We start from the raw sequence: 288,358 nt of genomic DNA, 5'->3' as shown, positions 1-288,358 counted from the left end.
AGGGCTTTAAAACTCTTTCTTCTTTGTTTTCCTGAAACAATTACACAATGTTATTGCAGCCAACAAGGCTGCCAAATGGCTAACCACAGTCCGAGTCAAACAAGTGCATATTTGTCAGGACACCCGGGGATATTTCCAGACATTTATGTGGTATCAAAAGCGGGTGTTTTTTCAAGGAGATCAGCAGACATTTCCAGCCATTTCTCTCGCGACCAAAACTGGCTATTTTTTCATGGAAAGTCGGACCATCTCCATCCATGATCTTGGCAACCAAAACAGGTATTTTCAGCCAAACCATGATGTTTTCCTAACCCTTACAAAGTCATTTTTTTTCCTTTGGAGAGAAAGTTATAGTAAAGGATGTTTAGTAAATTTTTATGATCTAGTTTGTTCTCTTTCAAAGAGGATGTAATGACACGGTTCAGTTATATTTACGTAATGAAGATTTCTTTGTTTCTCTGGCACTGACAAAACACATCAGTACTGGCATCGACTTTCAGCCATATCGTCATTTTTAAAAGCATTTCAGAATCAGTGTCTTAAAAGGACAGATTTTGACTTCGGTTTGATGAAGTTTCAAAGATTAAGTGACATATGTACAGCACAATATCTGCCACAGCATCACATGATTTAGTCACCGAAACCATTTTACCATCTCAAAGGCATTGTATTTACAATAAACAGGCTTCTTCTGTGTGCATCTGTGATCTTTTGACTGCGGTATCCATTCAGCTCTCTTTCTGCCACCTGCATCCCCACCGTGCCGCTCTGATGTGGTTTTCACAAATACCTGCACAAAGTCCTCTCATTGCAGACTCAGACAGGCCTTGCATTGGTAGGTGTGCATGAAATAAAAGCCCTCTCTGAAACATGAAATCTCTCATGATTTGGGGACAATGTGAATATTTCAGTCTCACCACAATTCAGAGCACAGATGGCCGCGGCTAAATGTGGCTGAGGAACACAGCAACATACAAAACTGCGGTCTTGAGAGATCATTCCACAGAGGCTTGTGTCAGTGATATTCTCAGCACCGAGGATCTTTCAAAGAAATAATCAACGCCAATTCTTGATCGTGAAGACACACATTCTATGATGATTTTTACTTGCTGCAGTTTAACACAAGTCACTGAAAGACATGGGTGTTAGCCACGCGCATTAAGGTATGTGTGTCAACAGTGGTGGCCTGGAGGTGAACCCTTAGATACACCTCGTATGGAGGGAGAAGAAAAGGGAAAGGCAGTGAGGGAAAGAGATGGAGAACAGCGGGTGTGGCCTGCTAAGTGACTCAGCCAGAGCCCGAGTCTGCTGAGTGACAAATCAAATGCCAATTGACAGAGCGCACTCTGGCTCCGAATTCACTGGCTCCCTCCACTGCACAGGTGGTCTTTGTCTCACACATGCATGCACACACACGCAACACAACAACACAACCAGCCACCCGTGCACACACACATCGACAGCCGACGGCACGGCGCAACCTCAATGGGTGATTGCTCTCTGCATTAAACAGGTTAATCTCTGCAGGAAAAACAACACTATTTGAGTTTGACAAACATTCCTGATCACACATCGTGAATCAATATTCAACAGGAAAAACAGCAACACAAATCACACTTTCTTTTTTGGTCTTTCTCTTTTTTTGTGCATCATTAAGATATTGTGGATCTAATCCAGTGCCCTGTACGTGACCCAGCAGTTGCAACACAACATGCCAGAATCTGACCTCATCTACACACACACCACGACACTTGATTAATGGGCTCTGAGGTGAACCCTGCATGTCTGTCCCAGGTCAGTCTTTTTGTGCTGATCCTCGAAGGGAGTGGTGAGGTTGTCCCTGGTAAATTGATGGTGCCTGCAGGAAGGAGGGAGGTAAAACAAGTGCCACATAGAGAGACGACGTGCCGAGTCTCTTTATGTATGGCCTTTCTCTCTCTCTCTCTCTCTCACACACACACACACACACACACACACACACACACACAAACACACACACTCACACACTGGAACAAAGAGAAACCACTTTCAGTTGTCAGTCACACTTCGAGTTTACCTTGATAACTTTGGCATACTGTCAAACTTTAATCCATAATGGGCGTGTTTGCAAAGCAAAGAATCCCTAAGAATGATCTATTTGCTCATTTCTTAGGTCTTGTTTAAATAAATGCATTACATAAACTCTTTCTGTATTTGTTTGTAAACATCAGGAGATGACGTGCTGAGCAAATTTACTCTCATGTGTGGTCACGGGGTGCAGAAGGAGCTCCAATTCATACTGCCACTTTACAGCTAGGGACTTTCATGGACATTACCATTTGTAGACTTTAAATGAGTTTTATAAAAATTGAGAAAAATCTTTTTTTTTCTGAAATGCTAATTAAAAATGGATATGTAAAAAATAAATTGAATTATTTTCCATCATTAAGCATAAACAAATGAAAGAAAATTTGGGTCATGCCACAGTCCTAACCTTACACCAGCTCTGCAACATCTGCAAGGTCAAATGTGAAATCCAGTAATTGTCCCTCTCTGCATCTTTTAACTCATGCATTTGCACATTATTATATGAATCAGGATTTCCGTAACCCACAGTTTCACAGCCTCATAGCTGAAATTTTGTAAATGTGAAATGCTCTGTCATGCTCAGCGTGTTAAACATCTTATGAACAGACTCGCAAGCCACCCTCCTGTCTGCTTCCCTGTCTGTACTCCACCTCGGGAGACGGGGATTAGAGGCCTTGGAGGACTGACTGTATGGATGGTGTATGAATAACTTGAGAGAGGTGACAGACGGGACAGATCGCGTCTCATCACCAGTAAAGCCTTGGGGCTCCCATAGGGGACCAGTGCATCACACAGAGAGCTACATAAAGGGCCGCCGCAGACGAAGGCCTGGTCAAGGCCTAAGCTATAGAAGCCCTGACATCTGGCTTTCTTCTATGCTTCACCGCCAACCTGCTACCCCAGTCTGGCAGCTATATGCACTTCATTATTGCGCCTTAATGCGCTCTTGAATCACAGTCAAAATTTAGTCCTGATATGTGTTTTTATTGCCAATATGAATTTAACCGATATGAAGTATCTGCCATAAGATATACAGTAAGTTATACCAGCATACAGTATATGGCGCTCGCAGCATCATTATATTGCCTATTTAAGTACAAAATGTGCAATGTGTGTTGCGTTTTGGCCAACAAACTGTAAAGATAAAATTATGATGAAACAATAAAGGCAGGCTCAATCATTTTGAGGGGAAGATACACAGCAGGTGGTACGAAAAGCTCTGACAGAACCCCTGATTTGTGCAGAATTGTGTTGCTTAAAGGATATGGCCACCAGATGCCCATTTGGATGAAAATCTAGGTTTCAGTCTAATCTGTCAATTTTGGAAGCCAAAAACGTGTCAGCTTCGTGAGCAATGCAAGAAACTTTGGTGCGAAAACACTGTTCCAAAGCACTTTTTTACTTTTACTAGATGGAGAATAGTCATGTGTTTGCAATTTTGTGATTACAATTATATTTTATTAATCTTATTTACAAATATAAAGCCATACAATTCTTTTGCTGGGAATAGTTGATTGCCTTTGTGCTGGGTGCACAGGACCTCAGCAGTCCTAGGAACATAGCCATAGATGGCAGTGTTTTGCCTTATTTTTAACAGCCCAGTCAGCTCTGACGCTGAGCAGAAATTAAAAACTGGATGTGTTGAGAATGTTGTCTGCTTGGAGGGTATATTTTATTTTTCTATTTGACACTTCCGTCTGCTCTCCTTGATGATTTAAGGTAAATTTCCTGAATTGAGCAAACCCTTAATAAAAAATAAATAATAAAATAGTGATTTCCACATGTTACACTGATAGGAATGCCTCATATACTGTGTGTGTCTTCTTACAGCTTTAAATTCTACATCCTACATCACGTCAGACATTTTACCTCCAATATTTTCCCACTTTTTACACATTTTTTTCATTTCTTCTATTATTTTGATTCCCATTTGGGGGCGGGGAAATAAATATAAATAAACAATGTGTCAAATGTCTTTTTTGAGGATTTTATATTCTTATTTTATAATTTTGCTATTTATGTGATTCATTGAAACTGTTTCCTTAAGGACTTAATTTTATTCACAGGTTTTATATTAAAGTATTACTTTACAATAATCATATTTGCATTATTTTTTGCAGGATATTATCATATAAAGAAACAATTAGGATAGATGCATTTGTGGTAAAAACATTGTTTATTTGCCAACTTATAGAAGATTTGTTGACAAGTTCTACTTGAATAAACTGTTTAAACAACAGTAAATTTCCTTGGTCTTTTGCTCCGACTGGGCCAAGGTCGGTTTTATATTCGACTGAAATCATAAAATGACACTTGAGATAAACAGAATGTTTACCCTCCCCGTGTGAGCTGAGGCTGATATGTAAATGCAGCCTTATTCTTTCATCAAATTTGCATTTACCCTCTTAACCAAACACTACAGGGCTCCAATTCAAACAGCGCTAATGATGGCTGGCCCTTTATGACCGATTGCCGTATCGGCGAAAAAGGGGAAGAGCAATTTAGCCTGGAATGAAAGGAGTAAAGCATAGTAGCTATCTGTGAGTGGCTGACAATAATTGGATCAACTTTGCAGAGAAATGGATGTGTTTTGATGCTCTAGTGGCTGACTGGCAATCGGCTGGCTTTTCGCCCTATTTATCATTCCCCTTTTATCTGCTGCTGCCAGACCTTTCCACAGCCTCCATTCCAGGGCCGGCTAATCAAACAACTTTTTAATAAGACTAAACGGCATCTCCACAGCCAGAGAACAGAGCAGGGCTTCACGGCACAGCGAGGAGAATCTCAGGATGAATATCAATTAACACTCTGACATGCTGTTTTTCTGCGATGAGAAGTTTGACACAGTATCAAGAAGATTCAGCTGACTTTTGTTTGCTGCTTTCAGATCTGTCAGGCAAGCTGTGATTCTCAAGGCCGTCGTCAGCAAGAAAAAGACTCAACTTAGCCGGACTTGACTTTTCAGCTGGACGTCTTCCAGAGCTGCTTTGTTTGCTCCAGCTGAATTCACACCTTCACTGGAACGACATCTTTTAAATACATTTGCCTTTCTTTTGCATTTTCCAGACATAACTCACACACGCAAGAACTTTCAATGAACCCATATAGGCATTGTTGCTAAACTAGTTTTTATAATTAAATTCATATCCTTGAAATGTTTTGTGCAAATTAATTCAAAAACATTTTGATTCCTTAAGTACCTTTACACACTGGTCTACTCTGGTCACTAGCCTTTACTGGACTCATGTAGTCTCATGGCTGCTTGGCAACATGGACAGACAGCATTACAGTGAGAAGGTTCAAGGTGCTGTCAAAAGCAAGCCTGCCATGTTTTCCCTCCTTGTCGCAGGATAAAATTGATGCCTCGCAGCCCACCGCAAGCTCACCAGCTGCTGCTTGTCCATGCAGCTATAGAGAAGTTAACAAGCTCTAAACAAAACAAGTGACAAAATGCAACAAAGGGCAGCAGTGAGTGAACAGGGCCTTACGGGGCTGTCTTTAAGGAGGATCTCACTGTTGGTCCCCTACCACCAAAGGAGGGCAAGGCAGAAAAGGGGGACCTTGATTTGAGTCCTTGCTAGGTAACTGAGGGTCTTATGTTTGGAATGCGTCTCCCTACGCCTGTGATATCCCACCCTGCGAGTCCTCTGGCCATAGGTCACACAATTTGTCTTTGTTCACAACGCCTCAATTATGTATTTCCTTTTTGATGAAAAAAAAGAGATGTGGTGCCCTTGGAAGAGAACAACAAACTCCCATTTTGAGTGTGCCTGTCAAATTGCTATCTAATTGTTGCAGGGCTGCAGGGGGAGCTGATATCTGCTTTTCTCTCACCGCCGGCTGCCGGCCCTGCCGTTCACAAAGCCCGGGGATGCCACACACATTCTGTTTGTTCTACATGAGCAAACAGATTGTAAACTGGCTGATAATTTTTGTACTGACAATGTCATTTACGGCTGTCAGCCTTTTGTCTGCTCTGTTTGCTTTATTCAAATATGAACCGAGTGGACCTCCCCTCCACCGCTCACTTCTGCATTAAAATCACATCAATTCACTTCCATTTTGTCTTATCTGAAATTCATTGGAGGCAATCACTTGGTTGAATGCTCTGCCGTTGCCATGGAGACCAAAGGTCCCGTGTGGACTTCAGAAGGATTAGGAACTTGTAAGATTTAAGTCTTGAAGTACACAGTTGCTTTGTTGCGTCTCCCTTTGATTTGATGGGGAGGAATTTGCCTTTTCTAACTTTGGCCTGAGGTGAAATAAATCTGTATATATATTAGCATCCTCTGGCAGGATTGATAAATATTCATCTAGTCCCCCTTGCACTGATTTATCTCTACATTTACCAATCTCTTTAAAAGACACTCCTATAGTTATTTGCCTGACCCTGATCTGCATTCATATGGCATGGTGAGCCCAACAATGCATCACTCTGAAAATGACATTTTATTCCTGCAGCGCTCTGCTTCATTTGTCAAGCGGCCATCTTTGTGCTGAAACTATGACAGTCCAAGTGGCATGCAGTGCTGGGTGCCCTGGTGGCACCTCGTCGCCCTGCTGGGGGACAATAACTCCAACTCAGCGAAACGAGCAGGGGTGCACTCTGGGCGCTCGCCTCCCGGGGCGTCCCACGCCACTCCTGAGGCATCTCCCCCCCCCCCTTTGTTCGCCAAGGTCAGGGCACAAAGTGCTGAGTTATTCACATCAAACTGTCTGGCTGGAAGCGGCTGCAGATGTTACTGTTTTTGTGTTTGGTTTTGTCTCCTCACTCCGTCTTTTCTCTCGCCCCTGCATCTTGTCAGCGCTGGCTGCCAGGGCGCTTGGCGTGTGAGTTTTTAAAAAGCTGAAAAAACGTGGCCTGTGAAAGAGGAGTTGAGGCCTTGGCTCCTGCACCTCGTGAATTGGGTTTTTTTATTTTCTTTGCCTTTACAGCCAAAAGTACAAAGTAAACAGTCTGAAGTAAATGGATTCATTTTTAGTTGCGCCAGGCAGTTTGTGCACAACAGAGAGCCGCTTCTTTTTGTCCTCTTTACCATCGAGGCTAACATCTATTTGGCTACCCTTTATTGTCGGCCATGACAGGCGGTTTTCAGAACTTAATGCATTCCAAATATTTTCTCCACTTTCTTACAAAGGTTAAGAACAAAAGAAATCTTTTGAATAGTTTGTACATTTTATCTTACAAAAGAATAGTCCACATCAAAACACTGAATAACGTTCCTAAAATATGCTGCAGACGTATGGTCTAATTTGCATCTCATTTCCTTATTGAATTGCACCGTACACACTGGCTATTTTGGTTGATGGAGAGACTGCCAAAAGAAAAGCGAGGATGCCTGACACTATGTACTTCTTTATATATACATTTAAATGCAGTTGTTTCTTACTAATTATGTCAACATTACTAACAATATGTTTGGAAAAGTGATTTTTTTTTTTTTTTTTTTTTAGCCAGCGTGTGCATGTTTATTTGCTGTATTTTTTCACACAAAAAACAACTATTATAGATGTCTCTTAGAGTCTTTAAACAGGAAAATTTAACTTGACATATAATCTTTATTCTTTATAAGCTCAGGCACTTTTGCAATAAGTCAATAAGTTTTTAGTGCCACTTCAACATTCTGTGAAATTTGAGAGGTAAACAAAAGTTCTCTCTGCTGGCGTGGTGTCACCTGGAGCATCTAAACAATCAATGCACATTTGCAACTTGGTATTTACCTGGTGTTGACATCAATGGCAGCCCTTTAAATTAAGGTCATTTTGTCAGATATTGCATGACATTACACATGGCATTTTGGAAGGATAACTAGGTGCTGAATATAAAGTGAAGGGATCTATTTCTCTTTCACTTTGGGTCAACTCAAACGTTTCTAAATTAAAGAAAATTTGAAAAACATTTAAAATGTTCATGATCATTACTCGTAATAAAATATAGATAAAATATATTTCCACAATAACTGCTTACCTGGGCTTTAATTGTACATTTCCTGTATTCAAAGCCATGTGGCAAGTTTACATCACTTGTTTTATCATTAACAAGACATTTTCTTTTTTCCAGCCCTGAACATTGCAGATCACACAAAGATTCGCCTCTGGAAAAGGTTTTGACAGAGTCTTGCCGCTGCCTGTCGAGACACTATTTCATCTATGGAAGGAGGATTATTCTCAAATACCAGCCCCTGTTTGAACAAAAGAAGCTGATGATGGCAAATTAGGCTCTGGCTTTTTCTGTTGGGAAAAAGAAGAAAAACCTCTAAAGTCTAACTTGGTGGTCTCCGTTTATTCATAATGATATATTCACCTACAGTTTACATGATTACACATCAAAGTCACAGGAATGGACAGTTAAATCTGCATTTTATTCAATGGATCACTGCACTTTGAGCAAGCCTTTTACTCTGTTAAAAGCTTTGAAGCAGACATGCTAAAACAGCATGGGTTACACTTTGGTCAAGGACACATCTCAGTGGTTCGTTGACAGTCTTTATTGTGCCAAGAGGGAATGGGAAATCAATGGAACTGACCTGTCCAATCCAGTGTACCTATAGGCTGACTGAGGTCACTGTCAGGAAAGATCTGGCTCAGCAGAGTACACAGAAAACTTTGAAAGGTCCTCAGGGACATTTTCAACTCAATGGAGATATGGCACATCAATATTTCACCTCAGCTGCATTGCTCCATTTCCTGCTCAGGGAGAGAAACTAGCTTGAAAACTTCTATATAAAAGCAAAGTGCACACAAGTAGATCAAAGATACAGATCTGACAATGTGTCCAGTCTGATCAGCTTTATCTTCTCTGTCTCTGCTGCTGCCACTAGCTGCTGCACAGTTGGCCACGCCATTGATCTCACTGTGGCTAAAGACACTTCATGTACCCTGAAAGACTGCTACACAAAGCAGTGACATTGATAGGGCCACACTGAGGTGGGTCTTTTTGTTCCTGCCTGTGTGTGGGAGTTGGACTAAGGATGGGGGTGGGGGCATGCCGTGCTTTGAGCTGACCCACACAGGACAACACATAAACTTCAAGAAGCTGCTCAGGGGTTAAACTGAAACGTTGGGCTGTCTGTTAATCTCTCTGACACTTTTTCTTTTTGACTCATTTGAAGTCATCACATTTGTACGATGACTAATCCAGTTAAGCTACTTTGTTGTCTAGACTTGCCATCGTCAAAACACCAAACCTCAAAATTTATCTTAAAAAAAAAAATATTATCGCACAACATCTAAATGAAGTTCTGCCAAGTTCAGCTGTCACAGTGTCAGCGATGTTTGTACATTTTGTTCGGACTAAAGGGTTAAACCTTTCTTTGTACACTGTCTGAAAGGGAAAGTCAGTTTGCAAAGCAATGGCTGTCGACAGGACTGCCTTTTCGTCGTCACACACAAGTAGCCTACATGTAGCCACATGAGACTCATGCCTGCACATCTGGCCTTTATTTTCGTAGCTAAGGAGTATCTAAACAGTACTGAATCCAAAAACGACTTTGTTGTTTTAGGCCCAGGTGGAAGGGATGTCGCTCACCGCACGAGGAATTTTCATCGCACGCTGATTTCTGCCTTCCCTGCATTCCATGCGTAACATATCGCTGTCTTTTAGCGTGCGCTTGCTTTTATTGTTTTTCTAAAAGGAGTCCATTTTGATAGGATTAGCCGTAGACTTAGTTTATCCAAATGTAGGAGCTGTGTTGTACTGTTTTGAAAGAGCCGTGGCCACCCAGATTCTGTGGAGTTGCAAGGGATGAGTGTGCAGGCAGGGCGTGACTGATGCGCCTCCCAGAGGAGAACAACAACTTCCGAAAGGCAAGTGGGTAATTGATTCGGTGCTTTGTTAATAGCTCGTGGCTAATTGGGCATACCGTGAGTGGCAAAATCAACAACAAGTACAGAATGGGCATGTCAAAACTATCAACCGGCCTCAAAGAATTTCCCCTTGCTAACTGATGAAGAAAGCACTGTTCTTTTTCTTACTGTGGCAGCCGGAGGTGGAGCACATGCCATGTTGTGAGACAGTGCGCTACCATGAGTGACCTCCAACCTTTTCTTCCCCTTCCATGTCAGGACTGACCTCTTGCTGCCATGGAGCTGAAGGAGAAAAACAAAACCTATACAAACTCAGGTCATTTTTAGAGACATCAGTGTAAAGGAACATTCCGTAAAGTCTTCTCCCGATCCTGAAATCAATTCAACTCTGTCTCATTTAACTCTCTGCCAGTACAGCTTTGAGTTGGGATTATACCAAAGCATTACATTCAGCCTTTTGTTCTTCCCCAGCATTTCAATGCCATCCTCCGCTGTTTACAGTGCTCTGGCATTTCACTCCAGTGGCACATAGGGTGTCCCTAATTAGATCATAATGCTGATCTGTTGTCCTGATTAGCATTGAATAGACTTTGATCAGCGTGTATTATCAGATTACTGTGATAGCCCACCTTTGGATTAAGACAAGGTCCACGCTCATTGTGTTCCCTCGCTGGGAAGAAAGAAGGGGGTGTGAGCTGGCTGAGGATTAAGTCTGATGCCGCCTTTGTATGCGGGAAATACCACTTTATCAGGGAGGGCTGTGTCGAGCCGCGGGGTCCGACAGTTAGACGGGGGGAGCGGGCTGCTCTTTCAGGGGAAGCGGTCTTCTGTACCCAGGCCCCAGCCTCCCTTTGTGGTGGCCCAGTGACCAGCAAGGCGCACAAGGGATGACACACCCCAATCTGGCCTGTTTACCCAGGGAAATAATCACTAATTTTGGAATAATCATGCCTCCCGCTGACCAAGACTAATTGAATGGTGGCATGCCATGAAGGCTCTGGAGAAGCTTTGCAATGCCTCCGCCTTGTCAATGGTGTTTGGCCAGGCAGCTCAGAGTGATTGATCCCCAGGGCCAGGACACACCATGGAGATGTGAACACAGGAAGGCGGAGCAGGAAGATATAGAAACATAATTAGTCATGAATATGCCTCCATACCCCTGCTGTGATGATCCTGAGATTTTAGGATTGAGGAATGTTGGAGAACCCATCAGTGCTATTTGGACAGAGGGATAGTCCAAGGAAAAATGTGACCCAGCCTAACCCTCTCTTGAAATCCAAATTTCATATGTAGAGATCACCTATTCATAACCATGAGAGCACTTGCATTTCTTCATTATAATGTGCTGCTTCAATGTTATCGCCAGCTTTAGGAAAGAAAGAACCATCCCTCGTCAATAAATGGGTCATTCCTGTTGACATTTCTCTCAGCATGATCACCCAAATTATCAGTTCAGACTCCGAGAAAAGAGGATTTAGGAACTCCATTCCTTCATTCCGCTGCTAGATGAGGTATCGTGTCAGCTCCCCTCAGTTATTTCACTGTCGAGCTCATTCACTGAAACTGAAAGGGAAAAGCTTTGAATGAAGTAATGGAAAATTTCAATCCATCTTTTCTCACTGACAACCCTTCCCTCTTTTAGACGCAGCTTAATGCAACAAAAGAAGCTGATGCGTGTTTCATGCTTTGTTTGGTATTTTTGAGAGAGAAAAAAAATCCTTCCACGTATGAGGGAGAGAGAAAAAAATTCAATTTGGAACAAAGTCAAAGAACGTCATGTAAAATGTAAATCTCAGAACTAGATGTGTGAACCGCTGCTGCCGACTCGCATCCAGCTCATGTGTAATAGCTTTTATCTATTATCTTGTAAATTAGAGCGCACAAAGGGCCCATTGCGCCATCGGTTGTGCAACTTTTGTGAACTAATTTTAGGTTTGGGGCTGGGAAAATACTGAAGCCTGTGGAGTTGCAGCCAGTAATTTGGTAGTAATGAGCAAAACAGGTGAAAATATGAATTGTCATCCCATATGTAAAGGGGCGCTATGTAGTTTTGGAGAGGAAATTCAAACTCTGAATTTCAATATTTACAATATTAATAAGGTAATGATACAAACTCAGAAATATTTATTTTTAAATAACTGAATAAACAAGCTGTTCAGTACTGAACACTGTTTTAATCTCGAAAGGTGGTAGGGTCCGCCAAATATACAGGAATTGTTTTGTCCTTTAAGGTCAGTTTGTTTATTCAGTTTATTCAGTCATGAAAATGAAGAAAGTTTGTTTATTTAGTTTGTTTGACATCAAAAATCAGTCAATTAAAAATTCTTCCCCAAAACTAAATATTGCACCTTAAACGTGAAATGTACAAAATGTTCTTTCTTTGTAAATTTATAAATGATTATAATTCTAAATGAAACACATAAACAGTCAGCCCACATGCATTCATCTATATTACTAAAAGAAGAACAGACACGTGCTAAAACTTAAAATCAGGAGTGAAATATTCTGGATTACAGTCACGGCAAAACAAACACGCAAAATGTGCTTTTAAATATTTTCACATTTGCCACAAATGTCCCAACATATGCACACACATAAGAATATACAGACACACTGAAAACTGAATGGCTGATATCAAGGTTCCCATCTGCTGTCAGATCAATATTTTGTGCAAGCCTTGTAGGCCTGTCTGTTTACCCTAGGCATCTGTGCCGAGCATACCAACCCAGCACAATGTTTGAGCATGTGACTGTGTAATAATGGCAGATAGGGGAACTAATAGCCGCCGCAATATCTGTAGCTTGACCCAGTGTGCCTCTCCCTAATTGATCTATAGATTAACATCAGACACATCAGTCAGGGGTTAACCTTTTCTGTTAGCTGCACTGTCTTTGCTGTGGATTATCAAGCAATTGGAAGGCTGACAGCGACAAGAAGGCAAGATGGAGGCTATCCGCAATCTTTATTTTAATGTATTTCAAAGGAGAGGTGAAAGAAAAAGAGAGCATTCTAACCGCATTAAATAATATATTAAAAACACACATTTTTATTTTTTATATATGAATGACATTCACTAATAACGTTGTGCATTTTTTTCTGTTATTACATGGAATGTTTATACATCAAATATTCTCTATTCCTCCTCTGCGGCTCTCTCTCAAAGTGTCTCTTTCAGTGGCGCAGACTCACCGAGGTCAGGCCAGACCAGCCTTGCTCAGCCCCACAGTTCCCTTGCCCTATATGTACACTTGCTCCGGCTATGTAAACTTTGACATGTGGGTGTCAATCTCTCCCATATTTACCATGGGCTTTATCAGACCATGATTAGTTTTCCGAGCAAATTTGGAGGTAAAAAGAAAAACACCACTAGCAGTTTGTAAGCCAACAGTGCGTGTGCCACTGTTGGGCACTGCATATTTACAAGGGTCCTGCTTGTTTTGTTAAGGCTTTCTCTGTAGGTACATGTCAACTGAGGGCTTTTAGAAGGAAGCAGGGGTTTATCAACAAGCAAGAAAGGGTGCGTTCACGCATGCTGCGTCCACCCCGGCAGGTTCATGTTTGTTAGCTGTGCCGTTCCTCTACTTGTACTGTAAATACTTGATGCGTGGCGGATGTCAACAATGGGATTTCAGAGAAACCATCACAGAATCATCAACGAGTTTGTCCACTTGAACAAATAATGGATGGAAGTTCATAATGCGCTCCAAAAAAACAAAGCGTCTCAGTATTAAAACAACACAGATGTGATTATTTTCATTTATTGCATTAGGAAAACAAAGGCGTCGGTCATCCTAAGATTGAACTTGATAGGATTATATTTGTGGACACTGGTCAATGACATATGAGGGCCCTAAGTGTTTGCCTCAAACAAATGGTCCCCACTAAACGTGTACTCAAGCCAGAGTAAATTTGATTGTGTTGAATGGAGAGAGGAGGGGTGGCTTGGCCATTCCTGTAAACACTGGAGAAAGAGAAACATTTGCTATGACACGGATAAAGCAAAGATGATAATAGCATGCAAATGTTGGCAGATGCAACAAGGCAGTTTGCTTTTACGGACCTTGAAGAGTCCTCGTAGAATAATGACACTGACCTTAGTTTTTACACTCTGGTTGTGTTGCTGTCGGTCAGGAAATTAACACTTCTTTGAATATATATATATTACCAGCATCAAAACCTTTTGAATGCACAATATTGTGAGTCACACTGACTTCAAAATGACCTCTGATTATATTCTCAGTGTGAACCAAACTATGACTGAACCTAATCCACAGTCAACTCTCCTTATCCGTGTTCAATCTCATAACCATCGAACACAGATCTCATCAAAAGTTATTAATGTTGAAGTTCGACTTTCTCACTCCCATGTTACCATCCACCTCGAACTGGACCAATCCCATTCCACTCTGCGTGGCGTCATGGCAACCGAGGGAACGCTTGGTCTCTGTTTAATAAACGTGGACGGACCGGAGCGAGGGTCCCGTATTGACCACTCAGGAAGAGATTAAACGCTGGTGACATTTCCGAGGTGGAATTTGCAATTTCCACAAATATGAGGGCGTCCTCGAGCCCGGCATGACAGCACATAAAATCAATACAAATAACCTGAATCCCTAATACCTTGATCCCTGTTAGTGGAGGGATGCATTACAACTAAGACACTGGGAAGTGGGAGACACAGCCCTCCATAACCCCCCCTAGCAGCACCGCCGGGCTCACTGCTGATTCCTATCGACTGTCTCCAGGCCAAACACAGACGCAATAACAATTAGGTGGGACACTGGCCCAATTCTCTCCCTCTCACACAAACACACACATATGTCAGGAAACACACACGCTCATACAACACCACCTACATCTAAAGAACGGCATGAATATGAGTTATGACTTATAGGTTTTTCTGATTTTGTTGTTTTTCTACGGTTAAAATATATAAATGTAAACACAATATGAAGAAGAAACTATTAAATGCCACACAACATGATTCACAAAGCCACCATAAACATTCCTATTGATATTCAGACTGTGGAGAAGATATCTTTGGGAACACATTGGCCACACCCGTTGTGAGTCATCACACCGAGCGGGATTAGCAGGCTTACCCCAGACTTAGCCGAGGGGAGACACTGAAAAGAAAACAGCTCTCCTTCTTTATATCCTCTTTTCTGTCTGTTGCAAGAGCCAAAATTGGAGGGGGGATTTTAAAGGTGTGCTGTACTGTACTGTAGCTACTGGGCAGGGTCGAGCTGACACTGGAACTTGGGGAGTTTTTTTATTCACTAAGCCTTCACAGAAGGGCAGGTGAGGCGAGGCAGGTGGCTCTTTTACTGCTTGGAGAGCAGTTGGCTGCTCTTCAAAGCAGGCGCCTGTAAATGTCACACCACTTTGAGTCTACTTGGAGCGCTCATAAACAAAAGGGATACAACTGCGAGGCATAGAGGTTGGGAAATTTTCTCTTATCAAGAGCATTGAGGTCCTCAGTGATTCCTTCAAAGAGTTAGAAAGCTAGATGCAGTCAGATACACTCGCATACAGATGTTTAAAATGTTGTTGGATGTTGTCGAGTAGGCTATCAGGCTCAGCTGTGCCGCTTCATTTCCTGCTGATTGTGATGTGGCTTCATTACCTTTCTATGGAGGTGATAACAGTGCACCTGCTGTCTTCGCTTCCTGTGTCTGACCACAGCAAGTCAAGCTCCTCCCAGTCAGCACTGTTGTCTGCCTACAGGTGGTGGTGGTGGTGGTGGAGCTAGCGACCCTGTGGCTGTACCAAATGCCCACATGCAGATAGTTCCTAAAATTAATGTGTTTTATTTAGGATTAGCTGTTTATAGCCTTAAAGGGGCACTCCATAAAACTGTACATATTGAATTCAGTTTACTGTCATGATGAGTATTACTTAGCCTGTTAAAACAGTTTAATAATGTCTCTACAAAGTGTGAAAAAAATATCTTGATGTCACATTAAAGACCCAGTTTATTTGCATTATGGGAAATGTAGAATCCAGTGTTTTCGGAGCTCGACCTTCAAAAAATCTCTAACTATCCTGTTCTGATTTTGACCATTCTTGAAATTTTAAATGAGATATACATATTTGAACAAGGTATGGTGAAATTACCTCCAACAAGTAGGTTATGTCTTCACCCGCATCCATTTGTTTGTTGGTTGGTTGGTTTGTCGGTGGGATTGCACAAAAACTACTGAACAGATTTCTACAGAACTTGGTTGGAGGATGGGTCTCTGCCCAGAATAGACCCCATTAATTTCTGGTACAGATCTGGATAATGGAACGGATCCAGGAATTTTTCTAACTTTCTTTAACATTTAGAGATAGGGCCTTTCTTTTGTCAGTTCTTTTGTTTTTCATTAATTTAAGGACATAATGCATGGATCTTGATTGTGAGGCATAGATGAACAGTGGGATGCCAAACAGGCCTATGCATGTTTGTCAATGTATGCTTGTGCAATATATCATTACACAACAGCCTGTTGTGCATGTCAAAAACCAGACAGGTGAATTATTTTTTGTTTTTGTTTTTTTTGTTTGTTTTTTTGATATTGCCATTAATTCTTCTTTCATATTATGAGTGGCACAGATGACATTAAAAGTGTTGGTTTACGTTCAAAATTCTGCAAGGTATTTAATACCAGATACCGTGCTTAATTCGGCATGAACTGAACTGAAGAACTGAATGTGAAAATCAGCTTTGCAAGATGCAAATATGTAGAACATTTAAGTGAAACTAAAATCACAGCAAAAAACTAATTACATTGTAAAATGTAATAATATATGACTAAGTGCTGTTTTAGGCATACATTATAAAAAGTGTAAATATGGAAAATCACAGTATTAAAATAAATGCTTACATTGTTACAAAAGTAAACAGAGCAAAACAAGAGGGCTTTTATATGCTTTTATTGTTCACTGAAATATATCTCATCAGCTACACACACACTTGCTTTTAAAATTAATTACAAACACACGGACACATTTCAGGAAAGTGGCCCTTAGTCCTTCCTTTGCACTTCTTCCTCATGTGTGCACTGAGCTCCACATATTTATGTGAGTTGTTTCTCTTTCCGACTCCTTGAGACGAGGGCTCGCTGACGGATGTGAGAATCTGAGGCCTGGCTCTAAAGCTCGCCTGTCAGGAAGCATTACTGCTCCGTGCTGTGCAGGTGGAGGACAGTTGGAATCCTTCAGCACTGATATCTTAATCTGCATCTTTCAGGAGTGCGACTCCCCAATGAAGTGGTCACCGGAAAATTAAGGAAGGGAGGGAAGAGGTTGTAGGGAATCCAGGTGATCAGTGACATTCAGGTAAATCTTGAGAAAAAAAGACATGCCTGGACATGGTGACTCCTCCTCTTTTTTGTAGCTTTTTACCCCCTATTGGAGGAGAGTGTTTGCAGGAGAGGGGTTTTAAAAGCTGTGCCCCAGTTAAAGCCGCCATCATCATTACGCTAAGGGGTTGAACTGTGGCGGCGTAATGTGTGTACCGAGTTACTCTGTCTGTTTGAAGGGCCCTCAGCAGAAGTGTGTCTGCTGTTGACACTCCCCATTTAATATTGTTTGAATTTTTCATCAAGATCCCAAGCCCTGTTACAAGAGTCCTTTGTTTTCCGACTTGTTTGTACATTCTTTGTGTGTGTGTACGGGCGTGTATGTGTGTGTTTGCAGAGACATTATAGACATTTATTTAGTTTGAAATGTAGCAAACTTGGTTTGGCTTTAGATGTCTCTGCACAAATTCTTATGTCAATTATTCCAGTTGTTTCACTCTGCTTTATTCTTTTCTAGATATGGGTCATCCTGGAGGTCTGTGGCATCCAGCTGCAGACAACGCTGTACCCCTCTCCTCCAGCATCTTTTGTGCAGGGGACCCTGACGCAGTCTTGAATGCAGGTCACCGCAGGTTACTGACAAAGCTCGGTGAAAGGGGGGTTTTGTGTGTGCGCCTGAAAGAAGTGCACGCGATTAAAAATAGCCTGCCCTCCTGTCAATGCATCGCCATTAAAAACAGCTGGGCCGGGCTCCTGTCTGCATTCAGCCACGTACAAGTTGATTCTCTCTTTGTGCCGCTATCTTGTCACAACTCCCCCTTTACGGCCACCCTTTGTTGGCTGCTTTGTGCGAGCGCCATCATGGAGGCAAAGTCAGCCTCATAAAAAGAGTTCATTTTGGATTCACTGGCCTCCGATGAACACTGGGAACTTTCTTTTTTGTGCCTTCATCCATAAATCGGTGCTCACTCACTGGGCCCTGTCAGTCTGTCTCAAAAGATTCTTTATAGAGCATTTCCTACTTCTTCCCTCAGACACGTTTTGTCAATTCACCCATGTAGGTAATCAGCCTAATCGCACTCGGCTGATTTTCAAGGCTGCCAGGATACCAAAAACTCAGCCACCATGCAGCATGGATGCTCCTATAATTTAATTTATGGGAATGATGAGAGGGATGAAATTCAATCATTGTATTTTTATTTGTGCTGACAGCAACAGATTTAGATTAATCAACCTCAATCTCACCAGGTTGTCAGATGATCCGTGACAGTGTTTTCATTTTGCTGTCAGCTATGACACATTAGAGCTTTCATTGGCTTTAGGATGAGTCCTCTCAGTCTACAGGTAAAAGTAAACACACAGGATCCCACCCATGGAGCAGCTGTCAGTGCCTACAATGAGTTAACTCTACCTGGGCAACCAGGCACTCCAGGGGTTAATGGAAGAGAAGGAGGAAGGTCTCGTCCGTACGGCACAGCCTCTTCTGATAGATGTGGAGCTCTCAGGAAGCCCTTCTTCACCAAGCTTGTCATTTTCCACCACCCCGTATTGTTCCACCCTCTTTCTCTCTCCTTTTCCTTCTCCCCTGGGCCCTCTCTTCACTCCGTCCAAGGTCTTTTCTGGTGCCAAGAGAACACACACACAAGCAAGCAGCAACATGCACCCTCACACCGACACACGCTCATAAAGACAGACACAGAAACAGACCAAGACGCAAAAAGAGACACAGAACACACACACAATCAGTCTCTAAAGGGCTTTCTTATCTTATCAGCATTGTCATCGCTCTGTCATCTAGAGCCAATCCTCTTGTCTGATTACACAGTGGCTCCCAAAAAAGGTAGAATTTATACTTATGGGGACATTTGGAATAAGTCAAATTAAAGATTATTGCACAGAATCATGTATAAAATGTAATTTACAGAGAGGGCAGATCTGAGAACTAGTAATTAGGACCTGGTGTTTGTGATCTTGATTTTGCTGAAGATGTGACCTGAAGTATCCTGATTTGTTTTTGTTGTCTGAAGGTAAAGTTAAATTGTCTAAGCCTAAAGTCTTTATGCCAGAGCAAATTAAATAAACAAACTCTCTTCGTTTTCATGACTGAATAAACTGAATAAACAAACTGACCTTAAACGACAACACAGTTTCATACTGTTTTATTCTGTTTATATTTGGCAGACCCTGCCACCTTTCCCTAGACTGGGGACCTTATTTTCCTCTGAGATCAGCTTGTTTATTAAGTTATGTCTGAGTTTGTATAATTTCTTTTCCAAAACTACTTTAATGAGGAGATTTTTGGTCTATGAATCTTTTGAAATGTTCTCTTTTTGAATTTGGGGAACTTTATTTAACTTTATCTTAAATCTTTATAATCATCGTTATCTTGGTTGCTAAACTGACACAAAATAGTCCACAGACTCCCATTTGAAAAGACTGTGTCTTAGGATCCCACATCATCTGATAAGAATTTTACTTTATTACAGAGAATGTATAAAACCCATCACCAGTGTAGTCATACATACTGTATGAAAATACATTTTCCCATTTTTGCTGGGGACCCCCTGGAACCCTCATCATTTTTATTATATTTTAATATGAAAAACAAACACTTTCTGTGAGGCCAATTTGTGTAGTAAGTGTATTATATTAATCTATCTAATTTGCTACAGCAAATGCAAATGCAAATGCAAATGCATTGTATGGGTTGGGTTCATCATTCATGAATATAATATTGTTATATTCCCTCCAGACTTAATGCAATGATACATTAAGTCATAACAGGCCTACTTCATAAATAGAAATAAATGAATATCACACATTACTCAGAAACATTTTGCAATTGTTGTAAGTGTCTGTAATTTAAGGGTTTATTAATGTCTTGAAAACACACTTCAGGGATTAGACAAAACAAGATATAACTATCAAACTGTGGTGGTGCTGATACCAGAGCCCATTTTTAAAAAAAAAAAAAAAGTAAAAGATCAACCTCATATTTAGATGTGTATAGTGCATTTTATGATGGTTTACAGCAGGTCATCTAAAACTAGTATTTATAACCTAATGAGGATATGGGCTTCATAGAAAGTGTTACCAACTCCTCGCTCCTTTTCTCCCTCACGTCTCTCCACCTCTCAACTCTTTTGTTCCAGCTCTGTCTGCCTCTGCTGCTGCTGCTGCTGCTGCTGTGGTACTGCTGATGGAAGGGATTGTCTGGTTTTATTAATATGACAGGTGAGCCTGCCCAGCTGCTACCTGAGTGCGTCTGTGTGTGTAGCATGTGTGTGTGTGCGTTTGTCTGTGTGTGTGTGTGTGTGTGTGTGTGTGTGTGTGTGTGTGTGTGTGTGTGTGTGTGTGTGTGTGTGTGTTCGTGCGTGTGTGCCAAGCAGCCAAGCAGCAGCTGTCTCATACACGCAATGCACACATGGTCTCATATGAACCCATTCACACAGGCATTATTGTGGCATATATGGACTTTTATTTTATCGCATAATTTAAAGAGTCTGTTTACAGGATGCTCTCATCTGAAGTATCTTCTTGTTTAACTGGTGAAAAGCTAAATCACTGCCCAGATGCTCTCCGCACTGGAGCTATATTTGTGTGTTATTACCCTCATATATTACCACTTTGTTTACTTCCTGGGCTGCAAATCACCAGTGTAATTTTCACTGCCCCTCCGTGGTGGCCATAACATCCCTGTTCTTGTATATACACTTTATGATTTGACTCATATGTTGGGGTTCAATACATCCATATTGACTCAGGTAATTGAACACGAGGGACACAGGCTGTATTCATAAAAGAGGCAGGCAGACAATTCAGTGAATAGAGGGTTATTAGAACGGCAGCGAGAAGCTTCTGGCAGGTTGGCCGACATGGGTTTGTGCTTTGAGAGAGGCGTCAGGCTGTATGTCTGTCATTGACTGCAGTTCAGGCGTGAAGATGGCAGCACAGAGGTCTTCCAGCTGAGCAGATTGTGCTCCGAGCCGCTCCATTACCTGAGTGGACCACCTTTGTCTTATAGCTCCATGTGGAAAATGAATACACGCTATAGCAGGCCAGGCTACAGGGAGTGTGTGTTTGTGTGTGTGGTTTTAGGGAGTGAAGGTCGAGAACGTTATTCAAGGTTTGTGAGTATATACATTGTTTATGTAGGGGCAAGCAACACCTGCTCTTTGGTTTCTTTCATCTGATCATATCAGACTTTAGTTTAGCTTAAAATCACCACAAGCCAGCTAAAGATCTTTTAAAACTCCTTTGGTGTATTCAATCAGTGTACGGAAGTTAAAAGATGCCCGCTCTCTACAATAAGTCAGGCTCTCAAAATAGCAGATAGGTGTATTTTATTAGCTTTCTGTGGGGAGTCGACAGACTGGCTGGATGATGGGTAGAGATAGCGCCGGCCCACTTAGTTAACAGAGTCTGGGGACAGAGTCGTCGCTGCGCTGACCCGTGACCGACATAACTGGCTGCTGGGTAATCTATCAGCTCCAGCAAACTGCCTTTAAGTTTTTATCACTCTTCATAAAACAAAGAGGACGACATTGAAGTACCGTTCTCTTGAATCATTTGATTTTTAAGACTTGACCCATTGCGATGCCACTTTGTAGAACATGAAATTAATTATAGGCAACAGACAACTTCCCCCCCCCCCCCCCCCCCTCGTGTTTCCAAGTAGTGTTTTTGCTGGTGCCACTGTTGCAAAGACAACTGGATCATTTCCGTTCAATCTTCTAGTCTATGATAAGAATTGATTTGAATTGCCAGGTAACCTTCCTTTTCCCCTGGAGACCATGTGCCAGTTGGCAGACAAAATTGTATAGTGATGCCAAGTTTCATAGGGAACCAATGTAAACGCTGATGGTCATTATTCTACTGTATATTCATTACATTGTGCAATCAACATTTACTTCTTAATCATTCGTTGAAGCAGAAAACTTGTCTATTGCCTGTTTAAATCTAATAGGGTCTACAAATGATCACAACACAGTATCACAGCAGTCTTTGATATTGTCATTAAGTTTATTTTATAGGATTCATGTACATGGACACAAATTTTCAGTTTCCATGACACTCACGCAACTATCTTTTGTGCCTGCAGAACATTTCCTTAAGTGTCACAGAAATATCTGAAAATTCGTGAAACAAACTCGATAAATTACATTTTGAGAGTATTTCATGAACTGCCGTGGTACTGGGTTGTATATCCTTGTAAGAATACCTTGATATGTTAAAGCAGCTACCTTTTTAAAATTTTTGTTGATTCTGGCGACCCCTGTGGACAGAAACAGTATTGTTTCCACTGCCTTGAGTCTAAAGATCTTGATCAGCGTATGTGTGTAGGCAATATATTTTGAAGGAGACATACTATGCTCATTTTCAGTTTCAAAATTGTATTTTGTGTTTCTACTAGAATAGGTTTACATGCTTTAATGCTCAAAAAACATTGAGTACGTTTTCCCAGTCTCCTCTGTTGGTCAGCTCACCTGAGCCAGCACCTCTCACTGTGTCTCCAGTCAGCTCTGTCGTGTTTTCAACTTCACTTCAGCTTCATTTCTGCTGTGAATATAGGCATAAATTATGACATGGTGACGTAGTGTGATGTCAGAAAGTGGCGGGACTACTGACGAGGTGTTTCAGGCACTTCAGGAGCAGTGTTTTATGTGGGAGAGAGGTGCTTCCATTGGCACAGACTTTGGGCTTTCTAACTTTCAAGACCTTTAAAATGCACAAGAATCTATAAAACACACTGAGGGAAAGGGGGGTAAAAAGCGTAGTAGGTCTTCTTTAATATTTTGTACTGTAGGATGCAAATGTGGAAGGCATTAAGGATAACTATACAAAAACAGCCAACATTCTTTTTCATATAGGTCATAATGAGACATCAGTATCAGTATCAGTATAAATCAGTATTAAATTGTCACTGATTCATAATCTGTTCAAAACTTGTTGTGGTACGTTTGAGAAATGAGTGAAAAATGTAAGGCAATACTTGAAAGAACACACCAAGCTAAAGCTTTGAATACAAGCCAACTCTATGTGTTTCTCAATCAGCAAATTTCCAAAGGAAGCAGGTAGAATTAGCACAAAGGTCGCCTCCCATTACTCATGAACTACGTATTCCATCCAGCAGAATATTACTTCTTTCTAGGTGTGGGCCTGTCAAAAGACAAGGTTAATGCAGTGCATTGCTGCTTAGAGCACACTTTGCTCTTTTCAAATTTTACCATTGTGCCTGGCGAGATCAAAAGGGCCCTTTCAACATGTCGCTGTGTTCAATAAGCTTTCATGTCTTACCTCATTACTGGAAAACTTTTCTTTGATTGAGCCGAGGTCTGAGCGGAGTTTGGTCAGACAATGGGGCTGGACGACTTTCACCAGAACACAATGAGGAGGCAACAAAGATGTTGTCTCAAATCCCTCTCGAGATGTTGGGCCCCCACGCTTTACTGCGGCCAACAGGCCTGTGAATTACAGTAAGACCCCTAAAAGTGAGGATTTGTAACTCCTCTGATCAGACTCAGCTCACGACCAGCCGAGGCTAAATCCCTGCAGAGAAGCTGCAGCAGAACAGGGGATGAGATGAGCTTCTCCGAATACATCTTAACCCTGTCTCATAGTCTCTGAAAGAATGGTTTAAGGGGGTTAAATTCCACTTTAGAATATGCCCATTTTTGACAAAATTGAGGACTGTACATTCAAAAGACTGTCAAAATCACATTCTCATTGGGACTCAAATAAGACAGGACACCTTCTCTATAAAAGAAATATTTTATTCATGCAATTTCCACACAGTTGCAATGGTTTTTTAGTTTTAAGAAAGTCCTAACAATTTCCCGCCAGGGCGCCAATATTTTTTCCAATCATTTTTTGGCAATAGAGCAAACAAACCCTTGAGTGAATCCCTGAGTATACACACCCCTCTCTGACTCAGAGAATTGGGCTGCAAAAAGTCAGAAAACCCAGACAGAAGTGATGTTTTACTGATCAGGAGCGGGTCTCTAAAGAAACAACTTTTGACCTTTTTCCATCTTTCAATTTCTCTCTAAATATGTCGACAGTATATATTTTTACTCACTTCCTTCTGTTTCTGTCCGTCTCACTTTTACAACTTCATTTCCTGTCCTGCTGATTTAAACTGTTTGCTTTGAAACCTTTTTTTATCATCTTTCCAGTAATAATAACTGCTTTATAGGCGCAAGTAATTGCTGACTGTGAAACCGAAATGCGAACAAGACACAATATAAATATTTGAGTGATTAGAAAGAAGCTGCTCCTGTGACCTGGGCTGAGAAGAAAATTGAAAAATAAAAACTGCGTCTATTGTGAATTTTCCATACTGATATTTTTTCCTTTCTTTGGGTTGGCTGGCGAATAAGAGCCAAGCTTTTGTTCCTGTTATCACACACTGTTCATTTGTCCCCCAGCCGGAAAGCCGTGTTAAGATAACACCATCCTATCATCTGATTGTCTTATCAAAGTTAAGCTACACAGCAGCCACAGTCACTCTGAATTATCAGTCAGCCTGGATGAAAAGGTTAAGTGCTCCATACAGCTCTTGGTAAAGTTTGTGGTCACATACAGTAAAAAAAAAAAAAAACCATGAGTGTTTATTACACACTCAATTTATACAAGATTTATTTGTCACATGACTCGTTTCACGATGTAAGCCGATACTCAAGCCCTGTTTAATTTCTTACGGCCTCCTCTCAGCATTTTAAGTGCAAGAGTGTGCAACCCTTATACAGCGTTTGACACCAGGGTCAGTGGAATTGCCCCACTTGAACTAAAAGACATTTAGTTTGGTTTGGAAAGTGAAAACTGGAACACCATTAATTTGTTTGCTCTCCCACTAGACATGACCACAGCAAATGCCATCACCTCAAAGAAGTGCTCGGCCGTACTCACTTTTATTTGTTTCTTTGGAGGGTGTGAGAAGTTGTGGAGCGGCGGCTGTGGCGGACATTGGACTTGTTGGTGTGTGTGTGTGTTGGGGGGGGGGGAGACGTGTGGTCTCTCCAGAAGGAAGGCTTTGCGGGGAGAAAGCTATAGGGAGCTAGCAAACAAGTTAGCTAGCGACGGAGAGTGTGGGGGGGGGTGGAGGTGGTGATGGTTGGTGTTGGGAGGGGTGGGGATTCATTTAGCCAGGCATAGCTGCTCTTGTTTGTGGTTGTCCCTGACAGCGTCGGCAACGCTGCTCCAAAGCACCTGTGTTTGCTCACTAGCTTTCCCCCAATCTGCTCGAAAAATGCTGTGAGCATGTCACATGGTGGCCAGATAGCCCGGGCACCATGGGAATACAAAAGCCGGGGCTTTTAGAACAGTTAATCATTAATGGAGGCCTCTCTTTTGTTCCCATTCAGCTCCACGCTGACAGAGGCTTTGATATTACATATGGCAGACAGGTCAGACGCAGATATAGCCAAGTACATCGACAGGGGAGCGCTTTCAGGTCGCTGGATGCAGGGTGATGACAGAAAAGTCTCCTTCAGTTGAGAGGCATCTGTAGAGGAAAGAGTGAACACAGGTCAATCTTATTTAACATTTTGTTATTTTACAATATAATAATGGTTGAAGTAAGTTGCTAGGTAGCATCAATACATGCAGGTGGTACAAAAAAGCTCAATAAGTGTGCTTAATAACACCAGAACTCCTGTAAACAAGAAAAAAGTTTGACAACAAATCCCTGATTACACTCTTGTCACTGATTGGCAGGACGGCAATAAACGGAACAAGTCTTTCCCGGGATGGGAGGCCAATTTACCGACCCCACAATTAATTAACATGCCCTAATCTCAGTTTGCTCTCCATCTTGAACTGTCAATGAAAAGTCCAGGGCTCATTTCACGCTTGTCAAAGTGGGCTTTAGAATGAGAAAAAAAAAAGCAATGCATGAACTTGCCTTCACAAAGCAGGGCCAAATTTATCTTGTGGGGAGATTAGAGTTTACACAGCCTCATTCTTATAAAGCACTAAAAGGGTCGGAGACAAACTCTTATCTCCCATTTACCTCAGCGTGCCAATGGTTCTTTATTTAAAGTTAGTCATGACCCCACCCTCACTCACCCCCCAGAGCTAATAGCACTGTATGGGAGTTGGAGAGGATAGTGGGATCACAAACATTTTTACGGCTGAAAATGCAGCACAAGAGCAGGCAAAGTGGCCACTTAACGCAGGATGCTTGGTGCGCCGAGAGTCAATCATTAACGCAGCACTTTTAGTGATATCTGCTCTGCTCCCTCTCCGAGTTAGAAGTCAAAAGATAAATGAAGGTTGTGTCTCACAGAATGGAGTAAGGCTCCAACTTAGGTGCTTTAGCAAACATACCAGCCTACACGTACGTTTCTTTTGAGATGTTTGTGGCCAGTTCTCATGGAGTGTCACTCAGACAATCTGTTCTCAAGCTGACCAACAATAGAGAAATGACTCAGGTTTGTGCACTCTAACATCAAATATACAAGTTCCTCATGTTTGTTTTCTACTTCCTTATTCTTTATGAATGACCTATATACAAATAATAAAAAAATAACAATGCCCACAACAATAAAAAACTTAATAATAAAGTAAATTAGTAAAGCAATTTTCATTTTAAGCATCATATGTGGAAATACTTTCTTTTTTCATTCTCTCCACCAGAAAATAAAAGCATTTCATATCCTCCTCACCATGTGTTAGCGTCATGCAACCATAAATCTTTTCTTTCCTTCACCGCACTGTGTTTATTTGCTAACCCTGGTCACCGATGATAAGGGCCATCGGTGTCCCCAAACTGTAGCTTGCAATCTCTCTTAGAGACAACACGCCCATGTTTCCACCATCACGTTTGCACTGTGCAGCCCACAATAAGAGGAATATAAAGAACAAAAACGTAGGTGCTAATAAATCCTCTGTCTCAGCCATAAGGAAATAAATTAGGTCGAGCAGAGTCAAAGGATGGGCTTAACAAGTGTATGCTTCAAACAAAAGTTCCTGTTTCAGGAGGGAAGGTGCATGGGTGATGGATGGCTTGGCAAACATAGTTGACATACCTGGCCAATGCCATGGGCCGGTCACAACCCAGGACTGAGAGGGACATTGTGTGAGTGTTTGAGTGTGTGTGTGTGTGTGTGTGTGTGTGTGTGTGTGTGTGTGTGTGTGTGTGTGTGTGTGTGTGTGTGTGTGTGCATGAGTGTTCTGCAGCTTCCCTCTGAGGCTTCCTCTCCCTCCTCTCTTCCACTCAGGCCGTGGGGATCACTTCAGTCAGCAGAGCCCTATTTGACAGAGACACAGCCTCCATATAAATCCCATCCTCCTATTTATTTGATGTGCAGTTCTACTAGGACGCCTTCGATCCGTCCTCAGGGAGCCCGCGTCTCAAAACACTCAAATAGTCTGGGTGTGCCGATAAGCACGGGGCTGGAATTATACTCCCAAATTCCCAAATCCTTATAGAGCGTTGTTCCATAGCGTTTTAAGACACATGCACAGGAAGAAAGCTGCCAGATATGGACTGCTGAATTATTGCAATTTCTCCTTTAATGTTTTGTTTTGTATGTTAACAAATAAATTGATAGTAAAAAGATAAATTAAAAAATGTAATTGAAGTGGAAAAATTATCCAGAATGCTTCATGAATGCAGCGTGGAGCGTGGGAGATGGGTCAGTGCAGTCTGGTGGATGAGTGGTAGACCTTTACGGGGAACACCCAGGAATGTTTAGTTAACTCGCCCGTCGCATTCAAGCATGTGTGTCAAAGGTGTTTACAGGGTGTTGACATTCACACATTGGCAGAGAGGTAATGTGAATGGTGAAGCCATGTCTGGCTGTGCTGGGCCCTGAAAACTAAAATGAAACGTGGATGTGAAAAATGTTCCAGCATGAACGGAGACATTTAAATGAAAAAGTTAAAAACACTTCTGCTATTTACTTCTGTTATTCATTCTTATTTAATACATTACAACAACAAAAAACTATTGTTATGTTCAGCTAAAAAACATAAAAAATAATATCTCTTTATTACATTGCTAGTAAAATTAATTCAATTGTAAATCTTAAAATAAACAATAAACACTGTATATATATACATATATAACACATTGTATTGTTCATGTTTATTTTTGTTAACATTTATTAATTTGTTCTTTTTGTGCTTAACATTTTGTCTTATAATTACTAAATCATTTTCAAATATATGATTATGATGACATAAATATCCATCTACAAATTTAGAAGCAGTTAGTTTTTCTAAAGTAATTTTATATGACAATTTATTATTTGTTTTACATGTTAGTTTGCATATTTCACCTATGAAATTTAAAGCAGCCTAAGATCATTTGTATTTATGGTTATCTTCAAATCGATAGAATTCCATAAGAATTAAAGATTAGCTGGATTAATGATATCAACTGACAAAAATGCATTTTTCAAAAGCATTTTGCGTTTTATCTAATTACACAATTAAATGCTAGTTTAGACATACAATAAAACATATATTTAATTTTTTCCACATAAAAATAATTAATTTTTCAATAACACCTTACCTTTTTCCAGACCTGCCTTGAAAGCCATTCAGGTGTTTTTGTTGTTTTTATAGTTATAATATAAACAAAGTATAATTGCTTAGATTGTAAATTTCATGATGCAGTAACATGTGAAACCACTGATAAAATTAACCTGATAATGTGTGCTTTAATTTCCCTTTATGTGCTGGCTTAGCAATAAAACACAATTATCCAGTCATATATCCAGTGGTTGTAACAAATGGCAAACACAAGATATGTACATATAAATGTTTAACAGTTTAAAACTGTGTGCCTATAAATCATATGTCCATGTTATTGCTTAAAAACACATTTTGTGTTTTTATGTATGTGCTGAGTAAATATGATTTGTGATCATGAGTAACCTGCTCATAATTTATTTTGTTTGTTTTTTTAACATATAAATGAAGATATAAATGTTTTCATCAAAAACAGAGAAAGAGGCTATTGTAAATTATGTATTGAAAACTATTTTTCAACACACTATACAAATAAATGTATTAGTAATGTATTTATCTTTTTTATATTTAAATTTTATACATACCTCACAGCAAATTTATCTGAACTTTAAAAAAAAATTGAAACATGCCAAGTTATTACTACATTAGTCTATATTTTAAATACAAATGCCACAAACCTAATCACAGTCACCCTCTGAGGAGGCTATCTTTTCTTCTGCCACGGGTTGCCAAGGAGGCAACCAGTGCCAGCAAGCACAAGTCAGCATGTCATTCTGTCTGTCTGTCTGTCTGGCTGTCTGTCTGTCTATATGACCACCCACTGAGAGCTCTGGGGCCTGAGGTAAATAGCTCCAACCACCTCCCATCAGCTTTATACTGACCTCCAGGTGACAAAACACCTAACCTGTTAAAGTGCCTGCACATCCACTCACTTTAGGTCACATCACATCACATTCAGCGACTGACTGAACCACACACCAGAACCACAGGTATCACTCACACCGCCATTGTTTAAGGTAATTGGTGGGGTGTTGTAAGTTTCCTATGACTCACGCGGCTCTTTTCTCCACCCATGAATGCAGGAAGATTGTAGGTCATAGTGAACTTAAAAACGAAGTCCTCTCAACTCATAAATTACACGGCCACGGACAACCTTAAGCAGTGTTGAAATGCCTCGAACAGAGCTTTATTTCAGCGTTGGTGGAGCGTGAAGCTGCAGAGCACCACCCCACAAGGAGCTTGGCTCTCACAGGCACATATAAGACAGCTATTTATCTTGCCATACCTGAGGTCTGACATGCTGGCAGAGCACTGGTGGTGCACCGAAGGTGGATGTGAAAACAAGCACTTACTGTTTCTTAACGATGTTGCTCTTTGAGGTATTGCTTCCGTAACAGGTCATACCTTTTTTGTGTGTGATTAGGGACCTTGTGAATAAAGTCTGGTCTTAAATTTTAAAAATTCTGCCCCAAACAAAAGGGTTTTCCTTCCTGGGACCTGTCTTGGCACAGCTAGCAGCACTTTGAAATCTGATCTGATAGATTAAGAGCTTAGCCATTAGAATAAACCATTGTGGAGTCATCATGGGTTGCGTTTTCACTCGGGTGGCAGAAGAACAGTTCTGCTGCAGTGTAAGTCTGAAAAAGCACTTGTAATCCGAGATGTCACTCTTTTCAAATACATAACTACTTACAGAAAAACTAAATACAATGTGTGTATTTCTTTTTTTTTCTTCTTTTTTTTTGCTTATATGAATGCGAGAGTACAAAGACACAGCCACTGAATCTCTTTTCTCAAAGGTTTTCCTTCACAACATCATATTGTGTAGAAATCATCCTCAGTCTGACCACCCAGGGGGTCCCTGACACCACAACCTTTACATAGGGGGATGGGTGTGTGTGTGTGTGTGTGTGTGTGTGTGTGTGTGTGTGTGTGTGTGTGTGTGTGTGTGTGTGTGTGTGTGCATGTGTGTGTGTTTGTGTTTAGGCAAGTGTCTGCTTACATGCATGAATATGCTCCTTTATCTTATGTGTATTGATCGTCCCCTGACATCCCATGTCTGTCTTTTTTTATTTATTTGTTTGTTTGTTTGTTTGTTTCGGATGCATTTACTATTGTTATTTTATTCCCGGCAGACTTCAGCAGGGAAGCACGCCACTTTCATTTCCTGCCACACAGACAACATTATATGTATTGAGCGTGAATACACATTCGGCCGGCAGAGAACTGGTCAATGTAAATGCAAACACAAACCAACAAACCAAAACAAAAGAGCACAATATGGATCCCTCTCTCAGCCAGAGCCACTACACTTGCTCTGTTTGCCCTCTCTTCTGGCTGGAGTTGCCATTAGGTCATATAATGACCGCATCTCATTTCTCCCTCAAGGGCCCTTGGAGGCTTTCTGCCTTTGGCTGGAAAAGTACTTCCTTGTTGGGTTCTAGAAATGAGAGTCCTTGCTTAGATACTTTTCAGCATTAATTAAAGGTGCACTATGTAGTTTGGGGGGAAGAACTTTTAATCAGACTTAAATCAAGAATAAACAAACTGTCTTCATGGACAACACAATTTCATTCATTTACTTTGTTTATATTTGCAGGGCCCTTCTTAGTAGCCACCTCTCTAGCTTCAAGCAGCGTTCTGGGGACCGTATTACACACTGAGGACAGTTTGTTTATTTAGTTATGGAAATACATCAAATGAATACTTCTAATAAATATATTTCTGTGTTTGTATTATTTCCTTAATAATAATGTAAATGTTACCTTTCTGAGTTGGAATTTATTTTCCAAGACTAGAGTGCACCTTTAATTTGTTAATAAAATGACTCAAACCGCTCTAAAATGAAAATTCAGCCTTATTGAAAAACCACTTGGGTATCGTTATCACACTCTGTGCTTGACTTGTGCTGCCTCCTCTAAGAAGAGAAGAGGGGTCAGCCGTTATCCCCCCTCACCCAGCCGCCAGCCTGCCTTTTATAGAAAAGTGCGAGCGATTCAACCCCTAAACGAGTACACATGCTAAGGTGAACGGAGATACACGCACGATAACCCGTTCAATTAGACAACACCGTCATGGCAGGCAAAATGTGCACAGATAAATGACCATACAGTATGGCGTACAATGGGAATTAAAAGTATAGGGCAGCTGGGCTCTTATCTGGCCGGGGAAGAAGAAACCAGGCAACAAAGGGAGGCCTAAGACTAAGAGGCTTGATGCATGGGAAAGCCATGGGCCGGCCATTGTGGCTGCCCTTCTGCTGAGCAAATAGTCCAAACTGTTCATTCCCCATCTCCCATTCTCTCGCCGGTACATTGTTTGTGTCCTTGCATTTCATTCTGACTGGGGAAGATTGCTCTCAGGGCCAGTGAGCAAACAGTCCAGAAAAGAGCCAGCTATCTCCTGCCGTTCCCAGGAGAACTAGCATTTTTATTTCAGCTCCAAGCTGTCAAAGGATTGGAGAGTTTATGTCAGGATCCTGAATTAATTGCTTTAAGCCTCGGGGCTGACGCCGGCGTTTTTATCACCAAATGTTCGGTAAAATGTTTCCTAGCAAATTATGCAGCTCCCCCCCAACCCCACCCCACCGTCGCCTCTCTCCGTCGCCAAACATTTGGTATTTGATACATACAGGATGAGTTTCTGCAACACAAATGATGTGTTTAGTTGTTGTGACAGCACAATGGTGTGAATAGTGATGGGCTATAGCACGGCTGTCAAGGATTTGGTGGAATGAAGGCAAACAGCAAACTTTTGTGTGTGTGTGTGTTTTTTTTTTTTCTCCCTCTCTCTCTCTCCATGACGGTAGGTGCACGAGCCAAGCTTGGCAATAAAGTGAGTAAGCTTACAGATGCCTCAATAAACCATAGCTGTTCAGACATTTGGTGGCCCGAGCTTTAAAGGCTCCAAACTGTCCTCTGAACTGCCAAAGTGACTTCAGAACCGTCTGTCATCCTCATATCCATCCCATGCTATTGCTTACTTAATAACTGTATATCAAACATTTGGATCTGCAGAATTCCTATATATGCATGCATACCAACCAAACTTAAATATCAACAGTCAAAACAAACTTTGCACAAAATTCGTCGAGGTGAATACATAAATATTTGTATTGTTACTAGTGAAAATCACACCATTGATACAGTAACTGTTTGGCTTTACGATCCTGTGTATCAATCCCAAATATCACTGTTTTTGCAAGAAAATTTGCTGCGACGCCATTATGTTGGCATGTCTGGATGTTGTGTTTTCATTCTCTGTTGGCTCCTACACATACGGTCCAAAAACAACACAGGAGCGGGCGGTCCAACCGCTCCAGTCTTCACATCAATAACTGAACCTGGAGTCACCATCTGGACTTTGCTTTTCTTCACACAAATGCATCTGACGGCGTGGTGGACCATCATATTTGCTTCAAAAAAATATTAGCAATATTTCACCATGCGGCATATTAAAGGTACTGTGCTATTTGTATAAAATAAGCCCTTTAACAAACTACCTGTCACTCACCCACGCATGAAGGTGGTGGCCCTCCACTCTAAATAATGATCAGGAGTTGCTCCCAAAAATGTGCAACTACATTTCTTGTGAAGGGTTTGCATATGAAAGGGAGATAAATTTGCATTAATACATAAACGCAACTGTGACCTCAAACAGGGTTTGGTTGTGACAAGTCTGAACCCACAGCTAATTTAACTGTAACCGAAGCCCTCTCGCACATGAATCATGATGCCCAACATTATCTTTCTGTCTGGGGCACTTCAAGATAAGGGCATCCCAGCTCTGACCAATAAATCTGCCAATTGACTCCTTAATCTGAAAGGATATTAAGTGACAAACGCCGTGATGTTTCTGTCAGCGTCAAGCAGGCGAGGGTTAAATAGTGTGTATCAGGGGACTACTCTGCAGTGGGGAAAACATACAGGCCTCATCCTTCACCATAATCTGCTCAACAGCCCTGTAGACACCTCCCAGCTTTTCCTCGATCCTTCAGCTGAGCATCCGCCTTCCCATTATAAATAACACAGCCATTTATATGGGATTAAATTGGGGATTAATTTGATTCAAGTCAGGGTATGGGAATTCATTAGCGGGCTGACAGTGGCGCTATACATGGAGGGAATTTAATTTGAATCCCCCAAGGGAAGCACTAAGAGGCACCGGGGCTGTGTTGAAATGGAGGTCTTAAAGACAAGGGGAGATATTGTTCCACACTTTACATTTACTTAGACTTGTAAGGTGGCACTTTATTGCTGTTGATGGGTTGTTATCAAATTTAGAGCAGCAATGCTATTAGACGAGAGTGCCCTGGAATAGACAGAGCATTGCTGGTAGGAGAGAGTTTATTTGAAGGGCAAGAGAATCGAGAATCTTGACACTTGCATGACCGTGAAGAAGTAAATACAGGGTTTTCACACAGATTTGGCTCCCACTCATACCGTATTAAAATGAGCGCATTATTTGAATGTCAGTGATTCTCATGAATGTTGAAATGGCATATCTATCGCCGGCATTTCCCTGACAAGCTGTGTGGTGTAAAGTAAAGGCATTAAATTCACTCAGATAAGGATTACAGAATTCACCCCTGCAGAACACCATCTTGGCATTCTCTAAATTGGACAAGTCCCATTGTAAGAGCCCATCACAGCGCACATGTCTGCATGGGAGAACATATGCAGGACAAAATATTCCGTAGTTTGTTATTCCGAGGATGGCGCTGGGGGCACACGGGCTTGTTTGCCTTTGCTGGGAGAGGAGATTGGATTGGGGGTTTAAATGAATCGCTGGCGCACCACGTTTATAGGTTTCATTAACTTTTAATGAGTTGGGTGTCCTTCGCCGTGATTGGCTGGCAACGCTCTGCCTTCACTTCCTGGAACTGGAGCTGAGGGGGAAGTGATGAGATATTGCAGCGTGTTGGCTTCCATGTTATGGCCATGTGCTGTTCAGTGTGCCACACTTGTGGTGGAAATGGGTCAGAAACGAGGGCTGTAATGTGGTACTAGCTCCCGATATCCATCAGCACTGGCAACAGCTGAATCTAAAACCTGGAGGTATCCAGTCTCCAGGGGAATAAAGAAACCTTGGCAGATCAATCACAACCGAGAGAGCAGGCATCCCTTTACCACAGCTGACTGACATATCGTTTTATGGTCGCTTTGCCAACAAGGTTTGATCTCAAAGACAGGCATGAGACCCACTGGGAAATGCCTGTGGAATTACCAAAGAGGAGCTAGAATTGTGTGCATACCACAAATGTTTCCAGCAGTCGAGCAACACCTAACTTCATATTTTGAGCATCTATAATCTCCATCCAATATAGTATCTTTCTGCCTGGCTGATCACACATCTATTATCTTGCATAGAGAGTTTTTCTCTTTATGTTTCTCCTTGAGAAGATAATCCCCTCCTCCAGTGTGCGGCTGAGCCTCACTTCAGCAGAAACAAAGGCCTCTGGCTGCCATTTCCATTTTATCAGACATTTACATCATCTCCATCAACTCTTTGGAAACCTTGATTGGATGGTAAGGTGGGGACTGACTTCTCTTCCACTGTGTTGCAATGCTTAACAAAGTTAAACACTGACCATCCATCCACTTCCAGGCATATAAAAGCAGTGCAGTGAGAGGCACCCCGTCCTGGCCTGAATAGCTCGCCTTTAGGTCACTGCACGTCCCACCAGCTGCTGCCTCACAGTACTCAATGGGCATTGTTGGTGAACCTCTCTCTCTCTTTCTGTCTCACTCTCTCTCTCCTCTCTCTCTCAGGACATGAAGGAGTCCTACACTGGAATGTCACATATTCGTGTCAGAAGAGTGCGGACACATCACAGTCGGCGGCCGCATTCTCACCCTGTCCATCCTTCTCTCCCTCTTAAATACAGACAGACACACCTCTTCTTTCCATCATAACAGAACCCCAAACAGACCCTCATGCAGACAGACTTACAAAAAAAAAACACTGACTGAAACTTCCAATATTTTAAGATTAAAGTGTCATCTTCAGTGAGGATGAGAGGTGAACAGTAACCTTTAAAGATCTACTCTGTGTATAAGAAATAAAGGCCCGAGGAAGAAAAGGAGAAGGGGTTTGAACAGCAGAGTTAGAAAATGAAATCATTGAAGGGGATGTCTTCTGTATGCATTTGTAAATCCCTGATTAGAAGGAGACTTCATAAAAATACCTTTAAGGTTTCTTTAAGATTGTGTAAAATATCCTGACTGCACGACAAATATTTAACAACCATTTGTAGATGTTACCTTTATATGTATAATTAACAAATGCTGACAATGTCAACTTAAATTTTAGAGTTGGATGTAAAGGCCGTTACAGTCATCTCAAGCTTCAAAATCCGCCTGGAGCTTAGTTTTATTAATTCAGTCATTAGGGTGTGTTTCAACTGTTTTAATTTCCTTATTAAAAATAGAATACTCCTACTACTATTCAAGCTAAATGACTTAACCCAGGCTGTGTGTTAGAGGCCTGCTTGACGCCCAAATACACAATAAAACTATGTGGACAAAGACAGAATTGTTATAGCCTACATTGACATATTTGTTCAATGCAATGTGCAATTTTAATTTACTTTATGCTGTTTTTTATTAATGTTTTCTTTATAAATACTAAAAAAATCATTAACATAACTGCAAAAGAAATATATGCACGTGTATTCATCTTTTATCCTTTATTAGCAAATGTTTGTTTTTTTAATATGTAATAGAACAACACTAAGAAAGCATGTTTCTGTTAATGCAGCTCACTTTATAATTTAAATGTAGTTGTTCCAGTTTGGCATAAAATGTAGGCTGCTTCCTAAACTTGCTTTATTTTCAAGCTTGGTTGTGAGCTCATTCTAAATTCCTAATAAGCCATATTACAATTGTCAATGGCTAGACAGTAATTGACAGCAGGATAATAAAAGAGCAATACAACAAATTAAGATAATTTGCCATTTATAAAGTCAGGTCAACAGAACATTTTCAAAAATATTTCCATCCACTGCTCAGGCCCAAACTGTTTCCTTGTCTTATAATATAATTGTGTGCCATACTGTTTATCACACAAGATAATAAAAAAAAAATGGAAAAATATATTCGCCTAATAACGAGCTAATGTATTCATCCGCAGCGGATACGTGCAGAGTAAATTGTAGACACATCTTTGGAGATGGACGGACGGAGGGACAGACAGGGGACGACAGGAGCGTCACACCGGCCCGGGCCGCCCGCAGAGAAACCATGGGTGGCTTTGAGTTTTTGACTTTGTGGTCCCTTTAATATACTGAGGGACTGCAGTTTGCCTTGCTAAGATATGGGATTAGGAGTATTTCTGGTGAAAGAGGAGTTAAGTCGGGCTAGTGTGGACGGTCCCTCCCCTGCAAAAGGCTGAGACAGAATTACAGCTTGTTGGACCGGTGTCCCGCCGTCGCCATGGAGACAGATCTACTTGGGTGTTCCAGTCGTGCTGCAGCGTAGAGCCTATAGGTGCGGCAGACTCCATCCGACTCCTAGAAATAACTCCGCAGCCGATTAATACGCACATATGTAGCCTGATGAGGCGAGAGTAGATTTTAGAATTTGGCCGATTGGACGATTGATTACTAAACTCTACTGCGCAGCCGCAAATCTGACTGCTCCAGCTACAGGAAACTTGCAATCATGAGGTGTATAATATTTATTACAATATTTCTTACATTTTTATACATCATTTTCCCTGTTTCCTGCGTAAAACCGTTGCCAGGAATGGCAGTGCCTCTACTATCCTCCTAGTTGACGCCCATGGGTGGATGCGCCTATGGCTTATAGGATATTGAGTCATTCAGTGAAAATAGAGGCCCAAACTCGTCTAGGCATTAAAATGCATCGCTGTAGGGAGAATGTCTCACTTTGGCGGTGTGGCACAATTAGATGCTATTTAGAGACATGACAGAGTAAATCTCTTATTGTTGGTCACATTTTTTTTAAAGAATCCAAACTCTGATATTTTTTCGCCTGCTTTTACGCATGCTCCATTTTATTTATAATTAATTGTATTTCTATTTTTATTTACTAGGCCAATGGGGGCTTATTTCCAGTCAATAAAAGACGCGTCTTTGTGAGAAACGAGGTCTGATTTTCAGGCCTTAATCATGAAATATGCAAATGCGAGTGCAGAGAAAATGCAGAGAAATCAGGTTAGCGGAGAAAAAGGGATCAACAGGCTGCTGCTGCTGCCTGGACCAATCCTTTATTCAGTTGCTATAACAACAGATGTGCTGGTCTGGCCGTAGGAGCTGCAGAGGTATCCTCCCTGATGGGAAGCGTGCACAAAGTTAGGAGGAAGGAGATGGAGATGGGGAGATGGGGAGATGGGGAAGGTGCAGTGATGTGGCCTCGGCGCACTTTTGTCCGCCAGTACAGATTGAGGTTGGTTACCTTTGAACCAGCAAAGCTCCGAAAGGCCATTCCCATCTCAGTGTGCGCGAGAGAGGGCTTGACTGGGGTTATCCCGCCTTCAAAGGATCGGAGGAGAGGCGCGTACGGATACAACTGTTTAATATTGGATAATGGACATTTTGGAGGGTTTTCCATCTACTTAAGATTTAGAAAAATAACAAACAAATGTACGGCCTCTTGGACTCTTATTATTATTATTATTATTATTATTATTATTATTATTATTATATGTTTTTAAATCAATGATTAATCATTAAGCAATGATGCGTAATGGTTAATGATTATCAATGAGCACTGCTATCTGAGCTGCTTTTAATTGATAAAATATGTTATATTGAGATTGGAATTCTGAGCAAGAACAAAAACCTTACATTGATTTATTAAAACCCAGCCGTTACTTCATCATTTTAAAGATTTATTGATTAAAATATACCTTGAAAAAATACATCGACTTGTACACTGGTATAATATAACGCAGTAGCAGTGTCAGTGCTGCAACACGACTCGCTTTCATGACAGCAGTGCGGCGACAATGATATCAATCAGCGGCACACTGCAAAAAATATCTAACTGTACAAGTCATTAAGTCCGTACCCAGTCTTATATTTCCGCTAGTTTCACCTGCTTCCTGAGTAAAATCAAAACGGATTTTCTGCAGCTATTTTTTATGAGAGCTCCTGCTCTGTCGGATGATTTTGTAATAATAAATAAATCATCATCAGTAAAAGCAGGAGCTGTCTCATCCTCTTGCAGACGTTTTTGTCGCTTTTTAAAAAATGCATCAATGACACTAAATCCCTTGCAGTTTCCTGTCGGTGCAGCGGGATCTCTCTCTCTCCATCACGCAAGTCCAAGACGCGGAAACTTGCAGCAAACTCTATCACAGATCCCCTCAGCTTTGCACCACCCTGTCGTGAAATCCAATACGTCTCCTTTTTCTCATGAATTTAGGACATCAGCCTCTGTCGCCACCACACACACCCCCCCTCTCATGCATGTCCGAGAACTGCTATCAATCCCCCCCTCTCTCTCCCAATAAGTAATAAAGATTCCTAAAAAGAGACGGTTGTAGAAAAATAAAAGCTTCATACCTGTGCAAAATAGCCGGTGCTTGTTGTTGGCAAGCCACACAGGAGCCCATTGTAGAGGCTCGCCTTCTGCCTTCTGCAAAGGGCTCCAGACATCACGGCATTTATTTGAGCTCAAACTCTGTCACTGTTGACTTTAGCACAAAGCAAAGATTTCACTGCCCCGCTAGTTAAAAAAAATGATTATTTTACAGAGATATCGATCAGTGTGCTATAAAAAATCAGCTTAGCATTATATGTCTAAAATGAATAGAACGAAATTTAATGTCTGTGTAAATTTACAGAGCGGCGGCGTCCTATTCAAAGTTTACACTTGTGCAATTTGGTTTGTGTGTGTACTCTTCCTATATGTGGGCATAGCCTCCACTCTATTGTTTACTGGCTTTGTTTATTCGCAGATCACGCTGTTTAAAGTACGATCTGTAAAGAGGGTCTGGAGAATAAACGCACACTTTAGGCCCTACGTGTTCAGAAGGCGAAGGGGTGTCATTTGGTTATGAGGGGAGCACAAACGTCCCCAAACTCCCTGCCTGGCCTTGGATTTGAGCTCAGCGGGGAAGAGGAGAGGAGGAAGAAGAAGAAGAAGAAGAAGAAGAAGAAAAAGAAAAAGAAAAAGATGGAGGAGGAGGAGGAGGAGGAGGAGGAGGATGGGGGTCCGATTCTTTTGGACGACAACTAGCCTATCTTATCTAACAAGAGGGGAGGGTCCAACTACTTTAAAATAAGGGAGTAGACAATGGAGCCCCAGATTGAGGGGAGAGAAGTTAGAGCATCACATTGAGGCGGCTCTGTTCCCAAATCAGCCCTCTTTTCCAGCAACTATTCTCCTGCGCCACGGGAGGCTGTTTTATGTGACAATGACACTTAATCTTGTTCACTGAACTAAACTTTGCTGTGTGTATGTGTGTGTGTGTGTGTGTGTGTGTGTGTGTGTGTGTGTGTGTGTGTGTGTGTGTGTGTGTGTGTGTGTGTGTGTGTGTGTGTTTGTGTGTGTGTGTGTGTGTGGTGATCAACCTGGGTGACTGGCAGGCAGGCAGGCAGGCAGGCAGGCCCGGTGTGTGAGTGACAGTGTTAGATAAGGTTGAAACATAATGTGACTCACTGCATGTGTGGGAATTTTAAATGAATGCTTAAATACGCGGGTATTCCAACTCTGCCTATATGTACACACTTGCAGATTTTTGTACAATGTGGGTTTATAAGTGATTCTTGTATTTCTGCAGGAAACACACATTTTCATTTGCAGCATATTTGGAGTGAAAACTGTATTTTATTGTTTGTAGGGTTTTTCTTCTTTTTTCTTTTCACTCCCAAATTATGTAAAAAAAAAGTGCCTAATGTGTTGGATACACTTTTCCCCTCATACATATCCCAATTTGTGTTTGGGATTAATAAGCGTGTGTTTGTTTTTCTTATTTTCTGACTGACAAATTGAGAGCATTGTGCGCAATATTGTCCAGCAAAGCTATTAATCCCTGCTGAAAACCCGTGCCTTACAATGAAAGCACATGGATGGGAATAATTCTGAACTTGAAAGATCAATAATTATTGTGAAAACTCAGTTTATGCAGAAACAGGGAATACGTTCATGTTACATATGGAGGTCGTACATAGCCACAATTGGATCAAATTTAAAAATCTAAATTGACTTTAATTGTAGTTTTGCTCTTCACAAATATTAGTTTGCAACATTTAATATTTATTCAGTTAATTTATTAAAAATGAATGTTTTACTTTCATATGAAATATTTTGGCCTACAGTTTTGTTACATTCGGTTCAATTAATTTGTATTAAATCATTTAAGTCCAGCCTCAAGAGGAACACAATTGCTGTTAAAAATCTCATAGAGGAGACGCTTGTTGCCTCCAGACTGCTGTTACACCATAACAATAATAATAATAATAATAATAATAATAATAATAATATAATTACAAAAAGGGTCAAACACCATCATATTCAGAAAACAAAACCAATAACACTTTAATATAGATTCTGTTCTTGTCACTACAAGAATACACATATACAAGCCATAAATAGGAATTACACAAATGATTGAAGAAATCCTGCAAGGCATTAAAATTCATTTACGAATCCAGGTATGCATGATGGAGGCTATTTTACAGCAACTTGTAGTTTGTCTTTGGGGTCCATTCCTGAAGCCGACTTCTGAACAGATCTCGTCACATTATCATCATCACTTTTTAATTATTATTATCATCATCATCATCATCAACAACAACATCCTCTCTCAAAGTAATTAGGCTACTAACAAACTCGACAACTAAAACGGTGGGAAACGTCAAAAATATCTGAAATACATATTGTACACAAACTCTATATTTTTTTTTACAAATGTACAAATTGGAGGGGAAGAAAGTCCACATCGGATGTAGGGAGGAGAGAGAGTTTATGAGGAGTTCATGATCGGCCTGGAATAGACGCCTTGGTAATAAGTTGTGTCAGGTATGGATGAAGAATCCAGGCCGGGTTTCCCCGCCATTGAGCCCATGGAAAGAGCCCCTGCCATGGGGGAGCCATAGCCGGAGTAATGCATCACCTGCTCGTAAGTCTTTAGGTCCATTTTGTGATGCTGCTGCTCCGAGGACATGAGGTTATTTATGGAGAAGGGGTGGTTGAAGGAGTAGTGGTGCTCCGGCTTCAGGTGCGCTTCGTGCGCGAGCACCGAGTGATGTTGAGACATGAGGTGCTGCCCCTGCGACACCGGGGAGGCGGCGGCGTGCTCCGGGCTCAGGGACTGGCTCGTCTTCATGTCCGACAGGGACCTTTTGTGGTCGCTGGAGGAGGAGTTGGAGTGAGGCGACTCGTTGCCGTTGCAGCTCTCTGAGCTGCTGTTGGAGGAGCCGCCGTCTCCCGCTTTGCGCCCGGTATCCTTCATGGTCTTCTTGTCGCACTTGAAGCGCTTCTGCCTCCTCAGGTAGCAGCCGTTCTCGAACATGTTCCCGGAGTCCGGGTGGAGAGTCCAAAAGGAGCCTTTCCCGGGTTTATCCGGCGACCTGGGCACTTTGAGGAAACAGTCATTGAACGACAAAGAGTGGCGAATGGAGTTCTGCCAGCGCTGCTGGTTCTGTCGGTAAAAAGGGAAGAGATCCATTATCCACTGGTAGATCTCGGCCAGTGTCAGCATCTTGCTGGGAGACTGTTGGATGGCCATGGTGATGAGGGAAATGTAGGAATATGGGGGTTTGGCGTGCGTGTAGCTCCTGCGGTAGGTCTTAGGGTCTCTGGACCTGTTGATGTTCGACTGTCCGTATATGGGGCTCATGGCGTTCATGTTGGTGTAAGATGTCAGGGCGTTCATGGATGCGGGCTGCGCGGTCATGGGACTCATACTGGGGCTCAGGGCTGCGCTCATGGCCGTCATGCCTGCGCCCATGCCGTTCATGGCTCCGGTGCCCGGTGACATGCCGGTCATGGAGGGGCTCATGCCCGTGTTGACGTATGACATGTTCATGGAGTTGGCCGTCATGTTGGCACTGGTGTTCATGCCGGACATGCTCATGTAGGTATTCATAGAGTTCATTCCCAGGCCCGTGTTCATGTTGCCAACCGAGGTGTAACACTGTGAGTGAGGGAAAGAGGCAATCGTCAGTTTCATCCGGTATAGTCATTACTAAACACAGTTATAAAAACAGAGTCATTGCATTCAGCCATTAAAATACAATTTAAATCACTGTTATTTTAAATGCGCACTGGCTCGTAATGGTTAAAATCGACACGGAGGCTTTTCCTCCCCCGTCAAAAATAGTTTTAAAATTAAAATCACAGTTTTAACAATGCATTTGATGCCACTGGCACTTCAAGTAAATTAAGTTAAAATATCCGCTAAAAATGTACAGTGTCGAAAGAGAAGGCTGACACCCAGTACGACTGTGCTCGCACACAAAATAGCAACTGCAACACAAATATTTGAATCAATCTCCCCAAAATCAAACAGCTCCGATGTTTGTCGAGTGGAGACATGACAAAAAATAATCTGATTTAGTAAAGATACGTATAGAGTTATGAAATTATAATCCGAGTGAAAAGTTTCCCCCCCTACATGTCAGCCACTTTGTTAGGATAGTGCGCTGCGTGGAGATGGGGGAGGATTTGGAGGCGCCTCAAGTCAATATTTGATCACAAAGTTAATATTATCTCAGGGCTAATATTGAGTTGTATAAAATGGGATCGGCTTTAGACGGAAAAAAAATATATATTTAAGGTACCCACCTCGGGCTCTCCGTAGTAGGTGCTCCAATCGGTGTGTTCGTGTCCTTCCATTTTAACTGCTCCGAGCATCATGGAGGACTTTTTACAAAGCGTCTCCCAGCAGAGGAAAAGCCAAAAGTCTCTCTAATAGCAGGTGACTGGGGACCACTAAGCGTATTTGGGTCGTCGGTGTGTCCCTTCGTCAAGGACTGGCGCATGTGTGTCTTATGGAGCCAGCCGTGAGATGCGTCTGTCAGTGACTGGAGTTCAAATGACGCTCTGTGCTGCCTGTTAACGCTGTGATATAGCTCTGTGCGCTAGGCAAGCCTCCAATCCCTACTTCTACGCCTTGGGCCCTATTTGAATAATCTCCTCGCACCTAGGCGTGAGACTCCTCAAGCTCCCCCCCACCACCAGCCCAATTGTACACCTGCGCCGACTGAAAAGAACAGTTTCTGATGAAAAGCTTAATTATAAACTAATCTTATTGTATTTTGGCTGAAAAAAAGAGGAGCCATAAAAGGAATGTTTGGCGCTCTTCCTTGGTGTGCTTTTGATTACGCACATCCTCCAACGTGCTTATTCCACTTCAACTGAGCTGAAGTCATGATCCATTTTTATTGCGTTGCATTCAAGGCATTGACAACCTGAACCCATATCTATATATTAATTATCGTACAGCAACAACGAATGGACAATTAAGAATTCATAAAGGTTGATCTGTGCGTAAAAATCCGCTTTCAGGAATGTGTTTAAGCAAATGCAGCCATGATATCAATAACTGTATTACAGTATGATGTCAGTGTTGTGTTGCTGTATAAATCCAGGCACATTAAACTGAGAGTAACATCATAATGCTGGTTTTAACCTGCAGAGAACAATGATCTTATGGCTGGCACAGGCCTGTGCGCACGCATGTGAGCAGTGCACACAAATAAAACTGTGGGCCATTCAAATGATTTAAGCTCCTTTGATAAAAACGGGCTCATGTTCGTGAAACTATAAGCAAATTTCATCATATTGCCCCAGCTGATATGAACAATTCTGCTTGAATACAAATCATTCTGTCCCTATTATAGTGTGCACATTTTTTCCCCTATATAATTTCTAATATTTGCAAATAATGCAATATTTTATCATTCTTTACTAAGATGGAGGGCTGAATTATTGTTTCTAAATGTTTTAATTAGTGTTGAATATGCCACGCATAGCTTCAGAGCGCCCTCTCTCGGTTATTGTCTCCAACTGGCTTTTGCTGTGTGTGGCACACAAAGCAGCCCGATTCTTTTCGAATCAAACGACTGAGAAGACATTTTCACAAAAGATAGAATCTGTGTTTGGTTTTGGATTTTTTTTATTCGAGTTTTTGACACTAAATAGATGAAACATAATTTAAGCCACGATAAGCAGGAGTGCAGCGAAGGCAACCAAACCCCAACTCATTTATTCATTGACATTTTTATTTTCCGAATTTAATTTACAGTATATGATTATGAATTATAGCACCTCAGAGCATGCGTCATAATAAAGGTGGATTGTTTTTTGCTCATATTGTTTTACCCTTTACAGTGGAAGTTATTTATCCACAGTGTTAGACGGACGAGGCCCGGGACTGTGCGCGGAGGCCCTTCCACTCTCGCTGCCTGGCTGTACAGTATTTGTATGACACAAACATCAAGGTGAGGCTGCAGTCCGGTGCCAGCCACGTGTCGGTAGTGGTACATCTATTTGACTCCATATTTACGCAAGAGCATAACTATCAGTATAGAGAGCCATTAGTAAAGGCGAGTAAACCTGTCGTGTTGACGAGGGACTAACAGAGTCTGCTTAACTTGGAAATGAGATCATGAGAAAAAAGCTGTGTGTGTGTTTGAGGATTGGGGATTTCACCGGAGAGAGCTGGAGATGGTCAAACGTGCGCTTTCACGGCTTGACTCAGCCAAGGATATTATTATTTTTTTAACCATTTAAAATGCCTACACTTTCATTATGATAAAATAGTTAAATAAATAGCCATCTAACATTTCTTGATATAATAATATAAAAATAAACATATATGAAATAATGTTTTATGGGCAGGTTACGAGTGTAGCCTGTTGTAGGGCTCTGTTTGATGAAACCGTATTATGCTTGGGGGTATCTTTAAGTATACATCACTGAATGCATATAAGTTCTTATTGAAATATAAAACCTTTAAATCAAATCTGTTTAACACGTTTTCAACAAAAAGCGTGAACTTGCGTAAAAGCGCATTTATCACAAAAATACACTAGTTTGTGGTTTGTGTCCTACAAAAACATATATGCGCTTTTTCCATGTCAAAACAAATAAGACTATTTTTACACAAGCCACAATTCTCTCTGTGCATGTTTTGCCTACGTGCGTGCCTGGCTTGAAAACACATCATGTAGTTATGCCAAAATGACAGGAATCCTCAGTATTCCAAAATGGTCCTTGACCTGCCTGACATTATGTTCCTGAATGAGACATGTTGCTAATTCCGTGGTTAATCATCAACCTGCCACAGTCCTCTCACATGGGTGAAGGTCACATTTTGGATTTAGTCAAAAACAAAAACTTCAGCTGGGCCTCATGCTGCTGCTCTGACACCTTATTTTACATTTTGCATTCCTTATGTATCCTCTAGTGTGTTGTGTGTGCTAATACACTGAGTGTCCCTGTATCACAAGTGCAAAGAGGACTCAGTCCAAGATTATAACTGCCCTGATTACTTTTTCAAATGGGGTGCAAGTGAGGCAACGTTTGACAATGTCTACAGTATGAGACATGCAGTAGCTTATACGCTTGTGCAATAAGTCACTGAAAACGTCGTTTCATGGTTCAATTTACATGATGTGTTGCTGAAAAAAGCTCAAATTAAAAATAGAAGAAGTGTAGACAAACAGGAGGTTAACTATAACACTGGTATAACAGACAATGTTCACAAGGATAAAAAACTGAAATGGTACACTGTGTTCTTGTAAAGCTGACATTTTCCCATTAATGAATATACATATCCAGCACCCGGAGCAGTAGTGTGTCCTACATCTCCCCTCTTTCAAAGCTAGTTTTGCCACTTTGTTGATCAATTAGCCTCCATGATGATCGGTGTTACATTTCACACATTCAGGTGTCATTCCTTTACTGGTTATGACAAAGGCAAACACTAAATGATGAAAGTTTAATGAGTCAGTTAAAGAAGTGAAAGCACAACACCTGCATGAGCAAGGCCCTTAAGTGACACCACACAGCCTAGTTTCCTGGTACAGATGCTGTTGGGTGTCTGAAGGGTTTTTTTTTCTTGAGGGGGTGCAGGGCAGGGGGATGGAACAGGGTGCTTCAAACAACCAGGAGTTGTTGGCAAGAATGTGTTAAGTTTCAACTTTCAAAGTAAGGATTTTCTTCCACAGCTGAAATTTAAAGATTCACTCAAGAACGTCCCTTTTTTGTGCCTTTGTATCCTTCTGAGTGCACAAAGTCACACAAAACAGCACAGGGCAAAAGGGTTAAGCATGTAATTCATCAAAATAAAATTAATAACGAGAGAGTCTTCCTCTTAGAAAGTGCTGGAAAAAAATGTTTGCTGCCAACTTGCCTGTGGTGACAGTAAACATTCCAGAGCCGGGCTGGAGTTTGGACTTGCCATTATCTGCCACAGCTGTGACAACGCCTGTTGGCTGCAGGTTTGTGGCTGGCCACACTGTGTTTACCTGGAAATGAATCTGAAAAGCGGCTGGACTGGGAAGGCACACACAAACCCGGCTAAATAAAAACTGAGAGTGGGTCATTGCGACGAGATGCAGTGTGGGAGGGAGTCCAAAGTTATTGCACTGGCCCCAGTGGGTCAGGGCGCAAACACAGGCGTAAACGCACTAAGGATATCCTCAAATACGCACCTTTTGATATTGATAGGAATGTGGCAAGGAATGCCATTCGATATGCTTTATGTTGACTGTATCCAGGGCATTGCAGATTCAATACTTGTCTCTTGTCATGTTAAAGGATCCTATGTTGACCGCTGCCCTTCATTTATCAAACAAGGTGACAGTTTATCTATTGGACCACAGGAGCAGAATGGGGATGGTCAGATCCCATGAGATGACACTAAAGAATGTATGTGCACCACATTAGAAGCTTAGATTGTTGCAAAATAGAGTTTAAAACAGATGTAGGCACCTCTCTCTTATATAGCTTCCCTTATAAAGAGTTTATATGGACACAAATCACTTTATTAAAGGTGCACTATGTAGCTTTGGCCAAGAAATTTTAATCAGAAGACAAATATCTTCATTTACTGATTTCTTTATGCCAAAAAAAACCCCCCAAAAACTACATGAACAAACTATCTTCATTTTTCATGACTGAAAGAAGTGAATAAAAAAGTGACCTTAAAGGACAACATTCCTTTCTAGCTTCAAACAGTGTTCTGGGAACCTTATTTTCCCCTGAGAACAGCTTGTTTATTCAGTTATGGAAAAGATAAATATTCTCCAAAACTACATAGTGCCCCTTTAATGACAAATAATTCATTTACTAATTCCATATAGATCCATTACAACCATTTATAATTACAGACTAGCTTTCGGGTTGCAACTGTTGTGATTGGCTTCAATAGAATAAAATCTCTTTATTTTTCAGTTTCAACATTTATAAGTGCAAACTTGATGAAAGTGAGAAACCTATGAACATTTATTAATGAATAGCCAACATTTATAACTGCATGAAGCAGCCAAATCGGTTTTTCATACCCTGGCAACCCCAAATGTGCTCTTTTTAATGGCTTAGAGTGATCTGAAATGAATTATTGATCATTAATTAATAATTTAGGTGTAACTTCATAAGGGGCAGCTTATTAGAAAGCCAATTATTAAAACATTTCAAGGTGAAATGGTGTATTTTTAAAACTACAGACAAAAGGGAAATTAAAATGAAAGACAAAATGTAAACTCTCCAGTTCATGTGGGTTGTGTGATATATTTTTATACACTCTGACATACATGTGCTCAGATGCCATGGTTTGAACTTTCTAAGCAACGTGGATGGGATGTGTATTCGAGCCAAAAGATTTAATATCACCAAATCAGCACATTGTTATTCATTAGTGGACCAACTGCAGAGTCAATACACATTTAATCACAGACTGAAGGCAATTAAAACAGGAGGGGGGCCAGTGGTGCTATGTTAATTAAAGTGCCAGGCTCCCATGGGAAGCTCTGTGTATAAATATCACTACAATCAAGCCCTCGCCATAATCCACGATGAGCTATTGCCGTTCACACTCGGCATGTCGTGGCGCTGTCAGATCCACGTCAGGTTGGACGAGAGGGCAAACCTGGTCCTGATGATTAAAGAGTTGTGTATCAGTGATGGTCTATCTAATCCTAACTGACTCAAGGGACATGGGTATAACTTGATCACATCCTTTACATGAGAGTTCAATTAAATGATCTTCTATTTAAATGAAGTTTTGAATTGATAGATTGTGAATATTGTAGTGTTTTGTCAGTGTCTTTTGATTACCACAATCCTCATTTTCCACAAATCTGCTGGGCTGCAACCACCTCTGACAGAACCTCTTGAGAAAACATGCACACACTCACACACGCACACATCTCAGCTCTACATCTGAAAGAGGCTTTTGCTCCATTTCCTTTTCCCATCACTCTGTCAGTCAGCAACTGAGGTTCATATCTGCTGCCGTCTTATCTGTATTCCAGGCTGATGGGGAAATTCAAGTTTGGGATTACCTCTGACTGCTGACCCGAACCCATCTCAGACAACTGGCTAGCCCTTTCGCTTTCATTATCCGCATGCTTCGAAGCACCGTACAACAAAATCTCACACTCTCTTGAGCAGGCACACGTCTCTGGCATATCTAAAAATCCCTGTGCCTGAGTGTGCTATCCCTGCTTCATATGCATGAGGGTAGAAATTAAAAGCTGATAGTGGTGAATGTATATCTGGTTAGGGCGAGAACCTATATCTTCTCCCTTCTACCAGTCTCCTTCCTGTATAGACTGAGGGCCCATCCATATGCAGATGGCTAATTTGTAGTGTTTACAGAGGAGCAAAGAGGGGGCCGACAACTCATGAAGAGGGCTGAAAAAAGGCTGCCTACGTGTCACCCCAGGAGTCTGGTGGTAAAACCTGCCCCACCAGAGAAACAACATAAGTGTCCAATCTGTGTTTGCTTACCCGTGGACACCGATGGCTGAGTCCTGGCCTGGAGCCCGTAAATTGTGCTTTTTTTTTACAGGCCCTGACAGCTAACAGGCTATTGGGAACAGGGGCCCAATGACACAGCCACTCAACAGATTAGCACCTCATCAGCCTCCTGCAGCTTCGAACAAATACGGCCCCTGCCTCCTTTAAGACACAATAGCACCGCCACCGCTAAACAACCCCCCGCCAAGAGAGCCCCCACCCTCCTCCAGCCACAAAACTTCCTGGTCCGCTCTTTCTCCGGGGCCACAGCTGCATCAAGGGGTCCTTCCCCAGTCCCCGAGCCCACCCCGACCCCAATTGGCAAGATGTGTGTATTTCAGGTGAGCAAATATTGCCACTTGCCTGAGAGTTCAATGGCCAGCCCTTTCAGAGGTGGGGTGGGGGGATTGCGTATTGCGCCTGCCTGCTTTGCAACAGGGGCACATGTGGTCTCACACAGCAACCGGTCCATGGGATGGGTCAGGGGAATTCTCCCGGCACAGCTGGGGTCAGCAAATCAAACATACCTATAAGGCTCATCTGCATTTTCCCAGACTAAGGAAACCATTTCCAGCTTTCATTTCCTCTCTCCACTGATTTTACAACAAAGAATGAGTTGATGTCCCCAGAAGCCACCACACACACAGCTTTGACCTTTTTTTCCTGCAATACACAGTCTAAAACTCTGATACCCTAATAGTCCCTGTAAAATTCCCTCCAAATGCACACACACAACACATGATTCAGGCCCTTAGAAAATAGGTGAACATGCAGGGTGAACTGAAAGTTGATCTTGTCGACCATGTGCCATGTTTTGGACACTTATGTCTCTTATATACACATGCTCAAGGTATAAATGCCCTCTGCGGTTGCACTCATTTGTCTCCAGGGTCTTAATGTGGAAAGAACAGATAGGGAAAATACATTGTGTGCCATGCTGTGTGAGATTGTATTAGAGATTGGAGTGTTTCTTGAGACTTGTGCCCTTCATCAAGGACACGGGAAGCAAAAGTAAAAACAGTCTGTATCTTGAGAAAAGGTAAGATGATTATACAATGAGTTTATTTATTCCAGCCGCGATTTACTGACAATGTAATGTAATAGCATGCTGTCTATATGGGATGACAGTCATCAAATGAATGACTATATTTACTGACTGAAAGACAGCACTGTGAGGATTAAAGGCCACCAGCTGAATGCCACACCAGATAAAGGCAAAGAGCACAGCTAAAGAGTACAGGGCCAGCTTAGGTAAAGGCCACAGGCCCATGGCTACAGCCAGCTGTGTATTGGGTCAGAAGATGATGTGTCAGTGCACAGAGGACCACCTCGATCCCCCCTGGAAGTCAAATAGAAGTGTGGGTCGCCGTGTCCTGGGAGGCCCTCTCTGCCATCACAGTGAAATGGAACTGGCCCAGAAAGCAAACAAGATCTCTCCCCATCTATCCCTCAAGCCCAGACCAACCCTTGTCTGGGTGATGGGTTTTTCTGTTGTTCTGTTTGTTTGCTTGTTTGGTCTGGAGCCCATGGATACCCAGCATGGAGTAAGAGAGGAGAAGTGGAGGAATGGAGGACGTACAGGAAAAGAGAGGAGAGGTGGGGACGAGGGGGGAGGACGAGGATGTGTGACACACAGACCTCCCCTTGAGGTGACGAGAGACCTGCCGAGAAGCTACCGGGCAAAGCTGCTCAACAAATATACACAGACCCCAGGATCAGGGCAACAAAGACGGATCACTGTCTCTGATCCTTCAACAGATGTAATTTCTGACACGTGTCTGACAGCACCGACTTGATTCATGTAAAGTCTATAAGGACTACTTACATATGCTGTACAGTTCACTCTTAAGGAGGTTTCTTTGGCTCTAGTCACCTGTAATATGTGGGACATTCATGTATAAAGGTGTTTGCACAGATAATGTTTAACACAATAGTGCTTATGTCTGATGCTCTGAGTAAAAGAATATTGTTTTAATCTAATGTAGGATAACCAAATGCTTTACCTGTTTTATAATTTTCCCACAATGACTGTGACAATTTCATCACAATTTCACTGGATTAACCCACAGAGAGTGACACCCTCTGGCAGCAAAGAGAACTGATTTTTCAGTGAACACACACTGAGGATAGTGATACTGTACATGTATTGTCCCCATGTGACATTATGTATGAATGTATACAATTCATACATGGCCGCCAATGTCACTTTAATGCTTCCTTTCTCATATAGTAGACTAATAATGTCATAAACTACACATTTCACGTATTGCAAAAAAGGCCTGAATATTTTCCTTGTCCTTATATTCACAATATTTTAAAGGTCCTCTCCAGACATTTTTTATTACATATAAATACTCTTATTTGAACAGGAATTTGTGCCTGATAGTAAACAAGATTGTTCAATTGTGGTGTTAAACATTCTCAAAACTAGGAGTCCTCAAAGTATTAGTACTAGTAATCCTAGTGTCAATAGGATCAAAACAAAAATAAAATAGATCTTTTTCATGTTAGATCACATCCTGAGAACAAGGACAGTCTTCTAAGTGGTGCAATACTTGCAGATTGAAACCAAATTTTGTGGTATCTAAAATAAATCCACCCTTTCTCCTCATTGAGTGTGGAGGCTTCAACTTTCCACATCACACCATGACTGGCTTCCACGCTTGCGGTGACTGGTGATGTTACAAAATCATGCTCGCACTAACACGTATTGAACTGGGATTTAGGGTGTGCACAGAGAAACTTTTCCCCTTCAGCAGATACATTTGAAAATAGCCTTCTAGTGTGCACACGTCATTCTGCAAACTGAGGGTCGAACAACCGATTGAAGTCTCCACAAGCAAAACACATTTTAACACATGGTCTCCTCATTGAAATGAAGTGTTGTTGTTTTTTTGTTTGTTTTTTTATCTTAAATGGAACAACATACAATGTCCTTTTATTAGGTTCACCTGTATAATGTTATGCAGTCCAATAGAACATTCCTGTCATAACGCCTATCCAGTGGTGAAAAGTAATGAAGTAATGAAGTAGTGCTTCCATTTTCTGCTACTTTATATTTCGACTTCACCACAATGCAGAAGCAAAAATACAAAGTATGAAGCAAAAATAAATTATGACATCATATAATAGATTAAGATTATTGATTGCAAAGGGGAAATTCAGAAGCTAACCAGCAGATCAACAATATAATGCTTTTAAACCACTTCACCAGCTTCAACATTAAAGTGATGAACACATTATTGCATCAATAATTACAATCAAATAATTAATTTTAAATCATGCCATTCTGCATAACGTGTACCTTTACTCTTAGGACTTTTAGTATATTTTAGTGCTAATACTTTTTTTTACTTTCTACACTGCGGTATTGCTACTTTTACTTAACTGCAAGATCTGGGTACTACTTCCATCACTGCACCTATCTTTCCACAGCTTACATTATAATGTTCTAAAAGCAGTGTTATACTGGTCTTAATAATCTTCAGAGGTGTTTTAAATGTTTTGTACTCTCCCTTTACATACATAGTGGGGGCAGAATATTAGAAACACCTCTGAGTATACTCCAATCAAGTACAACACATCATTAATTAATTAAACAAAAAGAAGTTATGGCCAGACATTTGTATTGCATTACATTATACAGTAGGACACTGAGTGAAAATCTACATAGCATGAGCCTTTTAAAGTTAAGGAACTTTTACACCCCCATCCAGCCAGAGGAGGGAGACATTGCTCTAATCTCCTTTCTTCTAAAAGACTGGAGCCACAAGCCATTCCACAAAGAATCCTTACATTTGGTTAACACACACTACCCTGAAATACTGTACATTATATGTATTTGGAGGGTAGTTTTCTTTTTTTGTTGCTGAATGTGTGAGGACCAACTCACTGACCTCTAAAAGTGCTGCTGTTTTGGAGCTTGTTCAGTCTATATATGTCTGGCCCACAGAGGTTAATGGGGTCATCTGGCCTGCAGAGAGGATCCACATCTTGAAACATTCAGACTAACAGATACAGGAACGCAGAAAGGGAGTATCTTCAACTTCTCATCAGCGGCTATTAGATGATAGCATTGCAATAATGCTTGTAGCCATGATTGCTAACAGTGGTCAGCCAGTATCTACAGGGAGTGCAGCTCACTTCAAAGATTTGGGTAAATTAATGGCAGCTGTCTGTTCTCTGCGGTTTATGGTGGACTGTACCTTCAAACAATGCTCCTATTCTGAAGTACAGTCCAGGAATAAGACATTTTATTCATATGGCTAGAACTGGGCGCTTATTTGATACTTGAAGGGATTCAATGATAGCATTTATCATGAGCGATTTCAAAGTCTTCCACAAACCCCTACCCTCACCACCACCCTCTTTAACTATGTCATTACTCTGCTGTGGTGAGCGACTGGCTCTGCGAACTGCACGGTGTGGTGCAACAATCACATCCAGCTGCTGAGAATGGGATTTGACACGTGAAACCACCATATATACACACACACAGACACACGCTCACTCACTCACACATGATGCAACATACACTATAAGACAGGGCTGCTTATGCATGCTTAGGCACTGCAACACAAAGTCTATTGTTGAAGTCTGGAGTGTGAACAGAAAGACAGACAGAGCTTGAAGACAACTTTTCATTCTCACTTAAGAAGTTTGTTTTTTATTCCATTGGTATGTACTGAAATATACAAAACACTGACACCTGCCAATCCAGCGGCAACAAAGACAGGAAGAGGACAAAAGGGAACAGGAAGGTACTCCCAAAACACACCAACAGAGCAAACTACAAAACTGTAGTGCTATTAACTCCCATGTGACTGTCCACTGTCGACACAACATGGCTTTTGAAATGGTCCAGACAACTTCATAAACAATGAAACTGACACTGAAATTTTGTTCTATGTAAAACCAAGGTTGATGCAACACACATCAAAAACACATATTCCAGAATCTGATTGCTTAAAAAGTCACATTCAAGAATACTGTGAAAGTAGAGGAAAAGATACACAGAAACATGATGCTCAAACGCAGAGTCTGTGCTGTTTTAGCCTCACGTTGAACAGAGAAAAAATGGCTCCATTATTGCAATTATTGACAGTTCAGGGTTGTGGTGTTTTAGCACTGAACTAATTCACAAAGTTAATTTTGAAAAAAAAAAAACTTTGGAAACATTGAAACAAATAGTTTTTGTCTACATATTTGGTCAGGGTGTTTGGTCATATTCTCAAGGGGAAAGCTGATCAAATTTGTAGGTAACACTTTATATTACGGAAAACATATTAACCGTTAACTAGTTGCTTTTGGTGAGAATAGCCAGTCTCCCTTAATAACACTTCATAATTATGGTCTGTTCTTATGTACCAAAACACAGAGCTCCAAGTGTTAACAGTGTTGAAATAAATCTAAATTAAGCCTCTCTAACTCTGAATTTGTTCCACATTCTAAAGTGAGGTCGTGCTCATAACTAATTCACTGGTATTTCGACTATTAAGAGCCAAAATGCTGCTAAAATGCATGCCAACAAGCAACACGTTGATGGGTAATATGTGTACCCTAATTTAAAGCCCAATACTGTTTGAGTTGCTTCAACTTTCTGCTGGTTAAAACTTTGCATCTTGACTGGACACTTGAAAACTGTTTGCTCTCTGTAGCAGCGAATAGTGTTGTCTATTCAATTGCTATGTTCAATGGAAATAGTATAGTGCAAAAATCTACCACAATTACGAAATACATAAAAACATACAAATATAATGTGATAGTTCCAGTTTCATGCCAAAGGACAGTCTCACAAACAGTTCGGAAATGAGAACAAAACTCGTGCGTTTCATATTCTCAGACTGTAAATCCCTTGTGAAAAGTGCCCTTTACTCCTGGGGTAAGCTCTCTCTCCCTCTGATCAGTCATATTATTACTCAGAGTTATCCAAAATTATGTGTCCAACATCTTAACTATTAAGTTCACCTTGCATGTTTTGGATTGTGACTGTTCTTAAAAAAAGAACCAAGTTTGAGCAAATCCTTGGAATGTTTTGATATCATGGAAAAGAGGATGAACACTCTTCTCTCCAGACAGTTGCTTAATGCATTTCTGTGGCATGCATCTCCACCTGCATGCTGCTTGTAGCAGTACATCATGCTACGAATTCTGTCGGGTTTCCCCCGCCTTTAAAACCTCCGGAGAGTAACTCTCCACCTGATCAGCTTCTCTCTGTTTCCACAACAAACAGTTCTGGAGGGAAAATCTGCCGCTCCCAAAGCTTCATGAAAAATGTCCCAGTGACAATCCTTGTCCTTAATACATGTGGTGTAGTAAGTCCCCTGTGCCACTAGGGGTCCTCCTCCATGTCATCCAAGTTGGGAGCCATGATGAAGTGTTTGGGGTAAACGAGACTGTGCTCGTCTGCGTACTCCTCCCAGCGTGCGTCGTCGCTCTCGTGGGTGATGTAGCGCTCACCTCGCCGCGTCTCGAACTCCCTGAGGTCCAGCCATGTCTGATAGTCCTGAGGGAAAGAGACATGAGGGTTAAAATTAATTCAGCATGTTGTCCTCAGTGGTGAGGAGCTGATCCTGACATAAAGTGATGCTTTTATGCTCGGTTTTTACTCCATGTACTTACAGGATTTAAGCAGAGTCACGGACATGCCACATATTGTTATTTCAAAAGGTCTGACTACTCAGATATTTTATGAAAAAAACAATCCAACCCACAAACAAAAGACTGGGAAAGTTGTGGAATGCTCCAAAACACCTGTTTGGAACATTCCACAGGTACACAGGCTCATTGGTAACAGCTGATGGTATCATGATTGGGTATGAAAGGGGCATGCTCGAAAGGCTCAGTCGTTCACAAGGAAGGACAATATTACTACATGGGCTCGGGAAGCTGTTGGTAGTGAACACAATTTGTTTGCATTTTGTTTTTATTTACATCTTACACAACGTCCCAACTTTTTTGGAATCAAGTAGGCTATACCAGGAGCCCCGGAATTTTCTTTTGTTTGTTTTATTTTCACTGGCAATATTTGTTTACATTTTGGCTAATTTGCGCCATGAAAGTCGATGTGATGTACAGACAACTATCAGCGGATTAATGCTGATGCTGAAGAAAACTTCCTTACGCGATGATTATGAGGCAACATTCTCTGAAAGTGTTACACTGAATTTAAAGTATGTGTGTCATCTGTGAGTCATGTCTCAGAGAAGAAAAAGTACAAAAGAAATCAAGCAAATATGTCACCTGTAACCAGGGATGGCTGAGACACTTGTCCACGCTGTACCTCTTCCTCATCTTGACTTGGAGAAGATTGTTGATCAGATCTGTGGCTGTGAATGAAAGAAATAATATGTAGACTGTATCAATAAACTGAGCTACTGAATTTGGCTTGGCATCACCACCTTTATCAGTTGTTGCACCTTGTTATGTATTTCACACTGTGTGTGGGAGGACCTGCAGCTTGGGCAGCCAGGGAGGTTTGAAAGTGATTCATTTCAACCGCAGACAAAGAGAAGCGCAAAGTTCAGACGACCCAGACGTGTAGGTGGAGGGGATAGCTCTGAGGCTATATGTCTGAGTATCAGTTTGACACTAAACTACAGGTGCAAGTAGCACTAACAAGACTGAAGGACATATAATATTTAAATGTTGACTTAAAGAAAGGTCATAAACAAACACATTGTTCTCCTTACCCTCAGCGGAGATGTCCTTCCAGGGTGTAGGGGGATACATGAAGGCAGCATTCTGGATCTGGTCGTTAATGTCCTCGTCCTCATTGAATGGGAACGTCCCGCTCAAGCTGACGTACACAATGACTCCCACTGACCACATGTCTAAGGAGCGGTTGTAGCCTTTACTGCGCAGCACCTCTGGAGCCAGATAAGCCGGAGTGCCCACCACAGACCGCCGAAAAGACTTCTCTCCAATGATTCGGGCAAAGCCAAAGTCACACAGTTTTACCTGTAGGAAGACAGAAACGTTGGTCGGTGCATCCACACACATGCACCTGCATCAACACATGCATATCTTTATGTCTTTTACCTGAGGAAAGGGCTCTGCAGAGGCCAGTAGTACATTCTCAGGCTTCAAGTCACAGTGAACAATATTTTTGAAGTGCAGATGTCTCAAGGCCACCAGGATCTGTTGCAAACAGAAGTAAATAACAGCACAGACTTAGCTCCAAAATTTCCAGATGGCATCATAAACTCCAGCATCTAAATGTTTAAATGTATATAACGGATTGTATAAACAGGGTAATGATAGCATAATCTGAGCTGTAGAATCTATGGTGCTGCCATATGGAAAAATAACAGCAGTATAAACACAAAAATATCCTTAAATACTTCCATCCTCACCAATACCTTAGCATAAAGACATATGATCTCATCTCACCATCCCATCTATATTCACGAGGCCTGGCGTAAGCCAGTGCTGCACGCATGTCTGCCCATGGCCCTGTACCAAAACCCACAGTGTGCCTGGCTCCCCTATCCTGACCCTGACTTTGACAGAAGTCCTCCCTGCCACATCAGAGCCAGGCCTGCCGCAGCTAATGCTGCTGTTGTTAATGACCCCGCTTCTGTTTGGGACCTGGGATCTACAGAGGCCCAGCGGCCTGCTGCTCTTCTAATCAGGCCACAAAGCCACCAGTACACTGCAGGCTATAATCCACGGCCAGGGAGGAGGCTGTGATGCCATGCAGACCATTCCCGTAAACAATTCCCCCCAATCAACTCACCACAAGAATAAACAGGCCCTAGAGCTGGAGCAGAGGCTCATGCACACACACCCCCACAAACAGAAGGGAGAACAGAGAGAGAGAAGAAGAAAGCTATGATAGAAAATAAAGACACAATGGGAAGAAATAAGGGAAGATGCCATTTAAAAGTGTAAAGTGTGAAAAGGCAATGGCACATAGCAGGAAATCTAATTAATTATCAGTTCATTTGACAGTAACAAACTGTTTCAGAGAGAATATGTTAATATTTGGCTACAGAAAATTCCAGTCAAAGTCATCATATGAGTACTGAAATCTTAATTTTAAGGGGTGAGAAGCTTGTTTCTGGAACACAGACCTGTGTGACGAGGAACTTGGTGATTCGTTCGGGCAGTTTGCTCTTCTCACTGGACAGAATCATCTCCAGCATGTCGCCATGCAGCTTCTCCATGACAACAAACACCCGCTCTGGTGTCTCGAACATACACTCCAAGTTGACGATGCCGGGGTGATGCAGATTCTGAAGATAAGCACATAAGACATTGAGTCTACCAAGGCCTTTTATACTTGCAGTACACGCCTTCTTTTGAAACCTGTTTTGATTTTGTTTAATTTTGTGCTCTCATTGATGGATTCTCATTACCTGTAATATGGCCACCTCATTCCTCAGCTGGCTCTCCTGCTTGGTCGGAAATCTCATCTTGTCAATGACTTTGATGGCCACATCTCTGCCGCTCTTTCTGTGTTTGCCTAAAATATCACAGGACATGGATAAAATGAATACGTTTATATAGCCTGCAAATGAAGGAAAGGTATATTATATAAAATGTGACTGGTACCATATCAAAAGGGAAACATACCTCCATACACAATGCCAAATTGGCCCGATCCCAGCACCTCATCAGAGAATATTTGGTACACCGAGGCAATATCCTGCAAAGAGATAATTTGCTCTGTTTACTTGAACTTACACTGGCAATGGGTCAAAATTACATCATTAAAAGCCCAGAAAAAATGTTGCTCTTCCATAATGTTTTCTGGTATTGCCAAATATTTGATACAGTCGTCCTCAAAATTATTCATACCCTTGCTAATTTTTGTGATTTTCTATTTTTGTGATGAAATGACTGCATTTTTTCAAGTTTGTTTATGAGGTATACGTGACCAACAAGTGAAAGAATGACAACAATACACAATTCAAGAAATTCTTCATTTCAGGGGTATTTTATTCATGGATTCCCAAAAAATGCCATGTTCAAAATTATTCATACCCCTGACAATATCTCAACAAAAATCTTTGTCCTATGGTTATTTCAAAATGTTACAATGGAATAAATACCATTAACATTGTTAAACAAATGTTAAACACTGATTTAAAAAAATAGCATCTTTCCAGAAGAGTATAAATAGAGGAAAAGTGTTCTGGTCATTCTCAATTTCTGGTCATCATGGTCAAGAAGAAGGAGCTCAGTGAAGACCTACGTTGACGTCTTGTGCGTGCCCACAGTGAAGGAAAGGGTTACAAGGCCATTTCAAAGCAGTATGATGTCCCTGTGGCAACCGTCCAGAGCATAATTTACAAGTACAAGAAATTCAATACTGTTAAAAACCTCAGCGGGCGTGGCAGGAAGCGTAAGGTGTCCCCTAAACTTGCCAGGAAAATATGCCGAGAGGTCAACAACAACCCCCAGACCACAACCAAGGCCCTAATTGAAACGCTTGACCATGCAGGGACAAAGGTCTCACGGTCCACCATTGAGCGAGTCTTGCACAGAGGAGGTCTCCATGGACATAGGCCTCGGAAGACGCCGCTGCTCAGGAGGAAACATGTGCAGGCTCGCCCGGCCTTTGCTAGAGGTCATTTGAAGCAAGATCCCAGCTTTTGGTCAACCATCCTGTGGTCTGATGAGACCAAGTTGGAGTTATTTGGCCATATGGATGCTCAATATGTCTGGAGGAAGAAAGGCGAAGCATATAAACCAAAGAACACTGTGCCCACAGTCAAGTACGGTGGTGGAAGCATAATGCTATGGGGATGCTTCTCTTCCAGTGGCACAGGGAACCTAGTCAAGGTCCAAGGAATAATGAAAAAGGAAGATTACATCAGGATCCTTGATGAAAACGTGAAGGAATCTGCTGAGAAACTACAGCTTGGCCACAACTGGACGTACCAGCAAGACAATGATCCCAAACACACTGCCAAGGTAGTGAAGAAATGGTTCAAGGACAATGATGTCAACGTCCTAGAATGGCCAAGTCAGAGTCCTGACCTGAATCCCATCGAGAACTTGTGGCATCACTTGAAGACCAGAGTGGTGGCTAGGAAACCGACCAACCTGACCCTGCTTGAGGCTTTCGCAAAGGAGGAATGGGCAAACATCCCACAGGAGACATGCAGGAAGCTTGTGGACACATACAAGAATCGTCTCAAAGCAGTCATAAAAAACAAAGGCTATGCTATTGACTATTAAAGAAAGACATTGGACTAGGGTATGAATAATTTTGAACATGGCATTTTTTGGGAATCCTTGAATAAAATACCCCTGAAATGAAGAATTTCTTGAATTGTGTATTGTTGTCATTCTTTCACTTGTTGGTCACGTATAACTCATAAACAAACTTGAAAAAATGCAGTCATTTCATCACAAAAATAGAAAATCACAAAAATTAGCAAGGGTATGAATAATTTTGAGGACGACTGTATATATTTAACTTTCGCTCAATACAGAAGTGGAACTGAAACAAAAATCCCTCCATCAAAAAAAATGGGTCAGCAGCTTCCTCATTTGTGCAAGCTTCCACCGGAGGTTTTCGGTAAAGAAACGGGGGAATACAACCCCTGATTTTACCACAACAGAAACTTTAATAGCACATAAATGCATGCTGGGAAATTGTGCAACAGGTCTCAGAAGTGAAAGACGCCCCACTCACCACATTCTCCTGGATCTGGCAGTTGGACACGGATATGCTGATGGACAGCTCTTCTGGAGAGGAAAACACATCATGTTTCCATATTCAACAAGTGAAAAACACCACTTCACTGATGCATAAAACAGCCAGCGAATCCTTAAGTAATTGTAGTCAGAGGCACATTGCTCAAATATTTTTTTCACAACCTTCAAGCTTATTGCAGCTGCATGCAATAAGTCACAGCCCCACATAATGAAGCATTTTATTACACAATAAATTGGCTATAAAATTGATCCGGGAAGCTATGTGTGACTGAATGGTGCAAGTATGCAATGCATTTCATAACTGGGAATTTAGACAGCCGCAGGGGCTAATTCTGCATTCTAGCCAATGAATACGAAAACCAGAGATAAAAGCAAGTAGAAAACAACGTGTTGTGAACTTTTGGCTGATGCTGCACGCAAAATGTAATTTTAATCTTGGTAAATAAACCCTTAGTTTAAAATGACCACATAAATTAGACCATTACTTGCAGAGTCAATATCGATATTATTTAGCAGTTCATCTACCCCATACTTAATGAATAAAATCTATTGATGACGACTGTTCCAGACAGCTTTATGAGTGGTGAGACAAAACGAGTATCAGTTTCAGGTCTGCAGCCTCATTTTATAAAGGTCATGCCTGCTTAAAATCCTTTTGCTGCTAATAAGTATGACTCTCATGTGGATCTCTGTTTTACAAAATCAATTCAAACCATAGAAACTCAAATAGTAGCCCACAGAAATAATTCCTCTCTTTGTTGTTAAGGACCAATCTGCTTTGACCTGAGTGAATAACACCTCCTGCCTACAGAGAGTTTCTGCACAGTCATGTCAGTTCATTTGTTACAAATGTCACTTCCTTTGGCCCATAGACTCTTAAGCAGGGTTTCCCCTCTCTATCGAAAGTTAAGGGTGGCTTTCAGAGAGTTTCACTGACCACTGTGGCCAGTGTGGTGCCAAAAGGGCCCCTCTTTCTATTTAGAAAGACCTGAAACTTTTCAACACACACAATCAAGAAAAGCAAGATTTTTCATTTGTTGTGGCCATATTACATTTCAACAAAGTCTTGTGCTGATTCAGGAAAAACCCTGTATTATTACAACTAATCACTGACAGGGAAAACCCAAACTCTTGTCTGACATAACACAGAAAGTCACAAACTGAGGCCATTCCTCAAGGATGATTATTACATCATGAAATAATGAAATCCTTCTTAATTTCAAAATTTTGATTAGTTTTGCAATCCAAAACATTAACTTTAAATGGCAATGAAACATCATAAAAAAACATTTCCATTTTGTGTTTTTTTCACTTAAATGCTTAGCATCTTTAATAACCCTGAATGCAGATGATATTCAGTGTCTAATTTAATACAGGACTTGTTGTTCGTATTCCAAGAAGTATCATATGTTTCCCCATTTCTTCCACAAAAATGTGTTTTTAGCACAAGAGCAATGTAATCTTCTACTTACTGTGATCTTTGCCCTGGCCAGCGGCACTGGCCACGCTGGGTTGAGGGGTGACGGGCATCAGGGCCTGTCTGATGGCTTTCTCCCAGCCCTGAGCCACCTCCATGCCGACACCTGAGGCAGCCAGAGCAGGGCTGTGGTAGTGACTGCAGTTGTTCTCCCCTACATAGTATACCATGGTGGCTGTGATGATCTCAAAGCAGTGTGGGTTGCTGCCCTGGGCCAGATTACTGTAGTCTCTGGACAGTTCCACCTGGAGGATCTCGGACAGAGGGATTTCCTTTGGGAGGGGGGGAGGGACAGAGATTAGAACTCATATTAAAAACAAAGAAAATGCAAAATATTCTGTCTTTGTTTCTCGAAAAATTAAATAAGATCCAGTCTAGACATTTTTATGAAGACTTAAAGGGACACTATGTAGTTTTTGAGAAGAAATTCAAACTCAGAATTGTAATACTTACAATATTAATGAGGTAATAATACAAAGTCAGAAATATCTATTTTGTTCCATAACTGAATAAACAAGCTGGCCCCAAAACTCTGTTTGAAGCTAGGCAGGTGGCAGGGTCCGTCAAATATAAACAAAGCAAAACAGTGTAAAATTGTGTTGTTCTTTAAGGTCAGTCTGTTTATCCAGACATGAAAACGAAGACAGTTTTTGTCAGCAGAACCTCACGTGTATATATACATCTTATTACCTTGGGAGGAGATGTTAGACAGCAGAAAAGATGATCAAGAAATACATCACTGGATAAGTATATGAACACATATTTCAATAAAATATGTTAAAAAAAATGTATAGAAATAATTTTGCTCTCTTTACCACGTCAACAAGTTACACATTTTTTCAAAAGGTGATGATCCTATTTAAAAAAAAACAGAAAACCATCTTATAAAACAGGAAAATGCTACTCTTCATGCATCACCTCAACAATAACATGACAGAAACAAGTAGTAACACTCACACGCTCCAAAAAGTCTCCACACTCGTTGGCTGTAATCACAGTGTAGATAATATAGGTCCAGCTTTAACTTTCTCTTTTACTCTTCTCGCTCTTATGAGCACGTACAGAGAGGACAGTTAGAGCGCACTTTAAAACCCCTTCCCCTTCACACTCACTGTCAAATCAAAGAGAGGAGGGAGGGTCAGAAATTAAAAAAAAAACAGAGAAGTCCCAGCCAATGGGGGCTCGCGGAGGCGCACGCTGTCCCCTCCGCGTGGCTCACCACAGAGTATCAGATGAAGTGCTTGTGGTTAGCGGGGCCGAGTCACGTGAGCGGGGCCCTGCGGCTGCTTCAAGTGCTCTGCTTCCCTGATTACAAGGCAGGGCCAGCCAGAGGCCCCATCTGAGCACGAGCCGCTGGCGCTACCGCCAACCGCTGAGACGAAAAGACACGGCAACTACCACTACCGTTCCTCTGCAGGGTAGTGGTGTACGAGTGGGTGGGTGACAGGACTCAATCTGGCAGAGACAGAGAGAAGCCCCCTCACCCCATAAAAGGTTCTTCAGAGAAAGCCACAAGTACAGGGGTCTCATCTTCAAACGAGCAGCCGTTATGGCTTCCAAATGGAGAAAATGGCTGCCATGCCTGGCAAGCAAGCCACCGCGCGACCACCACTAATCAGATTGGAGGTATAAAGAAAAGACGAGAGGGGAGGACAGTGGCCACACACTGATGAGCAGCAGGCTGCAAACTTCAGGGAAATTAAAGGAAAATGCCCAAGACTTCCCGGATACAGAGCGACCATATCTGTGGTTCCGGAGAATAAACCCCTGAAAGAACCTTTTACTACTTTGTGTGCAAGCAAATCATGTCATGTTATCTATCATGAATAAAAATCTGCTACTCTGGAGCAGCAGGCATGGCACAAAGACCAAACTTTGTCGCATGAAAAGAAGGCATTTACAGCTAGCCTTCAATTAGCCTCCTGAAGGTCTTAAACGTAGCCTGGAGTGCCAAGTTGATAATAAAGAACCACATAAAGCTGCCAGTAAACACACCCTGAGGAGTCAGTCCCTGCTGAGGTTTCCTCTCCAGCGCTTTAGTGGCAGGGGATGCAGGGTGTGACAGAGTAATTGGGTGAGAAGGGTGAAGGAATTAAGTCTTTTCCAGGCTTGTTTCACAACAAGCATAAGAGGGAGACAGTGAAAGAAAGAAATACAAGCAGGATAATGGATACAGCTGTGTGTATAACCACCTGTTTGACACTCAAATACACACAATCAAAAGTAAACGTGCTGGCTCCCACACTGGAAACTGCTGCATCCTACACACCAACTCTGACCACAGCTGAAGGAGGTGTCAAAGTCTCAAAACACACAAAGCGACATGAACAATAAAAAGATTACATCCCCCACCCTGCACGTACACGCACACAACCACCAACACACATGTGGAAGTCTTTACCTTGCAGGCTGTAGTTGCCTCGCTCAGTCCTCACTGTGTAATTACTGTGCTATTAAGCCCCTGCGGCAGTGTAATGACTGACTACGGTGCTGGCACTGAGCGGGAAGTGTAACACACTCTCCACAACGGATTCTACATATTGAAAATGCAGCATTTCACTCACTTTGAATTCAATTTGAGTAAAAAAAAAAAAAAAAAGATTAAAACTTCAGTTTAAAACTCAGAATTCAACATCTCATTGTCCATCCCTTGTGGATGCCTATAGGCTAAATTGTGTCTCTCTCTTAAAAATCCCTTCAAATGTCCCATCTGGTCAGACACACTGCATCTTAAGACTGACTGTTAGCGACACCTTTCACTTCATAAAGGGAAGAGACCCGGCTGCAGGGGGAAAAACAACAGGGGAAATTTCAGTGGACTGAACTGACCTCAGTGTAGTTTACAGTTGCAACACGACAGCCCTCAAGCTGAGTCACACAGCTACCGACCTGGTTAGATTTTATTTACATACTTCTCACTAGTGTGACAGACAACGCTGATATGAAAATGACTTCAACATCGCCACTTTTGAATCATAAGAAGGCATTGTGATTGTAAAAGTTCAATTCTAAGGAGCTACAATGGGGACTTCACTGATTGAATTCACCGTGGATTCAACATTGAATCAATATGCTCCATTTTCGGACAGTTTAATGAGTGCTAATGTGTGTTTGATGTGGAGGACAAGACATGATATTCCAAGAACGAGGCATACATGATAGTTTTATGCTCACTTTGTAGAACTTGGCTCCGGTGTCGTTCTGGAAGAGACTCAGGCTCTTGCTGTCTAGCCTCCAATAATGTCTCTTCCGCTGTTAAAAAAATGGGGAATCGAACACAGAGTTAGTCCGAATGGGAAAACACGCATGACCTACATATATCACAGTTCTTTAAATGATTTTGTTTCATGAGGAAAATACCTTCTGTGCTGAATTCAACACATGTGAACAGCTTTGGAGAAGGAGTTTTCCCCAGCATACAGGCTAAGCACAGTCCGTTTTCAGACTGGGCTCCTTTTGTTGGGCTTATGAGGGTTATCAGTCTTACCAGGTTGTCCCTGCTCGTATAATGAACCATCCAGCCCTCCTTCACCACAGTGGAGCTCCGCCTCTTGGTGTGTTTAATGGATTGGACCACCCGCATCAGAGGGATGTTGCTGCTAGTGGAAGGGCTAGACACACACACACACACACACACACACACACACACACACACACACACACACACACACACACACAGAAAAAATAAGATTTAATTGATGAATTTAATGATGACTTATTGTTTTAGAGCTAAATATAGATAAAGCTCTTCAGGACCGGGTCTCACTGGATACATTTAAAAGAATTCGATTTGGAAACAAGTAAATCTGGCTCTCGATGTTTTGATGATTTCATCAATCTGTCATTTGCTCTTTCTTTTCATTACCTCCAGTAATGTATCCAGTAATGTATTGGTCTGTGTCCGTTTGTTGGTTGGTTTTGTACTTTCTACTGAGTGCTATTCTTATTTAAATTGTTTTATGTATGGATTTTAATCTCAATGAGACCTCATTACTGGTTAAATAAAGCTTAAATAAAAAATAAATGAATACAAATCGACCTGTGGCCAGCTCAGGAAACCTTTCTTATTTGCTTTCTAACCACCCAGTGTCTGTTAGGTCCTTCCTGATACAAGTCCTGCACAGGAAGTGATGCTTTTTATTTATGCAACAGCAACAGCACCACTGGAAACATAAAACTCATGCTGCCGATATAGAATAAACATAGGAATTGGCGTTAGACCTGCTGATTAAAAACATAACTGCAAAGTCCCCAGTTTGAATCAGGCTGGTGACCTTTGTTACATGTCTTCCCCTTCTCACTCTTGTTTCCTGTCACTCTTTAATTCACTTACTTCAATTGGGTAGCTGGTGTGAGTGACTGAAACTAAAAAGTAAACAGTGCTGCCTACACTTGATCAACAGAATTTCCACAATGGCATGGTGCCAGCCACTCAAATTAAATCAACATCTTCATACCTGATAGTCTTGATGGGCTCTTCATCCTTCTCTCTGTCCAAGAGGGGAGAATCCATGTCGAACATCCTCTCATCTGGTGTGGAGGGTTCCTCTGGGTCGTCCAGTCCTCTGCCGCCATCCATGTCGCCACTGTCCACCTCCATAGTATCCATGGTAGTGTCGGAGTCTGGGCCAGGGCTGGCTGGCTCTACACAAGTCCATTTAACATGCAAATATTTTTAAAATTGTAAATATCAGAGATACACAACTGTCACTGTGAAATTGGATATACAACTTACCCCCATTGAAGTCCACCTCCCCCAAACAGTCTCTAGGTACCTTTGAAGCACATCGCTTATGGCAGTTGAATTTGCAATCTGGAAGATGACATTAAAAAAAGGGGAAAAAAATCACCAAAATGTTTTAAGATGAACCACAATGTCTTTGAAACAGACCCTTCCTACCTTTACACTGCATGCCCTGACGAAAAAGACCCTTGAGCAGACGCTTGCAGTACTGGCAGATAGTGGGACGAGTGTAAGTGTGAATGGCGAAGGTGTGTGGCACCTTAACCCGTCCCAGCACCATCTTCTCCATCCAGATCGGCCTGCCGCTCCAAGACAGGATCCGCTTCCCCGCCTCCTGATGGGACCTCTGCTGCAGGAGGATGGGAGGATTGAAGGATGTTAGGAAGAAGTAAAAACCATATGCAGGAAGGAAGTGAAGGGAATAATAGAGGGAGAACGGCCTCAAAGGGAGAGTTTGAATGATAGGGGAAGACAGAGTGAATAACGACATGGCAGCAGAAGAAGAGAAAGAAAGAAATGGGAGAAGGGAAAAAGAAATCTGTCGGACTGACTTAGCATTATATTGCATAGTAAACATGATCCCAGTGGTCGAAACTGGGTGATTAGATTTGTCAAGTTTTACCACATATGAGCATTCAGTTTTTATTCTGTATGAATACATGAAGCAGTCTGGAAACTGCTTACAAAAATTGGAAGGAAGTTTTCTTTTTTGCCAACAAGTGAGCAGATACATAAACTAGGACTTCAATGGATTTCTAATGTCATTAGCATAATTACATTTCCTGATGACCTTTCGCGAGGACGCAGACAAGAGGGGAATATTCCGGTGCAGGCTTATGCAAAAGCTGTTTCATAAAACCTCGCTGAGGATCTCTCCACAGAGAGATAGACATGTGCAGCTCAATTCAATTTTCTGCATCAGTGGTATGCTACAACAGGGCCCAGGAGATTTGCCCATGGAAAAGAGCCAAATTTGATAAGTTTAGACACGTTTAACAGTTGACAAAGCTTGTGAGCAGCATGCGGATTGACTGCCTGACATTCTTGGCCAATTCACCTGACTTCGAGACTCCGCCCAGCTCATTTTAAGTGAGAGAATGAAAAAAATCAGATCAGATCAGACATCAGCAGACACTGATGTCTTTCCAACTTTTCTTAATGCTCTTTGCATCGTTTTGGGTTTCTTCATTTTTTATCGTTCCAATCAGAGCTCACCTCATCCAGGACGACCACGGCATTTTCAGCAGGTGCTGGTCGAGGGACAGAAAGGGATGGTCCAGGCAGCGAGACATTGGACAATCGCCTCTTCCTGACGCCAGTACAGTTATTTGGGATCTTAAAGGCGCAGCGTTTGTGGTAGTTTAGCCCACATCCTTAAAACAAGAAAACACAAATGATATCAGTCACAAAACAGGTAGTATACATTATACAGACTACTGTACATACAGTATATCTCAAGGCACTGGACAAAAAGGCACATTTTGTTACCTTGAAACCTTTGAAAGCTTTGTGTGTCTTGCTGATGCTAGTTCAGTGTATAAAGTAGTCAATGTTCTATGGTAGCTCATCCCCATTAAAATAGCTCATAAAAGTGTGCTCAGAAATGCTCCTCGGATGGTCCAAGTTTGGAAGTTGTTCTTCCAACTTGTGTTCAATGTGGGAATGTGTTTCCAACTAATCCAGGTCACTCTTTGTGGACAGCAGCTAACAATTACAACTTAAAATACCATATTACCGATTACACGTGAGCCAAAACCTGATATGCAATACATGACTTTGATAAAACCTTCTTACCATCAACCCAATGTTTACTTTAACCCGCCATGTTTTAGCCTCATATGATCTCAACTCGGCAACTCATGTACCATAGTTTTCTCTGACTTGCTGAGTTGTTGTTCCGACTTGAGGGGTCATTCATTTGAATTTTCCCAGTCGGAGAAGAGTTTTACAGATTATTCCAACACCGCATGAATGCACAGATAATGACAAGAAAGCTAGGATGACCGATAGAGTTGACTGTGTAACACAACACCGATCTTCTAAGTTTGCCAAATAAGACTTTGTTAAAGCGACACAGTTTTGGAACTGAGTACCAAGTCGTATAAGAGAGTGTTGCAGCTTCACTGATTTTAAATTTACAATGAAATCATGGCTAAAATCAACCCAATCATGTAGTCATCCCGCACAAACGCAAACACTTAAGCTAATGAACTCTGGTTGTTATTGTTGTAGTGTTTTAATGTTTAAAAATGACGCTGTTGTTTAGTGAATATGTATTGTCTTGCACTTGTGTTTTTTGCACAAATCAGCCACATGATGGCTCCACTGATCTATAGATCAGAGATTTCATGACTAGTGTTGCAATAAATCAACTGCTTGAATGTAATTCACAGTCAGAGAGGACTTCGAATGCAGCCTAATGACATGAAAATAAAAGAGTATAACTCAAATCAATCCAGAAAATGAAAGGCTAGCCAACGTGCTATAATTCCATTTGGATCTGAATGTTAAGCATTTCACTGGTTTCAGTGCCCAGACCAAGTCTTTCCTGTTACAACTCCCTGACATATTATTGAAGTCGAACATCTTGTGTGTTTGTGCATCTACAAATGCTGTGGAATTCTGGATTTTTCTCCCTGCAATACAATAAACATACTACTTGAAGTAGGTTAGTTCAAAGGCTTGGTAATAACACAGCAGGGTTCTGTAGTATTCAACAAAATGTTTGCATGTGTATTTCTAACCTTCACATTTGAGCCCCTGCCGGACGAGACCCCATAGCATCTCCCCACAGTAGTCGCAGAAGGTCGGGGCCTTGTAGGAGTGTACATAAAGGGCATGGGGTCGGATCTGGAAGTCTTCAACTGTGGCTTGAGCTAGAAACAATACACAGGTGAAATAACTCAAACTTGGCGAAAGCAAAAAAAAAAGTTTGTATTTTTTAAGGAAACTGAAGAATCAAAGGAAAGTATGAGAAAAGAGGACAAAAAGACAAGAAGAGACAAGACATTTATCACATAAATTTGGTAACTGTTTCACACAGCTTTTTAATATAAAATCAATACAAAAGGCAATACATAGTCTCACTAAATGTGTGTATGTAAAGTAGACAAATGTAATCTAAAAGAAATTAGATTCTCTCTACATGCTCTGGTACAAACAAATACATGTATGACTTCATCCAGGTGCTATATCTACACTGCTGCAGTAGAGGGCGCACCATCTGCATTCCATGTACCGTATCAAAGTGATAGGTCACACCCAAAAGACACCGGAGAAATGCAGAATGATCCTGTTCTATCAGTCCATCTTTGTTATTGTGAACATAATATTAAAACCAACAGAGCTGTGGATACTCTCTTCCTGTCTCTCTCTTATTTCTCCTTCACGTCTCTGTTGCTTTGAACCAAACAGACACACTGAGCTCATTGTTGGAAGCAAGAGTTGGTTAATCATGGCTGTGAATCATCAAGGATTTGAAGATGAGTAAGATATAGAGGTGACTGTTGCCAAACTTTTGTGTGTGTGACTGGAGCTTCTCGGCTCTCAGAGCCGGCGCAAAGTGTTTCTCTCTCCTGTGCAATCATTTATGTCTGAAGCCGCGGTGACCGACGAGGGATTGGTTAATCTTTACACTCCGGTTAAGCAGCAAAACCTGTGCAGTGTGATGTCATGGTGTGTGTGTTAGTTCATTTCCTTTGAGGTGATTTAATCAAATCGTTCTCTTTTCTCTTGGACAACTGAGGACATTCTCAGCTGCTGTGTGATGAGATGCAGGCCTGAACAACAAATATGATGTGAGACCACAAAAAAACATTTCCTTTGGTAAAAACATGCACGTTTCATATGACAGAAAAGAGAAACCATCAGCATTAAGCAAGAAAGGCTCAAAATTTTCTTCATTTTAACGTCACTTCTTTGAACAATGCAATGAAATTCTGAGATATTCATATTTACACTAGGGGTCAACCGATATGGCTTTTTCAGGGCCGATACCAATACAGATTATTAGAAATCAAGGAGACTGTAAACCGATATTTTGGGCCGATTTGCGGTTAAAATGAAACTCTTTGTGTCAAAATTTTGAACAACAGTGATTGAATGAACAAAACAAGTACAATTTTCAGGTACTTTACTTGAGTACTGCAATTTTCTGCTACTTTATACATCCTCTGCACTACATTTACTTGATACATTTAGTTACTAGTTACTTTGCAGATTCTGAATATTCAGTGTCTATAGGCTATTAATTGTGATGTGTAACCAATCAGATAGTGTTGCGGGCGGGACATTGTGTGAGAGGATGCATCACAGCCAAAATAGCACATTTTAATTTTATTTTCACAGATATTGATAATCTGAAAATGCTTACTATCGGCCCGGGCCAATAATCCATCTACCCCTAATTTACACACACCATTAAAGCTGCTGTTAGTGTTATTTCCTTATTAAAATAAGTGTTAAATAGCTCTACATTCCAATAGTAATCCAAGTGAAGAAAAACGAAAGAAGAAAAGAAAGAGGAAAAGAGAGCTGCCTTGAAAAAAAGAAAGGAGTCGTGCAAGTGTGTTGACGTAAAGAGATGAGAGGGGATTGCTAACTGCGAAAACGGACAGGAATTGAGCGAAAACGCTTAGAGCAGCTTTAATACAACCCTGATTCCAGAAACACTGGGACGCTGTGGCTCTCACTTCAGTGTTTTTTTCTAAGTTTGAGGAAGACGTAGCTGCAAATATTTGGAGGGGAACATTTTACATTTTTCAATTAAAAATATGCAATTTCACATCATTTGTGACCATTATTACATCTGTTTAGAAAAAGTTAAAAAAAAGTACACTCCACTGGGGTCTGACTACAACCATTAGATATGAGAAAAGTGATGTAGTTACCTTTAATGCTCTGCACATTGATTTTACATTCATTTAGCTTAGGTGATGCCCAAAACAGCTTGGGTGCTGTGCCTAAGCCTTTCTCATGTTTGGGAAAAATCCTGACTTTGCATATTGCAGGTATCAAATTCATAATGACTACATATTTACAAAAACAATAAAGTTTATCAGTCTGAACATGAAATATCTCTGCAAATCATCGCATTCTGTTTTTATTTATGCTTTCACACAGTGTCCCAACCTTTTTTCGGGTTGTACACTCAGGGCACATTTCTTTCTATTTCGGAGAAATATGACTGCCGGTGGGTTAATTTCCACAGTTTGGGTTTGATTTGAAAGAAAAAAAAGAACTCCAGCAGGTCACATGTAGTGAGGGTGAACATAGCTCCCTGACACAGGCACATGAAAGGCGGCTTTCATTAGCTTTTTCACACAACGTCTGCAAAACAACTGGCCGCTTCTTTGCAATCGCAGTGTTGTGTAATGTTCTTCCTTCTAATTAGCATCAAACAACAGTAAACATAAACTCTGCGCGTTGTTTTTCGCAGCGCTTCTCACAAGCAGAGAGGCTTTTATGAATGCATCGTCTGTTTGCCTTGAGTTCCCATTTGGAGGCCGAAAGTTTCCATCAGACAAAAACAAGTTTGGTGTATTTACAACAAACAGAAGATATTGGAGAATATCAATTTCACCCCAGCAGTAGTGGTGAATAAGGAGCTTGTGAAATTGAGGTGAACTTAAGGGGGTGAAAAACAGAACAAAGGGACAATCGGTCAAACCTCATGGGCCGAGATGGCCTGTGCAGTGTCCGCTGCGTCGAGGGCCGCCCCGCACATCAGAGCATGTTTACACTCCACGGGTCTACTACAATCACTTACTGCAGGAAAAACAAGCCTTCTTCTTTGAGCCGGCAGCCAAGAAAAAGCCACTTCTGCCTCCCTCTCACAGCGAGAGGCAGATTCAGACCATCTCTCTCCCACAGCCGCAGAATCCAACAACAGGTTGGTTAAGGAGAACTGAACGGAAGATGACAGGAGACAAATTGTGGGGCGGAAAAAAAGGTTCATATTTTCTCTGAAGCAAATGAAAGGCTTGTGGACGTGGATTTCTCAGTTCTCAAACAAAGATCAAGTGTCTGACTTGCAAAGCCCCTCTCATGAAGAAAGCCAAGTTTCTTGAGTGTTGGATGAAATTAAAAAAAACAGTGTGCGCTGCGTGTGTAGCAAATCTGAGATCTGACTCTTCTATGACGGTTTTCATCAAGTATACATATCTCAGGCTATAGACTGTCAGGCTCATCTGGTGGAGCTTACACCTGCAGATGGATTTGTTGAGGTAGGAGGGATTAGAATAAGAGAAAGCGAGGAGGGAAAGAGAGCAACAAAGACTGACACAAAAGAGAGCGCAAGACAAACACAGACAGTCAGAAACAAAAAGAAGGAAGTTCTCCAGTCTTTAGTCTACATTCCTCAGCCCCGATGCCTGACGTATCCTCAGATCCTGAACCTATACAATCATCCCCTGTCTAAATCCCCACAAACAATACTCTCAGCCCGTGAGAGAGGGGGAGATATTCAGCACAGGTGGTGTCAGGTGCTTCCCAGTGGAGACAGATGGAGCAGGAGAACAGATTAGAGCAGAACAGATACTCTAAGCCGTCAGTTGGTCTCAGCACCGCACAGGAAGCTGATTCATTCATCGCAGGAAGCGAGAAAGAAACACAGAACACCTGTGTGGCCACTAGAGAGGTGGACAATCTAATGGAAACTTTGATGAGGAAGAAAGACGCAAAAAATGTTATCACAAAATAAAAAGCAGGTGCGTGAGCGAGCGGGGTGTCGAGTGATCCACTTGTAGTCATTCGTTTGCACAATAATAATATTTAATTTGGGCAGTGAAGTTTTAGCAAGCAGGACTCTTATAGCAAGCATCTGACCAAGTGCCCTTCAACAAGACACTACAGGCTGTGTTTACTGGAAGGGGTGTCAACTATGAAGCTTCCAGTTTATTAGTTTTAGACCATTGTTTGGACTTTAAAACACTTGGTTTACACTGCTCGGTGGAAATCTCCTGTTTTGGAAGTCTAAAGAAGCAAGACCTTTCTTCAGTTTCTTTGGACATTGTGTATATTAATCTTTGCTGATATTTCAACTGACAGGAAGATAAATAAAAATAATTTCTGTTATCCCATTTTTTATACCCAATACCTAAATACATGGGTCACAAGTCTTATACTTTAGAATTTGCATTTTTAGTGTTATGAGCAGCTTTCAAGCCAATTTTTCCTCTTGACTATCTCCATCATGAAGGTCAAAAAGTCATTTGGATATTTCTTTTGAATTTAAAATCTCTAAGTTACTCACATTGATAGATGTAATGATTAAAATGTCTTGCTCTTCTGTACCTTTGTATAGCCAAGAGCAACATATCACAACAATGCTTCCTAGCAACTCAGTGTGTTTCCCCTATTGACCTGGTATACACCCTCTATACCAATGAGATCTGTGGATGGAGCGCTGCTGGTTACTCCAAGGGCACAGTTAGTGACCAAGGGGGATAAGGCTTTCGTTATTAGAGCCCCCAAACTATGGAACTCTCTTCCTACTGAACTAAGACACACTAAGTCCTTAGCCTCTTTCAAATCTCTTCTTAAAACCTTTCTCTTTGTACAAGCTTATTTTATGGGCCTTGTCTGGCTTTATTTCCTGTTAAGCACTTTGTAACTTTGTCAAGAAACTTCCTATATAAATATACATTTTGATTATTATTATATTAATATATTAATTAATTCTTCAAGCTCTGAGGCATCTATGTTCGGAGACCTTTAATTTTTAACTTTGATTTTGAAGTCACGGGTGTTTTTCTTCTTCCATCTTTTTCAGAGACTTCTCACTGCTATGTTGTTTTTGTTGGTGCAGAAGTCATATGTATTTCATGGTGTTGCACTATCTAATCGATGTTAAATGTTTTTATTGTACTGCTGTTATGTCGGTAAAGATTTGTATCAGGAACTAGCTCTGTACTACTATGCAAATACACGGAGCGGAGCAGAGGAGAGGAGAGACAGTTGATGTGTCTATAACTTTACTCGAGTTGATTACATCTCATTACATTACTGTATGTGCAATAAAGGCTTCCCAACAAGAGTAAATTATTCATGTTATCTGTCTAAAACCAAAGATCAAAAGACTTCAACCCCAAACATCCGAAATTCAGGTCAAAATATCTGCATTTTACAAGTACCCGACCTGGATCTAGGGACATTGGCAAGGATGCTAGAAGCTCTGCTGCTGATGGGAGGAAAGCTAGTTCTGGCCAGTACAATAGCAGCTCTCCTGCTAATACAGCTGTAGCCCACCCACACAAAGCACAGTCAAAATAGAGAAAACGCTGCCTTTAATACAGCTTTGTTAATGTTTTAACTAATCTGACATGGAGAAAAGCGGTGTGCCAAAATCTCTGACACCGTCAAATTAAGACACCATTCAAAAATGAATCTGTTTCACTGCAGCTTACATACCAGAGAGCACCACCTCAATGAGGTCTCCTTCGTGGATGTCTTCTGCTGAGGTCAGCCTCTGCAGGATGTTCTCGTCGCTCAAGTCGTGGCGGAACAGCAGGATCTTGTCGTACATGCCAAAAAAGCCGCACTCTGGGAACTGGAGAGAGGTGGAGATACAAGTGAAGATAAAGCTGTTAGCGAAGATCTAAGCTTGATGAATAATGATGGAGGTAATATGTAAGCAGAACATCTGGACATAAATGGTGCGCTGTGGTGGGTCCACATCTCATACAGAAACAAAGAGACAAAGAACGAGATAGAGATACAGATGGACCCTGTTACTCTGAATACCACTAAAAGAACCCCTCAGTAAAGATTGATACCCATTTACAGTATACCTAACACTATCTAAATTAGACATAAATTAAACATTTCAAGTCTTAGAGCCCATGCTCTCTCTCTGTGAGTCTTTTGTTTCACATTGCTTCCGTGAATACAGCGATGCCTTAATGCAAACATGAAATAATCATTATTAACTACTTCAAAATGACGTGAAATAAGCAAACACAATAATCTAGCTGGATTACATAAAAAGACTCAGCAGTCACCGTCACAGACGATGTCTGGGCCAAACTTAACCTAGACGAGCCAGGTCTGACCTGTTGAGTTGAGCGCACAGACGTAAAGTCACGTGATTCCATGAAGGAAGAGGGCGGAGAGGAGGGTGGGAGAGGGAGACGAGGGAGGAGGAGGAGGTAAACATCCTGAGAGGAGTAGAGGAGAATCAGCTCACAGGAAGTGCAGCGCCAGTCAATACTGAGTCACTTCCTTTTCTGAGGGCAGCCCAAAGCCTCTTAGAGAGTGATGGATACAAGGAAGGGCTACAACCAAATTACATTATATATAATAAACATAATTATTTATACATACACAAAAAGTATAGAGCATATACTGTTTTGAGTACCATGGGGAGGCTTGCTCTCATGTTCTGCACAGCATTAACATCACTTTGCAAACCTGACGGTGCGGAAAAATCCGATCAACAGTAGATGGATGTTCAGAGCTGTCACACATGGTTTGTATCAAAGTGGGAACTGAGGCACAGTAATTTTACACCAAGCCATGAGCCCAGTCTTGATGCCAAGTAGGCTGGTACTGGAGGATCCACCAGCTGTTTCCCCCTGAACCAGGGTCACACACAATGGGCCACACAGAACAATGCCATTATGGCCCAGGAGCACTGGGGTTGGCAAAGCGTCTGGGCATGAGCCGCACAAGACACCTGGAGCCTTTCAGCTGCCAAAAAACACAGATCAAGAGACAGTGAGACAGATTGATGTGCTCAGGAAAACATGGGTGTATCAGATGACTTGTGTAAACAGAGCCAGAAGAATGAACCATCAGGAGGCAAAAATGTAATTCGGCACAGACGCTGATGGCTACCAAGGCTTGCTCTAGGTTTCAGGAGTGGACGAGTTGTTCTGTGAGAAACTCAAACAAAGGACCTGGAGCTCTGGCCCCTTAACCTACAATCTGATCTCCCAGTAGAACAATTTCCCTTCAGGGATCAGTGAAGTAAAGCATCATAACACAAAACATTACCTCATGTACAGCAATGGGTTTTCCCACGAAGGACCCACCAAGCAGTGGTTGCTTAGAATAGCATTCATAAATGTGTCTATAGCTTTGCTTTCGGAAGAAACAACATGCAGTAGAAGCATCAGTATTCCTCGATATAGATGTCATGCAACAGTTGCATTGTAAGGCATAGTGGAGCCGGGATTTTGTTTTTGGAAAGATGCACCACTGCTGAATGTTCCAAATGTGACTGTATTTCATGCACCTCCAATATATTGGCCTTGAATTCACTGGCCGATATCTTAAAGGTCCCATATTTTATAAACTGAGATTTTTCTGTCTTATTTGATTATAAAGCAGGTTTAAGTGCTATGTAAATACTATAAAAGTATCAAAACGCTCAATCCACAAAGAAATGCACACAGCTCGTATTCAGAAACTGTGCCTTTAAACAGGTCGCCAGGACTTCCTTAAGGTTGTGATATCACAACTATACAGTCAACGCCCTTAACCACGCCATGGCCATGTTTGCCAAAACACCTGCGGAGCTGATGCAGAAACACAGTGGTTGGTGCCTGCTCAGGCCTGTGAGAGCTGACCAATAGGAGCAGACTGGACTTTAAAGACACTAAAATGTAGCATTCAGACAGAGGGTGAATAGAGGTGCTGCAGCAATGGGCAGTATTAGAAAGATTAAGTGTTTATTGAACATTAAAGCATGTAAATATTACAACTGGACCAATATATCGGTTGACTGATATTATTGACCTTTCACAGATGCTGTACATCTGCCTCCATTACATATCTGTGTCAAGTGTTTGATAACCACAATTGAGGGATCATTGCAAAATGTGCGTATATCAGTCAATATATTGATATCGGAATTTTTTACTTCCTAATATCGGTATCGTCATCAGCCCAAAAAGGGTTGTGGTTGTGTGAGGTTAAAGCTTGCATAAGTAGTTTAAAATAATATGCTTCATGTTTTTATTCATAGAATACACCAGTACAAACACATCACAGCAAAAAGGTTCTGGATTTCCTTTTATAGTATGTGCAGTGACAATCTGGATGCTCCCCGCATATTCCTGTTTTTTTTCTAGGTGCTTCACTTCAGCTCTAGATGAATCCATATAGTTCTAACCAAACCACAATTCACTTTTTTAGGGTTTACCTAAAATGTATTAAAAATGTAAATACAGACACCTCCCCATCATTATTGATAGCACTGTGGTGCAGACTGGAAGTAAGACTTCACCAACACTGTGGGCCTGTGTTAGGTATTTTGTGACGACTATTAAGTATAAAGACACACTCATCCTTCCATATGTTGCATAGGAGTCTACCATCAACCAAGCCTTGTGTGAAAATGATTTCCACTGCATCAAATCTACTGCAAGCACCCACACGAGAAGCTAATAGTAATACAGAAACTGTTTGTGAGGAGAAATTTCTGTGCAGCACAAGGCACGTGCCCATACAATGGAACATTTCCAACTCGACCCCTCCTTTTGACATACCTACATCCTAAACCCTGTCACCCTCTGAGTTGATTAATGCTGTGTGGCTCATACCAACACCACCACAGGCAGTGGGGGCATCCTTCCTGAGGCGGCTGCAGTGTCACGGTGGGGTTTTCCTCAACTCAAACCCACACGCACACACGCACACAAAAATTGAGGTTAATGCCCAAATCCAGCCAGCAGTAGTCACCCCCTCCTGGCGCCCTGTGCAACACTTTCCACTGTACAGAACAGGTCCCATTCCAGAGCAGAAGCATCTGCAGGCCGGCACGCAACGGCTGCGAGGGCAGAGGACACTACTTTTTTCCATGCTTCATTAAAGCAAGAGGAAGCCAAAGGTACACGAACAATAGATTGGCAGGTTTAGGACACATTTTAACAGTTGTGTTGTTCAGATCAAACAGATAAAGTGATAATGGATGGCTAACCTGTAGGTGCATGCATGCATAAAGCAGAGATCACTCTATCCACACATGTTTTAGGCTCTAAGAGTACACGCATGTGAAAATAAACCTGCACCATGCTCCTGTACACATGTGCAACCTCACACACCATCACCCACACATGCTACTGCATACATCTCCGAGGCCCATAGTGACTAAGCATGTCTTTTGTCATCTTCAAACGCAAATCCATTCAGCCAAGCAGCCGCGACCACACACGCACACCAAAGACCCCGATGCGGAGGAGCTGTGTGTGAGGTCCACAAGTCAGGCTGGAAAGACGAGTGGAAAGGGGCTTTGCAGTAGTAAGCTTTTGTTAAACGAACTAATCCGGCATTGATATGCTAAATCCTGTTATAAGGAAAGAGAGTTAGAAGCAGGAGAGAAGAGGGAAGAGGGGAGAGGGGAGAGGGCAGATGATGGTGGGAGAGGGCCAGGGAGCGGGACAGATCTGAAATATGGTCCTGTTTCATTGCCAGCCAGAAACAAATTACCTCAAGACAGCCATGAAAAAATTATCTAGTTTGACTACCCAAATGTGCCATTTGGCAATGGGCAATACTGATGCTTTTTCTTGCATAGCTTTTACTATCAGTTGTATTGTAAAGCTAAAAATGATAAATTAGGGAAATGACTCATAAATCACAACTTATCCACAGACACATAATGATGAATGTGACATTAAACTGGGGAAAAAAAGCTGGGGCTTATGACAAAGGTTCTGCTGAATTTATCTGCCATCACTGTGAAATAACACGAAACTGATGTGTGAAGGCGCTCAGAGGACAATTGAGTTTTTTGGTTGAAATAGGATAGCGTTCACACGATTATGAGGTTAGTGTTTCGGTGTATGTGTGATGTGTGACAGAAGTGGGTGGCTGAAGGGAAGCAGTGTTGAGGAGTGCACAGGCTCTGACAAATGGCCATGTGATTACGGTAAGGAAAAGTATGCTGCTTGACCTCAGGCTGCATCACACCTTTATTAGTTTGGCAGCAGGCCAGACACATGTGCAGGACAGATACAGGAAAAATGTCCTGCTCCAGATCCATCTGCATGAGCTAAAGGTTGTACATACATGTGTAGCTAATAAGTGAACAATGCTATTCATAAAAGCTGTTTTATGTTCTGGAGCTTCACAGCAAAACAGCTTTGCAACATTCTCCTAAACAACTGAAGTAGATGGGGGCTTCTTTTAAAATGTTCAGAAGAAAGGCATAAAACGGCTCTATACTGTCCTTCTGGCGTAATCCAAGTTTCCAGAAGCCACAAGATCTAATTTGAAAAGACGTTATTTACTCCCTTCACTGTAGCCAGCGTGCATCAAGTCTGAAGTGGGTGCATGAGCTTGACAGCATGTTGAGGGTGTAAATAATGTCTTTAAAAATCAATTTGGGATCTCTGGGATTCCAGGGACTTGGATTATGCCAGACAAGCTGTATGGAGCCATTGTATGTTTTTTTTCTCCTAAGTTTAACAAGTCTCCATCTCCTTAAGTTGTTTAGGACAATGCTGTTTTGCTGTGAAGCTCCAGAAATGCTATGTGGACTATGACCTGACTTATAATTGGCATGGTGGTGAGTAAATAATGAGTGAATTTTCATTTTTGCGTGAACTTATTCTATAAGTAAAGTATGAGTACCACACTATGAAAATACTTTAAGTAAAGGTCCTACATTCAAAACCTTACTTAGTATTATCATCAGTATGAACTTTAACTATTACAAGTAAAAGTACTGACTGTGCTATTTGTTTAAGGTTTAGCTCATTTTTAACTATTTTATAAACTGTTGGGTAGTTTTGTTCTGTATGGGGCATCATTTCGAGCAAATCCAAGAGAGTTTTTAAAGACCACTTAATCCTTTAGTTTCTCAATGAAAAGTAGCTACGGTATATTCCAGCACTGTCAGTATAATATTTTTTCAATTAATCTTTTAATCATTTGATCTATAAAACGTAAGAAAATAAAATGCTATCAGCTTCATATAGCTAAAAATGATGTCCCCAAATGGCTCATCATGTCCAACCATCTCTCCATAATCTAAAGAAATTCAGTTTACCATCACATTTAAAGAGGAAAAGCAGCAAATTCTAACATCTGAGAAACTGGTACTAGGAATTAGTGATTATTTTTTCTTAAAAATGACTCCCAGGGTAAACAGACGGTCAAAACAGTTGCTGCTTGTTTTGTAATCGACTAATAATGTTGTCCCTTTCATCCACTCTAACACAGTGTTTTACATTAGCAACAATGGCTCTTTTCACAAACACTCTTCAAAGTGGATGCATTGAAAATGCCAGTTTTGTAATTCTGTATGATTGTCATGTGATCTCTGGCATCACACTGTCATGTGATTTGCTGTTGATAATCTTGACTTGCTGGCCTATGCCATTCCAGCCAGACCCCCACTGTATAAACATTAAGGTGGTCTGAGAGAAGCAAAAAGAGGAGCACAAATACAGAAAGTCATTATGCGACATAATAGATTTACTTTCTTGATTTACTACTATTTTGTTTTGTTTTTTTCGGATGATGTTTTCCAAACTCACAGTCAATCAAATAGCAGCAAAGGACATCCAACCTTTCACAAGTTAAATTTTCTCCAGACCCTTGTTATCTTACTGTGTGAGATTCCTGAACCACAAACAACACTTCTATACCCACTATTGGAAATCTTTAGCATATTATTATTGTTTTGGCATTTCAATTGGACAGTTCACCTAGAGGAATAAATCTGAAAATGCTGGAGTGAATGGAAAACATGATATTTGTTTTCGTCTTGATGCAAATTCAAGTCCAAAGTCCAGCTGAGAAACTGTGTTGAAGGTGAATGAGCAAGTGTCTCACTGTGCAACAACTTCTGAGGTGTCCTTGAGCAGGCACTTAGCCCCCGGCTGAAGACTGTTGTTCATTGTTTTTATGCTGCATTATGGATAAGCTATGGCATTATAACAGTAGGGGGTATTATTATTATCTAACCTTCTTACAGAGGACAAAACCTAAATATATTAAGGTACTGCTGGGGTCTTGTGAAACATTTAACCGGAGTCAGGAGGTTTCAGGCTGTTGTTCATTTAGCTTGAGGTAGAAAGATAAAGACTGTCACAAGACCAGTGTGATACAAGGTGCTTTTTCTCACCAGATAAATGAGTCCATTGACTGATAACCCTGCAAGTGCCCCATTACAGAACACAGACAGACCCTCCAACAGAAGACAAAAGATGTTGACTTCTATTTGTTTATGTTTTATATTTGAGGAGAGTCTTGTAGAACACTTTAAAAGGAAGAAAATAACAAGAGCGTTGGATCAGATGGCATTTATATATTCAAACTTGGTAAATAGCTCCAAGCACAGCTTCATGGGTTTTGATGTACAGCAGATTTAATAGGCAACATGTGCTGAATCGACATGCTCCACAGTAAGTCATGAAACCATACGTTCCAGTGAGCCACACTGAGGCTTTCACAAATAGGAAAACAGTTTTTAATGTCAAAACAATGGGGAAACAATTGTTTGACTTTGAGGTGTATGTTAATGCCCACAACAGAGGAAAATATACTTCAATAAGTCGTCAAACGAACACACTAGAAAATCCAATTATGTGCTCACGCGAACCTTGGGAGAAAACGGCGTAATTACTTCGTTCAAGTCACATCAAACGTGGTGTGGAAAACTGTGTTCATCTATTAAAAGTCAACAGTGGGATTGTATTTGTTTTCATTTCACATTATTAATGTGAAAGCAAAAGTTTTCCGCACAGCATGGTGTGAGAAACACATGTGCAGCGAACTGTACAATTATGAGAAGTGGGCATCAACATAATTTATTTGTCACTTGGAGTGAGGCATCAAAAGAGGGTACGCTGGGAACACTCTGGTTTTCCACTGTATCGGTCAACATTAAGTGTTTTTGGTCCTCCATTAACAGTTTCCATATAATTTGGCTTCAGTATTTTAAATAATTTACTTGGACGGTGCAGATTCCCTCACTGTACTGGAAGTATGAATTCAGTATAAACATACATGCTACATAGCAAAAATATAACCTTCATTTTTTTAAAGAAATGATTATTATTATTTTTTCTTTCTGAGGGAGAGGAATGTTCCACCTTTAGTGAGCTGACTGGAATCAGCAGTGAGCAGAAGAGTGTGTTGAAGCGCTACTATAAGAGGTCCAAAACGTCTTCAACATCACCATCCAGCTGCACATGCTCAATTGAAGGTAATACACTAAGTCAAAAAACAAATTACTTTTGTCGCAAATTAGTTAATGCAACTCTGACTTGGTAGAGAATTAAATATAAAGGTGCCACAATCAACAAATAATCTGTGAGTTAAGAGTAGGGCTCTTGGTGCAACGTACAGTATATCCTGTTACATGTATTCGTTGGCCTATATTATCAGGCAACATTGGCCTCACAGATATATGGCATTGGCGTACACGTTGTCCAATATGTGCTGATATGAAAAACTTTTACAGAGCGTGATGCAAAATGCAATGCAATGCTTGGGGTTATTTGTAATTATTGATTTCCAAGTCCAATAAGTGCACTATTTCATATTTCATTATTGTGAGTGTTTGATAACCACATCTGAGGAATCATTGCAAAAAAACGTTTATGTATATAGTATATGCTGTTTATGTAAGAATATCGGTCAATATACTGGAATTTTTTCCCACCCTAAAATCTGTATCAGCATTAGCCCCAAAATCCAGAATCAGTCGGGCTCTCATGAACAGTCAACTAAAAGCAATGAAACAGGAAAAGGAACATTGCACTGTTTAAAAATTAACACTCACCAAAACAACATGCTATCCCCTCAGGGGCATAACACCTGCCTAAGAGCTGTTCTCAGTTTCTTTCTTTCATTTTCTACTTAAACTGCACTTTGACCTGACTTTCTTTATTATCATATTAGTTATTATTTGGTTACTGTATTGTTTCTAGTCAGAGATCAGAGAATTTTGACTTTTTTTTTCCTCTAAAAAAATTACTCAAACCGATTAATCAATTCTCAAAAAAGTTGGCGATTAAGTTCAGTTAGTGGCCAACTAATCCATTAATCGATAAATCATTGCAGCTCTAATATATGATATATCTGTAATTGTAAACTTTGTAATAGAGACACTGTTTCAAAATTAACTCAAACAAATCCTTGCCATTTGTGTAAAAGCATTTAAAATATTAACCTAGATTTTAATGAGAGCTTTATTCAACTGCAACAGGTGCAAAGCTTATAAAATCTCTTCATATCAGAGAGCTTTGTGATGCAAGTTGACAGCCTCGAACAAACCACTCTGTTCTATTCTTTGAACAAAACAATTTATTTTGCAGGCTGTTTTATATTATAAAATACTGCAGATCTACTGACCACAGTCCATTATGAGTTGAGAACAGTAACTGAGCTTCCTTTCTGCTCTGCAGCCAGTGCATGAAAAGAAAAGCCAAGAGATGCATGCTTCATTTCAATGGTACATTACATAAAACTATTTGCTCCTATGTTTGCAGGCACAGGCCAAGAAAAACACACTACAGCTGGAGGCAGAAAGAAAAGGGGGTGGGGGCCCTGTGTAGCTGCCTGACAAAGCACTCCCCTCATATGGTTTATATTCAAGCAGGCATCTTTGTACACTTGCAGGATCACACAAACTCATCCCATCGCTCTACACAACATACACACAATCATCACATGAGCTCCTCCTCGAGTCAAGTCAGCTTCTTTTCCGCTGCACAAGGAAGACTTCGCTGAGGGTAACCAACTGAAGCAGCAGCCACATGTAGTGGAAAGGAAACTCATTTGGTGGGAGTGCGGCAAGAGAGGCTGTGACTTTCTCACTCTAGGGGCTGACTAACTTGTTTCCTTCCATGTGGCAGAATGAGGCTCGTGGTTCATTCATAGGTTGTACTGTGTGAGGGCTGTATCATCGTGGAACACAGCAGTGTGTGCTTCAAAACAACAGATCCAGTCTGAGTGACATCTGATGCTTCTCGAGGCTTAAAGTTTCAGCAGAGCGTGGACTAAAGCTTTACTTGGAATACATCTGGTGCTGTAGTCAATTTCAAAGTGCATCACACCATAGCGCTGCTCTATCCAAAGTGTAACACACACCATGCAAGCTGACAATCTTCACCGCCACTCAGCTGTAACTTTGCCTGTTTTATGCCGCTGCTTTGAGGCGGCATCATGACAAAGCAACTTATTGTTTGACCTGAGGGCCCTAGACCACTCACTTCTCCCTTTCTGTCTTTTTCCCTGCATGTCTCAGAGAAGTGTGAACACAGCAGCCTGGCTGAGGCAGAGCTGACTCGTAAGATGAGAGGCCCAGAGGTTTGAAAAAGTGCCAAATGTTCATATGCAATTAATTCCTTTTTCTTCTCACTGCAAGTACGTGTGTGTGACTGCAGCCGATGTGACCGTGTGTCTGTGTTCATTTCTGGTGCAGACAAGGTGGAATCACAAGTCTAACCACTGAGCTCAGGTCCAGGGCCTTGTCCAGACCACAGCGTAGCAGAAGACTCTACACCTGTCATTCTAGACCTCTTTCAATCATCAGGAGCCTCTAACAAAGCTATACCGCTAACCCAATTTACATAAACCACAATAGCTGCTGGTTTACAGCCAAATATCTTCCTGGTTTTACAAAACGCTGCTCTCCAAAGAAAATCCCGCAATTATTTCACCAGGCTTTTGATTATTTCAATCCAGAGAAAGAATACTCCTCTGTGGCAATTTGGCCTGAAGTGCAAAAGCGCTGAGTGGAGATAATGCTGATGAGGTCATTTTTTGGTTACTAGCCACTGTATCCGCGATGAGAGCCTTGGTTTTGGCCCTTAAAGCACCAATTTTTTTTACATACATGGCAGAAAGTGTCTCATCCCTCTTCAAGGAACCGTCCTACACATGTGTGGTGGGTTTTTGCTTGCATGCATCTGTGTGTGCAGTAGAGTAGAGTATTGCATGCATTAACAGTGTCAGGGGCCAAGCAGAGAAGAGGAAGGCTGAGTCACAGGATCTAAGGCCTCTCAGGAAGAGAGCCGTGTGATCTAAGACAGGCTTGGCCAGGCCCCCGCACACTGCTGATGAGTTATAGCCCCACAGCGATCCACCGCCAGCGCCTCTGCCTCAGAGATATACTGCAGTATGCACTCCATCTCCCCTCTCTGGCTTGGAATACCAGGGGACAGCCGCCAGATTCACCTCCACACGGAGCAAATAAACAGGTGAACCTGAGGGGAATTTTACGTGAGATTGATGGCAACTGCACTTTGTCTTGTTCTGGTAGAGCGGGAGGTCAGAAGGTACGCAGTAATAGCAGGATGTAAGAACATGCTGCTGTTGCTCAACAGAAACATTAATAATTGCTGTGGATTGTGCGCTACAGAAAGTGGGCAAGCATGGGCTGCTTGAGGTTTTCTCAAGCCTTACTCTTACAGACGTCCCTTTGTTGAATTAGCAGATTCACAAAAATACAACTGCACCTACGTAAAAGAACTTAACAAAACTAAACTAAACTAAACACTCAGTCGAGCCAAATTCCAACACTTAGGCTGTCACCTTCTTCAAAACACAAGACACCAAAAGGCAATTTCTCTGAACATTTAAACACACAGACAAGAATAATAGCAAGTGCAGTGTAGAGAAAAGCCATTTGAACGCAGGCACACAGACTGAACAGGCTGTGCTGCTCCGCCGACCACAGCAGATTGGAGAGCGGGAGCAGAGAGAATATGGAAACAGGGAGCGGCTCTGAAGGGAACTAACCCAACAGCGACTGGAGAAAGAGACACAGTGACAGGAGGAGTCATGCTGAGTGGCTGACTGTTTCCCCTGGGTTTAAAAATGCTCAGACAAACCAATCAAACAAGAGTGGAATTCAGATCAAAGGACTTTTTCCTTCCATTCGACCTGTGGTGCTTTTAAAAAATCTTAAGACCTTTTTCCCTTCCTAGCACATTAGGTTTCTTGTTGTATTCTTGTTGTATCAACACGTAATTGCACTTCCCCTGCCACCTTCCTATCAGTTTGACAGATCACTCACTACGCTGAAAGACAGGAAAGGCAAACAGCACTGAGAAAACAACACAGAATAAGACATTCTGCAACCTGCTCCTACTGCAGGGATCAATAATGCCATGATGATACGACTGTAGCTACAACAGAGACCATGTGGTCCTCATTGCGGGACACTGGAAACATTTTTGGCATGCTAACACATCTGCTAAGATCGTGATCAGAACATCTGTTTGTGCTAGCATTTTGAGTTGAGAAGTTCTCCAGTTCAGAAAGGTGACATTAGCGATTAACCAGGTCTCAAAATCAAGGGTTAATAACTTGAAAAGGGCAGTGGACATGTCACTGGACCCTACCTCTTCAGCATTTGTCATGGTTGAAGTACTTTAAGTGTGCTGAGGTTGTCAATGAAGGCAGTGAAGGAGGAACTTCAGTTTATGGAGAGGGGAAACTTTAGTCGTTAATGAGTAAATTAATAAGGGAAATGAGATATCCTCTGTCAGCCAACAGTGTTATGCTATGGTTACAAATTTATGAATGGAAACTATTGGAGTCTCCTCTCAGGAAGTGCTCCTAAATCACAACACGTGGCTGGCTTCACAAGGACAAAGTCACCAGGAGTATTAAATGGTTCATCATTACTGCCGCCCACCACTTCAATAAAATCACAATCCAAAGCCCATTGAGCCAGCATTAACAGAGATTGGAGTGATGCAAGATTATCTCCTGCCACTGGCAAAAGTCAAGTATGGTGAAGGGCATTTGGGCAACCTAGCAGCGCAGAAAATCCAAAGCAAAGCTGCACTTGGCGGCAGGATCTTCTATTGATGGTTCCGGCAGTGGCCACAACCCCTACCCAGCCCCACGCAAGGCCTGCCAACAGGGCTGTCCCAGCCTCCCCTGCCCCCCGTTCCTGTAAAGGACCACTCTTCCCCACTCTGTCATTCTCTGAGTCTTGTGGCTGGGCCCTGTGTTCTGCCTTGCCACTTTACATTTAGAGGGGAGTGAGGCGGCAGAAATGTGCACTGCAGATGGTAGAAATTACTTAGCTCACTTAACTTCAGAGATATTTTTTTCCCCTTTTTCTTCTCTCTCTCTCCCTTTTCCACAAATTACTCCAAGACTGGGGTAATTGATAGATTCCTTGTGCAAGTGTGCTTTTGAGTTCAGCAATCCCAATCGTTATATCGATTTAGTCAGCTCCGTGGCGTTGGAATATATCAGTATGCCTACAAATATATGCAGAAAACCATCAAAGTTGGATAAAGGCTACGGCCTTAACAGTGTGCATTCAGAACCAATACCAACAGTGAATATTTTGACTCATGGGTGACCTGTTTTTTCTTGCAAAGGAGCTGAATGTGCTTTCCAGGAAACGTCTGGCCTCATGTATATCACACATAAAGCCCTCAATGTTGGGACGTCCTCTTGGGTGAAATATGGCAGCCAGCTCCATAGGAACATGCAGATGTGGGCTTATACAGTCGAAGGGAGGGAGGGCTGGAAGGAGGGAGATGGTGGTGATTTATTTCCCGTGTGTTTCAGTTCGTTTTGGTCGATGTGAACTGCAGTTTCTCCATTTTCCATCTTCACCCTTCTTTCTTTTCATTTTCTCGTCTGTATAGCTTTTTTTTCCCCCTTCTGCTCCTTTCTATAGATACTTTTTCCCTGAATGGGTCCATCTTTATGGCAAACCTCAACACCACGTAAAGATCTTAGTCATATATCGATTATATATTCTAAAGCTAAAACTTCTGATCACATTTAGACACAATAACCTCTGCTAAACAGCAAATAAAGCCTGATATAAAACCATCATGTAAGCATACAGATGCTAACCAAAGAAACTGTCCCAACTGTTGTAACTCAATCTAATTAATATTGAAAAAGGAATGTTGAGCCGATCTCATTTGCTCTGCCAAGACCTTACCTTGCATCATGCAAGTGATATTACTCAAAAGGTTTAGAACAATCTAAATCCTTCTGTTTTTATAATACTCTGCTCTTTTACTGTATGCTGTAGCCTGTTTCTGACTCAAAAAGGCCTTTGTCTCGCTAATTACAGAGGCAGCTGTACAGCCCTCAACCAGAGACTGGGAGTTACGGCGCTGACAAAACCAGTAGGGAAACCTGTGGCTGAGGCAGCTGCCTTTCACAGCATTTTCCAGCTGGAGTGAAAATGCAGCAACATCCTAAGGACATGCGCTAAAATTAAAGTATTCATAAAAATAACATTTGAGGCTACGGTTGAATGTTTTTTTCCATTACCTATGCCAAAAGGACTTCAAATTTCCTTCCTCCTGCTAAGCTCTGTCATCCCCTTTGATAGCGAGAAAAACTTTTAACTGATGCCAAACTGAACTGTAAATTCTCCCATTTATAAGAAACATGTTTGCTGCCAACGTTTACCAGAAAATGCGATTGCGTCTTTGCAGGATATTAGATACAGTCCTGTGAGGACTGAAAACTAAACAGTGTTGTTCGTGCGATTGCCATCACGGCATCCTTCAAAATGTGTCAGATGCTCAGCACTACCAAAGCAAGTGTTTAGATTAAAATATTTTAGTTTCCGAGCAGTCTAATCCCACCCATCCCAAGCAACATCACATCATCCTCCAAAAATGCCTGGGTGAAGAGGAATGCTCTGGAGCTGGCTGGCTGTCCAGGCTGACCAGCTGGCTAACTGGGAGTCATTCTCAGGGAGTCGTGAACTTTTGTCCCGCCACTGCTCCCTTGCTGGCTGCACGAGAGGACTAAGGCGACACCAAACAGGAAGAGCCCAACAAGTAGAAGCTATGGATGTTTATCTCGCGCCATTCATCAAGCCCAAAAACCAGACAGAGAAGTCAGGACCCAACCAGTGAAACAAGGCTTTGAGTTGCATGTTGTCACTTGGGGGCCGTCGTGGGTTAGATCTGGGCTGGATGGTACCCGACTGGGAGGGCCTCCACCACCCACTGGCTGGCTGCCTTCATCCTTTCTCACAGTCCTCAAGGAGCTTGGCTCAGAGCTGATACCCTTGTGCCAAATTATGACACTAAAACAGTCATTTTTTAAAGTATTCAGCAGATTGCAGGAGCAGTAACCACAACAGCTCTCTGAGAGACTGAGGCTGAACTTATCAAGATCAGGTTGCCCCTGACTCAGGTTGACCTTAACCACTAAAGTTGGTGAATGTGGTCCAAACCACTACAATCAAAACCAACTTCAGATCAGCACAGAGAGCAGAGAGAAAGTAAATCTATACTGTGGACACCGGCCAAGTCATGTGGTTGAGTCTTTAACAGGAAGAGGAATGGACCGTACTAAATCTATACAATACACAGCTATTATAACAGACTGCACTGCTCCCTGTCAAACAATGAGACTGATTCAAAACTAAAGGGTTCAGGAAAGATATGAAATGTCAACCTTGAAGCCTTGACACAGTATGCACAGTAAACGAGAGCACATGCAAACATCTGGTGGTTTTACAGCTGTCCAGAGTGCATCTGCTATAGCACACATGCTTATATCCATGATTTGTAAAGTGGTTTCTGTCAGTAACAGGCATCTTTAATGCAAAGGCTCATTGAAAATTGGACATGGAGCTAGCTTGTCAGGATGTTGATGTCTCGTACACCTCACACATCTTATAGTTTGGCAAGCCAGTCAAGGAAGAGTCTCCAAAAGAGGAACATGCACTAACAACAGGAAAAGTGCAACAAAGTAAAGCCCTCACTTCACCAGAAAACCAGCTTTTTAACCTTAAGCTATGGTCACAAGTTCTGTGAACATAGAGAACGAAAAGCAGATACAAGCAGCCTAAATAATGTTTCTGTGTAAACTGGCTGAACAAACAGTAAAAGGAAAAGGACCATTTTTATTAAGGATTCATACGCCAATTACTTTCTCAATCAAACAATCAATATTTTGTTCTATAAAATGCTTCTTTTATCCAACCAACTGCCCAAAACCTAAAGACTCTTCATTAAATATCATAAATGACAAAGAAAAGCAGCAGATCATTACATTTAAGATGCTGGGACCAGCAAATGTTTGACATTTCTGCTTGAAAAATGACTGAAACGATTCATGGATTATCAAAATAATTGGCGCTTAAATTTTCTTTTGATCGACTCATTGTTGCAGCTCCAGTCTGCAATGAGAAGTATGGATATTAAGCCAGGTTTATACTTTTGCGTCAAGGAATTGTGCCGTACCTACAGCAGCTACATGTGGATGATTCAAGGTTACACCACAGCTGACATTCTGAAAAATCTATCTACAAATCATCAACAGAGGTATCACATAGAACTGTAATTGATGTGGTGTTTTTCTCCTAGGTTTCTGATGCCGGTGGAGATTGTTGAGAGTGTTGTTAACATAAGAAAGTTGAGAAAATTCTCCTTTCAGTAACACACATCTAGCAAAGCCATTACACTGCAGGCCTTATGTGAATAAATGGAGGTAAACACAGCAATTACATGGAGGAAAGTTCTATAAGTATGTGTGTAAGCCAGCATTTCTCTGTATCACAAACTCAAAGAGTGTAAACACAGTTACTGTGGCGAATACAGGCCAATTAAATACATGTGTGTTGCGACGTGGTGGTGATATCATAGGATGAAATCTGACGCTCAACTATAAAACCAAACCTACACTGTATCTAGAGCGGGATTCCTGTTAACCCCTGAGTCGACTATAAATCTAGCTTTACTTTTCCAATAGGTCAATTGTTTATGTAGTTTGGTTGCATATTAGCAACAACCAAGAGCAAAGACAGGACACAGTGGACGAACTATGTCCACAAGCTTCCCTGAAAGAACACTGGGATGCCATGAGAGAGAGCTACTGAGAAGACTGCATCTGGGTACTTGCCCCGCTGGCACAGTGACCCAGACCCAGATGATCAGCAGAAAGAAGGGCTCCTATGATGTCAACATGGTTAATATCATGGTTTACATACAACTAAACCCCGCTCTGAAAGTTCACAACAGCTGACTCAGCAGAAAACCTGACAATGAATGGACAGTTTTAAGTCGGGATAAGCATCCCTGTTTGTTGCATGGCTGAGCGGTGAGTCACTCTGTGAAGCAGGCCAGCTCTCAGCGGAGGAAACAGCAGCACTTAGGGGGGAATACACTTCCATCCAGACTCCATCTCTGTGCAGATATTACCATATGAAGTCTGAAGCTATTTTCCTGTCTCACCTCTGCTGACAGACACCTGATGTTCTGCTGACTGGAGACATCCCGGGACGTCTGTCAACAGCTAAGCTGGGGTCAGAGATCGTCAGCTGGAAAAGTTGGCCCGGACGAGTGGACTTAGTAAAAGGATCACTATTGTCATGCATATTTTAGAACAAGAAGTGAGGCAGGGATGGACTGGAGAGCGCAGAAGGCATACAGTCACATTTTCCATTGATATCAAAGCCATATGGCTGGATTTCATGAAATAGTTGAGGCAGTACACTGTGTTTGGCAGTGTTTAATCGAAGAAATGCTCAATACTGTGGATGAACGGGCTGGATATGTTCTGTGGTGATGATGTACAGTATATTATGATAAAAAGGATGTACAATTTGTTCAGATGTTTATTGTATTTACAGCTTTTCAAAGTTCCCATGACTGTTGGCCATAAATTAGTTTTCTGTCATATCTTATTACGGTTCATGGCATCTTAAGATGAATCATATGATATGAAATTATACAAAGAGATAAAATTGCGCATAGGCAATAGGTGGCAGATTATCGTTATTACTATGAATGCAATGCACTGATTTTCTTTCTGGATTGTCTTTAAAGCATCATATTTCCCACCCTTCCTGTCAGATTCCAGTAACTATGCCAATAGGTTACAGGATCCATGTAAATATGCGCAGTGATGAGATTTTCTGCTCTGCAGACCAGAACTGTTCATAACTAGCTAGTGAGAATCAGCAGACCTCGTAAAGAACAACAACATTACCCTGCTCCTCTGGAATGTCAACTTGGACAACATGAAACCAAAAGGACACAGGCTCAACACAGATCACTCCACCACTGTCTTCCACTTTTTTGCTTGTTCCTCATTCATTTTTACTTATTTCCATTATAACCGCCTGCACAAATATACTGTACTGTAGCTCTGACTGACCTGATTGTTCAGATCCTGGTGGCTGATGAAAGTGCTGGAAGTTTAATCACCCTCGTTTCATTCAATCAATGATAATTACAAACACAAATGGAGTAATCATCATTATACACAAGAGGTTAAAAAAAACAGCAACGTGTGAATGCACACAGGAGTCATTTCATTATTCTGACACAGGCTTTGCACACCATTAATCCCACACAACAATGAAGTGCACATCCATGGGCTCAAAGGATACAATTACTGAGATAAAGCTTTAGATAACCTTCATTTGTTTACAAATACTATATATTTAGTAAAAGATTGGATGTTCTCAACTTTCAATTCATACTGTACGGATTCACTGCTGGTTTAATGCTTTAATACTTCATTTGATCTTCTGTAGTAGTGCAATGAACATATTTTGCCGGCAGAGGAAACCACTTCATAAAAAAACGGCAGAACATCTGTGGTGTCGTAGTTTAACAATGCTTATTATTATGTGGGGCCGCTTCGAATTAGTAACAAAAATTAAAGTGTTTTACCCTCACAGACACACACAAACCATGACTAGGGTTGCCTGACAATTTTCAACAAAATGAACAAGAACAGGCAAATTTAAGCTGGCGCCGTTGATTTGCACTTAGAATCTTCTCACAAGACCAAAAGCGAAAATGGCAAATGACGCTGAATGATGCAGCCTTGTTATTCTTACAGCTGCTTCTTATGCCAGGGCTACACTCCAGTGTCATTACAAGACATTGGAAATGTCATGGAAAACAAAGAGGGTCCAACATCACATAAGCCGGGCAAAAACCGCAGAGCAGTTCTGTATATGTGTGTGTATATGAGCGTGTATTCACTTTACTTGCATCACGCCAGTTCAGCAACATTACTGTACACCACAATGTAAATAACTGGCACTACTAGACTGTGTGCTGTAACTAAAGAGGCACCAGTGCTGTTGTGTGCATGCTTCTGCGGCGTTTGAGTCATTTTGGGGCACGAGGCCCAGATGTCTAAACCTAAACAGATGAATATGGTAGGAGATGGCAGAACACATGGTGGTACATCATGGTGGCTCTCTATTGCCTTTGGTATCACTGCTGATGCTTGAAAACAAGCTAATTGTAATACGATTGCATGTGTATAGGGAAAACCTTTCACTTCAGAGGACGTTAGAGAAAAAGTATTTGAGTGTGAATCACATGAGATGAGGCCCTTACCTTCTGGTCCACTATGGAGCACACCAGGTCCTTTACAGAGGACAGCGACAGGTCACTGGCCTCCAGGTTCACCGTCTCTCTGGTCAGTCCTATCTGCAGCAGGAAGGACACCCCATGGAAGGAGCCGCGGGAATTGGTTGGGCTGGGGACGCTGTGGCTGCCGTTGGACAGCCGCGTGTAAAGCGGTCCGGGCGGGCTCGGCGATGGGGACGGGGTGGACGTCGAGGACGGGTGGTGCGGATGGAGAGAGTGGAGGAAGGCTCGAGGTAAGGATGGTGGAGAGGAGGCAGACATTGGGTTTCTTCCAATGGCAACGTGAAATGCTAAAGAGTGGAGGTTTTAAAGGAGGGCAGGCTCTTGGTAGGGGGAATCTTTGGTCCTCATCAGTCGTGGTGAGTCAGCACTGTGTGTTTTTATCAAAGTGACATTGTTTTTTTATATAAATTAAGAGGGTAATAGCCAATCCGCCCACCTGAGCTCACACAACTCATTCACTAGATGGGCAGGTGATGCAGAAAAAGTCTTTGAACAATCCGCAGACTTCTGCAGTAAAGTCACTGCAGCAAACTTCATATCCTGGAGTGATGCTCGCTCTCCTTACCGAGGTCAGTAATCCACTCTGACCACAGGAAGCCTGTCACCGCAAACACACACACACACACAGACAAACACACATAGTATTAGTTATAATGAAAAATGTAAACCTTTTATGAGTACAACAGAGAAAGTACGTGACCGGTGCACCTCGTGAGGCGCTCATTCTGCTGTGTTGTAGGGCAGAGCAGCATGAAAGAAACAGCTACTTTTCTTCCCTTTGTGAACACTTTAGCTCAATTCATTTAGAAACACCAATCTGCCTTCTCAGTTAATGAACTACAGCATCCACAAATATCAAAGAGTCACTCAGGTATCATCATTTATTTGAAAATAAACCTGAAAATCTTCAGCAGCATTCACCTAACGTTTCCATCTCACATATGAACCTGAGTTATACCTTCTGTTGTGCTGATGTTACCTCGCACTGTTATGGTTTGTAAGTGCTTCCTAGGGTTAGCTTTAAGTTAGCTCACACTGCCCTTTCGTTAATGGCCCGTGAAGGGAGCAACAACTCACATTTTTGTGTACGATACCATTAGTTTTACTCTATAACGTCCCTGCTTTTAACTTTACTATCGACGTTCTTCGACTTTCGCTAAACTTAACAAACTTGCCTCATAAGGCCTTTTTATTTCTGGTGCGCAACATTAGCCCAAATCACACGTAAAAGTCGATACAGCGTATCATTTGTGTGTTTACAAGAATCGAACCTCCGCAAACATCTGGAACCAAGGCTTCTGAACATCTGCACCCCTCCCACTTTCGATTGGCTTGCTGGCAGATCACAACCCGAGTCGAGAATGCCAGCAAAACAAGTTATACAAGAGCTGAATTTACACATTCAGAGGGCACTTTGTTGCAGTCGAGCGACACTTCCACGTAAAGCCCGTTCAAAACCAAACGTCGCCTCAAATGTTTGCGAAATAATACTTTACCTTCACAGTCAGCGAAGGGCGCTTTTCTTTCCATTGTGAGTGGACTGAAGAAACTTTGTGACTCCATCAACTGAGGGAAGCGGAGCCTGAACTTTATAACTCTGCACTTTCCTCAAGTCGCACAGCAAGGCGCAGCGTCGCAGCCTAAATGTGACAAACACCGACACAACTTCTACACACAGGCGCGCTGAGACTGACCGAGCCGTCCATTTATTTTCTCTTATCTTTTATTCCAGATTGTAAATTCATGCGCATCTTATTATCCTTCCAGCTGTGACTACTCCCCCCGCTAGACGAGGAGAAAAAAAGAGAGCAGCGACCGTCGCTGGGGCTTGGAGTCTTTTTATTATCTCCGCATAACTGACTTTCCATGCGCGGAGAGGAAAACTTGAACTACAGTCCCTGTGAAGCAATGGCGCCTCCGTTGGACCTCGAGCCAATGCGCATGTGCTTTTCTTTTCCGTTATTTCAACTTGGTCATGCCAAGGAAAAACTTTATTCAACACGAGCCGGATCGCTCTGTAATACACTGGTTTCCAAAGTGGGGTCCAGGAGTCCACAGGGTGCCCTGAAGGGGTCCATATGTGTCCCCATCACAATGAGGAATGGATTCATTTCACTTTGCTTTGATGAATAAATAAATAAAAAGTAGAGATTAGTGATCATAGCCTTTTTTGTCTTTACTGTTGACAGTTTAACAGAGGTTTACAGGAGAGAAATATGGTTGCGTGTGTGCTTAATGACCCTGACATGGAAAGTGTTCATTTCTAAGATATGGGGAAGTTATCAGTTCTATTAACTGGACTTCTAAGGATTGCCATAAAAAAACAGGAAGAGGGACTTGATTTTGCAAGGATGCTTACGTGTTATCTAACTGCCAGCTCGTGTTTTTGATGAACTGATACACAGCAGATTACACAACACATTTTGGGAACTGCTCCATTGTTTCACTTGTGAGATTTTGCAATCCAGTAATGACATTAAAGACAATTTACCTGAAAGCATGATGTTCAATGCACACACAAACAAGACAAAAAAACAAGGAAGACAAACAGAATGTAGTTTATTAACAGGAAAATATTTAAATGCATCAATACTGTGGAAACATGGGGTCTATTTTCTCTGCCCAGGCCATGAGACCTCCACAGATGTCTTTCAGTGTGATGCTGTCCACTTCTGATCCACTCATCTTCTCAATCACCTGCACCGCCTTCTGTGAGTCATTACCCATCTTACAGATCACGTACACTGAAGGAAGCAGCAGAGAGAAAACACAGAGGTAAGTTTGGTAACACCAGTGGATCTTAAAGACTTAAAAAAAAAAATCAGTACAGATGCAAATCACTACTAGTTATAATGTTTAACTGGTTCATTTCTTTGAAATGCAGGATTAACAAAGAAAATGTTTTCTTTATGTTATATATTCTTATTTTATTAATTTGATCAGTTTGCTAGATTCTAATAGTCTGATTCATGTTTATTTTATTCATCACTTTGTTAGACCTGTTCTGGAACCACGCACCTAAGAATTTTACAATATGTTGTACTGTGTGTATGACTGTATATGTGATTTGATTTGGTCTCACACAGAAAGGTAATACTTACAATATTATGTGAAATTGTGCTGTCCTCTGAGGACAGTTTGTTTATTCAGTATATGAAAATCAGTGAAGATTTGTTCGCTTCTCATTAAAATGTCTTCCTCAAAACTAACTTACTATACTGCACCTTTAATTATATTCAATATACTCAACTTTAACTACTTTCTATGATCAAAGAACAAAGAGAAACACTGTAAAGGACAAAAATCTGCACACAAATGAAAACAGTTGTTTTAGATTATTGACTATGCAGGAATAAGACCCCATATTAAACAACCAAGATGCTCAAAAGTCTACAAGGCTAAATTTAGCTCATTGATAAAGAAAGCTCAACACAGTGAATATCCACAACATCACCAAAATAACATCTTGAATATTAATTTCTCTAAAGCAGACCAGCTGCTCAGGTTGACCGTACTTGTTTTGGAAAAGGGCTCACCTAGCAACCCCATTACAACCTGCTACTAGCTGTCCAACCCAAGCGTCCAGCCCGGCAGTATGAGACTACACAGTGGACTGTGAATATGCACGAGTGGCTCTACGTGCCTGTTCATTTCAAACGTGTTCAGACCCTACATGGTGTTTTGTCATGTTACCTGGAGGCCGGCAGTCACCTGCCATCTGCTGTTTCAATTGGCTGACTCTCTCCTGAAGTAATCGGATCTGTTCGCTCTTCCTCTCCTCTAAACTTGAGAGGGGAATGTCTGGCAACGATATCAGGAGAATAATCACAAGGAAATGAGAAGCAGGATGAACATGAACAGACAATTCAGAATCTTGACAAAGTGAGACTGATGATGTGCCTCCATCTCCAAAAGGATACTGAGAGAGAAAGGTAAGCGGCATATATCCACCTCCACAAGAGGGCGCACGTCCAACAAGAGATGGGGCTCTGCATTGTCGATGATCGATTTATAATCCTGGAATTACATAAAACACGCATTGATGCACAAATATTGATTACTTTATAATCAGAGAGGTGTGGCTTTATCTTTTGGAAAAAAAGACAAAAATGTATATCTGCAGATAAACAGGGAGACCAAAATTACACAGCAAATGTTAAAATATTGCTTGGATTTGGTTTTCGTGGAGTAATGAAAATTTTAACTGTTTTTCCTTAAATCACAGGAAACAAAGCCGTTTTCTAACTGGGGCCCTGTGCACGATCTCGATTACAGCCCAATCAATCATGATCCCCATCTCTGCGCTTAATGACTCAGCGGGTTTGAAAGCGCCAATGCTGCAGAAACATAAACAGATACAATCCACTGCCACTGCTCTCGGTGCCAAATAGAACATATTATTCTTTCCCATAGAAAATCTGCAGGCACAATTTTAAGTCATTTCCCATTTGGGGCTGGGTCAGCATTGAGATGTAATCAGTTTATGAATGCAAATGAAAACGGGGAAAATTGTGAGTAATCATACAATAAACAGCGCTAAATGCAGGGAGTCACGCAATGGCCAGCTGTTCTGTGGTATATGTTCCCTACCTGTACTGTGATCCTCTGATCTCGGGAAAGGAGGTTGAGTTTGCGGCACTGAAACACACGGGAAATCAGGCAATGAGAGATTTCTCCTGTGATTACAGAATAACTGTGTTGTATTGAATGGCAAAGCGATGTATGAAGCACTTCTTATCACTTAAAGAAGTACAATTCCTGTCAAAATGTGTCTCTTATGACCAACCTTATCTGTGGCAGCAGCCCCACAGAAAGCCTCGTAGTCCCCCAGCTGGGTTACACTCGGGTTTTCGCCACACACTGCACAGCCGGCCTGCTTGGGCCTCAACTTGATGGACCTGAATCTGGCATCCTGGGCATCAAACATCACCAGCTGCTGGCCGCAGGAAGCTGCCACGCCCGGTCAAGGAAAAGGCCACTTTGCGTAAAGCATCACCACATTGCTTGAGTCAGAGAATTGGTTGTCATGTTCTCCTATCTGTGTGTGAACTCCATTGCAACATGCAGCCATTTCAGCCGGAAAACTGTGCAACACTTCACTGGCTGACGTAAAAGAAGCCAGGTGTTGCCGTGACAGAAGACAGGATAAGACAAGTTTATTCTCTTTGTCTCAATATTAACATGGGAACACTGTAACCACAACAGAGTCATAAGAGCTCTCATAGAAATGGCTAATGTGGAGTCAGCAGAGTACAGAAAAAACATTTCTGCCCGTTTTTGTTTTATTACCAACTTTGCTACAATGAAAACCCTTTCAGCAGTTCTTTGTTGATTCACGCAGCTGACTCGCAGAAAATCCTGATGTAAAGCAACAAAATGGCCAAAGAAGGTACTGTATGTAATTTGGGAGGGAAAAGGATACAGCCTTGTCCAGAAGCGATCTTGAGGACTTCCAAAGCTTGGAAGCAGCCCATTATCCCTGGAACTGAAAGAGAAGTGAAATATTTTTACCAACAACTGTCATTTATACAGACTGTTCTCTTCACAAAGTTAATGGTTTCTAGGCAAATAAGGGGACTCACCCACTCCTAACACCCCTCCATCAGAACAGTTGGTCACGGTCTCTTGGGGTGGGGGTACTGGGTACAGACATCTGTAGCAGGGGCCTCCACGGTAGTTATATACTGTCAGCTACACACAGAGACACAGTAGAGTTGGGATCGATCCAATCCAGTATAAGTATTGATACAGATACTGACTTAATTCACTCATTGGATATCGGACAAACGTCACCAATCCACATACAGATCCTGATTCCATAGTGTGGTGTTTTTACGAATTATAAATATGTACTAATGCAATTTTTTTAATTAATTTGTAATTAAACTGATCTACAAAGATATCCAATAGTCCTCATATTTATCCGTCTCCCAGAATTCCATGAGTTAGAAAGTCAGTAAAGTTGGCTAACTCAATGATATGTCCTTAGTTTGGAGATATTTTAGTGTTCAAACACAGAAAAGCAAGACAGCAACTTGTATCGGTATAGGATATCAGATATTTATATATCAGAATTGGATTGGTACTGAAAGGTGGATCGGTGCATCTCTAACACAGAGCAAGATAAAGTAGCATTACAAATCGAGAGGAGCTAGAGGTATGTTGCTACAGTAATGCAAGATTTCTAACTCACCTGCCCCTCCATTCTCAGAGCACTCGCTGACACCAGAGGCTTGTCACTGAGCACACAGGCGTCATTCACCAGGTAGCGAGTGGGGACATTGTCTGAACAATCAGCCACAATGTCATATATGAGGTCAGCGAAGTCAAGGTGTCATCACAGACAGAGTTTATATCACTGCTTAGTCACATTTACACATTTCATAACTGAATATATAAGCAGGAAAGCATGGAGCAACATGATAATTGGCAGCTGTAACATAGATTAATGACAGAGATTTAGCCAGTGTCAGGTTGAGGACATTGCAGCAGGATACTGTTGAATGAGTTGCAAGGCGTTCTCTGGCGAGAGCTGCAGGTGGTAGGGAATACACTCAACTGTTGAGTTCAACCTGCAGACATAAAGTCACATACAAAAATATCAATTAACTTCTTAAGAAGTCTGGTTTGGTCCTCCATGATTAGCAGCTACAATACAAACAGAATAGTATTTCAAACAAGCATCTTATAACAAATATCAGGGCCATGGTGGCTTGGTTAAACCCAGATCAAACCACAAATAGCATGTGAGTTTTAAATCTGACATGGGATCTTAGTCACATGTTGGCCCCTACTCTTCTCTCTTCCTCCTAATCTTTACGGTCTGCTTCAGCTGTCACAAAGTACATTTTATGAAAAACATGCATTATCACTCAACACTTGTATTGGAATTGTACGATGCATTCAGTGAACTATCATTGATTAACAATTACGATAAAAAGTAAGAGGGTGGTAGTGTCTGTGTGATACAACACTGTCCAGGTTCTTTCCTACTCATAGAAATGGCGCCCTCATGTGGTCATTTGCTTTACAATGTGTATGGAAACCACAGTAGACCCACTGTTTGGGAGAAAGGCACCAAAAACAGCTGTCTCTAAAATAACATGTTTACACAATATTTGCAGACTGGGGAGAAATACACAACCAAATATAACCTGTGGTGAGACTGGAGAGCGCCAGCGTGCATTTATACAGCAGCCAAAGGGTCACAAAACACTTAGAAATACACCAATTATCATAGTTACAGAACATTTACTAATAACATCAAAATACTAACTTCTCTGTTTCAGGTCTGTCTGCAGGAGCACATTTCTCAAAAGCTCTTTAGTGCTTTTGGAAGATACTGATATTAAAGTGCTTTGGACCTCTATGTACTGTCATTCAGTACCTTTTAACTGCATTGGCAGCAGACAGAGCCTTGGCTTGGCCTCGGTTCTCCTCCCCATGAAGCACCTGTCTGTGCAGGTTACTGAGCTCCACCTCGTCATAGTCCAGCAGGCCCAGGCGCCCTGCAGAGACAGAGAGAAAAACATGTCAGTCAGAAATACTGATAATGGAGGAAAACCATGAAGATTAAATTCTATAACAGGGAATACATTTTACAACGCTTTGGCACTTTTTTTTATCGTTAGTTCTTGGTCATTGCCCTCTCTCAAAGTTGTAGGAATGCACCAATGTATCAGCTGAGCACTGGTATCAGCTGACATTTGCCTTGTTGACTGCTACCAGCCCACTGGCAAACAAGATGGCATTTACCGATAACAGGGGCCAATGTTTATCTGTTGCATCATCAGACCGTACGCTAATGTTACGCAGGCTCTACGAAAACTTCTATAACCCTTTCCTACACAGCTTTCCTCAGTTATCCCCCCCAGCTAGTTATACAGCCAAAGTGTTGGTTAAAATCACCTGAGGCAACAGGTTATATAATTTAGACATCAAAAGAAAAACATACTCACAAAATAAATCTTAAAATAAAAGTTTTGAATATTACCAAAGAACTCTGTGTACACGATTGTATTTATTAAACAGCTCTAAAAATGAGTAGTGTAATTTATTTCTTTTGGGAATGTAAATTGGTAATTTTGGTTGCTACCCTCTTCCCCACAGGTACATCTACATTTAGTTTGCCACTTAGATCACTAATGCTAGACCATGCTTAAAGGAAAATGACAGCTCAACAATTACACCAATACGGCACAGTTATTTCAAGGATAACGATTGAAGGGTTAATGATTTAATTTGTTTGCCACAAGGTCAAACTGATCATTAATCAATTAGGTTACCTACCAATGCCTGCTGCTGCCAGATACTGTGCCAGTGGGCAGCCCAGTCCTCCACAGCCCACAATCAGCACCGATGTCTTGGATAAGTTTAGCTGACCTGTGGACAATCAAGATTCACTCTGTTGATGCCATAATTCTCACTTGACATAATGCTTTCTGTACTGTGCATCAGAATGACACTCTGTAGCCATCCGTACCTTGTACACCCAGCTCAGGCAGGAGGAGCTGTCTGCTGTACCGCATGATGTCCTCATTGCTGAGGGCTGCTTTGGCTTTCAGGGGGGTTAGTGGTGTCACTTTGTCATGCAGCTGCAGCACTGAGGCATGGCTCTGATATCACACCAGGAAGAGTTATTACACAAGATGTGAGAAACAAGCTTAAACAGGAGCTGTTAGCCATGTGGCATCACAGCCCTCTACAGTCTGCTTTTATAATATACAGTATTGAGCTACACTTATATTGCTCTTTACATACGTTTATAGCCCATATGTCTGACATAAGGAGCTATTTGGGAAACGCTCCATAGGGAGGGATTTAAGTTGCTTGAAGGATAAGTCATTATATACTCAGCCACATGCCAATGGAAAGTCAGGTGAAGTTTTGTAGTCCACAAAACATTTCTGGAGCTTCAAAGCCAAACAGAGTTACAGCATTCTTCGAAACAACTGAAGTAGATGGGGACTTATTTTGAAAAAAAAAAAAATTAACTACAGAGAAAAAGCATAAAATGGCTCCACATAAGGCATAATCAAAGTCTCTGGAAGCCCTGAGATCCCAAATTGATGTGAAAAGACATTATTACACCCTCGAGGTGCAGTCGAGCTCATGCAACCACTTCAGACGCAGTGCATGCTAACACTTTTAGCTTAGCAGCCGCAGTGAAGTTTTCAACTTTAATAACGGTGTACATGACATCTTTTCAAATCAATTTCGGATCATATGGCTTCTGGCTTGGATTTCCATGGACGAGCTGTATAAACCCATTCTATGTTTTCTTTTGGATGTTTTGTTACATTTTAAAACAAGTCCCCATCTACTTCAGTTGTTTAGGATAACGCCGCAACTGTGTTTTGCTGTGACGCTCCAAAAATGTTTTGTGGACTATGAAACTTTACCCTTCTTTCCATTGGCAAGACACTGAGCAGATAATGAGTGAATTTCATTTCTGGGTGAACATAATCCTCTAAGTAGCATTTCAGCTGTAATGAGTCAAGTGTGCTCTATGTCATGAAACATCCAGATGTAGTTTGGACCCTTTAAAACACTGAATGAATGAATGCTAAACTGCTGGATATAAAATGAGGCAGAGAGGTTATAAAAACACATTTCTAACACAAATTTAAACAGCTAATGTCACCCTTCATTCATTCAGTTGAGTCTGTCGTACCTTTTCCAGTTGTGCCAGTTTATTCTTCAGAGCAGCAATCTCATTCTCTTTCTCCTTGAGCTGTGCCTTCAAGCAGCACACCTCTTCAGCCATGACTGCTTGTACGAAGGAAACACATGCAGCTGCAACAAATGTGTGTACCAAAAAAAGACGCTACAGCTCTGAGCTAGCTATAATGTAACTTTTTAGACAGGAACATGTTTACATTTGTAGCACACCGGACAGACTTCCGGGTTGACCACGTGACGCTGACACCACGTGGTAGGACGTACGAAGCGCTGCTCTCCCGCTCACATAAAAAAGCAGATAAATATAAAATCCTGTGATGTACTTTTATAAAATAAAAATAAAAGTAATTGAAGCTTTAACATAGACAAACAAATAGCTCATAAAAACTCATTAAAAAAAATATGAGTTTCTATATATAAGCCTGTGTGTACTCACAAGAAATATATCTTTTTTTTCTTTTTCTTTTTTTTTTTATTAAACATAAAGCTCCCGGCATAATGGGTCCACTTAGACAACACGTCTTTTAACCTACAGGCTGTAGGCTGTAAATATGTTGATCTATTGTTGAAAATTAGCAATTATCAGAGGGAGATATGTGCTCATTACAGTGTCTTGAACAACCATGTGCTTCCTGAAGCTCTCTCTCTCTCTCACACACACACACACACACACACACACACAGACACACGTACACACAGCAGTATAGTGACGCGCTGTGGTTTAGAGAGCCACGGGTCCTCCTCCCTCCTGCCTTTCACATGATCTGTAAGCTCTCACAGAGGAGAGACAGGAATGTGGAAAGGAGCGTCAGCAACGATGGCTGAGCGCAGCCACTTTGCCTCAACAATGCGTTTATTTTACACTGTGACCATCTGGGTGACAATCATCCACTGCACCGGCGGAATTCCCTGGACACAGGAAAAGGTAAATAAATCCAGAGGATCTGCTTACATTTTGTGGCCAGGCAGTCATAATGTTTTATTTAGACACTCAGGAAACTGAAACTTGTAACCTCCTTTTGACAAGGCTAACTGAATGTTTGGCATTTTCAATTGACTCTTAGTATCTCATTTACTTTTTTATACTTTTTAAAACATATGAAGGCTATTTGAAATTACGTGAAAAACAATTACATTCATTTCTGTTTGTGTTGTGCTTAAGATGGAGATAACCTGTACTTGACCTATTCAATATGAGAAAATGAAAGCTCCCAGATTCAGTTTTGATATATACCTTCATGCATATATTCATTCATGATATTCCAGCACTTTGCACTCTTTCCCGGCACTATTGTGTAATTCTCTTGAGATGCACCTGGGTATGCCTGGCCATTCATGTTCCTCATTTATGCTCTTCTTCTCCTCCTCTCCTCTTTGCCTAGTTGCTATGGCAGCACAGTCATCATCATTGATCCTCCAATTGCAGGTCTTGGTATTTATAGACCTTAAGTGGACCCCCTTTTAACCCTCTCTGAGCCCAGTGCGCCCCAGCTCTTTGGAGGACTACAGTCAGTCTGTGCGACCACATAATTATACTTTGTGCAATGTGTGCCGCACTGTAATTACAGGACTGATGTTTGACTCAGACAGTTTGGCCCAAGTCATACTGTGAACAGGTTTTGTAAGAGCGTGTTTATACTTCGATTGTAATGACCAGAGTAGAGGAATGTGCCCTCCCCTGTTGCCCGACACAGTAAAGTGAAACCAAATTAGGAGGAAGAACAAATGTCTCCTGTGATTTCCAATAAACAGTTCTTCTGTCTGAAGATCTTAATTAGATTTCAGGCAAAAATTACCAACATATGCTGGTTCCTGCTTCTAAAATGCAATGATTTGCTGTTTCATGTCACAGTGAATTAAATGTCTTTAAGTTTTGGGCAAAACACTTCATTTGAAGATGTCAACTTGGGCTTTGGGTCTATGTAATAGTGTTTTTTTTTTTTTTTTTTTTACTGTTTTCTGACATTTTAAAGACACATCCATTAATTCATTGATAGAAAAAACAACACAATGACAAAAAATTGCAGCATGGATTTGATGATATGCTTCTAATTTCAATCATATTGCCAATTAAGGACTACCAGCAGGCCCCGTTATTGAATAGCTTTGACTATCCTCTGGGTTCGGTCTGTTACTAAGACAACCACAGCTCTCAGCAGGTGAACTTTGAGACCAAATGAAAAAAGAGCCATGGGATTGGAGAATCGATATGTTTTTTTAACCCATGACTGCAATTTAGCATGCATCAGATCGACCCTGACAGCTTGAAACCTGAATCCAAATCCATACTGTCATTGCTTAGGTTGCACAAACTGGTTAATCTGCTCTTGTACAATCATGCCTATTTCCCAGAGTTGTTGACAGGCACTCTACACTCAGTTCAGTTCCCTGCTTTTCTAAAGTAGCCCTTGTGTGTATTTGAAAGCCATTCAATCAATGTCTATTCACATTGTCTGAGTAGCTCTTGTGTCTCTTTCTGAGGAGCTGTTTGAGTAAACTTCCCAGCTCATCTAAAACACGGTGCTTGATACAAATTTTAGCACAAGATGAAATTGTTGTTTTTATATGTTAACCTACCGTATTGCTTTTTTACACACTGTCATGTACATGTAGGTGATGTATATCTTTCTTAAGATGGGTTTTATCTCCAGATGTCCCATGCAACTTTAAAGGGGCACTATGTAGTTAAAGAGAATAAAGTCAAACTCAGAATTTTAATATTTACAATATTAATGAGGTTATAATACAAACTCAGAATTTTTTTTGTTTTTTTGCTGTGACTGAGTAAAAAAGATGTTCCCAGAGGACAATAAAGTCCCCAGAACAGCCAAAACACAAAAACACAAAACTACATAGTGCACCTTTAAACTTGAACAAAGTGCCACTCTTGGCAGACATAGTGACTGTTTTCCTGTAACGCGAGTGTTGTGACACACCAAATTCAGTGACTCTGCATGCTATTTGTCAATCACCTTGTTGCTCAATTGAAATGCATCATATGAAGACTTCCCCTTCTCTGACAGGAATAGTTGTTGAAGCATTTCCATGACTGACACTGACTGAAAATAGGAGTTAACGCTGGTTGATAATATTCCATGATCCATACTCTGTTTGCAACACTGCAATTGACCCCAATTCTACTTCTCATCCATTTTGTTTCCTTCCTTTGGTTGTGTTCAGCTCCATCACCGAGCTCTCACTCTATCACAAGATGAGGTCCGTACCGCCCTGTCTCACACTGACCTGGGACAGATGTGGCTGAGGGACTTGAGGCCGCTGCTGGTTACCAGGTATCCAGGCTCTGCGGGCAGCCAGGCCGTGCAGCAGGTTAGTTTATTCTCAGTTTCTCTGTATTTCAGATACAGAAACATTTACACAGGCAAACATGTAACCAACCTTGAAACATGAACTGTGTCATGATACAACCATATTTTGCAATAAATGCCAAGAAAAGTGCTAAATCTAGTTGCTTTTACCTCATGGAAAACACAAAGTAGTGTTGACTGAGAACCTTCATCAACACAAATTAGTGTTCTTGCTGAATGCTCATTAGTAACGAGTAATACCTGTGTGTGTTCATAGCATATCAAAACAACCTTGGCTTCCCTCGGAGCAGGCTGGGAAGTGACAGAGGATAAGTTTGTGTCACAAACACCCTACGGCCCCCTGTCCTTCACTAACTTAATTGCCACCCTCAACCCGTCAGCCAAGCGCCGCCTGGTCCTGGCCTGTCACTATGATTCCAAGTACTACCCACCACAATGGCATGGGAGGGAGTTCCAAGGGGCCACTGATTCGGCCGTCCCCTGTGCCATGATGTTGGAGCTGGCCCGTGCCCTGGATGAAGAACTGAAAGCTCAGAAGGTGATGACCTGCAGCATGTGATTTAAAGCTACAACATGCAATTAGTTAAAGGTTACATAATGCATTACAGATCTGTCTGTCTGTCTGCATGGGCTTTTCAATGGTACTGACGCCACTTTGAGGTGTGTATTAGCTTTTGTGGTTGTGACTAGCAGTGAGGAGTTGTGGTCATGAATCACAGGCAAGTCAGACAAAAGCTACATCAAAAAAAAAGTCTAAACATCACCGGTTGCATGAACTGGGTGAACTTCACTGTAGATTTTCCTTATGTCACGGATCAAGTATTGGATTGGGTGAGTCTGAAGAAGGTGATTCTAGCAACACATTTCCCAGGCTGCAAGGTAAATCAGTTAAATGTAAATAATAAGGTTGGTGTTATCTTTATTTCTCCTGTTGTCAGAATTGACCTCCTATAATAGCTGGACACTGTCATTTTTTAGCTAAAGTTATCAAACCACAGTGCACAGTGCAATTTTGGAATTTTACGGGACTATTTTCTCCCACGGATTAATACACACCCCAATTGGATTGACCAGTTACACAGAAAACACTTGGTTTTGGTCTTTTCATGGGATTTGTTCACAATAAGAAAAATGTATAATTTTGCCAGCCTTATCCTCTAAGCATTTTCATTGAGTGAGTCGATTAAGGTTTATGGTTTTGCTCAATATACGTAAAATGTATGTTTCACTTCGTTGGCAAACACCTGAGGAAATTCGCTAAATTTAAATATTCTTTCATATTAGACACCCAACAACAACATTTTTAATCCAAAACCTATAATTATCGTGTCTTTTTATAGGAATTAACACAAATTTGCCACCAACAATATTTATTTGCACTACAAACAAGAGTCTCGTAAGGAAAACACTTGGTATTCATGTAGCTTGCTCTCTGCCCTTTTCCTGATTCACAGTTGAGCTCAGGCCCCTGTCTACTGGGCGTATGGTGACGGGGCCTGTGACAGGGCAGGATCAGCCAAGGGATGTGTTTATCAGACTCAGCTGTCTGTCACAAAGGTCACAGTGGGAATAGGAATCACACTGAATACCAATACATTATCTGCCATGGAGGCAGACACATAATCAATATCACAGCTGATAAATGACTCATTATTACAGAAGGGTATTTTTCACAAAATTAAAGGCAGAAAGAAAACCTCAAGCAGTGTCTGTGTCACTATACTCTCATAACCACTAGGGGGCAGCAGAACTCTTTGAATGTAAACTCTAGTGGCACGTAATGACTTCTTTTTACCTCCCGTGTAGATTTCCAGTCCCGACCTGACCCTGCAGTTGCTCTTCTTCGATGGAGAGGAGGCTCTCTTCCAGTGGACCCCCACGGACTCCCTGTATGGCTCTCGCCACCTGGCCCAGAAGATGGAGACCACCCCACACCCCGCCGGAGCCACGGACACCAACCAACTCCACGGCATTGTACATCACAATTCCATTTACTACTCACCATTCTCTGCCCAAACTACCAGAGATTAGCATAATCACTTAATCACACTCAAGATCATCCCTTTGTTAGCCCACATCAATTTCAGGACAATCTGCTTAACCCTGATCTCCTCTAACACACACAGCCCACACAGGCACCTCAGCAAGGGAGCTGCATGTCTTAAATATATTTGTGCTTCAAAGCCATACATTTTATCATCTGGGAGGATAACAAACATCATTTATTATACAGTGTATGATAACAACATGTCACATTAATTGGTGTAAGTTTTTGTATCCTAGCTGTGGAGAGATAGCACAACTGTTAATCAACACATGTAGACATTCCTGTGGGGACAGACAGAGATAAAGCAGACCATATCTTAAAGAAGCTAGTGTGTGTGCAGGCCTGTAGACAGACAGAGGGGTTTTTGTGTGCCTTGCTGAGATAACAGAGACTGATGTCAGTGTGTTGCACCACCACACCACGATTGCTATGGGAGTGGGCTTCTTGTGAGGGACTTATCTTCTGGATGGTACCTCATGGTCGCTCTCCCTCTCTCTGTTTCTTCTCCTGCAGGATCTGTTTGTGTTGATGGACCTACTCGGGGCTCCCAGTCCACGTTTTGGCAACCAGTTCCCCAGCACAAAGCACTGGCTCTCCAGACTGCTGAGCATTGGTGAATAATCAGATGTTTTATTAGAACTTTAAACACCAAGTAGGTCTGTTTACTTTGTCGAAGGTGTGCCACAAGCAACTGGAGTCACTTCACAATCACAAGTCATTAATCAGTGGTGGAAGAAGTACTCAGAAATTTAAAAAAATCTAAGTAACTGTAGCACTTAAATGAATGGAAATAAAGTACAATATTTGCCTCTGTAGTGGACTGGAGTAGAACTAGAAAGTATCTTAAATTGTATATACTTAAAGGGGCTCTATGTTACAATTTGTGGCAATTGTATTATGTATTAATCACAGTTTTTAATGGCCATTTGTGAGCTGATTGTAACGTGACTTGAAAAATGAAACCTTCTCCGTCCCTCTCGGTTGCCTATACAAGCCTGTGGACAATTTGTTTATGTTGTTTTAATTGTTTAATTGTTTAAAATGTATGTTAGTACAGTACATTAGTACATTGCATACATTGCATACATTATTTGTCACACTGTATCTTTTACTTATTTTTAGCTTAAACAGAGCTAACAGAGCATTAAAGGCCCTGATAATCTCTTATCTTGAATTAGCTTCTTAGCTATGGGTGCTACTTTAACATACTAGTTTTGATTATTAATCATGACAGATTTCTGTTTTTTTTTATTTTTTGTTTTGCTTTTCTCACTTTTTTGAAGTGGATGAGGCTTTGTTTGATAGAGGGGATGTCCCGTTTTTCTGTGCCCCCATCAGGATTTACCAACATTTTAAATCAAATGTGATTTGTGAGGTTGTTTGCTTCAAATCAAAAGTGATCAAACCACAGGCTTGATGAAGTAAATCAGCTCATTCTTGAATTGTTGATTTATTAAACTATTGATAAAATGATGCTTTTGCTCTTTAAGTTCAACTAATAGCTGTCCTCCCTCTTACATCCTCAGAAAAGCGTTTACACTCCATGAACCAGCTTGTGAATCATCCCAACAGTGTAGAATATTTCTGGCCCGATGTACCTGTTGGCCACATACAAGATGATCACGTACCATTCCTAAACAGAGGTAACACTAAATACTACAAATATGATTCCTACAGTATATTGTGCAGCTCTGTTGGGTGTTCACCTTTCTGTGCCTCTCTGTCAGGTGTACGCATCCTCCACCTTATCCCGTCCCCCTTCCCGTCTGTGTGGCACACGTTTGATGACAACGAGCAGAACCTGGATCGCTCCACCATTCAGAACCTCAACAAGATCCTGCAGGTTTTTGTCCTGGAGTACCTCAACGCCAGACCAACCATCGCTTCAACCCCACAGAGTGCCCCATAAAAACCTCAGCCTACCATTCGACAACTTTTTGATGTTTCACTGTAAAGTAAAGACCATGGGCTGTTGTTTTAAAGACTGAGAGAATAGATTATTTTGAAAGCTCCAACAATATGTATTCCTTGCCTTATAATCGAGACGTGGGCTTGAGACACAGCTCTGCACATCAGATGGGTGCCAACTGCAGACATAGAGAAGATGGTTAGAAATGCTTGATGTTGACTACATGGACAAGTAAATTTTTTTATTTTGAAGATCTTGTCTTAACATACGTTGGCTCATGTACGTATATGTGAAAGGTATTTTCTTGCCAAATGGGTTCATAAATGACTTCAAGACTCTGAAGCTTCATCTTCCTTTCTAGGCCTTAGCAACAAGATCAGTACACAGGATCTCCTGTGTGTTTTTTTACGACACTGCTCTCTTTATATCCACATCAACCCCTCCTTTACACTGTGAGGAGGCATCTTAGTGTCAATGCTAATGTCCAGGGTCTGGCGCTTCAAAGAGAGGGGAAGAGGGCAATGCAGACGTAAAACATAATAATTCAAAAGCAAGTCAAAGCTGTTGATAATTTCATTATGAGTTCCTTTGGGAACATCCAGAATCCCTGATCTGTTATGTACTATGATAAATATACTCAATATGGCCACCCACGTGATGCTACCAAAACATATGCGGCAGAATATATGGCAACAAACACGTGAGACAGTGTCAGGCTGTGTGATTCAACTTCAGGGTACATGGTATTTCCTCTCCTACAGTAAATCTGTTCAGTGTTTATAGAGAAAACCTGTCAGCGGCAGGAAGTGGGTTTATTTGTATTATAACAACATCTTAAGCCCTTCATATCCTGTCATCTTAGATAGTGAAGTGGATAACTTCCTGTGCTGATGTTTCATGTGACTGCCTTTGTTTATATGCCATTATTAGCCCCATTTTTAAATGTAGATCCCACAATAATATACAGTGCCCGAACCTGGACTTCCTTTGTTTTGAGACCGAAATAAATGTTGATTCAGAATACGAAGGAGATCATGCAGAGTTGTTTTTTTGTTTTTTTTTATCTTTACATCTGTTTGTTTTATTGTGGATTTAGAAGTTGATTTTACTCTGATGCTTGGTCTTTTTGATTATAGTGACCTCAGACAGCAAGAATAGCCAATACAACTCTTCCAGTCTTATGTGATGCTCAGGTCTTTCTCCCTCTCTCAGCCTTAAAGCTTTTAGGCCTTCTTCTCCTCAGCAGACCAAAGCCCCCCATCCATCCCTCTGCCTCACCTCGACCACAATCCCATGATTCACTTAAGCCTATCGGGGAGGACCATCCCTGAATTCCACACCACCCAAATCCCCTTCAATCTAGCCCACTCCCATGAGAACTGAACGTGGCTCAGATATATTTGCAATGCCTGCCAACAATATGCACAAACATACTGTATATCTTGTCTTGAGGGAGATTAAATGTGCTCAAAGAGCCATTACTCATCTGAGACTGCAATGTGCTGTAAAGTTTCCTCCCAGAAAGTTGTGAAATCTGTGCGTTTTAATCCTTTCTCTGAATGTTTGCAGTAGTAAAACAGCTCTGCAGCTCTTCACCTATTCTTTGGTCTCATACTGTGTTGATCATGCTCATCTTCTCCTCTTTCATTTTTGTCCCTGTCAGCTTTGCATTAGTTTTCTATAAATGCTTTCCTCAGGCATTCTACCTGTCAGTCATCACCAAAATTACTCAGCTGAGATGTACAGAAGAAAAAAACTTTAATTAACTTTAATCTTAAGAAAAGTCTCTTATTCAAAATATGTCTTAGTTCAGTCCAACCAACGAGGACACCAGCATGTTGGAACAAGGAAAAAGAGGGGAAGCAGAACAAATTGTTGTACAGCACTGTAGTGGGGCTTCCAGTATTTTTTGCCTGACAGCAAATTGATGCGTGCCCAGCTTTAATAACAGCCGAGCTCTAATCTTTGGCTGATTACAGTGCAGAGCGAACAACAGCTTCCAGCTGTAGAGTAAGGCAGTGATGGGAAGGTCGGGACTCTCCCATGCAAGGTGTGTTTCAGAATGTTAGAAAACAATAAGCCTGTCAGGATCCATAATAGTAAAATGACTTGAAAATACATACAGCCATTACATGCTGGAGTTGTAACACTTCAAAGCAATACATAGAATACATATTTATTAACATATATATGTTAATGAATATGTATGTATCACATATATATTATTTGTAAACACAATACATAGACGTCATCACATCAAAACTGGTATTCCTTCAAATCCTGTTGATAATTTTAGTTTTTAACATTTTCAACCAAAATTCTTACATATTGCACTTTTAAAGCAACCTTAAATTTGGGGTGTTTTCTAAATGAGTTACTGAGATTGTTTACAATGTGAATCATTGTGAGCAAATCTATGTGGATAGCAGGGCAGCCTGCTAGTTCATGCAAAGAAGCAATTTACCAACAGAGGGCAGTAGTGAGTCATATTCAGTTTAGTGGAAACTTAAGTGTACTTCTGCTTCTGGTGTTTTTCTTACACGGTATTATATATTGGTGAATGCAAATATGATTGTACAAATTTAGCTAATACCACACTAATGACTTTATCTCATGTCAGCAAGGCATTGTCAGTGTGTTATGACCCATGAATATGGCCAATAATATGTTTAAAACATTGTACAAAATTATGCACTGATATTTAACTGTGACCAGCCTTAAAAATATATATAGACAGACTTACAATAGGCTATAATATATTCTTGCATGATTTCTTTTTTTGCAGGAGCAACAAAATATCAACTGTGCAGCACACTGTTTGATGTGTACACGCCTCCAGTTTTAAGTAAGGGCGGTGAAACCATATGCTGCATTCACGCGCTCTGAGTAAACTCCTAATTCCATGTACCAAAGAGGGAAACACAAGCACACGAGATCGTTAATGATACGATAAACTGTTTCGTGATGGTGTTCAAGCATTTTTGGCAATAAAGAATTAATAATAACTTGAATAATTATGTTTAAAAAAATTCTGTTGCAAAATCAATACATCTCGACATAAATTAGTTACAATAAGCATGCATAATTGTGAAAATGTGAATACATAACTATTTAAATTAAATTAAAACATATTAAAAGAACATAATATATAACATTATTCCTGTTTATCTGTCTAAGAGGGGGAAAAAAGTAATCTTAGGGCTTACTGGGTCTTTATTTTGCCTCGAAGTTGTGATTTTTCCCAGTATTCCCGGCAGCCCTTGAATGCAGCACTGATCCCAGGCCGGTCTGTGAGGAGCGGTGGTGGGGATTTCATTCCAGCCTCCAGTCCCGCGTGTACACAGTCGTTCAGCGGGTGACCACACAGAGACGAACAGCACCGACTTGTTGCGAGAATGTGACAGTGTAACATTTTTTTTTATCATTTAAATTTGTAGAATTACGTCGCCAGTTTTTAGGCACATTTTTGTCTCGGGTGTTTGTGTCAAAGAAGCCATGGAGCCGATAACAAAGTGGACACCAAAGCAAGTTGTCGACTGGATGAAAGGTAAGTTATGTCCCGAGCACTTCATGTGTAACGCCAATTTACATTTTTTGACAGAAACAGTAGCTCTTTAGAGACTTTACTGCTTTTCAAAAAGCTTTTCCGTCTCAACTCTGAGTCGCTCTTCAGATATGTATCTCGAGCTGGTTTCGTAGAAACTGCTCCTGTGTGTCAACATACCTCCACCGAGGCGTCAAACAATGGGACTGCATTTATTTTACTCTCACTTACAGATGTCAACAAGCTGAGCAATTTCACTTAAAATTAGTTGTGTAGTCCGTCCTGTGATACGGCTTTTCAATTGCTGCTCATTGTCAATGTTTTTATTGTATTGTGTGTTATTTTTCTGGGTGACAAGCATAAGCTCACTTCAACACTATACTGTACAATTTGCCTCCCTTCAGAACCTAAAGAAATGTTGGATTCAGTCCCAAATGCACTAGTGTTTAAACCTTTCTATGCCAGAAATCCTAAAGTTAGTATCACTTCAGACAACAGACTCAGTTAGCTGGCACATTTTGCCCCAGGGTCTCCAATTTAAAACCAGTTTTGTTGTCATGTGAGGAATGATAGTGAACTCACACTCATTGTAACCATTGTTTTAAATTAAGTATTAGATGTGTTACCAGTGCTCATTTTAATCCTGACCTCAGTTATGAAAGCACTGCCTATTGTGGCAAACTTGCTCCTTATGAGGAAGCCAAAATGATTGGAAGCCCATCAATCATTTTGCAGTCAGACTTCTATTTTAGTGCTTTTTTTGGATCTGACTCTTAAAAAAAAACATACCTGTTTCAGGCAGTGAGAGGCATGCCTGCTATGGTAATAGTGACATCAGTACGCTTTGAACTTGAGTTCAGTCACAACATTGGTATGTCTGGTGAGACACAGCAAATGGTATGTGAACTATGGATGGAATTGGTCATCGTTCCAAACACATAAAACAGTGAAGTGTGTTTATATTAAACAGGAAACGGAGTAATGAGCTGTTTATACAGACAGCGGTGGGACTTTTTGTCGTTTGTCTCAAGGACATTTGGAAGCTTCCCAAAACAAATCATATGTGACTTCCTTTTTCTCAATTTGTATCACAGGGCAAGCTCTTTTGTCATTAATTGGAGCTATGACAGTGTTGTAGTGCTGTTAGTGCTGATTGAAGCATGTGCTCATCCATAGTTAGGAGCTAAAGGGGATTGTGGAGGGGTTAGTTTCAGTGTGTCCAGTGAAAAGAGCCCAGCCAGGGCACGCATGGATGGAGGATTAGTTGTCTACACAGGCCCCATTGCTGTCAGTCTCCTGCAAATCTGACTCAGCGTTTGTCTCTGTAGGTTTTAACCAGTGGATTTGCAGAGCCCTACGAACATGGTAGAAGTGAGCGAACTGAAATGACAGCAGACCAGTCATGGGAATAGTACATACATTCATTTCACATACAAACCATGCCTTAACATGAGCATCAACCTACATTTAACCATTTATACCAAGTGATTGGTATTGATTCATTATTGTTAACAATTTCATTTAATCAAAGGTGGTCACTGCAGTGTTGTCTTATCAATCAAGATTCAACAAGAGCCAATGACGCAGCTTTACAGTCATTCCCAAAATGTAACTTTCCTCATTGTGGTTTAGCAAGGCTAAATAGCCGTTTGCTTTGGTTAGCGGCGTCATCAGTGGGTGTAGACTACAATTACTTTGGGAGAAACTGAATATGCCTTTAAGCAGTCAGAGCCACAAAACAAACACACTAAACAACTAAAATTCAAAATACAGCTCCACCGTTGGTTATAATTTAAACCATTTCTCAGATCACTGATTGGTCTGACTTCCACCTGCTGGGTCATATCTTCAAATTGAACTAGGGCTGGGTGGTAAGACCTTAAAATATTGTTGTGATATTTTTTATTCAGTATTGCGACACAATATCACAATATTTTGACCAAACACCTTGACAACGATATTGCACAGTACTGACTATTGGTACTTAAAAAGAAATATTAACACAATTAGATTTTTGATAGATACAGTACTATGGATATAATAACTAAGTGGGTAAAGGCAAGTAGAACAGTCTAGAAAGTTCAGAAAATGACATCACTTTACTGTTATGCTGCCTTAAAAACCAAGGAAAGATAACACTTATGCCATATCACAATATAAGGATATCCAAAATCTAACATATATATTCTCATATAACAATAACGATAGAATATTGATGTGAGGCCCAGTGCTAACTGAACATAAAATGAACATGATTACTTTTTTTTTGTCTCTCTTTATGCAGTAAACTTTTGAAAAGTTAAAGTAGCAGCTTGTGCGCCACAATTTTGTTTAAAACATCTTAGCGTCCAAGAGCAGCAAAGAATGTGGCTAAGAGAGGGCCAGAAGTCGCCAGCTGTTTCCACTGAAAAGAAAAGGCCTTGTGTTGTCCTCGGTGACTGCTGTACAGTACACAGCCACAACATAGCATGTAAATACTGATATTGCTTGACTGAAGAACAACTTGTGTAATCCTTTCATACCAAAGACAAGCAGCATCAAACTGAAGTAAATCCCATGTCGAACACAGGGTCATGGCCTCATGTTGACCTGTTCACACCAATGGTAAACATAGGTGTTTCAAGAGTTGTTGCGCATCTGTGACAGAAGTAAAATTAAACTCCCAGAAAGCACTTATGAAGACCTTCTCTCTCATTTGCCTCAGGTTGTTTTCCTCAGTAGGACAAGGCCTTTTTTGTGTATTGAGGCTGTTGTTAATCACTTGCATTGTTCAAGGAGATCAAGCGGTGGTTGGTGGATGTTTATTGCGAGTGAAAGGGCGTAGCTTCTTTCAGTTTAAACACTGTTGTTTTTTTGTTTGGGGACTGGAGGAGATGCCCTGAAGCACATTTCATTCAACTCAAGCTCTGATCTTCCAGCTGGACGTGTGGTGTCGTGTGAATGGTATCATATGTGTCATGTGTGGGACTCCTTACCCTGGGGGAAATATGCACTTCATTCATGCACAATCAGTAATCCAATTAAATGTTGTTTTTGTTGTTAAATAGTTAGATTTGAAGAAGTATATCCAGTGACTCAGAACCCATCTTCACAAAGACGAAAGTTTAAGTCATATGCTGCTAGTCGTTTTCCAAATATAGTCCCCACATGGGCAATGCCTCAGCTGAGGAGAGCTGAGGAGAGCTGGCACCCTTGAGGGAATGTTTAGCTCAAACTCAGCTGAATAGTTTCTCATTTACCAAACATACTTTTTCCCCCCCTCCCCACTTGTCCACTTTGTAGTTACTGGGAGTACGACTGCCAAGTTTAACAAGGCATCCCAAACATGCAAACCTGCACAACTACTGTCTGACTGAGTGGCTTTTATCCAAACACCCTGGATATCCTCCAGCATTTGCTATACTTAAATACTGGCTAATCAAATTTCAAAGCCCTACATCTGGAAATGGATTAGCCATGTGAATTTTAGCAATGGGTTTATTTTAAGCAACAAGTCGTGATTTAATTCCTACTGATCTAGTTTGGCACACATCTATACAAGGCCTGGTGCTATTAGTTTATCAGTGATGGTTGTGGAGATGGTTGTGTGCTTGTGTGTGAACATTACCCATAACCAGAGGTCTGATATGAATGGTCAGATGGAGGTTAGACACGTGCTCGTTCCCAGGTCATGCAGTCATGTGGATGGAAACAAGAGTAGGAGCAAGGGTGTGTGTGGCAGCGTCCTGCCTCTCAGGTAGCACCAAAGTGCCAAGAAGGCAATTATCTTGTCAGAGAGGTGGCTGACATGTGCTGAATGTGCTTTTGTCTTTGACCAAGTGTGTGCTTGGAAAAATAACAGCATTGTGTCCAAGTCTGCACATAGTGAATGACTCCACTGATGGGTACCTTCAGCAGCCTTATCTTTAGAGATGATAGTGAGGTGTGGGCAATGATGGCCTATGATCCTTATCTGGCTAAAACAGAGACTTCCTAAACTGGAGTGTGAACAGACGTTGTGCAGACACCTCACCCTTATTAAGGCATCCACTGCCTCTGTTTTAGCACCGACTCTATCGGACAAGTGAAGTTCTATGTTTGGACAGCCTCCACAGGCATCATTAATCCATTTTAGCAACCCTCACACTGTAGGCTGTGTGTATGCAACAGGGAGGACAGGTGTTAAATTAATCTAAACATAGGACTTAAGAACAGCGGAAGTCTGTGTCCCTTCTTGTGGCCTCACGTACACATAGAAGTAACACAGTGAAATAACTGAAGGTCATTCATGCCTCGTCATCCCTTAAAGTTAAAACTTCTCTTTGTCATTTACCAATTTCCAATCATCCAGCCATTCAGCTTTAAGAAATGATCTATTGTGTTCCACTGATGGGCAGATAATAACCATGTTACCTTTCAATAGAAAATGGCCTTTAGACTTCAGGGGAAGTGCTGTAAGAGGATTCCCCCTAGGGAGAGGTGACTGAAAGGGTTTGCTGTGGTTTCGCTTCTGTCGGCCCCTCCATGGCCTGTTTCTCACACGGCCTGGTGTCCCAGCCTCATAGCCTCAGGAGCTCCAACATATGGGGACTTCTAGATAAATCATTAATAGGTAATGTTACTGTTCTTATCTAGTGATGAGGAGACAAAGACAGACACAAGTCTGTGTATTTATCAATTTAAAGGTCTTCACAGTTGAGACGGTGCATTCAGCTTTGATATTATGTTTTGTCAGTACACAGTAATGATCCATTATATGTGCAGCACTTTATAGGGGTGATTTTAAAAAATGTTTTTATCAGGAAACCAAAATCAGTTTGCATTTGCATGTATACCCAACGGTTCTCCTCTCAGTGCCAGGAGAGGAGACCAAGTGTCACCTCGTATGCCTGCCAACCTGGGTTAGATCAGTTTGCTTTTCATTCAAATCTGAAATGTGCATTGCAAATCTCCCAGATGATCTCAGCTTAGCAGGACCTGCAAGCTATTTGGCCGTGCTCAGCCCTAAGAGCATTGGCCCGTGAGGTGCCATGCTTAAGCCATGGGAATAAAGGTTCAAACCTGTGGTGCCACAGCGGGTGCAAATACGGGTCACACGCTGACCGACCTCTCGTGCAGGGATGTCAAGTGCGTGCGCTTGCCCACACTCACTGGTTTATCTCATGTCATGATTGTGCCTTAAGGCTCACTCTCACAGTCATGTTATTTAAGTTTTTTTTATTTATTTAAGTCTTTAATTGCTACTGACCCAGATCTGTGCTTGCATGTAGATTCACACTCGTACAGAGAAGAAAAAAGGAAGTGAATGGCTCTGTTGGTATTGCTATCAAAGCACTGCTAATGCATTTATGCTCAAATAACCACAGAACATGAGAGGAATGCAGTCAACTGCTGCCATTTTCCTTCCAAACCAACAGCTCTGTGAATGAGCAGTCAAAACAGGTCACACATGCCCTGTGTTGCATTTGGGGCCACCAGTTGCTTTTAAAGGATTTAAAATGCTGGACTCAGTCGAGTTTGATGGTCCCCGTCGCTGACCAAATACACACAAAGCTCACCAGCTTACACTGTAATGGAGTGTAATGTCATTATGATTATGTAGTGATCTGTAGTTTTATGAACTGTTAGCCACTCTTGGGTTTAGCAGGGCACTTGGGCAGATGCCAGAACAGAGCGTGTTCAAAACATGTTCAGACTAGTCCATATTCTCATTCATTCGTGCACAGAGACTTACTGAATTCCTGTTTAGCTATTCACACACTTTAAAATTCCCATCCACATAGGAAAAACAATCTTATAGTTGAACTTTAAGAGAATCTACTGACTTTCATTTCGCAATCTGCTATGTTAACAGTTGGATAATAGCATTGTTTTGGTATTAAATTAGTAATGCAGGACGGCTCTCAATGCTTTGTGTTTGTGTTTTCATTTGCTGTGACATGTCTCTGATCCTTTAGCTCTCGTGCTGACTTGTTACATTAGAGTGTGCTGTAAGTTAAGGCAGTTGTAATGGGTTAGTCTGTCTTTTCACAGCATTGACGGCGCATTGATGAGCCCCGAGGTCCATTATCAGCATGGCTCCATGAACCATGAATGGATGAAAGTGTTTGTTTTCACCAGGAAGCTAAAAAACTGTATGGTTAAAGGGAAGCCCCATACTTTCCTTGCAGTTACAGCACACAAAGGTGTATAGCACTATATTAATGAAAGGCCTTAAAGCTGATAAGGAGACACAACTGTGCTAGGCTTCTGTTTTCATTTGGTTATCTTTGAAAGTCACCTCAGGAGACCACAGAAAATCCCATTGTGCATTTCCAGGGTAATTTCTTTCACTTAATTTCCATCTTCCTCTGGACTTCCCCATCACAAATCAACAAAAAAACACCCATTTGTTGCTTATTTCCTTATTCTCTCCCAACAGTGAAAGCATCTAACATGCAGGTGACTTATCAGAATACAGGTCAGCTGTGACAGATCCACCCTGACAGGCTTTGTCATTTTGGAATCCGTTGTGAAATCCATCAACCTACTGAACTGAATCTCATCTTATATATTGACTAGTCTCTGCTGAAAGCATTAGAAAGTTTCAAAAAACAATTTCACTCAGTTGATTTCAATTCACTAGGCTGTACAAAGGTTATTAGAGCAAAATGCCGGCTCTGAATTTGTTAAGCAGGGAGTGGTGGCTCCGCTTAGGAAACAATCATGAGAGATTCTGTTGATCCTTCCTTTTGTTTCCTTTGGTGCAGACATCTGGGGAAAGCCTCTCACTTGCCATTCATCTGTTTGTATGTGGCACTCTTTCGAGTCAACAGAACATTCATCATTTATAGGAACAAGGCAGTCATTTTCTTAATCTGTCTCGACTGTCAGGGAGACCCGCAACAGGTGCTGGCCGGAGTACAAACAACCTCACCTGGAAATGGGTGGAGTGTGTTTAGATGGTGAGAAAGATTCGCTTGTTTGCTCATTTAAAAGGATCCATCATTGGTTTGGAGCATTAAAACAATATCTAGGGTAACATCTTTAAACAACAAAGCCAGAGAGTCAGTAAAGTAACCACAGCATAACAGTGTGTGAATGTGTTATATGAATGGCTGCGTCATAGGTGCCCTTACCTAGCCTGTGGGTGACACACCATTGCTCACCGATACCTTTCAATGAAGATGACTCACCCTCCCCCAACCGCACCACTCACAGCAGGGAGCATGGGATCAGCAGCCTACAGCCTGTAGGCTGCCTAGTAATGTCTTGAATTGCATAATTCAAGTGTTCATTATATTTGCTCCTCACTGTCTTATTAAGAGAAATGAGTCATGGAGAGTTCTCAGGGAAAGTCAATGACTTGTTTATTTTAATGGAATGTATGTGTCCTTTTGTGAGGCGTGTATGCGTGTTTGTTGTTCTTGGTCCACCACAGAGAGGATAGATGGGCTAATGATGCTCTCAATCTTTTTGACCCTTGTGTCCTCCCTCCCTGACCTGGACACAAGCCAGCAGTAAATCACTCCTCCTCTTCCTCCTCTCCACTTCAGCCTCTTCCATCCGCTCCCCCCAACCTCTTCCCACTTCCCCTGTCACTATGGTAGCCTTAATTTTATTTACAGCTCCAGCCAATGCTCCAGCTCTTTGTTGGCAGCCATTGTGACAGAGTGAGTGACCACCAGTAGCAATAAGAAGTCAGAGCAAGGTGCTCCTGCTGGATTTCCCCTGAGTAGAGAGCCAGCTACCAGCTCAGACTTGTGTGTGGACAGGCCTGGCTGAGGAGCCGATCTCCACTGCGGCAGGGTCAAAGATGGACCCGCTGTCAGTTTTGATCGAGTAAATCCTCCGCTTGGCTGGGCAGTGGAATCTTTCTTTCTACTTTTTCAGCCAGACTTTTTAACAAGATTTGAGGGGGGAACTACCCACTGGGAGATTTATGGCAATTAGCAGGTTCTTATCCAAAGATGCTTATGGGGATCCACATTGGGAATGGAGCAAGTACTACGCTCAACCATACGAGCCACAGGGACAATTTGATGCTATCTTTGGTTTAATTAAAGGCTTGTTTCTGTCGGTCATATCTTTCCATTTCATAAAAGCATTATCATACAACAGAACAGCACAATGGATGCAAGGTTAAGTTTGGCTCTGCTAGAAACTATGCTCACATGCAGTGTCTGAGTGCTAGCACACTTTTTCCCATGGCAAACTAAATGAGTGTGGCTCATTTCCTCCCCCAAACCTTGTTCATCTTTATTGTGGTTTCCATAGGCAGCTATTATCGTGCTGGTAAATAGCTCTGTAATCAGTATGCAGGGCCACCCTGATCATACACCATACGTGTGATGGGATGAAAGCACTAAACAGGGTTCCCCATGTTTTTCTCTATGACCTGTTTATGTCTCAGTGGCTATGACTTTGAACCCAGAGTTAAATTTGACGGAGGATGTCACCTCTTCAAAGTTGTAATTTTCTTTTTTCGTCTTTCCTTGTCTTCTCTCTCTTCCTTTCGTTTCCCACTTTTTGCCTCTTTCCCTTCATCTTTGTCTCATCGCAACGAGTGGCGTCCCTTAATTATAGTTTGGTCTCAGGGAAATGATGTATAGGTTGTAGCAAAGTGAGTGCTTTAGAAGTCCTGTTGACACATAAACAGCGCAGACTGTTACGCAACATCCCATCTTCAGGAGTGGCTCTTGGGCCACACAGAGACAGTGTCCTTATTGCTTTCGTTATTGCTTTCTAACACCTATTGTTATTAAAACTGGAAAACAGCGGGCCAATCCCCGAATTCCAAAAGTGACGGTCTCTATTGTTTGTTGAACTTTCAAGACACAAAGACTTGTGACTATCTTGGGATACTTGTCAACAGACGGAACCACAACAATATGGTAGTTGGAGGGGCCAGGAAAGACGAAAGATTGTGGTGGGTGGAGAAGCAGGAACAGGGCTGAGAGGAGACGGAGGAGGGGGACTTTTGAGACATTTTTGAGGTCTTTGTTGCTTTCTTTAGTGGGTGTTTATGCTAGTGGTAACGACCTGCAGCATGGCCGGGCGACCGACTGGCTGGAGAGTGATGGGTGTTTATGTTGGCCTGAGAGGTTATTGCTCCAACCCCTGCTCCTGTCCCTGTCAAACACACAAGCCCGGTATAGTACATACACTTACTATTCCTGACACAGGAATGATAAGCTGTTTACAAACCTGTTTTTGAGTATCACCTTACTGATGTACCCATGAATAAATCAAATTTCTCTCTGTGTTTGACGCTAGTTAGAGGTACATGGGTTACAACTACATATGAATGGTACTAACTTGAATCATGACTTAATGTAGTATAATGAATCACCTGAATAGAACAGAGCCATCATTAAAGAAATAGTTTGACATTTTGGGAAATGTGCTTATTCCCTTCTGTCCCATAGTTAGATGAGAAGTTTATCTAGTACAAAGACTGGAAAAAATGATGGTAAAAATAAGCATATTTTCCCATATGATGGACTTAAACTTGAATGTTATTAATCACACCTGTACTTTCACTGCTATGACCATTTAAATGTCCTCCATGGAAAAAAGTGTATTGCAAACTAAAAATGGAAATCCAGAGGAAGGTGAACATTCTTACAAAGGTCAGCAGCTTTGATCATTTTTGAATTTGTTAACCAGGTTTCTCACTATCCGGATTTAAGTCGTCTGTGTTTTTGGCATTGCTATATTAGCAACTTACCGAAACAAAAGATCTGCTTGATTAACTGAACTAGAAAATAGTTCTTAATAAAGCTTACAGGCCAATGTTTGGTGTTGAATGAATGTGAAGGACATCTGACAAGAGAAAACTAAAATATGTATCAGGTGCAAACTCAGTGACCCAGACAACCAGTTTTTCAGTTGTTTTTTTCCACACCCTTAACTTAAGTAGCACCTGTTTTGGTTGCTGCAGACAAGACACTTACAAATGAGCAGCAGTCTGCGTCATCTCTTTTCCTAGTGTCTCTCTTGCTCCATCCTCTGATCTACTTGTGACCAGAAGTCATCATGTATCAAGTCATAAGACAGCCAAAATACCCCTCATAACCTCCTGCGCTCCGACCTGCAACGCCTCCAGACCTCACCTCTTACCTCTCTCCAGTCAGAACTAACTGGACCGTCCCCCCACCGAACCTCAAACTCGGAAATCTGACAAGGTACCAGCAATGTGACTGAGTTTTTGTGTGCTGCTAGAGGTGAGGATTAACTGAGCCCAGCGGCTGGCGTTTGTAGTTGCTGATGTGCTTCAACCACAACAGCCCCGTGAACTTTAACCCCCTCTTCCGTCATCAGTCATCGTCCATCACCCTGTGAGAGACAGAGCTGCTTTTGTCTGCCTGTGGACTGACCAGCCTCAGCTGCTTTTTCTCACTTAGGAAGCCCACTCGGGACATGTCACTGCCATTTTGTAGTTGTCTGTGTTTAAGATTAGGGTACATGAAGTGAAACACTCTTTGTTAGCTGGAGGAAGCAGTGATAAGATTAAAACACGGGTCGCAAAGGGTCATAGTCAGTTAGGCTGTCAAAGAGGGATAGAAAACAAAAAAAAGCTGTCTTTGGGACAAAGTAGCCTGTGCGTAGGACTCACTTAATGTGATATTCATTCTCGGTATCCAAATGTATCTCCAGTACAGTTTCTTGTAGGAATATCTAAGAAAGTTTCTTGAAGTATGGCACAATAAGGCAGATCTTTGCCCTACCATCAGTTCTTCAGGAGTGAAGAGTCCCCTAGAAAGCTGAACGTTCTTTACTGTTCTCAGATGAGGACACAACATGCTCAATGGGGAGATGTAGAGCACCATTGTGTAACTCCTATCCCCAGTTCCCATTGGAAGAGCCAGCCCAGTGTGTGTGTAGAGGCTTTGTTGTTGTGCTGCTGTGAAGTCATGCATTAGGATAGCTTAGCAGTCGCCGAGAGGAGCTTTTTCTTTCTTTCTAATTACAGCATGGCCTGGTCCGGCCAGAGACCATTGTGCCCGAGTGCTGTGAATTCCCACAATGGTGCTGCTCAGCGGAGAACAATGAGTCAAATTCCTGCCTGTTCCCCGCAGGTTCAGATGCCGGGCTGACAAATAAAGACAGCAGAGTTACAGTGGCTTTGCTATTCTACACCCAGTAGCTTTCCCACTGGCCACCCCAGTGGGGATATTGGTTTGTGTTTGTGCATGTTTGTGTGTGTCCCTGTTTGTATGTGTGTGTTACAGAGTGGCTAGAGCTCCCACTGGGAGCACAGGGAGGGGTTGAAAGATGGGGGAGGTGAAGGAGGAGGGAGCCTGTTTCGTTCTTTCTGTAGGAGGTGAAAGACTGTTCGGTCTTTTCTGGTGTAATCAAACCCCTGAGAACGAAAAGTTGGCGACCAAGAGCTGCATTGAGAGCATTGTTGATCAAAACTGATCAACATTTTTTCTTAAGACATGTCATGTACAAACCTGTTCCACCCACACACACAGTGGGTCCTGAGCTATCATGTTCTTAAGAGACTGACCGATTGTCGGCCTGGCCTGTTATCAGATCTGATATTCAGAATTTTCCTAATTACTCAAATCTGTGTGTTTTGTGTCAGATTGTCAATAAACTATATTAATAATCTGAATCGGCAAAGTGAATAGAAACTAAAATTAAATGTAGTAAGTGAAAAAGTGCAGTATTTGCCCCCAAAATGTAGTGAAAAATACACTAGTACAAGTACAGTACTTGCATCACTAGTTATTCAAAACTTTGACACTAAGATTTTCATTTTTACTGCAAATTTATATTTGTTCCAAATATCAATTACTGGTACCAGCCCTGAAAAGAGCAAATTACTAATGTACTTGGCCATATTAAACACAATCTGCTGTTTTTGTGCTTCTCAACGGATGAGAAATGCTGAGAATACGACAAGAATAGCCCTGCCATTTGTAAGCCGAAGGGTTCTGTTGTTTACATTGCCAAAAATGTGTGCGTACACAGCCTTTAAGTAGGCTGCAGAGCTCCAAGGCCTCCAAAAGGGGCCAGTTCCACTTGTTGCAACCAGACTGGAATATCTTGGGCTCTTGCTTTCCCAGCTGTCCAGAAATATGCCTGCGTGTGTTTGTACGAAGATGCATCTCTACACTGAAACTGTTGTGTTGATAACCTGTTCTACACATCAGTGATTACTCAATGGAAGATGGTGGGTGGTTAAAGGACCCCACAGTGAACAGCAGGTGCCATAATGTGACACACAGTCTGGCATTTCCAGTTACCTCCTATTCTGTGTTTGTTTATTGGTCACAGATTTCATTCAGATGCCTTCTTCTCCCTCATACATGGAAGGTCTCTCTGTATGTGAAAACTGGTACTAGAACCAATTTGATTGCTTTAGATTGCAGCAGTTTGTCTTATACAGAGCCACCGTCAGCCCATTTTTAATACAGTTTTTTTAATTTAGTGAGATTGAAAGTTAGTGTTTTAATGACTCCTGTTTTTGTGTATTCCCATTAGCTGGAATAAGATAAAAAGTTGGCATTTGCTTGATACATGAGCTAATCAATCATATTTTTATCTTTTAAACAATACAGTTAGTTACCAGGATTTTTGCAGCTTCAGGTTTGCTGTTTGGGGGGCTGCTATGTGTCTGGTCCTCTGCCACACAGCTACACCCACTTGCTCTGGTTTGAGGACATTTGCCAAGTGGTTCACAGAGGCCATAAAATGCAAAGCGTTTCATCCTGCACAGGCTTTTGAAAAGCATTCACACAGTTGTCCCTTGTGCCTCCCCCCTCGCTCAATTCACAATAACGTGACACTCTATCTCCTTTACTGGTTACTCTAGCTTTAATGAAAATTGATAGTCTCATACACCCCAGCAGCCATTGATCGAGGCCCAATAAATGTTTTATAAGCCCCTCTGTAAGGACACCCCTATTTATACAAAAAGGTGTCAATGGTTGAGTCCAGAGGGAGAGATTGCTGTGGTAGCTTTCTCTTAGGGCCCCTGCATTCTGTGAGAGAGTAATACATTTTCTCTGCCATGCACTTTTACCCCTATTCTCAATCACTGGGGCCATGAAGTGGTAGGTCTCTGATGCACATAAACACACTTAGAATTGTTCCAACTCAAAGCTAATGCAGATCAGTTTGGACCCTGGGATTTCTAAACTATCTGAAGCCTGACTTTTAAGGTCAGTGAGTGTTTGGATATGTGGGGAGAAAACACTCCAATTAATGAATGGAAGTGAAAATAGACTTGGGGAGAGGATAGGCCCCTCGTTCATCAATTAGTGGCTGCTTTCCTATATCTACTCCGTGTGGATGATACCGTGTGGTTTTACAACAGCCAAGCTAAAACAACAAACTGTGTAAGCCTCAGCAACTCTTATTGTTAGCTAAACCACAAGTTTCCCTGGTGCCCTTTCTTCTGGTTGGTGAGGAGGGTGGCACCATTCCGGAGGAAATGCCTTTTTAACACAGCAGGAAGGAGAAACTTCACCCCCTCTGGATCCAACTCTTTCTTTTCATCTGATTGCATTAAGGGACTGGCCCAGTGTTTGTGTTTGTGCCGTTGTGGGTTCAGGCCAGTGCTCAGTCCCTGTAAGTCTTTACAATGTGAAGTGGATTCCCTCGCAGACTGATGGCCAGTCAGGGGTTAAGCTTAAAATTCTCTGAAGTGTTGCCGCGGAATTAGCATGCCAGGCAATGAGAAAAATCTAATGAAGCTAACTGGACTTGACTTGTGTGAAGGCTAATGGTTAACAAGTCATGATGGAATTTCCCTTTGATTCAGTGGAGATGACTTGAGGATTGAAAAAGCTTTCATAAGTGAACTTTGATGCCTTAATGGAATTTTAATGGCATTGGAGGGAGTCCTCTGTAGGTAGCGTGAGCCCAAGGCCTGCACAATGCAACATGCACTGTCATGTAGTGTGATTGTGATGTCAATTTATATAATAATCGTACCTCAAAGGGCTACAATACCAGTATGTCAAGGAATAAGGAAGCAAGTAACTTGACTCATGTTCCTTATTTGTTTAGCTTTGTTAGTCTGTTAATCCTTTCAGTTTGATCCACCAACAAAAAAGTTTCAAAAATGTGCAATGGACCCCAAGTGTTTATCAAATACAGCGTTAGCATTTCGGGTTAGCTGAGAAACGTCTGTGAACATAGCGTATCTGCTCCCGCCTCAAAGTAAAATCCTTCTGTAAAAGTCCTGTAAGTCTGATGAAATATGTTCTACTGTGAAGCAGCTGTATCCATGTACATGAAAGTGTTTTGAGCTAATCTTGTATCCTAACTTTGCGAGTTTGCATTTACCACCCATAAAGGTAGCTTATTTGCATTATGGACTGTGTGGGTGTGGTTTTATCTGACAGGTTTGACAACCCAAACATGTCTACCAAACAACCCACCAACCATCATCAGGTTATGATTTAAATGTTGTTAAATCCTGAGTGGTGGATGGAAGTATGTGACATATTTTTGCAATTGAGAACAGAAATTCAGCCATCTGTTATATGAAACAAATCAAAAGGGCTCCAACTTTGGCAGAAAATAGTCCCATTACTCACAGTTAGAAGCTGATTGAGAAATAACGTTTTCAGGGCCCTTTGAAAGTTAACAAGTTTGTTTACACCTTTATCAGTATTTTCTGTCCTTTTTTAGTTTGGGACATCAAAAACAGAATATTTTCAATGTAGAATTTATGATTTGTGCTGTATTTTTATCATTAGGTATTACAATTTTTTAATTAATTCCATTAAACGTTTTGATCAGCAAAAGAAAATGTGTAACATAACATGTTTTATATAACATGAGACAGTATACAGATACAGACAGATGCAGTCTGAACTTGTTTGGTCAGCGGTTCACTACCATGATACACACACACATCTTACTGTTATGCATACTCTCTGCAACACATGTGCAGACTGAGTGTCACAGAGGCATGAAGATATGAGGTGCCATTCACAAAATTGGCTCAGTGTCCATAGAGCACACTCATTGGGTCCATAACTTCATGCCCTACATTTGATATGGAAGCAGTTATCTGCTGTTGAGTTACATGTTACTAAAAAAAGTAAAGCTTTTTGTCACTCGAATGTCAAACTGATAATGGATCTGCCAAATCCTGTCTCATGCTGAAGAATATTATTTGTGTGCAAGTGTGTGTGTGTGGTACGATGTGAGTGAGTGAGTGTGTCTTTCAGCTGACGGGTCTTTCAGAAAAGCAGGGCACAGGGCCATGTATCTGCAGCTGCCCCCTCTCTGTGCGCTCTTTGATGGGGAGAAAGATGGTGTTTACTTCTAGACACACAACTAGACACGACATACACAAAGACTTGTTCTTCACTATGTTGTCTCAACACTACTTGAAGATCCACTGAGGGACACATTGCGTGCATAGGGAGGGAATGTTTGTGAGTTTGTTTATGGCAACATACTGTATACAACTACATCATGAGAAGAGCCTGTTGCAGTCAGTGAACTACAGTACACAATATATTCATGTGAACACACCCTTGTGTGTTCAATGACCAGAGCAGTTGGTTGAGCAACGGTCCATCTCATTTGTTGTTGGTCGTCCCTTACACTGGCACGTTTATTAAAACACACGCACACACACACTTGTACACTCACAAATATAGCAGTCCATTGTTTAACCAGCTCAGCAGACTTAGAGGTCTCAACCGTTACTGTGTGTTTGTATGGCAAAGATAGCTGTCACACCTGTTCCTTATCTGCACTGCACGCACACACGCACACACTATTAGGACACTTGCTGATTAAAATACAGATATACAGAATTCAGATACAGTAGTTGAGCTTAAGTTGGCACTATAATTTTTTTTAACTGGGGTCAAACAGCTCTTGGAAATGACAGTTGAACTGTAGCAGACTGATCCGTACTCTTAATGTTTGTCTAATGAGTCTCTGTATTTGCCTTTTTCATCTCCAGGTTTAGATGACAGCCTGCAGCAATATGTGAGCAACTTTGAGCGGGAAAAGATCAGTGGGGAGCAGTTATTGAAGATCACACATCAAGACCTGGAGGAGCTCGGAGTGGCCAGGATCGGACACCAGGAGCTGGTGTTGGAGGCTGTCGATCTACTCTGCGCTCTGGTCAGTAGATCTCTGCTGCAAATGTGTTTTGCTAATTTAAATACTATCAGGAATATTACAGCATAGTTAAAAACAGCATAATTGTGGTATGTGACCGAATCTCCAGGAAGTATTTGTAACAAAGCATGGGCTCTCCTTTGGTCATTGCCCCCCCTCGTACCTCGCTCTCAGGGTCTGCATTCACTAAAAACTCAGCCTGTAGTTTATGGTTGGGCAGCTAAAGGAAGCAGCGACGCAGAAAGGCTCATCATTTCCCACACAGCTCAGCGGGGTGTGGAGGCACCACAACACATGAAACAGCCTGAGGACACTGGGGAACAGCAGTGTCACTCCGAGAAGAGGAAAGATAAGGTCGGAGGGGGCTCAATTTGGTATTTTGAAGCTGTGTGAGATTATTAGAAGCAGTTATGGTAATCATGTTGCAATGAATGACAGTTTGATCTGTTTGAAAGATAAGATGACATCTCTTTCCACTCAAAGTCTCCTTCATACAGAAAATACATAAAAACTCAAGCTATATTATTTTTGCTCTCTGTTTTCATAAACAGAGATCCCAGGCAGATTATTCTTACTGCTGCAGCCGTCTACTCACCTGAGCCATCTTGCTTAGTTCAATTATAGATCCCCATGTTTGGCTCTTATTAGTCACTCTGGGAGCGAACCAACCTCTGTCCATCATCACAGCTCCCAGAAGAACTGCCAACAAATATTTCTCTGCCTTTAACTTGTGAGCACGTAAAGAGCGATGAAAAGCTTCCATGCTCCAACTGAAAGAGAAGCAGGTTTTCAAGCAGATGGGATCGATTTGGAGTTTTATCACTTCCTGTGCCATAAAAGTCCCAGATTGGGCTCCCTGCGTTTTGATCAGTGTCAGCATTTCTGTCTTTATGCTCTCTTAAAATGCTGTACATTAATCGTTTGGAGCAAGGTATTTTTACCCTGAAGAAACTTAGAAGTTCAATTTCCACTTTCCTACATGAGGCTGCATCTTGTTACCATGATCTTAAAACTGTAGTTGGAATGGGTTTGGATCAACAGATTTTATGGCTCAAAAAGATGTGATTTGTCACCTCTGCACACTGAGCTAGTATGATACACAGTCTGCACCCATGCTGGGAATAACTTCTGATGACCCAGGTCAAACCAGAAAGTGCACAGGTTACATTAATTCATCTTCTCTCCTTTGTTGCGCCTTTAATCTGCCTTGCCATCCTGTATTTAAGGTACGAAGCGGTATGGGAGGGTCATTGTTTTTCTGCCTCTGAGCTGGCAACAGAGGTAGTGACAATCGCATATGACAAGGGGGGGTAAATGATTGTTATTGCCATGTTATGCCATTGTTTAGCAAACGCTGCCTGACATATATGTAAAACACACTGGAACAGCATTATTCAGCCATTGTTTGGTTCAGTGTAAACAGTGGACGCCTGGAAGCACTTGGCACATACCACACCTTTTTTGTTTTGAACGATTTATTCATCATAGACTATACAAACCATATGGTACATCATGGGGTCCATAACTTCTTTAACTATCACAGTAATCAGGCGCAGATTTTTGTTCACCCCTAGAATGTCGACATCAAGGCAGTGAATCTGAAGTCATTTTCCTCTCGAGCAGCATCATAAATTATGCTTCCAAAGTGCTTCCTCAGCATGGTTTTGTTATTTTAAGTGAACCCTTTTCTTTGCATGTGAACTTCATTCCCCTATCAAAATGCACTTTTAGTTTCAAATACCATGTCTGTGTGGTTATATGCACTCATGTAAATTAGGGTTCAGTAAGGCGATTAAGACCAGGAATGCTGAACTCTGAGCAACCGTTCACCTCTGACTGAAGCAGTTCAGCTAAATGTTTTTTGTCCGATAGGGGTTTCCTTAATAAGAATGAGACCTTGGCCCTCCAGAGGCCCCATGGGAGGAAGTGAGGCCCCCGATTCAATTAGCTTTAACTGAGACAAGGTCACTGCTACCGACAGGATCACAGGCCACCAGCACCCGAAATCCCAACACGCTCCCCCCCGACTTTCTCTTTTTTTGTTTACTGTTAGGTCAGGCACTTCCTGTTGAAGCAGTCTCATTCATCTTAGTGACACTTTGCTGTTTGACTTTGCTCTTGAATTTCAAATGTTTAAAGCACTGGCACATACTATAAATTTGGCCCTTATCATAGTACTTTTTATATATCGGGGACCAGAGCTCTCCTGTTAGCAGTTTCAAACCTGAATCCAAATGAATGATGGCCTAACATACAACCCCCACCACCCTTTAGGAAACATTCATACTCGTGCTTCTCTTCCACCCAAAAGCTATCAAGAACAAATTGCTATCTAGGGACAAAGAAAGAACATTTCAATTAATTTTACTGAGCCATGATGTCTTCTGCAGAGTCAGTGTTGAAACCCAACACTTCTTTATTTATTCTCAGACCCTAGTGACCCTCACAGCGCAGCATGATATTCACACACACATTAGCTCTCTCCAGCAGTGATTGAACATACAGTATATGACAGATCATCTGGCCTTGCCATGAGCCGCAGAGCTGCTTTAAATGTATTTTACCATCGCCTAGGGCTGAATCTGTCCCAAGGTATAATGTAACACTTAACCTTAGATGGCACATCATAGCAACACACTCTGTGTAGCCTACAGGCATTTGTATCTTTTCTTTAAAGTCAAGTCAGATCCATGTAACGCCTGTGGTGAGGGCAGGAAGCGCTGTGTTGTGATAGCCGTTCTCCATTTCTCCCGACGACACATATACCAGTGTGTTAGTATATACTTCAAAGAGCCCCAACTCAAGCCAACACCAAAAAGCTTCTGGCATCTTGATTCTAGATTAACTGAATGTCTATAAAAAGGCACTGAAATAACGTAAATGTGGCTTGAAATGCTGTTACGAGAATGAAAAATTGTATTTGACTGGAACCACAGATTTCGCTCAGACTTGGCTTTTAGCTCAGCTGGCAGTGTGGGACAAAAGCTCGCTGGACATCTGTGGGCCAGTAAGAACTGCTGTGACTGTGTGATTAGCCTGCTAATGAAAAAGCCAGGAGAGACGTTTGATCTGTTAAAGGCTCCCACTGCCTTTGTGCTACTTTCACTGTGAGTGACTGAATGAGAAACCCAAACATCAAATGCTATCTTTCCTTTTTTCCGTATGTTCCCTTAGTATGTTTACTTATCTTTGATGGTGTTTCAACAAGCCATGTCATGCCAAGTTTACCATAAGTAAAGCCATGTACAGCTACTGTTTGACTAGCTCAATCATACCAGTGACTCATTCCATATTGACACAAGTGGAAAGATTTTCTCATGTTGGAGAGAGGCAGTGGAATAAAAGTAGAAACTAACCACTTGCAGATCTCCTTCATTGTTTTCCAAACACGTGCCGTTTTGCTCCTTGCAAAGCATATTTAGCTACTGGCACTCACACATTACAGCAGCATTGCTGGCAGCGATGCAACACCATGTAAACTGATATTTTCCCGGACAGGAGCCAGGCTACCCATCCTCTGCTTACCTTTAACCAAAACATTATTCCACACCTATTTATTCAGTCAAAACATTTGCAAAAACAAGCTCTTTAAAAATATTTGACATGTTGTCATGCTAAGTGTCAGATAAATGCTTTACCCTCAAAAAACAAATGTGCATGCTGCTGCAACTGAGTGCCCTGCAGTAGTTCAGTCCACAGCTGGTCTATAGTACTGTACTTAGTGACCCTTGAAGGCAGAGAGCTCAGTCGCTTTTGAGCTTGTGAATAACCTATAAATTGAAGGAATGCAAAAGCAGGAAACAACCCAGGCTCAAGAATGCAGACTTTGCTCTACTTGATAGGAATCAGGGGATGGCACGTGCATGCCTTGGAACAAACCTGAAGACTGGAGGGTAAATTTTATGCCCGATCTGTCCTCACAGACAAGTGCACGTAAATTATATCTTTCAAAAAAATGATTACAGCCCCCCCATTGTACAGGAAACAACACGTTTTATTGGGAATAAGACTCCACTGTTGTACAAAATGAGAAAAGTACCTCCCAGGTCTAGACTGTGTTGAAGGGTTGTTTGCTTTGATCTTAAGTTTGATTGACTATATAATTCCTACCTCAATCATTTGACCTAGTTGTGCATTGATTTATTGTTTCAGAACTATGGGGTAGAGACGGACAACTTGAAGAATCTGGTGGTGAGGATGAGAGCTGCCACCAACAGTCTGCACATGGCCACATCCGACCGCAGGAAAAGCCCAGCGTATGATGGCAGCACCTCACGCAAGCCACCCAACGACTTCCTCACCTCTGTGGTGGAGCTGATCGGTGCTGCAAAGAGCCTTCTGGCTTGGCTCGACAGGTAAAAACAATTTTATAACCACCTACCTGTGCGCTCTGAATTAGATCAGATTTCAGATGGGCTGCAATAAAACACCGCCTAAACTAGCTGCACATGCACATTTATAGATACTTTAGATTTTAGTTGGTCTCTTTATCTTGTAAAGGAGTTTTCAGATTTTTTTAAAAGCAGAACCTTGAGAAACTGGTATAACGATATTTGTATTCATATTTTTTGGCATAGTTGAAATAAACTACATCATCTTTGGCATCAAGTTAGCAATCGCTATTGTATATATCCATGCTGTTAGTTAACACTCTAGAGTCCCCTCTGCTATCCTGTGACCTGCTCCATAACGCATTACACCATAAAAGCAGAGCATATTAAGCAGGTTGCCAGGATTAAGTGTTAGCAGGCTGAAATTAAGCTTCTCTTTTTGTGGCAGGTCTGGCTAAAGCTGGTAAGGTGACGTCAGGATATAAATGGTAGTTGTGATGTCGAGATTAGAGCGGTCCAACAGCCTTTAAAAGTGCTGTGCTAAATGTTAAATCACATCTGCGAGGATCACATTAAGTTCAGATTTTTTATTAAAAAATAAAAGAAATTGCGTTGGACAAAGTGGTTGTATTAATACTATGTATCGATTTAAAGTTTCTTAATAGGTTTTCTTCAGGCATAATTTGATAAAATGTGCCACAATCACATATTTTGTATATGTTTGGGTGTAACATTCTTGAGTTACAACCAAGTCTGTCAGTGACCTGTCACCCAAACACAGTAATCAGAGCAAGGGTCACTGAGTCTATTAAACGGTATAGTGTTAACAAGTCATAGCTGACTTCACATCAGTAGATCACATATGCTCCCACATGCTTTATTAGATACACCTATACAATCCGATGCTATCAAGTTCAACAGCTCAGCCACATATTCATCGTGAAGTTTATAACGGCTGGGTTTTGTGCCAACTTTGCGGAGGATTTTAATTCATCTATGTCAGAAAATAATGAAAAATGTCTGGTCAGTGTTTCCCAAAGCCCAAGGTGAGGTCCTCAAAAGTCTTGTTTTTTCCACAACCAAAAGATATTAAAAGTGCAATATGTAACAATTGGTGTATTCTCGAATTCATACTAAAAAACAAATCGGGGACAGCATATCACCAGAGTAAGCGCTAACTGCTACTAACTGTAGCTGCAGTTAGCTAGTTAGCTCAGTTAGCCGTGCAGCTAGGGGGAGTGTTTATACCACTAACAAAGGAGCTTTGGACCGTGACAGGCCGGGGCTAGCTGGTTGGCATGCTCACGTCAGTAATTATCTCTGCAACACAGTACATAGACATCATAACATCATCATAAACTTTTATTTCTTCACATTCTGTTGAAAATTTCTTTTGTTTATTTTTGTATGTTTTCAACTAAAATCTTACATAGCACACCTTTTAAGTTTACTATCGTAAATGAGTAAAGAAATCAGAAAATATTCACCTTTTTAAAAAGCTGGAGTCAGAGATTTTTGTCTTCTTTTCTTTAAAAAGAATACTTAAACTGATATATCGATTATCAAAATAGTTGTTGATTAATGTCATTGTTGACAACTAATCAATCAATTGTTGCAGGTCTAAATGCAACTGAGCTGCTGTATTGGATTAGATTAGATTATACGTAAGTGTTATAAGTGTGCCTAATAAAGTGGTGTTTCTGTTTTAAACATTATTATTTGGTACATGACGCTGAATATCAAACATTGTTGTCATATATTTTGATTTTAAAATAATACAGTCATGGAGTTTGAATGAGTAAACCAGATCTCAACCCAGATCTGCAGACCATCGCTGGTTCTTAATTTTCTCTCTTTCCTTCTTTGTCTGCTTACAGGACACCTTTGACAGGGATCAGTGACTTCACAACCACCAAGAACAAGATCATTCAGCTGTGCCTGGAGCTCACCACCACAGTTCAACAGGTCTGCACGCTAGTTAGCTCAACAACACACGTGTAGCCAGCCCCTGGGAAACACATACACACAATAGCTGTGTTTTCCACTGAGCACATACCAGCCAGAGGGCACAGACATGCAGGATAAAGTGTAGGAGAAAAGAGTTATGGGAAATGTGGTCTGGCAGCCATGACATAAGCCTGAAGCCAGCAGTCTGAGCACATTATTGCAAACACCGATGTTTTTCTTGGGATCTTTTCCTCCTCATGCTGGCTAATGAGGAGACCCCCTTCGTGCTGGGACGTTTTAATGGTAAACGTCGCTTTTGTGTTTCCAGTTTCATAAAACCCCATTGGCGCACTTTTAAAGGTGGCTGCCAACAATCCCTAGGCTGCCGTACTCCCTCAGCCATGTGGTTCCTGTTTTTGCTTCTCCATGATGCTCGCAGTGGGAGACCAAACCGTCTGAAAGAGCTTCCTGTGTGTAGCTTTAACGCAGGGATGAGGAGGTGGTCCATCTAACGGTTAGATAGATGGTTTAAACAGAGCATCAAGATACATGTACTATATTTCACAACTTTCTGCAGAGAATTGCTCCAGCATTGCATCATGTTACAATTGGCTTTCCTTCTGTCACTTGCATACAGCCAGTAGTGGTTGGTCGTATATATATATATATATATATATATATATATATATATATATATATATATATATATATATATATATATATATATATATATATATATATATATATATATATAAACAAAAGGGAGACAGTGATTTCCCTTTTCTTTCAGTATCAAAACCATTAGCTTGTATGTACAAATTATTCTCCCTAAAGGGTTTCACTTAAGTAAAGCCCTGTAAGCAACTCATTTTCACTGCCGGTGAAAGTGGCTGCCGAGACTGCAGGTGTCACTTTTAGAGGGTTATTGCATCAAAATAAATTCCTTTCCCAGAGTGCCCATTTCCTTGCCAGAGTCTGGGATTTCAGCACCTCTGGTGATTTACTGTGGGTGTCTCGGTCATGGTCATCCAGCAGAAGTGGGGGTATACATTTCCCACACTGCCATGTGGAGTGGAGAGGTTATGGTGTAGAATAAACTCCTGATAGGTGCTGAAAGAGTCTTGTAAGACTGCAGGGATTAGTTTCCCCCAATGAGTGGAGGAGGGATGCAGTTTAGCCCTCAATATCAGCTCATAGCAACATATGTAACTGCAGAAAACACAGTGTCTCAACTTGCGCACAAATTGCAGAGCATTAGTCTGCCTTTGCTTTGTGCAGGCCAGAGTATGAGCCACTGGTCAATAAAATGGGTTGCACAGACAGACTGCCACAGTGATTAGTTTTATGATGGGGGAGGACCGCGTGAGGTTTGCCCAGCTTGTTCATGAACTTCAGCCAAGAATTAGAGCTTTTCAGATCACACAATTTATGTGTTCTGCCTGAATGAAGCCTGTGTGTACACACACAATGGGACACAGCTATAAAACTGTGGACGCATCACCCATCTTGGCTGACCCATCACATGTGGAGGTCATTCTCTTTCAAAGATTGCATTTTTCATCCATCCCCTGTGTCTTTTATCTGTGCTTCCCACTGAATTGTTGGATCAGATATGAAGTTTATTTCTCTCTGTTTTTAACAGAAAAACAGATTCCATTATGTAAGCCAAATACTGAAGTTAAAACCAATATATCCATCACAAGTAGATGTGTTATGAATAACACGACGTCAGAGGGCCAGGTCTAAAGTTTTGCAGTCCACAGACTTTATTCACGCTGGTGTAAAGGCAGCTAGACTCCAGGTTCCTGCACTGTGCCAGCACTCCTCTCTCTCGGCCACTTCATTGCTCGACCGTGCAAATCCGCTCTGGTGGCGGATCAAAGGCCCAGAGAGCAGCACACAGAAAGTCATCTGATCCACACCGGCTGTGGGATCAAGTCCATAACGTGAGGGATCAGTACACCCGGGGAATTGTCCCTCAGCCTCTCTCTGTGCTTAGTTATGATCTGGCTCCTGTCTACTAATGGGACTTTGGGTTTGACAAAAGATATGGGATTCATTTGGATATCACGAACAGATCTTAGAAGGATTATCTGTGAAGCGATATTCACGATTTGACTATGAAACAAGCGAAATGTTCCATAAATGTCAAAGCTTGGTGGGAGATGTGCCAAGCCATGTCTGCGGGACATAATGATACTGTTTTGTTTCACGACCTCTAAACATTGAAATATGTATTTTTAGCTCATCCCTCTTGGCCCAGTCAACAGTGTAGTCATCCAAACATTGGCCAGTCTCTGAAAGAAATATGCAGTTACATGTTTATGCGAGAGTAGCCAAATTCCTTCTGAAACCACCATAAGATTCTTGGCAGACTTTAGAAAATACATTGTATGGAAACATTTTGGGACCACTATATATCAAATGAAAACTATTATGATAGCATTTTTACCTTCTAAATGTTTCCATTGGCTTTCAGTCCCTGTGTCTCCCCCCTTCTAAGTAAGGGAATGTGGTAAAGTCACATGTATATAATTCTTTACCAAGTCCTTCAAACAGGCACTTAAAGGCAGATTGAAAATAATATTTAGGGAACACAGGATGTAGTCTTTTTTGATGTGAAGCCATCGCTCACAGCCGCAGACGAAGTCTTGTAAATGCAAACAAACCAACAGTATGACAAGCCAAGTGCATTTGAAAACAGACTCTCCCCTTTAGCCCAGTGGAATGTGCAAGCTATGGAAATATGGAAAAACTTGCTCGACCCCCATTCGCTGTCTGCACAATGGATTTACAAAGAGCAACAGAGCTGGCTTTGTACACGGCACATGCCTATGCATGCACTAATACTGCCAGGGCCACAACACCAATTTCCCCTTTATTTTGCATTAACAAAGGCTTGTGGCTTGTGAGGGCTCTGTTGAAGTAGATTTTCTGTGCTCACTAGTTTTGACAGGAGCATTTCACCTGTGTTTTGATGGATGCCTTCCCTTGGGGCATTCCCACCACACATGCACATGCACTGAGAGCCCCCCCTGCCTAACCAGAGGCCCTTTCACCACCACCAACAACACAGTTGTCAGGGGAGGCCGCTGCCTCAGCTGTGTCCCGTCCAGCTGCAGTCTATTAGTGCTGTGTTGGGACTCTTGGAGGGGACCATGGTCAGTCTCTCAGCTGACTTTGCAGAATTTATTGTTGGTTCTCGCCCCCAAATGATCAAGATCACAGCTTCTGTGTCCAGAATCCCCTGCGTCCACCAGCCCACCCACATACTTTCAACTGTGGAAAGCAGTGATGCATCCAAATGCTCGCAGAAAACCAAAGCACTATTTAGATGAGTTTCTGAACATCAATGCATGTTTTACCCGATCGTTCCCTACCATCTTATCTGCACATTGTTTCTATATGACTGTTAGTATGGTATTTACATTCCAATATAGTTTACCAAACCACACAGCAATTATAGCTTCCCCAGAATTTAGGCAGAGAGGTAATTTTAATCTAAAAGCTGTTTATTTGTGGCTGTTCTCCATTTTCTCAGTTCTATATATGGAATGCTGATTATATCCTATTCACCCAACCCCTATACTTTTTCCTCTCTCTAGCCATTGAATAGCCTTTTCCCTGTTGTTTACTTGCTTACCCGTCTAATCTGTCATCACTGTCTTCTGTGTAACAGGACTGCAGTGTTTACGAGATGGAAGAGAAGATCCTGGAAGTTGTAAGTTTACTGCATCTCTTTTCTTTGTTTCCTGTAATGTAATGTAAAGTAAATAAGACCCTGAGATTCTTATATAGGGGGAAAGGGTCTGGTTGATCATTTGGGTGAATTTGCCTCTACGTAGAGATTGTGTGACATGCTCTCAGGAGCAAGGTCAGATTTCTGGATGAATAGAGCTGACTGGTCTATAGGCTTGCCAACGGAGGAGGCGGCTCTAATACGCCCCCGCCATCAATCAGTGTTTCCTGTTGCTGACACTCTCCAGACCCCTTGGGCTAATACTAGGCTTCCTCTTAGCATTCTGTCTCTCTCATAGACAACCCAAGTGAAGTTCACGTTAAAGCTCTTTGTCCATTTCTTTGTTTCATACTATTTTGCATTTCCCTGCTCTTGTCTTTGTTCTCATCTTTGTTCCCAGCTTTTTCTCACCCTGCTTATTTTTTGATTGTGCTACATTTAATTTTCCACCATTTTCTGTTTTTATCCCTCTCATTTCTTTGTCATCGTTCTCCATAAGCTTAACTAAAGCTTCACAGATAGACCCCTCTAATGAAGACAAATGACAGTTTTTGTCCTGAAACAAGAAAGGGATGAAGCAGAAAGAAGGGTGGTGCACACAATGCTGATCTTAGTGTTGTGTGTGCACTGGTATGTCCAGTTAATAGCACTCTAATGGTCCCTTTTTAGCAGATTTAGCCTAAACATAAACATACACACAGGCAAGTACACAGAGAAATTACTGATGAAGGCTAAGGTCTTTGTGTCACGAGTTGCTGCATAACATGACTTGTTCCAACCTGTAAAACACACAGTATTGCCACTAGTAATTAAATTCACAATACATCATTAGAGGACACTGCTTAAAATCACTGTGAGAAGTTTCTTGTGTTTCTTGTCACTTTATTAATTTCTGTTTGTTATTTTGCCTTTTCCTCTGCAGTCTAAGATTTTGAACAACATCTGTGATCAGACCGTGAGAACCACATCTGACCCCCTGATGAGCCAGTCGGCCTGCTTGGAAGAAGTCCAGCTGACCAATATCAAACCAGGAGAGGGTCTGGTAAGGAATGCTGGGAGATCATCTTCCTCCATTTCATCTGCCTTATGGGTTTGCAGGCCAGGAATGCATGCAATGTGTGTCAAATTGGGACCCTCACATCCCTCTGGGAGTATTATATTTTTACTGAAACCATTAATAATGTTTTTTTTGTTTTTTTTGCTGTAGGGGATGTACATCAAGTCTACCTATGATGGGTTACATGTCATCACAGGAACCACAGAGCATGTAAGTATGACAATATGCTTACCACAAGAATACATTCAGCCCTTTTCAGTGCTCGATTTTTTGTTACTATTTAAAATGAAACAAGAAGGACTGGTTGTAGTTCAGATGAAGCAGTTGGCCATCACACAAAAGCTTATTATATCTGTTGAAAAGACACCTCATTCTCATCCTCCTCTTCATCCTCCTCCTCTGCTGAGTGCACACTGACTTATCTGAAGGAGTCAAGAACTGCTCATCCGTAAAGGCAATTGTTTGTTTGCTTCTGCACTCCAGTAACCAGTAAATATCACAAACAGCCTCCACAAAAAGAAGTCCTACCTTTTCCCCACACTGAGACAACAAGTTTGTGACTAATGCACCAGCATCACTGCCGCGGTCGGATCCTCACGCCTCGGGTGCTTAATCATGACCTGAATCATCATCAATAATGATTTGTTAATCCCGTTTGACATCCGTGTGACATGAAAAACAATTCAAGTGTTATTCATACACACAGAGTGTTTGTTTTTTCTCACGATTTGAACTTGTTTGTTCATCTGATATTTATTGTTTGAACAGAGAATTTCAAAGGCAGGAATGGCAGTCACTTCAATTTAAAAAGGTTTTGTGAAGGTGTGTGCCAGCAGGTGAAAGTGGTTTATCAGGCTTTGACTTTGTACTTGTTTGTTCTTTAGTCACCTGCAGACCTGACCAGGAAGATCCATGCTGGTGATGAGGTGATCCAGGTTAACCAGCAAACAGTGGTAAGAACCTGTTGTTGTTTTTTTTGTTCTTAGACATCTACATATTTGACTGTACATACTATCAAGTATGTACTCACATACTTGATACACATACTTGGTACTCACTATAAATATTAATGGAGTGTATGTGTTTCCTGTCAACCAGGTGGGCTGGCAGCTGAAAAACCTGGTTATGAAACTGAGGGAGGACCCCAAAGGTGTTGTTCTACTCCTTAAGAAGAGGCCCACAAGCACGACAGGTTTCACCCCCGCCCCGCTCAAGAACATGCGCTGGAAGCCCCCAGTACCACAGGTACATGCACACAAGCTCCCACACTTACTTCTTTCATTATGGAAGATCAACAAAAGCCTGTGCCGTCTAGTCATTGTCAACCAATTATCAGCTTTTTAGGGAGTTGGTTCCAAAACGACAAGTTCAGACAAGTGTCGCCGAGCCACCCTGAAAATGCTGCCAGCTGAATTGAATACAGCATTGAGTGCACAGAATCGGAGCAAACAAAGTCTCATGATGTCATTCAGTCTAGGAGATAAAGCTGCCAGCCTGTAGTGTTGGAGTCTGGTTAGATTAGTATCTGGTTTATTAAAAATAAAGTGCCCAGATGTTGCCATTAAAAAAGAAGACAAAGGCACTTTGGATAATTCATGTTATTCGGGTTCACCGAAGAGAAAACACCCCAGTCGTCTATTGTTCAAATAAAGGTCAGGGGTAGCTGATAAATATTGAACTAACAAGGTTATGTGACTGAAATCTAATTTGTTGTTCTCCCTCATGTGAACACATTAGGCTTAACTTAGCTCTTAACCACATCTCCGCACCTGAGTCCCCTTTAACAGAGACAATAAGCCTCTTGTAAACGAAGACTACCCAATTTCAAGCTCTGGCATTATCTTATCATGCGTAGCCTGTTTTATAGCCTGAGAAGGCAAGACGAGACAATATCAGATAAGAGTGGGTTTCTCAAAACAACAAAGAGCCTTTCAACACAAAGGTGGCCCATGTCAACATGTCCAACAGCGTCTTGTTTAAACAAGAAGTCTGGCATATCAGAGTTAGCCATCTCAGTTTATCTGCGATAATAAGGCTCCAGAAGCCAAAACATAGACAACGTACACCCTGATCCAGGAATGAATGACACTGTCTTTGTAATGCTGTATAATTTGTACACATGGGAGCTATTTGGAAGAGGAAATCGGGGGGAATGATTCATGAGATCCCAAATCAGATGCTCAGTTTGTCATTAATCCATCACATCCACTTCCCTGTATCATCAGACATATCATTTAGGTCTGATGAGAACAGCGGTAAGTACGAGTTGTACATTCAGTCAAGGACACAGTGTTGACGAGTGTTGGGAAACATAACTGTGGTAAATGAGTACAGTTTTAAGTACATGTCTAGTTGGCTATTTTGGAGTTCACTTGCAATTTTTCCGTACCTCAAACAAGAAGGTTTAAACTCAGGGAGACGCAGTCAAGCATTTACATGTCTCACCACATGTGGTAAACTCCTCCCAGTTGTCAGCAAGTCTTATTTAGTCTTAATTTGGGATTTGGAAGAAACGGCAAGCAATGACTTAATTTGTTTTCGAGGGTAAACTGATATCCTGTTTACTTACAGTACATGCAGAAGAGGCATATTTGGGATAACAGAAAACTTGCTTGTTATTTAATTTGTGTGACAACTAAATTATGCTGTATTTTTCAGAACAATTCCTCCTTGATCAGAACCCAGTCTCCCTGCGGCTCAGCAAATGGATCAACCAAAAAGGAGAAGCCGGCTCTCCTGGACCTATACATCCCCCCTCCTCCTCAGATGCCATACACCCCACGGTGAGCTGTTGCATTTCATCTGCCAAGCGCAGTATTTTCTGAGGCTTTTGAGTTCTAAAAGTTAGAGAATAAAACACACATCCTGAAACATTTCAAAGAACAAGCAGCAAGACCAACTGCCATCCTGCAGTCAATCTATGCAACATTTCCTCATCCAGGCCTTTGAGGCAGGTGGATAATGAGGGTGTCCCACACCCGTGACCGCTTTACCACCCACCCCTCCTACTGCACATTCTGTTCTGCTTGTCTTCAGCCCACTCTGCCCCCACCAGTCCCCCCATAGTCCTTACGCAACAGCTGTTTCATCCTCCACCTCCAGGAGATGACAGAACGTAGTCACATTCACTTAAAAATGTTAGACTGAATTTTAGTTTGTTGAGCTGTCAGATTTATTTCACTGCAATTATATTAAAATTACATTATTTGCTTACAAATAATCCTTATTGTGGTATACTATACACTGTGAAGTGGCATATTATGTTGTAATAGATCATTTTCTTTCTCCACACAGTGAGTCAAGAGCAGACACCTTCTCCAGCATTAGTAAAAGACCAAAGGGCTCTGAGTCACCCAACTCCTTCCTGGACCAGGAGAGCAGAAGACGCTGCACCATTGCAGATTATGACAAGCTAAGCGTTGGCTGCCCCATCGAGGCCAACGTGATTCAGCCCAGGATGAGGGAGCACAAGCCCTCGCGTGGTCAGTAATGTCTCATTCAGGGAATTCTTATAAAACATTCCACCAACGTATATGGATTGAAAATATGATCTTAAAATAATGCATTTGATAAAAAATATTTTGCTCTTGTCTACAGGGAAGCCCCGGCCCCTTTCAATGCCAGCGGACACCTGTGTTGGATTGGTAGATCCCTACGCGAAGCCATGGGCACAGGGAAGGAAAGGTATGTATGAGCATGCTTTCAGTTACTTGTGAAACACCTGTCATACAAACATTTATGTATAAACCTCACTGGAAACATTACATCTTTAGAGTTTTACAAGGATACTTTTACATACTCATGGTTATGAGCAACAAAGCTAAAAAACATAAACATAGCACACTCCACTGTAATTTGCAACCAATTACAAAAACTTTCCAAAATTTTTTTTTATGGAATTTCCCTTGACAATTACATCTGTTCATCCTTTGGTCTGATGAAAAGTCATGTTTAAAATGTGTCTAAATCAAAATAGCATTCATTATTTAACTTGTTTAATTAATATGAAGCTGGAGCCTGCAGCCAGGTAGCTTAGCTTAGCAGACAGTGGAAAGAGCTTGCCTGAATCCATCCAAGCCTAACGATATCAGCCTATTAGCACCTCTCAAGCTCATTAATTTATGTTATTTCTCATTTGAAGGATTTGAAACAAGATATATAATCCGGATCCATATAAAAATAAATCAATAAATGACTGTTAGTAGTTATACAAAGGCACAGGAAGGTTGACAGGCATCTCCAGGATGTCACTGCTCCCTGCCAAGAAAGAGTCCTGCACTCAACCTCCTGTGAAAACCACAAATTGTAATTTTGACACTGTGGTTAGTGGAGATAAGTTTAGCAAGGTATAAGGTGTTAATTACTGTAGTAAGTGTTATAATTAGTGAGCTTTATAGAACCCAATAATTAGTGAGCTTTGGAGAAACTTGGAGATGTATTTTGTTACCATTGGACAGAGACAGGCTTGCTGTTTCCTCCTGTTTCCAGTCTTTATGCTAAGCTAAGCTAAGCTAACTGGCTGCTGGCTCCAGCTCCACTTGGAGAGAGATGTATGGGACAAGTTTTCAAAGCTCTGGTATCAATAAATGTATTTGTTGTTTTTTTTTATGATATCAATATCATGTTCATAGAAACACCTTTTGTTGCTATTAATAAGCTTCTCATTAACTTCCCATTGTCTCCGTGCTTTAGGTGAAGACCTCCTGTATAGATACCTGAGCAATGAAAGGATCCCCACCATCGCAGAGGAGGTCCCCTCTGTGTCTCCACCCTACAGGCCTGCGGGGGAGCGCCACCTCGTCAGAGTGGACCACATCAGGGGCAGCCGCTACTACTCCAACTCAGACCTCCACAACAGCGCCACCATCCCCTACCAGGAGGACATGAGAAAGGCCCCCGTAGCCCCCGCCTCCAAGCGCACAACGGCAGAACGCTCACTACTGGTCAGTTGGATCACGCGGCTTAAGCTATTGACTCACTGATGATGCGCTTCCTGTCCGGGGCTTCCTGTTCCTGTCTGTCCTTCCTCAGTGCCTTTGATTTTTTTAACGTCCAGCTGTTTTTTTGGCAGTTGCGGGCTTTCTCACACTCCTCTCTCCCCCAACCTCCATACTTCCCTGGTGTTACTACTACTACCAACTACTACTCCTCAACCAAACCTGCTTTTGTAGTACTCACTACTACATTACATCATCACCCCTCTAACACTGCCCACAACTCTCCTCGTCTCTGACTACAAGTCCCATCTCTGCCTCAAGAGGATACGGTTTGTTCAGGTTTAGGACTCTTTGGCCTTGTGTGCCATTTATGGACTCCTCTGTACATATTTATTAAGTTATATCATGTTTCAGTTGAAATGCTCTCTGGTACCATTATTTAATACTTCAGAAAACTTGCCGTACATCACTTCAGCTATTTGCTTATTTTGATTTTATTTGCATAGATAAGTCATAAAAATAAAACTTACTAAGTGAAACCAACACATTTTTTGTTAGTGAGACTGTGCTTTTTCTATCCATGTTTTTCTTTTCAAATGACACTTTTGTGATCAGTTAGTTACATTACCTTCTGCCAAAGGTTGCCTCTTGTAAGCTATGCATATACTTCAGAAAGATTTTTATAGTCACTTTAGTTGACAATGCTGCATCGGTTGGTAAAAGGATGTTTATATCTTGTCACTGGCAAATATTTGTGCTGGTTTTAAAGCTATGCACTCTATTCAGTAAACTTGTATATCCTGTGTTTCAGTTTACTCTGCAATTACCCACCTAAAGGGCCTATACGTACAGCTGGTTGACAGTAATAAATGGTCTTTCTAAGCCAGTGTTTTGAACCAATCTTTTAGGACACAAAGGTCAAACGGCCTTCTATTAGCTCATGCTGTGGAGAGACGACAAATCACAGGAGACAGAATGACAGTATTATTTAAGAAACTACAGGGAAGAAGTGTCTGTTTTTGCTTTATCTGCCTTTTGTAAGTTTTGAATAGCGTTTTATTAAAAATTGCAGTTCGTGTCAGTGACCTTTTGTATTGTCTTTATTGTGGGTGTGGAATTACTGCTTAATATAAAATTATAATGTAGCATGTGGGATGATGTTTTTTCTTTTAAAAAATTGCTGAACTGTTCTAGTTCAGTTTACATACTGAAAAATGCCATATTTATCATAACAATCTGTCAGTGAAGTGCAGCTTAAGTCATTAACTTCCACTCTCGAGCCTGCTGGCTTTCTAACCTGCTTTGACCTTTGAGGTGAACCCTGCCTCTGTTTTTTAAGCATGCGGTGAAACAGGATAGCTAATGTCAGGTTACCTTCTCTCTGTGTCTCAGATGGTGATGCTTATGCAACTGCTTCCCTCTTTGATGAACTTTAAATTCCAGCTGGGGGACCATATGGCCAAAGCAGGTTTTCCATCAGGATCTTTATTCCTGCACATATGTTGCCTTTTAAACATTTAAAAGCCAGGTTAGGATTACTTTGCCTGACAGCTTTTGGCCATTTTCATTGATTTGAAGAAGCGTCTGCCTGGGACTGATCAGCACCTCTCATCAAGGAACTGAAGAACACCCCACCACTCTAATCTCTTTCCTCTTTGCCTGTGTCTCTTTGTGCATGAATCTACTGATGATGGGCCTTTTTCTTATCTTTCCTCCACCTCTTCTTCCCTGCACCTTGCTCTGCCCAATCTTGCCGAGTTAGAGTCGCTTGTGGTCCTCACTAATTTGCACTGTCTTAAAAACCTGTGGTCTACCTAAACACTACCTGCACTCTGTTAAACCCACTGCTAAGTTTGCTAACCACTAACATGTTCTGCCTGCACATCACAAATGGTTACATGGGAATGAATTACTGGTAGATTGTGCATGTGGAGTACTTGTTTGTTAACTGATCACAAATCACAGACAAAAATATGAATGTGGTGAATGTTTTATTCTCAATGTCTTTTATTCCTGTTCTTGAGAGGACTGGATGGATTTTGTTGAGTTGTTGACTTAAATTATCCCAGATGTTTCAAACAATGTTCAGAATCCAGAAAAATCCATTCTTTTATTCAAGGTAATGGTGCGTTTCATTTGGTCAGGTCGCTGTAGCCTCGAGGAGTGAGAAAGTGAGGAAGGAAGCCGGGGAACGTGACTAAACAGAACATTTGTGCCTGAGTCACACCATTTAGCAATAGTGGGTGTTTAACAATGACAACAACTCCCATGATTCCACACTACTTAAGTCTTTTGTTTTTTTTGGTTTTGTTTTGATTGAGAGACCCTTAGTGGCAAAAATTACTTACATGTCTGTGCATGTAAGACAATTTTATGCCACTGATATAAAGATAATATAACATGATGCCAGTACATGCTTTCCAAGAGTAATGAACTTTTAACCCTTAAGACTTCTTATTCAGACATCGAGGGGGAATGTGAAATAAAAATTAAAATATCCTAAATAATTAAACAAAGAAAATTAAACCACTCCACCAAATAATAAAATTGACTCTGGCTCACTAATATATGTACAATAAGGCAGGAACTCAATTAATGTGACAGGCCTTATCAACAATAGCTTTGAGGGTGTGTTAGTAAATCTTAATCCCACTGAGTCTTTCAGAGCAGCTACACCAGAACAGTTGACACCATCTCTAACGTTAACACATAAATCTTTATGTATCACAGGGGCCCGACTGGCACTCTAGCAGTGACTTCCTCAACCGGTGAGTTCTTCCCTTACTCCCACACACACGTACACACAGCGTTGCGTAGTCCATAGGTCAGATGAGAAACATTAGGTGGGAAACAGGGTGGGTCTACTTTTCCTACAGGGAGTGACCGTCAGCAGGCTGTGGAATCCTTATAAAACAGTGGGTCAGTGGGTGGGCTGCTTTTATGATTGGGGGAAATATGCCATAGACGAGCAGGGTGAGGTTCATAGAGAGCACAGAGAGAGAGAAAGACAAACAGATGGCTGGAGGGTGAAAACCATTGAGTTACTTTCCAAGACGGTATATTAACTATTTAAAGGGAAATTTATATAATCAAATCAAATATATATATATTTCCTCTTACACTGTAGTGCCATTTAGCCATCTAGATTGTTTTGGTTTGAGTTGTTGAGTTTTGGAGATATAGGCTATAGCGATGTCTGTCTTCTGCGCGATGAGATGTAGTTTGGTAGGAAGAAAATAGTTCCAACATGAAACTGCTCACAACAAGGTCTGTTGATTATCTTGAATAACTGGGTCATGATGTCCGGAAAGAGACACTGGTGTTGAATTTTTCAAATACATTTTTTGGTGCGTTGAGCACTAGTTCTAGTGCCGTCTAGTTCCATTACAACGGAGGAAAGGAAAACATCTCTACGGCCGATATCTCCAAAACTCTGCAACTCAAACTAAATCTAGATGGATAAATAGCACTATGTGTAAGAGGAAACATATGTAATTTTGATTTTGGGGTGAACTGTCCCTTTAATCAATTTGCACTGGGGCTATGAGGATCTGCAATGACATGATTAGAGCTGCCTCCTCCTACACATCACTGCTCTGCTTCAGCCTGACCATTAAAATTAAAAGAAACCATTTTTCCTATGATTCTCTTATTGAATTAGAGCAAAATTCTTCAAATGTATGAAGAAGTGTGTTCAAAATGTCTTGTTGTTGCTTTGTTGTTTGTGAGCGAGGCTCAAAAGCATTGGAATAAAGAAATCTCAGCCTTATCAAACCTCTGCAGACAATTTCTTTTGTCGGAGCTGTACAAACCCTTTCACTTCCAGCTTATTATTAATAAATGGGTATATACAGTACATGTATGCCTTTTCAGAGACATTGTTATCTCTCAGGACCTCGACTATCCAAGATGTTCCAACATGTCCCACACACCAACGTGTCCATCCTTTGCCATCCACCCCCAAGACACCTTCACATGCCGGAGCATCTTTAGAAATGTCACGGTTATGACAAATCCGGATTTTTCTACGCTCCTGACTATAAATAACCCCATCCCACTGTGAAACATGACGACATCCGAGGATTGCTGCTCCTCCGTCGCTTCATCCGTTGCCCCTGTGCTTCCTCCGGTCTTGGATGAAGGGCCTGAGGAGGTGTGACTCCCCACATTAACACCATGATCGATGACTAAACGCCTCGCACAATACCCCCCTCCCTCACCGGCAGTTCTATTCTAAGAGCTGCACAAGAAACTCATCGCATCCGGTTTGTCGCACGCTCGATCAAAACACATTACTCACTTTTAGAATATATAGAGCGATACTATAGTAAATCTTGCAGATAAGCAGTTGACTCATTGCTGGTGGAGGTTCATAAACATGCAAAACTGATGCACGCAACAGGGTTTGACTGACAGTGGATGTAATCAGGTGTCATATAAATTTTGGCATGTAAAGCTGTAAAAACAAACCAGTTTTTCCTCATGACAAAGCATAAAATGTGACCATCAATTTGGTTATCTCCAAAAAAGTGAGGGCCGTTGTGTGTGGGCAGGAGAGCAGAGCATGTCTACAGAAGTATTTGAAGTTGCAACACCTGCAAAAGTAAAAAAAAAACCCATCAGTAACTAGTAATTTACGCTGGAGACAAAGGCGTGAAAATGTATGGATGACAGGAGGAGGAGAGCACTGAAATGTCAGAAATGGCAAGGCAGAAAAAAATGAATTTCAGATTGTAGGGTGAGGCTGCGGCTGAGGTAAATCGACCATTTTGAGTTTCTTGTCTGCCCTTGCTGCTGTGGCCGCTTGCCAAATGTATTATCAGAAACCACTGGCACATTAACTAAAATGCCAATGCTTAAACAGTCTCCATGGGACCTGTTATGTTCAGGCCATATCAAAGTAAGCCGGATTGGAACGCAGATAAAGATAATGAGTGGTTACGAAGGAGCTGGGGAGCAATAAGTATGTGTTGGAAATTTTCAAGAGACACTTGATCTGATCTCAAGTATGATGGTTAGATAAAGCTTCTGACTGTGCAAGACAATTTTACTGTAAAGTACTGATTGACGTCAGCGCTGAGTATTGACTTTCTTTGTCTCTTACAGGTATAATCAACCACACATACGGTCCTGGTCCTTCTCTCAAGCAGTAAGTATATTGTGTTGGGTCAGTTTGTCTAAACGCTATCAATCCCACTAATGAAAGAATGAGGTATGTACGATAAGTACAGTACGTGAGTGCATTTTCATGTGAGTGAGTTAGTCCACTGTGCACTGTAAGGAATGCCACTGGCCTCAGCGTTGGCAGGAGGAGGTGAAACTGGAAGCCTCAATTACAAGCCCATTACAGTTCACACGCAGATAAGACAACATACACGCTTTGCCTCGCCCTCTCTATCAAACACAAACCACCAGACCAGTATGCAACAATGCAACTTGTAGATCATGTGAACAGGTTTTGACTGTGGCCAGTCTGAATCCACACCATTATACTGTTGCTTTTTAGCCAGATACCTCACTAAGTATTTGATGGCTTTGGTCATCCTCTGACATTTCATCTAGCGCCACCTTCAGTTTCAAATTTGGGGTTTTGAATGACATATCTAGACAAGTATAGAGTGCTGGAGAAATGAGTCCTAAAAACCCAGAGATAAGTTAGCATTTTTATCACTTCCGGTTCCCTTGTCCCGAAGTCAGTGGGTTTTTGAAAGGGTTTTCAGTTTGATGCCTTAAGTAAGGTTACATGGTTTTTACATGTCATGTCAAAATATGTAAGTATGATAAACTTGTTGTTTGCCACAGAGCATATTTTCCGCAATAGTACAAAATCTAATCGACGAATCCAATAGGCTTTTTGTCGAGGGAACGAGGGCGATGCTAACTTAGTCTTCAAAAATACGTCATCCCTGCAGCACTCATACCTTTCTTTTTACTTTTTGTGTGTACCACAGCTGCCCTTACCAAGTACATACTGTTGCATGCAGTATGCACACAGTTGGGACATACTACTTTGTCATAGCATTGCGCCTTGAACTTTGGCCCTCTTGCTCATATACTTGTCACAGACTGAAGCACGAAATTTGAAGTAAAAAGAAAAAATATACAATTTGGAACGCAGCCAATGAACTGAAACCTGCCTGCACTCTCTCTGCAGCTCAGTCAATGTGATGTACCATTGATTGTGGGTCAGAATAGCCAGAAAAGCATACTGCAAAATGTGAGCAGATGCAGTAGGACATCCTTGTGATTTTGGCATACTGCATTTGGTGCTAATATGTAGTGGGACATATTAAATCTTTTTCTGGCATACTAAACAATAAGGTAGTATGGGTATTCGAACGCATCGTCTTCGCTCTTTTTCCTCACTGATTGTGCTACCAGCCTCTATTGGCTGTGGCAAACGAAATGTAATGACCACAGGGGTAAACTCAGGACTGCTTTGCTGCCTTCGCACATACACACTTAGAGGCCATGTACCACAGCACCATGAGTTACTGTCAATCCTTTAGTGGCACATACCACTCATACACCTCCACGGAGGTCAGATGGATTAGGCACACAGTCAGTAGTGGCATGTGAACAAATCACATTTGTACAGATTTATGGTTCAATGGCGACTTGTTGTTGTGGCAAACAAGAAAACCTTGACCCTGCTGTCAGCGTCGATATAAAGTATAGTTTATTTTATAGCTTTCGATCCTTTGGATTATTTGTGTGCAATGTGAAAAATGGCACTTTAAAATTAGTACAAAACAAAGAATACAAGGACTGGAAATATACTTTGTTAGATTTATATGTTCTGCAGAGTGCACACCACATTTACTGTCATTCAATACTGCATTTAGAGCTACAGTGAGCACATGCAGCAGATCTAAACTGAGGTGGTGAGCAGTGCCAAGGCAACTGGACAGTTACTACCAACAGCAAGCGGGGGGCATGCAGCGCCATCAAACTGAGCAAGCTAGAATCTGATATCATTTCCAGCCCTGCACCCTTCCCCCTTTACACTGTGAGAGATTCCCCTGCTGAATAATAGCCACTCTGTTTGCCCCCCATCTCCCATTTCTCTCCCTCACAAACACACACACAGTTTCTGGGTGGGAGGAGGGGGGACACTAACTAAGTGCCGTGACAATTCTCAGCATGGATCGTGATGGGAGATTGAGTGCTACAATGGTGTGACCAATCTGCATTCCCGTGAGTCCTTCGGGCCTTTGACATGAGTCACAGGCCAGATTACCTCACTTCCACCCAAACATAGCTACAGCGAAATGCCCCTTTAAATCACTCCAAAGTGGCATGCTGAGAGTTTTTCCCTCGTCACAGAAATAGAAGAGTGTGAATTGTGTTGAAATCTTTTATTTAACTCAACACAGTTAATTGAAATGTCAAAGGGGGAGCTTTTTTAGGGGGTTAACACAAGGAAGTTACTTGATATGGATGGGAATGATAGGGTGACAAATGGGAGGGGAAGCTACAGTGTGAGAATGTGAGAGATATAAAGAGAGAGGGGGTCTCTTCATAGTCACTTCATTCCACTCGCTGCAGTACAATAGCAAGTGGAAAGACAGAAGAGGCCCCTGTCTATTTAAGCAGAAATGAAACGGAGACTATAATAACGCAGGACCCAGGAATGTGTCTGCTGGTTTAACCGCCATCCCGGCACAAGCCAACATAGGCCAGAACATCCTCTGCATAGACACAGCTCCAGCAGTGATGTTGTGGCTACAAACCCAGCTCCCCAACGAGATGGTGAAGGGTGTTGATAGCCAGGCCGCAGCCTCCCAGACACACGAGTGGACTCTGTAACATGAAACACTTATTTTTCTCCTTCTTTCTGGAGAAAACCACTGAATATTTTGTGAATTTGACTCAAAGCAATAAAAGGAAAAACGTTGCAGCACTCTTCTCGCTGGGTCCTGACCTTAACGCCCCTCTCACATTAGGGATATGTGAAATTAAACTTACTCAGTAATAGGGCTGCAACTGGTGATTATTTTCATTATCAATTCATCTGCAGATTATTTCTTTTCAAGATAAATCAATAAATATGCAATTAAATTGTGAAAAATACTCATCACAGTTTCCAAGAGCCCAAAGTGATATCTTCAGATTCCCTCCTTTGTCCTTTGTCTTCCTCCAAGAGTCTTCATTTACTATCATAAACGACAAAGAAAAGCAGCAAATCCTTACATTTAAGAAGCCGGAACCAGAAAATATCTGATTTTTTTGCTTGAAAAAGGACTGAAACAATGAATCAGTGATCAAAATTAATGTTCTTTCAATCGGCTAATTGATTAGTCAACTAAACTTTGCAGTTCTGTTCAGCAGTTGCACTCATTATCGGTTACATCCAGGTATTTGAAGTGGTGACATCTTTTTGAAGTTGATAAGAGAGGCGTTTATAATAACCCAAATGAGTCTCCAGAACAATAGAGGTCAGTCCAGTCTAAATGTTTTTTATGTAACTAAATGACATTAGCTGTAAAAACAGTATCATCCACGTGTGAGTCGCTTAAACACAGATACTTTCCTACCATGTCTGTGTCCACTGAATGCTGAGTATGTTGCATTGTTATTGGTGCCTCATTTTTCTGTCTTATAGCAGTAATCCAGCGACATCTAGTGGTCATGAGTGGGAGCTGCAAGGATTTCCCCATATAAATTCTTAATTTCACCTGAGCATAGCAGCAGTAACTCAAAAGTTGTTGCTGCGTTGAACTAAAAAAAAAAAAAAAGTTCAGTTTGAGTTCGGGTGTTACCCTTCTTTTTTGAAGTGGAGAAAGAGGGTGACACCCAAACAGCACCAGAACTCACCTGAAACCAGCCGGGCCTGTTTGAATTTCTTCTTCTTCGTCTCCTTTTTCCCCGACATGCTGACCAAGGTTTGGGCAGACTTTGAGCAGAGTTTTCGGGCTAAACTGCTTTCATTGAAGTCATGGTGGAAGGTAGAGTGAAATGATATGTTTTGTTAAAACTGTGTGAAGCTGATAAAGAGTTTTCGCAGGCGACGTTTTTGGCTGGACTAGAGTATGAACAGGCTGCGTCTGAGGACGAACACTGACCAGACTACAGTGTATTTTTAAGGTTTTTTTTAATTTCATGACATAAGGTAAAAACTTCGTTAAATGTTGGCGGCAGCCGTTTGAAGTGGAGTTTGAGGGGTTAAATAACACATTGTTTTATTAATTCCCGAAATATAGTGAACATTTACGTGATTTCACGTTTAAGAAACCGTATTTTAGGTTTCCAAGACTACTACTTAAAATGGCCCCGCTATGCAATGGGGATTTGGTTATGTCCGAGTTGTTTATGAAATGCATTCGCACTTAACATTTTTATTGTTAGGTTTAGCATTTGTTTGTTTATAAGCTTTTTGTATAGATTCCAAGACTTATTTTGCAGTAACCAAAATTCACAACTAAAATGTGATGCATGAGCTTCAACCACTGTTCGTTTTGAGGAGATTAAAAAACAGATAATAGATGCAGATGTGGTTGGCAGATGGCAGATAGCTGCCAGCTGAACTGATTGAAGCCAGAAAGGTCTAAGTCTATTTATCACTCTTTAGGTCATTATAATGAAACATTACATGCAAATCTGCAGATACATTTGTTTTATAGGAATAACATAACTAAAAAGTTAACTGTTCACACCTGCAAGAAAAAAAATCCCACAGGAACTTACTTGCTAAACACACACACACACACACATTCAGTGTCAGGTTCGGCTGTGGTTTATGTGGTGATCATCATGTAACTCCTACATGCAGCCGGTGACTCAAGCACCCGGAAAACAAGATATGATGCCTGTGTGTTGAGCAAGACAAAGAAACACGCACACACACACAGATATATACACTGATACACAGAGGTTTAGTTTAGATAAGTGCTGTCATTGTGTAAGCCTTTAGAGCAACACGGGATACTGATACTGAACTTGAAGTGAATCTGTGAAGTTTCAGGTACCAGGTATGAGTCTTCCTCTCTTCTTTTGTTGTTGTCACTGTGTGTAGATACAGTTTGTGGTGAATGTTTGAGTGCGAACAACGGCAGCGGGACCTGAACTCAGGACCCTGTGACCACATCGCCACCTGTGCTTTTACATTTCCTGACATCAAGGCTGGGTTGCGTTCGGTACGCTTAGTCTGACAAGATGTAAGGTTGAGGTTGTAGACTCAAGGCGAGATGTGTCAGATCTGTAAGTGTAGTGATGTTGAGATTCTTTAATTCTGTCAGATCATATTCAGATTTTTGCTGTATCGAATCAGGAAAAGCTTTTCAACAGAGACAAGTTGTTAAATGTTTGCTGTTGAGTGTGTCTTTCAGGCAGCTTTGACACTTTACACTCTACGAATAAGGAACTTAAGCACGCAGAGGAAGTTAGTCAATAGTGTCAACTTGGATTTCTCAATATCTTTCATGTCACTGTTCATCTATGTTGTTACATCTCAAAATGTGTTTTTTTCCTCTGTGCTTGATACTGCTTAAAACGCTTTTTCTTAAAATGTGACACTACAAAGAAGCCTTCTAATCTTCAATACTTGAAGGCAGTGTAGGTAGCTATGTGTCATAGGCTGTTGAACTGCTGACACTGAACGTTGTGACACTTCAGCTTTGAGTCAGTTCTGTTCGCCTGCTTCAGCGTTTCAAGTTTTTAGCCTTTTTTTCTGACTCGGCTTCCATTTCCAAAGAAGGAGAAATGGTGCTTTCAACTCACATTCAACTCACATTTAATTTTTTTTTTCACTCAAAATAAGTGGAAAAACATTCAAATTGAGCAACATTATCTGAGCTGTCTATCCATGACGTGACTTCCTGTTGTCACACAAGCGAGCAAAGAGCTGCTAATTTTCTGCCCATTCACCTGTGGGTGTTGATATTGTCAACCTAGGCCTCTGTGGATAAGGAGTTTTTTTTTTTTTTGGTTTCTCTCAACAGGCTGCCTTCCCCATATCTGTGCCCCCTTCAATGGCTGCTGATGACTATAACCCTGTAAGTGTTCCTCCTTTATTTATGTGCGACATTTACTCTGGCAGAGCAAAGGTTGCCTTGTTTCTCTCTATTATAATGACATACAAACCCTCCCCTCCTTTTTTAATGGAGGAACTACTTCTGCTTCTCCTATTTTATGATGACAAAGTTTTATATTTATAGCAATTATATTTCTTTGGTTGTTGGCTAGTTTGATTTATCTTAGTGTTTTTAGTTCAATTAAAGAAGAGTTAAGAGAAGAAGAGACAAAAGACATAGAGTGAAGTCACAGATGAGGATGTTAGAGAGGGGTGTGTGCAGAGAGCGAGAACAGCAAAGAGAAAAAACTGCCTGTGACACTCGTCTGTGTGAGAAACAGGATGTTCCAGACAGCCTCTTCTTCTCTGGGGTCTGAGACTGTTAATGTGCTCTCCTCACCTCCGGCTGTCTGACCTGAGCACTCTCCTCTTCTCTCCTCCCAAAGGTCTCCCTCCGACACAAATCCAAGAGGAAGACCCGAGGTGGTAAGTTGTCACCCTCCTGCTCTCATCACTCTGTCGCTGTGTGTGCCCTCCACTGTAATTTGGACCCTCTGTGGGCGTGTGAAGTGGCAGGGCAATTGGTGTGTTCAAAGGTCTTTAAGACAACGCTCAGTTAGTTTCACTTCAGTTCCTCTCTATTTCAGCTCCTCCGTTTCTGTGTCTTGGATTCTGAGAAAATCTAGTTCAGATTGTTTCTGTTATTGTTATTTCTGGCTGATTCATTACTGGAACAGGTAGGCTGGGTGCAGCACCTCACTTCTGAATTGACTATTCTGTTATTTTTAGAGTTCATTTGGTTATTGACCACATAGTAACCTATTTCACTCTCAAGGGGAAATGTTTTGCCCGTTTGGATTTTAGACTATGCAATGTCTTGCTTCCTCTAATGCTATATTTGCGTTTAGCTGTGGCGTTGCTTTTCTGCGGATGAAGGAAGAGGAGGTCTCAGTGTATTTGTGTGTTTTCTGTGCACAGGCAATGGTACGAACATGAGCAGGAGACGGATCTCTGTGAAAGAGCTGGGTCAGCCAGATCACCAGGGCTGGCTGTACAGGAAGAAAGAGAGCAAAGGCTTCCTGGGTATCAAATGGAAGAAGTACTGGTTTGTGCTGAAGAAGACGTCTCTCTACTGGTACACCAACCAGCTGGTGAGTTAAACAACTCTTTCATAGACTCATTTATGATGTGCATATGTTCAACTGGTGTCTGTTGCTGCTGTCACAACTCATCACTTCAGTCTGTAGCTCCACAAACCTTGAAGGGGCAATATGTTAGAATTTTAATTGAAAACATTCAAAAATCAACTAAAATAAGCAACAGAATGTGAATAATTAGCAGTTTGACATTATAATGTCAATGTAATGTATTGCAGACATATCTACTGAAGTTGGCATGCTAACCAGCTAGCCCCAGCCCGTCTTGGTCCAAAGCTCCTGTAAACACTAGCACTCCTGGTCTCAGAGCCGCTAGCTGCATGGCTGACTGAGCTGACTAGTAACAAGCAGCTACGGTTAGCTGTTACTTTGGTCATATGTTGCCCCCTTTTTGCTTCTGTTTTTGCTCACTTCGAGCTCTGTGTCTCTATTAAATTCTATGTGATTTATTGTTACGACTATAAGCAGATGTGTAGTTTAATTATGATACTTTAGAATGTATGGGGGGAAGTGGTTGGCACATAGATATATAGGTAGACAGTATACTATTAAGAAAGAAAACCTTTCCTTCAAACACATCATAAAAAGAACATGTGATAAGGTAGAATAGAGTTTACCATAAATGTTAATGAAAACATGTAAAGTCTGACCGATCACAGAAGAATCAATATCAGCCTGTTTTCAGAATATATACATAAACACTTCACTACACAATGACAAAGATATTTAATGGAGACAGGATATTTTACAGTTTAATGATAAACTTTATCGTCCAAAATGGCATCAGTGTGCTGAAACGGTAAACTCTGTGAATTCAGTCATTCTAAATAACCCTAAGCATCTGTTTCTGTTTCTTATGTTCTGTAAAATGAAATAAAAATGTTTTCATATCAAACTACACTACTACTAAAAACAGGTATAGGGATGATTTCAGATGCATTTAGTACAGTTTCATGTGCAATTTTTCCAGTTCTCACTCTGGCTGTGAATGCTTTGACATTATGCCTCCCTCTCTCTATAATGCTTTTTTTAAAGCTGTAGAAGGCAGAAACAAGTGATGGGGGGGCGGTGTGGCTGAGACAGAGACACCATTCACCCTATTACAATACGCTGTACCATCAAAATAATTTTGAGGCTGTTATGTTAGGGTAAAAAATTACATAATGTTGCTTTGCTGTTAACAGATTTCATGGAAAGACTACAGCCAACAATGCCTTTGTCCTTTTCTCAACACTTTTCAGCTTCCCAAGTCATCTGTAGCCCTTTACTTGGATTTTTTGTAGTTATTAGCAAACATAGCTTTAACAGAAATGAGCAGTGCATTTGATGTATACACATTTGGTACCCTGGTGTGTAATAAGGCAGCAAAACAGTGTGGGCATTGGCTCAAAATAAAATACATGGCTCATGTTCATTGTCATTAAGGAACATGTCACACAGTTTAACAGTGTACCTCAACTATGTGTTTTTAATAAAAAGAAAGGAGGTATACAATGTAGTGAAAAAGCTGTAGCATGCTTTGGCTACACAACCTGTAGTAGGATCAATTCCTTGTTGGTTTTCTTCTCTTTATTTATTTTTTTATATTTTTTATATCACTAGATATATTAAACCCATGTAAAACCATGTTTAAATGTCACTGTCTTGAAACAACAAAAAAGACACTTTTGTTCACCAAAGCCAGGCAGAAATCCCTGACACAGGGTCAGTCTGCGCTGGTTATAACTCACTTCATTTTGCTGCAATTCACAATGAGTGTTTAAAAGCATTTAAACCAGTTAAGTATGGATCTGTACAAATACAATTTTCAAAATGTTTAAATGTTTTGGGAAAGGTGATATTGCTATTAGAGGAAAAAAAATTCTCCGTTGCAAGATTTTGAAAGAAAGAATGAAAAAAATGTGGTTTTGGAAAAAATGCAAAACAAACAAATAAAACATAAATCTCTCTACAGCACTAATCTTTAACACATTATACATTGTAGAGTCACAGATGCAGAGTGAGGCACCGAAGCTACAGATGAGTCATACTTGTCTATGCCACAGCTGTCTCCCAGCTTGTCGCTGCAGGAACCAAGCTGTGTCACTGTGTTTCCTGAATGAGATGGTGTCACTAATGGCCCGTCAGACTCTGATACGGGCATACGTAACTGATGCGTTTGATTTACTGGCATGATAATTTCCTCACATGATGGGAGAAAATAGAAGAAGTGGCCTGCTGCAATTCAATGGCAGGTGTCATTGTCAGGAAGTGGTTTGAAGTCATCAGTTTGTTTTAACGCGCACTTACACACAACTAACGTTGTTCAATGTTCTGTGTTGCAGGCAGAAAAGGCTGAAGGCTACATTGACCTCGCCAACTTCATGATTGACAGAGCCATAGAGTGCAGGAAGAAACAGTAAGCTCAAAGTTATACTCTGTTCAGTGCCTGCTTCATCTCAGTCAGATCACTTTTATAAGCCACCCACTATCCGTGGTTTGAATTAAAAGGAACTATATCTGTTGTGGGACCATAATGACATGGAAAGTGCTCCCACACACTATGATAAGACGCATATAGTCTTGATACTATCTGAACATGATCAGTGAAGTAGAATAAACATAGTTAAACTTCATTCCAGTAGAAACTTCTTGTGATTCTGCTCTTTTTGTGGTGATCTTGTCTTAGCTCTTCTCTGTTTACCTTTTCTCTTGCAGTGCGTTCAAAGCTTGTCACCCACAAGTCATGATGTTTTATTTTGCTGCTGAGAGCCACGAGGAGATGAACTTGTAAGTCACATATTAACCTGTTAAGCCCTAGCGAGGCCCAATTGGGCTATTTTTTGAGAACCTATGATAACATATAAGTGAAATATATAGTTTGGTACCTGAGAAATTTTAAATGGCACAGATGGTGCCAAGATGTGCCAAAAAACTCTCTAATTTTGTTCTGATTCACTTTATTAGTATAAAGGTTGGCAGAGGTAATGTTCAGATGTTTAGCTATGGTTTGCTAGAGATTTAGAGCTGCAGTTGCATCATTCCTATATATATAGGTATATTCATTCTAAAATTGAAATTCTTTTTGGAAATCAATTTCATTTATGCTGTGAGCCAACTTAATTTACTCGGACCCAGTGACATATATAATTCTACTTGGTTTGCTTCCAAGAATCTTGAGTTGAACTTGAACTAGTTCAAGAACCGGAGCTTGTTTGGTGGAAAAGGGGCTCCAGGATTTTTTGGAAAATGTCTTGTTATGTGATGGTTATTGAATTGACTATTCTTTTTTCTTTCTTTTTTTCAGGTGGTTGAATAAGCTTGGACTAGCCTCCATTCAGTATGAAGCAACAGAACGAAATCCTGCAGCTGGTGAGCACACATGACAATCACAAGTGTATTTTAGTTACCTGTTACTAGAGCTGCAATGATTAGTTGATTAATCAGTTAGTTGATCCTAGAAAAATGTATTGGCATTTATTTTGATAATCGATTATCATTTCAGATATTTTTCAAGCAAAAATGTCAAACATTGTCTGGTTCCAGCTTCTTAAAAATAAGGACTTGCTGCTTTTCTTTATTTATGAGTCTGTTTTGGACTTTGGGCTCTGGGGAATTGTGATAATCAACATTTTTTTAACAGTTAATTGTGAAAATAATGGGCAAACAACAGTGATCCGCAAAGAAAATAATAATGATTTGCAGCCTTACCTGTTACTGTTCTTGAATGAAAATCATCTTTAGTCATCAGGGCTAAAATACTCTAGATTCTGGTTGTATGAGTCATTTTATATTTTCTGACTTTGTGTGTGTGTCTGTCATTCAGAGTGTTACAGTGAAGCTAGTGACCACGAAGAAGCTGAAAGCACAGAGGTTCCCCCTCCACCATACTCTGAACAAACCCTGAGGGACTCGATGGATGCATCGGGTCCACCTGGTAGCACGCATCAGGTCAGTCATGTCACAACCGTACAGGAATCTTACGCTTACTCTGGTCGAAATGTTGTAAGTACCTTATTCAACTGAACCCTTTTGGTTTATGCTACATTATTAACCTTGGTGTATTCGTCTTTCAGGGTACCCTTCCTCCCCCTTACTCCTCCACGGTCCCAAGCGAAGCCAACGGTTCACTCTCATCCCCCGTCAGCACAATGACATCACAGAGCTCCACCTCCTCGCTCGCCAAGCAGCGGCAGTCCTGGTTGGACCTGGTCTCACAGGCGTCTCCTCCTGCCGGGGAAACAGCTGTGGTGTGTTCTGTTCAGATACACTCGCATCAACCTCCGCCAGAGGAGACGGAAGAGGAGGATGACACCCAGGTACTGGAAGGCTCGTCTCAGCAGGACTCTCCGGAAATGGGGTCCAATGAGGAAAGCCCTGTTGCAGAGGAAGTGGAGGCACAGAGGGTTGCTTCTGGTGCTCAAGAAGAAGGTGAGACTTTATTTTACTCTCTTAATTAAATTTTTTGACTGTTGCACTGAATGTAAAACTGTCCTGTCTTGTCATTAAAGCATTTGGAAAATTCAGTGGCAGTTTTTGAGCAAAGTTTGATTGTTAGTCAATGTTTTGCTTTGACATAGGCCTATCTGAATTTTATCAAGCAGCATTGATAGGACCCATGTTTTATCTAAATTTACTGGTTCCAATGCATCTTGCGGTCTCCGCCTGTGGTGAACCTTTGAGTTAGTCATTGTAATGTTTGTGATGTGTATGGTGATGATCATAAATTATAAACTTATGTTGTTGTAGGGGTCGATAGGCACAGCTCAGATGAGATGGAGAAGCTGTACATTCATCTAAAACAGGCCAGCCTCTCGCCAATCGGAGATCGTAAACCATCCACAAAAAGGGAATTCAGGGCCTCCTTCGTAAAACGCTGTAAAAACCAGACTGTCAATGACAGACTGCACCTTGTCAGGACTCTCAACAGCACATTAAAGGTACATTTTCTGTTTCATATTCTGTTTTTTCCCCTGTTTTTCTGTTTATCCGCTTTTGATTTTACATTACACCACGGAGCATTGTGCTATTATTTAATTTTTCTTTGCTCTTTTCCTGACACAGTCAAAAGAGGCAGACCTACAGGCAATCGAGCAGGTGTTGTCAGACCCGGAGCTTAACTCAGACAAGTTCAGAGAGTGGAAGGAAGCCAATGCACCCTTGGTGCAGGAGATCTGTGTTAAACAGGACCAGCAGGTGGCATCAGAGGCCACGAAAGCTGCAGCATCAGTCATTGCTGCTCCAGTGGTCGAGACCAGTTTATGAAGACTCCTACAGACTGGTTTTGCTGTTTTTGTACTGGGAGGACTTCACACTCACATGATGTGGATACACACACTCACAATGCTGTATTCAAATGAGACTACTGTTACATATCAGTGGACTTACTTTTCATCTTAAGTAACTGGATTAATGAAGAATGGTGTTTTTAGTTCCTATCTGGAAATGGAGCAAACATTTTATGATTAGCAGGTCACATTAAAAATGTGAAATGTGTCTTAGTATTACTTTTAGCAAATTTTACAGATGGTTGTTTTTATCTTGTAATTCTGTGAACCTATGCATTGTAATATTTGCGATGATGGAGTACACTGAGCAATGGATCCGTTGGTCTCTGCATAGAAAAACTTGTTTTTTACGGTTTGTTTTATCTACTTTGGTTTCATCAGTAGTGAACACATTTTTGAATGTCTTCAGTCAGTTTTAACTGTTTTCAGTCAATTATTGGTGCTATGCACTATCACTGCCTGTTACACATGTTTTATTGCAGCTGTTTTGAATGATTGGTGTGTGTTGTTCGCCCTAGAAAGGTTATTGTCATACTTATTATGAAGAACACCAGGGCCTGCACTAACAGAATAAATGTTGGTCACAAATCAGGATCAGTGTAGAATATCTAAAAGTGTCAATTTTTAATACAGTAATCAACAAAGAAGATATAAGAAATGACCGAATTTTCATTAGAAAAAAAAACAAAGTATTTTTTAAATGAAGAATTAATGAAGAAAAACCATCTTAATGTGATAATGAGGTTATTAGAAATGTATAACCAATATTAATACAGCGTGTTGGACTTAAGGCACAATGTACCAGTATGCATTTGCAATTAAATCTAGGATGTGCGATGGGTAATGCTCAAGAAAAAAAACTCAAATATTGTTCTTTAAGACAGATCCTACAAACGAAACAAATGTCCAGCCAACCAGAAACCCCTGTGCTCATAGATAAACAAATAAACGGATTGGGAGCTCATCCGGATACAGACATCAGGCATTATGTGACTGTTGACAGCCACTCCAGAGAGCGACAGATTTAGGAAAGTCAGGTGCCTCTGATATCATCTACTGGTAGGGGCCAAACCAAGCTCCATGCACAAAACTGCATTTTCTTCCTGGCTTACTTTTTATTTGTTGTGCATGTAAAATACCAACTCTGTAAATAGTTGTACATGGATGTGTGCTGTTAATTGTGCTTGATCTCGCGTCAGTGTGTTTGTTTGTATACATGGAAATAAAGTGTTACACAAGAGTGAACATGTTTTACTGCGGCTTTATTTTAATTTTTGTTAACCATAAATGAGTTTGTGTATTTGAAACACAAAAGCAAAAGGGAGCCGATTGGTACAGCTTGTAGTGTCCCTAGGTTGACACTAGGGGTCGCAGGTCTCTGCAGATTTCCCATTGAGGGTATATGCGCCATATTGGCAGTCTCCTCCATCTCACCAAACGTCGAGCATGCATGTCTCAAACCGGTTATTGAGGAGATATCTGTAAATATTTACAGTCGCCTGCGAGCCGAAATCCAACACCATGGAGGCCGTCAAAGCCTTTAACAATGAGGTTTGTTTGAATCCCTTAAAAAACTCTGAACACGTTGAGAGCAGAAAATGTTAAATTCACAATTGCGGTAGCTTGTGGGCTAACATTAGCATCAAGTATCGTTAGCAGAAAAGGAGAGGAAGGGGAGGGTAGTCTAACAAGGCCGCTGTCTGTGCACAACAAAACACCGTTAATGCTAACGCATTCAGTGTGTAATACATGTCGACTGTGTGGAGTATAGCTGTGAAGAGAATAGATTTCTTAACACACAACTTGTTGGGTTGCCTGTCAGTGAGCCAGAATTTTCCACAGACAGGTGCTAATGTTCACTAGCGAGCAAGCTAGTTAGCTACAAGTTAGCAAAACCACATCAGCTGCGTGATAACTTGATTAGTTAACTTACTAATATGGACGTGGTCAAAATACCCCGCGCTCCAGTGTCACTTTGCAAAATAATAATGCGCATGTAACGTTAATTCTGACTGAATTAGTGTCCCCTAATTTGTGTGTGGCTGCACATAATATAAATGGCTTGATAAACTAGCTCATTAAGACAGCTAGCTAGGTTAACCACTAGCTATCAGAGGGCTCAAAGCTAGCGCACCCGTTTTGTCTGCATTGACACAAAAGTATGTCCGTCCTTTGGCACGATACGTATAAAACCCACCTCATTATACACTCATAACAAACGGTTCATACGAATTTTATTCCACAGTTTACAGCAATTAAATTGTAAATTGATATTTTGTTGTAATGAGTGTATCATCACAAATGGCATGAGTCAGAGGCAAGCCCACGAACATTACATCGTCTCGTTATAAAATCGATGGCTCTCTGACCACAAACATACCAAAAAAATTAGGTTTTGTAAATGCTGAACAAAGCCTCTCAAGGGACAATGTTTTGGACGACTTCTTGTATGGCTATGAATATATAAGGTTATGTCTTGTTATTTACATTGTATGACAAAAGATGTTCTCTGTTGTCTCATGTCGTTTTTCAGTTGTACTCATTGAATGAGTACAAGCCGCCCATCTCCAAGGCCAAGATGACCCAGATCACCAAGTCAGGGATCAAGGCTATAAAAGTAAGTATGTAGTGACAAAGAATGAGACAGATTGTGGGGAATAAAGAAATGTGAAATCTTTTCCAATTCTTGTGTAGAAAATTGTATGTATAAATCTCCTCCACATCTGTTTTGTTAAGATTTCAGGCCCCAACATATTTAAAGGCATGTGTCCATTTATGTTCTTAGAGTGATAAATGACAAGACAGTATGCAAAATGTGCAATTCATATTGATTTTTTTTTTTTAATTCCAACAAAGGTGAGTCTGTTTCAGCCACAAACTCACTTTATTAATACAAAATAGGTCATAAAGCAACAAAATGTAACTTCCTGGAGATAAATATGATTGTTCAGTCTCATCCTTTCTTTGACGCTTTGGGGTTGGCGTCCGACCCGAGTTGGCAACCCAAAGTGTCAGTATTTGACAACCTGGGGATAAGACTGAACAATCCACGAACTCTCTCCGTGAGGTTACATTTTGTTGCATTAAATATAATAATAAATAAATAAATGAATAATAGACTCCAGGCTGGCTTAATCCAGTGATTGGCTCCATTACTGAGGGATGTCAGCTCGAGTAAACCCATCCACACTTCTTATGTTGTTTATGACATGCTGTTTACATGTGTGAATACTTGTGTACAATACATAGGAAAACATTTTCTGTTTTTAATTACACATAAATTATGCAGTTGTATTCAAGAGCGTGAAGGACTTGCATAAGCTCTTCTGATGACTATATCCTAAATTTTATTGAAAAAAAAATACTGGTAAGGAACCTGTTAGGCACTTCTTTAGGTTTTTAGTAGGCTCACAAACAAAGCAGGCAGTGAGAAGCATTGTGGGGTTAATGGAAAGAATCCAAAAGCCAAAACATGTTAACATGATGCATGGTAGTCTGTGTACTGTGCATTCCAAGCAGAGCCCACCAACATGAATGACAATGTTGTTTACCCGGGTTGATATGTGTTGACGACGTGAGGTGGAGGGCTGTAGCAGGATTGGGTGGGGGTGGGTATAGCTACTTGCTATATTTCATAGCAAGAAGCAATGAAATAACATCTCTAAAAACCAGCAGAGCAAAAGCAAGTAGACCACAACTCAATTTAATATTAGTTTGGTCATGTGTTTGAAAGACTTCTCCCAGAGTTCACTTGGTAAATAGTCTGTTCTGTTTTTCCAAGAACCTCCCAGAAATTCAGTTTCAGTTCAGTTCATGAAGACAGGCAACTCCTGGAGAAACTTAGACATGGAATAAAGCACGCAAAGTTGGCCAGTACTCACCTATATGTAGTGTCGGGACTTTTTCTCACACTTCTCACAAGCTGCTGGGTCTAATTTCTTCCCTTATCGTATCGGGTTCTTGGGGAGATTCTTAATGGCCCTAAATAAACTTCTTAATGAGGTGCTACAATGCAGCAGACTTTACATTGCGATCTGACAAGGGAGGTAAATCAGGTGTATCTCCTTCACTGACCAAAAAACATGGCTCAGAGACACACTCACTGCAAGCCACTCACGAGCAACAAACATTGTTTTAACCAAAAAACCCTTCAATCAGAGTGCGTGACTCTCTTGTAGATTAGTCATGGGAACTGTTCAAGTTTCTCTTTTTATGTATTAAGCAGCATAAAAGGCTGTAACAGGACTTATTTAAGTTAATTTGCCTTACTTCACATCAACATCCTGCAGTGTGACTAATGCTAGTCACTATCAACAAAGTCAGACTAGACTTTATGTATTGGTTTTTAGCAATTTTGTGATTGTGTTTGTTCGCACATGTTGGGACAATATAGTTTTCCCTACCAAAGCCATTCGTGAGCAGGCCACTATTCCCTCTCTTCCCAAAACAATTATCTCTGCCCTATGCGTAGCTGTTGGTTTTTCATTATTACAAATATATTATCACCTGTAGGAGACATAGACTACATGATCAGTGCATGGTGATGAAGTTGTAAAAGAAACTCTGCTGCTCTGACATTGTCACATGCTCATTTGGATGTTCTTAAATTAGGCATTCAAGAATCTGCCGCTGCACATAAAATTATTTCTAAGCTATGCTGCTGAAAAGTAAAAACACAGAGGGACATTCGAATTTGGACTTACTGCATCATATTGTATAAAGATTAAACTTGTATACAAAAACTTTGTATTTTCGATAATTGCAAAAGTAAACTAATGGTAAGAATCGGCATTTTGCACCATAAGTATAAATCAATTAAATGTAGTTGTAGCAATAGGCCTTTTTCACAGCAGACACTTTGGCTTTTCATTGTAGGGAAAGCACAGATGTTTGCATTAATAGTAATGATGGCTCTGTTCTGTTAAAGTGTCCCACTAAATCAGGACTGTGTAGCAGTGAGCCAGCACACACAATACCCTAAAACCAAGCAGTTAAATTTCAGCCATCATTGCTTTTATTATTGACATCGATGCTTTTCGTACTGTGACATAAAACCTCAGTTCTTTTATCTGATGTGTAAGAGAACAAATTGTTTTGAATGTAGTTTGACGCTACGTTAGAGGCTCAGTGTGTTTTTATTGTTTTTGTTGTTTTTTTTGGCATTTTAAGAAATTATATAATGGTAATACTGGAGTAACAGAGGGAAAAATGTGAAAATAAAATAAATGATTACATATAAAAGAGGATCACAAAATGGAGGTTCAGCATTACGCGAGAGCTGACAGGTTGAATACACAGACAAAAGAGCTACAGTGGAATTGCTTGTAATGTGAGTGTTACTATGGGTTTCAGACACAGAAATGGTATGACTTAAATTAATTTGCAAATATTTTAACACTGTGGCAACACTACAGTCGCTTCAGTCCTCTGCCAGTGTCTACACTGGACATGCTGTTTTGGTAGCACTCAGTGCCCTTAAACACTGTAGTTGTGCTGTAAAATAGACTTAAAGCCTAAAAAGATGTTTTGATTCAGTTACGCATGCAAATCGGTTAACACAAGCCATTAAGTAGCCTATGTAGACAGCCATCTTAATTAAAATAGCAGTCAATCTGTTATGCCAGACAGGTGTGTCACAGAGGACTAAAACACATGGCCGGAACACCCTTTTTGTATACAGCCTGACTTGACATTGTCCATCATCTGCTATGGCTGCACCTTGAAGTTTTAACTTACAGAACCCTGTGGTCACCTAGTCTATTGTCTGCCCTTTCAAATCTTGCTAGTGGTCTTATTGAAAATGTTACCCAATTGAGGAACCTTTTCTTGTTCTCGCATCGTAGTCTGATTTTTAGAAAACAAATACAAAAGCATTGCTCTACACTCACAACCATAAATGTCCATGGATCACATGTTAAAGGTAGATTGTGATATTTTGGTCTCTTCAGAATGATAGAAAGACCTTTTCTGTCTCCTATTCATACACTACATTACACTAAAGACTGGTTTCCTGCACTCTGGGCTTATTAAAAGCCTCAGAAGAAAAAGGCTGAGCAGACTGACCAAGTCCCTATGACCATCTGTGGTTATAGTATAGAAATGCAAAACTGCTCAGCATTTTTTTTCTCTGAGATGCTAAGGGGATAAAGGTCAAGAATGAATATCCTTTTTAAAAAAAAATATATATATATATATATATATATATTTTTATCATTTCAACAGCATATGTAGTTATCGAAGATTTCAGTGCCTGACAGCAAAAGTCCAGGACACCAGTTCTTAACATTAAATCTTGTGATAATGTGTTTCCTTGTCCTTTTTTACTATTGTTTTTGAAGGAACTGCTGTTGTTTTGGTGTTGCTGTGCCTTAAGTTGCTTGTGAATAACACCCGTTTCCCCTTCCCTCAGCAGCTCTCCCAGCTCCCCCAAAGCACTGAAAGTGAAGCAGGAGGATGGGGTGGAGAGAGTTACAAAGAGATAAGAGAATCCCTAACCAGCTTAGGTAGGAGTATGGGTTGTTTCACAAGGAAGATGGAAGAAGACTCAAATCTTTTGAACTTAATTTGCTCTCACACACCCAGAGAAGCGGGGAATTTGCTGTTGCCACTGTTGTGGGCTATAATCCCCCTCTGGTTATCATACGTTGGTCGATGCTGGCTTTGAGTCCTCACCTGTTTTTGAAAGTTGAAGGTGCAGTCTAGTTAATTCTTGAATTGTCTGATGACAATATTTGAGTTGTTGTCTAGTTGATGTACCTCTTTGTCTTGGTAGTCAAGTCAAAATATGTTCTGTGTTGCTTCACACTACGTATTGATGGGACTGAGTAATCATGAGCTGGTGTAGGGGTTAAGTGTCTGGAGTTGTGAGAATGCAGATGGACAAGTTGCCATTGTTCATCTTTGGGTTGGTAAAGTGCTGCTTTAACACATGACACACACAGTTTCAGCGAATTTCCGCATTCATCCTCAACATCAAGGGCATCACATATACACTCAATATTCACACATTTGTAGGTGAGAGTGCAGTAGTATTAACACAGTTATTATTTTGGGGTATTTTTCATAAAACACACCTTGTACAGAATCTTATAGAGTTAGTAGTCATACAAGATCAAGCCACTATTACTGTTGCATTCATTTGACAATATTCATCAACAAGATACATTTAATTCATCCCTGAGGGTTGTCACTTGAATAGTGCATACTGTGAATGTTTGTTTTGACAGCAGCAGTGATTCATGTCTTCTGCACACAGTGTGGCTGTTTTTTTTTTTCATGTTGGCACAGACGGTATGAAAGCAGTTAAAGATGTCTAAGCAGCTGATTTGGTTGTGGCTTTTAAGATAGACTTCAAGTCCTGGTTCTTAACAATACATTTGGGCTGTCACTTAAAAAAAAACAACAACAAAAAAAGTCAAATTTGAATAAATGAGAACTAATTACTCTTCAAACTCACACAGTCTAATCCTAAAGTATATTGTACAATTAAGCATTCATTCACTGTGCCTCAGCTGCCCTTAATGAAGATCTAAATGATGACTCAAGATGTTTTTGTCATTGCAATGATACTATTCTTAAAACATTCTAAAGGCAGCAAACAAAATTAATTCATTCACAATTTTTCCATCTATGTTGTCTATGAAGGTTTGGTGTCATGTTTATCCATTCAGCAAACCGCGCTAGTTACCTCCATTTTGCATTAGTGTAGAGAATAGTCCAGGGCTGTAGTTGAAAAGTCATTTTTGCGTAGGAAGGCTCCTAACTGAGTAAAGAAACCCAAAAGTATCTAAGAGGCAGCCATGTTAAGAGCTCTTCACATTCTCTAATTGCTCTTCATTGCTTCCTATATTATCTCCTTCAGCATAGCGTACACTGGACAACCTTTACGAAAGGAGAAGAGTTAATGCTGTCCCAAAATTCCTGCAGCTCTGGTTATCATGTCCTCAGATTTTTTTGAATTCTTTGCCTCTTTCTTTGACACCTCGTAACATTTCCCATGAAATTCAAAGAAAAGTTTGAAGAACAGTAATATGCATACGCGAATATATTTTTTGATTTTGACTGTTGGACCACAGCCTGTTTTTACTTATGGTACAACATAGCTTGTAGTAGAAATGAGAGCGAGTGCACTGCACGGCCTGTTGCATGTATACACTGTCAATTTTGAGTTAGGACATTTTATGACAGACAGAATATATACGTTGTTTCCCCGTGTTGGACCACTAATTTAAGTTTTAAAAAAAAAAGAGTGACAGCCCTACTACAAATCTGGATGATCAAATCAAAGTCAGAGGAAAGATTTGCACTTTATTGTCGAAACTAGTGTAGGCAATAAGGCTGTAAGTTTGTTTTCAACATAGACTTTTTTGCAATTAAACCAGTGTAATTCAAATATTTTTAACTTCTACTGCTCTGCTTAAACAGTTGGTGCTAATTGTTGATACTCTTTATCATCCAGCAGCCAACAGATTAACTCTCTCAGCCTGACATCTGTACACAGCTACTGCCTTAAACTGTGTCCATTGAAATACGTGACCCACAGTTGCAGTGACCTTTTAACAGCCTTTCAGCTCGAAGACAGCCGTCTCTTTTCTTTTTGGATGTTGTGTGTCTGGTCGATTGTCTATATTGTGCGTCTTCCCTCTCTTCCCCAATCACATATAGGAGGGTTGTGATAATAGCAATCTTGTTAACAGCCCTCCTTAAATTGTATTTGTGATTTTGCAGCAGTCCCAGTCTGTGCTGTATTTCATATATTTCGTATGTGTTTCTGAATTTGAGGCAGTGTCTCCTCTTATTGTGTCTTCAGACCAAATGTGAGGTGAATACAGTCTAGATTACATACAAAGTCAATTAAAAGATGCAAATTTGCATTTATTCTCTACGGGCGGCGTGCATGACGCGAACATCATTTGCGTGAGTTGAAAATGTTGAACTCAAGAGAACCTCACGAGAACCTATTGCTGTTGACATTCACACTGACATCATGACGTTGATGTCCCTGATGTCCAGTGTGAACTGCAATAGAGGAGTGGATAACAATCACTAATCGTAGCTGTTTTCAGACACCCAGAGCTGTACGAAAGCACGTCTACTCTTACCGAGTCAGGAAAAAAAAGGGAGCTGGCATGGAGGATGGTTTGTGAGGAAGGCTCACTACCTGTCTCAGCACAGCATAGACCTGATCGATCTGTACTCCATCTAGGGAACAAGCATTTTTAAAATTGCTGACAGACCTGACGAAGCATGTATTCAGGCTTTTTACAAGGCGGCATTATGATGATGTAATTTCGGCATCCTTTTGATCAATTTATTGCAGTCAGACCACAGCAAAATTGTTTTGTTTTGGGTTCGTACCAATGTGGTAAAACATATTGATTCAGTCTGCCTACTTGCTGGTCACCGTTACTATTTATTGATTTTAACACACCTATTAAGAAACTGCCACTCACTGGAGACCAAGGGACAGGCTCTCCACAGCTGAGAACTGGGCACAGAGCGCTGGAAGCTGCATTCATCCGGACGCAGTTCCAGACAGTGAAATTCACTGACGAGTAATGTGAATAAAAATTAATAATCACATGATCAAATTCAAAGTCAGCCAGCTAGCTATACTGAGAAACTAAACTAAGAAAAGGCAAATGACAAAGGCACAAATGAAAGAAACCAACAGCAGCCTGCAGAAAAGACACAGCCCCAAATTGTTCACCTTACTGAGCAGGTTTGATAAGAAAATCATAAATGGCACATGGAGACATAAGATTAGCGCATTGAGAAGCAACAAACATCTTTTCATTTACTCTTCCACATGTCACACGCAACAACAACTCCTGCTTTACGACAACACACTACTTTTTTGTGCTCTCTGGTGGGGCGCCTTTTAAATCACAATGTTACGATGGTACAGGGCTATGATGGTACACCATTTGTTTGCCTCATAATGGCTGCTTTTGATAGTGTGATTTAGCAAGAAAATGGGATTCATTTCTCAAACTAATAATTTGTTTCTTCATGTCAAGTAGTTTGTGCATTTGTTAAAATCACAATTCTGCACTTAATAAAATCCACTTAGTGGAATTTATGACATAATGTCATCACGTTTTGTCTTTCGCTTGATACCTTCAATAGTAAGATAACCGAGGCACATGTGACCAGCATTCATCATGTGTCATAGTATGAGAGCTAATCTATGATCTTTTTTTTTTTTTTTTTCAAAATTTGTATAGTTAGTCAAAGGGACTTGGTCAGTGATTCTAAGATTAACTCTCATCTGCTTGATACTCGATAAATGCAGCAAAATCTGTCCATCAAACCCTGTACAGTGACATTTGTTTATTTACAATAATATTATCCCTAAGTTACTTCAGAGAAAAGATTATTACCATACTGTAAACACTAAAACAGTGGTTGGGTCTGGGCTGTTGAGCTCAGTTGAAAAAAATCTTTGACCCAAGCCTCCTTTTGTCCTCATACGGAGTACATTTACAACCAGTATTATCTAGACTTATATGTAAATAGTCAACGACAGATCTGTACAATGAGATGAAATTTAAAAAAAAATTAGGTTCTATGTATTTTAGGAAGTCCGAGACATTTTTCCCATTAAAATAAATATTTCATTTCCAGATACACTTGATTTGATGCCGCAATGTGCAATGATGGCTGTTAATACGTTTATCAATACTACATGTCAATGAAAGAGTACACGCAATATACAGGCAACTAAGAATAAATTTAAAGAAGCTACACTCTGTGAAACATCATTAACACACCCACGACTCGCGGTCAACTCTCAGACAGTGATCTTCTCTGTTCACACATGGGCTCAGTCTGACTTTAGACAGATTTTGTATTCAGGAGCTTGCAGGGTAAAGTCTTGTGTTTAAGTGTTTAATGTCCGATCAAACTAATTTGGACATTTGCGTACTCGTATAGAACTCCTCAGGGTAATATGGAGTTTATTGAATTGTATTCGTTTTTCTGGCTGTGTTTGTGAGACATAATTGTCACATATTGACCTACCTCTCTCACCTTGTGCATATTTCAGTCTGATTCAACTATGACATTTGAAATCATAGGGCTATGACCAGCCTGTTTGAAAGGGTGCAGGGATTGACCTCTGATTCAGGAAATATTGATGGGCCTTTTTCATAGAAGACATTTTGACATGCCTTTTAGGTATTGTGCGTGCTGTCACATTTGCGTGGATTACTTGGACACTTAAATAGAACAAAGCCATTGTCAATGTTAGTAACACTTGTGCTTTTCCTACTACACTAAAGTGTCTGCTGGAGCCTTTTTGTGTGCTTTCTTATATGATTGCAGCACAAAATGATTAATAACGGCAGAGTTTATTTTATCGGCAATCTGAGAGAAAAATCACCAATATAGCAATGACAAAATACTTGTGATTTTAGCCCAGAATCACCATATTATTCTAAGCATCTGGACTTTGAAGAAAATGCCTGTAGATGTAACCATACTATGCTCAATAGTATATGTAAATACTACTGTTTTCTTCTGAATAGGCCCAATTCACTGCAATGTCCCTTCATAGTCTGCCGTTATGATAATATAGGAATCCACAGACTTTTAACCTCCTTATAACGGCAAAAAGAATATAGATTGTGGCTGATTGAAATTGCAATTTTTTAACAAAAAAAGATGAAATGTGACAAAGCAGCATTATGATAAAGTACTGTTGTTCTGCAGAGATGCCCTGTCATATGAATATTGTTCTCCAGATGGAAGAAATCATTTTTGTTTGGTACAGACCCTAACAAATAATCATATCGCAATTGCAGAATAAATTTCATAATAATCATAATTTGGATTTTTTTATCATATCATGCAGCCCTTATTTTTGTACTATTTTTATGCCGTTTGTATAATGTCAAGTAATTTGTGTATTAGCATTCTTACACTGACCATATTCACCAGGTTATCATTGGGAAAAAAAGAAAACTAAGAAAAACCTCATGCTTCTTGTACAACCCCTCTATAAAACGGCATACAAACAGCAGCTGATAATTGTAGGTTTTTATTTTTTACCATCTTTGAAAAATCAACATTGAAATCAAAGTGGCTCAGAATAGATTTAAAATAATCCCTGGTTATCACACCATGCTGAACACAGTTTAGTAATGTGTTTACTAAATTGGTAATATGATGTATTACTCATTGAAATTTCTCATTGACTTTCTGGGTTTTCCATATAAGAAGAAAACAGCAACTATACATGCATAGTAAAATAAATCTGGAAATGTGTTCACTATTTGCATATCAATTGTCAGAGAATGTTATTGTTTTGCTCAATCTGCCAAAAAATTAGAGAGATTAACAAAGAGGTTCTTAGTTTAAAGTGAGTCCAAATTTATGTAGATTTATTTTGTGGTCAATCATACACAAGGTAGTAGCTACTCTAACTTAAGAGTTTCAACTAGTCAAAAGTAATGTCAATAGAACTGAAACCAGCAGGGCACATATCAAGATCCCCCAACAAGAAATGTGAAACGGGGATAAAGTACCATTTGTTAAGCAGTTGTTGTGGCTACAGTGCATTTAGACTGAATCAGAATGTTTGTTTACAATAGAAAAATATATTATATTGAAAACCCCTGCATCATGCACTAGTTGATATACAATTTGTATATATATATTTTTTTTTTGAAGTGTGTACATATAATTAGTCTAAAATACATGTTTGATTCTTTAATAACTCATTATAACAACACTTTAACAAGTGTTAGTTGGAGACAGTCAGGCCACTGACTAAAGAAAATGAGAGCACATACAGTAGTCAGAGATGTCGCTGTTGGGTAGATATCAAAGTCGCTAGTAAAGGAACACAGTACATAAAATAAGCACAGCAGAAAGATCAGACTACTGTGCGCAACTGTATATTTTTCAACATTACAGTTATGGCTGAAAATAACAATTTGACGAGAATGTTTGGTTGAAGAGGGACCTAACCTGAAGTGATATAGTGTGGCTTGCTCTTATCTGTGCTGCTATCCACATTATCTGTCTTTTTTCGTTTCCTTGTGCTCTATTCTTTCCAGTTGGTCCTATCAGTCACTTTAACTCACCTAACTGCAGGGTCATTATAAGGTAGCCTAAGCCTATGGGTCTGTGGGTTTGTGAGGGTGAGAACACTGCTGAAATCTGAATGTATTTTGTACAATCATTTGTCGAATGTACTGTAGATAAGGCAGGGTAAATGTTGCAAAGTTGTAACTATCCTTTGCCCTTTTAATAATGCTCTGCATTTGATCAGTTGCCTAGAGACAGTCCACACTGCAGCAACAAGTGTATGAGTATGGGTTTTGTCTTGTGTGAGAAAGGCATGTCTGCTCAGTTTTGGGTTTCTCAGGTTTGGTTACTGGATGTTTAAGGTTTTGGAATGTCACAATTGGATTTGATGCCAGAGATAATAATTGCTACACAAAAAGGGAGGCACACACCTGTATTAACAATCCTGTTTGCAGCAATCAAACACCACCACAAATAACATTTATATAACCACAGTAATAGAAAAACAATTTTGGCTCAAACACTGTTAAATGTGCACTATTTAGTTACCTCACTGATAGAGTTTCAGGATTGAATAAACTGAATAAAAAAAAAAAGAAAAACTAGTCCTCAAAGGACAACACAATTTCATATTGTTTTACTGTGTTTAAATTTGCAGGACCCTTCCAAGAAGCTACCTTTCTAGCTTAAAACAATGTTTTGGGGACTTAATTCAAATAAAATAGTTATATATGAAATAACTCTTTCTGTTACCTCATTTATATTGTAAATATTATCTTTCTGAGTTAGATTTATTGTACATAGTGCACATTTAAGGATAAAAAGGTAATATCTGCCTTTGCTTGGCACCCGAAAGACTTTCGTACCGTGCTATACCATACGTGTAGAAATAAATTATATTAATTAAAGAAAGTTGAGGATTTCATTTTTTTAAAAACTTATTTGTCTGACAAATCACATTATTTGGTTTTTGTTTTTTATTTATTTACTTACTAAAAAAATTTATTTGTGATGTATACTGAAATGGTGGAATGGAAATTTAACCTTTTCAGTGATAGAATATACCCTTTTCCTGACAAGTCACAGCTTCTTTACCTTTCAGCCAATTTCATGCACCCTGTCTGTAAATAAACACCGTACACAGACAATCCAACTTACCTCTTCTTTTATTTAGCCAAACAAGACTGCTACTTTTACCTACCTAGGCGTTTTATTTGGTTGCCTGTGAAACTTGAAGAGGGTACTTGAAGGAAACATAGGAAACACCAGATGATACTTCGGAAATTGAGGAAGGAAGTTGGCAAACTAGCTAGCAAGCCACTCCTTTTGTTGTTTACCATTGTTTGTATTGCTCGCTCATGATGGAGCACAAATACTTGATGCATTTTGCTGTTGAACAATGAAGACAACAACTCCCATAACCCCACACTAGTTCACAATTTCATCAAATACCCTCTTTTGTTATTGTTTTGATTTAGAGACTGAGTTACTAATTTTCACACGTCACAACATTTCAGGTCCTATTTTCATTGAGTATCATGTTCTGCTTGTAAATATTGGTCAGTGTTGACTATTGTATCATAATTGGCTCATTGGGACAGCAGATGTGCTTTGCTCCTATTACCTATATCTCCTTTGTGTTTAGATGGGTTTACTTCCTATTAATTAAGGTGTGTGTTGTTGTTATTGTTGTTATTAATGTCATTGAGCAGGATTCTTTAAAGAACTCTGTCTTCTTTTGAGTTATTAGTCTCTGTCTCAGCTCTTTTCAGTGATTTTAGTACAGCTACGGCTTACTCGTAAGTTAACTGGTTTAGCAGACACTTTTATACCCAATATTGTATTGCTTAACCTCAGGTGAATTAAAACACACAGCTGGAGCCGCTCCACTTAGGGCACATATCTTGTTGCAATTCAGGTTTAAATAATGTGGGACAGCAAAGAGCTGGGCAAAAGTAAAGCCATATGTACAATATAGGAAAAAAATCAGATCTGTGACAAAACCAAAAAGTAACCTGAAGTGGTCGCAATTTTCATATGCAAGGATATACACCCAAATGATTACTTCTGAAGTTGCATGAATACACAAGTGCCATGCTTCGTTTTAAGAACACTCAAACATTTGAAGTGCCAAACCTAAACCTGTAAGCAGATATACAGATTATTCACAGCATTAGTTCTCTGACAGTCTCTTTCATATCCAAGCTAAACTGGTATTGTAACTAAATTATTCCTAACCAAATTGATATTCAATCGAAACACAATCAGTAGTCAAATCAAATTGGGATCCTGTAAAACTTATTAAATAAATCAATTCGGGGAATCAGTTGCAGTGTCCAGCTCAGTTTGATTCTATGAATGTGTACTGCCATTGTCAAAGGCTAATCTTTGCAAGTCTTCAGACTATTGAGACATTTTTTGCAGTTGTTCTCTGCCACCTGTGTTGTGTTTTCCTGAACATTTTTCATGCTCTTGTTTGAACAAATCTGTTTTCCTTGAGTCTGCATAGTTTAAGGATTATTATTATTAATTTTAACTGCAGAGATATGGGTTTTAGATGTCTTTACATTGCCTTTATCTGACAAGGCGGATTGATTTGATGAATAGTTTCCTTGCACAAATTGGACAACAAATTTCTCTTCTCTTCTTTTTTTGTTTTGATTTGGTTTCGACTAAAGATTTTAAAGAATGCCATTTGTTTAACTTAACTCATTCGATATTTATGTAGTTTCTTAAAAAAAAAATTCTACAATCTAACAGTTTGCGTTTGCAACAACATACATTACTATATTTTTATAAGTGAAGCTTTATTTTTGACAGTAACCCCTTACTGCCTTGTATGTGATCTTGGCTTACATAAAAAATTGTGAGCATGCCTGCCGTTGCCTGACAGACTTTTCACCTGTCACCTTTGAACTTATTTTAATTGAAATGACAATATTCCTGTATTTGGTTCCTGTGATAACAAACTCTGGCTTTTTAACCTCTTGTACTTTGACTCCATCTACTGGCTGATTGTAGAAATTGCGTTTTTAATAAGAATTTGTGTTTGGTGTGGCTAAAAGCAAATCTTAATTTGCTTTAATTCAAATGCATAGTGGTTCAGCCCTCTTGGTCAAGGTCCTACCAGGTACCATATGTGTATTTTATATACATAAGAAATAAAGGCTGTAGGACCATGTTAGTTTTATGAAAAGGGTAAATGTATAGCATGGTCTTTCAGTTGTGTCTCTGTCTGTCTCAGTGTCTGTGTATTGTATAAAGCTTCAGCAGAAACATTTCTCATCCAACACTGAGGCATGAATTTCAATACCTTTGTACATCATCATAACGTTGTTTGTGAACCTGCACAAAATACATTTTTAAGGAAGTCCTTGGCTGTCTAACTAGACCTGTGCTTCCCCTGAAGTTTAAGCTTCTTATTCGGACGATACTTTGTTTGGATATAATTTGAAAGGTCAGATATTAGCAGCAGTGGCACAGACAGTTCTAACTGTCCACAGCAGCCAAGGTGGTGCTATTGAAAGGTTTAGCATCGTCTCTCTCACAAGTCAAACGTGGTCAGCAGCAGAATCATTTTGTGTCTGCTTGAGCCATTGTATAGACTGACAGAGATAAGGAGGTCACCAAATGACTAGGACTGGTTGTGATTGTCATCGTTGTATTCACCTGTTCACAGTACATATCAGAAATATACATTTTCTTCCAATGACGGATACTTTATAGACTTTGACCGTGCAGGCAAAAATGTGTTTTTAGCTCTATTTTTTTAGTACAGTTACAGTACATTTTTTACAGTCATTGCACACAATGTAGGCACCGCTGTCTCTCTGAGCCACTGATCTCACCTAGCCGAGAAAACTGTCTCCCCTCACCGCAGACATACATCCCTGTGGTGGGTTTAAAAGGGTCTTATGTGCACCACATGTCTGTAACTCTGCCGTGTTCAGCCTCAGAAGCTTGAAACAAAGTTAGCCGGCTATCTGGAAAGCCAAGAAAATGCAAATAACACTGGCACGGTTGAGAGAAACACACCGCCACCAATGTAATAGAGCATCTTTTGTTTCCCTAATTGGGCAGGTTTAGTAAGAAAATAATATATGGGACAAGGAGATGAAATGTTAGCCACAAACTTGTAGTACTTACAGTATAAATTTCCTCTAAATATAAACCTTCACATGCACAAAAGTAAAGCAGAGTCTGCACAAGTTTATAGATTAAAGCTAGAGTTCTAAACCCCAGGCTAAGGAAACATGATTTTGCAAGAAAAAAGACCTTCACAATAATTGGCTATTTTGTGGTTATTAAATTGAACTTTGATGCAGCCTTCGCTGCCTTTTCGTTCTCACTCCCTGTGACATGCCACAACAATATAAATTTTTTTATAATAAGGTCATGCAAGGTCACCATTATTTTACCAAAGAGTACGTGGACTGAATCTAGCCAAGCCGTAAAGTGAACAGCATAATGAAAGTTATCATTTGTGTTAGCCATTACGGTCTTTTAGTCTCCTGTTTCAGTAAAGTGAAATGCATTTACCTCTCCACCTATTTAAAGGTTTACAAAGTTATGGAGTATGAGTTTGCATGTTGTGGTCAGAATTTAGCATCAGAGTTAAATGTGTGTTTCTGATAAGTTTAGTTTGCTTGCATACAGGTGGATGGTGGATGTTACACTACTTATTTCTCATATAAGAAAGTAATCAGTTTTTCTTATTTGGATCTAGATTCATTGTGTCTTTCTATTACACAGCCCAAAACTGAAAAATATACTTTTGGTATTAATCATATGTCTTTTGCAAGTCTCTGTAAACAAGGATAAAATCTCGATGGATGAAATTGTATTAAAACAAATCTTACTCCTCATAACTCCTTCTAAATCTACTTCTAACTACTTCTAAAACTGCCAAAAAAGAACACATGCTCAGCCCAGTTATGTATTTTCTGTTCCTTTCTCAGGTTTTAATTTACCAGAGCTGCTACTGATCTAGTTTCAGCTTCACTGTATCATTCTCTTAAACTCTGCTCTGAAATACTGCTTTTCAGCTCACTCAAAACTTTTCTTTCCTTTGCTTCTATTTCAGTTCTACAAGCATGTTGTCCAGAGTGTGGAGAAGTTCATACAGAAGGTGAGTTTTATTTTAAATGAGGATTGTCAGCTAAGTGCAGTAAAAAAAAAAAGAAAAAGAGGCAGATAAACCACAATAAATGCACAAAATGTTCATACCTTTTTTTTTGTTTGCAAGAATGTCAAGGAATTCCCTTTTTACCAATTTTACAAATTGCTTGTGATCTACTTGAAGTGTTATTAGGACTCCTAAATAGGTGCATTCATCACTTAAGTAATGTATAAAGACAGTAACTTCATAGATTGTTTCACTGTTATAAAATATCTTAACACCAGCTTTCTGTTTATGTGTCGACAGTGCAAACCAGAATACAAAGTCCCGGGGCTATACGTCATCGACTCCATTGTCAGACAGTCCCGACACCAGTTTGGGACAGAGAAGGATGTTTTTGCCCCACGGTTCAGCAAGAATATCATCCCTACGTTCCAGCACCTCTACCGCTGCCCTTCAGATGATAAGGTCAGACAGTTTTTAATAGGTTTTGTGTTCCTCTCTGTGGCTTTTCATTTTTGCAACTTGCCTGGTTTCATTGGAGTTAATACACCTTGATAAAGGCCTTAGTTTTTTAGTTATAGGTGTTTTGAGGAATATATCAGGGGTTGGCACTGCACTCAGTTTATTGCATTGTTGCGACTGAGTGAGTGAACTGTCAGTTTAAATGGTCAGTTTTTGGCCTTGACAGTCCTGCTGTTTTCTTTTATCATATCAGCCATTTTTAGGTGGCACCTGTCCTAAAGTAGTCTACTGTCATTTCATAGTTGCTTTTTCCATGTTCTTGGTGTTTCCAGAGTAAGATAGTGCGAGTCCTGAACCTCTGGCAAAAGAATGCGGTCTTCAAGAGTGACATCATCCAGCCTCTGTTGGACATGGCAGCAGGGATCCCCCCTCCCAGCGTCACACCAGTCATGCCCAGCAGTGCTGCCCCGGTCAATAACACTACACCTGGTCAGTCAGAGTAAACACAAGTAGAATGAAACACACCTACCCACACTCTGCGTTCTGAAATCTTGCTTGACATCACTGTGAAATGCACTTACGTCATGGTTCATATTGAAATACTTATGTGTCTGTGTCCCCAGGTACCCCAGCAACCCCAGCTACCCCAGCTAACATAGTCCAGGGTCTGCCTGATTGGGCATCCCAGATAACCAACACAGACACAGTGGCTGCTGTGGCGCAAATCCTGCAGAGTCCCCAGGGACAACAGGTTAGTGAACATACCACCCAGCTCCTCAGTTCATAAACTATTTAATTGAAAATCTTGGATTATGGGTAAATAACAATCCTTATATGTTATGTCTGATAAAACGTAAACAAAACTTCAGCTTGAGTCACGTCTGCATTTTGTTTAGCTGTTGCATTAAAAATGTGTCAAATACTGTGTTATCACCTGTTCTAGCTGCAGCAGCTGGTGCAGAGTCTACAGATGCAGCAGCAGAAGCCCCAGCCGTCCCTGCTGCAGGCCTTGGATGCTGGCCTGGTGGTGCAGTTACAGGCTCTGACAGCTCAACTCACAGCTGCTGCTACTGCCAACAGCCTCAACCCCCTGGAGCAGAGGGTCTCCTCTTTTAATAAGGTAATGTCTGCAGTCAGCAACCAAAAGTTTCTTTTTTCCCTGCTCCATCTGATTCCTCCTAATTTGATTATGTTGTTTGTTTCTTGCAGAAACTTCTGGGTCCTTTTGATTTTGGGAATGATTCTGAGCGCGGTGAGGAATCTAAAAAGGACACTTCATCATCTCAGCTGTGAGTTTAGTGTATTTTTAACTAGAACTAACATAATAACGTGTCCACCACCTTCACTGATCTAATCATGCTGCTGACCGTTTACAGGCCCATGGTGTCGGAGCCCATCAACAGCTCCCTCTTCCATCAGCTGGCTGAGCAGCTACAACAGCAGAACCTGGAGCAGTTTCAGAAGCAGCTTTTAGAGCACCAGCAGCACCAACAGAAGGTACGTACACACACAATCACGGTTTCCCCAAACACAATTCTTTCCAGGAGTGTGTACTTGAGCTTGCCCTGGTTTTACAGATGAATATTTTCCCTACCAAGTTGCTCTATGTATGCCACACTGGATAGTTATTAGTTTGAAGTTACTTTACAAATGAAGTAATGTTTGTGTATGCAAATAGATGATACAAATATCTGAACCTGAATATCCAGTAGGCTCTAGTCTACAGACCACACACACCTTAAGACCCGCAAGCATGTCAAAAATGCCTCCATTAAATAGAATGGGTTTTCTTCTCATCTTGGTCATTTGTAAATATGGCTAGACCTGTTTGTGTAGATGCTTTGTTATTAAAGGACACATAATATTTACATGGCTCTTTTTATTCTTCCAGGCAATGAGCATTGAAGGGCAGGACTCAATCTTTGGTCAAGAGAACTCTGTTGCGACGGCTCAGAGCAGCAGCCAGGCACAGCTTCCTGAGCCTGAGAACAAGTTAGATGACTCCATAGACAACCAACAGCAGGTAATGTTTATTAATCTGCAGGCCTCTTTAGCTACATATCTTGTATTTCTGTATAGAGATGTGTAAAAGTTAACTTCTTGTTTTAAGGACATGGATCTGGACGAGGGTCCCGATGGTATGGAGGAGGAGATCTTTGAAGCAGAGGAAAAGAAGATTGTAAGCACGCGCTCCAGAACACGCTCAAGGTCACGCTCCAGGTCAGTCCCACTTATCTCTGTGGCAGAATTTTAAAAATGTGCCAAGACTATTGCTGAATATGCTGAATTGACTGCTTTGATCTTTTAACTTTGTAAGAAAAGTGCTGACTGTTGCCCTGATGATGCAGTACTGTCATAGATGACTGTATATAGCTGGTTCCAAATGGAAGATTTTTATAAAGGATAATAACCAAAACACACTGTAAATTCCCATCACATTAACATTGTGTCGTTGTCCAGCTTACTAAATGAGGAACTGCTTTTACTGTCTTTCTTTCTTTCTTTCTTTCTTTCTTTCTATCTTGCAAAAAACTTGCAAAGTTGTCAATGCAATTATGAACTGTGAAAACAGATATTCATGCTCAAAAGGAGTGGACCTGTGGTGTTACAGTTAATATGACCAAAAGTCAGTCTGGAAAGAGTTCCAAATGTTTTGATGTTTTCCTCAATAGGTCTCCCAAGAGGAGAAGGTCCAGGTCTCGCTCCGGCTCACGCAAACGTAAACACCGCAAGCGGTCACGGTCACGCTCCAGAGACCGCAAGAGGAAGTCATCACGGTCTTACTCGAGTGAAAGACGCGCCCGAGAGCGAGAAAAGGAACGGCAGAAGAAAGGACTGCCTCCTATACGATCCAAAACTCTCAGTGGTAAGTGGAAGTCATTGTTTTAGAATATTTTCATAGCCATTTGCAGTCGGTGCTTTTCTGACGAATAATTATTTTCCCTTCTCCTGTACCTAGTGTGCAGCACAACTCTGTGGGTGGGCCAGGTTGACAAAAAGGCCACTCAGCAAGACCTCACCAATTTGTTCGAGGAGTTTGGCCAGATTGAGTCGATCAATGTAAGAACACCTCTCCCCCTTTAACCCTCTGATTTAGTTACAGCATGTTAGCCAGTTCTTTGATCTGTGGAGTCTTAACATAATATCTGTTATGTGAAATTCTAGTTTATTACTATTACAATCATCCTTTTTTTGTCATTTCTTTGTGCGTCACACTCTCCTTTTCTGGTTTACTCATCATTCATCAACCACACATCTAAGCATATTGTAATTCTCCACTGTGTGGTCATGTCTTGTAGCTTAACCTTCCTTTATCCTATGTAATGCAATCGGTTTTTGTGTGTGTCTGCAGATGATCCCTCCCAGAGGCTGTGCCTACATCTGTATGGTCCACAGACAGGATGCATACCGCGCCCGCCAGAAGCTCAGCACCGGCTCCTTTAAGATTGGCTCCAAAATCATCAAGGCAAACATTACCTTTATAATTTGATTGATTGTGCTCTCATTCTCCTTGTGGTTTCTTTCTAATGTAATTTTCCAGTGACCTCCAATGGTGAAAACTCCCAGACTGTTTAGCTTTCCAGGCACATGGATCCTTGTATGCTGCCAGAAATAACTTTGAAAAATGCTGTTTCTTGACCTTTGTGTGTGTGTGTGTGTGTGTGTGTGTGTGTGGGTGTGGGTGTGGGTGTGTGTGTGTGTGTTTATATGATACAGATTGCATGGGCTCTGAACAAGGGGGTAAAGCAAGAGTACAAGCAGTTTTGGGATGTGGACCTGGGTGTCACCTATATCCCTTGGGAGAAGGTGAAGCTGGATGACCTGGACGGCTTTGCTGAAGGAGGAATCATCGATCAGGAGACTGTTAATGATGGTGAAAACACATCTACTTAATAACTTCTTACCTTAGCACAATGACTAGGTCTGCTGACTCAGTTGCACCGCTTGTTTAAATATAAGTAGGATATGCAAACTAAGTTTGTACACACATAATGAAAGCATAACACAGATATCCAAACACAGGCACTTCTTGGCATTTGATCATCTAAGTGGATTTGTTGTCTACTACGATTCCTAAGTTGTTTGTTTTGAGGTGGTAATGCTCAAAATCCTCTAAGAAATAAATCCCATTTCCGTCCTCCTACCAGAATTGAAAAAGAAAGGGATTTAACTGGAATATTTCAGCTCAACTTCCAAATACAAACAAAGAATTTGATGAGTTTAAAACCTTGTTTTCACCTTTTTGTTTGTTTTATGCAGAGTGGGAAGCAGCCAAGACTGCTGAGCCAGCCAAAGAAGTTTCAAGTCAGCCAGTAAGCACTGAGACTACGGCAGCATCCAACACCCAGACTGAGACCTTCAACCAGCAGGTCACCATGATGCCTGTACAGGTACTGAAGAGAATCTGTCTCAACATTAGGAGAGAATGTGAACAGTAGTGTGCGCACAGGCTCACTGTTTTTGTCCATTTTCACCAAAGGATTTTCTTGTTTGTGAAAGAAGCAGGGCTGTGTAAGAGATTCTAACCCTTGTTGTTGGGTGACAAAATGGAAACAATGCATCTTTATTTGCCATAATTAGGACTATTTTGATCTGTTAAATATCCAGAGAGAGACTTTGATAGAGGCCACTAGGTCATGTACAGGAACTTGTGAAACATGTAACTAAACCATTATGCTATTAACGTGAATTGTATGCACTCCAGCTGCCAGTGGCCCAGGCTGTTCCCAGTGCAGTAGGTTTGGTGCCTCCTACCTTCCCTGTCACCATGGGTATACCCCCACCAGGTTACGGTCCACCGCCACCCTTCATAAGGGCTGGTTTCAATGCATCACAGCCTCCGCCAGGTAAATAATGCAGACGGTCATGTAAAGATCAGATCTACAGAAATTCCCTGTCTTACACAAAATAACTTTCTGTTGTGCAGGTTTCATGCAGGCAGCACAGACAGCAGGTCTGGCCGCAGCAACTAGTTGTGAGTATTTATGACATGCTACCCTTATAAATAATGCATGCACATAGTTTTGAAATTGACGTGTCAGTGAAGACAGTTGGAATTTATTAGCTTGGATTCAATTTTATCGTTTCTCCTGAACCCACCTGTAGCTCTAGTGCAGCCTTCAGTGGCAACCAGCCAAGATGCTGTCAAGGAATCACCGTTCAGTGCTATGATTCCTCCAACCACTATCCCCGGTAGCTTCATGGCCTCAGCCATCCCTGGAGCTGGTATGTTCAACCCAGTGGGAGTCCAAACTCAGCAAGGAGTCAATGACAAATCGGCACAGTCAACAGAGGGTATGGATGCCGCTGCAGAGCTTACACTGCAAGGTGAAGCAATGCTGATGTGTTCTTACTTGAACGACTAATAGATTTTCTTTCTGTTGTATTTTCAGTTGTTTTTTTTTATTTGTGGTTATATATGTTAATTGTGTTTGGCCAAGAAGAATTTTGAACCGTTTCTACTGTCGTTGTGTTTTGTCTATAGGCATGCAGAATGCAGTCCGCAGTGGGATGGGTCTCCTTGGTATGCACCCCACAGCATCCCTCACCCACTCGCTGCATCAGTCTGGTCTGCCTGGACAGAGAATGCCTGGCCTGCTGCCTCTGGATGTGCGACCTAACCTCCTCCAACCTGGGGTGGCTGCCCGCTTCCCTCTCCTCATGCAGCAGCAGGGCCCCGCCCAGGCGGCTGCTGGCCTTCTCGACAGTAGCCTCCAGGCTCAAGTCCGTGCCAGGGCTCCCTTCTCTCAGCTCGACCCCTTCAGCAGGGCCCCCACCCTTGCCAGTGAAAATTTATCCAAGACAGAAGATGAGTCATCCTCTGGGGCTGATGAGGGCAAAGACCAGGACTACCGCTTCCCTCCAATGGAAAAGCAGAGCACGGGCCTACTGAGGACCCCTCCACCAGATCATAGGGAGCCCCTTGGAGGTGGTGGTGGCGGAGCAGGAGGTGGTGTAGGAGGCAGGCCTCCCCTGCTCCAGACGCCAGGGACTCAGCCAGCCAGAACCAGCCTAGTGGGACGCCTGCAGGCTCTTGCAGGCTTCACACCTGATAACCGCTGGAACCAAACCAGAGGGGACTTTGATGAACGAGACAGCATGCGAGGAGCCCTACAGACCCCAGGCGGTCCAAAAGGCTTCCCGGATGAGCGCCCCACACCTGGGCAGAACTTCCCCAACCGCTTTGACAACCGTCCTGGGACAGCAGGAGCAGCAGCTGGAGTTTCCGGAAATGCTGGAGCTGTTGGGGGGCCACCGGCCTGGAACCGTGGTGGTGGTGCCGCTGCAGCAGCGCCTTTTGACGCTGAACTACATCAAGACCTAGATGAGCGAAGACGCCCATGGGACAGGCAAAGAGACAGAGATGAAAGAGATTTTGACTTCAGGAGGGAGATGAATGGTAATCGCCACAGCCGAGAGAGAGAGCGCGAGAGGGAGAGAGAGAGAGACAGGGAGCGAGGCCGAGACCGAGACCGCAATAGAGAGCATGACCGTGACAGAGACCGCGACAAAGAGAGAGACCGCGAGAGGGACCGTGACCGTGACCGTGGGAGTTGGACACCCCTTCTCCCCCTACCTACACCTCTGCTTCCAACCCCAACTCTTAATCCCAACCTGACCCTGAACCAAGGCAAACTGCTTGCACCACTCAAATTGAACCCCCAGATTCCACCACGTTTCCAGTCACCACTCCTGCCTCAGGCTCAGGCCAAGCCCTCTCTCCTGGGTCAGCCACCGCCTCAGGTTCAGATTAAGTCTCCGCCTCCATCACAGAGCCAAGCAGCTGTGCCTGAGCCCCAGTCAGAAACCCCAGCTCCTTCTGAGACTCCTCAGGCACAGTCACCATCCTTAACCCAATCACCTGACCCATCATCTGACAGCAAGGGTCAGAGCCCACTGACTGAGGCTCCTGCAGAGGCTGAGTCATCACCCCAGTCTGAGACCCCTCCACAAACAGAATCGCCACCCCAGCCCATGGCCCAGTCTCCCTCCAAAACCACCGCTTCTACAGACAGTGAGACCCCAAGCCAAGCCTCACCGCTGGTTGAGGCCTCGTCCCAGGACTCACCTGTGGCCTTCACACAAGCTGCCAGCCCCCCTGAAGAGACGACTCCCTCTCTGGAGGAGCAGGAAAGCCCACAGAAGGATGAGGATGAGGAGGAGGAGGAGGAGGAGGACGATGAGGAGGAGGAGGAGGAGTCACAAGAACAGGCCTCCTCACCTGAACCACAGTGGGTCAATGGACCTGGGATGGACAATAGCACTGTGGCTGAGCCCACACCTGAGGCCTCCCCTGAGGCCTCCCCTGAGCCCTCCCCAGAGCCCTCCCCAGAGCCCTCTCCTGAGGCCTCCCCTCAGCCCTCTCCTGAACCCTCCCCTGAACCCACTCCAGAACCCTCCTCCGATTCTGTGCTCCCTGAAAGTGAACTGGAGCAGCAGCAGGAGCAGCTTGCCTTTCCTAAGGACATAGACAATGAACAGAGTGAGCCCATGGAGGAAGCTGCGAGTCAGCCAGTGGTAGACACTGTCACAGACACTGAGGGGACATAATCATCACTCAGTAGGTAAAAGATCATTTTGTAAAGTTGTCTCTTCTTCTCTGTACTCATGTCAGCAAACCACCTCCACCACCACACGGGACATGACGAATACTGACTCACACCAGTTATTGTCTGATAACCAATAACAAATGATTTTATCTCTCACAGATACCAGTGTACTTAAATAGAAGGCTCGTTAGCTGATATATTGATAGACAATTTTCTTTGTGTTTTATTTCCTTTTTCCTTTTTTAAGTTGTAATGCCAACCCACCTATTTTAATTAATCTAAGCTTGGCGAATTTTATTGAATTGCCTACCAAAATGTTTCAATTGTATATGGGGAAAATGAGCTTTGACCTTCCTATGGAAGAGAGTAAGAAATCCTGGCTGTTCGATAACGGATTAATACAGTTACACACAATACTTGAAAACCGCAGTTGCTGACCACATTTCTGTCTCCTCTTCTTTTAAAATGCTGCTGCAAAGTTTTCAGTGAATGCTTCTGTGGTGTCCTTCAATGCTTTCTGTTTCTCGGCAGAACAAATAGACTGCATACAGTGAGACCTGCTTATAATTGGGAAAAATGAACATTTTTAAAATGGAAAACATGAAAATGTTGTGTCCCCAAAATAAATGTCTGTAATTTGTTTCCAATTATACATTGAAGACAAACAGAAAATTACATGCCAGGGGGGAGAAAAAAGAACCGAACAGAGGGATGTTCTGATGTTGGGTACATATTGTTTTAGTTTGAAATAAACATGCTTTGTCTGTTTAAAACACATGCTTTAGGACTGTTTTCTGACCCAGGACCAGTGGAAACTAAGACTGCTTTACTGACTCGTACACATTGTGTGCTGTCACCTCAGTCGATTTGATGTTCTCGTAACTCAAGTTGCTGCTATACCATCCATCCACAGAGCACTTTGTTGGATGCAACCGTGGGACTTGTAGTTTTTAGTTTCTGATGACTTCAGCCTGTATGTTCCCTAAGCTTTTTGCTGGGTGACTGTTGAGGATGGGATTGTGCCTTTTTTTGAATGGATTTGTCGTTCATGATGCTACCCAACACTACTGTGTGATGTACACCAGACTGTGCGTGCAACTCGGTTTCTAACAGCTCTATGAACACAATGCTACGTGCACAGAATTGACTGGCCTACCGTTTGAATGGTAGCTGGGCAGTTTGTACAGCACTCACCTAGAGGAGAACAAGTCTCTATATACTCCATCGTTCTGTGCATGCAGGCCTGTAGCCATGTTTTAACCTTCCTGTCTCTCTTGTTCATTTCATACTTGTAGTGCTTTTCTGTTGAGACATACTACTAGAAATCCATAGTCTGCTGTTCTCTCAGACCAAATGTCTACTACAGGAGTTGTGATGTTGAATAAAAGTTGAAGGTGCATCAGAGTTTTACCCCTCTTATTGTCATGAATCCTGACTCAGGCCGATCAGATGAAGCCTTGCACACACACCAACACTGCAGCTTCAAACTTAGAAACTTGAATACTTTAGCCAGACACACTTTAGTAGGTTAAACTAATGAGACATACTTATCTATTATAACAGGTTGTGTATTACATATCCTTATTTTATATAAATAAGGATAAAAGGATAAAAAACATCCAGACTGTAGACACTGACTTTTTAGATACTTGTACATACTTATATACCGCCCTCAAGAAACACTCCCATGAGACCTGAGATGCTGAACAAAGGTCACGTGCACACTGTCAAAACACTGCAATATACTGTATTTCACACCTAGGAATAAAGGTGTTGATATTCACCCAGTACCCTCCTACTAACGCAGCTGAATTATTTGTTGAATCCAAGCAAAGGGCACAGTTCTCACAAGGGACAGTTCCTATATTTAAAATAAGCAGCCATCTGGCACCTACCTCACCAGAACACAAGGGTAATGAGGGAATATACAAATGAGGGAGATGTGGAGGAAGTAGAAGATGCTGGCCGCCGCTTTACCCCTCCTCTGCCCTGCACTTGCCAGAGACCCGGCTGCTACAGCTGGAGGAAGTGCTTACTCAGCACTTGCTACACTGAGCTCCTCTCTATATTCACTTATGGCCCAGCAAGTGTCAGAAAACACAAGCTAGAGGATTTATTTAAACAGTTGCCTACATTGTGGTGCTGTTTCAGCGCTCTTGATTTTAATAGAGGAAAATACAATAGGAGAGAAGCTCAGTGTGCTGCATAATGCCTTTACCTGCAATTACACCTGAGCTTAGCCTGCTAATCCAAATGCTAACGAAAAATAATCATAGTTTGGCTCTGGATTTAGCATCTAGAGACCTGTTAGGGGATAAAGCTGAGCAGAAAATATCCAGTTTTGTGTCTATACATTTCTAGCTCCCACCTGGACCCTCAAAGGCTCAGACAGTCAGCCGGGTCTAGCCTGCCACTGACCCTTCCCACTGAAAGATTTGACAAGTTGAGACTTTAAATCAGCCACTATCTGCCCTGAAACAGACGTACATGTACACAGCAGTTGGCTAGCTCTCCTTTGGACGGCAATAAAAATAAATCCTCTCTCTACCGAGTGCCAGCATCCTTCACTTGTTTATCTGTAGCAGAATAAAGGGCATGTTTGCAAACGTACGTTCTAATTAGGAAATATTATAAAATGAAATGTCTATATTTGGATCTGGCTTTCAAATATGGCTCAGGGATGGACTGGGGTCTGATTTTCCCTGCATAACCAATAGGCACAGTCCTGACTCAGTCTAAATCTAATGGTGGTCCTGTGCCAAGCCATTTGCACGTCATTGTCATGTTATTGTCCATATAAACCCCCAGCCAGGCCCATGGGAACAAAACAAAGCGGGGCCTGACCTTTTAGCTGAGGATTACGCCAGCATGGGCAACTAATGAGAGCACCTAAACCAAAATGGCATGCAATAATCATACACTGCTAGAATAGTTCATGCCCAGGTGGTTGTGATAATGTGCGTTTTTTACTGTAAGTCAGAGACAGAGGTTCCTGCTGTGAGGAAGTCAATTAGACAGGATGATGATGGTTAGGATTTAGCTTGTAAATGTGCTTTAATATGACATAAATCTCCTAGTCTGATATGGACTAAAGATGTCCAACTTCAGGGCATAAGTTTCTCTAATAAGTTTTGGTTATATTGAAGACTAGTGGTTCTTATTCACAGTGGATATTGTTCTCCTGCTGTCATTAAAAGCCCCACAGTGTGTGTATCTGTAGCGTCAGTACCATGTATGACCATTTGAGGTCAGCGTGGTACTGCAGCTCTCATCAGTACGGCAGACTGGGTTCTTGGAGGGTGCGACAGCTCAAAATCTGCAGTGCTCACCTCTCTTGCCTCTCTGAGACGAATAAAAGCCCACTAGTGCCATGGCCAAGTATACCTACACATGAAATGCCCTCATTTGAAGCAACAACAGGCTCAGTTTAAAGATAAGGGCATAGAAAATTGCTGCCACGCAGATTCTTCACGGTACCACCGTGCTGAAATTAATTCATCAGATACCTCTTTCTATACCTTTTGCGGATCGATACAGGAGCAGTGTGATAAATGGAATGAGCTCCTTTTAGTGTGAGACTTGGCCCGTTTCTGCAGCTTCTCAGTTGCTGCATTCTTAATTGATTAAAGCTATTGATTAGGCCTCCCAAAGCCTCCAGACTAAAATCGGCCTCTATCTGCCGTGGCCAGATATTACATTCACGAGTGGTGGAGTCTGTGCCAAGTGGAGGAGAGAGACGGCGTCTGCATTGGTTTGCTCAAAGGAATAAATGAGCACGAACGAATGAGTTAGAGCAAAAAAAAGAGCCATCCATCTTCCATCCACCTAGTTATGCAGAAGAGGAATCCCCTATCTCGGCACACACTCTGCAGCCACCGTAATTACTCACCGCTGCGGGAGTGTGTGTAAGTTTCCACAGCCGTTGACTGCCTGCCCAGCTCCTCCGTTATCAGAGCCAGCAGACTCTTCCAGACTGGACCGAAGTGTCCAAAGTTCCCTTCACCCAGGAACTCGACACGAGTTCACCCCTGCTTCGGGCCCTACCCTCCTGCAAATTGGCTGGCAGAGGCAGCAAGGTCACAAGAGTTGTCCCCCCCCATACAACATGGGAGTGTGAGTTCAGGAAGTTAGAGCAGCAGCCCTGGAGCTGGATGTTGGTGGGGATTCAGTGGCTTGCTCGAGGGCACTTAGGCTAGGTGTGAACCTGCCAATATTCGGTCTTAAACAGAAGTTTTCGGATTCTCACTGGCTGCTCTTTTGAGCTCTGGTAGGAGTTGTAATTCATGCAGTTTTTTTCTTACTATATAATAAAAGAAGAAAATACTGCACAAATCTCAGTAATGATGGCCTTCATCAAATAAAAGTCACAAAACACTAAATGAATAAGTAATGGGTAGCATGCAGTCATTTGTACATATATTGAAGGATTATTCTGTTTTCTTGTCCTGTATTTTTTAATGGAGTCATCTAAAACAGCTTTTTACTTTGTAAAAAAATAAATAAAAAACTTCTATACACAATTTATTTAGCAGTTTCTTGCTGACAGCAGTCTCCCGCTGTCTGTAACTACTTTATTATGGTAATGTAGGCTCTCTAGAAGCGAAGTTCATATTTATCGTGTCTTTTATAATTGGCCACGTGAGTCGACAGTCCACCACTTTGGTAGACACAGCTTTCTCAACAACTTCAACAACTGTTGCATCAGTGGCCATTGAACTTGGTGTAGGTATTCATGATGCTCAGAAGATGAATGCTAATGACTTAGGTGATCCCCTGGCGTTTGCTGTATCGCCTCAATGAGGTCGACATCTTTGGATTTCAACTGTTAGCAGGATAACTGAGGCCTATATATATTTTACAGTACATAGTTCATCACTATGTTAGTGTCTACAGACATGCTATTGAGCCTGAAAATTGTCGCTAATATTTTCTGAGGCTGATGGGAACATCTCAAAACAAGTCGCCATCTACTTCAGTTGTCTAGAGTATATATGTTTTATTATATGGCCAATTATAATGTTTACTTCATCACAAAGGCTAAACATTGAAACAGAAATTTTGTACCTCAGCTTTTGATTTAGCAGTTTGGTTTCCTCTCCAGTGAGCATTGCAGCCTTACAGAAGTGCTAGCCGGGATGTAGTCTTGTTATGATACGTAGATGCTTCAATCTGAGGCACACCAACGATGGTAGATGGTTAATCAAATCCAGACTCAATGCTGCCGAGTGGTGCTCCACTTTTGTTTTTTGAAGGTAGCAACTCGTCTCATTTTGTCCTCAACTTTCATGAGCATATTTCACTGCTTCCTCTCTTGGGGCAGAAAGAAAAAATTGGATGGCAAGTGTTTTCTTTTTTACGCCATGCCAGGAGCAGGAGGAGAAAGAGCCCGTGTTTGCCAAGTCAGTGTGTATTTGCATACTGAGGAGGTGTGTGTGTGTGTGTTATCAGCGGTTTACATGCCTGTCACTGAATATCTTTTCCTACACACAACTTACTGTGTGTATGTGTGTGTGTGTTAGTATTGGCAGTGTGTCAGCAGTGCCACAATGCAACTAGAATTAAACCCATTAGAGCAAACATGGTTTACACAGGCAGAGACATTCACATTTCAGAATTGATGTCTACAACTCTTGTCTCTGTTAACATTGTTAGTCCCCAATCTTCCCTGTTACTGGCCCCATTTCAAAACACAAATATCAGCAAACATACATCATCTGTTTACATGTGACTATCTGCGCAGAAATGTCTTGTTTTCCCAAAGCGGCTGCCTCAGTCTCATTAGAAAAGCTCTGTCAGTGCTCCTGCTTCTCGTCTCAAAACTGTCTTCGCGTGTTGTGAGTCGAGTGTGGGGTCATAGGAGGTTAAAGGGTCACACAAGGAGGAGTCTTGGAGAGGGTAGTCAAGGTGACGACGACGAGCGGCAAACACCTGTCCTGATTTTCCGAGAGGACCCAGTCGTGATTCACAGCAGGCAGGGTGTTGTGTGTTTGTGTGTAATCTGGGTGACAGGGGAGCTTATTAAATCTGCCAACACAAACGAGGAGTGTGCGTGTGTTCGGGGGCAGGAGGGGGGCGATGCTGAGCAAGCGGTGCGAGCGATTGACAGCGCAGCACATTGTGCCTGGAAATTGGGGGGGAAACATGAAATGTATCGGTAAAGACAGGCAGGTACAGGCTGCAGCCTCCCGCTGTCTGACTTCAAATCAGCGCTGCTCTCATTAGAGTGGCCACGTGCACATACTGCAGTCATACACACTCATATTCAGCCACAGCGTTTACATCAATTTTCCTGATTATGTAGTCCCTCATTCTTGCGCACTCTGCAGCAACAGAGGGTGTGCGATAAAGCTTCACACACACAGCCTTAATACGTAGCAGACATTTTATATCCACTTTGTTCTCATGCAGTCTGTGTCGCCTCCATTCACACGTCTGTCATCATTCGGAAAGAAGACCTTATAAAAGTGTGTTATTAAAGGCTGAGTCAGCGCCTTCCTGCAGATGTGACACCTGGTTCATCAACCGGCAAAACAAGCCTCATTGTTTCCATTAAGTGCCACAGTGAGTGTGCGTCTACCTGCCCACACGTGAGACAACATTTGCACCCCCCTCCCCCCCCAAAAGCAGTTTCCTTTGCTCCCCCTTTGCAGCTAGCTGGTAATTAGCCCCGAAGCCCTCCTCGCTGTCTGCCTGTGTTTGTTTACGGTAGTGAGAAGCAGATTCCCTCCTGAGAGTTGAAGGCGTCGTTGCGCTCAAGAGACGGAGCAGACGATGTCAAATTAAAAAGATAGGAAATTCCTGACTCACCAGAATCATGCAGGAGAGGAAGAGGAGGAGGAGGGGGGTAATAGGAGGCAGTCGACAGATTTGTAGGGATCAAGGTACTCTGATCAAACCCGGTGGTGTCTTTGACTGATGCTTGTTTTTTTTTTAACCGTGTTTACCACTTCATATCAGCTGTTTGAAATAGACTTGACTGACTTGGACTCCCAGAATTGGAAAAATTACTTTTAAAAAATTCAACAGAATCATCTATTTCCAGACACAATGTCCCATTTACTGTGGGTTATCCACAGAACACACTGTCAACAGTTTTCACAGACTATTTAAGTGTAAATGAGCTCTAATGAAAGCAAAAATGTTGATATTTTTTTATGCAAATAAGCCCAAAGTATTAGACAGGATAATAAGAAGGCCTCTGGAACAGAAGGGAGGCAGTCATGTATGACAGATGTTAAACTGGATAGATTGTTTTAGTCACATTAGCAGGACTTTTTTTTTGCCGTTCTCACATTTAAAAATAAATTACATTGTATTGTGTTTTAAGGTTAAGGAGACTGGCATCATGCTGCAGTGCTCTAATTTTAGGAGTCGAAACAAAAACTTGCTGAAGACCCTTTTTTAAAGACACACTGGGTTTGACCTTGATAACTTAAGATGTATGTTAATGTATTCGATTAGTTGTCAACTATTTAAGCAATCGCCAGCTATTTTAATAATTGATTTTAAGTAAATTATTTTCAGGAAAAAAGTCCAAATTCTCTGATTCCAGCTTCTTAAATGTAAATATTTTTGGGTATCTTTCCTCCTGTTTGACAGTAAACTGAGTATCTTTGGGTTGAGGACAAAACAAGACATTTGAGGACGTTATCTTGGGCATTGGGAAACACTGATCGACATTTTCTGACATTTTATAGATTAAACAACTTATTGTTTAGTTGAGAAAATAATCGACAGATTAATCGACAATGAAAATAATCGTTATTTGCGGCCCTAGTATTAATTTGGAAGAATCCAGAATTTTGATAATTGTTTAGCACACAACAAACGCTTTGTGCATTATATTACAGAAGAGAGGCCATCATCAAAATGCTGTTTCCGACATCCATCCTATCAGTGGCTACTGTCGAGATTTTTAAATACAAGAGAAGGCTGGAAAATGAATATTTTATCAGCCTAATTCTTACCGTAGCTTTGAAGAAAATAATTGCACAGCAACATATCACCAACTTAATACTGATCACTTTTATATTTTATTGAGTCCCAGAAATCAAAAATTGAAGACAATTTGCAAATGAGTTAAATTAATTCTGTAGTTTGAATACAAATCAACTTGTCTCCTGATGTTTAATCAAACAAGTATAGTTATTTTTAATTCAAGTGTAGAGATCTACTTTATTCTGTCTTGTTTCAAGTTGCTCATTCTTGGAAAATTCCTGAAATAAAGCTAAACTTAGCCATGAATGAGTGGAATTATCCCACCCTCAGGCCCATTTACACAATGTATTCTTGTTTCCTCAAGGAAAATGAGGCCCTACAGCGAATTCTGACTGTTAATTGTGCTTTTTTTTGTACAGTTGGACACTATCTTTAGACACACAGGAAGTCCTCAAAAGTGACATTAAATTGAAGGTTTTTCTGTAAAACATCTTAAAGACAAAACCCCTCATCTTCCTTCACAGAAGAGTAGAGCCAATGTCCTGCTCACAAGTAGTTAACCCTGCGTCAAGCGTCTTAAACCTCCCTCCTGCCGCTCCTACAATCTGTCTGTCGTGTGTGTGTGTGACTTTGTCAATATCACCCATGAGGGTTCCCCTGCTACTCTGCTGAAGGGGATTAAACATTCATGATCATGTTTATTAATGACCAGCAGGCATTAGGGATCTCCGGGCTGTCACACACACACATAAGCAAACACTTTTTTTTTTCACACACATTTGCACTTTCTCTTACAATCTTCCTTCACACTCTCCCACAATCTCTTTCGTATTATCCCACCCACACATATCAGATACGCTGGCACGCTTTCTCTCTTGATCTCATACACCTACACACTCGCACAGAGAGATAACACATTTCTTTAATTTGGTAATAAGCCCCGAAGTGTGTGTGTGTGTGTGTGTGTGTGTGTGTGTGTGTCTGTCTGTGTAATATGGATCCGCTGGCTAGTTGAATAGAAAAAGAACAGATTTCCTGTCTCCGCGTCTCTCTGGACTGCCGTTCTGAACTCTCCCAGGGGTGGAGGGATGGACTGAAGACCTCGCTGAGAACATCTGTGACGGCCGGCCCCAGCAGAGACCTCAGTGTGACAGGGCCTATCCACAGCAGATGTCCACCAGTGTGAGTGTGAGAGAGACAGAGTGTGTGTGTGTGTGTGTGTGTGTGTGTCTCGTGTAATCAGAGTTGAGAAGTCCATGACCCAGAGAAATTGTAGAGGAAATGCTCTCACAGTCTCTTCCTTCCTGTCCCTCTTTTCCTTTCCTGTTGTGGTGGTAAATTAACAGGTGGGTAAAGATGACCAACAGCAGCTGACCATCCTATAATTATTATAAAATCAAATATTTCCAACCTTGTCTCCTTCGTCTCTTTTTCCCTCCACTCTCCCCTTTAAGTCAGGGACCATTTGTCCTCTTTTGGAATGATATAAAAACTATACATGCTTTGCCCCGCAGCCCCTGCAAATGAAATGACAAATGAGTGATGAGCAGAGGAGCGCTGATGCTGCACTCCTCACATCGCCCCATCTGATTCTACATCTCTTTTCCTCCTTCTTCCTATCCCTACATGCTTTCCCCTCATTATTCTTCCGCACTGCTTCCTCCCCTTATCCTTTCTTATTCCTCTGGCCTCCCACCTCTTTACTCCTCTCTCCATCCTCCCCTCCTCCTTTTTTCGTACTACCTTCCCAGTGAAGCGTGTCGTAGTCTGCTCAGATTCCCTGGTAACTGAGCCCTCTCAGTGGGAGCTACATCCTGGTTCATGAAACTAAACTAAAAATGCAGTTTAAAAAAAGAAGTCAATGGCTATTTTTAGGTCTTATTTCCATCTTGAGCAAAGAGGTTATAGAGGGCAGTAAATTACCCTTCAAACTGGAGGGAATTCACTTGAAACGAAGTTAACCTTTAAATAGGGAAATCACTGGTTGGGATGTGAACATAGGCTATAAAATTACAACATGTCCTTGGTCGAACTATGCCGAACACATTTTCTATGTTGTGTTTAAAAATCAAAAGTGAAAAACAGAGAGGTTTTAGTCATTTTTAAGCAGTTTTGTGGAGATGATGTCAACTTCACATTGGTGTAAAGGTGCAATATGTAAGAGTTGGCCACCAGTTCATACTCCAAACAAGCAGGGGGCAGCATATCACCAGAGTGACCACTAACTGTAGCTGCCATTAGCTAGTAAGCTTGATAAGCCATGCATCTAGTGGGCCAGACTGGGAGCTTGGAGCACCAAGGAGGTGTTGGTGTTTACATTGCAAACACAGGACTGTTGGTCAAGAACAGGCTGTTGCTAGCTGGTTAGCATGCTAAGTTCAGCATATATCTCTAACATAATACATAGGCGTTGTAAAATCAAAACTATTATTTCTTCACATTCGGTTGATAGTTTTGGTCAATTTATGAATGTTTTTAACCAGAGTTCTTACATATTGTCCCTTTAAACTAATTTCTTGAAGATTGTGTACTTCTACATTCGAGGTTGTATCTGAGATAGTCTTGCATTTTATTTCATTTGGATTGAAAATGAAACAGAAACAGCATTTCTCTGCGAAAATGTCCAATCTCACTTTGGATAATGTTGCATTCGCAGCACAGTGTGTACTAAGGAGAAAGAGAAAGCCAGTGGTAATGACATGTCGGAGAGACATGGATGAGTTTAGAATGTGCACTGATGTCAGACAATAGACACAACAAGAGCTTTGCCTGTACAGCATAATTCAGTACAACATCCCTGCAACGAATGCTGCCTTTGTGGAGCTATTTAGGGTTTGAGTCGGAGAAGCAGCGCAACATTGAAATTGGAGTAAGATGTCAAACCAAACTCAGTAAAAGTGCCATTCAACACTGAAAACAAATGCCACTTAAAAAGTAAGCCTAACAAGGAGTGTTTTTTGCTTGGAGTAAGCAAAAGGAACAAGTGAACATTTTCTTCTCTAAAGATTTCTGGAAATAAGATGTGCCTAAAAACTTCCTATATCTCACTGAAATGTGAGGTGATTGTGTTTTATACACATATATAATGATCAACTATTAAATTAGTATATATGCTTGGTAAGATGTTGAGTTTTTACAGTGAACCAAAACTTAAAATTAGGGCTGTCACAATATCAGATTTTCGCTGCATGGTTATCATGGACAAACAAATTCCTGATGCGATATATTCATCTTTAACTTTGTTTACTGTGTGTTTTTTCTCTATTTTGGCAAATAGATTACCATTAAATTATGAGTGTAGGGAGGTGTAGAGAGTCTGTACCCATAACTTTTTTAAAAAGTGTACAAAAAACATTTACGTTCAATTCAGATGAAAAGGCAACCAAATACTCATGAACAAAAGACACAAGATCTAACATCTTCACTGGATTATTCACACAATATTATCATATGCATATTATTAACACAATATAAATATTTCATTTTTTAAATATCCCTGTTAATTTAAATATCATGACACCGCAACACCTCTACCCCTGAAATGAAAGCTAAATTCAGAGCAGGAAGCAGTGAATAATGATGTTGGTGGGGGAGAGCAGAGGAGTGTCAGAGGGGTAAGTGCAGAGGATTTGACAGGGTGAAGGAGGGCATTGAAGCTAATGAGTAAGCACACAATCTGCTCCAACCTGTTTGGCCTCCACCCTTTCTCTTTCTCTACCCCGTCTTATTCCTCCCCCAATGCCTTGAGTGTCACGAGGGACACCGGGGGGAGAAAATGAGAAACATGAATCTGGCACTCTTTAGTGTGTGAGCAAGGTGGACCTGGTCAGACCAGGGATGGGGGGGATAAAGTGGTGAGGGCAGAGAGGGTAGTCAGGGAGTAGACAGAGGATGTGGGAGTGGGAAGAGTGTTGGAGACGTCTGGTGAACAGACTTTCATTTAAAAATCTTTTAAAGGATAATTCCACTTTATTTATTTATTTCAATTTTGGACCTTATTTTCATAGTTGTGGTGCCATGCCAACAGTGAGCAGGTAAGAGTTAGTGCAAATATACATAAACACAGGCGGTGGACAAAATAAGACAAACAATTCATATGAAACAACTTTCATGATCACATATATATCATCACATCATCGTAATTACTAGGCTGGATACAGAGCAAAGTAACCAATGTACCAATTAGTGGTGTGCGTCAGCTGTTTAAGAGGTCTGACAATCACTTTTTAATGGATGCTTTGTGGCTTATATTATATGGGATGTGGATTCATACGTTTTTAAAATTTAATATGAGCCTTATATAGCTGATGCAGACATCGTTTATATTTGGAGCTGATTCAGTTGAGTAACTATGTTTTAATCTGCTGTTCGGTTAAACCTATGAAAACATAATTTGCATCTACAGGAAACTCATCTGCTGTTAGAAATCCTAATTTCTTTCACTGTTAAGATGAATCCACATTCAACTGACAGTGTGATCTATGCTGTGTTAATGTGGAGTCCCAGATACATATAATTTGACTGGTAAATTAACTCTCAGATAAACTGCCAAAGGTCTAACTACTAAATAAAGATCCACTGACACAAGTCAAACTTAAATAAATAAATTGATTAAAAAATGTAAATCTGTAGTAGAGCGCTAGAAGGTTATTAGTTCAAAATAATGCGGGCCCAGAGCCATGACAAGAAAAAAGATGAGGCGGATTAACCTGCTGTGAGGTCTAAGGGCAAAAATAATGAGCAGGTGGGCCCCTAAAAACCCCCGTTCCTTCCCCTCTGTGCATTTAATATATTAGTTTTTATATGCTATAACGCTGGCCCCAGGTTAACTGTGTGTGGTAACTTAATTGAATTGCATTAATTAAGAAATACGCTAAATACAGGAAGCTTGAAAGAAGAATTTTCAGTTAATTTAGCACAAACTAGTCATCTGAAGCTTTCGGGGTTGAGGTTCTGGACCCTGCAGCAGTTGCCCACATTGCTTCCCACGACCTCCCAAATCACCAGACCTAAACAACATTAAACTTGGAGTCTTTCCTTCGAATCGAAAGCTCCAATATCCTGTTACTCCGCAGTTCAGGATTTGTACAACAGCACCACAAGTCGACATAAAGCTCCTTTAAAGGGGAACTCTATTAGTGTTTCAGTTATTTTGTCCACTACCTGTAAATGCAAAAACACACTGCAAGTTGTCCGCTGAATAATAGATGCTCTGCCCCGTCTGTGGAGCGGTTACCCTCATGCACACAATTTGTTGTCGAATCAAGCCCACATGCGCGCACGCACACACACGTGCAGAGCGCAGGAGAGCACACAGGAGAACTAATCCGATTTCACAGCCCAAATGAAAAGAGTCTCACATGCACACATCCATTAGCTATTATTAGCTAAATAGGCTAATAGGTAAACACACACACACAAAGGGCTGCTGTCGAAAACACAAACACCAGGGGAGACAAGCTGCTACAAAATGGAAACGTGTTGAGTGCTTTTCTTTTGTTCGCAGCTCTCCCACATGTCCAGGAAGCAAGGCTTGTAAAATGGGTTTAAATATTAATCTCACTTTAACTCAATACCTTAGAATTGATGCTCGGTGGATATGGGACATTTTGAGTCTGGTGAAATTGACCAATTGTCTCATAGGTCTGCTTGAAAACCGGAACATTCTAACTTTTTACGATGAGGACTAATTGAGGTGTTTGGAAAATGTTATGCTGTCTCAAACTTCCACCAATTCAATTAAGAGCAGGACAAGGCTGTTAAGGTCAGTGTTAACTCTGAGCCTGTTTAGACCTGGTGTAACATGCGTCTCCACATGCGTCTTAAGTGACCACTTGTGATCGTATGTCACCTTCCCACTCTATATACAAATAAACACGTTCATCTTTTTTGTTTGCAAAACCATGCAGTGTTGTGTTTAGAACTGGAGGCCCAACGGCTTTAGTCAGACCACCTCCAAATTTGGTCTGAGCGATCAGATCCCAATACAGTCTCAATATGTATTTTCTTGGGGGCATTCATATCTTTACTTAAGGTGCCTTTCATTTACCTCTGAAGTCGGAGCTGGAAATGACATCGAGTTGACCGTGTTCCAGTACGAGTCAGAATACCAGTTCTTGCCAGGTTAGCCATTGTAAGTCGTTGTTAGCAATACCAGTTGATAACAACGCATAACACTACATTTTGTGCACACAAACACAGAAGCAACATGTCCACAGACAGAAGTTGGACAGTACTGTGTGTAAGACTGATTTAATGAGACCAAAGTGCTAATAAACAGCATTTCACAGCTGTTGATAATCCATCTTGGATTTTGAGTGGGGACGTGTGTCTGACTTTCCGAGTCGAAAATCCAACTCCGAGGGGTGTTCCAGTTGAAATTGCCGACTAGGAACTCAGAAATTCTGACTTTCCCGTTCAAATGGAATGCAGCATTAGAGTGGTCCACTTGTGATTGGATAACCGTAGATGCATGTCCATGCTAGGTGTAAACAGCCTCTTTGGTACCATCCAGTACCAGAATCCACACATTGAATGTGCCGCCCCACAAACTGATGTAGTTAGCTAATGGTGTCCTCTTTGGCCTTGTAAGTAATGTTTGGTTACTTCTATAAGTATTAAGCTAGTTAGCCAGACATGCTATCAATTGTGGCATATGTTAGAGAGTTAAACATGCTATTTAATTCATCCTTATTCTTTTGTTCTTGTTTTTAAAGCCTACATAAGACACCAGCCCAATTTCACACCACTTCAACATGTGGAGAAGTCAAAAACTTGACAGATCTGCCATAATAACTTAAGTTTATCCCCAAGGAGACATTGAAAACTGCTTAAGAGCCTCAAACACAGACACACACTTGGAAATATAAGCTTACCAGCACACAAACTAATCCATTGTTACCATGCAAGCCTCTACAGCGCCTGTAAACAAACCAATCCAGACAGTTTGAGGGGGAAGTATCAGCTTTCCATTAACAGCTCCAGGTCATTCAATTTCCCACTTTAAAACCTGAGCTGCCAGACGGACAACCGCCTCGCTTGGGTTTGGTGGTGCTCTGCGTCGTACTGGTAGGCGATGATTTTGTGGGAAACTGCATGGTGAGTGTTTCTAATTAAGAAAGTGAAATGAGCAGATTTTAACAAGGTGATTTTAACAGCTCTGCGCTCTGCTCCCTTCACATGGGTGTGAAAGTGTTTCTCAGCGGGGAGCGAGGAGGTAATGGGTGTGGGAATGTTACTTTAGTGGGCTGGCGGAGGGACAATCATGGTCCTAATGGAACAATAAGAGCCCATTTGTTTCTAACACATTGGATATTATGCTGGGGGTCCACAAAGGCCAGCAATATCACTGTCATAGCTACATGAAGTGGTGAAAAAGAAATTGTGTGGTTGCAATTAAAGAGTGTAATTAACACATCTGTTGTTCCCAGCCTTTAGCTTTCTTCTCCAAGTTGAATTGTGTGGCTTGTTTTCAGTTTGTGTGTTGCCCTTATTGAGTTAGAATAAGAAGAGTTTAGCCTCTGCATGGCCCAATACAAATCACATGGCACTTCAGAGTGAATGATTGCATTTGCCTCATTGGAATCAGCCCTTGCCATTTGTTACTGAATAGAGCTTTTGATTTTCAATGTACGTTTGTTGCCTTGTAATATGTTATTCTCATTTGACTCAATTTAAGCTTATAGTAACTCAATTAAATGTCCTTGTGTTTGCTGTGGATTCCCCTCCGCTGGCCTCTGGCTGTGAGGCTGCGGTTGAAGTCATTTGACCAGGAGTGAAGAGATTTGAAGCAGCTTAAATTGTCTGTCCAGCCCAGAGCTACAGACTTCTTCCTTATTCTCTTTCTGTGAGTCTATAAAAGACGACGCTTGTCCAGTCCTGATCTTTCTTTCATAGAGTAATCTCCCCACAGTCACTCAATCATTTATATCCATTTTCCTCTCTCATGTGGGATATATTTGGCAACGTACATACTCTCAACTTTGTCATTGTCAAATCTGCCCTACATTCACTTAAAAAAGATGTAAAAATGGGCACTCTGGTGTTTTCTTGGGTGCATTTTTAGATTGTGGTCTGATGTCATGCTGACCACACATCCAGCTGTCCAACATCGGTCCGTCAGTCATATTTTCTCTCCCCATGTTTGACGTGGTACGGTGCGACTGTGTGCCATTCTTGACACGGCCTGGTGGGAAGACAAACATGTTTTTTTAGGATAAGCAATTTTCTTGTCAGTCGCTGCAGATTCACCAGAGAGAAAATCTAGGCAGATGGATGTTTCGGAGCTAATGTAGGTGGGCAATGATGCCTGAGAGGAATTGGTAAAAGCTAGAAATTCAGTGCAGATAAAACATAGGGGCTTAAAGAGATAAAGAAAAGGCTGTTGTTCACTGAGATTTCTTTGTGTAGCACTGGAGCCTAAAGGGATCTATAGAACAGGTTTCACTATTTCACACAACAGATGCTCACATGTACCAACAAAGCTTGTCTGAGCGAGCAAGCATTAGGTTATACCATCAGCTGTATGTACTGTATGTTCAGTGAACATGATAGAGTGCACATACTGTACTGTATGAAACATGAAAAGTGACAGATGGGCAAGGTTTATGAATGCACATAGATCCAGAAGCAGCTAACTCATCATCATCATCCTTTATTTAAAGCAACATTATGTAGGAATTAAAATTTTGTGTGATTTCTCGTTTTTGAGTGCAACACAACTGTCGTAAATAAAAAATCTCACGTTTTTTAAAATAATTTGAAAGATATAATGTAGCGTTACATGCTAACTACAAACAAAACTTAGCATGTCATTACAGTGTTATGTCTTCATAACTTGCGTCTTGAAGTAAACACTTGTGCTCAGACATTTTTGCCATGCGGCGGTCGAAGTTTGCACAGGCGTTGCACACCACTCAGAACAGTAACAGCAAGACAAGCTAATGTAACGTAAATTAGAGACAATAACATCTGGCTATAACATGTCACTAGCTAAACCTCTGTCAAAATGACGTGTCTGATGATCAACAGCCTCTTCACTCTTCACCGCTGTCATGATTACCGTAGATGTGCTGTGTGTGATTTTAAAGTGTTACACACTGTGATGCTACCCACTCACAGAAGTTACATAGAACAGGACCAAGCAACAGAGGGGTGGAGTGGCTGAGACAGAGACACCAGTAACCCATTAACAAGTCACTGATACATTACATATGATAAAATACATATACAACACATATATTCAATACATGCATAATACATATACAACACAGACCAACCACAACACAATAAGCTGAAGAGTGATTGTAGAGTCATTGCCAAATTCTGCCATTGTGATTTTATTCTTGTTGCATTTCTCTTTGGAGTGTAACCATGTCAGCCAAAGTCAGTTTTCGTTTTGTCAGATTAAATTCTATTGGTAACAAGAACAAAAACAAAGATAATGAAAGAGAAATCAAAATATTGTGTTGCTGAAAATCTTTTCTGCTTTGTCATCTTGTCAGTTGTTGTGTGATCCATCTAGAGGTCGAGGAACTGCTCATGGTCTATTTTTCTTTGATCCATTTCTCCTTAATTGATGCTGCATAATTTGGATGCTGCATTTTTATTGCTCTCGTCTTTCAGCAATCCTGCACAATGTGAGATCATCTACACTGAACCTGTGTGGGATTCATCTCCAGTAGTGATCATGTTGACTGACTGATACCATGATGTTGTCTTGTTAATCCCTGGCTTATTTGTTAGCGAGGTGCGGATATCCTCTAACAACCGCGGTGCGCTTACCTTGAAATGATTCATTTGAGAGTAATGATCGTCAGTAGATGGAAACAGGCAATCAGTCAGAGAGAGAAAATGGCTTTCTCCAACATGATTTTCAACACTTCATGCAGACACAGTGGCCTTGGGTGCCAATGTGGTCTTTCATTTACCTGAACCAGGGCTTATTTTCCACAGGTGCAGCCTCACTTTCCCATTTTCTAGCTTTATCCTTGTTTTACAGTCCCATCCTCCCATTCATCAAATGGCTGTCTCAATCCTTTCTCCACACACAGGGACACAAAACCCTAATTCAAGTCCCAAATCGGTCACACCCATGTGATAGTTTCTTCACCTCGAGCTCAAGCAATCAACAGCTCAGGCACACCAAGTCCCCCACCTGCTTGTCTTCCCTCCTCTCAGTAATAACATATCTGTGTGGCAGACAAGCAGTCAGACAGACAGATGATGCAGCGTGCGGGGGACAGATCTATCACATATGTGGTTTCCCACTCTAATACATCCATACAGGTTTATATATCCTCTGATAGCAGACACAGGCCGTTCTATCAAACATCTTCTTGCTTGGTCAGATGGATTTATTTCTACACAAAATGAAAACTGTGGATGATGCTGCTATTGAGTCATTTTCACAGGTCTACAGTTCAAAAAATTCATTCGGAAAGCCATTTTCCAAAGGTCTTTTTTATCTAATACTAATGAAATCACTTGTACAGGAAAGTAAATCAGGGGCTTTAAGTGCTCAGTCCGTCCTTTAAAGACCCGCACAACACTGGCGCGAGAGGTCGGCTGCTGTGGCACACTGTTCACTCGTTGTCGTCATTGATTTTTCATTAGTTAGGCCCTCAGGAGTCTGCAAGCTATCACTTTGATCAGATCTGTCGCGTTCAATTAAAAGCCTTTTTCCAAAATGGCCCGGCTTTTTCATGCCTTATCACCACTCTATCGCCTTTTTGTGCTTAAAGATTTCCTTTGTCTATTGTGTGGGTTGCTGCGGTCGCCTCTTTGTGAACGTGGATGCTTTTAACGTCGGCTGCTGTATTTAGAAACAAGTAAGGAGTTGTTTCAGGGTGTGGTTGGAGTGTCTGATTATAGCCCTCCCTTGTTTCTCCCTCACACACACACACCTTACGATAACTCTTTCCTTTTGTATTCTGGATGCACAAAAACCATCTTCCCCTCCAGACAGACCGCAGTGCGCCTTCTACACCAGCCTGCCAGCCTTTGCAACAACAGTATGAGACAATTTTCTCCCAACCACAGCAAGCCATTAAAGGCTACATGACAAATGAGCATGGTAATAGCATGTGGACACTGGACAGGACGACCCTCATGCAGTGGTAATAATAGCTGGATCACATTGTAGGATGGAAGAGTCACTTAGCAGGGAATCTCACCTTCCCTCCCCAACTCTCACATACACATAGAACCACTATCAGGACCCTATTAGAGTGGAGACGGACAGGATTGCTGGACTGCGGGTGCTGAGAAGGCTCTCAGGTGCTAATAAGTGTGTGTACATGTGTCTGAGCCCGAACCTGCCTGAGTATGTATAGAATATTTGTTGTGCGTCAGCAGGAAAAAAAAAGAAAGAAAAGAAAATGCTGGCTGAGCTTGCTGTTTTTCTACCCCCTGTTGTGTTTTAAAGCAAAAAAAAAAAACTGGCAGTACCAATGCTAACGCCATCGCTGATCCTCTACCGGTTCGTCTGAGTTTAAGGGAAAGCCCTGGAAGGGTTGTTGTCTTGTGTCAGAGCAACAGACAGACAGCAAGAGATGATGGGTGGCAGGATGTCTGTCAGAGCCAATTATGTTTAATGAGATGCGGAGTGACCAGAGCTCCTGAAAACTGCCAGATGACACAGAGAGCCTCTATGTGGTTGGAATATATCCAGAATGCTGCACTGAACAACATTACATACTGGGTGGGGATGTGCAGCACGTCACTGGTAACACTGATGACATTTTCTCAGTGGATTACTGCAGTAATAGAAGTCCAACATTTTGGTTCTTCTGGACGAATAAGACGATCTGAATCCTGGGTTACATCCCTGCTTTTCACGTCCTCTCACAGCCACAATTGCCTGTATCCTGTTACACTCCTGAAGATGCATAACACGATTTCAAAACAATATCCTTGGCTAACCGGAGCTGAATACCCTGCGGCTAACTAAAAGTAAAGGGGCACGAGAGGCGGCTCGTTGTGTAGACAGATATAAATTGATGTGTGATGAAAGTAGCAGAGCAGCACAGAAATAGGCAGAAGAGAAACAGGCATCTCCATTCGGACCACACTGCAGCAGCTGTAAACGGGCTGATATGCAGATTAGATCGGTCTGGCCTGGGCCGACACGCCCGGCCAAAGAGCCACGTTACGAAACACGAAAGGCCGGATTATGGTTTTTCGGGCATTGCGAGGGAGATTGCGGGAAAGGAAGGGCTGGCCATCGCGACTGTGTTATCAGGGAGGGGAGGCATTTGGATGCGGGTGACTGAGAATGATAGAGATGGATGAATAGTCGAAATGTGACGTCCAAGAATAACAATGACAGTTCTCGTCTAGAGGAAAACAAACCTGTTTGCTATCACTGCTGCTTATCAGCTCATTAGTCCATGTGACAGACAGGGCTGTTGGTGTTATGCAAAATATGTTCACCTTGTTCCCCCTTCCAAGCAAACCAGCTGGCTGAGAAGCAAAGGTTAGGAAGCTTTACAGGTCAAGGGCCAAATAGACAAATGGATTCCCACAGGACACAGATCCAAATTCAATAATAGTTTATCGCAAGGAAGCCTCATTAATACTGAATTATAAGTGGTTAAAACTCCACTTAGATATATTGTCTGTGCAAGTAAGTGAGTAAAGAAGTGGAGTTAAACTTTTCTCATTAACAATTAAAAATATCAAACCCTATTGGGTGCCACGTCCACGTCTGTGTTCAGAAGCCCATATCGTCATGGACCGTATGTACTGACAAATATATGTGGACATCAATGTAGTATATACAAACCACTGTCTGTTGGCAAAATCCACACCTTGATTCTTTTGAACAGGTACTTCAGCTTTTAGTATTGCCCCTAAATTCCCGGGGACTCACAAGAGACAGATTACAAAAAGAATGGTTAAAATCGAAGCAGCATAGGTTGAGATATCCTGACTTTAAATCCCTATTACGGCTCAAGCTCCAAGAACACGGCATTTCCCATAATCCTTCCTCAAATATGTGTACTTCATTTAAAACCCACAGCCTCAGTTTGTAAAGCAGACATTCTATTAAAATATGAAAAGCCACAGTTTGGTCATTCTGCTGCTAAAACAAACAAAAGACATAGTTTGATAATATCGTGAAGTAGCGAGGGATCATGGGAGTTGTTGTCTTCATTGTAAAACAACCAGAATTGCAATGAAAGACTATACGACATGACTCAGGCAGAAATGTTCACGGGCGAGGTAATGTGTTAAAGTTTTATTCACGTTACTATTAATCACATTTTCTGACTTACTTCCTTTCTCCATCAAAAAATAATCTGATGTTTTCTTGAAAGTCATAGCAACAAGCAATGAAATAAAACACACCGTTACCTTGAGTAAAAATACAGATTTTTTCTGGGTTTGAACAGAGTTGAGCAGGGCGGATATTTCAATTCACTGTTGGGGGGGGCAGTAAACAAAAAAAATCTCAAGAGCAATTCCTGAAGGGGACACCCCTGAACCCGGGAAATTTTCTAATTGTCGCGACAAAACCAGGTGTTTTTACCGAGACCTCAGGACATCTACAGCGGTGTTTGTGGCGACTGAAACATGGAGCTATTTTAAGCCAAACACTGTTTTCCTAACCTCATCTCAAGCATTTTTTTTGGTGCTTAAACCTAAAACATTGTGACAAGAGAAAAATAGTTCTTTAAAGTTCACTTTTGCAAAATATCTACTTACTGGTCGGCCAGCACCACGCTGAGAGGCTCCAGAGAGACAGGTGTTAGATGTGCAGGTTGATTGGCAGCGGCCCAAACCACTGTGAGGCATATGGGGGGGTGGGTGGGGGCACTTAAAAACACATCTGCATCTCTAATTAGCAGTTTTTTATTATATATTATATATAATTTCCGCTTATGGATGTAAATACACAAGTTATCATGCAGAAATGTTTCATATAATATCTTTCAAGTGAAATAGTCATAAACTTTATCTCATTTTCCTGAGGACCCTGTCATCTCCGCGAGGGACCCCTAAAGGTCCACGAACCAGTGTTTGGGAACCCCCCGATTTACCGTGTTTTATCATACATTTAAATATACTTTAATTAATCTCCCACTATAATCCTTGCTGTGGTAAAAAACACGGCCATCCCCCCTCTGTGTGTCCGTCGGAAGGAGGAGTTTAACCCCACATTGTCTGGGAGGAGCCCGCAGTCTCTTGGCGCTCCGTCCCAGGAACATTCGGTCTGGAGACGGAGGAACCGTGGAAGTACGCTCCAATAAAATCCGGTTTTTATGTTTCTGTTAAACACAATACCGTTGCGTTTAGCGGCTGCGAAGAGGGGAAAGCGTGAACACTGCGAGAAGTATGTTTTAACAGAGGAAACAGTAGCCGGTAAGTTACAAGCGAACTTCTTTCTGTCACGTTGCTGTTAAAGGTCTCCGTTCATTTCTGTGTGCGCGCTTTGTCCGCTGCGACACCTAAACGCATCACTGATGAAGATATTTGCTAAAAGTTTGTCTGTGAAACAAAAGTTTGTGGATGTGCGTGTGCGTGTGTGCGTAAAATACGGCATTAATTTCTCCAGTGAATTGTCATTGGTTGTTGTGAGTAGTAAATCTCAGCAGCTGTGACTGAAATCATCTCCCTGCAAAACATGTGATTGTCCTGTTGTCGGTGATTATAATTGCCTTCGTTGAGACAGTACACCACGGGCAACTGTGTTAAAAGTAGTTATTCATCTGTGTGTATTATCCCAGAGAGACAGTGAATGACCTCGCTCTTTATCTTTATTATAATCAGATATTAAAACTGTCTGGTCCCTCATTAGGATGCAGAATCCTTTTTCGGAAGCCTTTTGTGCAAAGTAACACCTAATTTGGTGTGATAAATAAAATAAATTGCATCCTGTCACCAGGCTCAGCCTTGAGAATTAATTAAAACTCGATACCAAAGGTATTTGAGTCTCATTCCACGGACACAATAGATCACTTGAGTGTGTAGAAGTTCAACATGTAGCCCACAGCAGTGTCACACACGCTACTTATTGCCTCTCTTTCTTCCTTCTGATTTATGAACTGAGAGATCGGGAGCATAGGCCGTTCCACTAAATGCCTGATTATGTTCTGCTGTTGTGTTTGAGTGTGATTTACCATCAGATTGTATTGTTATTTGGCCGTGTGCTGGGGTGGAAGGGCTGGAAGGGTAACAAAAGGGTCCCGGGACCCCTGGAGTGAGGGGGCAAACAGAGCAAATGTACCAAAGGAGCAGGAGGGAAGGGCCTGGCATGCCTTTTGGATCTCTGTCATGGAAACCCACACGCGAAGGTGTCAGTCTGACTGTCCTGCTACCTTTGCACACTGCTGAGGAGGGTTGTAATAATAAAAACACAGGCTAATGTTTGACTCAGAGAGGCTGGCTGGCGTGCTCATTGATCTGTCTGAGGGCTCTTGGTGAAGTTCAACCTTGAGGAAGCGTGATATTTTACTGCTAATTAATGTGATTAATGATTATTTAATGATAGATTAGACAAGTAAACAGTTTGTGATCATTTACTTGGATCATTGTCATCCAGGAAATAGACTGAGCCCAACATGAGTGCAAGAGAAAAGAATGTCTTCCGGTTATTTTTCTGGAGAAGGAGCATGCTCTGAGATTGGTTTATATTTCATCCCCTGCCTGTTTAATGGACTGTACAGAAATAGTAACTTAGATAATTGCTGTTGTTCTCATGTGTGCACCCTGTTTTTTTTTTTCTTTTGGCGATCAACAAGAGAATTGCAGGGTCAGAAGCAGTGGCACCACATACATATTTTCACTTTTGTGGTTCAAATTTTTGTGGCAAAGAAATCCTCAACCACGAGAACATTATGTTTTTACTATTCTGTTTTTCCCCGGGTTGGGACGGGGTCTTGACCCAGAGTGATGCTGATTGAGTGTGACCTGTAATTTCCTTTTAATGAAAAACCGTATCATTTTGCTTGTTCAGTCCTTTCCTTTGTGGCACGGGTTGAGAGTTATGCCTCTCAGCTGGCAGGACTGTCAGTTGTCAGAGTTGTTTACCAGTGACAAAAGGGAAATGTAATGCTACCCTCTCTCCTGGGTGGCTCAGAGTTGCTTCACAGGCTCATCACTTCTCTAATTTAAGTCGAAGGGCTCATGGAGCGGTGACATCATTACCACAGGAACCTCCCAACTTCATGAAACAATGTGTTTTGAAGTCAGATAAACAGTGTGTAACTTTGTGACGTTATGTAAAAAAGAACAATCGGCTGTTGTGGGAAAATGACTCATCTTGTCATTGATGCTCTGTGGGAACAGCAACTTTCGAAGAGTGAGAAACTCTACTCGCTGGAGCCCATTTGGACGGCTGTGTGTGAGTGCCCATCGTCGTTAATTCTGAAGTGCTCGCCGAGAAACGCCAATGTTTCATGTCTTCTCCGCTGCACATTTTTCTCCATATAAGGTGGTGTGCATGTGACTTATCAGGCATGGGTAACATCTGTGCTTATTGTCACACGGGGATGAAGGCCTTTTACCGTCTCTAGGTAGAGAGGCACTGCAGGGGAAAAACCACAGGAGCTCCACATGACTGGTGCATCTCCTAGACAGAAGGATTTGAAGTGGATCAAATTGAGATCAGCAAAAAGCTTCTTTCTGAAATGAAATGTCCTTTTCAAGGCCTGTCTGTTTCAGTGCAGACCAGTCCAGTCAGGCGGGCATAATGGTGGCCTGTATGTTTCTATTTCTTACTTCTGTGGTTGAGATTATATTTGGCTTTCAAAGTGTTTGCTGGTAGCGTACGGCCAGCAGTGTCTAGAGTGGTTGCTATAAAAAGCAGGTGAACTAAAAGCTGGTGTTGACAGCATCTTGGCCGAGTCCTCTCATTTGCTCCCAACACTCACTGAGACGCCAACTAAAAGAGACATGACTGACTTTGACCTAAACCTAAACCTAACCCCTTCGGGTGCACAAAACTACAGGCCGAAAAGAAACACCAACAGAAGAGTGACATACCCATCCTGGTTTTTAAAAATAATATCTACTCTCAAAAACAGCCAAAAAGAGTTGCCTTGTGCTGCATTATTCAGAGATTCTGAATTTAACTTTAATTTTGCTGTGGCCATTGTGCTGGTGGACACACACTCTCACACACACACTCATCCAGTTCAAGGGATTTGTTCAGTCAGCTCCACTTTGTTTATCGGCTCCAACACGAGATCCCCTTGCTCGACTGCACAAGCAGGAACCTCCTGTCCAGCTCAGCAGAGCGACATGGTGAACCGATGGCGCCCATTCATGCCATCCTTCACAGTCAAAACTCCTGGACCTTTTGTGGAGATTAATGCATAGGTCTAAATTGAATTGCACTCATTCTGGTCACCTGCAGAGGTTGGCCTGTAAGCTTTGCAAAGAAAATGAAGATTAAACTGTTGGCGGGTGCTTTAACAATGTATCAAACGAGGTATCTGATTAATAGTTACCGTGCAGATGGTCGGGGTGTTGGTGAAGAAGGGAGCGAGGTAGCTCTTAAGCAGTACCAGACAACTTCACTTGTGATCATGACTTTCATTAACCCCAAAGAAATAACTGCAAGACATGCCATTACCATTCTTTTATTGATGGTCATATAAATCATAGGGCGAGTGGTGCGCATAAGGCAAAAAGCCCCCAGGGCAGCACTTGAGTAGCAGTGCATGTAATTCCTGTAAGCTTACCAGACGGCGTACAGTATTTCAGTCTGGAGCAGGTGCTATCTCAGCACTTTGAACCCGAACAAGTGATTTACAAGCCATGAAAATACAAGAAGCAGTTTGATTATCAAAATGTATGAACAATGAGGTGTAGGGTACAAGGACTATTGGGTACAGAAGCTATTTGCTGCTGTATTGATCTGCATATGAGATTTGATTTCTTGAATCCAGCTGCTGCAGAGAACCCTGTTTGAGTGTGTGTGATCTTTTATGCTCAAAGCGTATTCTTTCAGCACATTGCTGCTGAGTAAAATTCAACCTTTTGATTATATATTCATGCTGGAAACAGTCATGTTGCATCATGTCTCTGCTGTGTGCAGTAGTCTGTATGTATTATTTGAGTTTGTGATATCTTCTTAAGAGAAGAAGAGGCACGTGTTGCCACAACCAATAACCCTGTTCATATGGAAATACCCCATCCTGCACCCCCTCTCATTATATCTAAGCCTGCTCACCGGTCAATCCTTATAACAATACAAATTGTGATTGATCTGACCTACCTTGGTCCAGTAGCCAAAAGGTCTCAGACGATCCTTGCCCTATTGGAAAGGCAAACACAGCTGGTGCTACAGGCTAAAGTGCTCGCTGCTTGGATGTTCTGTTGGCGCCATGTGTCTTGCGTTGTCCCCATGATGGATGGAGCAAATTCTGGGTACACATTTACTCTAGCACATCCCACCTGCTCATCAGTGGGTGGAGATTGACTCTCTTATTGTCTCAGATGAAAGCTAGAAGGCCCAACCTCTTCTGATGTTTTTTCTAAAGCACCCTAAGCTAGGCAATTGATTCTGCTAATATATTCAGCATGATCTGTTAAATAATCAAAGCTGTGCTCTTCTCTTTGAACTGTGCGGTATTAATTGTGTCAGATCTCTTTGCTTTTAATTTAGATAACAAATTTCTCCACAGCCGTAGCCTGATCCGTATTCCGTCATGATGGGATTCTTTTGAAAGATGATAAATCTTAATACCACAAAGTTATGAAGAGCAGATGGCAAAGAGTGTTGGGATGTGCATAAATCCATCGCTGACCACATATGGATCCAACTGAGCAATAGACCATTCATCATTGTCTACCTTTACCACTCATATATCACTCATCACGACACAAAATTGCTATAACTCTGCAGTCTTGCAAGATATTGCTGTTGTTTCCCTTCCTTTGCGTCCCCAGTAGCTCGCTCCACTGAGCTGTGTTAGACACGATGCACCCTTATCTGCACTCTTTCCTGGGCATTGTGACAGACATGAAGTGCTTTGGAGGGTCTTTGGCAGCCGTTGTGTTCGTGTTATGTTGAGAAACATTTTCAGGCTCATTAGCACTCCTTCCCCAGTCCAGCCCCCTCCCTGCTTGAACAGTCGGTGGGTTTGATCTCCGAGCAAGATAAGCTCTTTTCTCCACTTCTCAGTCTCTGGGCCTTGTCATGTTGGTTCAGTCATTTGGCATCCGGCCAGTGTAAACAGAGACCAGGTCCTGATTGTTTTAGGTCACCGGCAATCCTGGCATCCACTCAGTGAACATGCTCAATTAAAGCTTTCGTGAAAATCCTTTTCTCCAAAGAGGTAAATGTATCCAAGTAACCTCTTTCCTGGGGCGATATCATCGTCAAGGCATATCTGGCTGACAGGCCTCAGCTGTCAGAGGGAAAAGGTGATCTGAGTGAAGGAACTAATTGTAAAGAATGTCAAGAAAAGAGCAAAGAAACAGTAGTTGTAGGGACATTTTATCAGTTTCATCTGTTTTTGCAGTCTACGCCTTTGTAAAAGCAGCAAAATAGTACAATATGCTCCACATCCTCAACGTAAGGAAGCCAAGGGGTGTATTAGCCAGGCTGCAGTAGGAGAGTCTGTGTGTGGCCTTGCTTATTTTTACAGCACCCTCTGGATGCCCAAGGATGGACTAGCCCTTCTCCATTTCTCACTTTGGTCAACTTGGGTTTCCTCATCGCACAGAAACTTCCAACTTCTCTGCTCTGCTAGCGCCAAGACATGATCTCTTCTTGGCTGTTACATAAGAGCTATTTAACCCAGGGTTCGCTCTGTTTCTGGCCCAGGGGGAACAACTTGCACACTCTGTCTGGCCAGCCCTCCATGCCACCCTGGCTGTAAAGTCCACGCCTCGATCGTTTTTCACAGTTTATGGGCGCAGGTGCAAAGGCAGGTGCAAAGGACTTTCTAGACTTTTCTACCCAGCAAATCTTTGCCAACCCAACATTGAGAAGTGAAACCTTTTTAAGACAAAAGTGTGTCTTACTGATCTTTGTTGCTTTCCAGTTCTGGCACATTTTTTGCTATCAACTCACGGCCAACAAATTACACATGGGCAAAGCCTTTATACAAAGTCAAGAAGGTCAGTCTTATCGCTGGAAGGTTCCCACATGAGGTTGATGTTAAGTCAAGCAGATTACACAGAGTGCAGGTTGCTGCTCAGCTTGTTGCAACCTGGGACAGTCCTGCAATATTAATACGTCTTCTTCCTCCAACGGGGTTCCTGCAGATGCCACCAGGCTCTCATAAATGCCGCTTTTTAAAATTTTTAGCAGTCTTGTCGAAGTGGGTTCACCTAGCTGTCAGAGGATGATTAAAACTTGCCACGCACTGAAGCTCACTGCAATGTTACTGAATCTTTGAACCTGATGGTATCATATTGGAGCGGAGATGAAGGAGTTCACCAGGCTGCTGTAAACAACACAGGAGACACATGTGTGCTGTGTGTACAGAGGATACCAGAGGCTATTAATGGTATTTGACATTCAACCGTCATTGGAGAAGACGACTCCTAATTTGTCTCCAGCTCAAATCTAATGTTGCCGGAAGCCAAGACAGTGAATCTCATGGTTTATAGACTCCTACTGATGTGGTGCTGGTTCCTCTGTCCAAGCACTACTACTTTGATCCAGAAAGGGTTATCAGAAGGTGAACAGTACAATGAGATTAAGCGGTGCAGCCAGACAGATTTGTTTTAACCTTGTGACGGAGCCAGACTAGCTGTTTCCTCATGTTTTTAGTCTTTATGCTAAGCTAAGTTAGCATTCAAAGTATTTGGAGTATCCAAAAATGTTGTGAATACACTTTTTGCTGTTAAATCAGACACATAGGTCTAGATATTCTGAGAACTACAAAATCAAAGCAACCATCAGATGATCATGACTTGGCCTTTGGTGAGACTTTGTGACCTCACCTTTCTCTATGTCCTACACGTGATCCTTTACCACCATGGTTAGGGCAGTATGGGTCATCTCACTCAACCTCTCAAACCTCCCTGGTGGCGTGAAACACTCAACAGGACCATTGTTGGCTTTTCCACGTGAATCTCCCTGGATGTGGATGATGTGGATGATGTGTGAGCGTGCAGTGTCTACAGTTTAGACTGGCGCTCTCTGTGGTATAAAGGGGAACAACTGACTCACAACTACAAGGGGTGTGTGTGTGCTTACTAGAAAATCACTGCTGAAGCATGCGAGGCCACTGTGGCACACATGTTGAATAGCAGCACTTCTTCTTGCATTCTTTCTAGCTGAATAACAACAACTCAGTGTGTTAAACGGCATAACTCTTTTCGAAGCCTTCATCCTCCATGTTGATGGAGTAGCTGTGTGTGAACCGCCTGTTGGTCTTGATCGTATCTGCTTTCATGGCAGGATTCCTGCTACCTAATCAAAGAGAGAAAAAAAGCACCTCTCAGAGATGTTGCATTTTTCTACATCCATTGCCCTTTTATATACTCATTGATATTCGCCTCACATTTGACAGGATCTGGTGTAAAGTGAATGCGTACAGTGGTGAAGTCATTCATTATAAATCATTTCCCCTTTGGAGGGTGAAATCATTTATTCACAGTCTCATGAGGTTAGTGATCCAAGGAGCACGCCCTGACTGGTGACTAATATGTTGTGTCACTCAGCCCACTGACATGCACTGGATACACTTCGGTGTCTAGGTTTATTGCAATTCATCTCCTCCGCCAATACAAACAAGTACTAGAAAGCTTGAGTCGCTTTTTTGCCTTAGGTGTCTATGCTCAGCTCGGACACTGAATGACAGTTTTCATCAGGGATTGCCAATTTCCTCACTCCAAATGTCTGTTTCTGCAAAAGAATGACTTTAATAACTGTGACATTTTCCTTAAGTTATTTTGAAAACCATCCCTGTCTCTTTAGGCGCTCGTCCTGCTCCTCGGTAGTAATTTTCTGTGTGTGCGAGCGAGCGGTTTTGTCTCCAGCGGCAAGCCCTGTGGTCTGCTCGCGTGGAGAAATCAGCCTCACTGGAAACTAGTGGTTGCCTTTTTTTTTTTTTTTATTCTAATAACAATATTATACAGTGCATAGGTTCATGCTGGCATGCCCAGGCTTATACTAATAATAACAATGTCGAAGTGCCAGGAACTGGGGTTTCCTGACAGTTGGGATGATTTTTACAGTTCAAGGAGCCGAGTAAAAGCTCTACTTATGCAGTCATGTTGTATTACTAGCCTCATGCATCAGTTCTCTCGCATTTTTTTTTCCCTTTCACTCGATGAATCACATGTTCTTGTCCTGAAATTTTGAATTAACAATTGGTAATTAACACATTTCAACCTTTTGTTTTTCATTGGCATGCACAGCACATAATTGGCCCTAAGAGAAAGTAAGCCATTAGTCAGCGGGCAGCTTTTCTAAAATGATGTGTGTGTGTGTGTCTAAGGGGGGTGGGGGGGGTCAGCTAAGTGCTCATGTTTGGTCCCAGACATGCCTGCTGCTTTTGCTAATCATGCTATCATACAGTGCCACAGGCTTCTTTCTCAGAGCCAACAAATATTTTAACAAGCTGGAGGAAGACTGCACTCATTCTTTCCGATGTTTTACCAGCATCCATATCATCATCGCTTAATGTCTGGGCTTTTTGGCAAGCTGTGCAGTACGCTCTGGCTAGCCACAGGACTCCAAGGCCAAGATACATTAACATACAGCATGAAAAATGTTGAAAAAGTTAAATATCGTCTTCTATATGCTGTGTGCATGGGAACATCAGAGCCACTTTGATGTGAGACAAAACAGCCTCACAGTCTCTGCAGACAAGTCGGATCAGGTTAGATGGTTCAAACCACTATGCCTCTGTGGTCATTATTGTTTTTTAAAGTGGGCTGCAGTGCAAGAGTCTTTGCACAGTGTGTATTGTCAGAAGAACACCCCGTTCCCTATTATCCAGCCTGGGTGGCGGCGTGTTCTCTTCATCATTCAGTAGTCGGATATACTGTGAATTTCTCACTTCCTCCAGCAACTTTCTTTGCGCCTTTTTTATCATACCTTCCTCCCAGTGGGTGCGGGTGGAACAGTTGCCGTATCGCAACCAGTAATGAGAGAAACAGTGGATGGCTTGTAGTCAGCCGTTTGCCTCAAGGGTTAAGTATCCATCTTCATTCCCTCTAAACCCACCCCTGCTTAGGAGGAGAAGGCTGTGAATAAATACCACCCTTGTCTTCTCATAATGGAACAGCTTGACCTCCCGTGACCTCTGCTGGTCGGAGCATCTGCCTGTCGATTTCACCAGCCCGTCCTTTGGGACATCACCAGGCTGTCGCATCTGCCCGTGAGCTGTAATTCAATTGGTCGAGGAATTTATTTTAAGGAATAAAAATTTAGCACTGGCCTATAATTTTTCTGAGAGACAAAAGAAGCCTGTCAACTGGAATATGCTGTTGATTTATGGTTTGAAATTGTGTGAAAGTACTTGTTTCTTTCTGGGCACCGTGCATGACGACTGCATAATGAGCGCCGTCCTCATTGGCATTCTTGAGCCTCCCTATATGGATGGGATAATAACGAGGTTGGCAGAGGCCTTAATTTAATCATGTCGGTAAAGGCGGTGCACATGTGGCACAGCTGCTAGCGCTTAGCCGAGACTTGCCATGCCCTTAGATGAGGTGCCATTCGGTGTCCGCGTTGGCTTGGTTCTGCTTTATCAGTCTGTAAGAACCGCATTCCACAGTGAAAAGGCTCTGCAGAGCTGGACAAAGGAGTTTGTTCTGCACAGATTTGTCTGTGACTTTTCTGCCACAATCGAATTAGCTCACGTGCCTCCGCCTACGCGTGACTAGAGAAACTGGTTTAGGTGTTTTTCCTGCAGCAGGCACAGGTCAGCCTTTGTTGTTGCGTTTATTTAACTTTCCCACTTAAACAGTGAGCTGCTCAAGCGCTTTGTCCAGCACCTGTTCTGGATTATAGGTCGATAAAGGCTCCCGGCTAATTTCTTGTGATAATTCATCGGTGAAATCTAATCTCACCTCTGCCATTTGGGCTCCTGTTGGAGTAAGCTCTATTGAAATACACGCAATAATGTCAAGAGTCAGAATCTCTTTCTCCTTGAAATGGAAAATCATGTACATACTTGAACATGTGCATTACCAAGCTAATTTTCACACAACATTCTGCTTATTCCAATGAATCGCATTTTAACCTATGACACAGTTCGGCGACAGGAACTAGGTCATGCGTTGTGAATTGACTGAGCATCTGCTGGGAAAAGAGGCAGAAAACATGCAAAGTTGTGTTGACACACGTGCACCGCAGGTATTAAACCTGCAGTGCCTGTGTTAAACCGGTTTGTGATTGTTGAGCTCTCCTCTGCATGATTTGTCCGTCCAGTGTGGCCTAATTTCTCACACTTAAAGGTGCACTATGTAGTTTTTGAAGAAATTTTAATCAGAAGAGAACGATCTCATTTTTTTTAATGTCTAAAAGTAAATAAACAAACTCAAACTCTTGTTTTCATGACTGAATAAACTGAATAAGCAAACTGACCTTAAAGGCCTACATAAATTTATACTGTTTTACTTTTTTTTTTATATGTGGCGGACCCTGCTGCCTTTCTAGCTTCAAACAGTGTTCTGGGGACCTTATTTTCCCCTGAGAACAACTTGTTTTATTCAGTTATGGAAAAAATAAATATATTGAGTTTGTATTATTACCTCATTAATATACCCAGGTGTTGTTGTTTATTATCAAGACTGGTCCAAATCGGTGATCTGATGTATGAAGTGGATCAAGGGCTCAGGGAACATGATTGGTAGAGACCCCAGAAAAAAATCATTTCTGTATTTTTTTTCCCGTGAAAGAGAAATACAGAGATTCCCATTCCCACTAAAATCATCCCTTAATCACAAACTGTCAAAATAATTGCAATCCTATATTTTGCATTATTGTTCAGCCCTTCTGTATGTGCGCATAGTTGCCATCCTGTGCATCCTACAGAGTTATTTAAAAGCCTGCAGAATGCAGACATCCGCAACCAGTAGGTGTAGTGTTGAGTAAAATTCCTGTGTGTACGTCCTACTGTCTGTTTGTGTTTGCGCCTGGCTCCTCACCAGCTGTCTCACCCATCATCAGCTCTCTCAGGATTCTGAGCAGACGGTCCAGCTCAGATTTCCCTTCTCCTATCTGTGCTGTAAGTCTTCTCTGGACTGTAACAGATACTGTATATCAAGCCAGCATGGCTTGAAGCCGCAATAAAACAAATTGTTTTGGTTAATGATAACAGGAGCGATAGTTTCTCCTGCTTTCCTGTAAAAGTGCGATTGCACTGAGCTGGTCTTATTTCATAACCTGTTTATTGCACCGGGAAATTGCCCACCTTTGATCAACAGCCAGCTCAGTAGAGAATATTAGTTATTCTGCCTCCTTTATGGAGAGCCAGCAGCTATGAGCAGCTTTACATCAGAGGATGGTTACTTTATGTGGAGATTTACATGAGCTCGCTCTGCCTGTGAGCTCAGAAGTGAGTTTACTAAAGCTGTGCTATAAGTGGGGAACTTCCTCTTTTAGGACTTTCATGCACTACATGTATGTAAACTTGCATGTATATAGGTCTCAGGTAGAGCAGGACTCGTCTAAACAGCGGCGATTTCCCCTGATGGATGGTTTATTTAGGCGTCCAGACTGTGGCCCTGTGTTTACAGGGCTCTGATGTAGGTCCACGACCTCATGCTGACAACCCCACCGCTTTTATCCTACCATCTACAGCTTGGTCGCCTGGCTCCACTCGGCTCAGCCTGGGACGAGGATGTATGCTTGTCTCACACAGACCCAACAGTGCGAGCAGAATACTAAAGCCTCTCTGGTGAATCATCACTTTAATTTTCATTTTAAACAGAAAGAAACTGCATTCCTGCGATGTCTAATGCATTTGTGATGCAATTTGGAAAAAAGGTCATTCCTGAAGAGCAAAGCTGTGCTGAAATTAGTAGTTTAACAAGTTAATCCACTGTTCTGGTAGAGGGGGATAATCCTGATTGTTTAGTTCAGTCTCACTTTTTTGATTTCTTTAAGTGTCAGCATTTAAAGCATGTTGTCACTGAATTATCTCATGCTAACATGGAAGCTTTAGATGTTATTCTCACCAGGTAAAAGACATCCTGAGCACTTAACAGAGGCCATCTCTCAGACCTGTCAGTGTGGTAAAAGAAGGGCTTTAATATAGACTGTAATTACCTCAGGTAATGGCCTCTAATGGCCAAGTGAGCATCAGCTCTTTTGTTAACCTTGAACAAGATGAACAAACCGCCAGACAGGCCCAGACTGGTCTGACCAGCTCTAATAGACTTAAAGGGGCACTATGTCGTTTTGAGGTAATAATACAAACTCAGAAATATTTATGTTTCCCATAACCGAATAAACAAGCTGTTCTCAGAGGAAAATAAGTTCCCCAGAAAACTGTTTGAAGCTAGAAAGGTGGCAGGGTCCCTCATATTTAAACAAACAATGAGATGAGATGAGATGAGACATAAAAATCTTAAACTTCTGATTAAAGTTTCTTCCCCAAAACTACATAGTGCACTTTTTTAAAGCATTATTGTGGCTTTCGCCTGTCCGTTTGTCACAGTTTACTTCAGCTTCAGCAAACATGACCGTGATGCGTACAATGTGGAGAAAGTGCTGAGCTAGTACCAACAAGCACTATGACCCCGTCCTTACCTAATTTCGTCTTTCTCACCTGCTTATCATGGTCATTGTTTACTCGTGTTATCCGTCAGATGGTGTCCCGACCTGCGCGGTCAACAGAGTAGCGCTCATGAATCTAATCAGAGCGAGCTGACTGATTCATGTTCTGTTTGGCCTGACTGTGATCTACACTTTGGCCCTTAATAGGCCATAAAAGCAGAGACATTGCCAGTTGGAGCGCTAGTTTACCATGAACATATGGCTCGCCTTGGCTTAGGGAGATAACATTTAAATTACCATATCCATTAGCGTCAACCTGTCCTGATCCATCAGTGCGGACGGTGCCAACAGATTTCTGGGTAAAGTTTTATTCATGCAGCGGGCAGAAGTGGCTGCGGGGGTCGCGAGGAGCGGTGCTCTACACCCAGGGTGGGGGGGAGGCCATGAGGGCAAGCTCCCTCTGGCGTCAGCGCTCCTCAAGAATGCAGAGAGGGATTAATGCTTGTCTGTGGCAGTGATGGATGAGACTTGGAGGCATACACACACATATATATATATATACACCCACAGAGCTGCATCTGGATGCAGACTGTTTAGCCCTCCCCTGCAGCAGTACGTGCCAGCTTCGCAGGTGTGTGTGTGGTTTGTGTGTGTTGTCTGCTGGGATAAAGCCAGACTTGGTTGTTTGCCCTACTACCCCAGATAGAGCTGTATTCACCAGCCGTTTGTCATTTTGAGTGGAAGGCGCAGCTTTTCATCACGCTAGTTCACGTCTGGGGCACTTTGATTCGTTTTGGCCTTTTCAAATCACAGATGAATCAATTTCTGCTCCCTCAATAGATTTCTTTCCTTCCTGTTGAGTCCAGTGATTGATGCCACGTGTGTGTGTTTGCGGTTTTGACTGTGTACGTGCGACTTCGAGCCCATCGATTACTGCACATGCACACGTCTACCCGCTCCCGAATCCCCAGTTACCTCATTGTTTCGCCGAAACCTCTGGTGATTCTATGTGACCTCCAGCAGCTGGCTCGCTGTGACTGATATTACACTGCAATGGTCAATGATCTCTGATGGATCACCTTAGGGAGGCTGGAGTGTGTCTCACATGACTTGCCGCAGTACACTACAGTGGCTATTGCTATGGTAATGAGTGAGCGAGTCGCTAGCTGATCGTATTAATCACCAGAGCTCACGCCGCCGAGCGTGTGACAGATTATCCTGCAGCTAACAAAGGACAGCCGCAGTCACTTCCAGTGGAGATAATACAGTTTGCAAATGGGTTTAATGCAGGTGTATTATGCAGCCGTTTGCACAAACTACACAAAGTCACTGTGAGCAATGCAAAAATGGTTGAGGAGGAGGAAAAGGTTTTTCCTCAAAGTTCAAACCCCTGAAGGTTAACAGCTAAAGTCGCCGTTCTTTTCCCTTCTCTCCGCCTCAAAGGCACTTTTCTCTCCGTGTCTCTTATCAGTTGTGAGATAATTAGGTGTATCTCCTTCCCCTTTGTGCGTGGAAGCGGTCGTGCTTTGCCCCATCTTCCTGGGCAGGGCTCGATGTGTGCTTGTTTTCCCAGCAGCCTCGGGGGTGTCTTATCTGAGCCCGTGGCTGTTAAAGACACTCTGCATAGTTCGTATGCACTGCCTGTCACTCATTCGATTACTTCTACTATCACCTCCAGGCATTTTCTTTATAAATCTGCAGCTTGAATACTGAGGCTGTGTTTGCATTAGCTCTGCTTTGATTAGACTAAATGACAATAGCATGAAGCTGAGAAACACTCGGCTGAGATGCAGCACAGATGTTGAAGTGTGTGTGTGAGAGAGATGATTGCACCAGGAAATAAATCCAGCTAAATTGTGGGAATATCAGTCAATCTGAAAGCGCAGATAGTGTAGCTCTGAAGTTCAAGCCCATGCTGTTTGTGAGCGTGTGTGTGCGCCATTTTTTCTTCACAGGTTTAACCCTCAAAACGACCTTCTTCTGTCCATTAAGCAGCTTAATTAGCAGAGAAGCTGATGAAAAGCTGATTTGCACCTGCAGTCCTCCAGCTGTTTGCTGCATCTCACACATGCACACTCTTTTTTTCTATTGCTAGAGCTGTTAACCTATTCCTCCCTCCACCATTCAAAAAAAGCATGTACACATTCAGTCCCATACACACTCTCAGGCAGCAGATGGATGCTGACACCCCCTTGAGGATGTTTGGAGTCAGTGTCTGCGCTAAACAAAGCATCAGAAGACGTTTGCACCACATTTCTCATTTTCATTTTTTTTCCCGCTGCTGCTGTCAGCAGAGAACGAACCCTCCGGTGCTGTCCTCTCGCACACACACGGGCACACATCACCCTCCTTTTGTTTGCAGAGAGCCTACACGCGGCTCGACATATCCCGGTTAATTTAAAGTCGTGTCGGACTTTCCGTGTATCGGTCTGCCTTGTCTGACAGGAGCTCCAATCTGTAGAAAATGAACTGAACTGACAGCAGCGGGGGGCTTGCAGAAAATAGAGATTTCACTGTATGGGACAGAAGGATGAGGAGGCGGAGATGGAGGATGGAGGATGGATGGTGGGAGGGATAACCTTTTGAATGATTTGAATGTCACAGAACACAAGAGAGACAATCCAATATTTGGATTTCACTTTTCTAATTTAGATGTAAGTGTATTTTTTTTGTAAAAACACTTACGCTTACAAAAGACACCCTCAAATGTAAACTTTTTAATCATTTGTCTTATTTTGTAATGCAAAGATGTTCAGTTTAAGAAAATATTTGTATTCCTCCACAATATAACCCCCAGTAATTGAAATGTTAAAGAGGTGGAGTGGGTTCGAGGGTGAAACTACCAAACAAAAGATGTGACCTTTCACCCCCACTTAAAGCATCCCAGCTTAAGTGAATTCCATCAGTCTACACCCCCACTCCCTCCGACCATCTCGTTATCATTTCTAATTTCTAAGCCCTCGATATTTAAATCCATGCTCATGTATGAGGCACTGTACTAATCTCTTCTAAAATGTGCAATTAAGATCAATTTATTTCCTCCCGACAGACGTTTTCATTCTCAAATTGCCACAGACTGCAGTCCCCAGTGAGTGGGATAATCAATGGCATCAAACCATAAGCGGCCTCCAGCTATGAGAGTGGCTCCATCATGCTGTTTAGGAGGGAGACAAGAAATATTAACATGCCGACTGAAAACTCATATTTCTCCCTCTGACTCTTCCCAGACTCCTTTTCCCCACCACATTCATCAGCCCGGTCCCATGAGTATCACTCAACCAGTTTTTCATTGGAAATGGATAATTGCAAGTAATCTGTCTGTGATTAAGTGTGACATAAATTATGTATTTTATATTAAAAAAGGAATCATTTACACGGAAAGTTAAGGTGTCTACTGTACCACTTTCAGGTTAACACATAAATGGGATGCATCTATCTGAGATGCCTGAAGACAGAAAGTGCTGTGCGCACACCATTCAAAAGTGCAGTGTGCAATTGTGAAAGGAGAAAAGTCTCATTCCCAGGTCTTTGAATACTTTGAGACTCAGCAATCAAATATCATTCTCCAGAATCACTAATACCCTGAAACACCCCGAGCAACACAAAATAATTAGAAAACAAGAAAAAATGGCCAAAGTGCAGGGTTTTTTTCAGACACAGCCACAGCCACACTCTTCAAGTGTGTTATTAGTGCTAATAGAGTACTTTTTTAGGAGTCTGTGCATTGTTTTTCAGCTAAATCTGGGATAGTATAGTTTTAAAAAATCGCTTTAAAAAAAGGACAATGATAGGTAAGATGAATCTTTTAGTGGAATTTTTTATTTTTACTTTATAAATTGTGTGTGTGTGTGTGTGTGTGTATGTATGTATGTATGTATATATATATATATATATATATATATATATATATATATATATATATATATATATATATATGTATATATGTATATATGTATATATATATGTATATATATGTATATATGTATATATATATGTATATATGTATATATATATGTATATATGTATATATATATGTATATATGTATATATATATGTATATATGTATATATGTATGTATATATATATATATATGTATATATATATATATGTATATATGTATATATGTATGTATATATATATATATATGTATATATATATATATGTATATATATGTATATATATGTGTATATATATGTATATATATGTATATATGTATATATATATGTATGTATATATGTATATATATATATGTATATGTTTATGTATTAGACACGAAGTCTGTCACTATAGTTCATCCTGAGTGACCCACTTGGTGGCAAAATCATGATCACCACAGTCGGTAAGATTCATCCTCTGGCGATCATGAACGGCTTTCTTTTTTGGCAATCCATCCAGTAATTGTTGAGATATTTCAGTCTGGACCGATCCAGACGGCTGAAAAACAATCAACACCTTCCTTAGATTTGGACAAATAATGAATAAGCGCTGTGGGCCTTGTACACTCCTTTACCTTTCACTATCAACCATTATGGGAGTTGCTTTATGACCTAATGTTGGTTTCCTGGCAGGATTTCTTGAAGGGACTTGGATTTTGTCACACTGCCATTACTGGGCGGAGAGGCCATCAGGGATCATCTAGACTTCTCTATCAGTGGGATTTCTTGTTTGAAAGCTTTATCCCAAAGCAAAGCTCTGTTGATAAACTCTTAAACCTGAGTCGCCACACACACAACAGTAGTACTCCCATTTTTCCCAGCCTGTTTAATACGCCTATCACTGGTATTTCCTATGCTATACTGAGTTAGGTACACCCGGACATTATGACATATCACCAATAATTATCATGATGTAATGCGATGTGACCTTCAGCTTCCACTTTCCCGTTCGGCATCAGTTCAGCAGTTGAAGCCAAATGACTTTGAGCTGTGTGGATGAGTCAGTTGCCCACAGCCTGGATATAGAGGGATTTAATTTGGCTCTTGAGAGCTTGTTTGGGCCTTAATTGATCTTAATTAGGGGTCAGATCATTTGGCCGTGTGGAATTAGACTCAGCACCTGCTCCGTATGAATATGCATCACAGCGACCCACCCACCCTGCCTCCTTCTCCTCACTCTTTTCAGTGTGTTGTTGACCAACCTTTTAGCTGCCTCCTTCTAAAGCCAGACAAAGGGCTTTGAGAGGAGCTCAGGCTAGCCCACGAGGACTATTGTGTTGTTAACAATGTTGTTTAGCCCCAGTGAACGCCGCTAATATTGTGTCCCGGAGCTGATGTCTCTATGTCAAGCACCAGCAGGCTGATGGAAGACTATTCTACAGCTGCTCGTACAGCATGGCATGGTCATGACTTTGAATAGCTATTCAGACCAAGATGAATTTCTAGAGAAGAACACGATCGAGCATTCTCATTTCATCGGCCCTCATCTTTTCCATTTGTAGGAGTGGTAATAATGTTCGCTCAGTTCCTCTGGGATAAACAACTGGCTTGCAAGAGAGAGTTGGGAGCAGCTTTAGAAGCAGTCTCGTCCAGTTCTGATGCCGTGCTGTGTTCTGGTGTGGCTTTCTGAACGGGTCCAGTTTGACTGCGTGACCACAGTTATGTGAACCATAGTCAAATGGAGGCATGCATGTGTTTTTAGACCGACGGCGGTCTCAAGTTCGTCTCTGCTGGGATGAGGCTTAGTCACAACACTTTTGAGTGCGTTTCAGAATTATTTCTTATTCCAGGGAAGGTTTTTGACTCATTTTCTTTTAATTTGCTCCTGAAAATGAACTGCACATTTGGTCCCTCTGGCACTGAGAAACTTTCAAACAGCTTAGCTATGTCCCTAACTCTGCTTCTCCTGAGTAATTTCCTCTGTGGCCCTGCTCTTTTTCACACAACGCCTCTGTCTTCACTCAATGGACTTTTTTCTTCCTCTCTGGCTCACACGCTTACTCGTGCATACACACATATACACACACTTTCTTTCTTTTTCTTTCTATCTCCCCATTAGCTGTCTGCCTCCCCGGCCTCCTCCTTGGGTCATTGTGGTATTTAGGGTCAGACAAGAGCTCCAGTCATTGCGCCCTCCCCTGTGCCTCCCAGGCAGCACTGCAGCCAACTTACGCCAGCTTGTCTGGCCCAATCGCCTCAAACAGCTATGGAAAACCGCCTTGGCTGCAACGAGCCCCTGCATCCTCCTCCTAGCCAACGGAAAAGCAGGATATAGGAAAAACAACACTGTGGAGTAGTGGAGCCTTTTTTTGCAGTGGAGACTCTTCTAAATGGATGAGAGCTATAAAACATCTTTACTTCTCTTTCTGCGGGAGCTCTTCTGTGGAGAACTTTTTCACTTTTTCCTCTTGGCGCTTCGTTACCTAGGGTTACCCCAGGAGGATTTTGATTTGCTGCTGCTACCGAAGCCAGGCGGGAGTTTCCACGTGTCCTCCAGTGCGTCTGGGTGCGTGAGTCAGATGCAGTATGTGTGTGTGTGTGTGTGTGTGTGTATGTTGCTTTAAGACACAACTAGCCTTCACAGGGAGAATCCACTCTGAGATCAGAGAACTCCAGCTAGATTTCTCCTGTGCACGCTGTTCAAAGAGCTCTAAGATTAAAGCCCGGGCCACAGAGGTAAGGGCTCTGTGTTTTATCTTCCTCTGCCTTTGTTTTTCCTATTTACTGGATTAAGAGGAGGCTTGGGTGAAGAGCACTGCGTTTCCTATTGTCCAGAACCACAGGTGTGAGTTACACTGTGTGTTTGCATGTGTGAGTGCTGAGATGTTTCCATCTGTGTCTGCTAGATAGCAGTTTGTGTTTTAGTTTTTTATCTCAAGTGCTGTAAAAGCCTGCTGCATGTAGCCTTGTAAATAAAGATACAACAAAGTGACCCTTCACAATCTCAGCCTTTATCACTCCTGCTGCTGTGTCTCAGCATTTTATGCATGTCTCATGTTCACTCATGAGAATAACTGAGTTTGACAAACTTCACCACTTTGTCTAAACTTCGTATCACATGCTAAAGTTGCTGGATGCTTCCTAACTCAGTGGGAGCGCATTTTATGAAAGTGTTTGTAAAACATTTTCCTGGCATCGCTCTGGAATGACAGTGGCATACGTGTATAAATCTTTTAAGAAGGCTGCCATGTCATTTTTGGTCTGGAGCCAGGCGCAGAGCTTCTAAATGTATAATGAAAAAGTCCGAAAGACACTTAACAAGCACTATGATGGATGTTTGGTGGCTTTGGCTGAATCCGCCACACAGTAATATGGGCTTTCAGCGAGTGATTCATGGATCGACATTTCTCCTCATAAGCAAACAACCGCAGGATGCTTTAAATCTGGTTCATATGACAAAAGCTCAGCAGGAGACGGCCCGCGCTTTGGCTCCACTGCTGTCTTTTTCTTCACTTCCTGTTGTTGTTTTTGTATCGAGAAGAACTTGTGGGTTGCTTTGCATTAGTTTGAATCGAAGCCGCGTCCACGAGAGGGGAACTTTAAGCACACTGCTCCTTTAAGAGCTCAGTTGTCACAGGGCCAGAGGAAAGTGATAAGAGACAAGTCCCATGGGCTGTGATTTGACAGGAGGAAGGCTGTGTGATAGTGTTAACAGTCACTACCAATAACAAATGAGCTCATGGTTCCTACTTCACAGCATGATTAAAAAGGCATGAAACGTGTTGGCACTTTATCTATGAAGGATATTATTTTAGCCACTTTTATTTATTTGCATTGTTGATTTGTGATTTCTTCCGTCAGAACCACACGGAGCATTGTTCCACATGTTAGCCTATATTTCTTAACAATATTGCTCTACTAAATGCACTCTCCTGGGAAATCAATGCAAAAGTCCTGCAAGATTTTCTGTATCTCGAAGATTTTATGGCAGAGTAGACTTAAAAACTGCACGAACAGCATCATGGTAGTACTGTGTTGGTTCTCTGGGGAATCACCCTGTATTTTCACACTGCTGTGTCAATAGTTTGTTCATGGGCATGAGGGTCAGAGTTGCAAATGTAGTTCCTCAGTCTCTTGTAGCTTCTCTTCAACAAATGCATGGTCTTCATGTAGGACGTAAGGACTTCCTTAACACGCTGCCGTCATGTACCTACTGTGTTTATACCATGTCGAGGTGTGGCCCATTCCTCAAGATCCAGACCCAAGACGTACAAGGTGCCAGACTAAACATGAAGCTTGAGTGGGAGTCATCCAGGGGCAGCCAGAGAAGAATGCCAGGTCACGGGGTGTGTCGAGGAGCGTTGGGGTGGCAGTGGTCCCTTGGCCCCTGAGCAGATGGCCTGTAGGAAACCTATTGACTAGAACAGAGGACTGAAGGGGAAGAGGGAGGGAGAGTTCAGACCAGGCGCAGTGGTTTGCAGCTAAAAGGAAGACTTGTCTTGTTGTTCTCCCGAAAACAGTCGCACAATACTCCAGTTCAAGTCGCGGCAGAAGGCAAACGTGTGTGTCTTTAGGTTTGTGTGTTGGCACGCCTTTGAGCCTTTTATACCCACAGTCTCGCTCTGTGTGAATAAACTTCTGCAAGAAAAGCGTCAGTGGTGGCGTTTAAAAGAAGGCAGTCATGGTGACATGTTCGACAAGCGGCTTTATGCTGACTCCAAGTGTTGTCGGCAGCTGCTTCCTTGGCCTTTACTCAACAGAGAGCATTGTTTAGTCGCTCTTCATTCATTTCGAGAACTTAAAATCATTTTAGATTCCACTTTATAGCTTCTGGATAGAGGGGGAAACTCAAAATATCTCTCTGCTTGCTAGTCTTACAGGGATGCCATAGACATAGACATGAGTGTGAAGGGAAAATGGGGGATTGAGTGAGAAAATATATCAGTTTTCCCACAGATTTTGAGGTGAATGAAGAGGACTTTAAGTTGGACCAGGCTTGGCTTTCAAAGCCCCAGCCTCACTAGCATGACAAAGCTGGAAATTATTTGTGCAGTGATATCGGCAGAAAGCTGCTTGGATGGTGCATTCAGAGTCATTTCTTTCAGTATCACTATTGCCTTTATTCAATATCCTCTCCTTCTGCTTCACTCTTTAGCTCGTGACGACTGAAGCCAGTGTTTAGTTAATCCTCTGATCAGCTCAGAGTGATGGTTCAAGTTCATTACCAGGCCTACATGTCTGCAGCCAAGTTTCCACTGTACTTTCAAGTGCTACTTTTTTACACTCAGTTTAAACAAGGAGAGAATAATTTCCTTGTGTGGCTCCTTGTCATGTTTGATTTTTTTTTTGTAGCATTAGTCTGGATCTTTGCCCTGTTCTTGACCTTTGGGATCTAGCGCCTCATGTGCTTTAAAATGTTTAAGCTCCCAGGAATTTCCCTCCCAACCCTATGCATTAAACATACTCTTTTACAGTAGTCCATTTACTCAGTCAGCCAACACTATTTAATCTCACCTCACAGTCAAGGTGCATCCAAGCAAGAGCAGATAAACTCTTAATGCTGCAGATCACTTAATCCTGAAGGTTAGGCCTTTTGGCAGGCGGGGGGGAGTTTACACTGTAACCTTACACATGCTCTACGTGTGCTGTGAGGCTTAGTGGAGTTAGCACTATTTGAAAGTCTCCCTGGAGTGTGCGCTACACGCATGTAAGTGGGTTATATTACACACACAGGACATAGTCACGCTGCTTCTCAGAAGATGCCCAGTGCCTCCGTAAAGAGCACTTCTCAGCCATTTCTGGTTTTGGATCCTGCCCCCGGACAAATTTGGCAGTGACTAGTGAAAAAAAAAAGGAGCAAGCTGGGATTCCAAGGTTCAAAAATAAACAGACGGGTAAACTGTAGCCGGCTTTCAAAAACTTTCCCAACACAGATCAAAGACGACGTCATTTACTTGTGGGGAGGTGGAAAAATGCTACTAATGTTTGGTTTGGATGCTTGATTGAGGAGAGTTGGACTTTGGAGGTGGAGCGAATTTTTTAAGCTAGTCATACTGTAACGCCAGGGTGGCACTACTGTACTGAGCTGTCTTGTGTTGTACAAAGCTTGGTTGATGTGATTCTACTGGAGACTTTGTTGGAGTGAAGTTCGTTGGACTTGGTTGATACTTTATGGCTGCATAGTTGTTGAGCGGAAATGTTTTCATCTCCGGCATGTTGGCTGATTCATTTTTTGCAAACTTGCCAGTAAGAACGATACTTTATTTTTTCCACATACAGAAAATCTCAAACTACCACAAGTAAAACAGTCACCGATACTGTTTCATTGTTGCACTGGCTTTGTTAATCCCAGTGAGAAACAAGTAGTGCTGCCTATCAAGCACCGTCTTCCCGAAAAGCTTGGGATTAGGTCTCCTCTATAACAGGCACACCTGTTATCAAACATGGAGCTCATTACACGTGGTAAAATACTGTCCTGTCGAAAGAGACCAAGCACTAAATCAGCTTCTCTCTGTGTGTTTCAGATGAGCGAGACAACGAAGGAATCACTGGTTTACTTTTGAGAAATGAAGCGGAGGGAATCTTGCACATAGAAGCTCCAATCTGAGAAGAGACTTTCAGACAGGTGAGTCTAAGAACTGTGGCCTTAATATCTGTGTTATTATACCATGTTGATTATATTTAACCCTGAATTCAAAATGTGTGTGATATGAGACTATATGTTGTCGGAGATTTTGGATATTGTGACATGGCATCAGTGTTGCCTTTTCCTGGTTTTAAAGGCTGCATTACATAAAAGTGATGTAATTTTCTGAATTTACCAAACTGTTCGACCCACGTAGTCATTTTATCCACATTTTTTTAAGATAATTTATCAAAAATCTCACAATATTATCACAATATCAATATTGAGGTAGTCAAAAATACTGTAATATTTCATTTTATTGCCATTTCTAGCATTTATGAAGGACTTTTGAGGGGATTTCAGCATACCAAGATATTATATTATTTAGTTATAACCTAAAAATAGGGGGGGACATTACTTCACATATTTTTCCATTTTAAAGTGCTCATTATTTAAACTTTGATTTTTTTTGTTTTTACAGCACCTTTACCCGTGCATTATATCACTTAAACTTGTTGTGGAACAGATTGTTTTAGTTCCTAATCTACTTGCTGTGCTTATTCAAAGACTTGAAGATTGAAGGTATTTAGTCTGACCTATTATGTAAGATCATCACAGACAGCAGCAGATACAGTACTGTCTCTTACAGTTCCAGCAGTGTGTGTGTGCTATAACATCAACCCTGTAATAAAATGTCCATCTTGTCACGGCTCTCCTCCGTCACTAATGTAAGAGTGTTGTGGACAGTCTGGAAATGATTTTTCATTGTCCTGAACTCTGTCACACGTAACAGCCATGACAGCCTAAAGCCTGTTCATCTGACTTGACTTTCCTATAGAGAGAATGGAAGAATGTAGTAAAGTGAGAGGGGGTAGAGCATACAGGTTAATGACCAGATGTGAGAGAATTAGTGATACTGCTATTCTCTTTGAAAAACATGAGGAAGATATTAGCCCTGCTGCTGTTTTACTCTGGAAACAGCCACAACGATTATATACGTGTATGCTATGGCTTTATGGGGAGTGGAGTCGTTATTGTTTATGAGTAATAAGTTAATTTTATGTCTCCGATGAGCTGGCATTATGTCATACCATGTTATTTCTGTTATACTGCCTTATGTCTGAGTGCTGTGACTTTTCCAGCAGCAGAATGCTGGTAACGTTGTGTTTTGTTTCCAGGCAGCAATGGGAAATTCAGAGAGCCAGTACAGCATCCAGGGCCCCAAAGGCACCAGCTTTGTCTTCCCTGGTAAACAAAGGCCATGCTCACTGAAGCTCCGATCGGCCAAAGACGAAGCTCTGTCTCCCCACACGTGGTGGAAGAGCGCCCCAGTAGGCTCAGGGTACAAGGCAAGATGTGTTGGCCGTGGCTGTCTGTCCCCTCCTAAAAGCCGGCAGCCTTACTCGCCGAGGCACTATGACTATGTCTCAAGGGGAGCAAGAGGCAGCCCAAGTTGGCATCGATCACCTGGATGTGGTATACGAAGGCGACACATATCGCATGATTATGAAGATAATCCATATGGGGCTGAACTTAATGGACACACCCAGGATGGACACAGTGATGAGCATGAGGCTTTAGAGGAACAGAGCAGTCCACGTGTGGTGATCAAGAAAGATGGCAGTCTCAGGGTGGAGTTCACCAACACCTCGGGCAACCCCCTCCTCCTGGATGAGGCTTCTGGCCCCGTGCAACTCCTCAAGTTCTCTCCCAACCTGGAGTCTGCCTCCACTCCCAGTCTGCCTGGTTCAAGTGGTAGCAGGCAGGATGGCCACTGCAGCGGTCCACCGCCAGCCTCTACCTCCTCCACGGCCAGGACCAGCAAAGGAAGCTCACTGAGCTCTGATGGTTCCTGGTATGACTCTCCCTGGGGGCCTAGCACAGAGCTCTGTGAGCAGGACCAGCCCTGCTCTGCCAGCAGGACCCTAGTCAACTCCCCCATCCACCAACTGGACTCCTTCACTGAACAGTCTCCCCCTGTGTCCATTACAGACCTCTACAAAAACTCCACCATGGCTGCTACCTTTCCCACAGCCAGGGACCTGTCCTCCCAGTTACAAGAGCCTCCACCAGGCCAGAGGCCACACCGAGCCTCTTTTGCGTCAGTCCTGGATGTTCCATTGGAGGAAGAATGCCCCGAGGTCCGCCAGTACTCATCATACACCCTGCCCTGTCGCAGGCCCAAAGCCCACACCATGAGCGAGGATCTGGACCAGTATCCTGAACAGGACCAGCACCAGGAGCACGTGGGACCTGATTTTGTTTTCCATAAGAAAGACTCCATCAAAAACCGCATCAGACGCCTCAGTGACTGGACGGGCAGCCTCAGCCGCAAGAAGAGGAAGTCTCAGGTAAGTTTGCACTCTTTTATTACTCACTCAACAGGGTTCATACAGGGATCTTATCTACATTGTGTGTAAAACAGTAGGTTGCATACAACCCTGATCCCAAAAAAGTTTTTGTAAATATGTGCATACTCTGAATTTGATGACAGCAATATGTGTCAAAGAAGTTGAGACAGGGACAACAAAAGACTGAGAAAAAATGTGAAATGCTCCAAAACCACCTGTCTGGAACATTCCACAGGTTCATTGGTAACAGGTGATTGTATTATGATTGGGTATGAAAGAGGCATCCTCGAAAGGCTCAGTCGTTCACAAGCAGGTATAGGGCGAGGTTCACCACTTTGTGCAACACAGTTGCATAAAGGATATTACTACATGGGCTCAGGAACTGCCCTCATAGTCTAAGCACACAGTAGATAAATGTTTCACCCCTCAACTGTCTTCTGCAGTTGTATTCACTTCTAGCCGTAGAGCTGAAGCTTAGTTACAGCCACACACAGACACTTTCCTGTCTGGCAAGCTTTATTTGATCGTGAGCCACAGCGGTGGTCCTGGCATAGCCAAGAACCAACCACCGTCCTCTGGTCCTTAGCAGCACAACACCAGCTGTCTGAGGACAGGGCACAGTGGGGCAGCATGAAATGAAATTTGTAAGGCGGCCAGCGCTGGGTCTTGTCTTGTTGCTTTAGTGAGGATGGAACAAGGATGAGAGGTACTTCTTGTTACAATGTAAGACATGGATGATCCTGCGAGGAAGAGAAGTTGGGGGCTGATGTGCAGATGGCATAATGACTGTATTTTGGTGGGTACATCTGAAGTATTCTGTATTCTCGCGTACTGAATGTGATTTAGCTGTTGAATGTTCAGGACTTGTCGCATATTAATCTTTTTAGCTCTGTTGTTTGCAGTCAGATGCACATAAGGCTGAGCTGGTGTTGATCTGATCAAATGGTATGAAATCTTTAAAGCTATCGTGGTCATTAGCCCAAGAATTGTATTTTATTTTATATCTGATGTCTGATGGAAGTGCATAGAAATTTGGGAATTGAGCCAGCTGATACGGTGAACTACTAACATATAGACTAAGAGCAGATAGCTGATACATTTTCGTGGTAGTAAAATGATACTTGTACCATACACAGGCAGGGGTCAGAGGAAAGGTCTGAAATAACTACAACTTCTCTTGCATGTTGCCTGCGCATGATTTTAAGAACCATGTGATTTTTGTCCTGCAAACACTCCATTCTTAATAGCTTTAATTTGACATAAAACATTTGTTGGAACTGAGCCTGAACTCGTGTCCCTCTCTGTCTTTGAGGCTTGAAAGCAATTGTTTCAGCATTAATTCGGTTAGCTTTGCCTTGTAAAAGTTTTAAGAACGCTGTTTGGGCACTGCCAAGAGAATAGCTCTAAGCCTTTTGAGAGGCTCTGTTAGAGTGAAACTAAATCCTAGCTGAAGATTTAACCCCACCCCTCCTCTCATGTTAATGAATGACTTATGGTTGCTCTAGCTGTTGTGTGGTGCAGATTTTCTGGGCTCCCCTCGCGGTCCTTAGAGAGTAAATCTGCTAATAGGGATTGGTATTCACTCAGTTGGGGCAGCAAAATAGGACAATCGTTGTATTCAGTTGGCGTTTTCTTCTTTGCTAGAGTCAGAATTTGTGAGCGTCTCCCTGTGCTAAAACAGCAGACAATGCTGAGTGAAATATATGAGATGCTTTGCCTTGACACCATCACTCGATCCTGTAGTGACAAATACGCAGCAGACTGACGGGATTCGTTATAAGTGTTACAGCTTTCACTTTACATTAGTAATGTCTGCCTCTAAGTCTCCTGCTTGCCATTATACCATGCTAATCTATCATGTGTTAACGCTTTATTATTTTAGAGGACGGACAAGCACCTACAGATTTACATTAGTCTTTGTTATCCAGAAATAAAGCTGATAGGAGGCTGATTTTGCCACAGAAATCTTCAAGAAACTTTTAAATTGCGGTGTGGTTACTCAAAGAAAATACAATCCATTGCCAGCACCAGGTAGCGGTGATGCATTTTAACAAGCTGGGCTCTGTTTTAAGAGATAAAAGCAAAGAAGAATAAAGTTCCATCAAAGCTTGACAGTTTAATTGGGACAGTTCAGGCAAATTAAAATAAAAAGTAATTGATGCTTGAGATTGTGTGCCTGAGTGACAATTTAAAATGACAGAGGCCCTTCAAACTGGTTATGGAACTGATAACGCAACTGGACATGGGAACTTTTGCAGAATGTTCGATACTAGCTCGCCTCCTGCGCATGTAGGTAGTAGCATTATAAAATGTAGACTTTAAAGGTGCAATATGTAAGAATTGGCCACCTGTCAAATTCAAAATCCAAACCGATAGGTGGCAGCGTATCACCAGAGTAACCGCTTACTGCTGCTAACTGTAACTGCCATTAGGTAGTTAGCTTAGTTAGCCGTGCAGCTAGTATTCCACTGGGAGCTAGGAGCAATGGGAGATTTGTGGTGTTTACACCACTAGCACAGGATCTTTGGACTGTGTCATAACATCATCATAACATCGTTATTTTTTTCACATTCTGTCAATCATTTTTGTTATGTAGTTTTACGTTTTCAAAAAAATGCCGCTAGCGTTCACGACACGATTAGCAATGCCTCTAATGTGTTCTCCATGTTGAATTACCAGCTGGTAGTCGAGACCGATGTCAAGGATGATGTTTTCTACTGGGATGGGGCAACATGTTAGTGGCGTGATGAATCAGGGAAGGACAAATTATGACTTATCAGACCCAATCAGGAAGCAAACGTGGGTGTTTTTCAGTTTCTGCACGTCCACATTAAAATGCAACCCCGCACTTTTCAAAATAAAACGGGGCCAGCGCTTTTAAAAGTCTTCTTTGTAGGGTCCTAAAATGCCAGAGTAGTACGGACACTAGACCTAAACATAACAGAAGTTATGCATTTTAAAAGTAAACTGTATTGCTGTGGATGTAGCCTGGATTTCCTCTCCTTCAGACGCCATTTTGTTGACTGCCAAACCTCTGTGGCATATATCTCCAAGGTCACGTTGCCTCCTTTCAGCGGGTCAGTCAAAATAAGGAGCACCCCCAGCTCTGGTTCCCCTCCACCTGGAATCCAGGGCTCTGTTGTGGGTTTAAAGGTCACACTGCAACCCTAATGCCAAAGGCCAAGAACCTGCTCGTAATGAAAAGCAGCTGGAAGACAACTGGTAGAGAGGTGGACACACTTGGGCTGTGCTGGCCTAAAGGAAACTAGGGAAAGCTGAAAAAGACCCACCCTGTGCTGCTCTGTACACATTTTCCTACGGCTGTTTTATACAAATGCTGTGTGTTTCATGGTGGCAGGTGGACGAAGTGGTTATACAAAGGCTGTCTTCAGTTGAACACTGTGGGTTCAAAGGGTTCATCACTGCCCTGTAGCAGAACATGAGCTCTGAGCTTCTGGAGAAAATCCCCCTTTAGGAATCAAGAAGGCATTACTTTGTTATTTTCCATATAAGCATATAATTTGTATATCATCTGAGCACTACTCCAATATCTGAAAATTTAGGCAAATTTGAATTGTTTGCTTAATATCAACAATAGGATGGAGAAAACATGGACGACGCTGAGTGAGACAAAGACGGAGGATGAGCTCCATCATGACGGCACGTACTGTGTGTCTGCATGTGGAGAGCACTCCACTCTTGTTGCCAGGGGCAGAATCAATGCTGCAATCTAGTCAAGTGTAGGTATGCTGTCATTAGGCTTGAAAGAGTGCAATTCCATCAAGTGTTCATTTGGGGAATTGGGAAGCCACAGCAGACCTCAAATGACGTGAAATTGTCTGAGCCTGGAGGGTTCCAACCTCCCAGGTGCCATCACAGGAAATTTGTCCCACTTTCTCAGCCGAGTGAAAGATTTAGAGACTGTAATGCAGACTTTGAAGTAGGTTCGAGTGGTTTGACGAGATTTTTCAAAAGTTTCTCCTCCAGTTTTGCACCGCCTCGGGCTAATTAAAAGGAGTACAGTTTGATTTTTTGTCCCAATGTAATCTTTGCTGTAGTTGCAGAGGTGTAGATGTGAGATCTTGCCTAGATGCAGGTGAGAGCAGCAGTTCTGTTAGCTAATTTGGCAACCTCTAAACCAGTCCAACACCACCAATGATGATCTCATGCTCCTCTCACCTTTTCTCCCCTTTTTGTGCCTCATCAGGAGACCAGGTACAAGGACCTGAACGACGCTTTTGACAGTGGGGTTGATGGCCTGACTGCAGACACCAGCTCCCCTTCCCAGGTCTCCAGCCTCCTCTGGTTCCCAGGAGCTTCCAGGGCCCAGTCATCAGGAGCCATTCACCAAACAACCAGTGATGCCGTCCGCCAGAATATTTATGAGAACTTCATGAGAGAGCTCGAGACGGGCACTGGACAGGGAGGAGGGGGAGGTGGTGAAAGAAGAGAGCCGTCCACTGGCACTGAAGAGGGGGAGAGCAGCAGCGAGTCGGCCGAGGGCTCCATGGAGCAGCTGGATCAGCTGTTTGAAAAGGAGCAGGGGGTGGTCCGGCGGGCTGGCTGGCTTTCTTTCAAACCCCTTGTCACCCTGCACAAGGACAGGAAGCTGGAGCTGGTGACCCGTCGCAAGTGGAAGCAGTACTGGGTGACCCTGAAAGGTGAGCTTGAATGTAGGAACAATTATGCACCTTGGAATCGAGTCAAAAAATGTGCTGACCTGTGGTTTTGGAATAATTCAAAGTTAAGTTGATTATCCAAATTGTCATTGTATAATTCAGTTTTGAGGAGTGGGTGGGCTTCTTTCTCTTTGTTCTCAGCAGTCTTGTCCTTGACCATGGTATCACACTTGACATTGAGTCATTGTGCTTCCCTCGATTTTACTTTTCATTCTTGCCAAATGGACAAATGTGTGTTTTATGTACACAAACTGCTTTTATGACTCTGCTTTTAAGTATTTACTGAAGTGCAAGTTGTACCCCAGTCCTGCGGAACTTCTTTTTTCAGACGTTTTTACAAGGGTATTTTGTCTCTAAAACATTATGTGACAGCTGTAAAAACCCCCACGCTCTTACAGGCTGGAGAAACCTGACCTGCTGATGTACTGTATACTTGCTTGTTTTCTGCATCATTTACTCATCCATGATTGTGTCCACCTGTCTGTCTCTGTGTCTGTCCTTCTACTCTCTTTTCCAGGATGTACATTGCTGTTCTATGAGACTTACGGCAAAGGCTCTCCAGAGCAGGAGCTGTCACCTCGCTATGCTCTCCTGGCCGAGGACAGCATCGTCCAGGCAGTTCCCGAGCACCCCAAAAAGGAGAACGTTTTCTGCCTCAGCAACTCGTATGGAGACGTTTACCTCTTCCAGGTGAAGAACATCAGTTACTCCTTTATAGAAAAACAAGTTGTTCTTTTTTTCACGGACAACAGATGTGTTGTGTTGCATCTCAGCAAAAAGTGTTTTTTCCCCACAAAACTTTTCCTGCTCTACTGTCAAATTGTCGGAATTTACATTCAAGCAGAAAGTCACAAAATGCCTGTGTGACCTTGTGAATTATTCCAGACATACACTTTTCTAGCTTCCCTTCCCTCAAGTGTAGCATATGAAATGTCCAATTTTGGCCCAAAATTGTGCCCCAACTTTCCAGCCAAGGGGTCTGACAGAACATCCTATTTGCCCATTGTGCATACTGACCTACATATCACCACTAAAGTCAGGCCCAGCCTCAGTTCTCTCCGTGCAGCCTCCTCCACTTGAGATTACAAGCTACTCAGACTGCAGTGTGTCGCGGTGTCCAGACCTACATCTAATAAAATAGTGTGAAGCTGACATTGCCCCAGAGGCAAGCGGAGAGAGAGAATCAGCTCTGGAACAGGAAGGCAGCGTGGGTTTCATTTTTTGTTTTCCACTAACATGGCCTGTTGAGCATGAGTCATTTTCAATCTAAAGGGTGTTTCTCAACCAGTCTGCCGCTTCCGAGTGAATCACCTTATAGAGACGGAGTGATAGTCATGAAACAGATTGTTAACAAGTAAAATGTATGTTTGATGTTCAGTGCTTTCTCATAGAGGCAACGTTAATCAACTTTTCTTTTATTGATCCAGCTTGCCAAGCAATGATCTTATTGTGATATATTAAAGAATAACACAATAGCAGTGAATAGCAATCCGAGCAGATTTATCAGCTGTCACATCTCTGAATCCAGCTTGTTACGGGGAATATTGGCCTGGCTACTTCATCAAATCGAACTTTCTATCTCTCTTTGCTCCTCAAGGCCAGCAACCAGACCGACCTGGAGAACTGGGTGACAGCCATCCATTCTGCCAGTGCCTCCCTGCTGGCCAAGCGCCAGGGGAAGGAGGACACTGTGCGGCTGCTGCGGAGCCAGATCCGAGGCCTGCTGCAGAAGATCGACATGGACGGGAAGATGAAGAAGATGGCCGAGCTGCAGCTGACGGTGGTCAGCGATCCGAAAAACCGCAAGGCTATTGAGAACCAGGTGATGATGATACTGATACTGATATTAGCTGGGATTAATAGCGGTGTCACTGAAAATATCGGATGCCTCTATCGCATTTTCCACTGCATTATACATTTCATCCCCCGGGGAAAAATTTCACAGAAAATCTGGTGGATTACTTTACAGCATTGATAGATCAGGGGGTGTAACGTATGCTCTTTTCATGCTAAATTATGATCCTTAGACTCCTCTGTGTTCCGTTCCACGTGGTGTGTGCAGCATCCACATGATGTGCCCTACTTAATTTTCCTGTTTTTGTGACTGTGGTGACAAGCGTGTGCTTTATTTTTGTCTGTGGGTGGGTGAAGTGGCCTAAATGCATCAGTCCCCAAACGCATTGCGAGGGGCTCAGGGGAGCAGCTCGCTCCCCAAGCGTCAGATTGGGATTCCAGATGTTTCCTAGTAATGGGCTCTCAACATGCATTATCCTCTTCCTCCTCCTCCTCACAGCCTGGGGGAGAATCCGAAGCACCCGGCGCTGTGCTGTAGCCCACATAGAGCAGATTACTGATTACTGGTATAAAAAGCCCATAACCTATGGCTGCGTAAGAACCCACATACTTTTACAAGAAATTGGTGCTGGAATGTGGGAAAAAAAATGTTTTACCTGCAACTCAGGTGGCCAGGGACTTGAAGTGGCTCTTAAAGTAAATTTATACTTCCTGCATCTGTGTAGCCACAAGGGATCACATGCTGTCAGCTGCTAATGCCCATGTGCGCTGACTTCTTATGCACTTTAGAAGCAAAATAGACGCTTAAAGGTGCAGGTTGTAAAAATGTAAAATATTTGTTTAAACAAATATCAACAAGAATGTGAAGAAATAAAGGCGTTGAGGCTAAAATTATCTAATAGCCAATGACCACTAGCTGTCCGGTTAACTGAGCTAAATGGCTAATGGCAGCTATGTTAGCAGCAGTATGCGTTACTCTGGTGATATGCTGCCTCCTATTTGTTTGGAGTATGTATTTTTGACACGTGGCCAGTTCTTACATATTGCACCTTTTAATGCTGTAGCTGTCTGTTTTTGAAGGGCTGTTATTTGGTTTTTAGTTCATTCCCTGAGTGGAAATATGAGTCTGTTATTATGAAGAACCAGCAAGATAGAAGCTGGACAGCTCACCGCAGTAATGACCAATGGAGATGTCACTGCCTGGCTGCGAGACTGACTGACTGTGTGCTTGGATCTGTTTCCAATTAGCCAGCGTGCCACCTCAGAGTAGACAAAGAGACAGCCGGGGTTGGAGTCAATGATAGGGTCAGAGGGGTATGGGACACGACTCTGATACAGGCGCCCTGAGGCTGATGATAGATTTAAGGTTTCGGTGGGGTTGTCTAGCACCAACAGGGCACCACTTTGATGTACACCACCCCCACCCATGTCTACTGAAATCAGTGCCAGGAGACCTCTTTTGAAGACTGCCTTTGCCCCCTTTCTCACACAGGAGCTCACGTACACACATAGCGATCGAGTTGCACTGAAGGACTTATTATGCATTAGGGCTTTTACAGAGAGCCAGGGGCAGATGTTAAAGAGGGCAAATAAGAAAAGATGAGAATCTCTTCAAAGAAAGGCTCATTTCTGCCAAGCTTAATGGCTCTGAAATGGATGTAAATAAGTTGTGCACGCAGGCCAGATGGGCCCAAACATGCCTTGCTTTTTACTGATGTTGGTCGATTGTCTCACTGCGCTGATTCAAGCCGGCTCGGCGCATGAAGCAACAGACTGCACATACAGGGCTTTATTAAAACATTCTGTTCATCAGTGCTGCACCCGGCATGAATCATCAAATCAAATTTTATGCACAGGACTATTTTAGAACATCCCTGAATGAACACACTGTGTTAGATATTTGACTGTTGACAAACAGATCCAGATGGCGTGTGATTCAGGAGCATGGTAGGAGCTTGTGTGACAGTTATACATAGACACGAGTTTTTCCACAGCAGCAACCCTAAATTTGTCTTTGCTTTTGAGGAAGGAGCTTATCTGATTTAGTCAGTAATACCTCCCTCTCCATCTAAAGTCATCTTCAAACTACTCAGTGGAATTAATTTGCGGTTCCTCCAGAACACCGTGTTATGTATAATGACCCAAGAATAGCAGGGCGAAAAATGTGCTTTGATTACTTACTTACTTACTTATCAGAGGATTCATGTACAAGGTCCTTGAGTTCAGGTTCAGCAGAGTAACAGCAAGAATTAAACAGGAAGGTCTTTATACAAAAGAAGACACAAAAGTCAGTAATTTGTCCCTGTAAAAATCATAAGCTTCTGTGCTCCATGCTCACATGGTAAAGATAAAATGTGACAAGCATTATCCAAAGAAGAAAACGCACCTCTAAGTTGTAACAATTTGTTTTGTCATATTTTATATGACCATGTATCACTTTTTAGCTAAGGGCAGTTACTTATAATCTATAGTCCATAGAAATGGCAGCCAATTAGCTAGTAATTATAGTATGTACTAAAACAAGTCTGCCAGTTTTGCTAACCTATGGCAACTGTGACCAAAAGTGACAATTCAAGCATACCACTAAGTGCTAAGTAGAGAACAGTCATCAAATTAGCAGAGCAATATCTCTCTAAAGTTTGCTGATTTTAGTTAATGTTAGCCACTAAAAGCTACTAGTCATACCAGACCAAGAAGGCTGCAAAACCAAAAAATGAGTAGAACAATGATGTATTTTATTGCTTTGGAATTAAACGTTTCATTTGTAAGAGGAGGCCTATTCCACTTATTCTCTCAAAAATTGCATAGTATGGCTTTAAATGTTAGCATGCAGCATCACAAGAACTTCTGTGACTTTTTAGTCAGCGTTTTTTTTTTAAGTATGTTTTTGGCCTTTATATGGCGTTATTGATAGAACAGCTCAAGATACGACAGGAAACAGGATGAGAGAGAGGGGGAGTGACACGCAGCAAAGAGCCCCAGGCCGGGACTCGAACCTGGGGCCGCTACAGCGAGGACAAAGCCTCTGTACATGGGACACCTGCTCTACCGAGCTAAACAGCGCCCCTAGTTGGCAGTTTTAATATATTTCAGAATGTAACCGTACAGATTTTTCAGGGCTAAAATTTGGGTAACATTTCATTTTACAGTTCTGCAAATTTCATGGTAAGAAAGTGGTAATTAGCATGTAAAGTGTTTGAAATTTCTAAAATTACCCCGAAGTAGTTGAATGCTTACGTTAGCTGTTGTCTAAAAGAGGCTAAAGGGTTTTAACAGGAAAATTAAGTTAACAGATAGGCATTACAAATGCATTGTTTCCAGGTCCACAGTTTTCTAGTAATAATTAGCAAGTAACGTCTTTGAAATTTCATGTAAATTGCAACTTAATAATTGTATAATTACATTCTATTTCCCAATAAGCCGCTGTTATTTTTTTTTTTCTATAATTCGACCAAGTTTGATACATGGCTCCTTTTCTGTTCTTGCTTTGAGAAGGACTAATGCCTCACTCTTGTGTTTGATCATTTTTCCAGTTAATTAAATAACTCACATGCCAAATGCAAGGTCATTTCTTTACAAAAGCATGTGGATTCCTCGCATTTGTCCTCATGGTCCAAGTCTGGAATGGGAATAATGGCTGAAAATCATTGACTCAAGGTTTCTTTACTCAGGCCACCTGCACATATATAGACGTTTCATAGGCTGAGCTGATGACATAGCCCAGCATGGTCCCATGGTGATTCCTGTGCAGCTTCTTTGTTTAAGATGTTTTGAAAAGTCAGAGGTTCCTAAAACACCACCCTCCTGTCCCTCCGCAGTTTGTTCCTAATTCTAAAGAATTCCAGTAATGTGAATGCGAGCTAATTGGACGACGCCATAGGGTGCGTTATTGTAAATGAACTCACAGTGCAGACGAGAGCTATTAAAGTCAGTTGTTACAGCAGGGTTGTTTAACTTGAGTGTTCTCATTAAAACTGGTCTCCAGCCAACAAAATAAGCACTTTCATAGCTTACATAGTGCAAACAAGGATAGAGGGAATGCAACTGTAAGCTGTGTGTGTGTACCGGGTAGAGGTTTAACGGGTGGTCTGTGCAACATCACCACTCTCTCTAGACTTACATAAAAAATAGGCATTAGGATTTACTGCACTCACGCCCACTCCTCTGCTAGATATGCAGTCCCTCCTCACTATCAAACCCCCACCAATTTGTGCCCTCATCATCCACCAACATCTGCAAGCAATTGCAGCTTGATGGAAAGCACTCCACTGACCCTAGATCTCCCTCTTTGACTCTCCATTTTCTGCCTCCCCTCCTTTACCTCCTCTCAACTCTCCTTTCTCAGCCACCACCCAAAAACGGTCACAAAATTCACATAGAGAACCTCTACCAAAACCCACTGAATATTAACAAACCTCCTCCTCCTTCAGATCCAGCAGTGGGAGCAGAACCTGGAGAGGTTTAACATGGATCTGTTCAGGATGCGCTGCTACCTGGCCAGTCTACAGGGTGGAGAGCTGCCCAACCCAAAGAGCCTGCTGGCAATAGCGAGCCGCCCTACCAAAACAACCCTGGGACGCCTGGGGATCTTCTCTGTCTCCTCCTTCCATGCACTGGTGAGGAAGCCCCAGGACAAGGGACAGATAAATGACTAATGAATACATGCAGTGTGTCGTGTTTAGATGCTTTTTTAACATTTGTTTTTGTATGTGATAGTTCAGTTTTAATTTACTTGTTGTCTCACAGTAACCTTGAAAAACTTTGAATCATTTGAAACTAAAAAGCATCCTGCAAGCGTTCTCTTTGATGAGGAAAGTAAACCTAAGTAAGACGTCTGATTTAATAAAAAATGTTTTCGAGCACAATGATGCAGTCCTGATGGTGTGTATCTGTTTTAGATCTGTTCCAGAGATGAGGCCACGCTCAGGAGGCGCTCACTGTCCCTGACACACAGACAGCGCAAAAGAGGCCTTTTCTCCTCACTCAAAGGCCTTGACAACCTTACTAAGAGAGGCCGGGACAAGAGGCCCTCTGCATCACAGGTACTACTAAAGACACACAGACGGATCTGGTTGTTATGCGGAAATGTTACCAGTAGCAATATTTGTTTGATATATTGTGGCTCCCCCGGTAGGACAATGCGCCCTACCACAATGCAAAAACTGCTCAGAAATGAGGACCCTAACAAAGAGCCCAAGGCGTTGCCCTGGCCTCCAAATTTCAAAGATCCCAATCCAATCGAGCATCTCTGGGTTGTCCCTGAATAAGTCTGATCTATAGAAGCCCCACCCCGCAAACCAAAGGATCCAAAGAATCTGTCGCCAACGCCCTGGAGCCAGACAATAAAGGACACCCCCACAGGTCCTGTATCCATGCCTCTACGGGTCAGAGCCAAGTCTGATCCATGTTGGGGCATCAATGAATCTGACTTGTTCCAGGATGTCCCAAAAGTGCTCGATCAGATTGGGATCTGGGGAATTTGGAGACAAGGTCGACGCCTTGAGGTGTTTGTCACATTCCTCAGGCCATTCCTGAGACGTTTTTGATGTGTGGTGGGGCTCATTGTCCTGCTGGGCAGGGTCACTGTCTTTAGGGAGTGGTATTGCTTGTCTTCAGGTGGTGTACTTGTTCCACCCACCCAAAACTCCATTGGAGACCATGTATATCTCATGAATGCCAGGACCCAAGGTTTCCCAGCAGAACATTTGAATTAGATGATCAGTAGTTTTAAAGTCGTGACTGTTCAGTGTATATTTTTTTTGTGTAAAACTTAAAGGTATTGAGCTTTTTTGTGTTATCGGTTTAAAGGATGTAGCAAAGTGGTCTTTACTTTATGTTGTTGTCAGCGTGGAAAATACTTAGACCTTGAAGTGACAGCGGATAATCTCTCTTGAATCCCAGAGTAATGAAACTCCTCAGGTGGTCTGGATTAACAGATTCTTAATGCAGGATCATCCACTTCATGTATTCAGCAGGGGAAACTACCCACACGCATAACATGAGCATGCTGAATTCATAAGCATGTGTGCACGGAGGTATACTGCACATGCATGAGAACATTCAGTCTCATGAGACGTACTGCTGAGAAAAGCTGTGTCTTGACACTCTCAGTGCACACTGTGCGTATCTGTTAATGAAACAACCTGAGAACATGTTGCCTTATTGCTTACTTGCATGTACAATGTCTGTGTCGACATGAAATAAAGTAAGAGATTGGTAGTCATACAGCTCTTTCAGCACATTTTCCCCCTGATTTTATTAATTAGAAGCACACAAGCCCTGCATCCTGCTAAGTTTCAGTGCACACCTCCCATTAACAAAAACACAGCGGAGAATTCCTCACCCAGGTGCAGAGGGAGGCTTCTAAATGCTCTCAGTTTAGTAATTAAAGACATGCAAGCTGGTTATTTATTGATACAGAAATCCACCACAGTGTACCCTGAAGGTACGTCCCTAGAGTATACTCTACTCTTGGTGGTCTATTTTCAGAATTGCCACAGGAAACACTCATTTGCTCAAGTCTTTTATAGACCCCTGTTCATTAGTAGGGAGAGTAGCGAGGTTGTGATTAACCACAATCTACCGTCATTTTTCTTCCTGCTGTGAAGTCAATATGGAGTCACATTGTTTTGGAGCGAGCACAGCTAAGAGCCAATCATGTTCTTCAGTAGGTGAGCTCTGACTCCTGACTGCTTACAAAATGTTCCCTGTCCTGTTTCTTATGTGTCTCACCCATCCCACCACCTGCTCTGTGATATTTATGTTTGTGCATTTGTGCACGTCTGTCAGCAGCTAGGTATGTGTGCGCGCGTGTGTTGTTATTTTTCTGGGGGAACTCCAGCCAGCCGGCCTAATGAGGCCCAGTTACATTTTGTGGTGCAGAAGGTCGAGGTGGCGCTGCAGCACACACATGAATTATTGAAAGCCATATGTGGTAGATGGCATTCTCCACTCTTTCCTCAGCCCCGCAGACACCAGCAGATGGTTGGTGTAAAGACGCTAAATATTAAACAGCCTCCCTTTATTTTTTCCCCAGGTCCCCCTTCTCTTACAAGCTTGTTTTAGTGACTTTCTCATATTTCTTGCTTTACATAGAGGCTAATAAGGAACAGAAAATGGCTGGTAATTTGCTTCTAGGGATTTTCAGAGTGCTGGGCTTTCCTGGACATCTGCTGTTTTGTTTTGAGTGAAAGATCATTGTAGTGTTAGTTTCGGTTGTTCTCAGTCGTGGCCATGTTAAGTGACATCATCAGCTCCTTGGCTGTTCTTTTATGTGGTGCTGGCGGGACACGTGTTTGTTGGAGAAGGATTTGGACCGCGAGGCCGTCTGAGGAGCCAAACTTTCCTCCATGCACTTAATCTGTTGTTACCCTCTCAGGTTCTCAGATTGTGCTTTCTCAAATACTTTTGAGAGATCCTCCTTTGGTGCTTTCCTCCCTTTTGCTCTCCATGTATCCACGTTCCTTGAGCTCCAACTTTTTTCCCTGCTTATTTAATCTCTTAAACCTAGAGTTTCATCTCACTCTCTCCCCCGATTTCTTCTGCCATTTGTCTTTCCTTTTTTCCTTCCAGCCGCATCTTCGCTCTCTCAAACCCCCCGTTTCTCAGAGCATAAACATCAGAGCGTCAGCCGGCGGTCCTTCTCCCCACAGTTTCCATACTGACTCATCTGTGTTGACTAAGCCCAAATCTAATTCACCACCGCGACGCCGCGCTCAACAACCTTGCCCCAAAGTCGTGTCCCCATCCCCCAACATCTCCTTCCCTCTCGTTTTCTCATCTCTCATCCGTCTTAGGGGAGCTATGTATACAGTAAGGAGCTGCTGGCCGGCAGGCGGCTGTGGGAAGTAGGCCAGAAAGGTCTGAGGATTTGTGGGAGAGTTGGTAAAGCTTTCTAAAATTAGTCAGTTTACGGCGAAGCGGCACTGTTTACAGCCACTTTATAAATGTACTCACGTTGGGGAGGAAGAGTTACTGTACTCTGCTGCTCGGAGGTCAGACGCGGGTTCTTACTACCATAACAGGAGACAAAGAGTTCCTCAGATTGTAAAGGAAACTTCTTGGGAGTGTTTTTGAAGAAAAGTAATCCTGATCCTGGAAAAAAAGCAAGTCTCTTCGTACTGCAGCTCTTATGTGCAATGTGCATACCATCACACCACACTCACAGTAGAGTACAAGCACCATTGAGCTTTTCTCATACCCATTTTGAGAACAAAGTGGCCCATTTCTGTCACTAGCCTTGCCACCTATCATGTCTCCCCTGTCCAGTGACAAACTATCCCAACAAAACCTGATAACTGCAGCCTGTTTGAGCAAGGACTGGTGTTACACCTTCACATAAAGGATGACTGTGTGTCACTGCTGTATTATAGAGTTGTTAAAGCCCTCTGAGGCTGCAGAGTCACCTCTAACAGCGAGCTTAACCTGACACAACAAGCTTTACAATCAAGAGGAGCTATAGAACGGATCAAGACCAGAGAGATTTCGACACATAGGATGTGGAGATGGAGGGGAGGGGGGGGGCGCATGTCCTCCATCTCATCTGTAACCGAACTGTGTCCCCCTTTCATCTCTCTGCTACACAGAAACCACTGAGCGTCCATACACACCCCCTCCACTCAGAGTTCACTTCCACAAGTGCACCTTCAAAGGCTGCAGACCCCGTTTGGAAGCAGTATCAAAGCCATGCCATCACCACACGTAGTTTTTAATTAACTACATAATAGCACCGCATGTGTCTAATATTGTGTTGCCGAAGTGGCTGGGTACTTAATCGCTCATGAGTCAATCAGCGCGGTTCCCCTACGTCTGTGCTTCTAACTGCCTGTCCCTTGATTTCAGATCTTTGAGAGCGACGCTGGAGGTCAAACTTACGCCCTGCCTCCCAGGAGCACCGAGGTGAGTCACAGCGTTCAGTAACTTTTTAACAGTTTGTGGATCTTTTGATATATCTTTTAAAAATTCCACTGCCATCTGTCACATTCATCCTGCTGTACCGTTTTATGGGCTAAATGATCAGTTTCAGCGTGAAATAGCTGTGGCAGGAGCAAGTCTGCTGTTACTTTGACCTCCGCTGTCTTTCATGGCTTTGATGGGGGGCTGTGTATAGATATTTTTACACATAGGGTGTGTGTGTGAGGGAATCAGAAGGTGTGCGAATGTGTGTGTCTGCCTGTGTATATTACTGGTCCAGCATCAAAGCAGAGATTCCTTTCATGTTGATTTGCAGGTGTCTGACAGATAAATAGACAGCATCTCCAAGAAGATCTAAGAAGATTTTAATATGGCAGAACTGTGTTAATCTCTGGTGTGGACAGGGCTCCAGTACTGAATAATTGAGTTAATGGAGAGTGTTGAGTTGACCAGAAGCGCTGATTGAAGTGTGAGTGTATGGGTTTGTGTTAAAAGCGTTGAATGATTGAGTGTGAATTTTGGCCATCTGAGCAGCCAGACGTTGGCACCGCAGCACTCGCAGGTTACTTCAGCTCCAGACCTCGCTGTCCTCAAGCTCCCACGTCTTTCTCCTCTCGGTCAGACTTATCATTAATTCTCTAGGTGCAATATGTAAGATTTTAGTTTAAACCATTCAAAAATGTACTAAAATTATCAACAGAATGGGAAGATATAACAGTTTTGACATCATGGTGTCGATATATTCTGTTGCAGAGATATATACTGAAGTTAGCATGCTATCCAGCTAATCCCAGGCTGTCCCGGTCTAAAGCCCCTCTGCTAGCGGTCTAAACACATTCACTTCCCTGGTGCTCCAAGCTCCCAGTTTGGGCCACTAGCTGCAAGGCTTAATGAGCTAACTAGCTAATGGCAAGTGCAGTTAGCAGCAGTTAGCTGTTACTCGGAAAATGCTGCCCCCTATTTGTTTTAGTATAAATTCTAATAAGGTGGCCAATTCTTACATATTAATTACACCTTTCAGCAGCAGGGTGCTCGTGGTTAATGAGACTTCCCTTTAATGTGTAATTCTGCTTGATTACAAGTCTTATTCTTGGAATTTATATCACTCATACTAATGTTTCTGTAATACTTGATCAGTAATTGTTGAGATTTCTGAAGTCCACCTGTTGACAAGGCTCTGACGGGTTTTTTCGAGCAAATAACTAAATACCTAATAACTTCAAATGGAGCTGTTCTGTAGCTAAGCCTGTGTTCTGTCCTCCAAAGGAAGCAGGAAAATATGAATCTCTAAATATCTTTAGCTGTTTGTCCCTTCAAATGAAATCTTCAAATCATCAAAAGCCCTCCTATGGACAGATGAACTTGGGCATTGACAGAGCATAATGGACACTTTTAGACAGAGCAGGACGGGTGTTGGGAACATCGCTGTTCCACAGGATGCAATGATTCATAATATGAGTCTGTGGTGAATGTGGCGAGTGTTAAAACTGGCCCCATTAAGGACTTTGAAATGGACTCAGAACAGGAAGTGGTAAGAGGAAACAATAATGGCCCTTCACTGGGTCGACGCTTTAATGTCACTTAAAATGCGGTCGAGTGTTTGGATCTTTCCTAGATTTGGACGTGGAAAACAGTTTGATTTAGTGGGGATTAAGACTCTTCAGGGTGGGAAGCAGAGAAGGAGGGAGATAGGGAGGAAAGCACAGCTGTATTGATTTATGTCAGCACGTACAGTTCTTCATCTCTGTCTTATGGCTTCTCGCCTGTTGTCCTCAAATCCCTTGAATTACTCTAATAAGCATCATCTTCCACTAATCTTCCGACCTGAAGTGTTTTCATGTGTGTGCCTAAGCTTCGCTGGAGTTTTATGACTTCTGTGCACTTTTGCATAGTGTTCTTCAGACACGATTTTAACCAACCATCTTTATCCACTAAGCTGAGGATGTGCTGACACTGTGTAGCTGTAGGTTGTGACTGTTGCGTATAGCAGAGAGACGCGAACATCTATATGGGATGAACTTGTCAATAAAGTGGAGGCTGTCATGGCATTCATAGAGGTTAAAAATAGTTCACATTGACTGGCATAGTTTTGCTCTCGCTTCATCTCATCCACCTACTCAGGTTGAGTGAGTGAATATGCTCGAAAAGGTGACATGACTACTGACTTTGTTACTCAAACAGTGATTTTTCTGACTTCGCAGATATAAAATACACACAAAAGTCTGCTGCTGTTGACTAAATTCCATAGCAGGGTTATGTAAAATGATTAAGGGTTAAGAGAATCAAGATTTGCTCCCTCTCCTTTTATGTTCCTCTTCTCTGGAAATGAAATAACACCTCAGACAAGTGTTTCTACCTTTTTTTTTAATACGATTTTACCGTCTGGTGATTATGATCCCAGCACTCCCTGTCCCTGACATATTGATTCCTCTTTCTGTGTCACCACCTCTCCTCACAGATACGCACCTCCGCTTTAACTTTGAGGTTATTTCTGAGGAACAGCCACCAGTGTGAGCCTGTAAGGGTGGTCATGATTGCCACCTTGTGTGAGTGTGTGTGGAAAGATGTGTCACAGCCGTGGAAAGAGGAACCTTGGGTGGAGCTCTGAGGAAATGAAGAGTAATACCCTTTTAATAGATGAAATTGTCTTCAACTACATCTCTGTTCCTTATTCATGGTCATATTTGTGTCGCCCAGTTGCTAAGTGGAACAGAAAGGGTGTACTAAACCGTCCATTACTTCCATCTTTAGACGCTCCAGGGTGGAGGACAGCTTGCTTGGAAATAATTTCCACACTTGACAAGGAAAGTCTGAAGTATTGGCTTGAATTATTTGGCTGAATGCAAACGTAAATAGTCCGCACATCTCACCACACAGAGCCCTTGTTGAAGTCCGGCGCGTGCCTGCACTGGACTCTTGGCAGTCGTTCACGGAACGTTGACCAGGCAACCGTCGGCACGTTGCAACCCTCCCCGAACATGAATGAGTGTATAGTGTTAGTCAGCTGCTGGTCAGGTCGGCGTAGGCAACCAAATCTTAGTTTTCCGGTCACACAAACAGGACGGTTATGCAACCAGTTGCCATGACAGCTTGTTTTTTCGTCCTCTGTTTGCAAGCATGACCTCACATCCCCAAAGAGGTAGAGGAATGGGTGGGCGTTGAAGTGGCACCTTGTGTTCCTCCATCCTTACAGGTTGGGGAAAACATTTTAGTAAGAACATTGGTTGCCTTTATTTTGGCACTAATTTCTTAAGTCAGGGAACATTTAGAAGGAAAATGAGGCAAATGTTTGTCTGTGCGTTTTGTGTGTTTTTCTGAGCTACACTGAGTGCATTTGTGTGTGTATGTGGAGCTAAGTGATGCTCTGAATCAGAGGTCTTTGCTTGTCCCTTTAGGCTTTTTGTCTGGCAGGGAAAAAGGTCTTTTTCCTCTTGAGGTGATGCATCAACAGCAGGCAGCAGCCAAAAAAGCTCACACACATGCACATCAGACGGAAAGCCTCAGACACACACACACACACACACACACCACTCTCACTTTTGATGATCTTGTAATTCATTTCAAACATCGCTGTATATATCTAGACCTATTCACTCATGCAATTATCCCCCTCTGTCCCGTGTCTCAGTTTAACCGAGAAGTCATATCGTCTTTGTCAGAAGTGCTGAATCACTCTCTTCTTCAGCCTATGAGTTTAAGTACATTTGGTGTGATTGAGCCTTTCCTCAAGACCGAGGGCCTTGATAATTGCGGTCGTAGGCTGCACTGTGGTGTATCCCACAGCCCCTCAATGCAGCAGTTGCGCTTTTCCCTCCAGAGACACACAGTCGCAACCAAAACCCCTAAATGACTGCCTGTGAGGCCGAGCGCTGGGCTAACCCCCCTGTGCATTAATACCCAGCTCAAACCTCACTCTTAATGCCACCAACAGACGATAACCTTCGAATGGCTGATCTGAAAGTTTGACTGATGTTTAAATAAATTGTCCCGATACATCACTCTCCTCAAATTGACTCTTGTGGCTTTTCAAACCAAATAAGTCCTTGAGAGCCACGCGGATCTCATCCAGACGTCTGGACCTGTCAGTCGACCCTTGCCAATCGTCTTGTGTACACGGTCATTACGATGACTATTATGTGGAGCAACTGCCGTCTATGTTGTCAAATGAATTTCTGAGAGGCTAATTGTATGACATCTTTGATCCGCTGCTTGATCCACTGCCAAGCATTTAAACTAATGGAAGTGTATTGATTTGTGTGCCGTTACTCAAAGTCTACCGCTCTCTCTCTCTCTCTCTCTCTCTCTGTGTCTGTTTACCCCCTTCTTCCCCTTTTCTCTTCTCTCTCTCCTCCTTCTAACGCTGCTCACCCTCCTCCTTTTATCTTTCTTCACCCTCCCTTCTTGCCCTCTCTCCCACAGAGGCTGGATGTGCTGACCAACATCTACTCCATGTCGCCCCCCGAGGGTGGTGTGTGGGACAGCATCAGCAGTGCCACAGACGTGCTGACGTGTGTCTACATGCCAGACGGCCTGACAGTCCAAGTCCCCGTCAGGAGAGACCAGACAGCCGCCGACCTTCTCTCTGCAGCCTGCAAGGTTGGGTTAGCGGCCAGTTGCGGGGAAATGATGACACCACAACTGTTGTGGCATTATCCTGACAATCAGTGATGTCTTTTGGATTTAGTTGACTTGTAGAATTTTACACTTTCCTGCCATTCAGACTTGGTGGTGAGAATGCGTGCTTGCCAGTAATGTTGGGGTCGATCACGTGCGAGTACAAAGTTAATGTTCTAGAAATTCTCAGCTATGTCAGGTGTGATCTTTTTGATGATCTTTGTTGAAGCATCTGTAGCAGCAAATCATGTTGTGTTATGCTCCCAAGGGCTTGAAATAGCACACCTATTCATCCAGTGTCCCCTTAGAATGATTGCATAGATGGACACACACACAGACACACAAACCCCTAGTCCCTTGGGCGAAGCTTTCTCTGTTTACCTTAAATTTCTCATCACTAAGTGTAAAGTCGGTGAATAATTCACGCCTCGGCCGCACAGCAGCTGTCGGACTAAGCGCTGGTCCATGAAATATGTCGGATGATTTTGTGCATAGGCGTGCTGAACATTAAGGGACTCTTGTGTACGCAGGTGAAACAGCTGGACCCGGGCCTCCACTTCCTCCGCCTGCACAGGCGAGCGGGGCAGGACGTGGAGATACGACACGTGGCTCTCGGAGAGTTCCTCCGTGATGTGGTGAGGAGGGCAGAAATCACACATAGATACACAGTGCTCTTCATTATCCGTGTTTATTTAATGTGTATTGATTTGTTTGATATCATCCTGTAGGTCAATGATCAGCTGGAGGTGGTCCCGGTTAATGCGTTTACGCTACACATGAGTCGACAGAGCAGCAGTGGAGACTATGGTGAGTCGGCCATACATGTGTATGGCTCTCTGTCGGTCTTACTCACGTTTGCATTTGTCACCATCTTTGTTTCTCTTCCTTCCACCAGGTTTTGCAGTAACAGGGCACATAGACAGCCAGAGAAACAGCAGGATTTTTGTCAGTGAAGTGCTTCCTGATGGACTGGCATTCAATGAAGGTACCCACTCACTTTAGAATGACAAACAACCCTGGAACCACTAATAACAGTATCACACACTCTTTTTCTCACAATACATTCGTCTGTGTTCCCAGGTCTGCGTCCTGGCGACGAGATCCTGGTGCTGAACGGCCAGTCCGTGTTGGGCCTGGACCTGGCGCTTATCCAGACGCTGTTTGCTGAACAAACCCTGCACTTGAGCCTGAGGCGGGACGGACCCCGGCCGCCATCCGCTGCATACAACTACCCAGCCCCTCCTCTCAAACACAACCTGGAGGTTCGCAGCAAGCACCACCGAGCCAAGTCCTCCTCAGGTGCTTAAAAAACAGCTAAAAACATGTGTGGATCTATTTCTTAGTTGTTATATATTATTACCATTAGTAAGAAAAACAATCCGTTAGAAAAACAGAACAGTAAAATTGAAAGAGAAGTTGATAGTCATAGCCTCTAGTTTCAGTTTGTTAGCGTCCCTTGTGTGTGACAGATGGTGATAGAGACACACAAAGAGAGAGGGAAATTTTAGCTGCTGTGAAATGCTTGGCACACCCATCAGGGTAGCACTTTCTCAGATCTGTGTACATATGAAGGCACCAGTTTAACAGTTTTCTCTGTAAGCAAGCTGTGTCAGTCTACCTGTGAAAAGCCTGGATCTGCCACTGCTCCAAGTTGCTGTAAAGCCCAGTTTACCCGCATTTCTGTTGTGTTGTTTTACATTGCTATGTGATCAGCTGTATGATCAGTTTTGTAATTTATTACATCTAGGAAGGTCTTTTTATTGGATATCCATAGGGTCAGGGTTAAGGCCATTGGTTGTAACGCCATGACAAAGTGGGAAACACCATCTTCAAGGGTTTCCTATTGGATGTCCTTAGTGTTAGGTTAGGGTTAACATTTGTTGTCACAGTCTGGCTTGTAAGGCCATTAAAAAAGTTGGATACACTGTTTCAAAAAGTTAGATAAATACATTTAACTTGATGAAAATAAATAAAAAGAAGTTAAAAAAAAGTTAAATAAAACTACTTTATAAAGCAGACTGAAATTAATTAATAAATATAAAACAAAAGTACTAAAACACATGGAGAGTGAAGGTCAGTGGTATTTTGGTGGTACACAGTGGTAGTGTAGGTTGTGCTTGAGTGGAGAGTGCAGGGGAGACTGTTGGGCTGCGTGCCAATACCCATACTACCAAACTATTTTGTCTCAGGATGTTCTATGGCATCGACTTGCATTTTTCAGTATACAAACCAGCATGCTTTTCTGTCTAATCTCGACATCGAAATCCTCTGCGAAGCAGAACATCCGTCACATTGACTGAGCCACTGAGAGAGCACAGACAATTGATAGCTCGCACTATGGACTGCGATGGGTGTATGAGCAAGAGGGTCACAGCGCAGTGTTATGACGGAGTAGTATGTCTTAATCGGATGCATACTACATGCTACAGTACATACTTTACAAGGTCAACTCCAGTGTGTACTAAAAGTGTGAACTTTTAGTACACACACAAAAATGTGAACTTTCAGTGTCAATTTTTCTGTTTCATTTATATATTCAAGGAGGCTGCACTGCTGAGGGTTCACTTGTGCGTACACTTGCCAGAAAGACATTATTTTGTTATGGTCAGCCAAATTTTTTGTGAACTTTTGGCTGACCCTAACCCTAACCGACTGATGCAGCAATAATAACAGCCAGACCTTTGTAAATTGGGAGCATCAGGCCCCGGTTTTCCCAGTTAGTGCTGATCATCACCTGCCCCACCCGTATCTGAAAAAACAGGTGGACAAAAGACAAATTGGCAGAGGTCGTCACGGAGGTCTCTGAAGGAAGTGGTATCTCTCTCAACTTAAAAGTTCCTCCTGCTGCTCACATCAGCAGTATTTGCTGAGAAAATATTAGTTTTATCACCTAAACCACAAAACTGCAACCGCACTTCCGTTACAGTTAGGCTCTCTTTCAGATCTCTACTTCCTCAAAAGAGAGAAGAGACTTGTTCTCTGTTTTGCTGTCAGAAGAAGAAAAGCAGCAGGAAAAAGCTCCAGATGAAGTTTCACAGCTCTCTGCATCCTGGAGGATAGGAGAGGCCTGAGGGGGCTTTTGACCACACAGGGCTCATTATCACTGTGGATGTATAGTATCCTGTCAGCTCGGTTTAATCTCACTTCAGATGCGAGGTGTCACAACTGAGCAGTAAGGTCGTGCACGTCACTTGGACAGACGCAGCTGATACCCAGCTGGTAAAGATACATTTGTCCATTTGTTCGAGCCTTACGCTGAAAGGTAAGGGGAATTCAACTCGGAGAAGAAAATTATGTCTGGCATTAACAAGTTTAAGATTTGGTACGGTCGTTATTTGTAAGAATTTGATATGGTCTCAAATTTGATTATAACCTCAATTTTGAACTACGATTGTGCAAGATTGTCTTGTTGTCTTTGATGTTTATGAGGAAGTCACAGTGAGCAGAGCGCTGTCAGTTGAGTAAAAGATTATGACTTGCAGACAGGATGCTGCAAGTTCATGATAGGCACTGCACCTCACTGGATTTCTTTTTAACAACTTAGTTTGTTTTAATGAAATATGTCAGAGTTGACCAAAATCTTAATACTGACATTCTCCTTCAAAATCTGCAGAACATATTGCGTGCCTTTGTATTGACTCTTCTCCAAACAACGGTCCAAACAAACAGCAAATTTCATTTCGAGAATCATCATAATGATAGTAATTCATTAGTGTTTCCTCCACTACATCCATAATTGGACACAAAGGGATTAATGACTTGAAGTCCTCATTACAGTAAGTGGTGTGATCAAAGCGCCTGCAGTTTCCGTCTCCGTCTCTAGAGGGCGTATGATCCCAGGCAGGCTGACGGGGAGGCAGGGAGGTAAACGCCAACAGTGGGGAATTAACACTTGTCTGCCTTTCATGATGGCGTTCCTGGAGGAAAGACGTCTGTCATGTTGATTCATTCAGCCTGACGCAAACGTTTGAGACAAGAGAACCAGATTCAGATGACTAGATATCTTTTGTATCTCTGCTTCAGCAGTCTGACATTCAGTTGACAATGATTGTCGGGTTAAGAAGGAGAAGTTCAGCTCCACAGGATGTCCATAAGTTTTCTTTTGTGTCTTGTTGCCATGTTGGCCCGCCTCCCGGGCTACAATCAGGAATAAAGTCTTTTCATGTGCCGACTGCTAGAAAGTTTGACCTTGAATAGCAATGTTTTATATGCAAATGTACATTTTATTAGGTGGGATTTTCAGGAAATCCAGCACTGAACTTTATCTACAAGACCATTTTTGGGTTGTTTTTTGAAGTCAAACAAGGAAAGAGATAACAGTCTTTAATTAGGATTTGTCTTTTTTGGGACGACTGAATGCCATTTCCATTTTTAGACTGGAGACATATTTAAGTTCTATGCGACTGGCAGGCGCCCATGATTTGTTTTAGACTATAACTGGCCTGCATTGTGTGTGTTTTGTGGTCAGTGGAAGGATGTGCTTCAGCGAAAAACCACTACAGTACAGATGCAGCGATGGGTTGTATGAGCTTAAAACACTACCACACACACACACACACACACACACACACACACACACACACACACACACACACACACACACACACAAAACCGAAGGTAAAAACTGTCCCCACTCTCTCTCTCTCTCTCTTTCTCCAGATGTGTGCACTGCAGCTGACGGAGAAGACTCCTTGCGTGTAGGATCGGAGGATGGTCACTCCCACTGCGCACACAGGCCTATTCAGCACAGCAAGGTAGGAGGAGCGAGTGTGTGTCTGTATATTTCTATTGTCTCTACTTCCACACATGGTACCCCTCTCTCCTCCTAGGTTGTGAATAAAAGTGTGCACATTGCTGTGTTTGTGTGTGTGCGTGTTTGCCTGTGTGTGTGTGTGTGTGTGTGTTTGTGTGTGTGTGTCTGCGCCCACTCACTGTGGCAGCTGTGGGGCTGTCAGAATCCAGACTGGCACCAATCCTTTGTATTACCATAATTAGGAAACTCCATCATAGCCACAGGTATAAACAAAGCTTATTACTGTCATGCAGACAGAGGGGAGGGGCTGTGTCACACTCCTGCAGACCCACATGTACATGCACATGAAAATAAACATGCTCAGGGGGGTAAAGTCAAATCTCTCAGAAGAAACAGTCGTCTAAAATACTCCTGTCATCCTCATCTTCACTCAAAAACTCACGCCTATGATTCTTCTAAAAGCTACAGTAGTTTGTTTGGGGAACATATTGAACACAGGCAGACATCTTCTGGCGTGGTACCAGAGGCGGACTCTGGCTGTTAGACGGGCAGGGGTGGAAAAAATAAAAAGGGCACCGGTTGTAGGTGGTGGCGTACCCTAGAGGGCACTTCTATCTACCATAGGGGCATGTTCTGTCTACCATTGAGACAGCCAAGAGGGCATTTTCACCGCATTTTTTTTATCATGATACCTATATTGTGTCTTAAACAATATAGGTATCATGCAATTAATATAATTAAATTAAAATTATTGAAGTCATTAAACTGAGCGTGAGCCTAGCCCGTCGGGAGTTACGCCTCAGCACTGTGGTAATCTAAAACGGGCGAGTGTGTATGCTGATAGAGAGCAGTAATGAGTGTGTGTGGTCATCAGTAAAAAGCCATGTGTTAATGATGTAGACATGGCTGGAAGCGTGTGAGCCAATGTATGCGTGCATATTTACCCCTTCTTGCATCGTTTGGCAAATGTTTGGCACCAACCTGCTCATTATATAATATAGGCTGTCATGTTGCGCTCATTTCATTAATGATTCATCGATAGTAAATCCAGACTAAATATCCAGAAACCATCTCCAATTGCCCTGGCTGCTGTGGCTTATTCTAATTGCCTGTGTCGGAAGATGCTGTGCAGCATTTGACCCGAGGTCAGCCAGGAGGTGGATTAGAGAGGACAACTTGCCCTCTTCTCCTCTCTCTATTCTGGCTCTATTCGCCTCTCTTTTTGTTTGCCCGGCGACATGAGTCAGTCCCACTGCGCTGGGATCTGCACTGCACCACTGCTGCTGATGCTCAGCTCCCTGCCGTTTGTCTTTTACTGAGGAATGAATGGAAGAATGGAAGATAGGTGTGTGTGTGAGGTTTATGAATGTGTGTGCTTATGTCATTGCGTACGTGCACATTTGAGGCACAAAAGGGGGAAAAAGCTCTCTGCCTCCATCAGGGAGAATCAGCCACTGTGAAGGCGACAAAAAAAAAAAATACAGGGTGTGATATTGGTGCTGGTAAATCAGATTTTTTCTGTCACGAAGAGCAGGATTTAATCACCTCACAGCCATCAGTTTGTTCTTTGGGGCGGGGAGAAAGAAATCGAGTCACCGGGTAGAAAATCAGCCATGTATCAGTATATAGGTGCACACATGCGTGCACACGGCTGCTCTGAAAGTCAATAGAGATGGATGGAAAGGAAGGACTAATTTCAAGCCTCTTGTCACACATTGTAATCGGCCGCCTCACTAGACTGACTACCTTTGATTAATTGGTCTGTTGCATTCCAATTTACGCTTATTACACAAGAGAGATGTGTGTGTTGGTGTGTGTTTTCGGGAAAAAGTGCTTACTAGGCACACAGTTAACAATTCTGTTTACCATCTGGATTCTGATCGTGCTTCCAGTGCCTGTGAATTACTTCATGATACTTTTGACTATTATGTACCATAGCAATTAGTTTAACGCAAAGTTGTAGTACCATTATGAGCTTAACCAATCGATTGCAGAAGACAACTGAATTGGTTGTGGATGACTCCCATGAGGAACCTCAAATTGAACTGATTTGACATGCGTTGCACTGGTGTAGTGATGTAATGCAGTCATAAGGATGTGTATAGGCAAAATCAGAATAGCTGTATCCATTTTGCTCACCTAATCTCAATTAGTTTAACAGTTGGAAGGCCTCAGTACGGACTTGATGGGGATTTGTTGTGGGGCAGATCGTCAACGCACTCTCACGCACACATGTGAACACAACCATCTATAGTGTATCAGTTGATCCCAGTAGACAGATGGAACTACGTGGGAAGTAATCTGGCACGGTCTGGTTTTACCACATGGCACCCGTCGACTGTAGGGAACTCGCACACCAGGATGCATTAAAGGACCATATCAAGAAATGCAAAAATTTTACTGGTTCCAGCCACTTAAATGGGAATATTTGCTGGTTTGCTTAGTTTGGTACGATAGTAACATGGTTCGTCTCTGTGGGTCAACCAACCTCTTTAAGATGGTCTCCTTTCTTGTGCTTTAAAATATCTGCATAAAAGATATTTTTTTCCTGATTGCAAGTGAAGTGAGCATAATCAGCTCTTAATTTTTCATGTCAAATTCCATTACATAGTCAAAACTGTGATATCCTTTTATTCTATCAATAGCAGTCACATGTTTTGCACATTGTAAAGCAGCCAGTCATGTCTGTTATTGAACCAAAGGTTATGAAGTGGACAGACATTAAGCCTCTTTGCTTTTGTCCAGACTGGATGTTTCAGTAAGAGCATTTAAATGGACTTATGAGGAGAGCTATGACTGGAGCCGTCCTCTGTCTGGCTGTCAGTACAGAGAGATTCGGCTCGATTCACTTTATTTTAAGTCGTCATGTTATTTTGCCTCTCTGAATTAGAATAAGGCAGATACATTGGTAAACTGCAACGTTTGTGCCATATCCCTGTTACCTCTTTTCTTCTGGTCTCAACCTTCCTTTTTTTGCTCGTCTCAGTGGATGAAGAGTCTGAGAGGTGTTTTAACACTTTTTAAAAATGTGTGACTAACAGAAAGTTGAATTATTCAGTTTTGATTCTCCTCTCTTATCATTGGCCCTAGACTTCAAAAAGATTCTCGAGATGCCTACGGATATTGGGTTGTATCATCTTCTTCAAACATGATCCCGTCTTCCTTGGAGCTACATACATCCCCTTCCCAAACTTTAGAGAATCTACTTTACCCGCCTGGTGTGTCTGTCTGTCTGTGGGATGGGGTAATTTAGGGAGAGGGGTGTGTGTGTGTGTGTGTGTGTGTGTGCGTGTGTGTGTGTGTGTGTGTGTGTATGCATTATGACTAAGCCAGTCAGCCGCCATCTGGCTGTGAGCAGGCTAATAATCTGGGCTTACTGCTGTCAGCGCAGTTAACGCTAGCCTGCTCCTGTCGGTCTGCTCCACTGTAAACAAGTTGAAAAAGAAAGAGCTGGAGATAAAAACTTAGAGGGAAGTTGCGATGGAGGGACTAGCAGGAACCTAGATCTAACATGACCCAAGTCTGGACAGAATGACCACACCAAGAGAACCTGGTGCAGACATGGAAGTAGCCATAACAATCGTAGCCCCAATGGTGGATGATGAAGATCCTAGACCGTGCCTCTACCTCACCACCTTAATCGAGCTCTTTATGCGGGACCTGTCGCCTGCCCAGGCCCTCTGCTCCCTCTTGGCCATGTGCTGGTTCTGGCCATCCGGCTGCGAGGCTGAGGAGAAGGACCTGTTTCTGGGCTCCGTGCTGCTCACTTTGGGACGGTTCCTCAAAGACAAGCTGGCCTGCCTGGCTAAGGACATGGCAGCCTGCCTTTCCTGCCAGAGAGATGTTAAAGGGGACAAACAGCTGGTAACTATGGCCTCCTGTGCTTCTTGCTTGTAAGAGGTTTTGACTGAGGTAGCTGATACTATGAGGCTTCACACTTGTGCTGTAAACTTTCACACACCTCCCACAGCCTTCTGTGTGTGTTTGGTAAAAATATCTCTGCAAATGCAAGTCTGGACTAGTTTTACAGTCAGATAATTCATGCAGTATGCCTTTCATTTACATTTTATTAGCATTTTAGCCTGTGAATTAGATCATACAATTACATTATCATGTGCAGTGTATATGAATTATTTGCTACGTTCTCAGCCATGTTAGTGCCGTTGTTTAAGGGATGGCAATGTCACCACTTTGGTCTCGATTGAAATGATCTCAAAAAGGGTTCAGGGTTCCTGAACACCATCATTAATCAATTTTAATTTGTCCAATATTTTGGTTTATGACCAAATACCTACAAATTCTCTTCAGTCATAGCTGTACTTTGTGTTTAGTGCTAATTAGCAAGTGTTAGCATGCTAACACACCAAACTAAGATTGTGAACATGGTAAACAGTACCTGTTAAACATCACCATGTTAGCATTGTCATTATGAGCATGTTAGCATGCCGACTTTAGCATTCAGATTTTACATTTACAGAGCTGCTAGCTGGCTGTCGGCTCTTTTCTACCTGTTTGTCTCAGCAGGCCCTCTCTACTCAACACTATCCTGGTGATCTTTAATTCAACTGTTCACTTTTCAGATTTATAGTCAGATGGAGGCAGGTCAAAAGGTCATGGTGTTACTTTTTGCTCTGTCTGTCCTGCCTTTATTGCTTCCTATGATGTTATCTCAGCAGTATGGGCTGTATTAGAATTAATTGTATTGGTTTGACCAGCAGTTAGAGTCTTTATGGGCGTGTATTCACTCTCAAACGGTCACCTTGTGTGCCTAGCGGGTCTATTATCTGTTAGTATCATGTCATCATTGGCAGTTCTATGGTGTGGATAGTTCGGGGTGCTTCGGTTGTTTCTAAATCACCCAGACTAAACATTTTCCAGGTCAGGAAGGGTACTGGGGACAGCACAGGGGTTGCCATTAGTTATTCCATGGACTTGTTTGTCATCAAACCACGTTTAACGTTGGCAACAAGCATTTCCACTTAACTGTTCATTTAGTTTTAGGCATTTTGGTGTAGTAAGAATAGTGTATAGTGCTAGCATTACATTGCCTTTGTAGTGGCAGTCATGCAGTGGAGTGGATCTGAATAGCCTAGGGGACTCAGTGGAATGGGTGCTTTAATCTGAAGCTGGCTTCATTATTAAAACACACTCCTCTCCCAAAGTCCTCTGAGACTTGGCGGAATAATATTTGTTTAGGATGAATAATAAAAGGCGTAAATGGGCTTGAGTGGAGCGCGACGGGACCAGCCCTCCCTCTCATCTTCCTCTCTCCTCCCCTCCACTCTGTTTGATTTATGAGCGTGCGTCTTCTTTTATTGAGCTTTGAAAAGAAGATGGCATCGTGGCACTATAGCACACTAACATGGCAAATAATTCACTGGCCTGCCTACTGGCCACCAGGTCTCCTCTCGCTCACTCTCACTCTCGCTCTCTCTCTGTCTCTCTCTCTCTCTGTCACTGTGACATGACAAGGCTGTTTTATATGAGAGATGGGTAAAGCCAGCCCCAGGGACATACCTGTATTTCATCCCCTCTTCTTTGCCTTCTCCCTCCCCACAATTTGTTTATTTCAGCTAAGATGCGGCCTCTCCGCTGGTAAAGCGCAAGGCTTCTCCTTTGATTTGTGCAGCGTTTCATCTGCAAAGCAGACTGAGCTCTGTACATAATGACTCCATTGGAGCGTTAAAGGGAGATGGAGACAGTGTTTAGTGTTTGTCTTGCAATCTCCCAGTCTGACAGAGCTGGGCTGTGTTTTTTTGTGAGTGTTTACACCCAACATTGGAAATAGTATTGGAATATGACACAAATGAGGTTGAACAAAATGTAGTGTTTGCAAGTGCCAAAAAGGGGGGCTGAAATCCTGAATGCCTGCTAAGTACATGTGAATCCAGCCAACAGTGAGGATCATGAGCATGGAGGCCTCAGTATGAGTCAAACAAAATGCTTGTTGGGTTGTCTTACAGGGTATGGAACCTCCATCATGTCCAGTTTACACAGTATTTGGTCAGTTGTTTGATTGGAACTTCTCATTTGTTGAATCTTGACTCACTTTTCGTGTGTACAATCAACTGCAACCCCATAAATGTCTTGGAGAGACTGTCCGAAAGTGTGCTCCTTGATCCATATGTACGATTCATGGCATCAAGACTACGAAGATGATTAAGACACAAAATTCTTGGCGAGAGATCGGGGAGCTTTTGACTACAGACATTTTGCTGCGCCTTCAAGTGTGGCTCTTTGGAACAGGTAGAAATACAGTTGCCTTTAGATGTAGTTGAATGACAAATCTAATCTAAAAATAGGGGGGAATGTAGAGGAACAGTAGAAGGAACTTATAGGATACCAGAAAAGAAAGCACTTTCAGTACCTGATCCATCCGTTCTATGCATGTGCTTAGGTCAGGTTCTAACAGGTGACTGATGGCTAACTAATCCCCAACCACTTGTACATGCATAGAAAAAATGGGGTTTCTAGTTCCGCCAAGAGTGCCGAATCATTATCCCTTCAATTAATTGCCTAACCTTACATTGAATAAGCTATATAATCAAGTTAAACTCAATCCAGTTCGGAAACAAGTTTTCGTGGGCAGAGTCTTCATCTGTTTATTTATTCCCTGTGAAAGTTCTCTGTGCAATGAGCGATACATGTCACGTTTTAGTCTTGTGCGAGGCCATAGTTAACATTCCTGCCCTGTTACCCCAACTGGCTCAGAGCCTCCCATTTTTGAGTCAGCCATTCCTCTGTGTGTGGAGGTAACAAGCCAGAACAGTCTGCATTGTACTGCTGCTATTGAAAGACTGGACACTGATGCAGCCCCTGGCCTCTCCATTCAACTCTCTGGAAATTACACTGAGGTCACATGGAGCTGAAAAGGAGGGGAAAAGCCAGAGGAAGAGGAAGGAGGAATGGGGATGTCTGGAGGCAAATGGACAGAGGGAAGTAGGATTGATGGCGGGATGTGAAAGTAGAGATGTAGGAAGACCAGCGCTGATGGAAAGAGATGGACGGTGAGAGAGGAAATAGTTGCCAGTGGAAGAGCTCCCCTCTATTTGCACAAGCCAAGTGGCCAGACCATCTCTACTGATTGATATGCAAAACGAACCAGCGGCAAGCACTTTTTCTCTGCCTACGCTCACAGAATGGCAGGACACAGGATCAATGGCTCGATCCCCATCAAAGCCGCTTCTGCCTCAGAGGCATAGGTGTACTCAAGAATGAGGCTTCTGACCTGGGCCTAGCGGAGAAACTGGCAGCAGAGGACACTAATGAGAGAGCGTGGAAGGAGGAGGAGGAGGGTGAGAAAAATTGAAGAGGGGATTGACCGACCATCAGATGAAAATCAGGGGTTGACGGAGCAAGAAGGTAGACACCTCTGAGACGGGAAAGCCAACTTTTGAGTTCTGTCACGGCTGTTTTCTCCGGTTTGGTCAAGTTGCATCGCCACACGCCATTTGTGGACCTGCCATGCCAACGTGCAGGGGAGGCAGGCTGCGTAGGAAGGGCTGCTCGCTGGCCCGAAGGACCCAGCGGCAGGCCACAGCAGCATGGAGGCTGCTCTACAGACTGCTTTTCATGGTGAGCAGACGATTGGTCGAGCAAAGAGATGAAAAATGTGAATGTTGTAATATTTGATACAGTATTTGAGGGGGCCTCAGTAAAAGAGACGAGAGAGAGTCATCATCATGCACTCCATGGTTTTTTCAAGTATTGCTGCTCTTGAAAGTGAGTGGGTACAAAAAAGGCTTTCTAGATTAATGTTGATATAGATGTGTGGAGTGAGGAGAAGGCTGTCGTATAGGTTTAACTTGTGTGCCATGGTAAATCTTTGGATCAATTTCGGAATGAAAATGTGAGTGGCTTTACAAAAATGAGGAATCACACTTGACTTAAAGGAAGCATTTTGTAATGAAACCTTTTGCTTTGACACCTAGGGGATCTAGAAACTAGATGAGATGTACACCTCTTTGTATGAGAGTTGACTGAAAATGAAATGCTGCTGGACGCCGTCAGAAGGAAACCAGGTAGACAGACACAAATGATTCAGCGGCCTCTCACTTCATTTTCTTCACCTGCAGGTTGACAAAGACCTCTTTTCAAAATTGACTAAAGGGCAGACATGTCGGGTAGAGGTAGAAACATGATCCAGAGCTGTCAGCCTTCAGTGAGAAAACCTGAATAGGAATTCACGGCAGCGCTGTCGGATCCACTTGCCTTCCCTGGCGCTCTCGGGCTTCTCTCCCGCCTCTGCTGGCTCCCGTTCTCGGCTCTTAATTGGTTATTTGGGCGAGCTGTCAGGCTGTGTTGGTGGGATTGTTGTGAAGCAATCACAATTCCTAAGTCATGACAGCAAGCAGGTCCCTCCACCCTCCTCTTTTCTGCTTTCTTTCTGCTCACCTCTTCTTGTCACACTCCAGTGCAGGTGACTGCCATTTAGTGTTGATGAAAATCGTAACTTGGTTAGGAAGCTGTGTGAGAGGTAAAGTGTGTTTCCATGTGCACGTGTTCCCAGGCATCTTATCAAACATATACGCTCCTCCATCAACTCATTTGATTGTGTGAGAGACGACCATGAGCCCATATCCTTTCAGTGTGTGGGTGTGATGAGAATTAACTCAGCACTCGAGTGTGTGTGTGTGTGTGTGTGTGTGTGTGTGTGTGTGTCTTACCAGAAGCACACACACGTTTCTAGAGTCCTCAACAGGCCTCCCCTTTCCTCTGGGTGCCCGTAGCTGAAATAAACAGCAGATATGACTGTTATCTGTCTCCACAAGGCTGCTCTCCCTGTCTGGAGCTACCGGTGGGCTATTTGATGAATATGCCCCTCTGATATCCTCCAACCTCTGTGTTTCCTTCTGGCAATCTGGTCCTACACGCCTGCCTGCCAGAATATGGAGTTTTCCCAGAGTGTGTGTATCAGTGAATGAAGGCTGACTGGCGCTGTGCGTGGCTGCATCATGAGTGTGGAAGTGTATTTCGTGTTCTCTAATGGGATAGTGTGTCAACAGCTGTAGTTACATGGGTGATTCGTAATGAGCTCCTTTCGATTGAGAAGCGTTTACGTGCTACATGAATGTTAACATGGGGGATTAGCAAGTAGTGAAACAAGTATCCGACACAGATAATGTTAAGAGTAGGAGTATAATCCGAGTGAACATCTCTACTCTTGATAAGGGAAAATCCTCATCGGGTAGCTGACTGAATTTAATTCATTCAAGTTTATAAAAACTGCTGTTCACTGATCTGAAGCCACATTCAAATTCAACACATCAATTTCAGGCTTGAATTATGAACTTCTGGTTAGTCATGCCCACTTCCTGTTTTAGAACTACCCATTTCTGGTTCAAGCTCCACCTATTCTGAGTACTGATATGGATAATTTCATCAGTTGAGCAATAATGGTTACAGATGATGGCATACTCAGTTGACGTGCAGTCTGAATAAATGTTGTACAAAAAATTGTTTCCCGCCTGCTCAAATGTTGAAGCCTGCCAATCTAAAGCTGCACTTTGCACTCTGTTTAGTGCTTATTAGCAAATGTTAGCATGCTAGCACACTTAACTAAAATGGTGAAACATTATACCTGCTAAACATCATCATCTTAGCATTGTCACTGTCAGAATGTCAGCATGTTGCTGTTAGCATTTAGCTGTGCCTAAGTACAGCTTAACAAAGCTCTAACCATTAATGGAGCATGGCATTTATTGTCAACCCAGTCAGTGTGTGTTAACAGGTACAGGTATGTCCATTTACAATCTATGTGTGTGTCTTGTGTTCGCCAATCAGAACAGTGGTACCCCCACCAGTGCAGTGGGAGCCATTAAGTCCCTTCATAATTATCATCCCACATTCAAGGAGCTCCGGAGTGGAGCGCTGCTGTGGGTGGTGGATCACTTGAAAGAGGCTTAGCCCAGACATACATAGAGGACACGGAGAGGCATTTTCCCCTTCTGTCTCTTTCTTTTCTCTCCCTCACACAGTCTATATTGAAGCATTGGAGGGGCCGTCTCTCGAGTGACCATGCTATAATGAGCTAGCTGATGAGTCGCAGGTTTATTAATGCAAGCCTTGATTGTCTGTGGGCTCCTTGGGAGTGGATGGGAGGGGGAGGGGGGTTATGGGTGGTAGCTCACACCAGTTTCACAGCAGAATGACTCAGACAAGCTTTCACACACTGCTTGTGAAGTGTGTACGTGTGCATATCGATGCCTGCAGTGTCACAATGAAGGGTGTATTGATCCATATGTGTTGCTGTACAGTCTTTAGCAGTGGTCTGCATTTAAATGCTTGCTCATGCGACACGCACACACACACACACACACACACACACACACACACACACACACACACAGGAAGGCCCAGAGTGCTGAGCAGCTGTTTTGCCTGGCATCTTGGCCATCCCACTGAGCTGTGTTGCTGTGCAGCGGATTGGAACCTGCTATTACTGGCACTTATCATCCGCCTGCTGATGCTAGCGACTGGCCACAGATTATAATGCTACATCATGTAATTCACTTGGAATAAGGCAGGCTGGTCATCATAAGGCTATTTTTAGCAGAGAAATCACACAATTAATGGCTTGCAATCTACTGTCTAGCAGGGCTTGCTGCAGTTGATGCAATGTTGTGCTTGAGTAGCTTGTCAGGTAAGAAATTTGGATGGATTCTTAATAATTGTACATATTTACTGTGGTGCTTGAAAAGCATATTCTATGCAGTGACAAACACAGTGTAACATAGAGAGATGGGGAGGTTTTTACTTCACAGCTCCTTTTTTTTCCTATTTATTCTAGGGAATAGAACAGAGAAGCAGATAATGGTTCATTTTTTTGCCACAATTGCTCACAGACTACAAAACCCTACCCGCCACAGGCACAGCTTCTCAGTGTGGTGCCTACAGCTGATGTTAATTTCCCCACCCCGGGCAATCCAGTCCAAAGTAAAGTAATGCGGATTATCTGTTTCCGTCTGTAAACAGCGTGACGCCGACTTCTTCATAGCGTCCCAACCTATCAAAGAAGTACAAAGCAGGCTGTAGGGAATTCTATTTTTTGTGAATGAGCAGATGTATAAAATGAGATTCTTCTTAGCCCCTCCCCTGCTCCTTCTAATACAAACAAATGCATATCCACTTAGGATGCCCTGGCATTACATACTGATGTGACACAAAGCTGCACAACTGTCTATTATGGATTCAAAAAAAATAATGTAATGTGGTGTAAGGCTATCTGCTGGTCTATCCAGTTAGTCTTTCAGATACACTGTGAATTCTTTGATGCAAAGCCAATTAGCATAGAGTGCATAACTAAATCTGTAGTTCTCACTCTCAGTATACCCAGGGGAAACACAGGCCATGTACAGTGTAGAATTATATACATCATTATTTGATACAGCTGTGGAGATGATATCATTAGTGGTGAAAAGTTAAATGAGGGAGGTAAATGACCGAGATTTTACATTCAGTAAGTCCTTGAGAATATATTTCTGTGCACATGCATGTCTGTGTGTGTGCATGCATGTGTGTGCATGCAGTGCAGTTACTTATAACAAGAGTGATCCTCCTTTCATCTAGCTGGCTGTTATAATCCCTGAGCTGCCTAACCTAAATACACCCCTTTCTCCCTGTCAACCCCACAGAGCGTGGACACAGTGTGCACTCTCTACCAGTCCTTCCAGGAAGGGACGGGCTCAGGCCCCGGGGATTTGATGGACGACACCAAGGAACCTCTGCCGAGGCAGGGAGGGGGCGCCACGGGAGAGGCCACCCTGCTCAGACCCTGTCCAAAGCATATGAGCGCCACTGAGAGGTTACGCAAGGTCATCCAGGAGCTGGTGGACACAGAGAAGTCCTATGTGAAGGTGACACCACAACACTTTGACTTCTGTCATATGAGAATATCTTGTAAGAAGCTAACATGAATATTTAATTAAACCCGTCCTCGTACTTTCTTAAATTTATGAATCTGTTCCACCGTCACATTTTTTACTCCTTGATTATTAAATTATAGACATTTTTCTTTTTCCAAGACAAAAAAGCAATTCCTGCCAGAACTACTCCACATTATCATGCAAAATAAAAGGCACTATAACTGACAGCCGCAATGTCCTAATTAAAAGTTTTTACATTTTTGGAAATATGCTTTTTCGCTTGATACCACTGTCATATCTGTACTGTAAGTATGTAGCAGGAGCCAGCAGCTTGTTAGCTTAGCTTAGCTTAACATAAAGACTGGAAACTGGGAAACGGCTTGCCTGGCTCTGTCCTGAGGTAACAAAAACTGCCTGTCAGCACCTCTACAGCTCATTAAATAGCAAGTTTTATCATGTCGTTGTTTTTACATTGTACTTTTTGTACAAGTTGTGGTTTTATGGAGGGGTTATTTGGCCTGGGGGCAGTTGCTACTACAGGAAGCTACTGCTATAAAATAATATAGCACACAACCCGGTTGTGAAATGGCGAATTGTTAATTAGAGATTTTAGAGTACAAAAAAAAAAAAAAGAGAGAGATCACATAGCAATTATTGTGTCTTATTGTAGTGGTAGATGGATTTTGTTATCTTGGGCTTCATCCTTTTTCCAGACTTTATGCTAAGCTAAGCTAACCAGCTGCTAGCCCCTGCTACATATTTACTGTACATACATGAGTGTTCTCATCTAACTCTCTGCAATAGGGCAAATGTGCATGTTCCCCAAAATGTTTAATTTTTGTTTTTAATATAAAATATTAGTGACATGGGACTTAAATTAAAAACAAAGAACAAGAAGAGAAGCTGTTTCCTGTGTCAGAGTTAGAGCGCCTCCTCCCCTCCTCCTCCTGTCTAGCCTTATTTATCTTCCTCCCGCCCAATCATTTTGCTGCCCTCATGTTTTCCAATTCGACCTTTTCCTCCCTGGCGCACATTAATGAGCCGCATTCATGATCTTCTTGACTCGACACTTGTCATTGCTGGCATTTTTTCCCTTTCTTTTTCTTCATCCCCTCATTTTTCATGAAGTCCCTATTTCCTGTGCACTCCTTTGCTTCAGCCAGCTTTTGATTTGTAATTGAGGGAGGAGATTGTCTTGATGCGGGCCTGCTCGTCCGTATCCATTCACCGCTAGCGACTGCTTGGGGAGGGAACGAAGCGGAGGAGGAGGAAGCTCATAAATCAACCTAATGAGAATATCCTTGCTGATACCAAGACAAGCTACAGCCACATTAAAGTAGTGGGGGGAGATGAGGGGAGATAGTGGGAGAAGATGGAGGGATGAGGTGAGGGTGTGTGGGAGGGAGGCGGTTGGAGGTTATAAAGGGAGAAACAAGGAATGATCTGATGATGAAAGGGATGTTAAAGGACTTGCAGGTTAAGGGAAATGTTTACATTTGATTCCTCATCACTGACCTTCATCTGTATCTTTTGTGTGCAGGACCTGACCTGTTTGTTCGAGATCTACCTGAAACCCCTGCAGAATGAAACCTTCCTCACACTGGATGAGGTGGGTGGTGTGTGTGTGAAGCATGGTAAACATGAGAGGTGTTGTGTCCAGAGGCGTTCCTGGGAGGTGTTGAAACTGTATGGGACGTCAAATTCATTGAGTGTTTATTACCCAGAGGTGACGTCGATGAACTCTGCCAGGCTATATCTCCCTCATTACCACTGTGAATGGCTGGAGGACAAATTAGCATTCCCCTACAGTGACCTTCTCGTGTCCCACAGGGACACACTGATAAAGGCTAGCTTAAGAGTAAACCCACCCTTTAAGCATTCACCTCAGATTAATGCACATCACAGGATAGCTGTCCGCTGATTTCAGAGCACCTTTTTCATTAAGGAAGTGTGTTTTTTCTTCGTTTCAAAGCACATCAATTAACATGTTGATGTGTGTTCCTGTGACAACATACAGCAGTAGCTGTGGCATGCTAATGATCCAGGGTTGCCGTTTCCAGCCCTGTGTGCAGTGCTGTGCCAGGCGTGTGACCTCAAACACAGGACATCTCTCCCAAGACACACTAGTCGATAGGCCACTGAGCACTGGGGCAAATTAAAAGGCCATTATGGGACAGTGGGACGTGTCCAGACACAAAATGGACGAGGGCATGTTAGCCCGCGAACAGTTTTTAATGAAGGCACGGGTTGACTCTGGGTATGTGTCGAAGAGGGTGTGTGAGACAGAAGACGTTTGCAGGTGTGTGTGCTGTACTTGCAGCAGGGCCATATCAGATCCCTAAGTGCCTTTGTCAGAGATGGAGCCATCAGAGTGGAGGTTTTATAACACTCCAGGGTGCCTGTCTGACTGACTGTTATAAATTACAGCCTACCCTGGCTCTTTTTTTTCTTGTAACTTCATATTCCTTCACTCTCTCCCTACTTCCCCTCCTTTCTCTGCCATTTTCCTCTCATACATCCTTATCCATCACCTTCCCACAATTCCATACTACCTGTCCTATCTTCCCCTCTTTTTATCCATTCATTCTCCTCCTCAGATGGAGAGCCTGTTTGGCAGCCTGCCTGAGATGTTGGACTTCCAAAGGGTCTTTCTGCAGACCCTTGAGGAGAGGATCGCCTCCTCACCTGACTTTAGCACCCTGGAGACCCCCTCACAGTTTAAGGTGAGATGTACACACAGTAACATATCAGTTTATTGATTAAATGTCCAAAGATTCAGTGTAGATTCCATGAGCATGAGTATACAGAACAATGTTATTCTCAAACCAGGTGACTTTAGCGACTTTTCCAGAGACGGGCATGATCTTTGAGATCTTGAGGTTTATAAATAATCGAGGTGGTGTGACAGGAGCATTGCCGGCTGATAGATAGGCTTGTCACGACAAGGTGTGGGGTCTATTGATCGACGCGGCAGTTCACTGGTTGGATTGTGAGCTGCTGAAAGCCAGTGTTCTCAAGAGGGTTAGGCGAGAGGGAGAGGACAGAAGGGGGCACTTGAATAGTCTCCCAAGAGAGGGAGGACAGAGTCGTCTGGTCACGACTTCACATGTTCGCGCTCTTTCATCCTTTCCTCTCTGTACTCATTTGGCTTCGTGTGGCGTTACTCTCTCTCTCTATCTCTGTGTGACACTCATCCAGGTCTTTGTTTTTCTCCTCGCACCGTCTGTTTACAGAAGCTTCTGTTTTCTCTCGGGGGTTCCTTCCTCTACTACGCTGACCACTTCAAGCTCTACAGCGGCTTCTGTGCAAACCACATCAAGGTCCAGAAGGTCCTGGAGAGAGGTACGTCACACATCTAAACGCACGAAGAGTACATGACAGCCATCTCCTACTGCATGACGTGAGGTTGAGAAGTGGAATATGATAAAAACATCCGCAGCCACATACTTATCCAAAATGTCCCACACCAATGTTAAATTCATCTTCCTTGCACGTACGTTGCATCAGAGACACCTCACGGCACTCTCTGTTGAAGGTTTGGCCTCTTCTCTTGGGAGACAAATCCATTATGTACGAAAGCAAATGTCCCACAGTGAGACAGTAGATGAAAGTGAGGTGAGCGATGCCTCTCCACTTTGCTGCAAACCCTGTTCCATCTCAAATATTATGAACAGACTCGCTGGAAATATAGACGGTAGAAGCAAAATCCTCCACTTCAATTTTTGTTCTACGGTTTCTAAACATTCAAAGCTATCTCCTGTTTCAAAAGCAGATAAATTGTAAAACAAATATGTCTATTAATACACAGACTTTGGATAACCTTGTCCGCAAACGACAGATATGTGACCATGACAACCTGAGAGCCCCAGTAACTCCTCGCGTCCCCCTCAGCATGTGACAGAGTGGAAATTTTAAGTTGATTTACGCCCGCTAAGACGCCGGCCTTTCTGCCACTATTTGGGAACGCTGCCCAGCGCCGAGAGAAATGTAAGAAGATTGGCTCCTTCGCCGACATGGTGGAGGATGGGGGTGGGCAAATTGCCCCCTTGTGCTGCTTAAATCTGCCCCATTACTAGAATTGTGTGGGATATTCCTCGAAGTAAGCAGCGGGATGGATTTTTAATAGGATTAGGAGAGAAACACTCAGGAAAGTCTCTGATGGGTCAGAATTACCTTGAGGAGAAGAACGTGTGGTAAAGAAAGATAGAAAAGCAACGCTGGTGCATGATGGAGTATTCTGCAGTGTTAAATATTTTGAAAGATGCTGAAAATTATGTTTAGTGAGGGTGGGGGCTTTTTAAATTTAGTATTATATGGTCAAAAATTACTGACTGTCCTTCTCAGGGAGATCTTGGCATAGTGATTATTCTTAAGTCCTTCAGTCTGCGGGCAATGCCAGCTCGGCACAAAATGGCTCTAAACGCCTGAGTCGAGGGAAAAGATGCCAGGTTCAAGGTACTCTACTTACAGGGCTCAGACACCATGTTCTTTAACCAAAGCTTCAAATGGTACGGTGCAAATTATTATTGCTGGTGCACGCAAACTAATATGAAAACATGTAGCAGAATAATTGCACCGTACAGATAAGGATAGCCAAGTATAACAAGCTGATAGTTGCACTGAGCACATAGTTGGCTCAGCAGGATACACAACACCCAGTGCAGTCTGGTCACAACCAGCTGATCCAAGGACACACAGAAGAAATCTGTGGGAGTCTGTCAGACCCTTTAAGTAATTATATGCCCGTCTCTGCCATCTTCATTACCCTCCTCCCTTTCCCATCATGCCAAGGGCCCTGGGTTGCCTTAGTTTCTCTGTTTATTTGTCGACTTGTTAATTGCCTGCCAATTACTCTGGGAGGTGTCGATGCTGCTGCCTGTCTGAGGCTGGGAGTGCTATAATTAATACTTTAATGGCCCCCCTCAGTAAGCGCCGTGGAAGCATACTGCTCAGGGAAAATGTCATCACCTTTACAGAGGGCTCACTCTGTATTATACCTGACATTTCACAGTACACTAAACTGGAGAGTCCCAACTTGATCATCACCATGTTGTAAATTAGAAATGTTGACTATTTAAGGAACAATCACTGTTCTGCTCATTTCTTTTTTAATTATGCATTGTGAAAACACCTTGTCCTCAGTTTATTGTGATTCTCAGAGGTGATGCGCTGAGTAAATAAATGCACATTTACCTAAATACTGCAGTGGTCATGGTATGTTAAGGAGAAGCCCACACTACCCCCTGCTGGAGACAGCTTATTGCACCATGATTCTGCACTGCTCTGCACAGGACTATGTCAGATCTTAATTTGGCATGTATGTATGTATGTATGTATGACACTGTCAAAGTACATCAGGAAACACAAACGCCAAAAGCAAAGATGGTAAACTGCTGAAAGATTCATATAAACTCATTTGTTCAATGAATACACATTGTTTGTTTTCCAGCTAAGACAGATCAGGCCTTCAAGGAATTCCTGGATGCGAGGAACCCCACCAAGCAGCACTCCTCCACCCTAGAGTCCTACCTAATCAAACCGGTGCAGAGGGTACTCAAGTACCCCCTGCTGCTCAGGGAGCTGGTCTCCCTTACTGACGCTGACAGCGAGGAGCACTATCACCTGACCGGTAGGGAGAGGAATACATATACATTCACAGACACACATACACTATATTCACACTTCTGTGTCATGTTGGCATGCCATCCTGCATTGGAACGGAATGACAGATTTTGGCTTTATAAGAAAATACTTTTTGTCCCATACACAATGATCAAATAAAATTTGCTACAGTAATGTAAAACACATATACAGTTAGTAACTGTTCCCTATTAAGACTTTGTTTTCTTCTTCGCTCCTGCAGAGGCTCTGAAAGCCATGGAGAAGGTGGCCAGCCACATCAATGAGATGCAGAAGATCTACGAGGATTACGGCTCTGTGTTCGATCAGCTAGTTGCTGAGCAGACCGGCCACGATAAAGAGGTAGAAACAAATTTCATAATCAGATTTCTAATCACCAAGCAAAATAAATATATTTTAAAGTTGCTTTTGGTGACATCGGTGGTGCACAGACTTTCACGGGACACCTGCTACAGTACACAGATACTCAACACTTATCACATTAAAACAACATCAATCCAGTTAACTATGAGTACATCAGAGTGGAGCTGTTGAGCCTATGTTGTTTACGCCGTCTTCTGTGCAATGCCTCCAGGGGCTGAATACATTTACAAATTGATGGAATATTTAGTTCATAACCACTGCATAAAACATTCAAAGTGAATGCTAAATAATCTTGTCTAGGGTACTGTATGTTTTCAACGTATATAAAAACCTCTTGAATACAAAACAGATAAATGTTTGCTTGAAAATCAGCTTTCTTTGCATGCACAAACACTATTTTGTAGTGTCTGTGGAGCTCCATTCATGCACATAGTAGTTAGTATGTATCTCACACAGCAGTAAAAAGCCAAAAGTCTGGCTTATTTTTCTTCTCTCTCTGCCACCGCTCTCTTATAAACCCTCCACTGTCTGTCTCTCTCTCTCTCTCTAAGGTCACAGAGATCTCTATGGGAGAGTTTCTCATGCATTCCTCTGTGGTTTGGCTGAATCCGCATCCATCGCTGGGCCGCATGAGAAAAGACCCCGAAATGACTGTGTTTGGTGAGTCTGCAGCATTGACTGTATAAATAGTGGACGGTGCCTCAGGGTCTTTAAAAGTGAAGCCAATGCTGAAGTGCTTTAAACCTGCATTCTTTCAAATGGCCAGTAGTTGAAGACTAGTGGTTTCAAAATATAAGCTTATGAAAAAATGACCCTACTTCTCACTTGATTTATTACCCAAGTAAACAGTTTACTAATCAGTTAATGGTGTCAATTGGAAGTTTCAAGTCTTCTTCAATGCAGCATAATGTTCATTCTGTGAATTAGGAGCCCGGTTAGAGTAAAATAGACAATAAAACAGGGTATGCTTTAGGGCGTAGCTAATTTGTAACTGACAAGTCGCTACCATGAGTGGTCCTCTGATTCTCAGTCAGATCCGATTAGTAGTCTCCCCAGCAGCACCCTCTCATCCAAATATGGTCAAATATGGTCAGACTCCAAAACACCAAGATGGCAGATGCCAAACTGAAGGCTTCAGAACGGTAGTCCACAAACCAATGGGTGACACCATGGTGGGTTTACGCTGGGGTTGTGCACTGGGGCCGTGACACCATTTCTGTTGCATTCTGGGATAATGAGTCCCTGAAGAAACAGGGTCAGGGTTTCTGGCACGACTTCACCTACTTCCAAGGTGCATGAGAAGTGAGAAAGTCTGAAAGGTCAAAAAGCTCCAGCAACACTTGTAGTATATAGAGCAGCTTTATTATTATGGATGGATGCAGTTAAAGTTTAATCAGTCCAAACGCAAGTTTATTGGGTTTGCTGTACAGCCACACAGAATTGTGTCTGTGGTAGCACTATTTCAATATTCGTAGCTGTAGCGCTGATGTATGCTTTAGGGCTTCAAGCTGGCAGCTAAAATGCTTCTGTGGGTTGCTCTCCTTCAGTCGCTTTCCCCAGGAGGCAATCGCAGTCAAAACTAAGACGCTGATATGTTCTCTTTCACCAGTGTTCAAGAAAGCGGTGATATTGGTCTACAGGGAAAACAACAAGCTGAAGAAGAAGATGGTAAGTACAGTGTCTGTTGCACTCTTTTACTCTCACATGCCACAAATGGTGTCTTTGGTGTGAAACGTAGCATTTTGCTCTTCTTCCCTGCACGACATTCTCTGTGATGACCAGACAAACCCTCGTTCAGCACTTTCTCACGGAGATCCGGACCCCTTTAAATTCCGTTGGCTCATCCCGCTCTCTGCGCTGCAGGTCAGATTGGGAAATACTGCAGGTAAGAGGCCGGCACATTGCCACATTATCCACACTAAATCACTCACAAAGTACATCCACTAAATCTTTTGTTCTTTCTCCCCCTTCATATTTCCCCACACACACCCCTAAGCTTATTCTCCTCGCCCACACACATGCACGCACATCTTCTGGCATTTCTAGTCAGCTCCCACCCTCCCTCCTTATCGCCTTCTGAAACCATAAACCATATTTGGACTGTGTGATTAAAAGCCTCTCCTTTATTTCCTTGCTCTCCCAGGAACAGGCACAGAAAGCAGCTGCATCTGGGAGCTGATTCACTCCAGGTCTGAAGTGGAAGGCAGACCAGAGACAGTCTTCCAGCTGTGTAGCAGGTCAGAGATTAAACTTTCAGGTGGAATCAGCAATGAGTTATCGTGGTGTGCACTCATGGATTCCAAATTCATTTTTTTTAGGATATTTTTTTATAGAATAAGCAAGGTTGATTACAACTGTAGTCTTATTTTTGTAGTTGTGTTTACCATTTCTATTGGATAACATTTTCCTCACCAATGTAATTGCTGAGATCTGGGAAAACAGAACTGCTACAATGAAGTTCAACAGGGCAAGAAATACAAGCAGTCAGGCGGTCAAGCTGGTCATAAACAAGCCAACAGTTTAGCCAGTAATAATCATCATTGCACAGAAAACTGTACACACAACTATGTAAAGAAGTGTAGGTCAAAGTTGGTCTATGAACTGTGGTGGATGTTTAAAACAAATGGTGAGGACCAAGGTGTGATAAACTGGCAACATCATTTAAGTTGCCATTTTTGTTTTTGCTGTTGATACTACTCATATCTGTCCGTTGGACATGAAGCTGCAGCCAGCAGCTGGTTAGCCTAACTTAGCAGACACTGGAAACAGGGTAAAGCCACTCAACAGGCTCTGTCCACAGTTCTCATATTCCCCAAAATTTCAAAGTAAACCTATAATGATGATTTATAATACCTGTAAGACTAAAAAAAAAAACATTCTCTAGAAAATACAAATGTTTCTTTGTCCTTTTTTGTTCATGTTGCATGTTTTCATATGTAATTCAACAATCTAATAAAGCCATTTTTTGTTTTCATATCATGGCCCCAATAGAAGTCACATTAGGTTACAGCTATCTGCTAGGCATTTCTTCCAATGGATTGTGTTGTATTAGCATTTAACAGTCTAAACTGTCTATATGGGACAGTGGTGAGAGTGAAGCCTGTGACCAAACTGGTAAATTCTCATTACACACTGTGAAATTGGGATCACTCCTAATGAATTAAATCATCCATTTCACTGGGGACACAAAGGGAACTCTCTCACCAATCCCCTTAATCTATATTTAGCTTTGGATATCAAGTTAAATATACCGTGTGCTCATGTTACTATGGTACCTCTGCTGTGTCCTCCTCAGTGTGCCAGAGAGCAAGGTCAACATCATCAAGGTGATCCGCTCCATCCTCAGGGAGAACGTGAGGAGGAACATGAGGAGCGATGGCACATTAGAGAGGGGCTGCAAGGAGCGCATGGCACCCCTGCGCAGCACCCTGCCCTCCTCTGCTAGGCTGGGTGAGTGTTCAGAATCATGGAGGAGAACATTTCTGTCAATTAAAAGATCTATGAACAACACTTGACATTTGGAGTACCAGGCACTGTTTCCTGGGAAAGTTTCCTATAAAAACATGTCCACATAGGGCATAGGAGGGATTCTTGTTGACTGGTATTTAGCCTTTAAGGTCATTCGGCTTTAAACATCAACTGTGCAACACTAAGTATGCGTGTACTTTAGAGATGATCGTATCTTACTTTTTAGGTCATAAAATGCTAGAGGGGCTTATGGTGCAAGTGTTGTGCTCAGATAAGAGGGGCATTTCTGACTCCCATCTGCACATTTGTTACCAGGTTCCTCCCGGGCTTCCTGGTTGTGTAAGCAGCCACTTGGAGATCTCTCCGCCCCGGCCGGGAATCCCAAGCTGGGGCCAGACTCAGACGAGGGAAGCCTGAGCAGTGGAACCTACAGTTTGTCTGGGGCTCCTCCACCTTGCACCTCTGACTCACAGAACTGGTCTCAGGCACCTGGCTCCAACTCGCAACCCCGCTCCACCTCTGCTGTGAAAGAGTCTGATATTTTAAGTGATGAGGACGATGACGGCTTTAGCGAGGGAGGAACAAGGAGGGACAGTGGAGACAGCAGTTCTCCAACTAGCGCCATTGAAGCTCAATTTCTCCAACTTCAACTGTCAGAGGACGCTGTGTCGCAATGTGCACCAGCTCCCTGTGTTCAGCCTGAGGGAGTGGGGGACACTCCAGAGACCCAACACAAACTGCTGCGAGGACACTTCAATGCTGTTAAGAGGAAGCCAAGCAGTTTCAGGCGGAGCCAGGGTGCCCTGTTGAACATGAAGGCACACAGCAGGTCACTGGACAGCCAGACGGATGCAGCGTCACCGTCAGCTGTAGTGGACCTCAACACGTTGCTGGAGAGAGAGTTCAGTGTCCAAAGTCTGACTTCTGTAGTGAATGAAGACTGTTTCTATGACCAGACTGAGAGCTGTGCCACGGACCCTGCTGACACCACCTCCTAGTTGGGGGCTGGATGGACAGAGCAGAACTATATTGTGCCCTAGTCAAAAGTTGGAGATGCTGAGCCTCTGTGGCTCTCTGCAGGCTCTTCCAGGGTGGCTGTGAAGCTGTGCCTCAACTCGGAAGTGGGTTTAGTAAGCCACACACCTGCCTGCTAAAAGTTGAGACGTAAATCTGTTCTGATGGAAGCCGATTGGCTCACAGGCCTAGTTTCTCCCTTCAGAGAGGCGAAGCGAAGTAATTTCTGTCCCAATGATAATGACTGCAATGAATCTGCCAAGCACTGATGCGTTCCTGCGGTCTCCTCAGCTCTCTGGGCTTTGCCTCGTCCCGACAAACTGTTTGAGTGACGTATTCCATCCTAGTTTCGCCTGCAGTTTTTAATTGGTTTTTGACCCTTTCTATGAGGAACAGGAGAATGTCATTCATCTCTGTCCTAAAAGTCCACTGTCCATACGGAGCAACAAGATACTGAGATGTATCAAGTTCAGTTTGTTGAGTCCATACTGTGCTCCATGTTATTTCCCGTTTGCTGGACAGTAGAGGTCCAGTGTTCAGGCTTGCTAAATATTAATTTGTGTTTGGTTTCAGAGAACTAAACCGCTTATAACATATTGCATATTGTTACAAATGAGGAGGCACTGAGTGAAGGCTTTCACAGACGAGATCCACCCAAAGAGCCCCGGCGGTCAAGTCAGACTTCCTGAGAAGAGATGACTTTGGCCCTAAATAAACACTTTCGCTACCAAGCCTTTTTGCTGTATTTTGTGCACTAAAGTACACTGTTTGCCTATATATTTTAAATATTTTTTATCTGTACAGGTTTTATGTAATTAATGTTTTTATTTATTTACAGGTTTGATTATGTATATCTTAGCAAAGTAACTTTTTTGGGTGAAGGCTTGAACTGCTACCTGAAGATTTGGTCTGTTAGTAAATAAAAAAAAGAGGCAATACAGCTTGACATTTTTTTCCACTTCAGTTTAAATGGAGCCTACTGGTTTTTGGTTGTCTTTCGCCGAAGATTGTAATTTCCAGTGTGTGCATTGGAAGGTGTTTTTTGAGATCTGGCTGCTTAATTGAATGATTTAAACTGCAATAATGTTCAAACACCAATGTTTCTCTTTGTTTATCTGTCTGTATATGATCTTTTCTATCTTTGAAGCATTTATGTATTCTCTTATACATACTTGACACTGTACAGGTAAGAAACAAGGCAGGAATTTGCAATAAATGCAGACAATATTTTTGTATAACGCTTTGTTTGCCATAGCAGAAAGTACATGTTAAGGTACTATAAAAAAGGCAAACCACTAGTACATTCTTTACCTTTTCTCAGCTCAACTTTACATGCCTTTAATGCTAGCATACCAATGAATGTGAATGCCCTATTCTTATGGAATTGTTTTATAAATAAAAGTTTTATCTGTGAATGATGCCTGGAGGACAATGCTTTAAACTTTCAGTTCAGCTGTCGGTTCAGTTTCATGTATCCTTTCTGTTCAATTGACAGGTAGCGCAGAGCTGGGAAGTAAGTGTCTTATCTCAGGCTCGGTCCCTTGGTTAGTCTTGCCACCAGTCCCTGATTGGCTGTCATAAAGAAACGCAGAAGTCTATATCCTGTTATTGGAAGAAAAAGGTATATCCTCAATAGAATACATAATTATCTGACAGAAGTGGGGCACAGTTACATGAAGAGAGAAAGCTTTACTGTGGTGCTTGGACTTTATACATGTTCATGTGTGAAATTAACCAAGCTGTGTGTTGGGAAATGTTCAACTGGCTGAGCACGTTTAGCGCAATAAATTAGTTTTTCTATTCCTTATTCTCTTTGATTTTAAAGCCAGCGGACTGAAAACACCCAAATTATGAATAAAATGATGTCTTGTAAGTCTCATTCATTTTTCCCCACTTAGCCCCGGTATTATCTGCATGGCTAGACAGTTTCAGCTTTATTTTGAGACAGTACTGACATTTTGGCACTACCCAAATAGGAGTTGAATGGAATTAAATTATGGCGCTTCAAGTGAGACATTTTCTGTACAATGGTCACTGTGTCCATAAGTGGTTATTATGTGACACTGTTTCATGCTAAAACTTGAAGATGAACAGACTAAATATCAGCTAAAACAGCTATATTTAGCTAAGTTACATAACAGACCAAGTACAGCTGTAGCACCAAAAACCTGTGTATCAAATCTGGTGCTTTTTATTATGGCTGCAACTAACAATTATATTCATTATCGATTAATCTTTTATTTTTAAAGATTAATCTTTAATAATCTTTAATCTTCTATAAAATGTCAAAAAAAGCATTGCAGTATCTCAAGGTGACATCTTCCAGTTGCCTCTTCTATCCAGCCAACAGTCCAAAACCCAAGACTCCTTTTTTTAACTATCGTAAATGACAAAGAAACGCAGCAAATTCTTACATTCAAGAAGCTGGAACCAGCAAGTGTTTGACATTGTTGCTTAAAAAATTACTTATCAACATCATGATCAAAATAGTTGCCAATTCATTTTCCTTCAGTTGACTAACCAGCGCTGCTCTGCTTCCTATTGCTTGCAAACCTTTTTGCAAGAGGAAGTATGAGATATTTCGTAATTCAAAAGTTCCATACTGTCACTTAAAAGGTGTGTTTTGGGTAAAATGACCCTTTAAGACACTATTTACAACCTGCTCCCAACCCACCACATATTCGCTTTAATGTGATCCATGGGGCTACGCAAGGAAAGCTATATGTTTACATGGAGCCACACAGGATTATTTCCTGACATGGTATACAACTATTCAGGAGTCACAGCATTTCACAATCTGTGACAAATCACTTGGAGTGAAAGTGTCATGATGGTGTCTGGGTAGCAGCTACACTGCGAGCTGTCAACTGGCAACAAGG

General features: G+C 42.0%; 8 protein-coding genes and 1 long non-coding RNA gene across 14 annotated transcripts; 5 read left to right on the top strand and 4 right to left on the bottom strand.

The window, feature by feature from the left end:
- Window positions 1–23,908: 23,908 nt before the first annotated feature.
- Window positions 23,909–39,401, bottom strand: LOC141011034 (uncharacterized). Its single transcript, XR_012180211.1, has 2 exons — window positions 39,163–39,401; window positions 23,909–25,659 (listed from the first exon to the last, which is right to left on the bottom strand). It is a non-coding gene; the product is annotated as an uncharacterized lncRNA (long non-coding RNA).
- Window positions 39,402–41,115: 1,714 nt separating this feature from the next.
- On the bottom strand, window positions 41,116–43,647 carry foxa2 (forkhead box A2). Its single transcript, XM_073483496.1, has 2 exons — window positions 43,391–43,647; window positions 41,116–42,740 (listed from the first exon to the last, which is right to left on the bottom strand). Exons 1-2 carry the CDS (start codon window positions 43,460–43,462, stop codon window positions 41,568–41,570), a joined length of 1,245 nt encoding a protein of 414 aa, XP_073339597.1. The 5' UTR covers window positions 43,463–43,647; the 3' UTR covers window positions 41,116–41,567.
- A 10,563-nt stretch (window positions 43,648–54,210) lies between these two features.
- Window positions 54,211–96,601, bottom strand: prkd3 (protein kinase D3). Of its 3 annotated transcripts, XM_073483350.1 has the most exons (20): window positions 96,263–96,601; window positions 94,731–95,364; window positions 76,515–76,619; window positions 75,874–76,012; window positions 70,209–70,340; window positions 68,680–68,837; window positions 67,621–67,813; window positions 67,456–67,533; window positions 67,178–67,364; window positions 66,208–66,331; window positions 65,895–65,972; window positions 62,716–62,992; window positions 61,221–61,273; window positions 59,150–59,222; window positions 58,933–59,039; window positions 58,648–58,809; window positions 57,614–57,712; window positions 57,265–57,532; window positions 56,816–56,901; window positions 54,211–56,078 (listed from the first exon to the last, which is right to left on the bottom strand). In XM_073483350.1, the coding sequence occupies exons 2-20, from the start codon at window positions 95,022–95,024 to the stop codon at window positions 55,905–55,907; spliced, it is 2,787 nt and encodes a 928-aa protein (XP_073339451.1). In that variant the 5' UTR covers window positions 95,025–95,364; window positions 96,263–96,601; the 3' UTR covers window positions 54,211–55,904. The 3 variants fall into 3 exon arrangements, with proteins under 3 accessions (XP_073339451.1, XP_073339452.1, XP_073339453.1); XM_073483351.1 differs by lacking the exon at window positions 76,515–76,619; XM_073483352.1 differs by lacking the exon at window positions 76,515–76,619 and having other exon boundaries at window positions 67,621–67,810.
- Window positions 96,602–97,308: 707 nt separating this feature from the next.
- Window positions 97,309–104,651, bottom strand: mocs3 (molybdenum cofactor synthesis 3). The gene is made up of 13 exons (XM_073482690.1): window positions 104,440–104,651; window positions 103,249–103,381; window positions 103,056–103,148; window positions 102,154–102,274; window positions 101,264–101,338; window positions 100,960–101,077; window positions 100,349–100,457; window positions 100,189–100,251; window positions 99,553–99,716; window positions 99,357–99,404; window positions 98,687–98,783; window positions 98,460–98,567; window positions 97,309–97,510 (listed from the first exon to the last, which is right to left on the bottom strand). The coding sequence occupies exons 1-13, from the start codon at window positions 104,530–104,532 to the stop codon at window positions 97,353–97,355; spliced, it is 1,380 nt and encodes a 459-aa protein (XP_073338791.1). The 5' UTR covers window positions 104,533–104,651; the 3' UTR covers window positions 97,309–97,352.
- Window positions 104,652–105,209: 558 nt separating this feature from the next.
- Window positions 105,210–112,067, top strand: qpct (glutaminyl-peptide cyclotransferase). The gene is made up of 7 exons (XM_073483354.1): window positions 105,210–105,372; window positions 107,628–107,774; window positions 108,030–108,311; window positions 109,580–109,747; window positions 110,334–110,433; window positions 111,347–111,463; window positions 111,548–112,067. The coding sequence occupies exons 1-7, from the start codon at window positions 105,241–105,243 to the stop codon at window positions 111,727–111,729; spliced, it is 1,128 nt and encodes a 375-aa protein (XP_073339455.1). The 5' UTR covers window positions 105,210–105,240; the 3' UTR covers window positions 111,730–112,067.
- A 3,000-nt stretch (window positions 112,068–115,067) lies between these two features.
- On the top strand, window positions 115,068–148,434 carry LOC141011004 (connector enhancer of kinase suppressor of ras 3-like). Its single transcript, XM_073484192.1, has 13 exons — window positions 115,068–115,276; window positions 131,178–131,341; window positions 135,491–135,693; window positions 137,547–137,634; window positions 141,296–141,337; window positions 142,278–142,397; window positions 142,563–142,622; window positions 143,297–143,365; window positions 143,511–143,657; window positions 145,071–145,195; window positions 145,707–145,894; window positions 146,010–146,096; window positions 147,105–148,434. The coding sequence occupies exons 1-13, from the start codon at window positions 115,225–115,227 to the stop codon at window positions 147,392–147,394; spliced, it is 1,635 nt and encodes a 544-aa protein (XP_073340293.1). The 5' UTR covers window positions 115,068–115,224; the 3' UTR covers window positions 147,395–148,434.
- Window positions 148,435–156,003: 7,569 nt separating this feature from the next.
- ipcef1 (interaction protein for cytohesin exchange factors 1) lies at window positions 156,004–166,029 on the top strand. Of its 3 annotated transcripts, none has more exons than XM_073484194.1 (11): window positions 156,004–156,234; window positions 158,290–158,343; window positions 158,807–158,846; window positions 159,339–159,511; window positions 161,842–161,915; window positions 162,215–162,286; window positions 162,804–162,868; window positions 163,323–163,447; window positions 163,573–163,927; window positions 164,246–164,436; window positions 164,561–166,029. In XM_073484194.1, the coding sequence occupies exons 1-11, from the start codon at window positions 156,223–156,225 to the stop codon at window positions 164,759–164,761; spliced, it is 1,362 nt and encodes a 453-aa protein (XP_073340295.1). In that variant the 5' UTR covers window positions 156,004–156,222; the 3' UTR covers window positions 164,762–166,029. The 3 variants fall into 3 exon arrangements, with proteins under 3 accessions (XP_073340295.1, XP_073340294.1, XP_073340296.1); XM_073484193.1 differs by having other exon boundaries at window positions 156,004–156,297; XM_073484195.1 differs by lacking the exon at window positions 156,004–156,234 and adding an exon at window positions 157,193–157,320.
- A 174-nt stretch (window positions 166,030–166,203) lies between these two features.
- Window positions 166,204–192,354, top strand: LOC141010112 (SR-related and CTD-associated factor 8-like). 2 transcript variants are annotated; one of them, XM_073482937.1, is made up of 20 exons: window positions 166,204–166,335; window positions 167,318–167,401; window positions 182,900–182,944; window positions 183,242–183,403; window positions 183,733–183,889; window positions 184,024–184,151; window positions 184,344–184,520; window positions 184,610–184,689; window positions 184,777–184,897; window positions 185,292–185,423; window positions 185,511–185,620; window positions 186,073–186,266; window positions 186,360–186,460; window positions 186,753–186,866; window positions 187,118–187,274; window positions 187,661–187,791; window positions 188,106–188,247; window positions 188,328–188,375; window positions 188,507–188,695; window positions 188,886–192,354. In XM_073482937.1, the coding sequence occupies exons 1-20, from the start codon at window positions 166,306–166,308 to the stop codon at window positions 190,949–190,951; spliced, it is 4,368 nt and encodes a 1,455-aa protein (XP_073339038.1). In that variant the 5' UTR covers window positions 166,204–166,305; the 3' UTR covers window positions 190,952–192,354. The 2 variants fall into 2 exon arrangements, with proteins under 2 accessions (XP_073339038.1, XP_073339037.1); XM_073482936.1 differs by having other exon boundaries at window positions 188,507–188,728.
- Window positions 192,355–213,080: 20,726 nt separating this feature from the next.
- Window positions 213,081–286,894, top strand: LOC141010111 (rho guanine nucleotide exchange factor TIAM2-like). The gene is made up of 27 exons (XM_073482935.1): window positions 213,081–213,252; window positions 235,926–236,026; window positions 237,205–238,377; window positions 242,585–243,038; window positions 243,574–243,746; window positions 244,654–244,878; window positions 249,281–249,466; window positions 249,749–249,892; window positions 253,692–253,748; window positions 258,183–258,359; window positions 258,908–259,012; window positions 259,106–259,184; window positions 259,273–259,362; window positions 259,458–259,676; window positions 263,037–263,131; window positions 274,764–274,985; window positions 276,535–276,603; window positions 277,592–277,717; window positions 278,228–278,336; window positions 280,444–280,623; window positions 280,858–280,976; window positions 281,549–281,657; window positions 282,607–282,665; window positions 282,780–282,882; window positions 283,141–283,234; window positions 284,293–284,447; window positions 284,781–286,894. The coding sequence occupies exons 3-27, from the start codon at window positions 237,211–237,213 to the stop codon at window positions 285,461–285,463; spliced, it is 5,199 nt and encodes a 1,732-aa protein (XP_073339036.1). The 5' UTR covers window positions 213,081–213,252; window positions 235,926–236,026; window positions 237,205–237,210; the 3' UTR covers window positions 285,464–286,894.
- The last annotated feature ends 1,464 nt before the right edge of the window (window positions 286,895–288,358 follow it).

The sequence above is a fragment of the Pagrus major genome, chromosome 16, assembly GCF_040436345.1.
Source record: "Pagrus major chromosome 16, Pma_NU_1.0".
Classification (NCBI taxonomy): Eukaryota; Metazoa; Chordata; class Actinopteri; order Spariformes; family Sparidae; genus Pagrus; species Pagrus major.
Note: the sequence above shows the minus strand (reverse complement) of the source record. Positions and strands in the feature narration are given on the sequence as shown.

Coding starts and splice junctions, on each gene's coding strand:
- ipcef1 (XM_073484193.1), top strand. CDS start 156,223: ATGCTGACCAAGGTTTGGGCAGACTTTGAGCAGAGTTTTCGGGCTAAA. Junction 158,344..158,806: donor CTGCTGATGACTATAACCCT/GTAAGTGTTCCT, acceptor CTCCTCCCAAAG/GTCTCCCTCCGACACAAATC. Junction 159,512..161,841: donor ACTGGTACACCAACCAGCTG/GTGAGTTAAACA, acceptor TCTGTGTTGCAG/GCAGAAAAGGCTGAAGGCTA.
- LOC141010111 (XM_073482935.1), top strand. CDS start 237,211: ATGGGAAATTCAGAGAGCCAGTACAGCATCCAGGGCCCCAAAGGCACC. Junction 243,039..243,573: donor GTACTGGGTGACCCTGAAAG/GTGAGCTTGAAT, acceptor TCTCTTTTCCAG/GATGTACATTGCTGTTCTAT. Junction 277,718..278,227: donor AGACCCCCTCACAGTTTAAG/GTGAGATGTACA, acceptor GTCTGTTTACAG/AAGCTTCTGTTTTCTCTCGG.
- LOC141010112 (XM_073482936.1), top strand. CDS start 166,306: ATGGAGGCCGTCAAAGCCTTTAACAATGAG. Junction 184,521..184,609: donor GGGTCTCCTCTTTTAATAAG/GTAATGTCTGCA, acceptor TGTTTCTTGCAG/AAACTTCTGGGTCCTTTTGA. Junction 187,275..187,660: donor TCAGGAGACTGTTAATGATG/GTGAAAACACAT, acceptor TGTTTTATGCAG/AGTGGGAAGCAGCCAAGACT.
- LOC141011004 (XM_073484192.1), top strand. CDS start 115,225: ATGGAGCCGATAACAAAGTGGACACCAAAGCAAGTTGTCGACTGGATG. Junction 145,895..146,009: donor GGAGCACAAGCCCTCGCGTG/GTCAGTAATGTC, acceptor TCTTGTCTACAG/GGAAGCCCCGGCCCCTTTCA. Junction 146,097..147,104: donor ATGGGCACAGGGAAGGAAAG/GTATGTATGAGC, acceptor TCCGTGCTTTAG/GTGAAGACCTCCTGTATAGA.
- foxa2 (XM_073483496.1), bottom strand. CDS start 43,462: ATGATGCTCGGAGCAGTTAAAATGGAAGGACACGAACACACCGATTGG. Junction 42,741..43,390: donor CCTACTACGGAGAGCCCGAG/GTGGGTACCTTA, acceptor CCTCACTCACAG/TGTTACACCTCGGTTGGCAA.
- mocs3 (XM_073482690.1), bottom strand. CDS start 104,532: ATGGCTGAAGAGGTGTGCTGCTTGAAGGCACAGCTCAAGGAGAAAGAG. Junction 101,339..102,153: donor GCTGCCAATGCAGTTAAAAG/GTACTGAATGAC, acceptor TTATGTCTGCAG/GTTGAACTCAACAGTTGAGT. Junction 97,511..98,459: donor AGGTGACTGCCGGCCTCCAG/GTAACATGACAA, acceptor TGCTTCCTTCAG/TGTACGTGATCTGTAAGATG.
- qpct (XM_073483354.1), top strand. CDS start 105,241: ATGTGGAAAGGAGCGTCAGCAACGATGGCTGAGCGCAGCCACTTTGCC. Junction 110,434..111,346: donor CTCCAGACTGCTGAGCATTG/GTGAATAATCAG, acceptor TTACATCCTCAG/AAAAGCGTTTACACTCCATG. Junction 111,464..111,547: donor CGTACCATTCCTAAACAGAG/GTAACACTAAAT, acceptor CCTCTCTGTCAG/GTGTACGCATCCTCCACCTT.
- prkd3 (XM_073483350.1), bottom strand. CDS start 95,024: ATGTCTGCCTCCTCTCCACCATCCTTACCTCGAGCCTTCCTCCACTCT. Junction 68,838..70,208: donor GCAGGGGCTCAAATGTGAAG/GTTAGAAATACA, acceptor TCTTGTTTTAAG/GATGTGGGCTAAACTACCAC. Junction 58,810..58,932: donor ATGAGGTGGCCATATTACAG/GTAATGAGAATC, acceptor GCTTATCTTCAG/AATCTGCATCACCCCGGCAT.